Source organism: Xiphophorus maculatus, chromosome 6 (genome assembly GCF_002775205.1).
Source record: "Xiphophorus maculatus strain JP 163 A chromosome 6, X_maculatus-5.0-male, whole genome shotgun sequence".
In the NCBI taxonomy this organism is placed as follows: Eukaryota; Metazoa; Chordata; class Actinopteri; order Cyprinodontiformes; family Poeciliidae; genus Xiphophorus; species Xiphophorus maculatus.
Window position 1 is genome coordinate 10022463 of NC_036448.1, and position 204012 is coordinate 10226474.

Sequence of the window (204012 nt, forward strand, 5' to 3'; positions counted from 1 at the left end):
TGCATTTAGATAGTTTAGTTTTATACTCGGGTAAAACATCACATTTTGAGATGACAAGGTCTGATACTGCTACATGTTTGTACCATAAGTAAAGTTACTGATTTTTAACTTAGGATTTTCTCTTTATACAAGACATTTGTTGGGCCTTTTAAAATGATTTCTCAGTGTTTTAGACGAACACCACTATTACAATAAAATACTTACCCAACAGAATCCTTGCACTCACAGTAATAACTTCGTGCCACATGTTTAATCTGCAAAGAGGCGCTTTGGTGAAAACTAGTGAAGAAGCTGATGAGATGCAGGTGTGTTGGGGGGAAACTGCGCCATCTTTCGGTCAAACATGGAATTAGCGGATGTGAAGATGGACGCATATGGTAGGTCTGAATTTTGGGGGATGTTGTAGACACTGAACTTATTCAGCTGTAGATACTTTTTGAAATAATGATGTAGTTGTTGGAGTGAATGCCGAATAGATTTACTTTATGTGATTCAAAGGCGCCGGCTAACACTTGAAGCCGTGTTAGCCGTTACTAACACGGCTTCAAGTGTTAGCCGTTACTAGCTTGTACAATAAAACTGTAGCGTATTTTAACGTCAAGAAATTTAGTCCAGACTTCTAGAGTGAACTTGTAGCTGCTGTTTTTCCACCAGATACATTAAAACAAAGCAGGGAGGAAATTGACTTGCAGAGCTTTTCGTGCAGAAACGTGATGATCCGCACATTTAGCTACAACACTTTTGACACGAAGCTGAAGTTGGTTTCCGATTGCAGCTTCCGATTCGGGGAATGAATTAACCCTTTCATGCATAGTGGTCACCAGTGATGGGATTTTCGGCTCCTTTTCGAGATGCGGCTCCAATGGCTCTTCTTACTGTGGAGAGCCGGCTCTTTCGGCTCCCAAACGGCTCCCCATATATATTTTTGACATTATTAATTAATAGCTTAAACCTAATTTTATAATATTTTGTTTCATTATTGACATTGTTAAGCACTTATGATGAGTAAAACTGCCGCATAACAATGCCTTATAAATAAACCTTTTATTATAACCAATTAAATTATCACAAAATAGCACCACTTCCACAAAAATAACTTAAAATAAATTAAACAGTTAAATATAAATACAAACACTCACCACAATACGAAAAAGTATCAAAGCAGCTTCATAACAGAAAAGGTGCCACAATACAAATATCAAATAATATTCAGTGTTATGTGTGATTGGTCAGATGTGTGGAGCACACGCTTGACATGAGGGCAGTGGACTGACCGAGGGAAAAAAACTCTCCGCTCTAGCACTGGCAGAAGAGCAAAACGCGCAAGGAGAGGGAGAAGGGGGAGGAGAGACAGCGAGGCACCGCAGGACAAAAAAATAAATAATGTGGGGAAAAACGATCGGCTCTGGCACTTGCAGAGCACAAGCACAACGACAGGGAGGCAGAGAGACAGCGATATACTGTAGAAAAAAACCCGGCTCCCAAATAGGATCCTAAACGGCTCCTATTGTGGAGCCGGTTGTAATCGTTCACTTCAAAGAGCCGGCTCTTAGAGCCGGATCGTTAGCGACCGACACATCACTAGTGGTCACTACAGTGGACAGCTATCTAAAAGCCATTTTCTTGTGCTTCCTGTGGATTTTTATGTTATAAATGCACACAGACCACCTGAAGTGGACACTAATGCATTATAAAATATACCATCAACTACTGGCCATCAGCTGCAAATGCAAGAAATTATTTTTGTTAAATACAATATGGCCGACAGACAAAAAAGCATGAGAACCGACCTGGTCCCTCCTTCTACTGTAGACGACTCTTGCAAGTAAAAAAAATGTTGTGACATCAGATAACCCCTAAGGAACAATACTACTGATGTATTTTTCAAATAACAACTTTGTATTTGGACAAAATTACAATTGATCACATAAAAAAAAGAAAATTAAAAAAATATATTTTTACAAAAAAATGTTCCTACCTTTTTTTATGCCTTAAGAAAAAAATTTTAAAAAACGGAAAAAAAATTCTGACACAAAGGATCATAATTCATGCATGAAAGGGTTAAGGGCGAGTCCACCTAATTTTTCCACCACCTTCTACACATTTCACCTACTCCAGTTGAAAAGCTACACATAGACTCTTCAAACCTGGACTAGGTTATTGTCAACTAATAGCAGAATATTTAAAACCAAGTTTGTGATTTGTGAAGCCTTAAACTCATTTCAATAAACAATTCAGCACTTTTGATGCAACTGGATCGCACTGGAATTGCTCCAGTTCCACAACTAGGAAAAAAAGGATAAATGCTTTGAAACGGTTTGTGTTTTAAAATTTAACACATTTGAAAATATTTTTCTTAGCATATTTATAACATGCTAACAAATGACAAACTATTTGTTAGCATGTTTAAGTTGCTCGCTGTATAAGAAACTTTGGTCAAAACATAAAAAACTGGAATTTGGTGTATCATGGCTGTATCCATGATATTTATATTTGCATTACAGTGAAATAAAACACTGCTTGCAGACAATGAGACTACAATGTAAATTTTCTTGGCAAATAGTGATAGTAACTCAATTTTTCACCATGTATTGACAGCAAGTTGAAATGATCCCAAAAGTGAGCTGTCCCCTTTCTTCTACCCTTGCTCCTGATGGCTGGATGGCATGGCATTGCAACCTTGGGCTCAAAGATAACCTGTGAAATTCTTGCTGGCTGCCTTCCGAGCGCTGATGTTTCAGCTTACAGTTGAGGGTCAGTGTCTGACGCACAGCAGAGGGACAAAGCGTTCCTGTATTCAGATAAGCAGCAACAGGTGAGGGTTAAGGAATAGACAAGATGCAGTAATTCAAAAAAGGTCTCAAGGGATGAACATTGAAATGACTTAAATCCAGTTTATTTAGAGGGGTATTAGATTTTATTCATTTAATAAGGAGCTACTGTACTGACAACACTTTTGTCATAATTCTATTTTTACCTAGTAATGATTTTTATTTTAAGTACAGTCAGTTGTTGCTGGTAGATGTTTCCACAATTTTGAGTTACCACAGGTGTGACATTTGGAATTTAACTAATTGTTAATTAATGTTCCATAATTAAATATACAACTGTTTCTGGGGTTTATCAGTAACACTGTGTAATGCACCTTTTACTGACTTTGGGTCTAAATAGTCTCTGAGGGAGAGAGTATTCAAAAGATAATCAGAATGTGGTCTAATATACTTATTGATTCCATGAATCTAATAGTTATAATAGTGTTATGGCAATATTTTTACATCCAAAGATCATATTCATTTGGTCTAAACTGATTCTACTTGATTCATTTAGTGAAATCGTTTTTTTGACTAAATTATATTTGATTATACGTGTTTGTAAAAATCTATGACAAGTCATGTGCTTTTTTAAATCTATCTGGGCTGGAATTTAGGATTGAGAACTGGCGACATAAACCAGGACAAAATGTCAAGCAACAACATCATATATAGGGGCAATGTTATAGTTCTGTAGTATATTTGTCATTACAGGAAGCAACTTGCCCAGTCTTACTATCTGGCTTGTCAAACAATATCAAACAAGTCACAGTAAAAGTAAATTGCTTTCCTTTTGTTGAGAGGATATTGCTGATAGAGTGTTATCTTTCAAAGATTAGGAGGTCTATTGGATTTACAAAAGTTGCTCTAAATCTGGATGAAAACACAGCCGTTCACTTGTGGGTATTCATGCTCCTCCAGCTGAATGTTGTCCTTCCTGTTATCTATAGGATGAATGTTAGTGGGTTGGAGTAGCCTTACTGATGTATAACTTGTGCATGGGTTGTAAGTTTATAAATTGAAAGCTGGTGTCATATTGTACTTATCAGTACTATATGTTCCATACAGCCTGAGAAAACTCTGGTCACTCCAACAATTTGCCTGGCATCTCAATATACGATTGGCATAATGCAAAATTTTACAAGTTATCTTTAGAACTTATTAAAACCTTGTTTGATCTTATGACTGGAAACTGGGTATTGCCTAGTTTGTGTCAAGCTTATCCTGGTGAAAAGGGAGAGTCACAGATTCACCAAGTATACAATACACCTAAACATGACAGTTAGATAAACCAAGTTTCCGTGAATTTTTCCTACATTCACAACGACTGCCTTTACTGCTTGTGTTTGTTCTTCGAAACAAAAGCTCCTGTTTCTCTACTCAAGATGTTTCAGAAAATTTAGTAATGACATTAGACTTGTATAGTGCTTTTCAACTGTCAAAGGATTCTCGGAGAAGCTTTACAAAAAAATCAGTCATTTCCATTCACACACTGATGATGGTAAGCTAATGGATTGTAGATTTTTTTAATAGCAGAAGATTAAGTATTTTATGAAAATAAAATAAGAAAGGATACATTTTAGGTGGATGTAGAAATATACAAGCAAATTGTAAAAGCTAACTTTATACTTAGTTTTTTCTTAACTGGGCATAAAGAGAATGGCCTGATTTTGATGTCGCTGTCTGGACATGCCTCAAAATCTGCAGAGAAAGGAAACGAAATGCTGAAGCTGAAAAGGTAACCCAAACATTTCTGTTGAAACTTTCAAGCGTATCTGAGCTCCATTCGTGGGTGAGTCAGATTACTAACTTTACTGCACCTTAGAGATACTGACTTGCATTGAATTTATTAACCTTTTTGATGTATCATACCAAGAATCTTAAATTAATTAGATCAGAACTAGGGGACAAAAAGATAAATACTGTGAGCCAACTCTACAGACCTAAGTGGGTGTACTATCTGACTAGTAGTTTGAATTGATAGAAAATAGATATTTATTTCACTCAAGGAACTGTATTATTCTACAGAAAAAAACCTTGTTTGATCTAACTATTTTAAATTGTGACCATAGCCAAACATGTTTATTTAAAAATTGTACCACTAGACTGCTGCTAGGCCTCTGATGTGCCAACACTATCAGTAATCCATGCTGCGCCTTGCAAGTGTTTTTTTGTGCTTGCTTCCCCAACATATCCATAATGCACACTACATCTTTGCCTCAACGTAAACTTCTGAACTACTTGACTCTAATCTATTCCCAGCCTTAACATAGCAGATTGTCCTCCATGAAAGGTCCCCATTCCCAGCTGTCCAGAGTCCTTGTATCTCTGACTTCTGTGATCACAAGGGGAGATGTGAAGCACCTTGTCTCTCTTAATTTTGCAATCTATGACAACTGTGGTTTCAGATGAAGTTTCTATTGTTAGAATGCTTGTTATGTTCTGATGGTTACTTGAGGAGGTGTTGAATATGTGTCCCTGCCTCCATATGCCCTTCTGCTGTCTTGCCCATCTCCTTGACTCCACTTCGGTAATAAACTTGTCTGTGACTGCAGCATCACTGCATAAGCTCAGGTTTGAAATCTACTAAAGATTAAAGAAGTACCTTGGTGCTTGGGACTCAACGTTGCTTCAGAAATAAAAGTGAGAACAGGTAGGGCTCGATTGTTTTACATTTTAGATTTCTTAATTTGTGAAATGCCTAAGTATCATATGCTTGTTAAACCAATCTACTTTTTTGTTGTATCCTAGTTAAACTAATGTTTGTAATTCTACATCTCCTCAGTTAAAAATTGGTTACAGATAATGAAAAATAGATATCTAAGAGCTTAAAGAAGTAGTCAAAAAGCATATGTTTCTAGGCAAACATCTATGCCTTTCACAGATATTATCTAGGTTGTTTAAGAATGTAATACTTTCTAAACCTTTTGATTAAATGTTAAAAGCAATAATTTACCATGTGGATGGTTTGAAGTGCTACAGAGTCTAATTTTCTTATTTTTATGTGTTTTTCGATTGAAACATCAAAGACCGATACCATGAAGCAGCATGCATCAGAGGACTGGGACATCCTTCATACCAGCATCCCACTAACAGGTAATGCCATTAGGTACTGGGGATCATACTTGGAGCATATTTGCATTTGGTAAAAATTCAGTAGAGCTGATTTTTACAGTTTGTTCAGCTGGAGGACCTCAAGTAGTAAAGCTTTGATATTTAATAAAAATAGATCTTCTAGAATGGCTTAATTTTTTTTATCCTCATGGAGTTAGTGGGTCCATCATTTGGTTCTGCTATTGTTTCATCTTTTTATGTAACAATCGGCATGCCTGGATGTATGTTGATGATATGGTGCAACCACAAAACCTCCCAAATCCCTCTATTTTCCTGAGATAATGCAAAGGGTCATAGGAACCAAAACCAAGTCATCAATCCCATTGCTTTGTCACTGTTGGTGAGGTATCACTTGGCTTGACATTTAGTTAAACTTGGAAAAAAATCTCTCTACCTAAGACAAAGTATTTTGTTAATATTTAAAAATCCAGTGTTATTGCTTTTCTCTATGCACAAAGTTCACATTTTCTTTTTTATGATGTGTAAAATATGAGTCATCGCTAATGTCTTTATTTTATATGTCCTATGAGCTAGATTATGTACTAGTTCATCTGTTTTTAAGGTTTTGTTTGGGGTTTGGATGCTTCTTTTTTTTTAACTTATTCTAAGTATTGTTTGGTCATGTCAAATTCGACATATCAACCTTTTATTCATTTGTGTTGCATAGAATACTATATACTGTACTTTACCAATGAAATGTTCAATAGTTCATAATTATTGCACAATATTGCGTAATTTTAAGATAAATAAGATAACATTATGGACAAAATGTTGAAGTGCAGTCTTCCACATTTTTCAGCAACCCTAGCAAAGATGTAGAAGAATTCTTAAAATAAAAAAATATAATGGTTTGGAGGAGAATGGTATTGATCATTTTGCTGCTTCCTCATAAGGATCTTTGGAGACATTTTCTTACAGCCTTTAAAATCCTCTTCATTGTTTTGTTAAGCGAATGGGAATATTGGTAGTGAGATAAATCTCAAATAATTATTTGGTTAAAGCTTAAATTGTTTTAAACTTTTTAATTTCTGTACTGGCTGTGGACATGGGCTACTTTAGAAAACTAGTTATTCTCGTATTGCCGTTGTTTGTCCAATGAAGATCAACATTTATTTCAAAGGCATGTTCTCTTGTCTTTTCCATTTTGAGTGGCAAGGAGTAAATTACTTCTGTGTTACTACACAATTATTCCCCACAGAAACAGGAAGTTGTGAACTTCTAATAAAATACTCAATACTAGTCAATTTTAAAAGGTAAAGCACCAGTAAAAACGCTTCACTATTTATTTTATAAAGTTGATATGGGTGTCAATAATCTTGACAGTCCAAAAACCCAGTTTTCGCATGATTTATTTTTCCTCAACTGAATGACAGTCGTCATATTATGGGTTGAATTTTCATTAAATTTTCCATGAAAGTTTAGGCTCCTGCAATAAAATAATTTAGTTCTTACAAGGTTGCAAATAAATATGGAGAGTACTGAATTTATAATGTTTTTGATATTGTAGAATATTAGATAATTTATAGGTAGATTCAAATGTCATTAGAAAAGGATATAGTATTGTTGCTTCCTCAGATGATGCAGTAGATTACACTCTAGCTGCAGTATAACTGATGTATGAATATAATGGTGCCCCGTTACTACCATGTCAGAGTGACTTGAGTTTCTATATTTAGTTAAAACTAAGAAAATAATAAAAAATCATAGTACAATGCAAGTAGTGTGCATTGTACACTACTTGTACAGTGTACAATGCAAGTAGACAATAGGAATTAGGCTGCACTGTAAAACTGTAAAATAATGTATTAAAACCCTACGAGTCAATACAATCATAAATAAAATGTGTATAATATATGAATCTAACAATGGCAAAAGATGCCTTCATCCTTTAGTTTTTTGTAATTTAGTACTTGAAAGTGGAGGATCAAGAAACAGTCATGGCCTACTTTTAGATGCAAATTCATTTTATTCTACTGAACAAACTACATGCATAGGGAGACACCAGTAAGATAAGAAGTGCCTCAGAAGTAGGAATTCATTCCATCTCCTTTACTCTTCCTCGTGCCCTTTCTGAAAAAAAAGAGAGAGAAATATATTCAAATAGTTACATAGCTATTTTATTTGTGATTCCTTTTTTATCTGTTAAATGTTCGCAACATTGCAACACATGCTTCAGTCTTGGACATGGTTTACTCAAACCTATTGTCTTTATACTTACAAGATTTTGTTGAGAAAAGTTCTTGCTACTATTTTAAGTCTCATTTAAACATCTGTATATAATAGTTTTGCACTGAATCTTTGGGTATTTTAACCTCAACACATCACTTAAATATTACAAATTCTAACTTGAACTAACCTTTGACCCCACATCGCGGCTCTTGGCACGTAGTTTGTTGACCTGAGACTCTGCGATATCAGCTCTCTCCTCAGCTTCATCAAGCTCATGTTGAATCTTGCGGAACTTGGTGAGATTATTGTTGGCCTGTTCCTCCTGTTTAGCAAAGTGACATATTCTGGTAAGTGTCACGTGCTTTTAAGGTAATCATCACAAATGTGTTTTTTAATCAACTTTAATAGAAGTTATTACAACTTTGCAAATTTATTGATATACTCTTGTTCCGGGTGAAATGTAATTGCATCAAGTCTAGGTGCTGTTTTTTGCCTGTTATCTACTTCAGCTATGAAGCATTAATTACAGATTGTGGTGATTTATGAAACCGAAGTACTTACTGCCTCCTCTGCAGCTTTCTTGTAGGATTTGACTTTTAGCTGTAGTTTGTCCACCAGATCTTGCAGACGGGACAGATTCTTACGATCTTCCTCTGTCTGAAATAAATAAGAGAAACATTTTTGTTTTTTTTAATTAAATGTTAAATAAAATGTTGGAGTGTCTTTAGGTCATACCTCAGTTTGTCAACTTGGAAGTAGAAGCAAGAAGTAAGTGATCAAGTAATCTCATGAGATGCTTTGGTGACTCCTTGTGATTAATTGTGCATGTCTGGAAAACTTTTGGTGGATTTGAAAGCCGTTTTTGGCATTTTGTTTGACTAACTTCAATGTGCCAATTCATATTTTGTTGTAGCATAAAGATGGGTACAATCTTAAGATAGTTGTGGACAGGCTTAGTGAAGTTATGTCCATTTGTTTGTTGTCTAACTGTTCTAACATTTCTTAAAAGAGAAAAAAAAAACATTTCCCTCACCTGATATGTCAGCTCTTTGATGCGTCGCTCATATTTGCGAATTCCCTTGATGGAGTCACTGGACCTTCTTTGTTCAGCCTCCACTTCATTTTCCAGTTCTTTGATCTATTGCAAAATTTTTTAAAATGGTGTTTATGAGGAAATTATATGAATCCAGGATGTCAAATATTGAACCAGAGAGATGATTTAGTTGTGTTTTATTCATCAAGAGATTTTTAAAATTACACTCACCCTGGCCTCGAGCTTCTGGATCTGCTTCTTGCCTCCCTTCATGGCGATCTGTTCAGCTTCATCCAGACGGTGCTGCAAATCTTTGATGGTCTGCTCCATGTTCTTCTTCATGCGCTCCAGGTGAGCGCTGGTGTCCTGCTCTTTCTTCAGCTCTTCTGCCATCATGGCAGCATCAGTGATGGCCTTCTTGGCCTTCTCTTCAGCATTTCTGCACTCCTGCACAGCCTCCTCCACTTCAGTTTGAAGCTGAGCAATATCACCCTCCAGCTTCTTCTTCTGGTTAATCAGGCTGGTGTTCTGTTCACATGTAAATTGAAACCTTTTAGAATCTTCAGTAATATTCTTCAGTATATACTTGTGAAGAAATTTCTTAAAATTGTCTCACCTGTGAGTGGAGTAGCTGCACCCGCTCACTAACATCCAGCAGCTCTTGCTCAGCAAGTTTGCGGCTTCGTTCAGTTTGCTCTAAAGCGCCCCTCAGTTCCTCTACTTCAGCCTGAAGCAAGTTGTTGCGTCTTTCAACAATGGCAATGTTTTCCTTCATGTCATCACTGGCTCTCAAGGCGTCGTCAAGTTGGAGCTGGGCATCCTGAAATAGTGACATTTATTGTGAGGAAAATTGATGAATAACATTTAGGGGTAAGAGCATGGAATGTGAAGATTGAAATCGCTAGAAGTTAATATGACTTTGCCTAACCAAGTAATGTTGCTTTTCAGACCATAATTAGGAGAAATGAGTCAGAACTGGTTCAGAGCAATAATATTATTTTCTAGATCTTGGCAAAATAGAATGTCATTAGAATCCAATCTTGTAAATTGTTTGATTGAAGTTTTTCTAAACCAAACAATCTGGATTATTGAATTCACAGAAAACTACTACTATAATGCAGACCTTAAGGTGTGAATGAACAGACTTGAGTTGCTTCTGGGCCTCAGCCGCCTGCCTGTTGGCTTGGCTAAGCTGGATCTCCATCTCATTGAGGTCTCCCTCCATCTTCTTTTTCAGACGAAGGGCTTCATTCCTGCTGCGAGTTTCAGACTCAAGGGAGCTCTGAAGAGTATCCACCATCCGCTGTTGGTTTCGCTTTACTTGTTCCATCTCTTCCTCTTTCTCAGCCAGCTTTCGCTCAAAGTCCGCTTTTATTTGGTTCAACTCAAGCTGGACTCTGAGAATCTTCCCTTCCTCATGCTCCAGTGAGGCCTATAGAAACAGGATGAGTTGTTTGAAATATTTTTTTTTACCAAATACCAAACACTACAATATTTTAATTCTAGTAAACGTTTTGCTCTGCACTTTACCTCTGCTTCCTCAAGAGCGGTCTGTATCTCAGACTTTTCTTGTTCCAGCTGCTTCCGTATCTTCTCAAGCTCATGAATGTTCTTTCCTCCCTCGCCAATTTGCTCAGTGAGATCAGATATTTCCTCTAAAATGTAATTGACACAATATGTTAATTCTACTTTGTAATTAATTTGTCTGATGTTTTATTGATGAACAACCAACCTTGTAAGTTCTTGTTCTCCCTTTTCATGGTCTCCAGATGTTCGAGAGACTCTTCATAAGAGTTTTTAAGTTTGAAGAGTTCGGTGCTCAATGATCTGGCTTCTTTCTGAGAACTCTCCAGCTCACACTGAGACTCTTCGTATTTCTGTTTCCACTCAGACAAGACCTAAAAAAATGATGGAGATGTAAGTATTTTCTCGTTAGGTGTGGTAAGTTCATACAGCGGTCTCTGTATTTTTCAACCTTGTCAAAGTTCCTTTGCTTCTTGTCCAGAGCAGCAGCAGCAGCATTAGACCTCTCCACATCCACCATGAGATCTTCAATCTCATTCTGCAGCCTGTGTTTGGTCTTCTCCAGAGAGGAGCACTTGGCATTCACTGCTTCAACAGCCTCCTCAGCCTCCTGCAGACGCTGAGCCAGCTTCTTCCTGGATTATTGAAGAATCCATGATTGGGATTGGCTGCTTTCAAACTTTTTACAGTCACTGAAATTCAAATGTGCTGTACTCACTTGGCTTCTTCCAGTTCCTCGGTTCTCTGGATGGCATCAGTTTCGTACTTGGTTCTCCACTGAGCCACCTCAGAGTTGGCCTTGGACATGCTGCGCTGCAGTTCAGCCTTGGCTTCCTGCTCCTCCTCGTACTGCTCCCTGAGGAGGTCACAGTCATGGCGAGCAGACTGTACCGCATGGGCTAGTGCATTCTTGGCCTGAAAAAAAAGCATATAAAAGGATATAGTCACTGTCAATAAATCATCTTTATTTTATGGAGTCTCTTGGTTCCCACTTGCCTTGATTTCCTCTTCCAGTTGTCTTTTGAGGTCTTCAATTTGTTGTGTGTACGACTGCTTTCCTCTGGTGAGTTGAGACACTAAGGAATCCTTTTCCTCAAGCTGCCTTATAAGTTCACCTGAGAATGAATTTAAAAATTAGGTTTTCAATTGATAAAGTTTATGTATGCTATTCAAGAGGTTTAAAGTGCATGTTTATACCATTTTCAGTTTGAAGCTTAGCTTTCTGCATGGTGAAGTCATTGATGGTACGCTGTCCCTCTTCTGATTTGGTTTTATATTCATTCAACTGATCCTCAAGAGACCGACACATTTTCTCCAAATTGTTCTGAAACAAAGTAAATACAAGTATGAATAATCATCACCATGTGGGACAAGACAAGAGTAATATTTTCAGCCAACAACAAGAAAACATTGGGTTACTTAATATTTATCTTACCTTGGCCTTGACAATCTGCTCCATATTGGACACAACATCATCCAGCTCCAGTCTAAGCTCGCTCTTCTCCTTCTCCAGCTTCTGCTTGACTCTCTGCAAGTTGTCGATCTGTTCTCCCAGGTCAGCAACAGTGTCGGATTGTTTCTTCCTGAGAGTGGCAGTGGTGGCTTCATGGTGCAGCGTGGCCTCTTCGAGGTCTCTGCGGAGTTTCTGGAACTCAGCCTCCCTCTTCTTGTTCATCTCAATCTGGGCGGCTGTGGCTCCTCCAGCCTCCTCCAGTCTCTCACTGATCTCCTCTAACTCTCTAGCCAAGTCTGCTCTCTGCTTCTCCACCTTGGCTCGAGCAGCTCGTTCTGCCTCAAGCTCTTCCTCCAGCTCTTCAATGCGGGCCTAGAACAAAAGGATTAAGGTTGCATATGCTTTTAAAAACTCACAGTCCTTCTTGTTAATATTTTGTCTGGTGATAAGTTTCACCTGCAGCTCCTTCAGTTTCTTCTGGAGCTGAGCACTCATTGCTTGTTCATCCTCTATTTTTCCATTGAGTTGGCTTATTTCAAAATCTTTCCTATGGATGATAAAAGGTACAGTGTATAAAATGATGCCTACTTAGAAAGTAGCTAGTGTTTTTCAAATGGGCTTCTTACTTTTTCAGCCTCTCTTCAAGTTGCTGCTTGTCATTTTCTAAGTCCATGATACTTTCTTGAGCCAACTTTAAGTCTCCCTCAAGCTTTCGCTTGGCTCTCTCAAGATCCATTCGTATTTTCTTCTCTTGTTCTAAGGATCCTTCAAGCTGCAGAGAGACAGGCAAATAATCATTTGTAGTCAAATAAACATAATACAGGATTCAGTTGTAATGTTTTAGATCTTACATCGTCCACTTGCTGTTCCAGCTTCGTCTTGGCCTTGGTCAGAGTGTTGACTTTGTCTTCCTCACTCTGCAGGTCATCCAGGGTTTGTTGATGAGCTTCCTGTAAAGCCTTTTTCTCCTTTGTGAGCTTGGCAATGATTTCGTCCAAAGCAGCCATCTCCTCTGTCAGGTTCTTGACCTAGAGGCCAAAAGGTTTTCAGTGTGTACCAATGGTATTTGACATGTGTTTTGGTGTAATGGTTGGTCATTGTGGTACCTTGTTCTCTGTAGCGTGTTTCTCTTTCTCCACCTTTGCCAGAGTTAGCTCTAAGTCATCAATGTCCTTCTTTAACTCAGAGCATTCATCCTCCAGCTTCCTCTTCTTAGCTGTCAGTTCAGCATTCATCTCCTCCTCATCCTCCAGTCTTTCTGTCAACTCCTTGATTTTTGCTTCCAGTTGAATCTTACTCTTGATCAGACCCTCACACCGTTCCTCAGCATCAGACAGATTATCTTGCTCCTTTTATCAAAAGAAATTAATATGTTTTACAGAATGGTTATCATAAATTATGTTCAGACATTAAAATCACAGTTTCAACATACAGTTTGGACTTGGAGCTGCAGGTCGTTCTTCTCTTGGAGAAGAGAGACCATTTTCTCTTCTAGTTCCTTCCTACGGGCTTCTGATTTTGCATAAGCCTCCTTGAGTTTGGTAAACTCCTCCTTCATGTTGGCCATCTCCTTCTCAGTCTCAGCTGATTTCAACAGAGGTTTGATCTTGAAGTACAACTTCATCCAGGGCCAATTCTTGACCCCCATGAAGGCACGGATGTTCCACTGAATCACAAGTAGTGCATCCCTGTGTGCATTGGAAATTGTACTTTTTAAGTTAACTTGATGACAGAATTATGTCTGTAGCACTGTTTTCTTTATTATTATTATTATTATTATTATTATTATTATTATTATTAGTGGGGTTATTAACCTTCGTTCAACAATCTTTTGGAATTCAACTCGAGCCAGAAGACCTCGTGAACGAGCTTGGATGCCAGTGATAATTAATGCCAGCCGATCATCTCTCATCTCCTCTAGTTGACCCAGAAGTCCAGCCTTGAAAAACACCTTTTAATAGATACAACAAGGGTTTAATCACTGATCTAAGCAGTGCATAGACTTCATTTTCTCTTAATATTTGACCTACTTTGGTGTGCCCAAGTTTGTACTGGTTGTGGTCTATATCCAAAGACCCCAACAATTTCTCAGCAGCTTTTTTGTTGTCAATAAATTGACCCTCAGGAATTGCATTGGGGTTTAAAATGCGATATCTTCAACAAAACAACAATGTGTCAGCATCAAATCTTTTGAATTAGATTTTTAATTTATCTTCATCAAAAACAACAAACCTCTGCTTGAAGTCTCCATAGAGGATCCTGTTAGGGAAGCCTTTCCTACAGATCCTGATGCCTTCCAGAACACCATTGCAGCGCAGCTGGTGCATCACCAGAGGGTTCTCCATGGCCCCAGGAGTCTTGCTCTCGTTGGGGATGATGCAGCGTACAAAGTGGGGGTGGGTAGACCTTAGATTGGTCATCAACTTATTCAGGTTCTCCTGAATATTCCATAGACAACAAAGTTGAATACTCATTTTTCATATTTAAATGCAAGAATGAAAAGTAAATCCACTTGTTTCATGAAACAATGGAATAGAATCAAAGATAACAGGAAATGTAACAGCCATATTATACATAAGAAGGTAGAAACATATATAAACGGTTAAATAATAGAATTAAAACTTATATAACAAGCAAATGTGATAAAATTATTGCAAGTAAAGTATCTTAAGAGATTACTCCCACAAGAAGACTTGTTGTTAGGGATTTGTCTGGGATATAATGTTGAAACCACATGTGCCTTTAATTCTCATTTCTAAAATTGAGGGAGAAAAGATTAGAATTAATATGTTTGTGTGGGTTGCATTTCTGTTATCAGTTTAAGCTGATAAACTGATAAATAAGCAGTGTACCTTTGAACTTGAAAATGGGTAAACAGCATTTACTGGTGTTAAAATCATTACCAGAATGTTAGCATCAAGATAGAAATGTGTACATAATAATTTACACATGCCTATAAAATAACATTTATTTGTGGAAATGTATGACAGCTAGATTTCTTAACTGAAAATAACTGGACTACAAAACAGAATATACATGATGTTTATCAAATTTTGGTTGATGGTTGGAGAGAATATCTGATTAATACTATTAAAAGTGAATACAATTTGAAACGAGCCAGGGATAATCCTTCTGGATACATTTATAAAGTTTTTGTGAGTACACTGCAATATAAATTTAAAAAGTCTTACCCTGTGTAGAGCAGAAACAGTTTGGAAAGATGAACCTTTCTTTTTGCTGCCTCCTTTGCCCTTCCCACCAGATTCTTGAGCTACATACAAATAATCAGTTTTGTTATTAGAATAGCAATGTAAGGAGTTAGTGATGTTGTGGTAGCAATAAATGCTTTATATTATGTCTGTTGAATGTTAATGTCCGCATACCTGAATCAGCTCCAGCATACCCAGCAAAAAGTATGGCCAAAAGCTTAACCGTTGATTTCTGGAAAAGACCAACAACTGTTTCATTCAGAGGATCCTTGTTCTTCACCAGCCAGTTGTTGATATTATAGTCAACAGTTCCAGCATAGTGAACCAGGGAGAAATGCGCCTCTGGTTTGCCTTTGACAACTCTAGGCTTCTGGAAGTTGTTTGATTTTCCCAGATGATTGTCATAAAGCTTAGCTTTAAATGTAGTATCAGAGGCTTTGGGAAACATGCACTCCTCCTCGAGGATGGACATGATACCCATGGGCTAAGTAGAACAGAAATACCAAAGTCAAAATTTCACCAGAACAAACATGAGAATTTATGATGAATCTCACTGAAAGTAAACAATTAAAATCACCTTTTCTATCAGGTCAATACAGGCCTGCAGATCCATACCAAAGTCAATGAACTCCCACTCAATACCCTCTTTCTTGTATTCTTCCTGCTCCAGCACAAACATGTGATGGTTGAAAAATTGTTGCAGTTTTTCATTGGTGAAGTTGATGCACAGCTGCTCAAAAGTGTTGAACTAAAAAAGAAAACATATCTTTGTTGTTTCATTTAGATTACTTTTATAGATCTGTTTACTACTTGCAAATAAGATAACTTACATCAAAGATCTCAAACCCAGCAATATCCAGCACTCCAATGAAGTACTGGCGAGGCTGCTTGGTGTCAAGAGACTGATTAATTCTCACCACCATCCACAGGAACATCTTCTCATAAACAGACTTAGAAAGTGCACCAACAGCATAGTACACCTTAACAAGGAAATGATGACGAACACTGTTAAAACCTAACGATATATTGCATATAAACCTAAATACACTCAAAGTTCTTTGTGCTTACCTGGGCAACATTTTGTCCCTTGGTGACCCACTCATTCCCCACTTTGACCCTTGGGTGACAGAGACCTTTGATGAGGTCAGCAGAGTTCAGGCCCATCAGATATGCAACTTTGTCAGCATCTAGTGAAGTATAAAGAATATGATTATGTGTATAGAAATACACAGATCCATTGAGTAATAGTATATTGCTTTTAAATGGAAATTTTATTAAACTACATTTGATTTCACCAGATCAAAAGGACTGTTGAACAAAGATACTGGAACTTATGAATTTATTTTTGTAGTGACTTGACTGAAGAACTTAAGATTGTATAATTATAGTTCCCTCTTGTGGTGTTAATATTTATTTGTTTTGAGCATTTTAAATCTAGTTATCCATAATGCAAATATACTATGATAGTTACCTTCAGTTCCATCTGCTTCTGCCTGCTCTTCTCTCTGCTTTTGCTTAAACTTCATGTTTCCAAAGTGCATGATGGCACCAGTCATTTTATAAATGCTGTTCTTCTCTTCTTGAGTGAAGCCCAGCACATCAAAGGCATCCTAATCACACGTAACGTTTTGATATCCAGTTAGTTTTCATCAATTGTTTTTTCTGTATGCTGTTTCTGCTAATATTTTAAAAAGTCAGCTCACATCAGTAGCCATCAGCTCCTCAGAGTCATTGATGGAAGCTACTGTCGTCTCTCCTTGGGAGATGAATGCGTAATCATAGGGGTTGTTGGTGATGAGTAGCATCTCTAGAAATTTAGGAAATACGTTAATAGTAAAATGTTTTTTTTAGGTAAGTCTGTTTAAAAATGCAAATACAGAAATCAGTTTGAGCAAAGTTCGCACAATTACCCAGAAGTTCAGGCTTTACTTGAGACAGGATCTGGTAGAAAATGTGGTAATCCCTCTCAGCTTTGAGCTGGTAGGTGACACGTGACTTTTCCAGAAGATCTGTTAGGAAAACAACCTATTATTTTCAGCAGAAATAGGCTATCACTGATGTAGTCACGGTATGTAGTATGTATGTAGTATGTAGTCACTTTACGTACAGGTTTCAATGTCAGCAGAGGCAAGCTTCCCTCTATTGTCGAAGTGGATTCTGATGAATTTACCCTAAAAGAAAAAGAGTTATTGAATTTCTTGACTTTATCGCAGAAATTACTAATTCAAGATCCACAGTCACTTACAAATCTGGAGGAGTTGTCATTCCTGATGGTCTTGGCATTGCCAAAAGCCTCCAGAGCAGGGTTAGCCTGAATGATTTGATCCTCCAGGGTGCCCTGATAAAATCGAACAAAACCACAATATCCACTTTATATAAACGGAGTAAAAGCTTTATATTTTTTTCTGGGATTTAAAACAAGAAATTTAAAACAAACCTTTTTTTCACTTGCAGCATCTTTTTTACCAGTAGGCACAGCAGCAATGCTGGCAAAGTACTGAATGACACGCTTGGTGTTTACAGTCTTTCCAGCTCCAGATTCTCCGCTGTGTAAAAGATACAAGAAAGGTTTCCTGTCAAGATCTACAACTTAGTACCACTGAAGAAATATAAGGTTGCAGTCTGACTCACGTAATGAGGATTGACTGGTTTTCTCGATCTGTCAACAAGAAATTTTAGCAATAAAGTCAAAATTGTCATAAGGGATGTGTGAACAAAATAAGGGGTTTCTGTACCTGCCAGCATGTACTGGTAGGCATTGTCAGAGATGGAGAAGATGTGAGGAGGAGCTTCACTCCTCTTCTTTCCCCTGTAGGCAACAACCACCTCTTGGTTGTAGACTGGCAGCCACTTGTAGGGGTTGACAGTCACACAGAACAGCCCAGAGTAGGTCTGCAGGTTAACAGGTAACAATAACATAAGATAATGAAATAATTGTCTTATTGAACATATCTAATAGACTGCATTTCCCTGCAATGTTAGTTTGTACATTGAAGTTGAGCTTTCTTACATAGATCATCCACGCTGCATAACGCTCTTTGAGGTTAAACAGCACAGCTGGCTCATGGAGGAAGGTGAACATCGCCATATCTTCAATTTTATCAAACTTTGGCGGGTTCTGAGGATGTACATCGCACTCCTTCACTGTGACGGTCTGTAAAAGAAAACAACAAAAACTTTGTTTTACATCTAAACTGAATCATCAGCATCATAATATCTTTATTCCAGACATGTAAGAAGGTCCATAGTAAAAAGATAAAACAAACAAGATAAAAAATGTTAAAAGTAAAAATCAAACACCTCTATGGATTATTGATTTTACACATTTTAGTACTGAATATAAATTCTCTTGCCTTTCCAAATTCTGTTTCAGCAGTGACTTTGTCACCATCACGACTTTGGACGGTTGCTTTTACGTACTCAACCTCTGGGTCAGGTACGAAGCACTCTCTCTTCATGTCAAAGGGGCGAGTCTGGGCCTCCAGACGCTCCTTATCCGATTTCCTTAGATAAGAAGCTGCAGCCCCAAATTCTGCCATGGCGGCATCACCCATGTTTCAACCTTTAGAAAAAAAAAACATCATCTACTATTTAAAATGCTTTTTAATGCATATTACGATTACCCATTTGAGAATCAAGAAAAGAAATCAACAAAAATACTTTAACCCCAGAAATATTTAAATCTATTTTGAAAATAGTTAATAAAAAATACAGATCAGTGGCAAACTTTGTTTTACCAACATTTTTAGTAATTACCTTAACTTTTAAAAAACCATCATTTTTCCCTTTAATTGTAAATATAGCAATATGTGGGCATTCAAAGAATATCTCCATATAAGTATAGCCTTATATTGATTTTACTCTTAGTGTTAGATTACTGTCACTAAAATTAATTGATTTTACCTGAGCTTTACTTCAGACCCCCTGGATATGTGAAATCTTGCTGCTCCACAAATAAAAGACAGAACAAAAAAGATCACAATTCTGCAAAAGTGGAAACGGTAAGTTTGTAAAACAATAAGAGATTAGTTCTGCTTACAGACATTAATCACAGACATGGTTTAAAATTATTTTTAAGCCTAGCCTACTGTGCTGCTGGCCAGCTACAACAAAGCAGATTATTACTTGAGTGAATGCTCTTACCTCTTATTGTCAACCCTGTCAAGAGAATGATGGAACCAGTGACTCCCTTTGGGCTTTCTCTCCATTAATAAAGGTTGGAAGTCAACCAAATATGGGTATGAATATCAGAGAAATGGCATCCAGTTTGCTCGTCACAAAAGCATTCTCCAAACTGGGTTGAACCCAGTGCTGCTATTTGTTGCTCTCACCTTGAACAAAAGACTTGTATGCCAGAGTGGACATGACAAAGAAAGAAAGAAAGAGAGAGGCAGGAGGTGGGGAAGCAAACTCTGACTGCTGAAGCATTTTGTCTCTCCTAGTGACTTGTATGTGTTATTGTTAGGTATTTTTAAATAATAATGAATGGTAAAGTAGTTTATTAATTTAAATGTATGTCTTGTTTAGGTTTTTCTGAATTTTTGTGCCTGGAAGGATATTCATTTGTTACTTGAACCCCCGTCTCTGACTAAAGGCCAGGAAGATGCATGGACATTGGGATATTATCTTTCTATCTGCAAGTTGAGAGAAACAAAACAAAGTAGAGCAACACAACTTGTGAAGCTTCACACTTTTTTGGATTTTAGATTGAATAATAGTCTCTTCAGTGATTGGTTATAAAATAGAAATGGAGAACAAAGAGCTGCAGCTGTTGTCTGCAAAGACACAAGACAAGGACAAGGTCACAGTTGTGAGGTCTCTTTATTATCACTCAACACTACTCGTAGTTAAGTCTACAATAGACATCCTCAGAGACAATACTGTCCCATTCAAGTTCATATTACATAAAAGGATACTGAACAAGGTGATGCAATGTGTATCTCGTGAGTGGAGTGAGTCTCACTTTCTTCAAATGAAGGACAAATGGTGTTTATTTCCAAATTGCTATTCCTGCTGTGGTTACCCTAGATGGGTGGAGCATAGTGATGCTGAGTTCCTATAAATACTTGGGTGTCTTAATTGATGACTCCTTTACTTTTTAAAACTGAGCAAGCTGAGACGGAAACTGGGTTTTTATTATCACAATATGTAGTACTTTTCTTTCAATACAAAAAAACAAGCAATTTGTTGCTCCCATTTTTTGTTGGACTATCGTGACCTTTTGTATATGTGTGCATCTGCCCAGTGTCTTCACAAGAACAATGCAGCTTAACATTCTTACCGTTTAGAGAAAACTGCAACACCTTGACCGATCATTGTGAGTTATTTTCTCGGGTGGGAAGGCCTTCCTTGAGTACCTGCAGGCTCCAAAATTGCTACGCTTTAAGTACAAGGCAATCCTTGGTGTTCTTCCAATGTATCTGTGTTAAGTGACACACAGATATACACAAAAGAGCATCAAGCAATACCCTTTATGTTTCAATGGTTGGTACTTGCTCTCTTTTCCGAATGTTTGCACCAAACTCATAAAAAAGGCATTTGCTTACAAACCTCCCAAAACATAAAACCAGCTGTAAAATGTCTTGCATCTTGACAGCTTGATTTCTCCGATCAAGTCAGAAAACAATAGATTTCTCAAAAGTAGCTATTGTTTTCTGACAAATGTTATCAGCATTATAATCTCTTGTGAAACATTAATTACAAACAAAATCAGCAGTCAAGGTACTTTATAATTGAAAAATGTTTTATTATCCTGATTTTTATTTCTGCTTCTTTTAAATGCATTTGCTTATTTAAATAGGAAATTATTTATTTGTGACCTATAGTCCAGGCGCATACACAGAGAAGGCATTCAGAGACTGCCCTTGTGCTGCTCCTGTTGACATGGCATTGTTTTCTTCTTTTTATTCTTGAGCACAAAGATAACTTGTGAAATTCCTGCTGGTTGCCTTTGAGGGCTTGGTGGTTCAGAGGAGAGCTTGGGGACAGCTTGTGACGCAGGTTGTCAGGACAGTTTTTGTTTGTTGTTTGTCTTTTTATTGATCGGCAGCAACAATTGATTATAAGTAGCTAAAGGTATAAAACAGTATAATTTGCACGATATGTCATTTAATTTGGGATGATTTATCTTTACAAATTAGATTATAAATTAATCCACATTTAGCCCAGTGTTAGAATTGTTTGCAAGTTTAAGTGTGAAAATGAATCAAGAAAGACAAGAACAAAACTCAGATATGAACTTGCATTTATTTATGGCAAACGAAGCCCTTGGTGTTCAGAATTTCTTGGTTAGACAGAATTTAGCCAAAACTGTGATGAAATCTTTGTGAAACCTCTATCACAGTGAACATCACATCTTACTCCATCAGGCCATGTCCTGACTTGCCTTTGCACTTGGATTAACATCTCTGTTACTTGTCCCTCAGTCTATTCCAGGCTCTTGGAGAGAACACTTGTCCCTTCACTGAAGGTCTCATTCTCAGCTGTCCACAGCCTTTCTGTCTCTGACTTTTACTATCACATGAGCATCCCAAAGGAAGGTGTGAGACACCTTGCACCACTTAAGTTGAGGAATCTGAGCCAGCAAAGCTATTAGTAGTATTTGCTATTTGCTGTTGTGAAAGGTCACTTCTAAGGGGAGTTGATTGTTCTCGTCCTTGTCTTTGCCTCACTCATTTAGACTATGGGCTTCTGAGTGGACTCAACCTGAATTCTGAATGTGTTCAGATGAGGAAAAGAACCAACATATCATGAAATTATGGAAAGGTATTTATTTTTTATTTGTCTGATTACTAGTCTAGATGATTCATGCTAAATGTCACTTGAATATACTTTGCAGTCATTAAATCACCTATGCTTTATTTTAGTTTATGATTTTTTTGTATGTATTGAGAAAGATCTTACAGGTGGACAATTCGTTACCTGATGATTTGCCTTCACCAAGTAAGCTCCTGTACTGTGACACAACTGGGCCTTTTCTGGCACTGAAGATGCGTGCTCCTCTGAGAAAAAAAAGTTTAATTAAGTAATACTAAGGTTAGTAGTTTTAACTTTTTTTATATATGACATTGAACCATGTTTGTTTAATCTACTAAGATTGACAACAAAAGATTTCACCCCAAAGATAATTTATTTAGAACCTAATGAAATTTAAAAAAAAATGAATGGGTAAACATTTTATAGTGATAATGAAACATATGCATGTAAACTAATTACTACATTTATTGCTTTTCATTTCTTGCTCATAGTAGTTTTGTTTCACAGCCACTTTTGAGAACCGTTGTCTGTTAATGCTGAAATCTGTGGTGATGCGAGATTAATAACACTACTCTAATTGTATATATATATATATATATATATATATATATATATATATATATATATATATATATATATATATATATATATATATATATATTTTTATTCATTTCATTCAATACAAATAAAAAAAATTTTAATACAAAGAAAAAAATAAAATAATTTTAAAAAAATGAAATGAAAGGTAGCAGAAAGAAGAAAATAATCTTATAATATCTGCCCCTTTTTCTCAACTATGGATCAAAACAACAAAAAAAAAAAAAAAAAAAAAAAAAAAAAACTAAAATTTTTTTGATTTGTCTTACGTGACAAAAAAAAAAATTAAATAGTATATTAAAGTTAGAAACTACAAATACATTTTTTACTGGAGATTTATCTCTGTTAAAAAATTTATGCAGCATACAAACAACTTAAATGTCTAAAACTGAAATAACCAGGAATTTAATTTCTAGTTTAATTACTCTTGTCCAAAACAGTGATCCCATGTGACATTTGTAAAAGCATGCAGCCATTGACACTCCCAAATAAATCATTGGTCTCAATGAAGACAGCTGAAGTCTACAGTGGGCTGTGTGTGTAACACACATCATTTTTATTATTATTTCATGCCAATCTGCTTCAGCTCAAATAACTTTTAAAGTATTTAATGCACTTCTTGCTATAGATCTGAAAATATTTTGTAGAGTGGATTACTTACCTGCCTTCTACAACATCAGATCTATTAGTTACTTTAACTACAGATATATGAGGCAAATCTTCCCTCCTAAAAGGCAGAGATTTGCAGTCACAAACCATTACAACAAAATCCCCAGAGTAGCAATTGCTAAACTGTTATAAGTAGACAAAACCTGTATGTATGTCTATCTACTAATTTATTAATTTATGGGGCAAATCAGAGATTTAGTTTAAAACCTGAGCAATTCTCCCAGTTTTCGAACTATGGGTCAGCAAATATGTAAATTTTTATTTTCTTATGAAAGTTGGATGATTGGTTTACTATCATTGGTTTACTACTGTTATCTAAACTAATATTTCTCAATGTAATTTACAATTGTAATAATATAGTTTCTGGCAGTACTTGTTCAGAAAAAAAACATAGTAATACAATTAACCCATTGAAAGTAAATGAAGTGCATTTAAAAACAAAATAGGTGTACATTGCCAGGTATTTGCAGTGTTGCATGTTCTAATCAATATTCTAATGGTACAATAATGTTCTATGTTTAGTTTATCCAGTCAATCTGATTTATTGTAGTAAGCTCACACATGTTTTGAATTAAATGTTTTTCTTCTGGTCAAAACTATAGGCAATAACAAGTCAAGAGGCTGTTTTAGATGCACATTTGATTTATTCTACTCAACACAACAGCATGCTTAGGGAGGCACCATTATATTAGCAACAGGTGTCTCGGACACTTTATTGTATGGAGAAACTTTATTCTTCATCAAGTCCTTTCTGAAAAAAAGAGAACACAGGATAAGTGTTGAGTGGTGTTTAAACAAAGTATTAGAGGAGACCCATTTGTACTAAAAGTGTAACTTCCCTGCTGATGACTCGAGATGTTGCTTTAATGTCTGCTTTGGTTCTGGGGTTAATGGGCACATTTTACATCAAACACATTCATAACTGAACCTATCTCTGTGTTGATAAGCATGATTACTTAACATTTCTATTATGATTGTACTTATATCAGATTGTTTGAACAAATGAATGCGGGTCTGAAGATTATATCATGGAATCAAATGAAATTTCAGATTGGTTGCAAATTAAAAGTGATACACAATATTTCCTTTGAGAGATTAAAAACAACCACAGAGGTGTAAAAATAACTACTGTTGCTTGGTTGTTTCAGTTCAAAAAGTCAAAAATTATTTCAACAAGGGATTGTCATGGCCAAACTTTTTGCTTTTTTTGTTTTTTGGGTTGAACATGAAAGCATTTTTATTCTCTGGACATCTTTAAAAACATATATTTGAAAAACAGTTACCATTTTTGTCTACATACAAACCTTTGACCCAGCATCACGGCTTTTGGCTCGTAACTTGTTGACTTGAGACTCTGCAATATCGGCTCTCTCTTCAGCCTCGTCCAACTCATGTTGAATCTTGCGGAACTTGGTGAGGTTGCTGTTGGCCTGTTCCTCCTGTTGGAAAAGCATCACATATTCCAGATAAGATAATTCCAGATGTGTATGACTATGTTATATAATGATCCTATTTTGAAAGATCTATACTCACAGCTACTTCTGCAGACTTCTTATAGGATTTCACTTTGAGCTGAAGCTTGTCCACCAAGTCTTGGAGACGTGCCAGATTTTTACGGTCCTCTTCAGTCTAGGTTTAATAAAATAAGATGGACATTGGAAATAAATACTTTTTGAGTTTATGAAAACTACTAAAGGTGTGTTCTAGATTAATAGCTACCTGATAGGTAAGTTCCTTGATGCGTCTCTCATACTTTCTCACTCCTTTTATTGCATCGCTGGACTTCTTCTGTTCACTTTCCACCTCATTTTCAAGCTCCCTGACCTGCAGATTCCACAGCAAAAGTCATTAAACATCTTATTGGTTGAGATTCAGAAAACATTTGATTTGCTTGCTCAAACACTTTGCATCGATGAGCCTTCCTCTACTCACCCTGGCCTCAAGCTTCTGGACCTGCTTCTTGCCTCCCTTCATGGCGATCTGTTCAGCTTCATCCAGACGGTGCTGCAAATCTTTGATGGTCTGCTCCATGTTCTTCTTCATGCGCTCCAGGTGAGCGCTGGTGTCCTGCTCTTTCTTCAGCTCCTCTGCCATCATGGCAGCATCAGTGATGGCCTTCTTGGCCTTCTCTTCAGCATTTCTGCATTCCTGCACAGCCTCCTCCACTTCAGTCTGTAGTTGAACAATATCACCCTCGAGCTTCTTCTTCTGATTTATCAGGCTGGTGTTCTGCATGATTTCAAAATGAGATATTTATGAGGTATAAGTTCATGTAGGAAGTATTGTTACCTTTGAGATGTAGTCTCACCTGTGAGTGCAGTAGCTGCACCCGCTCGCTAACATCCAGCAGCTCTTGCTCAGCAAGTTTGCGGCTTCGTTCGGTTTGCTCTAAAGCGCCCCTCAGTTCCTCCAGTTCTGCCTGAAGCAGGTTGTTGCGTCTTTCAACAATGGCAAGGTTTTCCTTCATGTCATCATTGCCTCGCAGAGCATCATCAAGTTGGAGTTGAGCATCCTTAAATGAATGTCAAACAATTTTTTTATCAGGTTTGATGTTTTTAAACTAAGGCAATACCACAATTGCGTTTCCTATTACTTACTGACCTTAAGATGTGCATGAACAGACTTGAGTTGTTTCTGGGCCTCAGCCGCCTGCCTGTTGGCTTGGCTAAGCTGGATCTCCATCTCGTTGAGGTCTCCCTCCATCTTCTTTTTCAGACGAAGGGCTTCATTCCTGCTGCGAGTTTCAGACTCAAGGGAGCTCTGAAGAGTATCCACCATCCGCTGTTGGTTTCGCTTTACTTGTTCCATCTCTTCATCTTTCTCAGCCAGCTTTCGCTCAAAGTCCGCTTTTATTTGGTTCAACTCAAGCTGGACTCTGAGAATCTTCCCTTCCTCATGCTCCAGTGAGGCCTATAGAAACAGGATGAGTTGTTTGAAATAATTCTTTTCACCAAATACCAAACACTACGATATTTTAATTCTAGTAAACATTTTGCTCTGCACTTTACCTCTGCTTCCTCAAGAGCGGTCTGTATCTCAGACTTTTCTTGTTCCAGCTGCTTCCGTATTTTCTCAAGCTCATGAATGTTCTTTCCTCCCACACCAATTTGCTCAGTGAGGTCAGATATTTCCTCTAAAATGTAATTGGCACAATATGTTAATTCTTCTTTGTAATTAATTTGTCTGATGTTTTATTGATGAACAACCAACCTTGTAAGTTCTTGTTCTCCCTTTTCATAGTCTCCAGATGTTCGAGAGACTCTTCATAAGAGTTTTTAAGTTTGAAGAGTTCGGTGCTCAATGATCTGGCTTCTTTCTGAGAACTCTCCAGCTCACACTGAGACTCTTCATATTTCTGTTTCCACTCAGACAAGACCTAAAAAAATGATGGAGATGTAAGCATTTTCTCGTTTGGTGTGGTAAGTTCATACAGCGGTCTCTGTATTTTTCAACCTTGTCAAAGTTCCTTTGCTTCTTGTCCAGAGCAGCAGCAGCAGCATTAGACCTCTCCACATCCACCATGAGATCTTCAATCTCATTCTGCAGCCTGTGTTTGGTCTTCTCCAGAGAGGAGCACTTGGCATTCACTGCTTCAACAGCCTCCTCAGCCTCCTGCAGACGCTGAGCCAGCTTCTTCCTGGATTATTGAAGAATCCATGATTGGGATTGGCTGCTTTCAAACTTTTTACAGTCACTGAAATTCAAATGTGCTGTACTCACTTGGCTTCTTCCAGTTCCTCGGTTCTCTGGATGGCATCAGTTTCGTACTTGGTTCTCCACTGAGCCACCTCAGAGTTGGCCTTGGACATGCTGCGCTGCAGTTCAGCCTTGGCTTCCTGCTCCTCCTCGTACTGCTCCCTGAGGAGGTCACAGTCATGGCGAGCAGACTGTACCGCATGGGCTAGTGCATTCTTGGCCTTAAAAAAAAGCATATTAAAGGATATAGTCGCTGTCAATAAATCATCTTTATTTTATTGAATCTCTTGGTTCCCACTTACCTTGATTTCCTCTTCCAGTTGTCTTTTGAGGTCTTCAATTTGTTGTGTGTACGACTGCTTTCCTCTGGTGAGTTGAGACACTAAGGAATCCTTTTCCTCAAGCATCCTTATAAGTTCACCTGAGAATGAATTTAAAAATTAGGTTTTCAATTGATAAAGTTTATGTATGCTATTCAAGAGGTTTAAAGTGCATGTTTATACCATTTTCAGTTTGAAGCTTAGCTTTCTGCATGGTGAAGTCATTGATGGTACGCTGTCCCTCTTCTGATTTGGTTTTATATTCATTCAACTGATCCTCAAGAGACCGACACATTTTCTCCAAATTGTTCTGAAACAAAGTAAAACATGTATGAATAATCATCACTATGTGGGACAAGAGTAATATTTTCAGCCAACAACAAGAAAACATTGGGTTACTTAATATTTATCTTACCTTGGCCTTGACAATCTGCTCCATATTGGACACAACATCATCCAGCTCCAGTCTAAGCTCGCTCTTCTCCTTCTCCAGCTTCTGCTTGACTCTCTGCAAGTTGTCGATCTGTTCTCCCAGGTCAGCAACAGTGTCGGATTGTTTCTTCCTGAGAGTGGCAGTGGTGGCTTCATGGTGCAGCGTGGCCTCTTCGAGGTCTCTGCGGAGTTTCTGGAACTCGGCCTCCCTCTTCTTGTTCATCTCAATCTGGGCGGCTGTGGCTCCTCCAGCCTCCTCCAGTCTCTCACTGATCTCCTCTAACTCTCTAGCCAAGTCTGCTCTCTGCTTCTCCACCTTGGCTCGAGCAGCTCGTTCTGCCTCAAGCTCTTCCTCCAGCTCTTCAATGCGGGCCTAGAACAAAAGGATTAAGGTTGCATATGCTTTTAAAAACTCACAGTCCTTCTTGTTAATATTTTGTCTGGTGATAAGTTTCACCTGCAGCTCCTTCAGTTTCTTCTGGAGCTGAGCACTCATTGCTTGTTCATCCTCTATTTTTCCATTGAGTTGGCTTATTTCAAAATCTTTCCTATGGATGATAAAAGGTACAGTGTATAAAATGATGCCTACTTAGAAAGTAGCTAGTGTTTTTCAAATGGGCTTCTTACTTTTTCAGCCTCTCTTCAAGTTGCTGCTTGTCATTTTCTAAGTCCATGATACTTTCTTGAGCCAACTTTAAGTCTCCCTCAAGCTTTCGCTTGGCTCTCTCAAGATCCATTCGTATTTTCTTCTCTTGTTCTAAGGATCCTTCAAGCTGCAGAGAGACAGGCAAATAATCATTTGTAGTCAAATAAACATAATACAGGATTCAGTTGTAATGTTTTAGATCTTACATCGTCCACTTGCTGTTCCAGCTTCGTCTTGGCCTTGGTCAGAGTGTTGACTTTGTCTTCCTCACTCTGCAGGTCATCCAGGGTTTGTTGATGAGCTTCCTGTAAAGCCTTTTTCTCCTTTGTGAGCTTGGCAATGATTTCGTCCAAAGCAGCCATCTCCTCTGTCAGGTTCTTGACCTAGAGGCCAAAAGGTTTTCAGTGTGTACCAATGGTATTTGACATGTGTTTTGGTGTAATGGTTGGTCATTGTGGTACCTTGTTCTCTGTAGCGTGTTTCTCTTTCTCCACCTTTGCCAGAGTTAGCTCTAAGTCATCAATGTCCTTCTTTAACTCAGAGCATTCATCCTCCAGCTTCCTCTTCTTAGCTGTCAGTTCAGCATTCATCTCCTCCTCATCCTCCAGTCTTTCTGTCAACTCCTTGATTTTTGCTTCCAGTTGAATCTTACTCTTGATCAGACCCTCACACCGTTCCTCAGCATCAGACAGATTATCTTGCTCCTTTTATCAAAAGAAATTAATATGTTTTACAGAATGGTTATCATAAATTATGTTCAGACATTAAAATCACAGTTTCAACATACAGTTTGGACTTGGAGCTGCAGGTCGTTCTTCTCTTGGAGAAGAGAGACCATTTTCTCTTCTAGTTCCTTCCTACGGGCTTCTGATTTTGCATAAGCCTCCTTGAGTTTGGTAAACTCCTCCTTCATGTTGGCCATCTCCTTCTCAGTCTCAGCTGATTTCAACAGAGGTTTGATCTTGAAGTACAACTTCATCCAGGGCCAATTCTTGACCCCCATGAAGGCACGGATGTTCCACTGAATCACAAGTAGTGCATCCCTGTGTGCAACATTTTGTATTAATGCACTGCTGAAATGTTGTTAAACTATTACTATTTTATATTGCATTGTATATCTTTTTATACTGCACAATATTTGTTTTCTCACTTTCTTCATATAAGTTAAAACATTGTAAGTCCTTCTAAATCAGTTTATTTAAAATTAACATATGTACTTGATTTTTATTACCTGCGTTCTACAATCTTCTGGAATTCTATTCTTGCAAGAACACCTCTTGATCTTGCCTGAATCCTCGTTATGATGAGAGCCAGACGGTCATCTCTCATCTCTTCCAGTAGACCGAGGAGCCCAGCTTTGAAGAACACCTAATTTATTTAAACGTGTAGATACTTAGTCATGTATGGGAGTTTTCATGTGTAAATTTCTGGCTCATTTAAACTTTCTAAATGTGTGATTTAGATGTGATCTCAATATCGGCTCTAAATATAAAACAAAAAAATAAATCATTTGAATTGGCTGACTTTTACAGATATCTGACATATGTTTACACAACATAGATTTACTTACCTTGGTGTGACCCAATTTATACTGGTTATGATCGATATCTAGGGAACCTAGAAGCTTCTCTGAAGCCTTCTTGTTATCGATGAACTGTCCCTCAGGTATGGCATTTGGGTTTAAGATGCGGTATCTAACAAAAGTAAAAGATCACTTGTGTAATGTCTTTGGAATAAAATGCTCAACTTCAACTACCACTCATATATTGAGGTTTGTTAAATGGTATTCCAAATATTTTGTAAAACCCAATGAACTTCAATTCAACAATAGAATTTATGAAGAAAGACATACTCAAAGAATATAAACAGTCTGGGACAAATGAAAGTTGGAAAAGAGTTTTTTAGGTCCTTTCACTTTGAAGCAACACGTACTTAATAAACTTTTTTGTAGACTAGTGTCGTTTGTAATCAACTAACCCAATAAGAGAAGTTTGATTTATGTAAATTATGTTCAAAATGCAATATTTGTAACAAATACATCCAAATATGGTCATTTTTGTTCTTTAGTATTTCTATGTCTGACTTCTAATCAACAGCAAACCTCTGCTTGAAGTCTCCATAGAGGATCCTGTTAGGGAAGCCTTTCCTACAGATCCTGATGCCTTCCAGGACACCGTTACAGCGTAGCTGGTGCATCACCAGAGGATTCTCCATGGCCCCAGGAGTCTTGGTCTCGTTGGGAATGATGCAGCGTACAAAGTGGGGGTGGGTAGACCTCAGGTTGGTCATCAACTTATTCAGGTTCTCCTGAAAGCACATGTTTATTGTCAATGGATGTCTCACATCCACGTAGATGGTGTCTTTTAGCTATTTTATGACTGTTAAAATCAAAATAATCTTACCCTGTGCAGGGCAGACACAGTTTGGAAAGATGAACCTTTCTTTTTAGTCCCACCTTTGCCCTTTCCTCCAGATTCCTGAACTAAAAGTTATTAACACAGTATTAAATAGAAGAAATAATAAAAACCATATGTAGATGTATTGTTTTCAAATGACCCAGTTGAAATAAAGCAAAAATGCACATTTCTGCATTTTCTCCATGTCATACTTATTACCTATCCACCCATTGTTTAAATTGGTGATCTCCATAGCAACTCATAATGTTCATATTGACACAGAGGAACAAATATGCTAACATCTACTGATGCCCAGACATTTATCAACAGTTTAGAGTACTTTATTTTTTGGCTTAAAACTTCTTTTATAATTTATTTGACACCATATCTCCATATTTTAGCATCATGAATGATGATGAATCAAATTATCATGTTTACATATATTTGTGTGCCTAAAGTTGAGTTAATATCATTTAGTTAGATTCGTTAGTTACCATATAATAATTTTGTTTGTCTGATGGAATTCTGCGTGAATGGTCACATGACAAATACGTTTCACGTTTGAATTTGATTCATTATTAAGATCTTTACAAGCAAAATGGAGCCAAAAAACCGTATATGTCCTTATATAAAGGGCCATCTACTAGGCCCCCTTATTTAATAATAATATGTGTTTTAAAAGGAGTAACTCATACCTGACCAAATACATACCTGAATCAGCTCCTGCATAATTTGCAAAGAGAATACCAAGCAGCTTGAGTGTAGACTTCTGGTACAGCCCAACAACAGTCTCATTCAGAGGATCCTTGTTCTTCACCAGCCAGTTGTTGATATTATAGTCAACAGTTCCAGCATAGTGAACCAGGGCAAAATGGGCCTCTGGTTTGCCTTTGACAACTCTAGGCTTCTGGAAATTGTTTGATTTTCCCAGATGATTGTCATAAAGCTTAGCTTTAAATGTAGCATCAGAGGCTTTGGGAAACATGCACTCCTCTTCGAGGATGGACATGATACCCATGGGCTGAAAGGGTAATAAAAGTGGTTTGAAACACAAATGACCTTTTACTTTCTCCATATTTTTGATATTCTGATTCTCACCTTTTCAATCAGGTCAATACAGGCCTGCAGATCCATACCAAAGTCAATGAAAGTCCATTCAATTCCTTCTTTCTTGTATTCTTCCTGCTCCAGCACAAACATGTGGTGGTTGAAGAACTGTTGCAGTTTTTCATTGGTGAAGTTGATGCACAGCTGCTCGAAGGTGTTGAACTGGAGAGATATTGAGAGTAATTAAAAATGAACTCTTAGAATAAAAAACTCAACAAGTATGCATTGATTCCTATCTAAACTCACATCAAAAATTTCAAACCCAGCAATGTCCAGCACTCCAATGAAGTACTGGCGAGGCTGCTTGGTGTCAAGAGACTGATTAATTCTCACCACCATCCAGAGGAACATCTTCTCATAAACTGCCTTAGACAGGGCTCCAACAGCATAGTACACCTCAATAAGGGCATGACAAGGACATTTGTTAAAACTAAGTAATGTATCATCAAATTATACTCATAAAGCATATATGTCTTTACCTGGGCAACATTTTGTCCCTTGGTGACCCACTCATTCCCCACTTTGACCCTTGGGTGACAGAGACCTTTGATGAGGTCAGCAGAGTTCAGGCCCATCAGATACGCTGCTTTGTCAGCATCTTTGGAGAATTAATGGCATTAATATTATTCAAGGCTACCATCCTTGTTTGAGCTTGGTAACATGTTGTGTCATTGACTGTAAACGGTTTAAAAAGTAGAAATGTCTTACCTTCGGTGCCATCAGCCTCTGCCTGCTCCTCTCTCTGCTTGTTCTTAAACTTCATGTTGCCATGATGCATAATAGCCCCAGTAAGCTTGTACATACTGTTTTTTTCTTCTTGAGTGAATCCCAGCACATCAAAAGCTTCCTGAGTAAGACATGTTACAGTGGTGAACTTTGTAGTTGACATTTAGTGTTGTTTAAAAAATGTTTGTCAGAATGCTCATCGCACATCAGTAGCCATCAGCTCCTCAGAGTCATTGATGGAAGCTACTGTCGTCTCTCCTTGGGAGATGAATGCGTAATCATAGGGGTTGTTGGTGATGAGTAGCATCTCTACATTGACACAATTAAAATATAGTTATATCAGTAATGTTATACTTTAGAAAACATAATTGCTTTGAATATGTTGCCTACACTCACCCAGAAGTTCAGGTTTTACTTGAGACAGGATCTGGTAGAAAATGTGGTAATCCCTCTCAGCTCTGAGCTGGTAGGTGACACGTGACTTTTCCAGAAGATCTGTTGGGAAAACAACTTATTATTCTCAGCAAAAATAGGCTATCATTGATGTAGTCACGGTATGTAGTATGTATGTAGTATGTAGTCACGGTACGTACAGGTTTCAATGTCAGCAGAGGCAAGCTTCCCTCTATTGTCAAAGTGGATTCTGATGAATTTACCCTAAAAGAAAAAGAGTTATTGAGTTTCTTGACTTTATATCAGAAATGACTAATTCAAGATTAGTCATTTCACAGTCACTTACAAATCTGGAGGAGTTGTCATTCCTGATGGTCTTAGCATTGCCAAAAGCCTCCAGAGCAGGGTTAGCCTGAATGATTTGATCCTCCAGGGTGCCCTGATGCCATCAAACAAACTCACAATTTCAGATTTAAAACAGAATAAAAAGCTCTCGTTGACATCTGTGACATTCTGAATGCACTGCATTTTTCTGATGTATAATATGTAAATATTAATACAAAGTGTATATAAATGTAAATATTCATATTAGTTGTGGGACTCGATTAAAATTTTTAATCGAGTTAAATACAGGGTCTGTAATTAATAATAACAATTAATCATATTTTAATCAAAAACTATATATGGACAAAATAAGTAACATTTTCAATTCAGAACCCTTTATGCTGCTAAATTTTTGAATAAATAAATATATAATCTCAATGAGAAAGATATTTATTGTTTTTAATCTGTTATGTCTGTTATTTAGGTTATTCAATCATCAGATTGGTGCAAAGTGCCATTGTACCCATTCAGCTTTCAAGTGTTTATGGAGTCATTGGTCATTCATGTATTTAAAAAAACCAACTGTGTAGACTGTGAATGCTGACTTCAACGTCGGGGACATCTGTGCTTGCAACATGTCTTTCATTGAGATGATATTTTAGGCTTGAATAGCTTTGGTGATATGTCAGCTCCTTTTTGAACAACTTGCAGTCAACAATAGTCTTTTCCAGCTTCAAAATTGTCTTTTGAAGCAAAAACTAACCTATTGGATTGCACATAAAAAAAGCAATTATTTGTATAAAAACTTTTAACACATTAAAATCTATCTCATTAATGAATTAAAACTAGTGCATTAAGTCCCAGCCCCAAAATATATATTTTTTTATTGCAGCAATTTTTAGCTAGAGCTTTTTAGTTGCATTTTTAAACAAACCTTCTTTTCACTTGCAGCATCTTTCTTCCCAACACCAGGCGCAGCAGCAATGCTGGCAAAGTATTGAATGACACGCTTGGTGTTTACAGTCTTTCCAGCTCCAGATTCTCCGCTGTGTAAAAGATACAAGAAAGGTTTCCTGTCAAGATCTACAACTTAGTACCACTGAAGAAATATAAGGTTGCAGTCTGACTCACGTAATGAGGATTGACTGGTTTTCTCGATCTGTCAACAAGAAATTTTAGCAATAAAGTCAAAATTGTCATAAGGGATGTGTGAACAAAATAAGGGGTTTCTGTACCTGCCAGCATGTACTGGTAGGCATTATCAGAGATGGAGAAGATGTGAGGAGGAGCTTCACTCCTCTTCTTTCCCCTGTAGGCAACAACCACCTCTTGGTTGTAGACTGGCAGCCACTTGTAGGGGTTGACAGTCACACAGAACAGCCCAGAGTAGGTCTGCAGGTTAACAGGTAACAATAACATAAGATAATGAAATAATTGTCTTATTGAACATATCTAATAGACTGCATTTCCCTGCAATGTTAGTTTGTACATTGAAGTTGAGCTTTCTTACATAGATCATCCACGCTGCATAACGCTCTTTGAGGTTAAACAGCACAGCTGGCTCATGGAGGAAGGTGAACATCGCCATATCTTCAATTTTATCAAACTTTGGCGGGTTCTGAGGATGTACATCGCACTCCTTCACTGTGACAGTCTGTAAAAGAAAACAACAAAAACTTTGTTTTACATCTAAACTGAATCATCAGCATCATAATATCTTTATTCCAGACATGTAAGAAGGTCCATAGTAAAAAGATAAAACAAACAAGATAAAACATGTTAAAAGTAAGAATCAAACACCTCTATGAATTATTGATTTTACACATTTTAGTACTGAATATAAATTCACTTGCCTTTCCAAGTTCTGTATCAGCAATGACTTTGTCACCATCACGACTTTGAATGGTTGCTTTTACGTACTCAACCTCTGGGTCAGGTACGAAGCACTCTCTCTTCATGTCAAAGGGGCGAGTCTGGGCCTCCAGACGCTCCCTGTCTGATTTCCTTAGAAAAGGAGCAGCAGTCCCAAATTCTGCCATGGCGGCATCACCCATGTTTCAACCTGGTTTAAAAAGTAGCCTTCTTTAGATTGTCAAAATTATGTTAAAAAGTCACTGTTGAATGTTTCTGTAAGGACTTGTTAAGACGGCAATCTTATTCTCTGACAGGATTAAAAATTGGATATCATATGTCAAGTTACAGTTTTAAAACTGATTAGTCATTTGAATTTATGATTATTTATTGCCGTGAGATCAGTTTTTATATATATATATATATTAGAGAATGCTCATTTTTAATTGCTTGACTTGTTTTGAAACTAGGAGTCAACAAGGAAAGTTGCTTCTAAAAACAATAATACAACTTAACTTTGAATTTCTAATTCATCTAATATAACAAAAAATGTATTTCAATCATATTGTCATCAATATTTTTCATTGTACAATAAAAATCCTTTTGTAGCCAAAGCTGGTTTTTACCTTGGGTGGGTTAGACTTCAAAAGATCAGAATCAGTCAGAAAAACAAAAACCAAATCAATTCATGCTAATAAAATCACCATTTGTTATTCCAAATGAAAGATTTTGCATTTATTTGAAGGTTTAACTAGGTTAAGAATCAAATTGTACCAAATAATGTTAACAATGTTTATCTTACCTTTAACTCTTAACCTGTAAGCACAGAAAATGCTCAGTGCCGTGTCGGACAGAAGCCGTATCTCCTTAAATAAAGCCTGTTGATCCACCAAATATGGCATAAATATTTGGATAAAGATTGCACATAAAAAAAACGTCCTATTTGGGCAGGATGGACTGCTGCTATTTGTTGCTGTAACCTTGTGTCAAACAAGGCGAGGACAATACATGGTACAATGAAAGGGGAGGGCAAAAGGTGGGGATCAAGGACAGGGACTCCTAATTTAATCATGTGAAATCATATTTAATTTCTTCATGCTATTATTATAGATTTATTGATGGTTTAATTAAAATGTTTTTATTTTGGAATATAATTCTGTTGGTATAAATAATTTCTAAGATTCATTTAAATGGAATGTTTGCATGTTTTACCTTCCTCTAGCTTGGGTTTGTTTAAACCTGAAATCTAAATGTTATTTTCATCTTTTTTATTAACTTAATATGCTAATATCTATTGGAGAAAAATATGAGATTTTATATCGAGTGTATCTTTTTAAATTCACAAATGTTTTAATAACATGCTTCAACTGTGATAGTGGACTAAAATCAAGGATTCCCTCTACTTTCCTTCACTGTCTCTATTAGTGTGCTGAGTAGGCGTGTTTAAAACCTCACACAGAAGAATGATGGACAAGGAGGGTTAATGACAAAGATTAAGACCAATTTGTTCCTGAAACAATGATTGTGGAAGAGATCTTGACTTGTTGGCCCTGTTAAGATTCCTAATCTAAAAGATAAACTTCAGCAAAGTAGAGCGGCATCCAAAGTCACTGCTGAGACAATGAAGAATTGCAGCTGCCATTTAGTGAAATCTCTGGTCAGAGACTTTAAATTATCACTCACCACTGTTCTGCCCCGCAAGGTCTACACCCTTTGTCTCATTGTATCATGGCATTGTTCCCTCTCCTTTGGCCTTGTGGACAAAGATAACCCTGTCAAATTCTTGTCTAGATTTTTCCTCTGTGACTGTGAAGGACAGCCTTTGAGGGCAGTGATAAAGTTGAACTGCAACTTTATGTCATGATAGATGTGAGGAAGCAGGTGCACTACACTGAAAACGCTCTCTCTGGCAAAGAGAGAATGTATTCATATTTCTTACATTATTTTAAAAATTGTATTGCGTAATATTACAGTTCAACTAAATTAGTATTTCTTTTCTGTTTAAAAACTGAAACTCAATTAAGCAAGATTTAAACAATAAATCTTGCTTCTGGATTTCCCTCACAATTGGTGGGATTGACCTAAGAAGTAGTCACTTAATACAGCCTTCTTGTGTTTTGAATACAGGATATGATTTTATATGTTACATTATTTTTTGAATTAATAAATTGACTAAATATTGCTTTATGTTTTTCAAAAATTGAAATAGCACAAATTAATTTAATTGCACATGTGGAGTTTTATTGATGTGGACTGATATAAAAGGAAGAAGTAAGATGTTTAATGTAGCCTTCTTGTAGTTTGAATTTATGTAAGAACTTTTTTGGCCTTTACAAATGAGGATCCTTTCACCTGTTTAAGTGGGTAGGATTATTTAAAAAGTTTTGAAAGATAGAAATCTTCTGACTCCATCATACTTAGTTCTGTGTTGAAGTGTGATGCTTTGCGAGGCATCAGTAAACAATGCAAACGTCTTTAAGAATTTGATTTCATGTTATTGGATTATCATTCTCAGCTGTTTCCATCCCATTGGAAATGTTAACTCATGTCACCCCACTGACTTTCATTCCAGCTTCAATCTATAACTCCTCTTAGGTGGCTCCAATTGTTCCTAAGCTGAAACAACAAATGGTGTCACCTCAAAATCCATCTGGTTTTAATATTTGCCACAGTCCTTGAGCCTTTGTAAACATCGCTGTCCTATGTATTAAGCAATTAACAAATTAAAGCTTGTAATACAATTGTAACAACATCTAAATGCTACTATGGACTCAGGGGGACATTTAAGCAAACATTAGAGAGATTTGTTTGTATTGCATGGATGACAAGATTCTTTTGTTGTCCTGTAATCTTTCTGTAGTTATTGAAAATCTGTGGAGGACGGAGCCATGTGAGATACAGATCAAGCACTCGGTGCCAACTTGCATCCATCTTCTGCCTCACTTCTTCATATGCTGACAGTCTCTCTGTGCCACTTTGTACAGCTACAAAACCCGAAGGAAGGTAAGCTGACATTTACCGATAATGCTACTTGAGCATCTTGGCATACCTGCATGCTTTAAATTAGATATTTTATTTATTAAGGTGATGTTCCCATTTTAACTAAAATCTGTTTCCCAAAACAAAAATGTAGCTGATTGCTTACTAACTTGTTGCAGTAGTGATTGTTATGTTTGATTGGATGTTGCATTGTACATCTTTCAATTAACATTAAGAAATACAGCACTATTGAATTAGCCCTTAAATAATTGACATATACTCTTACATTTTCAGAAATATAAATAGCTGAGTTAGAAGAGCATTACTTTGATTGTTTTACTGCAAGTGTTTTTTATTATTTTACCAACATCATGAAGTAATATGGATGGAATGATATACATTCCCTTTGTGCTAAAATTTAATGCCTAAGAATACTACTATATATATATATATTTGCGTCACAAGACTTATTTAAAATTTGTTAGTGTTTAATCTCTTTATAAATAAAATCATTGTATTTTTTTCATTCACAGTCCAGCTACATTATATGTATGTTTGTTACAGTATATCTAGTTGTCACAAAGATTTTCTGATCCATATGTCTGCAGCAGACGAAATCAGCATTGTATAAACATGTTGTACTGTATAAATGTAAAATGTTTTCAGTGCAAAATAAATGTATCAAATGTTTGGTTTTTTAAGGACGTATACAGCACCTTAGATGCTTGTATTATCTTCATCTGGTTTAACGTATAATTTCGCCCCTTTTCTCTGTGAATGTAAACATTACTGGTATACAGGGAGAAAAATGAAGTGAAGTTACATCCCCAACTCACCATGGCTTTTATTTGCCCCAATGTTACTAACACTCCAGATCTTCTTCATATTACTCTCATAAAGGATGTACGCACCTGCAGACATGGTAAAAACAAAATGCCCCCTCTCAAATCAAGAGATTTAATTCCTAGATATCCTGTTTTACGAGGTTCTGAAGCTACATTAATCTAGTATAAAGTGTACAAGAACGCACTCCACATCATTTTAAACAAAGAAAAAGCAAAAAAGTTTGTAACAAACACAAAGTACACTCCCAATTCTTTAGATACATATAATTAGCCCTAAAATTTAAAGTTACGTTTATCTTTTTCCCATGAAAATAAGGAATAAGGATTATTTGGATCCTTATGTAACAGTAAATCTGTGCTTTATATTAATTAAATACTTTGGGGTTTTTTAGGGGGAAGTGTGTTTGGGGGACCCTAGGCAGTCAGAAAATATCTGCAACACATCTTGTCAACACAAGGGGGCAGAATCTGACCACTTACTTCATGTCCCTTTTGTTTGTGAACATAGGGCATTCATTAGCTGTACAAAGATGGTAAATATTTACCTCTATTCAGATTGCTACATCCATTGTTTTGTCATAAACTGAAAATGGAAAATCTCTTGAGCTTCTTCTTGCTAGTCTTCCATAAAAGCCAAATTTGTGGAGGATATTACCTAACAATTTTCCAGTTACAGATTCTCCAGTTATCTTCTGCTCCTTGTTCCTTCTTTAATTATTGCCCAGCCTGTCAGTTTATGTCATGATCTTTAGGTCTTTAGGTTTTGACTTCTTTAATATTATTTAAAAGATCTTGTCTTATATAGTTAATTTCCCTCTGAACACATTTCTGTGGGTTCCTTGTTGTTAGTAAGGAATTGCCTTATTAGTTCATTCCTTTATGTTTAGTTTCTTAGCTCTGTCGTTTTGCCATTATGGATTTATTGGATCAATGTTAGTCTCATCCCCTGGGTTTGTACTGTATGTATTTGTTCTCCTCAACAGCCTCCCAATTAACTAATTACCACACATGCTTTCAGTGTCATTCTCTCTTTCCTTTGTATATAAGCTCACAGGTCTTCATTGTTCTTTGCTCCCATTCCTCTTCCAGTACTGCATGTCTTACTCATAACCATGACTTGGTAGTTCATGCTCAAACCTTGGGACATTTTGTTCCTGGGTTACACAGCTTTCAACCTCTCAATGACTTTATCTTCAATATGTCAGCTGTTTACATTCGTATTCATGATGTTGGTTGTTTATTAATGTGGTCTGACAAACCTTGGATGTTAAATACGGAAATTAAATAATACACAAATCAACAGTATTTATTCAGTGACTCCTAAAAGCAATGGAATACACTGTTGGTGTAAAGTTCTCCAAATACATTAAAGATTGTGGCTTAAGCATAAAGTGCGTACTCACTGGCCATTTCTATATTTTGTAGTTTAAATTATGCTATTGGTATTCTGTTGGTCAGGGTTGTCATTGAACATTTTTTTCTGCTTAAACAATGAAAAAAGACTCCTTTTGTTAATTTGAATGCATTTTGCTTTATTCTACAGTAACATTGCAGACAAGGGGGACATCACAGAAGATCCCAAAGGTCTTAGGTGGCCATCACTGTTTCATTCCTCATCTAGCCCTTTCTGTGATGAAGAATGACAAAAAGGGAACAATAAGTGATGGATTAGTAACTAAACATTGAGTAAATTCAGTAAGGGTTACACAAAATGGCCCACAGAGTTTGAAAAATATGTGTTGTAAAATAATCATAACATTGTTTTCGTTACTTTCTTTGTAATTATAGAATGTCTTTTATTGAGGCACAATGTCTTAAGTATAAATTGTTTCACTGAAAATAATGTAGAAAGTTATGGGACTAGATAATGCAGATCATAGTGAAAATAAATGAAATAAACACACAGTACTGAAGAGAAGCAAATTTATGTTACACAATATCTTTTTAACAACATTTTCCACTGCTAATCTCAAGGGTAATAATTTAATCCGTCTAAATCAACTACCTTAACACATATGTGGATAAGTATACTAACACATTGAATGCTGTACTAACTGCATGAAAGCTATTAATGCAAAAAGACTAATGAAAAAAACAGTTGGACAGCTGCATGAAGTCCTGTCGCTGACTGTTTTCTGCTCTTTCTCATCTTGTTTTTACCACCATCTAACTCACTATCTAGCCAACACTCAGACCTGTACTTGAAAAGTAATCATCTAAAATATAATTAGCTCCACATCTAAACCAGATGTTTTCATACACTGTGTAAAAAGATTAATTTTCTCTCACTGTCTGACAATGAATCTGACTAAGCTGTTTCTGGTTTTTGTCAGTTAGGTTAAACAAAATGATTTTTCCTTTATTTAATAATAATGATAACTAGATTTTTTGAAACGTTTTTCTTTTTTATTATTACTTCTTTCAAAGTCAAAGCTTTACATGCCACAGGTTTAGTGTGCATTTAAACATTAGGAACGCCCAGGTGACCATTTGGACTTTTGAAGTTCTAATTGGTTAGTTCACAACATTTTGTTCATCCAAATCATCCAAAAATATCTAACAACATTATGTAATATACCCACAAGTGTGGTTTAGTCTTGGGTATGATTTCCAGATGCCTGTATTCATTTGTTCAGAGGACTACATATAAATATAAACACTTTCTAATGTTCATCCTTAGAGTTGTTCAAAAGAAGGCAGGTTCCAGAAAATGACTGAGAAGCCCTTTGGAAGGATTCCCGAAACATCTACCCAAAATGTAGAGTTTAAAGCCAGTCCCACCAAATAAAGGACGTTTATTTAAACTTTGGATTTTAAAGAAAATAAAATTCTGAGAAAAACGCATATATGTGTTATATTATTTTGGCATTTAGATGGTAGAAATTGTTCTGATAAACATAACTGATCTAAAACGGAAACAATTGAAGGTGATTTATTGTCAAAAACACTTAGAGAAAAACAATATTTTTTATGAGTTCAGATTTTAATGGCCCATGCTTGCTCCTGTTATGAAAGTACTTACTTCTACCATAAGTTCAATATAAACATTCTTTTTCTTAAAGTGTTACAAATAGCCAGATAAAATTCACTAACACTGCTCATTAAACAAGAAAATCAGAATAAAATGTATCGGTAAAACAGACTGGTCTGATTTATTTCGTTTCATTTTTTTTACACACTCATTCACAGGCTCACTCTATCACTATAATTAAAACTTGGCCACCTTGATAAATATCACTTAAATAATTGTTTTTGTTGATAATTACTGAAATAGATGTCAAAATATATTAAGTGGGTGTTTTTGCATGTAGTTAAGGTATTTTATTTACACTGATTTCAAGGAAAAATGTCAGTATTTAACCACAGAGTCCATTTTTTACTTGTTCTTACTCTTAGTATTGAAACTGCAGAAGCTAGAAACACTGCATTCAGGAAAATAAACAAAAAGTGCATTACCACATTGAATTATTTTTCGTGCTCAAATCTGGAGGAGTCTCTGACCTTTGACCCCACATCGCGGCTCTTGGCACGGAGCTTGTTGACCTGAGACTCAGCGATGTCAGCTCTCTCTTCAGCCTCGTCAAGCTCATGTTGCAGCTTGCGGAACTTGCTCATATGAGTGTTGGCTTGCTCCTCCTGCAAGATACAGCAACATCGCACTACTGAGCAAGCGCTTTAAGGTCTCTTTTGCAGAAAACTGTCAAACACTGAAGCAATAAAGCACATGCTCGTCCTAAGTCTACCACATTTCTAGGAAATCCCAAACTTACAGATTCCTCAGCAGCTCTTTTATATGCCTTCACTTTAAGCTGCAGTTTGTCAACCAGATCCTGCAGACGTGCAACATTCTTGCGGTCCTCCTCGGTCTGCATAGATCATTGAATGGGAATGTAAAACAGGATTTATGAATACTACGTTCTCTTTAGTCTGATTCTTCTTGTCTGAATGTTTATAGTCTGATTCTTCCAGTAGATGGAACATATTTAAACTCTTTTAAGTTCAATTAAAAATTCTTGGTAAAGATGGATCCTTACTAATTGTACAAATATTTCCAAATTGAAATTTTACCTGGTATGTGAGCTCCTTGATGCGTCTCTCATATTTGCGCATTCCTTTTACTGCTTCTCCACTTTTCTTCTGCTCTGACTCCACTTCGTTCTCAAGTTCCCTCACCTGGACACATCAGGACATAATATCTTTATTTTCTCTGTTGTATCAAGAGCAAAGGAGATAAGTGTTACACACACACAGCGTTTGTCCAGAGTGGAGAAACGCTGTAAATCTATAAAAAATGTTTTATTTAAATAACAGGTACATAAGGGTTCAGTCATAAATGGCTCATTGTTTCAGCTCAAATTTGTATTATATGTTCAGTGATTTCACTCACCCTGGCCTCGAGCTTCTGGACCTGCTTCTTGCCTCCCTTCATGGCGATCTGTTCAGCTTCATCCAGACGGTGCTGCAAATCTTTGATGGTCTGCTCCATGTTCTTCTTCATGCGCTCCAGGTGAGCGCTGGTGTCCTGCTCTTTCTTCAGCTCCTCTGCCATCATGGCAGCATCAGTGATGGCCTTCTTGGCCTTCTCTTCAGCATTTCTGCATTCCTGCAGCGCGTCCTCTACTTCAGATTGAAGCTGGACTGTATCACCCTCCAGCTTCTTCTTCTGGTTTATCAGGCTGGTGTTCTGCATGGTTTCAAAATGAGATATTTGAGAGTTTGTGATACAAACATTGAGTGTTGTTACCTTTGAGATGTAGTCTCACCTGTGAGTGCAGTAGCTGCACCCGCTCACTAACATCCAGCAGCTCTTGCTCAGCAAGTTTGCGGCTTCGTTCGGTTTGCTCTAAAGCGCCCCTCAGTTCCTCCAGTTCTGCCTGAAGCAGGTTGTTGCGTCTTTCAACAATGGCCATGTTCTCTTTAAGGTCATCATTGGCCCGAACCGCCTCATCCAGCTGAATTTGGCAATCCTTTACAGAATGGCATTAACCACATTAATGCATATAGATAGTTTAAGAGTAGAAAGTGAGCTTATTCTGTTTTAGTTTACCTTCAGATGTGCATGAACAGACTTGAGTTGTTTCTGGGACTCAGCTGCCTGCCTGTTGGCTTGGCTAAGCTGGATCTCCATCTCGTTGAGGTCTCCCTCCATCTTCTTTTTCAGACGAAGGGCTTCATTCCTGCTGCGGCACTCGGCCTCAAGAGAACTCTGCAGGGTGTCGATTGTCCTCTGCAGGTTCCTCTTGCACTGCTCCATTTCCTCATCTTTCTCAGCCAGTTTACGTTCAATATCAGCTTTGATTTGGTTGAATTCCAATTGGGCCCGTAAAATCTTGCCCTCTTCGTGTTCTAGGGAAGCCTGGTGGGAAGAAATGTACAGAGGTTTACAGCACATAATGACGTTCTTTTGAAATACCTTTTATCCCTTAACAAAGGTATATACCTCCGCTTCTTCAAGAGCAGACTGAATCTCACTCTTTTCTTGTTCCAGCTGTTTTCGAAGCTTTTCCAGCTCATGGATATTTTTTCCACTCTCACCAAGTTGCTCAGTGAGGTCAGAAATTTCCTCTGTGTGACACCAAGCAGAGTAAAAACATTGGGTGATATAATTACACACAGAACATTTTTTCAAACTTTTGCATGGCAAGCAGTACATCTGACCCTGCAGATTCTTGTTCTCCCTCTTCATGGTCTCCAGATGGTCCAGAGACTCTTCATAGGAGTTTTTAAGTTTGAAAAGCTCAGTGCTCAAAGCTCTTGCCTCTTTCTGGGAGCTTTCCAGCTCACACTGAGATTCTTCATATTTCTGCTTCCACTCAGACAAGACCTGCAGAGGAAAGACAGGTGAACAATAATCATTATTCTCTTTACTGGAAGAGAACTTGAAGCGTAATTTAGTCATATCCACCTTTCAACATTAGCTAGTCTACAAAGAAACCCTACATATATTGAATCTACTTCATGGTATGTAAACTAACAGGACTTTACCTTGTCAAAGTTCCTTTGCTTCTTGTCCAGAGCAGCAGCAGCAGCATTAGACCTCTCCACATCCACCATGAGATCTTCAATCTCATTCTGCAGCCTGTGTTTGGTCTTCTCCAGAGAGGAGCACTTGGCATTCACTGCTTCAACAGCCTCCTCAGCCTCCTGCAGACGCTGAGCCAGCTTCTTCCTTGAGAAATTGTCATTAAAAGCATTTAATGAACCTGAAGTTTGATAAATAATGCATAAGAAAATGTAAGCACCAGTTGCAAGGTCATCCAACAGACAAACTTTTTGATCGTCTTACATCTTAGTAGGAACATAACACAAACAAAAAGCTGATCTGCTAGACGAAGTGAAATGTCTGTTTTAGTATTGTGTTATGGTTCTAGATTGAAGCTCAACGTCTTACTTGGCTTCCTCCAGTTCCTCAGTTCTCTGGATGGCATCAGTTTCGTACTTGGTTCTCCACTGAGCCACCTCAGAGTTGGCCTTGGACATGCTGCGCTGCAGTTCAGCCTTGGCCTCCTGCTCCTCCTCGTACTGCTCCCTGAGGAGGTCACAGTCATGGCGAGCAGACTGTACCGCATGGGCTAGTGCATTCTTGGCCTGTTACCAAAAAGTAATTATGCAACATGTGAAAATTAAAGGCACTGGATAGTCTGTCAGGCCCAACATTTAATTTACCTTTGTCTCCTCTTCAAGCTGCCTCTTCAGATCTTCAATCTGTTGAGTGTAGGACATTTTTCCTCTTGTCAGCTGAGACACTAATGAGTCCTTTTCCTCCAGCTGCCTAGAGAGTTCACCTAGGATTTTTTTTTAAGTGGTAAAAATTGTGTTAATGTTTCTTTTGGAACTTGTACTGGACTATAAATTCTTTGAACTTAAACATTATTCAGACAAAACATTTTTCTTTGTTTATTCACAAAGACACTGTACCATTTTCTGTTTGAAGTTTTGCTTTTTGCATGTTGAAGTCATTAATGCAGCGTTGCGCCTCTTCAAACTTGGTTTTGTATTCGTTCATTTGATCTTCAAGAGTTCTGCAGGTTTTCTCAAGATTGATCTGAAATTTCAGAAATGAATACAAAATATAGCATCTATCTTTTGTATGTACCATTTTCATAAATACATATGTGAGTAGCATTAGTTCACCTTGGTCTTCAGAATGTGCTCCATATTGGAGACTACATCATCCAGCTCCAGTCTAAGCTCGCTCTTCTCCTTCTCCAGCTTCTGCTTGACTCTCTGCAGGTTGTCGATCTGTTCTCCCAGGTCAGCAACAGTGTCGGCTTGTTTCTTCCTGAGAGTGGCAGTGGTGGCTTCATGGTGCAGCGTGGCCTCTTCGAGGTCTCTGCGGAGTTTCTGGAACTCAGCCTCCCTCTTCTTGTTCATCTCAATCTGGGCGGCTGTGGCTCCTCCAGCCTCCTCCAGTCTCTCACTGATCTCCTCTAACTCTCTAGCCAAGTCTGCTCTCTGCTTCTCCACCTTGGCTCGAGCAGCTCGTTCTGCCTCAAGCTCTTCCTCCAGCTCTTCAATGCGGGCCTGTTGGAGGATAATTCTTATGTTTACAGACTTTATTCATTGTTTTGCCTACTTTTCAAATGTGTTATGGTCTGTTGATTACTTGAAGTTCTTTCAGTTTCTTCTGAAGCTGAATGGCAATAGCTTGCTCATCCTCAATTTTGTTATTCAGTTGACTTAGTTCAAAGTCTTTCCTGTTTTGAAAAAGCAAAGTTATAAATCCACCATACTAGGTATATTTTTAGATTATTCTTTGTTTGGATCAAATAAATTGTTCAAATATTTTTTACTTTTTGAGACGCTCTTCAAGTTGTTGCTTGTCATTCTCAACGTCCATAAGACTTTCCTGGGTCAACTTTAAGTCTCCCTCCAGCTTTCTTTTTGCTCTCTCAAGGTCCAGTCTAATCTTCTTCTCTTGCTCAAGAGATCCCTCAAGCTGAAAATTATCAGAAAATTACACAATAATCTTTGTTATACTAACAGATGTATACATTAGTTGGAATTCTGAACTAATTCGGAATTAGTTCCAATTAGTTGACCATTAAAGTCTTACATCGTCCACTTGCTGCTCCAGCTTTGCCTTGGCCTTGGTCAGAGTGTTGACTTTGTCTTCCTCACTCTGTAGGTCATCCAGGGTTTGTTGGTGAGCTTCCTGTAAAGCTTTTTTCTCCTTGGTCAGCTTGGCAATGATTTCATCCAAAGCAGCCATCTCTTCAACAAGGTTTTTTACCTGTAAATGAAGCAAATAAGAAAATTAAGACTTGGATTATGGACTAAATAATTCCTGTTTGTTTTAACTTTAATAAAAAGTCACAATTCCGAACCTTGTTCTCTGTTGCGTGTTTCTCTTTCTCCACTTTTGCCAGAGTTAGCTCCAAGTCATCAATGTCCTTCTTCAACTCAGAGCATTCATCCTCCAGCTTCCTCTTCTTAGCAGTCAGTTCAGCATTTATTTCCTCTTCATCCTCCAGTCTCTCAGAAAGCTCTTTGACTTTTGCTTCCATTTGAATTTTGTGTTTGATTAGCCCCTCACACCTCTCCTCTGCATCAGCAAGATTATCTTGCTCCTAAATGATTATATTTATAAAATCGGTTGAGCAGCAACACTCAATATAAGTATGTTATGTCTTATTGAATACACATGATGCTGGGAGACTTACAGCTTGGACTTGGAGCTGCAGGTCATTTTTCTCCTGGAGAAGAGAGACAGTTTTCTCCTCCAGCTCTTTTCTGCGAGCTTCAGATTTTGCATAGGCCTCTTTCAGTTTCAGGAATTCTTCCTTCATGTTGGCCATCTCTTTTTCTGCTTCAGCAGATCTCAGGAGAGGTTTGATCTTGAAGTACAACTTCATCCAGGGCCAATTCTTGACCCCCATGAAGGCGCGGATGTTCCACTGGATTACGAGTAGTGCATCCCTGTAAAAAGATAATTGCTGCTGTTATAGTAATTTTCAAAGTTGTGAAGTTCTTGTATTTAGTGTTATTTTAAAGGTCCCAATTCATACCTTCTTTCAACAATCTTCTGGAATTCAACTCTTGCAAGTAAACCTCTAGATCTCGCCTGGATTCCAGTGATAATGAGTGACAAGCGATCATCCCTCATCTCCTCCAGTTGACCAAGAAGACCAGCTTTAAAGAACACCTTTAGGGACATGGAACAAGATGTAACTATGTACTACTTATTAAGATACATGTACAATGTATTTGTAACCTTGGAGAGACAACTCTGTCTTACAACCATTTTAGTTATGACAGTTTGAAATTGTAAATCGAATACATCCCAAAATTGGAATAGGCTTAAGAGTGTCATCTTAAACTTCAACTATATAATATATTAATATATATGAAATCACTACAAATCATTTTCTGCAGTCTACTGAATGGGAAATACAACATTTGGTCTGTAGTTCTGACTTTTTAATGTTTTATTTACCTTAGTGTGCCCAAACTTGTACTGGTTATGATCGATATCAAGAGATCCAAGAAGTTTTTCGGCTCCCTTCCTGCTGTCAATGAACTGTCCCTCAGGGATGGCAGCAGGATTCAAGATACGATATCTGGGAAGTCATATATTTGTTAGCAGGACATTGTAGAGAACAACTCCTGGGTTGTACTAAGGTAATACCCTTTGGATTTACTGACGTAATACCTCTGCTTGAAGTCTCCATAGAGGATCCTGTTAGGGAAGCCTTTCCTACAGATCCTGATGCCTTCCAGAACACCGTTACAGCGCAGCTGGTGCATCACCAGAGGATTCTCCATGGCCCCAGGAGTCTTGCTCTCGTTGGGGATGATGCAGCGTACAAAGTGGGGGTGGGTAGACCTCAGGTTGGTCATTAACTTATTCAGGTTCTCCTGTGCATGACATTAACTACAATGCTGAATATTTAGTCTGTGTTAACACCAACATATCTGAGTTACTGAGTGGAAATCAGTTTTGACTCTCAGATATTTGACTTTACTTACCCTGTGAAGGGCAGATACAGTTTGAAAAGATGATCCCTTCTTCTTGCTTCCTCCTCCTTTGCCACCTTTTCCACTTTCAACTATTTAGCATTACAAAAGTCTATACATTAGACTAATAAACACAGAAATAACTTTTTCAATCTTTGTTCTGAAGGTTGAGCTATAATGTCCCTTTACCTGAATCAGCTCCTGCATAATTTGCAAAGAGAATACCAAGCAGCTTGAGTGTAGACTTCTGGTACAGCCCAACAACAGTCTCATTCAGAGGATCCTTGTTCTTCACCAGCCAATTGTTGATATTATAGTCAACAGTTCCAGCATAGTGAACCAGGGCAAAATGGGCCTCTGGTTTGCCTTTGACAATCCTGGGTTTCTGGAAGTTGCTGGATTTTCCCAGATGATTGTCATAAAGCTTAGCTTTAAATGTAGCATCAGAGGCTTTGGGAAACATGCACTCCTCTTCGAGGATGGACATGATACCCATGGGCTGAAAGGGTAATAAAAGTGGTTTGAAACACAAATGACCTTTTACTTTCTTCATATTTTTGATATTCTGATTCTCACCTTTTCAATCAGGTCAATACAGGCCTGCAGATCCATACCAAAGTCAATGAAAGTCCATTCAATTCCTTCTTTCTTGTACTCTTCCTGCTCCAGCACAAACATGTGGTGGTTGAAAAACTGTTGCAGTTTTTCATTGGTGAAGTTGATGCACAGCTGCTCGAAGGTGTTGAACTGGAAGTTGACAACAATATTCTTTAGTACTCATCCTTCTTACCAGCATTGCTTTCCAGTTGTTGCACATATAGCAAAATTATATGAGCAGATTAATCTCACATCAAAGATCTCAAATCCAGCAATGTCCAGCACTCCAATGAAATACTGGCGAGGCTGCTTGGTGTCGAGTGAATGGTTGATTCTCACCACCATCCACAAGAACATCTTCTCATACACTGCTTTAGCCAGAGCTCCAACCGCATAATACACCTAAAAATAAAGAAATGCAAACTTAAAAAAAACATAGTAATGTTCATATTCCAGTGTGCGTAGTCTATGCATGATATGTTACGTGTCTCCATATAAATGATAGAAGGTAATTTAGCTTGCTGTGTTTAATTCCTACCTGTTGAACATTTTGTCCCTTGGTGACCCATTCATTTCCTACTTTGACTCTTGGGTGACAGAGACCTTTAATGAGGTCAGCAGAGTTCAGGCCCATGAGGTAAGCTGATTTGTCAGCATCTAAAATTAAAAACATGAATTATAGATTAATTAATATAATTTTCCTAACAGTTTACGAGTTTACAAATTATAGAATTCCTCTCTCACCTTCAGTGCCATCTGCCTCGGCCTGCTCTTCACGCTGCTTGTTCTTAAACTTCATGTTACCATAGTGCATTATGGCACCAGTCAGTTTGTAAATGCCATTCTTCTCCTCTTGAGTGAAGCCCAATACATCAAAGGCCTCCTGCATGAAATTTTTTTTATGTTTTATTACCTATGGGACTAAGTATTTGCTGTATAATATTAAGTGTATATAATACCTGCTATAAAATACAGTACAATATTATGTGTCAAATATTCTAATTACTCTGTAAAGTAAGTCCTACTCACATCAGTTGCTATCAGCTCTTCTGCATCATTGATGGAGGCTACCGTCGTCTCTCCTTGGGAGATGAAGGCGTAGTCATAGGGGTTGTTTGTAATGAGGAGCATTTCTGTAAAGTAGGCCAAGAAGATGACTTATAACTACATTATGCAATGATGCAAAATCAATTTGTACTGATTTGAAAATCTGATGTTTTTATTTACCAAGCAGCTCAGGTTTCTTCTGAGACAGAATTTGATAGAAGATGTGGTAATCTCTTTCAGCCCTAAGCTGAAAGGTTACTCTGGACTTCTCTAGCAGATCTGTAAAGGCATTTGCATCATGTAGGTTGAATGAGTCATTTTTTTATGTAAAAGCAAACTTAAAGAAAAAGAAGGCACCACTTACATGTCTCAATATCAGCTGAAGCCAGCTTTCCACTGGCTGCAAAATGAATACGGATAAATTTTCCCTAAAATACAAGATGACAAGAAAAGTTATGTTGTGATTTATGCAGTGGGAGAAGAGTCATTACAGAGAGGAACTTACAAATCTGGAAGAGTTATCATTTCTGATGGTTTTTGCATTACCAAAGGCCTCTAATGCCGGGTTGCATTGGATGATTTGATCCTCCAATGTACCCTACCAAAATGAAACTTACTGTTAAAGAAGTGAAAACGTACGTCCAAGAGCTGACATTCTGCAATTTCAGAAGTATTACCTTTTTCTCAGAGCCTGTGTCCTTTTTCCCACCTCCAGCTGCAATGCTGGCAAAGTACTGAATGACTCTCTTGGTGTTAACAGTTTTTCCAGCACCAGATTCTCCACTGAAGACACAAAGTAAAAGGCTTTATTAGGTGGAAAAGATGGCATCCAACACTATTATTAATAACACAGATTCACATCCACTGTTATCAAACTAAAACGAACTAATCAATGTACTATATATTATACGGTTGCTTGTAAACATGTTCTTAGCCTTTTTTAAAACATTTAATCATTTCACTTTCACAACCTTCTATGTATTTATCGGGATTTTGTGTGATAGACCAACAGAGAGTAGTGTATGTGAAGAGGGACAGGAAAGGAGAGGAAAATGTGAAAGGAAAATGTGAAACATGTGCCATACATTAGTACATTTGTTGGCAACCAACTGCATTCATTAGACACCTAATCAGTAAGTGAAGTTTGCCTCTGTATAAAAAAAATCTTGGTATAAATATAACTGGTCTGGATAAAACTTCCGAGGACTTGTTAGAGATCACTATTGAACAAACACCGACATGTTTATGGAGGCGCTTAAAGCCGAGGTCATAAAACAATCCCAGGTTTGGACATCTCACAAAGCTCTATCCAGACCTCAATCCAAACTCTGAAAGCGCATAGCAGGGATGCAATCCTACCAAGACATGGTTGTCTATCTAAACTCACAGGCATGTTGAGAAGGGAGTTATTTAGAAGCAGCCAAGAGACCCATGGTAATTCCATGACAGCTGCAGAGATCCACAGCTCAGCTAAGAGATTTATTTGACAGGCTAGCAGGTAGTTGTGCTCTGTACAAATCTGGTATTTATAGAAGACTGTCAAGAAGACAGAAAGCTATAAGAGGTCATGTTAGTAGTTTGCTACAAGCCATTCAGAGGACATCATAAACATATCGTCAGTAGAGACCAAAATTAAATGTTTTGTCCTGCATTCAAAGATATTGTGTACTGGAAAAATGACATCCCATCCTCACAGTTACACATGGTGGTAGCAGCATTATGTTATGGGATCAGGATCTGAGCATCTGATCAGAGTTGGAAAGCTGGATGGAGTGAGCTACAGTTGAGCTGTTTTCAGCAAACCATATCCATGTCATACAGTGGCCCAGTCAAAGTTCAACTGAAATTTAATTAAGGAATTTCTGGCAGGAGTTGAAAACTTATGTCTAGAGACAATCCATGCAATCTGATTGAGCGTGAGCTATTTTATGCTAAAGAACAAGCGAAAAGTCTGTAGCAGCTTTGCGAAAGGTGTAAAGCTGCTACAGACATATCCCAAAAAACTAGGAGCCTAAACTGTAGAGAAAGTTGGTTCTATATAGTATTGGTTAGTGGGAACTACATACTCCACCTTTCTGATTTTTAGTTGTTTTAAAATCTAGAAGGTCTATCACTTAAAATCCTTGTGAAATACAAAGAACATTGTGCTTTATTGTTATTAGAATTGAAAAAGTGCAAGGTGTTTGAATGCTTGAGGAAGGTACTCTGTTCCTTGCTAAAGATTCTTTACTCAAGATTCGGTACCAATCACATTTTTTTGGCTAAAATAAAGGCAGAAACAAGAGCAGAAAATCTACATTTTACCAAAGTTATGACAACATGGTATTTTTGAGGATTCCAAATGAATTAACATACGTGATGAGAATGGACTGATTTTCTCTGTCTGAAAAAAAGAGAAGAAAGGATTACTGAAGGGCTTACTCTTTTTGACCCTCACTCAACTGAAAATGTGATGCTCATTGAAAATAAATGACCTGTAAGCATGTACTGGTAGGCATTGTCAGAGATGGAGAAGATGTGAGGAGGAGCTTCACTCCTCTTCTTTCCCCTGTAGGCAACAACCACCTCTTGGTTGTAGACTGGCAGCCACTTGTAGGGGTTGACAGTCACACAGAACAGCCCAGAGTAGGTCTGAGAGAATTTGAAATGGAAACATTTTTTTTAAATGATCTGAATTTGGATTGGTATATAAAGGGGTGGAAAGTTAACCTTTTTTCCACTTACATAGATCATCCACGCTGCGTAACGCTCTTTGAGGTTAAACAGCACAGCTGGCTCATGGAGGAAGGTGAACATCGCCATATCTTCAATTTTATCAAACTTTGGCGGGTTCTGAGGATGTATGTCACACTCCTTCACGGTGACAGTCTGAAAAATCAACAGAGTTTCTGTTAACAAGCTGCTTTCACTGGTGGAAAAAAATAAGCTGCCTTTAAAGCAGCATCACTTCTGCGTACTGACCTTCCCTTTCGCTGTCTGAGCAGTGACTTTATCACTGTCACGACTTACGATGGAAGCCTTTACGTATTCCTCATCGGGGTCAGGAACAAAACATTCCTTCTTCATGTCAAACGGACGGGTCTGGGCCTCCAGACGCTCCCTGTCTGACTTCCTCAGGTACGGGGCGGCTGCCCCAAATTCTTTCATGGCAGCATCACCCATCTTTCACCTGGGCAACTAAACAACAATTTCTCTTAATGCATCTTAACTGCTTGCGTGTTGCAGGTAAAGTAATTTTCTCTAATATATTGTATTGTTTTAAGTTTTCAGATGTTCTTACCTTTTTGACCACTTCCTGGAATACTGAGGTGAAGAAGGCCCTGAGGGAAGAAAAAACAAATGGGAAGAGATAACATCAGTAAGGTTTCCATATCTAGCTAAGTCTGGACTTTTGTCTTCATACCTTACCTTGAGATAGAATGGTGACCTGTTGGGGGCTTCCCTGTGACTTCTCCTTTTAAATAAAACCCCTTTGCCTAATATGGAGGAGAGCTTTAGGGCCAGGAATGTTATTGTGTCTGTGTTTGGTTAGGGGGTTTAAGACGGGAGGGGGTTAATGAGTGGGAGAGCAGTCCAGAAATCAGCGGGTCAGGGTCTTATCAGAGATGGGGTCCCCGGTGAAGCCATATTAGGCACTGCATGTACTGCAGTGATTATTCATAAGTATCCCCAAGCAGCCAGAGACTAGAACTAAACCTTTAAATAGATACAGGGACTGATTCCCCATGTTTATCCCTTCCAAAATAACAGTTCTGCATAGAAACATTTATTTATGTATCAGAAGTTATTTTGAAAGGCCGAGATACGTATAAAAAAAGTGAAAACAGTTAATATTTAAGCAATAAAATATAACAAAGGCTAAAAATTTATTTATACAGTGTTTTTCTACTGGTTCCAAGTGCCACTAGTAAAAAATACTCTAAATAAATGTAAAAAAATGTAAGTGATAAAGATTTTTGCAGAAAAGTAAATGTTGGTTTATAGTAAACTCTAAGTAACTGCCAAGCAACTCAGAATCACTTAAATTGCATAAATGAAATTGATTAAATACATTTTTATTTAGCGCGTATAATTAAAAAATAAAAATGAAAGTAAAAATAAACATTTTAAGAGTTTTAGCAGTAGGAAACAGTTTCATTGTTGACATCTGTTGCTATTAGGACAAATAATTCTGTACATGTTAATTACCGGTGTTGTTTTTGAAACACAAAGGAAGATGTACATTGTTTCTGGGGAAATACTTCAGTGAAATATCTCATCTATTGGTGTCCATTACTCTCAGGGCTTAAGTGGAGTCCCAGTGCGGCATGAGTCACACATTGTCTTTGGTTATTACAGAGTGGATGGACCTCATGGTAACAACAGCAGTCATCACGTAGTGAGTGAGTGGGTCTAAATAAAGAACATTATTCTGAAAGATTAACCAGACAACAAGAGCGATGCGGCACAGACAAAGGTCTGTCACAGGTGGACATGCTTTGGATTCTCTCAAAGGCAATAAATATGTTGAGCAGTGAGGAGCTGGAGCAACATGATGAGCTCCAGTGTCAAAGCAGGAGCCTGTTTGCATTATCACGGTGAATCTAGAAAAGCTGGCCTCTTAGTTACAGGCTTGTTGACATAGCATTGTGTTTTTTCGTGGACAAAGATAACCGTGTGAGATTCCCGTGGAGAACCGCAGAGTGTGGAGAACAGTTAGGATCCAGCTTTTGTCTGCATGTAGGATCAGCTGTTTCTCTGTTGGTCTAAAATGGCTCGAAACTGACAACCGAAGCCTCTTCTGATTCAATTCCAACATTTATGATAATTTATGCATCGATTCATCATTCATTACTTGGACTGCATAGCACATTTAGCTACTTTGAGCCATATCTGCAGCCTCTTCAAAGGTTAAGAGATAAAAGGAGGGTCAACGGCTGCTGACAAGTGCTGAGATTATTTCCATTGTGACAACTTCGCCGGGCCTGCTCCGACAGCTGGCGCCAGCGTGCCAAATGGAAGCGAGAGAGTTCATGCAGTCTGCCAGCAAGCAAAAATAACCCCAACATCACACATCTGATGTCTACCCTTTAAATAAGCACAATTTGATTTAAATCAACATGATTTAAATACTTTTTTTATGTCACGACAAATCTACACTGTCATCACTTGTGTCTAATTGAATAAAAACATTACAGGGTGGTGTGAAGAGCAGCTTGAATGTGTTTGTCCCCAACTGTAAACAGATACCTCATCAACCTTGGTCCCAGTTTAACTTACAATTAGGTACGTTATAAAAGTTATTTGTTAATTTAGGATTTCTATTATTTGTAAAATGGCAAAGAGTTCTGCCACTTAGACACTATATATCATTAACTTAGTGCAGACAATAAAAAAGGTTAATTATAAAAATCTAAAACCTTTTACTTCAGCTTTCAGTTCAACCCAAACTATCGTCTAGCTGCAGAGACACCAAACTGTTCCTTTTTGGGTTCCCCCTTTATCAGTGTGAGCTCTGATATCCTGTTAATCTTACTGATAAGCCCTCCATACACGCCCCTCCCCTGTGCTGTTTGTGGTTCGCCACTATGAGCAGAGGTGTAAATATGTCTTCATTAGCGGGTAGATACCTGCTTGTCAGCCAGAGGAGTTTAGGAGAGGACATGTAATAGGAGAAGACACAGGGCTTCCTGAGGTTCACCCTATAGGAGTCTGGGGTCTCCTCGCTCGCCTCCTCCCACTTTATATCATTGCAGAATTTCCCACTGTAGCATCAGAGAGTCAGATATGAATAATGGCCAGAAAGCCTCTGGACAATCAGGCAGAATTAGCTTTTAAATCAGATAGAAGTCATCTTTGTTTCTATATGACTCCATACTTTTGAGCTCAAAATAAAAGGGGAGACGTTGTGCATTTGGTTGTTAAAAATGAATTCATTATCTTAACCATAGTGGCCTAAGGTTAAGGTTAATAAGGTTTAATTTATTGTATTGTTTCTGCATACGTTCCTGTTCCTGTTGACTTATTTCTGGTACCTGGAAATAGATTATTTTGTACTGAATCCAAGAACTCCTGTCCAGTTCTTCGTAGGAGCATGCAGATTTTAGCCGTGATCCAGTGACCAGCTGCAAGTGATCATGTGTGAAATTATGGTGGATCTACTGTACGCATGAGCACCAGTTTATGGTTGACCTCTGCTCAAGCTTTTAGGCTTTGGTTGACTCTAATTTTAGTGCAGGACATTTGCTTTGTCTCTTAGCTATATCTGCACCACAGCTTTTCAGTTTTTAGTTCAGTTTTTCATTTTGCACTAAATCCCATGTCCCTGTTTTTTTTCTGATTTACGTCTACACCTTGCCCTCCTGTTGCATCATCACCAAAACCTGGTTATAAGTAATAAAAAGCTTACATACACACAGCATGTACATGAATGTTTTATTAAATTTGAGCATTTTAGGATGCAACACAGGAAAAATCAACAACAAAAGCTCAAATATATGCAGACACCCACACAAATATTGCTTCTTGTCATTTATGTCTAGAGTTAATTTAAATGTGTTGGTTTTGGAGGAGGGACTTGGCTTTTATTCTTAATCCAAAAATGTCAAGTATGGTGGTGATATCATTGTGCTGTGGGTGATAATCTTTTATATTCATACTGAAAAAATAGACTACGTATGTAGATCTGGGAAAAGTATGACATAAAAAACTAGTACGAACCGTGGAATAGAGCCAGTGCATATACTTGAGATGGTATTTATCATTTAGATTATGTGTGAAATCAAGAAAATTAACAATTTATGGAAACAAACAAAAGCCCAACATAAATTCAGCATTCAGGCCTGTAACAATGTTTAATTCAATCAATTTGTTTATTCATATCAAATAAAATTGAGCTGATGTTGATCTTTGACTGGGTTGGTATTTATTATATATATTATTTTTGCTGAATCTAATAAATAAAAACTGAATCAGGGGAATTTCAAGACTATGGACAACAAATGCTATTTCTATTCTATTCTAACTCATAATTGTGTAAGAGAAAAACAAATGATCCTATTCTATGTTAAGTAGCTTCACATTGGGAGCTTTGTTTGAAATCCCACATATCAATTTCAGCATGTCTTATATCTAATTAAAAAATTAAAATTTGAAAAGTGCTTTCTAATTTCCCTTCAACACATTGTTCAGGATAAGATTCAAAAAGACAAAACAAAGACAAGAATGTGCACTTCTTAATGTGGTTTTATTAAGACTACAGCTTGTGAATAGTGACAGTGAAGGGGATCTACAGTACACAGCAGGCAGAAAGACGTCAGCAGACTCCAACGCTTCACTCCTCATCAAACCCTTTCTGTTGCAGTCCCAAAATTTGGAGATGGAGAAAAAGAGAGACAGCCATGTAGTATTCAGCGTAGTGTGGCATCAGCACACTCTAAGTGTGCATAGCACATGGAAGTTTTTAGATAAAATTTGCATGCTTCCTACCTTGGGGCCAGAGTCACGGCTCTTGACCCGCATCTTGTTGACTTGAGACTCGGCGATGTCAGCTCTCTCTTCAGCCTCGTCCAGCTCATGCTGCATCTTTCGGAACTTGGAAAGATGAACATTAGCCTGTTCCTCCTGGTTGAAAATAAAACAGGAAACAGAAATATTCATTGAAGAATTCATATAAATACTTTGACACATCTTCACACTTACAGCCTCCTCAGCAGATCTTTTGTAGGCTTTGACTTTCAGCTGCAGTTTGTCCACCAAGTCTTGCAGTCGGGCGATATTTTTTCGATCTTCCTCGGTCTATAGATGATGAGAGACAATGTTAATATATCAAACTGCTGCTAAATGACCCTTGAATAGCATTGTTGGATACTGGATATTGCATTCAGCACACCTGATAGGTCAGCTCCTTGATGCGGCGCTCATATTTACGGACTCCTTTCACAGCTTCACTGCTTTTCTTCTGCTCCATTTCTACTTCGTTTTCTAGTTCCCGCACCTTAATAACATTTTGTGCATACCTTACATTTTCCAGTTTTTTGTTTGTTTGCAAATATACTATATATTTTCAGTACATATGTGCAAAAACGGATGTGCTCACCCTGGCCTCGAGCTTCTGGACCTGCTTCTTGCCTCCCTTCATGGCGATCTGTTCAGCTTCATCCAGACGGTGCTGCAAATCTTTGATGGTCTGCTCCATGTTCTTCTTCATGCGCTCCAGGTGAGCGCTGGTGTCCTGCTCTTTCTTCAGCTCCTCTGCCATCATGGCAGCATCAGTGATGGCCTTCTTGGCCTTCTCTTCAGCATTTCTGCATTCCTGCAGCGCGTCCTCTACTTCAGATTGAAGCTGGACTGTATCACCCTCCAGCTTCTTCTTCTGGTTTATCAGGCTGGTGTTCTGCATGGTTTCAAAATGAGATATTTGAGTTTGTGAAGCTGTTATTTTTTCATACATTGAGTGTTGTTACCTTTGAGATGTAGTCTCACCTGTGAGTGGAGTAGCTGCACCCGCTCGCTAACATCCAGCAGCTCTTGCTCAGCAAGTTTGCGGCTTCGTTCAGTTTGCTCTAAAGCGCCCCTCAGTTCCTCCAGTTCTGCCTGAAGCAGGTTGTTGCGTCTTTCAACAATGGCAAGGTTTTCCTTCATGTCATCATTGCCTCGCAGAGCATCATCAAGTTGGAGTTGAGCATCCTTAAATGAATGTCAAACAATTTTTTTATCAGGTTTGATGTTTTTAAACTAAGGCAATACCACAATTGCGTTTCCTATTACTTACTGACCTTAAGATGTGCATGAACAGACTTGAGTTGTTTCTGGGCCTCGGCCGCCTGCCTGTTGGCTTGGCTAAGCTGGATCTCCATCTCGTTGAGGTCTCCCTCCATCTTCTTTTTCAGACGAAGGGCTTCATTCCTGCTGCGGCACTCGGCCTCAAGAGAACTCTGCAGGGTGTCGATTGTCCTCTGCAGGTTCCTCTTGCACTGCTCCATTTCCTCATCTTTCTCAGCCAGTTTACGCTCCATTTCACTCTTAATCTGGTTAAACTCGAGCTGAACTCTCAGTATCTTGCCTTCCTCGTGTTCTAGGGAACCCTTTGACACAGATCCGGACTCTGGTTTGAAATCTGACTTTTATTTTAAGCTATGTATTAACCTAAGTTGGTTATAATCTTACCTCTGCTTCCTCTAGGGCAGACTGAATCTCCCCTTTTTCCTGCTCCAGCTGCTTTCGAGCTTTCTCCAACTCATGAACTGTTTTCCCACCTTCACCAAGTTGCTCAGTGAGGTCAGAAATTTCCTCTGTTAATGAAAGTGCATCCAGTCAGTTTTGCCTCGCCTATTTTACATTTCTCATTCAGTGATTTATTACCTTGAAGGTTCTTGTTCTCCCTCTTCATGGTCTCCAGATGTTCAAGAGACTCTTCATAAGAGTTTTTAAGTTTGAAGAGTTCAGTGCTCAATGATCTGGCTTCTTTCTGAGAACTTTCCAGCTCACACTGAGACTCTTCATACTTCTGCTTCCACTCTGACAAGACCTGGACATTGAAATTCAAATCAGGATGTATCGACACATTACATTTTCCACTATTATTCTTTTTCTTTGATAATAGCAATATTAGGTGAAAATATGTTTTTTTTATCCAGATGTTATTTACAGTTTCATTATATAGCAGTTAAATATATCCAAATTAAACAATAATGCAGAAACAATGATGTATCGTATTGCTTGTTATGCATTTAACCAAAACATGTTGCTCATACCGTACCCTCCCCATTCCTCATAACGGAGCCTACCACGAATGCACAAGCTAGTTAGCATTGCTACCAAAGATGGCCGATAAAAGGTTTTCCTATTATGTTAAGTTGTTTCTCTGCCATTAGCACATTTAGCAGTGAGTACACGAATGTGATTGGCAGCTAAGAGTCATGACTTGTTCTAGTTTTGTAAGCAATCTGGTTTTCTTACATATTGGTAAATAAATAATCACACACTAAATTATGCCATCTGCTTGTTAGTTTTCTCATACATGTGGTTATTATTTTAATGTGATGGTGGACCAGACTTCTTTGTGTGTTTTTTAAAGAAAATGTCCAACATACTTTGTCAAAGTTCCTTTGTTTCTTGTCCAGAGCAGCAGCAACAGCATTAGACCTCTCCACATCCACCATGAGATCTTCAATCTCATTCTGCAGCCTGTGTTTGGTCTTCTCCAGAGAGGAGCACTTGGCATTCACTGCTTCAACAGCCTCCTCAGCCTCCTGCAGACGCTGAGCCAGCTTCTTCCTGGATTATTGAAGAATCCATGATTGGGATTGGCTGCTTTCAAACTTTTTACAGTCACTGAAATTCAAATGTGCTGTACTCACTTGGCTTCCTCCAGTTCCTCAGTTCTCTGGATGGCATCAGTTTCGTACTTGGTTCTCCACTGAGCCACCTCAGTGTTGGCTTTGGACATGCTGCGCTGCAGTTCAGCCTTGGCCTCCTGCTCCTCCTCGTACTGCTCCCTGAGGAGGTCACAGTCATGGCGAGCAGACTGTACCGCATGGGCTAATGCATTCTTGGCCTGAGGTCAAGATAAATTATATATGGCTTAAGCTTTTTTTTTGTAAAATAAATAAAAAAAATCATTCATACTGTATTATCCAGAAATGATTTCACACCTTTATCTCTTCTTCCAGTTGTCGTTTTAGGTCTTCAAGCTGTTGATTGTAGGAATTTTTTCCTCTGGTGAGCTGAGAAATAAGTGATTCTTTCTCCTCCATTTGTCTTGAAAGCTCATCTGTAGATGAGCATTCAAAATTTTCATATGTACACGCCTCTTTATAGAAAACTATTAATTTTCTAAGTGGAAAATAAGACTAACCATTCTCAGCTTGAAGTTTGGCTTTCTGGGTGGTGAAGTCATTGAGAGATCTTTGGTATTCATCACATTTTGTTCTGTATTCATTTGTTTGATCCTCTAAAGTTCTGCAAGTTTTCTCCAGGATAGTCTGAAAAGAAATGGTGCACATATCAGAGACCTTGCATAGTACTTTTTTGCTGAGGTTGTTGTTGTCTAGAAAGCTATCAGAACACCACACATACCTTAGACTTGACAATCTGCTCCATACTGGACACAACATCATCCAGCTCCAGTCTAAGCTCGCTCTTCTCCTTCTCCAGCTTCTGCTTGACTCTCTGCAAGTTGTCGATCTGTTCTCCCAGGTCAGCAACAGTGTCGGATTGTTTTTTCCTGAGAGTGGCAGTGGTGGCTTCATGGTGCAGCGTGGCCTCTTCGAGGTCTCTGCGGAGTTTCTGGAACTCAGCCTCCCTCTTCTTGTTCATCTCAATCTGGGCGGCTGTGGCTCCTCCAGCCTCTTCCAGTCTCTCACTGATCTCCTCTAACTCTCTAGCCAAGTCTGCTCTCTGCTTCTCCACCTTGGCTCGAGCAGCTCGTTCTGCCTCAAGCTCTTCCTCTAGTTCCTCCACACGGGCCTACCATTGGAGTGGTGTAAATTTGTTGCATCAGTACTTTGTGAACTTGTGTAGAACTTTAATAATGATCATGTAATGGCAAGGTTTTACCTGCAGCTCTTTTAACTTCTTCTGAAGTTGGCTGATTATAGCCAGGTCATCTTCCAGTTTGCTGTTCAGCTGACTGATTTCAAAGTCTTTCCTGCAGGATTTTTTCTTGTTAGTTTTAGGCTACAAAAACAGTGACCAATGGTGTTTTGTGAATAAACTCATTACATAATATTATAGTAGGTGTATACTTTTTCAGGCGCTCCTCCAGCTGTTGCTTATCATTTTCGAGATCCATTATGGACTCCTGGCTCAACTTTAAGTCTCCCTCCAGCTTCCTCTTTGCCCTCTCAAGATCCATCCTAATCTTCTTTTCTTGCTCAAGAGATCCTTCAAGCTAAAAACAAAGTAATAACTGTTGTAACTGCTTAGCATTTTACAATGCAGTTTAGAATAGTGTCAAGTTACTGTATTTCGATTCTATTCAATGTCATCTTACATCGTCCACTTGCTGTTCCAGCTTCGTCTTGGCCTTGGTCAGGGTGTTGACTTTGTCTTCCTCACTCTGCAGGTCATCCAGGGTTTGTTGATGAGCTTCCTGTAAAGCTTTTTTCTCCTTTGTGAGCTTGGCGATGATTTCGTCCAAAGCAGCCATCTCCTCTGTCAGGTTCTTGACCTAGAGGCCAAAAGGTTTTCAGTGTGTACCAATGGTATTTGACATGTGTTTTGGTGTAATGGTTGGTCATTGTGGTACCTTGTTCTCTGTAGCGTGTTTCTCTTTCTCCACCTTTGCCAGAGTTAGCTCTAAGTCATCAATGTCCTTCTTTAACTCAGAGCATTCATCCTCTAGCTTTCTCTTCTTAGCTGTCAGCTCAGCATTAATCTCCTCCTCATCCTCCAGTCTTTCTGTCAACTCCTTGATTTTTGATTCCAGTTGGATTTTGTTTTTGATCAGTCCCTCACATCGCTCCTCTGCATCGCAGAGATTATCTTGTTCCTGCCGAACATGAGTTATTAGTGGGGGAGGGGAGACTCAGCAACATCTTCAGAGAAAATTCAGAAATATTGTTATTCTTACAGTTTGGACTTGGAGCTGCAGGTCATTCTTCTCTTGGAGAAGGGAGACCATTTTTTCTTCCAGCTCTTTTCTGCGAGCTTCAGATTTTGCATAAGCCTCTTTCAGTTTCAGGAATTCTTCCTTCATGTTGGCCATCTCCTTTTCTGCTTCAGCAGATTTCAGGAGAGGTTTGATCTTGAAGAACAACTTCATCCAGGGCCAATTCTTGACCCCCATGAAGGCACGGATGTTCCACTGGATTACCAATAGGGCATCTCTATTTAAAAATATATATATATTTCAAAACACTTTTATTGAAAATATGACCAGAAGCAGTTAACTGTAACATGTAAAGAACATTGTAAGTTGTATGAAACAAACCTGCGCTCCACCATCTTCTGATACTCTACGCGAGACAAAAGACCACGAGACCTGGCTTGAATTGCAGTAATGATTTTGGAAAGACGCTCATCTCTCATCTCCTCGAGTAGACCCAGCAGTCCAGCCTTGAAGAACACCTAAATACGGCATTTAATTTTAAAAAGTTACCTATTATTGCCTGTCCGTGTCGTAATTCATATCTTTTGTTCCCTTTTGTCTTAGAAAACCCAGGCGGTACCTTAGTGTGCCCAAACTTGTACTGGTTATGGTCAATATCAAGAGATCCAAGAAGTTTTTCGGCTCCCTTCCTGCTGTCAATGAACTGTCCCTCAGGGATGGCAGCAGGATTCAAGATACGATATCTAGGAAATCATATATTTGTTAGCAGGACATTGTAGAGAACAACTCCTGGGATGTACTGACGTAATACCTCTGCTTAAAGTCTCCATAGAGGATCCTGTTAGGGAAGCCTTTCCTACAGATCCTGATGCCTTCCAGGACACCGTTACAGCGCAGCTGGTGCATCACCAGAGGATTCTCCATGGCCCCAGGAGTCTTGGTCTCATTGGGGATGATGCAGCGTACAAAGTGAGGGTGGGTAGACCTCAGGTTGGTCATCAACTTATTCAAGTTCTCCTATAATATGGATATGCAAAAATATATAGAATTTGGATTTTTAAGCCATACATTTACAGGAAATTAAGTATACCGGAAGTGTGTATACTTTACCCTATGGAGAGCGGACACAGTCTGAAACGATGATCCTTTCTTTTTCTTTTCTTTTTTACCCTCACTGGCTTCAGACATTACTTTAATGTGAAATGTGCAGAGTTAGTATTTTACGTTAATGCAAGTATGCTACGCTTATCCATTTTCTACAAAGCAAAATACTAGTGGTGGAATACCTGAATCAGCTCCTGCATAATTTGCAAAGAGAATACCAAGCAGCTTGAGTGTAGACTTCTGGTACAGCCCAACAACAGTCTCATTCAGAGGATCCTTGTTCTTCACCAGCCAGTTGTTGATATTATAGTCAACAGTTCCAGCATAGTGAACCAGGGCAAAATGGGCCTCTGGTTTGCCTTTGACAATCCTGGGTTTCTGGAAGTTGTTTGATTTTCCCAGATGATTGTCATAAAGCTTAGCTTTAAATGTAGCATCAGAGGCTTTGGGAAACATGCACTCCTCTTCGAGGATGGACATGATACCCATGGGCTGAAAGGGTAATAAAAGTGGTTTGAAACACAAATGACCTTTTACTTTCTCCATATTTTTGATATTCTGATTCTCACCTTTTCAATCAGGTCAATACAGGCCTGCAGATCCATACCAAAGTCAATGAAAGTCCATTCAATTCCTTCTTTCTTGTACTCTTCCTGCTCCAGCACAAACATGTGGTGGTTGAAAAACTGTTGCAGTTTTTCATTGGTGAAGTTGATGCACAGCTGCTCGAAGGTGTTGAACTAAAAAAGAAAACATATCTTTGTTGTTTCATTTAGATTACTTGTAGATCTGGTCATTATTTGCAAATAAGATAATTTACATCAAAGATCTCAAACCCAGCAATGTCCAGCACTCCAATGAAGTACTGGCGAGGCTGCTTTGTCTCCAGTGACTGGTTGATTCTCATGACCATCCAGAGGAACATCTTCTCATAAACAGCTTTGGACAAAGCTCCAACCGCATAGTACACCTGCGATATGGACAGTCAGCCACATTTTAAAAAGAAAGCTTCAAGTTTAGTTTAGAGCATATTTGCCTTGGAGGATATAAAATGGAGATATTATATACAAACCCACAGATTAAACCAATTTAAGACTGTCTCTCTTCTTTTACCTGGGCAACATTTTGTCCCTTGGTGACCCACTCATTCCCCACTTTGACTCTTGGGTGACAGAGACCTTTGATGAGGTCAGCAGAGTTCAGGCCCATCAGATACGCTGATTTGTCAGCATCTAAGAGAAACACACAAACAGCAATGCTGAATACACATCAAGTTTCTGCATGTTTACAAATGTCAGAGTTCTTTTCTCACCCTCGGTGCCATCGGCCTCTGCTTGCTCCTCGCGAGGCCTCTGCTTAAACTTCATGTTGCCATAATGCATGATGGCACCAATGAGCTTGTACACAGAGTTTTTTTCTTCTTGAGTGAAGCCCAACACATCGAAGGCATTCTGAAGAAGAAAACAGTCACATCTCAATAAACCACATTATCATTCATCTAAATATTTTGCAACAAATTTAACATTTCCATTTAATTATGTTTCTTTTTCATAAACTAATGTCTAGCAAAGATGGAGAAACTTACGTCAGTTGCCATCAGTTCCTCTGCGTCATCTATGGAGGCCACTTGAGTTTCCCCCTGAGAGATGAATGCGTAATCGTATGGATTGTTTGTGATCAGCAGCATCTCTGAGGATGAGATAGATCAATATAACATCAGGCAAAAACATTACAACATAATTAACTGCTTTTTCTACTGTACTGTGCTAACCCAGGATTTCGGGTTTCTTGTTGGAAAGAATCTGGTAGAAAATGTGATAATCTCGCTCGGCCCTGAGTTGGAAGGTCACACGGGATTTCTCCAGCAGGTCTTCAGACAACCAGAGAGATTTCACAACCATGAAAAAAAAAGAGACCGGCAAAATTTGTGGTTGTAAAAACCAAAAGGATACTTACATGTCTCGATATCAGCAGAAGCTAATTTTCCTCTGGTGTCGAAGTGAATTCGGATGAATTTACCCTGAACGGACAAAATAAAAAAAAATATCAATTTGCAAAAAATGCTCCTGTCGGTTAGCTTCTTTTCCTCCCCCCTTCTGTTGCTACAGATTTTTTTCCCTCTTGTTCAACAAGAGGAAAAAAATTGTCTATTACCTAACTTAAGATAAATCAGGGCTTCAGAAATACGAAACAGTCACTGTGTTGAAACCAAACCTTTTACATGATTGGGACACTAAATAAATAACACAAAAATAATCAAGAATGCAAAGTGGGCACTAACAAATCTGGAGGAGTTGTCATTCCTGATGGTCTTAGCATTGCCAAAGGCCTCCAGAGCAGGGTTAGCCTGAATGATTTGATCCTCCAGGGTGCCCTGTCAAACAAACACATTGCAATTACTGAAAGATCCAACATGGACCTCTAACTACTTCCAATTGAATCAAGTGATGTTAAACTCAAAAAGATTCATTACATTTTAAAGTTTGCTTACATACTTCAGGGAGAAATGAAGGGTAGCTTTAGTTTATCCCTTTGCTCATATTACTTTTGCTTTGCCAGAAAAATGACTCAATTTTTATTATTTTCCAGCTGCATTGAGCTCGGAAAAAGCTCGTCACATACCTTGTCTTTTGCATTGGGGTCTTTCTTAATACCTCCAGCTGCAATACTTGCAAAGTACTGGATGACTCTTTTGGTGTTCACAGTCTTTCCCGCACCAGATTCTCCTCTGTAGGAGCAGAGTTACACAGCAAAACAAATCCATTCCTGAATGCAGAATAAGATATTGATTTTAGATCATATTCTGCTACATTTAAGATGAAATGTATTTACATACGTGATCAGAATTGACTGGTTTTCACGGTCTGTCAAAAGGTTTTCGAAGAACATTTTTATCAGTGAGGACAACAAACCCCATTGAGAATGCTTTATGTAGGACATTGATTGCCTTTACCTGCCAGCATGTACTGGTAGGCATTATCAGAGATGGAGAAGATGTGAGGAGGAGCTTCACTCCTCTTCTTTCCCCTGTAGGCAGCAACCACCTCTTGGTTGTAGACTGGCAGCCACTTGTAGGGGTTGACAGTCACACAGAACAGCCCAGAGTAGGTCTGAGAGATCATAGAAAATCACACTATTTCACCATCTTTTGGGTGGATAGAATTAAAACTTCCTGAGCCTTGCACTAATGAAAGTTTATTGTTTGTTGCTTACTCACATAGATCATCCACGCTGCGTATCGCTCTTTGAGGTTAAACAGCACAGCTGGCTCATGGAGAAAGGTCAGCATGGCCATGTCCTCGATCTTGTCAAACTTGGGAGGGTTCTGTTGCAGAATGTCTGCCTCTTTGACAGTAACAGTCTGGAGCAAGGAAAGTTTAATACATTGGTCTTTTTATTTGTTTTCATACACCGGCTGGAAAATGAATTCATGTCCCTCAATTTGGTTTGTCTCCTTAATTGAGATCTTAGGGGATAAAGCAACACAGAACAGAGCATATTATAGTGATCCTTTGCATATTATGGAAAAGGATAGTGATGTATTGTTTTTTAAAAAAGAAAATCATTAAATAAATCTGAAAAATGTTGCATGCATTTTTATTGGCCCCCACAAATTAACTTATTTTGCAGCAATTAAGCTGAAAGTCTTTAGCTCGAGCTCTGTCTAATTGTCGACGTGTTTGTGTCTAATTGTCGACGTGTTTGTGTCTAATTGTCGACGTGTTTGTGTCTAATTGTCGACGTGTTTGTGTCTAATTGTCGACGTGTTTGTGTCTAATTGTCGACGTGTTTGTGTCTAATTGTCGAAGTGTTTGTGTCTAATTGTCGAAGTGTTTGCGAACATTGATTTTCAAGTCTTACACATAGAAACACGTAGAGTTTCTGTGACACATAAAATCACAATAAAAACACACATTTTAAAACCAAAAAATTTTAAAAACATAACAGGGTATTAATGCAGGCCACCATTCATGTAAACGATCTTTTACAGCCTCATTTTATTTTTGTAGAGCAAAAAGAGAGTGAATGCCTGATGGCACCAGAGCGACACTAATTTCAATCTCATTCTCTATACTGAGCATGTACTGCTCACATTTACTTAAGGACATGACATGTCATATCACTCACAGATTTGAACGCAGATAAACACTCTCACACACACACACCAAGGAGTAAACCTAATGCCTTCTCAACAGCCCCAACTTCACTTCATTCTGTTTTGGTAAAATATCTCAGAAAACTCACTGACAGCTGGTTTTATTTACCAGCTGAATCATTGATGTTAAAGAGCGTATTATTTATAAAGTTTATGTATGCCTGACACACTAAAGCACTCACCTTCCCATTCTGCGTCTCTACGGTGACCTTATCTCCCTCCCGGCTGACGACGGTTGCCTTCACAAACTCCTCCACCGAATCCGGGACGAAGCATTCCTTCTTGATGTCGAACAGGCGCGTGGAGGCCTCCATTCGCTCCTTCTCCGACTTCCTCAGGTACGGGGCCGCCGTCCCATACGCAGACATCTCTGCATCCCCCATGGCTGCAGTACTGTGGACACAAACGAAAGATTGAGAAGTACTTGTTTAGTGACATGTCTTCCACTTGCGTTTGTAATCTATTCACAATTACATCTTTGTACAAGGGGTTTATTGACAATTTAGCATAGTAATGGGAAATGGGAATGGGAATAGTCACATATTAGATTTTTTTTTTAAATGATGTAATTACCATGATGAACGTGAGAAAGTATAATTTACCTGTGGGTTCAGCTCAGATGAAAGATGAGATCAAGTCTTTAGGCTGAAAATCACTGAAACACCTGCAGGAAATGGAAACATTTAAACATCTAGGCATGACTTCCTAAATGTATGAAATTATTTGAAATGATTTGACTTTCATCAACCTCTTGTTCTATCATTATATATGTAATTGGTTAAAATGCATGTTTTTCACTTTGATGAAATATCAAATGAAAACCAACAGAAAGCCGCAGCAGTGGTTCATACTTACAGAGGGCAGGTGAAGATGAAGCATCTGCTGGGCCTGCAGGGGAGACGGGGATCAAATATATAACCCCAGATAACCCACCTTACAAGGCCAAGGGCACCACCCTGACCCGATAACACCACACACACTCGCACACACTCATCGTTATCATCAGGTGCACAACTCAACACGTACCACAGTGTCCCCACACACATACATGGACACCCTGTGGTAATCATCATCATTTCTATCACTTTGTGACAGAGCTCGGCTTGGCTCTGCAAGCGCCTGGCTGCCCTCTCCTCCCGTTCGGTTCTACCTTCTGTGTCCAAATAATTGGATTTTTCAGGGAAAAGAGCCAGGAACTTTCTGCTGCATAGCTCGCCCGTGACTCACCGCAGCATGCCATCGCTATCTGGGATTCGGACGCACTTTTCCCTGTCACCTCTAGTCCGAAATACTCTTTTCAAGTGGGGACCGCTCACTAACAGAAACCAGGTTCCATGGCAGCGGGAGACATGAAGGGTTTAAACCTAGGTACAGAAAATTTTCAGAATATCACTTTATTACACTCAAATTTATTTCGTAGATTATTTTGACTATGTGGTTGATGGGCAACTGTCTGGAAAAGTTAGATCTGAAGCCTTTGGCAGTTTGTAACAAGCATTTCTTGAAACCAGGACATCGTCTGGTCTCATCTGACCAGGTGGTGGTCAGATGCTTGTTGTGCAAAAATGCTTTTTGTAGTGGCAAACTGAATCTGCACAATATCCTCCTCTTTGTGAAATTTGGTGATGGTGGCAGCATGTTGTGGGGACGCTTTCCTTCTGCAGGAGTGGAAGAGTTCATCAGAGCTGTTGAGAAAATGGATGGAGCTACATAAGCACAGAGAAATCCTATCAGAGGCTGCAAAAGCACTTGAGATTCATTGCATTGAGGTTCAAATTCCAATAGAAAAACTACGACACATAAAGAGATACATTGTCAGACGAGGCATCAATCAATCATTTTCTTTTATTTTACAGCTCTGCATTAATTTGTGAAGATCTATCACATGCAGTTCTAATAAATAATATTAAAATTGTGGCTTTTATGTCACAAAATGTGAAAAAAGTTTAATTGATTACCGTCAGAAGGGCCTTTTTTTTGTTCATCTTTAATCCTCCTTACCTCACCTGATAATTGATGGGCCTCCCAGTTTCCTAACACGTTTGAGTGTATCTTCAACTAGTTGTCATGCACAGTTTATAATTGAAGATCAATAGTTAAGGCGAAATGACGAGGAGGGCCAACACAAATGCTTAAAGTAACCTTACCTCAAACATGACTGCAGAGAGCAATATTCAGGTAAGCTCTGAAATACGTAAGATTCGTGTTGCATTTTAGAGGTGTTGCATGAGTCTTTGTGTGGCCACAATACTGTTTCTATGAAACCCACAGTTCTCCGCGGTGAAAGCTGTCAAGTGGAGGAAGAAGCGCTTAAAGGATTAGATTGTCTACATTTCTAGCGTGTGTGAAGATCCTGCCAGGAGGAAGACAGGACACTTCAGAAACCTCTTAAACAGGCTTCTGGAGGTCAAATGATGTCTAAGCATATCCCTGAAATACCCGGTGGGTGAAGAAATAAACCCTTCTTAGAAGGGTTTTCCTCAAGGTTTCACCTTAAAACAAGCCTACTTTGAGTAAAATTGCTTCTACTCACTGTTAATAAACACCACAGGAAGGAGGCTGGTTCTGTGTCCCATAGTGAATGTGTTTTGTTGAGAAATATATGAATCAACTCTAGAAGTAAAGAAACTACATTTTCTGACTGAAGCTGTTAGAGGGTGTGGTTATTACAGTGAAACATTTCCTGCACTGACATGCGACAAGGAAAAAGCCATCACTGAGTTCAACAAAGAAAGAGACAGATTACAGTTTTGAAATGCACTCGGCTGTCTGATGAGACTACACTAACTGATCTGCAACAAGAGAAGTGTGGCATAGTTAATGTAGACCTAATTTAGCCTAAAGTACTGGAGCTCATTTGTTTACCCACTAGATTGCTGTCGTCTGCACTGTGGCCCCAGGAGATGAATTTACATGATGTCGCTTACTGTCACTTTGTGCTAATTGGCTTTCCAATTACTCCTTGATTTACAGGGTTGGCTGTTCGTGTAAGTTAATACGTCTCTCACTGTAACATGTTCATCATTGCCAGGTTGTAAGCCTGTGGTGGTAGATCATACAGTATGTAGCAGGCAATCCATCAGCAACCACTTTAGTGGCAGAATTATAATTACCTACTGAATTTCCCCTAGTGGATCACTAAAGTACAACTAAGACAGATGGACACACCTGGGAGAATAAGGTCAGGGTGATGAAAGTTTAAATTTGTCTGCATCCAGATTCTTCTTGCTAAAACAGGAAAAGTGTAGTAAGCACTTGCTTCAGACACACTTGCAGATAAATGTTTGGCCTCTGGATGGTGACAACTTCAGGGATTTGTTTCGTCTCAAACCACTGGCAAGCGATTTGATTTATTGCTTTATTCTCCCAAACACGGAACCCCAAGTAGACAAAAATCTGTACCTGAATCCAGTAGATTAAAGTTATATCTGTCAGGTTGATAAAAGGATCTGAAAAATCGGATGATATTCAAAGGATTTATCATCAACTGCCTTTCAAAGCATTGGTTTATGGTTTGACTGAACCCTGCTGGACCCTGAACTCGGAAAAAATATTTTCTAAAATTTCCATTTGGTACAACTTTAATTTTTGAGGTGAAGGGTTTAATAATGGTGTAGGACCTACAGTAATGTTGTCTCTTACACTCCATGATTCTCCATGTTTGTTAGGCTCATGTTTAAAATGATGCCAAAATAAATTTGATAGGCATCAATCCAAAGGTTCTAAAATATTGCAAGAGAGTCAGTTTGAGGGAGAACATTTTTTTAAAAATTACATTTCATTGGGCGGCACAGTGGCGCAGTTGGTAGCACTGTTGACTTGCAGCAAGAAGGTTCTGGATTCGATTCCCGGCCCAGGGTCTTTCTGCATGGAGTTTGCATGTTCTCCCTGTGCATGCGTGGGTTCTCTCTGGGTACTCCAGCTTCCTCACACAGTCCAAAAACATGACTGTTAGATTAATTGGTCTCTCTAAATTCTCCCTAGGTGTGTGTGTGCATGGTTGTGTGTCCTGTCTGTCTCTGTGTTGCCCTGCGACAGACTGGCGACCTGTCCAGGGTGAATCCGCCTCTCACCCGGAACGTTAGCTGGAGATAGACACCAGCGCCTCCCGACCCCACTAAGGACAAGGGTGTTAGAAAATGGATGGATTTCATTTAAAATGGTACATAAACTTCTTGATAACCAATGCAAACACCTTTATGGACAGCACAATAAACAAAACCTTCTTGTAATTGTTCATTTTGATGAGTTTCAGGTTGTTGAAGTTGGAAGGCCAGCTTGCCATAACTTTACTCTTTGGGTTCCCCCTGCATATTCTCCATTAGTTGTAACTCAATGTTCATACTACAGTTCTTCTAATGAGAAGAAACACGTTTATAAAAGTGAAATGCTACTTTAACCCTAAATCTTCCAAGGATATGTTGCTTGCACTGTGTAGACGTGCCATGTGTTTATTTTTGTTATTTGCTGGTATGGTCAGGGAAAACGTGTCGACTTTATGCTCTATTATTCTTTAGGAATTCAGCAGGTGGTCACTTGATTATGAATATTAATAGAGGTTTTGTTTGGGATCTTGAGTGACCTGACTGCCCTCTGCTGCAGACCGCACTGGCTGTGTTGTTGCTATGTGCTGGCCACGCTATCAGAGGCATTTTCCATCCGACAGCAGCTGAGGAGATAAAAGTTCATTTTTACCACAACTGATTGGAGCCAGATGCCATCATGGAGGACGGCAAGACTCATTTGTGTTTAGCAGCACAGCTGTTCACTCCATATGCTCAATGTTGGATAGAAATGTTTGTTTCAGTTATTTCTGCCTCGGAAAAGTACTCACTCCCCCTAAACCACGTGTGTCAAATTCGAGGCCCGGGGGCCAAATCTGGCCCGCCGTAGCTTTTTATGTGGCCTTCTAGACTCCAAATTATATCAATAAGTCCCCCAAGTTTTTCACAAATGCACAAAATGAACATATCCCTGTATTATTTTACTGCAGATTTTTCTCAAAAGTGGCCAAAAACATTGGGTTTAAGTGACTGCCACCTCAGCCTTGCTTGATGTCAAGTTATAGTCTGTGATTTATATGGCGAGTAATAAAAAGTCACATTTAATGTCATACATTAGTGCAAATATTGTAAAGATTTCTTACAAATGTGTCTAAATTAGCTTCACAAAATCTGTGATTTTGATTGCAAAAAAACAAGAACAATCACAAAATTCTGGACTGATCAGCATGAAAACAGGATCATTATTATTTAATTTTAAGAAACACTTATTGAATGCTGAAACAAACAGCTACTTATTGATATTTCAACAGTTCAATGATTTTATACATTCTGGCACAATCGGCCCTTTAAGAACATTGAGATTTTTGATATGACAAAAAATGAAAATGAGTTTGACACCACCGCCCCCAAACTCCTTATCATGTTTTGCATATTGGTGCGTCACGACATCAGGCCTGTGTTTTGGGGGATTTTATGTGCTTGATGAACACAAAGTAGAACTTTCCACAGCTGAAAATGTGGAAGGAAAACTAGACATGTTTTGTTTGTTTTTGCATTTTAGAATAAAAATCTGAACGGTTTGGTGTAAGTATATTTCCAGCTCTTTTGAGCCCATTACCTTGTAGAACCACCTTTCACTTTAATTGCAGCTGCAAGTCTTTAGAAATTTGCCTCTACCACAGGCTAAGTACAGTTAGCATAAAATGTAGCATAAAATAAATGTGTGCCACATTTTTCAGATTTTTATTCGTGAAAATTCTGAGAAGTATGTATTATTTTTGACACATTAAGTTTGTAGTTGTGAAATGACAAAAGGTTAATGTACACTGGACTGACCTTTTTTGCCTGAATTACCGTGCTAGTCACGTTACCCAGCTCTGTAAATAGCATGTTTAGCATGAACACAGTAAAGCACATATTTGTCTGTCTTTTTTAAAGGGAAGAAGCACAAGGCGCTCAGCGTGGCCATCTATAGTCGTCCTTTCAGGCTTTTTGTTTGGATGATTATTAGCACAGCAGAGACAGACAGGCCAGCAGCTGTTTGGGCTGTCAGGCTAAGTTTTATGGAGGATTAGAGGTTAAATCCTACAGCTGACAGTTCCTCTGCCTGGAGGCCACACACAGACAGGCCCCGTTATGGAGCTGCCTAAAGAGAGCCAAAAGCAGAGGTGGGTGTGGAGCACTTCCTGTTTCATTTTAATTGTATAATCAACATTTCTCCCCCTGAGGATGCTTTTTTGTTCTTTCTCTCTGTGTTGTTTTTTTCTTTGCATAAAATTGACTCTGGATTTGTATATTAAATAAATCATAAACTGTCAACCTGTTTACTGATAATTATTCTATTCTTTTCATCTTTTCCTATAGGGAAATCATTGCTCACCCAGAGTCTGGTTCTATTGGAGGTATATTCAGTTTTCAAGGGAATGATTGACTTTGTACCAATAATGTTTACTGTTCATCTTTATTTGCAAGATATTTTTAATATGAACTATGTTGTAGTTGTTGTAGAGATTAGATACAAGGCAAAGGGTTGTTTATGGAAGATCATAGTAAGGTTTGACGTTTGAAATAAACTGCAAACCACAGACATTTAGAATAAATTATAATACCGCAGTTTCTCCAGGAGGTGGCAGCACTTTGCCGCAACTGTCTTGGTAGAAAAGGAAACTTTAAAAAAAAAAACAATCAAATTTGCAGACTGAAGACATTAGTAAATTATTAATTGACCATTTTAGTAACATTAATATTAATAGTCCAGCTTGTTCACCATAAATTAAATTTGTATAAGATATGCAGACTTTTTCTCATCCATATTCACTACCTTCCCTTGTTTCCCTTTCCAGCCCAGCATTTTTTTTACTATAATGTAGTCTAATCTGTAAGACTGGATTTAATTGGCTTTTTAAATTTTTTTTTTAGTAAAGTCCCTTACAATGACATTTATTGGTGCTAAACCAACTGAATTGAATTGTAGTCCATCTAAGATGCCAGCAGATGTCGACAGCAGTACAGGAACCTGTGTTGGGCCTCAATAAGAGATCATTCAGGCTGAGAATGAACAAAAAACTAATAGCTCACCTTAAGTCACACTTATTATCCACCAATAATAATCAAAGTGTCTCAGTGCAAATATGTTCTTTCTTAAAAGATATTTCAACATATTCCATGCTTCATTTTACCAGATCTTCATGTCTTTTGGCAGTTTTCATGCATGGATGTGGCTAGTGAAACACAATTTAGATGACCAAAGAGATTACGGTTAATCCCAATTAATATATGAATGTCCGTAGCCAGGAGATTAAATTTTCACACAGTTTTACATTTGAGATTTTTGTTGTTCTTCTTCTTCTTTTTATTTACTCAAGTCATCTTAGTCCGATATTAAAATTTTGATCATCTGAAACATTTAGACATGACAAAAAGGATTAAAAAGAAAATTATAAGGAGAAAATTACTTTTTCAAAGAACTGAAAGTGACTACAGTCATGCTTTAGCTCTTCATCACAAAATTTTACAGATATGTCCTTGTTCTCCTGACTGTTTTTATGTAAAAGAAACAGATTTTAACCAGAAAGATGTCGGCATGTTGTTATAAACATGATACTGAACACGATCTCAGTGTTTCGTACTGGAAAGTATCACTTTTAATTCAAATATAGTTGAGTTACAATAAAACAGCTACAAGTGTCTCTTTCTGCATGATGACCAGCTGCTCAAATGCTTTTTGGAACTAAAGAAAGGGCTTTCATTACGGGACAAAGTTAGCATGCTAACTTCCTCAGCATGCTGTCAGGAAACAGGAGAAGGTAGACATTCAACACGCAGGAAGCTGCTCCACATCTATTCCTGTCCTGGCAGCAAGAAAACAGAAGGTTATAGTGAGCATGGTGCAGCTGAGCCACACGTTTCAGAACTATGATGACAAAGAGACACTTGTAATTAACAACAGCACATCGAGGGAAACATGCAGCTCTAAAGTGTTGAGTTGTATTTTATTAACAGTGCCTTGCAGATGTATTCATGTTGTGGTGGTATGACTATAATCTTTATTATATTTGAATATAGAAAGTTATGTGAGAAATTAGAAGAAGGGAAAAGACGCATGGCTGTTAAAATGAAGAAGCTGAGGTGCAGCTGGGAATAAAGTTGCAACACTTCTGAGCTGTGCCACATATTCTCATTTGGATTTAGGGCTGGACTTTGACTAGGCCATTCTGGCACATTGATATGCAGGGTTAGGGTGATTTTTCTGCTGAGCTGTGTACAGGTTTTCTCTGAGGACTAGCATCCTGCATGTGGCTCCGTTCATCTTCCCTTCTCCAGGTGACATAGAATATTTAGTTTTTTTCTGACACGCGTAACATTTTATTTATTAATTTTTTTTTTTTTGCATTTCAGCCTAATTTGGTCTCTGAGGAGCTTTTCCTATGCTTGTAAAGTTCTCTACATTCCTTGTGTCAAAACTGGATTTCTTACAATGAAGGCACTCTTCCACAAAGGTCAGAGGTTAAGTGTGGACGACTATGCCTTTTGCTGATTATGCTCATTAGTCGATGAAATGAGGGAGAGGGAGACGTGCAGGGGAGAAAGGACGATAACCGTGAATTCTGTGTGTGATTGACAGAAACCGACTGCTGCAACAGCTGCGTATTAGAGCAGACAGTGCAAAGGTTGCTGCTATTAATACGCATAAACCTAGGAGACACTGCATGTAATTTACCACATTCGTTTAATAACTTCTTAGCTAAGCTACCATCACTGCATCGCATTATTTCTCCTTAATCCGACATTGTCAGAAATGGTCACATCTGTGCTATGTGACACATTTAGGTCTCAGGGTGTGTGTATATGTCAGACAGAGAAGATGCTGTGATGGTTTATGTTCAGCGGGCAAGGGTCAGCGTCAGAGAACAGCGGGACGGCTACAGTTACGATTGAAATAGAAAAGTATTCTGAATCTATAAAAGCAGTATGCCTGGGATGAAAACACAGAGGTACAAGAGTAACATGTTGTGCGGAAGCAAACGGGAGCAACCACAGAAAAAGCCAAACGTTCACAGGCACTCGGCTGCAGCTGAGGCCAACCACGTTGAGTCAACGGATGGGGTAAATTACATCTGAGTCAGCACTGAAGATTGCTGGAGCGAAGACCACCAGGGCCAGGTTTCACAGCGGGCAGATATCTGGAGTCTAAGGAATGCTCAAAGCCAGTTGTCACTTCGTTCACGTTGTGCAGCGGACGCCACGCACACGGATGCAGGTTCACGGCCAACAACCAGAGACGTCCGCTGTTTCCTATATGCAACCAGCAGCTTCGGATTTCCGCAGGATTGGCCGTCGAGGCGGCGAAGGATCTGATCTGGAGTTTTAAAACAGAAGCTCGCTTGGAGAAGCGGATCAAGGGGGGGAGGGAGTTCCTTTCTGCATCCTTCTGGTCATGACTTGTTGTCTCTGTTTGCAACAAAGGTAAATCAAAGCGAGCGATGGTTTACATACATTGTATAGAACAGCATTAACATTAAAATATTGCACACTGGTGAATCTGATTGGATTTACTTATGCTAAGACTGCTGCCCTCCAATGCTGACTCTCCTGTTTTAGTTTGGGCCTGGACTCAGTGCTGGTGCTGCTTTCAGATGTTCCTCAACAAGGTGCTGGTGGTCCTGACAGACCTGGCTGCCAGGTTGCTTGGTAACAAGCTGTTCAGGCAGCATTTCCACCTGCTGCTCTCAGCTGTCCTGGTGTTCGGCCCTGCGCTGAGCCTCTGGGTTTCCCATCACAGCATCTTTGCCAGAAGAAGTCACTTCCTCTACAGGTAGGGCCACTTCCTGTTTACCCCCACCAGTTGTAATGTTGTTGTTTTCAATTTTCTCTATTTGTGGTTCTCATTGTTTTTATATATTATTAATGTTGTTCTCTTCTACCACGTGACTACACCGCCTTGCCAGACATATGAATTCACATTTTACTCTTTTTCACATTTTGTCATGTTACAGCCACCTGCTTCGCTGTATTTAATCAGAATATGTGGTAGACCAACAAAAACTAGAACATCCTTCAACTACAAATACACTTGCGAGTCGTTTGGGATACGCCTACCATGCTTTGCACGTCGTCACCTTCCTAAAATAAGGGCCTAAGTTATTTTTTGCCAAAAGTGATAACTTAGGCCATCAGTTTAGGGAGGTGACAATACGTAGGGACTATTCTTCTTTGCTGAGCAGATCAAACTCAGTCAAACTTCAAGTCTTGTTACTTAGGCCCAGATTTTGACTATGCCTTAGTTTTACGCGCTCTATCTGTGTGTTGTAGGAGTTTTGCTGCTGCCTCACTAATGTTTAAAGAAACGGGTCACTGAAAAGTCTCTACAGAACTTGATGAGAGGAGATGCAATCATTTGAATCAGGAATCTCTATAGCAGGAAGACATCTAAAACATGCAGAGCAGTCAGTGCTGAGGACCAAGGTTGGGGACCATTGAAACTATGTAAGAAACATGTTATTATAGTTGAATAACACTATAATAGGTGGAGTGTATGGAGTGTGTTTACTAATTAAGTGACTTCAGAAGGCTTTTTGTTGCACGAGATTTTATTTAGGGTTATCAGATAAAAGCCGTCTGAATGCAACAATTTCAGATATTCGAAAACCGTTCATCTTTAACTTGCCCTTTTACAGTTATGTAGAAAATTATACTAGTCTTCTCAATAAAATAGACTGAAGTGTGCAGTTGTAATTTGACAAAATATACAAAGTTTAAGGCTCAGACTATTTTTACGAGCTACGAAGTTTTTATATTGCGTTTATGATAGTTTTAAATCTAAACACGTGAGAATCATCTTTTTTCCTTTTTCTTTTTTTACAGATTTATGTTAAAGTTTAAAGATCCACCAATCTACCTATTAGTTCATTAATAGTGGAATAGAAGATGACAAAAGGTTTCCACTGTGTTAAAACTGAAACACTAATGCAAGTTAAAATGGCAAGGAATGATTTGTTTCCATTAGTTACAAGTGATGCTTCTGCTTTGTTGACTCGTACTTATCTGGAAATCCAGATTCTGTGTCTTCTGCATTTTTTTTTGGAGTCTTGGGACAAAATTTTGCTCAATATGAACATTTTAAAAATGCAAAGACAATAAAGTCTGCCTGGGTCTATTTTTCAAAATAACGTGCCAATATAAACTCAGTACTGGAGACTTAGATTTTATAAAACCCTCCTACAGACACCATCTGCTCCTCCTCTCTGTCCTCCAGGTTGTTCCTGCGCTCTGGTTGGGGCTGGACGTGCGTTTTCGTCGGGTCCTTCATCTTCCTCTTCTCCTTCTCCATCCGCCGCTCCGTCCTACACTCGCTCCGTCACCTCAGCAGGCTCGCCGTGGCTGGAGGGCTCTGGCTTTGTTTCTGCACACTGCTGGATCTCCTGGAGAACACCACAGGAAGCTGCTATGAACCTCTGCCCGCTGGTCCAGAGGTCACCGGTGGGCAGCCTCTGCTGGTGCTCAAAGAGGGGGAGAGCAAGTCCGAGTGCCTGAAAGCTGGGTTGGTGTGGCGAGGTTATGAGGTTTCAGAGGACGTCTTCCTTCTGTGTCTGTGCTGCCTGCTGCTGGCAGAGGAAACGTCAGTGTTTGGTCCGTATCTGAGGCTTGGGGGCGTCTCAGACGCCCCACTGAGGATCCTCTTTTTGCTCTGTGTTCTCCTTCTTGGACTGTGGATCTTCCTGCTGCTCTGTCTCTTAGCCTACTTCCCCCTGTTCCCCACTCAGCTGCTAGGAGGGGCGCTAGGCTGCCTCAGCTGGAGGGGACTGTATCAGGGCTGGTACCGCATGGGGCCCAGCTGGTACTGCCCAGGAAGGCCTGGTCAGGGACTGCTCAACATAAAGACCAGCAGCACTGGGGCAGAAGACACACTAAACCACAATCACTACAATTAACCGATAAAAACAGATTCAACGCTTTGAGCTTAAACATTAAAAGTCTTTAAATCTTCAACAAAAATTTGCCTGGAAAGTTTCGACATTTACTTTCACTCTCTATGTGTAAACCTGTCATTACGTTGCATTGATGGTGCTTCAAACATTTTCCTTACATATGTTGCACAACTTAAATGGGATAAATTATGCAAAATTTGCATTTTGCACATTTTTTGTACTTTCATTTAGGTCTCAACTTCTTCCAAAAAGAACCCACCAAGACATGTTTATGGCAATAAGTTAATATGATTTGGTGTCCGGAAAATAAGCTGTTTGAAAAACCTTCCGATTGTTAATTTACATTTAACGGGCACCGGGTTGTTACCTACCAACCCAAGAAGATCCACCATGTTTAGTCAGCGGGTTTTACTGTTGAACAATGGCTGCTGGAAAAGACAATATTCTGCCGTCAACTTACCATCCAGAAACCACTTTGTCATTTATGCAGGAGGATCCATTTCTGCTTTTCAAGGATGAAAGTTTATACAATTGCACATCTGTTTGCAGCCATTTTCATGTGAGAGTGTAAACATTGTTTTGGGGGGCGTGGTCAGCAGCAGCTTATTTGGATATAAAGTGACAACAGACCCTAAAACAATTCTGAAAGCAGCTCAAAATAGACAGATCGGACTAAAATCTCAATATTAAAGAATTAATTTGTGCAAAATGTAATGGACATATCTGAACCTGTTCAAGTAACAGATTTATTAAAAAGACATAAATAAGTAGAAGAGAAAAAAACCCATCATGTATGTTTGGATGTCAAACAGTCAAATATTTTTGCATAGTAATTTTATAAAAGAAAAAAGCTGATAATGTTGGTGACATGACTTTGCGTTTACTTAAGATTGTGTGGTTTGGACCCCATTTAAAAAAATAACGTCTTCATAAAAACAAAAATTAACCACTCTGGTATTTAATAGTTTATTGATAAAACATCTTCAGAAAGACAATATATACAAAATATTATTCCACTATGCAGCAGAAAATAAAGGCTACCATCAGTTCAGCTGGTTCTTCACACAAACCTTACAGCTGCATCTAAAACATCTCAGAGATGCACACCATTCATCCAATCCATTTCATCTGGATGCTGAAAACATTTCCTATTCTTTTGGTAGCTCCATACCGCCACCTTCGTCCCACAATCCAGTTTAAAATTCAGCAAACCAACAGAGAGAGAAACATAAGAGTCCTTAAATAAAAACCCAAACAAAACTGATTTCTTATCTGCATAATGATCCTGGAGACAATATGAAACTGAAAGAAACATTGAGTTTGGTGAACACTGGAACCTGATGTTTGTTCCTCGTTAACATTAATAGGTGAAATACCGCCACACAACATCCTTTGAGTGCCAGTCGGCTCCAGCTCTTCTAGTTCTGCTGAACAGAGACCACCTGATCTTCACAGTATCCGTACTTCTTCACCAACTTCCCGTTTGTTACCAAAAGGCTGACAAATCTGATCCAGTCAATGTCTGTTTGCAGTGTCTGCAGAGGAAGAAGAGTGACTGAATCTACGACCAGCCTTTCTTTGTAGGACACAGAGCTCTGGCCGGCGTGTTCTAAGATGTGTTTGCTGCGACACATTTTGGACGTAAAAAAATGACTTAAAAAAAGAACTGAAGAATTGGTTGATGAAAGAGACATCAGGAAAAGGTTGGGATAGGGGAGTCAACAGAGTCCAAAGGTTCCCACCGACAGTTCATCAAAGCGTCATAAAGCTCCTCACTGTGCTGCATAAAGTCCTTGTTCCACAGCTCCACGTCACATTCAGGGATGGGCTCTGGAATAAATCCCACCAAGATCATCAGAAAAGAATTATCCGTGCTGCTTCTCTTCCATATAGGTTTAATAGACAGGTATTGTTTATGAGTTGAATCGTTTCCAGTAGAAATAATGATTATTCAAAAGCAATCAAGGATTTTTACCTTCTGTGCTGTCGTCATCAGCATCTTCAGCTTGCTCCTGGCCCTGCTGGACACAGACCCAGGATTAAAATAAAACTATTGTCACCAGACCACAAAAGAACAACTAAAAGTTTCATCAGAATTCTAAAAATACATCAATACTAATCTGAATATATCAAATTTGCAACCAGGAAAACAGATTGTGCTTTTGTTTCTTCCTTTAGCATAACTGAGCGAATGCTATTGCTACCTACAGGCATTGTTGACAGTTAGCTCCAATACGTTTATATAACTATATTGTTGTAAGTTCATCAAATTACAGCCTATGTTTTAACAGGTTTATCCGTAAAATAGTTTGCAGTCAACTAAGTTGCACCAGTTGATCACTTTGTATTTCTTTTACCTGTACAGCTCCTGTCATGTCAGTGGACATGGGAGGCATCCCCATGGGAGGTGGGGGCATCATGTGACCTGATGGGGGGTAACCATAAGCCCCATAGTTATAGTTGTAGCCGCTGTTGTAGCTGCTATTGTAGCCGCTGTTGTATCCACTGTTGTAGCCATAACCACTGCTGTTGTAGCCACTGTACTGGTCATAGCCCCCCCACTGAGGATAGTAACCGCCCTGACTTCCTGCTGCGTGGCTGCCGTAGTAACCGGACTGTGTCGGGTTGTAGCTACTGTAACTCTGAGTCTGGCCTGCTGGGTAGGTCGTCTTTTGGCTGAAAAACAACAACAACAAAAAAGTAGATTTGAAATATTGTCAATCTAAAACTGTCTGAACTGAATTATTCTGTAAAACTTAAAAATGCAGAAAGCCTTGACCTTAAGCTTTATTAATTATAGCAGTTTAAGTTTTACATTTGAATAGCTCCAGGTCAGTTCACCCCTGAGTATGTCAGTACTCGGGGGTCAGTTTGTCAGTATGTAGCACTTATTTCAAGCCAACAAATTACAATTTTATCTGTGAACAAACTATTTTCTGGTTAAACTATTAATTAATGAATTCAAGGCAAAATATTAAATCCTAAAATTATAATCTGGTCATAATTGACACCCCAGAGTTTTAACTACTTTCATAACCCTAAAATACATCTACAAAATTACAATTAAATGTTTTAATTCGATGTATTTAAAAAAAAAGAAGAAAAAAGTATGACATAAATTTCTAAAATGAATATTGATATTTTTGTTTTTAAAATATCCTTTTTTTTCTCAATAACTCTTCATTTTGTAAGGCAACACTGTCTAACTAAAACTAGTACATCAAAAACAACAATATTTACAATACAGACTTCAAATAAACAGCTAGCATTAGCTAACCAAATATTGACACAAAATGAAGAACCTGGACCTCAACATCTAAAAAAGTACTGATTGTTTTGCACAGAAATAATTGCAGTTGATCTGACTCCCTTCTGATTCTAACAGTCTGCAGGAAAGGATAAAAAATAAATCTATACACAAAGACCAAATTGATATCATAGGGTTACTACACGTGTTTCACTTAAGACATTTCCTGAGCTCAGCTTTGCAGAGCTCCCAGGCCTGCATCTTAAAATATTTAAGATTCAAGTTAGAAATCTTGAGGAAATATTTCTACCCAGGACATTTAAATTTGTAATCTGTAAAAACAAGAAACTGGAAAGAAAAATTAGGAGGCCAAAGGACAGAATGAAAAGGACAACAAGTAGGAAACAAACAAAAAATGGAGCTTGACATGAGGGTTTAAGGCTGGAGGGATGTAAGGAAAAACTGAAAACGCCTCTATAGCAGATAAATTAATTTCACATTCCTCTTCCAAGCTTGCTTTCTGTTTTGTGCTTGCTTGTTGCGTCGTACCTTTTTGCCACAGCGATGCTGAGCCTCAGGGTTTTCCCCCCCAGCATGGTTCCCTGGCACTCCTCTATCGCCGCCTTCTGTTCGCTCTCGTCACCAAACTTGACGAAGCCGTAGCCTCTGAAAAACCAGACCAAAGTTACGCCTCCTCTGCCCACCGGTTTGTGCCACATACTTGCCATGTATTAGCCACTTATGAGAAACAGAATATAATGGGTATTATTATGGTAGAACTGAAACTTGCTGTTTTACTTTTAACATGAGGTAGCATCACTTGAATTGTGAGTTGCTCTTGCTTAGCCTATATGGGGAAAACAATAGTTTTAGCATAAGACGGCAAGAAAACATTTCTTCAGCCTTTTTCGAAAACAGATGAAGATGCACTGGTGGTCAACGTCCAAAGCACTGCTATCCGAGTAACCAAGTTTAATAATAAAGCACAAAAAAAATTCATTAACAAATTAAAAACGCACAGAGTGATTGACGTACTTTGAATAGCCGTACTGGTCGGTGACTACTTTGGCTCCTTTGCAGGAAGGGTACTTCTTAAAGACCTGATGCAGCTGAAAGTCATCCACTTCAGAGGCCAAGTCTCCCACAAACACTGAGAACTCCGGCCTGAAAGAGCAAAAAGGAAAAAATAAAGAAATAATTAAAATGTCTATTTGTGCACACATACTGGTGTGAGGAAGCACAAAGGACTTAGTGATTTATTCTAAACAATACTGTCAAGTAGCAAAATGTAGCTTCATGTTTGACAAATAAGCTGAGCTCAGGTTATATGTTTATGAGTGAACTATGAGAATGTTCTTAGTTTTAGAATAGCAGCTAAATTAATGAGGTGAATGGTCTGAATTACCTAGACAAAGACACACCCAGAAAGCAAGAAGGAAACCAAGTAGCTGAATTTAATCTTGATCATCCACGACAGTAGAACAGACAATTTAAAACCATAATCTTTTTCTGATCAGTAAACGCACCACAACTAACATAGACTAAAACAGATCTTGTGACCTATGTTTATGATGTCATTAGTGCTACATTACTTGTGTCCAGCCAACTTGCGCGATGTGTGCAAACACTAAGTTTGGACGTTGGAACTATTTTGGGAATGAGGCTCATCCTAAAGCCCTGGGAGAAGCTACTGTAACAACTGTTACAGTTGTTACAGATGCAACTGTGTTACATCTGAAGAAATGTAGAAGTATTACACAGACAGAAGGTGTGAAAGCGACCTCTAAAGGAAGGTAAAGGTATGATACACAAGTCAGATCTTACCCTGCTTCTGGACGTTTCCCATATGTGGCATAATTTAGCTTAAACTTCCTGGGCTGCAAGTGTGAAAAAAAAAAAAAAGAACACAGACATTAAGGCAACCTCAAACACCAAAGACGTGTAGTATAGCACTGATAATGCTGGAAACAAAAAGTGGCATTATTATTGTTATTTAGATTTACATACCTCCACCACCCAGACCAGCCTTTAGCCCCTTCCTCAGTTAGTTCCTACCAGAGACTCTATGAACAGGGCAGCCCATAGCTTGGCCGGCCCACTGGGCCAACAGTACTTCAAACCAAGCAGTGCCAAGCAGCTCATAGCTCATAATGTCACGTCACACACCACATGAAACCGGCATCTTCAGGATGGGAACATTTGTTGCTTTACAGCAACAGGTCTTATTGTCCAGCATTTGTCACATAAAGCCACATAGACTATTAAAATGACACAGGTACTAGCGGGTTAAACTGATCAGAGATATTCAAATGTTCTACTACTATACAGGTGTGCATTCATAAAACAAAGTACATCCGAGGCGGGCAGAGCTCCACTATCCACAATAAAAGAGTTAAGCACTGAAAAGGCCCAAATCTAACGCTGAGAAAAGGAAGATGGCAAGAAACTGTCAATATATTGATATCAATAGAGAAACATTTATTTCTGGTACGAGAGCTACTGAGGAAAATGTGAATATTTTGCTGCTAAATCAAACAGCTTACCGGGTTTGATCCTGGGACCAGTTTTCCGTTGAGTCTTTGTACGCAGCGGTCGACGCTCGCTTCATCTGCCAGCTCCACAAAACAGTAACCCGCAGAGCCACTGCGGAAAGACAGAAAACGAAATGAAAAAAGTGAAGCAAAAGGAAGGCAAGTGGATAAAAGAAAGGAAACGTTTGTTTTTACAGGCGGATGAAGCCGCTATGGGGAAGGAGCAAATGTGTAGCTGAGAATAAGTTAAGAACAAGTTAACTTGATATTCAACAAAAAGGTCAAAAAACTGATTGCTAATTTAAAGGCTTTAACAACAAAATCATGTCTGATCAGTAGTGTACTGTATCTCCTACCCTGTTATCCTGTGAGTGATGATCTTGACTCCCAACGGTGACTCTCCCATACCACTAAAGGCCTGCTTGACAAAGTTCTCATCCATATATGGGTCCAACTAGAAATAAATAAAAGAGGTAACTATATTACTGTCAAATAAAAATGTATGACTCGGGATAAGGTTGCGTGACATTTAGAAACAATCTTTACCAAATATTACTAAATAAAACGTTGCGGCTTTCAACAGGCTTTATTATTGTACATGTCAACAATCTGTAATCACTTGCATGATTTAAGCATGAATGCAGAAAAAGTTTCACAAAGTTTTGCAAAACTTCCAATCCCTAGTATAGATAACAATGCATTGGCATGTTTTTAGCCAAGGAAGGGAAAAATAAATGAATAAAGCACAGTTAATAAAGTAAGTCATTACTGTCATGAAGACACTAAACAGTAAGTAGCTCCTGTCCCTACTTTGTGTAAAAACAACAAAGAAGCATCAGTGAACAAAGTATTCATAGTCCTAAAGTTAGTCACTCATGTAATTTTGTTAATTTTATCGTACAGACTGTTCATTAAAAAACAAGACATTTAAATTTGCTGCAACTACTTTTGACTTGAATAGTTCCACTTGGATAAAAGACGATACTTCACTCTACTAATAAACTATTTTCGGCCCCTCCAGAGTTATGAGATCTTTAACGCCTTAGGCTGCAGTTCTACATGTCAGACTTGTTAACTGTTAGCTTGTATTCAGCTAACGCTTCCTGCGGCATGACAAAGCGCTTATCCACAAGTTAAATATATTCACACTTTTATTAAACCGAACTTTTAGATAATTTAGGTTACCATTTAGTTCTAGAGAGGAGTTTTGAGTCATACATACTAAGCACTTCGGCGGAGGCATATCAGTCTTCATGGTTCGTCAAAGCTAACCAAGCTAGCTATATGCGCGGCTAAACTAACGTTGGTAAATAAAACCAAAGATTAGGACTTACGTCACCCATCCACAGGCTGTTTTGCCTGTTAAACATCATTGAAAGTATTACCGACGTGACACTGTAGAAGAAACTGTTGAGCGAAAACAGACAAAGTCCTCACTGCAGAAATTTGCGACCCACACGTCGACTGACTGTTTGTTTCCCTTAGAGGAGCGAAGGTTGCACGGTGCTTCCGGTAGGAAGTTGTAGAACTAAATTTCAAAATAAAATGAAACTCACAAACTTTCATAGCAAATTACTAACTAAATAGCTCAGACACTAATATAAAAAAGGCGAGTAAACGGGTTTCAAAAATATTAATAATGAATCAGTTTCTTTTTATATATAAATATATGTTATGTAACTAATATAAGTAACATTTGTTTATTTGGATCCTCATTAGCCATTGCCGAAACAATGGCTACTTTTTCCTTGGATCCACATCATTAAAAAAAAAAGAAAAGATTTGTTACAAGATCAGATAGGCGCAATTATGAGCCATACCGCAGAAAAAGTCAGGTTTTGCGTTGAGCTAAACTTGAGCTAACCACTGAGTCTGTAATCTATTTAACAAGGAAGAATTAAATATTATTTTGTAGATTACTGTCACAGGAAAATGTTATCGTTATTGAAATATTTATGGAACGTTAACAGAGAATGTTTGGTCAAATATTAAAATAATCAATTAAAATAATTTTTTGACAAATTAATTCATTTTTAACGTTTATTTTATTTATTTATTTATTTATGGAAAATAATATAATTTAAATAAAAACAGGAGTAAATTACAGCTTATCTTTGTGATCCTTGAAACTCAGAAGGTTAAATAGATTAGAGGAGAAACAGGAGTATTAGGTCGGTTTACTTTAGTAGACTGACTTTTAAACTCTGAATTTGATCAATCATAGAAAGTGCAATAACATAATTAACACAATTTTAAAAGCTACTTTTGTTTATTTTTAAATAAGAAGGTCCCACCGAGATTTGAACTCGGATCGCTGGATTCAGAGTCCAGAGTGCTAACCATTACACCATGGAACCACACGCTGTCACTGACATGCGCTTCATGTTAGAGTTAAGGATGCGTTCAAGTACTTCTGAAGTTGTGGGAATGTGGCCTGGTGTTACGTTGATTCATATATTCAAACGTTTCCGCGTCGAAAAGCGGCGACCGCACAGAGGATAAAACTACTAACGAGTAAAATTCATGTGGAGGCCAGTAAAGAAGAGTCAAAAATCATACTTTGCTTTTACTTTTCCACAAAGAGGCACAATTTAAAGAGAAAGTAGCAAAATACAATGCAAACCAGGTTGATAATATAAAACTCTCACAGCTGGAAAAAAAATGCAGGTTATGTGCGTAAAAGTTATGGGGTTCCCCATTTGTTTTGTTTTCTTGTTTTTACAAACAAATATAAGAAAAACAACAACAATAAAATAATCAAAACGCATCACCTTCTGTGTGGTAACTTATGAATGGCCTTTAATGCAGCACCAACTGACGCGGTAACCATGGCATCTGCCATTCTCGGGACAGCAATGACATCAATACAGGACGAAATATTCAACAGCGTCCTCTCAGGAGACGTAGAAGACTTGCAGCAGGTTCTGGAAAGTTACGATGCTGCCGAAGAGTCAGAGGAGATCAATTTGTTTGGAAAAGTGGACGAGATGGGAAGAAATGCCCTTTTGGTCGCTTCCATGCTCGGAAAGAGCAGCGTTGTCCGTGAACTGGTGAAACATGGCGCCAAGTTGGACGAGCAAACCGTCAGAGGTGAGAGGGAATGAACTGGATCACGCTCTGGGGTCTATTATTTCACTTTAAACCAACAATATGCTTCAGTTTAGTGCAGAGCATAAACCAGATACCGAAAACACAGGTACAAGTTTGAATTCTTTGGCAGGATTGACCTTTATACATTTAATATTGTACGGATAAGCCACCACCTTGTTATACTGCCGAGTTATTTTTTAGGATATACATCACTGCATCTTGCTGCTTGTTGGGGCCATCTGGACACAGTGCAGACTCTGCTTGAACTAGGAGCTGACTTAAAGGCCAAGACCTTCAGAGAGGAGACACCTCTGGACCTGGCCAAGAGATACTCCCAGACAGACTGCGTTGACCATCTCACACAGGCTGGTGTGTGAGATCTACCTCAGCAATGTAGATTATATTGAGTGGAAATGACTTTAAATGATGTTTATCCCTGTCCAGAAAAGGAACTGGAAGATCTTATCGCTGCCGCAAATGATCCTACAGGTATTGTATTTATGTCAGTATCACAATACTTATTCATGTCCAGATTGTGCTTCAGGTTTATAACTTTTTAATGTATTCTGATTAATTATTTTTAATATTTTAATCTCTTCTGTAATGTTTCCTGTTTTTTTTTATTTTTTTAACAGGCACAAAGGAGACTGATGCAGCAAGTCACCTCACCCCAAGATTAAAGCAAAGGAAAAGCACAGCTAAACGCTAAGTTTAGCTCCTAATTTTAAGAACATTAATTATAAACACAGTAAAATATTGGCATCTATCCGTCCATTGTCTATACCTGCTTGCCCCTGCATAGTCACAGTGGGAGCTCCTAGCTCCAGTGGTCATTGGGTAAGAGGCGGAGTACACCCTGGACAGGCTGTCAGTCCATCACAGAGCAATACAGAAGAAACAGCGCAGGGACATTTTAGAGAGAGCAACTAATCTAACAGTCGTGTTTGTGGACTGTGGGAGAAAGCTTGAGTACCATGAGTACACACACATGCATGTAAATATATAAACAAGATTTTTACTAAAATATTTGCTTTGAACACACTTTAAAACAGCAAAGAAAAATGTGATTACAGTTAAGAGTGCCTTTCATAATTATTCATCCACATTCAAGTTTGTCCCATTTTACCCACAAACTTTATTGTTGTACTTAAAAAAAACATATGGTTTTCTTTAAAAAAAAAAAAAAGTAAAAAAAAATCTGGAAAGTGTAGCAAACTTCTCTTGAGCCGATTTGTGTGAACATGACTGTTTAAATCTGGATAAGAGACATTTAACAAAAAGAAATCAGAGTAGACAGCTCTTCCTTTCATGCACACAGTTTATTGGAAATTCACAGAAGCAAAATGAATTACTCATGGAAACTGTACATACCGTTTACCAAATGAGAAAAAAAAAAAGTCAGACCAAAAACCAGTCTACAGTCTTTTTTAAAACCATAGGGTTGTCATTCACACTTTTACTTTATTTTAAGTTCAGGAACACATTAAAAGCCTGCATGATTTTTATATCTAGCTTTCATGCTGCTTAAAAGCAAAATAGTCAGCTCAAGCAGATTTGCAGGTTGATTTTTTTTTTATGTCATTTCTGTGGTTAATGTAAAATTTTACCATATTATTGGAAGGAATAGAAGACACTATTGACAGAGATGAATTGTATTTACTTCAGCAGTAACTAAAGGTTGTTCTACTTTAGCTGATCAAAAAACCCCTTCATGTGCTCTGTATCGCTTCTACTTTGGCTTTTGCATTCTTTCAATGTGTAAATCACCCAACTTTAAAGAGAGCAAGTGAAACACAGGCAGAGAGGTAGACACAAAGATGTGAGATTCCTATAAACCCAGTAGCCATGCAAAAAACAAACCGAAAATGAGCACAGCTACTAAATCCCCCAAATCACATTAAAAACGACAGAAGTAGTGAACACCAGAAAATGTCTCTCCAACACCTTCCAGATATCCAACTACAACATGATGCAACTCCCAGTGTCTGGTTGGTAGGACTACTTGGAAAAAGACACAGAGGTACAGGTGGTGCTCCTTTGAGTAGTCCACGCTCACGGCTACAGATGGTCCACATGTTGTATGTCTGCGTTCAGAGGTTGTTTCAGTTCTACGTTGTACTCTGCAACATCGCAACCTAGTAACAAAATCCCCAACTTGAAATTGTGGCGGCTTGATTGGAGGCTTAAACGTGTGCAGCCTTAAGGAAAGCCGAGCAGCAGTCTTCAGAGGTCAGGTATTCCAAACACTGATCTGTTTTGTTTTTCCACATTTATAAATGTATGGATTTTAAAAGATCTTTTTCATATCTAAAGTAGTACTCCCAAGCACGTCACAACACAGTGATGTGAAAAAGTGTTTCTTAAAGTACACATGCACGAGAGTCGCAAAGGGGTGTATCCAAAGTCACACCCCAAACAGTGTCCATGTCATTTTCACAGCAACTGATGGCGGCGAGCATTGCTGTCTGCATTACTGATGTAGCTTACAGCGGCAATGTGGTTTTGTCCAAGCAAAGGCACTGGAAACATAAAACTGAAACTCAAGCGTAACAGCTCTGACTTTGCCATGTTTTTATGTAATAGCCAACCCACTCCAGATCGTTCCTCACCTCTATCGACAAGTTGTCAAGCCTCGTCAACCAGTGGCAGACGAAACCGCTTCAATATTTAATTTCTGACCTAAACGGAGTTTAATCTACACATCAACACAAATGCTATCAAAACAAGGTAAACATGAAAAGATCCTTTAATAAATGTACCTTCGATCTCTGCTGGTATTTTTCGACTGAACACAAAAAGTCAAAAGTGACTCAGGTACGACCGACACAGTGCTGAAAGACAAACAGTAGTCAAAGGAAACAGGGATTCATCAAGACCAAAAATCCAAACCATGCATGCACACTTCAGAGTTTTGAAGCCACTTGTAGGCAGAAATGAGGACGTACTAATTTCTCTTTCCAACTAGGATCTGGTTTCTCTTACTGAAAAATCTTTCTGACTTTGACAAGTCTATTGCGTGGTTTCCAAGGTTTCTAAATCGAGAACCATCAAAACAAACTGTTTGGACTGGAGAAGTGCTGGGGCTAGGTAAAGGACTACTTCACTTCTTTTGCTGAATGAATTTTGAATAGATAAGTAAAAAGTACCAATTTTAAGCATTTATTGTTGCACAAATTCTGGTTATTAAAAGTGTTGAATTATTAAGTTCAACATCAAATTCCTTCTTGTGTTATCACTGCCACTCCAACAACTTTTGTTAGTTATTTTTTGCTTTAATAAAAGTTTTTAAACTGATTTGCTCAATTATCTGATAAACATGGAACCCTCAACACAAATCTGGTCGATCAGCTTCTCTCTTGGCCACAATATGAGACCTCTACTCATAATTAACTTATTCTCAATTAATCCATCTTAATATAATGTTAATAAAAGATAAAGGATTTAAATAAAATAATAAAAGGATTTCTTAACACAATAACCCATAATTTTACTCAAAATCAAAAAAGTTTTATTAGTTGCAGAGATGGGCTAATGTCTGATGCTCTCTGAAACATTCCTCTCTAAATTAGTGTTATGCTCTTTTGAAATATGAAAAAAAAATAAAGGCATCTACGATGGTGGAAGCAGATGCCAAACTCCAGAGTTTCTCCTGCAATGTTCAGCTGTACGCTCCAGAGATTTTCACATTAAAGTTTCCCTGTTCTCCTGTGAAGGTAAAAGGAGGAGACATGGAAGGGTCCATTGTTTTCCTACAATTCCTTGTGAGCATGCGGTTTCACATAAGATGGATGAATGATGCATGTAGCTGTGGAGGAGTGTGAATCAAGAACCATTGTGGTAACCATGCTGGTCACAATCCTGTTCAGTGGGCCAGGTTTGTGTAGACAGCAAATCCCCGCCCAGCTTTCAAAAAAAAAAAAAAGAAAAGAAAAAAGTAACATGAACGTCTGACCATGAACGTTTGATGTTTAATCATCTCTTCTTCATGTAAGTCTCAGCACAACATGCTGGAGCTGCCAATGGTTCTGTGGTTGTCTTTCAGTGCTTTGAAAGGTCCCAGTTTGGAAGTTTGGCCAGTATGTTCTTATGATCCACTTCAACACTGGCCACCAGTCCTCCTTCGTTCAAAGGAGTTCCACTGAAGTCGATGTTCTCCCCTTTCAGAGTGGTCATGTGGCCTCCTGTAAAGGAGATTAATGGTTATTAGACAGATAAGTGGAGAGTCTAAAGAGTCTGATATGGAATTTCACCCATATCAGAATTGTGAAGAAAAGACAAACGAGTTACATCAGCCAATGCGTTTCTGTTCTTTGTCAGTGTTCAAAAATATAACAAACTGGTTCATTTGTAAATTAATTGTGCGTTAGAATAAATCGGGTTCATATTCCAAACACAGGATATTTGACATTGGGTCAGGGAAATGTATTGCACGACTTATGATACATACAAAGATGCTAGCTAGCAAGGATATATTAGCAGCTAGTTAGCGGTAGCCTCAACCATTTCAGAATGCAATGAAGATGTCCGAGTGCGACTCAAACAAGTCCCGCAAGGAAATAGAACAAACCATAGGACATAAGAGATTAAACAAGCCTGTCAAGACAACATTTAAACTAAGATTAACATATTAAAGGCCAACTTGCATTTAAAAAATAAATAAATTTAAGACATTTTAAGGCCTTACATGTAGATACATGAATTCAAGACTTGCTAAGGATGCGGGTACACCCTGGATACATTCCCTACTGGGAAGAAATTTGAAACTAGAGCTTTCAGAGGGTTTAAGCATCTCATCCCTCTCAGTTGAAGCCACTGGTAATAATATAAAGAAGGTCTAAAAGTTTGTGGAAAAAAAAGAAATAGCTATGTTCTAACCAAGTGCGTTCAGTAGTGCGGCACCAGCGCAGATGTCCCATTTCTTAATGACGGTGATGTGGATGTAAACATCTGCTTCATCTATAGGCTCTGTTTGTCCTGAATGCATCTTCAACAGCGATAGCACCTTGTATCCTGTTAGACAAAAAAAACATACAACACTGTGGCTGAAATTCCTGGTAGCCTGTCTATTTAAAGAACCTTCTTAACACAAACTGCTGCTGTTTGCTTAAGGATTATAAAGAAAAATGACAATTCAATAAACCTACTTTAATCCAATTATTTGAGAAAGGCAGAAACTGTTTATATTGTGAGGAAAGACAAATGATACTGAATCAACACACTACACTAAGCCATACGTCCTTGAGTTGGTGACAGTGGCTCTCAGAAGTCTACACAACCTGTTTAAATAATTTGTTTTTCAAATTTAAAACTCAGAAAATGTTTTTTTTTATTATTATTATTATTTGGGTTTTTACTGGCCGCATTGGCCACACCTGGAGGATATGCTGCGAAACTGCTGATTCTGTGAAAACAATTGTGCACCAGACACATGATGAATAATTAAAGTATCTATGTTTGCAGTTACATGAGTGCTTTTTAAAGCATGCCCAAGTGATTCATTAGCAGCCGTAGCAATACTTCAAGACCACATTAAATTGTGAAAAGAGTGTGAATTTGGAGATTGAAAAACAGCAGCCTCATCATTTCCAAGTCCACTTCTGAATTTGTTTACATTGTCCAATCCAGGTAAACAGTGGACATTAAAAAATGTTTGACTTTGCACAAGACATACGAGTAGTCAATGATGCCTCCTACTTGCACCATATTAGCTTACTCTTTTTCCCACGAAAACACAAAAGTTTTCCAAGGCTTATTTACATCTTTTTGCATATTTAAACAAAAGTGTTTCTGGTGATTCCCCCTGTGCACTCAATAGCACATTTACTGGAATCTCCAAAGAAGATATGCTTCAATACATGCATACTTCTTTTTCTAGTTCAACTAATGCCAGCCTTTAGTAGACAATCAACACAAATCTTGTGCAATAGGCTCCTGGTCATCGCAGCAGCAGGCAATGTGTTTCATGTTCCTTAAATGCCAACATGAAAAGGACAAAGAATTATCTGCTCACCTGCGCCACCTGCTGGGATTATTGTTGTGCTGTTTCCAAAAGCAGAGTGAAGAAAGTTTTTTACTTCTCCAGAATGTGACCGTGACACAATCACTTTTGGCGAGTTGAGGTTGTAGGACGATCTGTGCTCCATGTTTGTTCCCTGACCTACCATCGCCCAGGCTAAGGAGGCAATAATAGAGGCAGAAGCGGGGTAGAGAAAGAGAACAAGTACATATATTTGCATTTTTTTTCTAGCATAAAGACACTTGAGATTACAATAAGGCTTTTTAAAAATAAGAAAATACATCCAAAGGGCGTACTTAGTCAAAGGTAGGGATAAAACATCTCTTCACGGATGCCCCAACTTACCAGTAAACCCTGTAAATGGCTGGTGTATGACACCAATGACTGGTTTACCCTCTAAAGCAACACACACCATAGTGGTCACATATTTCACCAATTTCTCTGTGGAAAGATAAAAAGTTACAGGGTAAGAGAGAAGACAGGCATTTGTGTCCAGTGTATCTGTTGCTGTAAGACTTGCTGCAACATTAGCATTAAAAATGCAACACTTGGGATAAATGAGCAAACTACTACTAATATATAATAATAATAACAATAATAATAATACATTTGAGACATTTTGTGCCGCTCTAATCACAAATAATTAGAATGACTCCAAGATAATATACCAGTACTCAAAATTAATTAACAGAAACAATATAAAGAAAGGCCTGAAGCACTTTTATGGTGCAGCAACATCAAATGTTTCATCTTTGACAAACTGATTTTTCCAGGTAGGGAGTATTTCTGAATAGAAATTATTTTTCTGAAACTATTAGAGTGACAGTGCTGGTTGTTCTCAGACGCTGAAAAGCAAACTCTAGAACCAGTTCTACACAAGCATCTTATCCAACACAGCTGGGGGAAAAAAAGGAGTATATGGGGTCATCGGACGACTCCACTGTTTTCCAAATACAAGCAAAACAAGGGATGATGAGGTAATAACGTTGGATTTGAATGAAATCCCAGAAATTGTGGTGCCGACCCACCTGTGTATTCTTGAGTAGCATCCAATGGATCAATCCACACAGTGATGCTATCAGCAGAAACCTCCCTGCCTTTCTCCAGCTTCAGGATGCCATCAGGTATGTTCCTGCTCCAGGATACCGAATCTGGTTTGCTGTCACTTTCCTCGCTGTATACCTAAATACAAAAACATTTGGGCATAATCACTTGGATATGGATATTTTCATTTCAACCACACACAACATCAAAGCATAGTTTATGATTATACATTTGCTCACAGTGATTTCAGGAAATGTGTTCTTTATTAGGTTATACATCTTCCGGTGCGACTGCAGGTCCCCCATAGTCAGAAGCTCTTTAGCTCCCTCCTTTGTTTCTCCCTTTGACTTCTCGTTGAGTGTGTTTTCTTTGCGTACTCTTTTCACCTAGACAGAAAGGAGCTACATGTTCAACCAGCAGATACAGCATAAAGAGAGAAATCAAAACGGAGTTAGGCGTCTAGATGTTGGGATTAGAAAAAAAAAAGCAAGGCCAGTGGCAGCAGTGAGAGGAAGCCAGAGAGAACCCACAAATACACAGGGGAAGCCTTTTAAATCATTATCACTGATAATGTAATTAATATCAGGTACATTTAAACAGTTATTACAGTCTAGCTCCACTTGCATATAAAATGTTTCGACACAGTAGTCCATACGCAATATGAAGAAAAGGTTTGTCTTTACCTCTTCCCCACCCAGCTGTGCAGCCTCCACAGAGACGGCTAACAGGTCTCTCAGGTCCACCTTTTTCCTCTGCCTGCAGACACAAGAACACAGAAGAAAGGTTAATATCTGAATTTTTTTTTTAAAAGCTGTTTTAAAAGAAGATAATTGAAAATGTAATGTTTTGAAGCAGCAACGAAAACAATCTTTTTGAAATCAGTCCATCTCTTAGTACTCAGAAAAAAACTGAAACTATTTAAAAGTACAAAACAAAGACCACATTCACACCTGCCAGGTGCAGAGTCACTGTCAATTAAAGTGTGACACACTGTCCTGTCGACTGAAGTCTCTTCAACAAATGTAGCAAATGTCTGACAAGCAGGACTGCAGTCGGATAGACTAAAGTGATCTTGGAATGAGTTTGCATGTTCTCCCTGTGCATCTGGGTATTCCGGCTTCCTCCCACAGTCCAAAAACATGACTGTCGGGCAAACTGCTCTCTCTAAATTCTCCTTAGGGGTGAGTGTGTGTGTGCACGGTTGTTTGTCCTGTCTGTCTCTGTGTTGCCCTGTGACAGACTGGCAACATGTCCAGGGTGTAGCCCCCCTCTCGCCCAAAACGTTTGCTGGAGATAGGCACCAGCACCCCTTCCAACCCCACTAGGGACAAGGGTGTTAAAAATGGATGGATGGGTATATATAGATCTATATATCTATCTATATAGATCTATATACAGTACAGACCAAAAGTTTGGACACACCTTCTCATTGAATTCAATTGGAAAGTGTGTCCAAACACACACACACATATATATATATATATTCCCAAGTATCTATGTTTGCAAGCATCCAGACAGGTTTGATTAAGCAAAAAACACCAGTTTTGATATGTTGAAATCAGCGACATTAGGTAATACCTCAAAGAGAAAAGAAATAGAGAAGTAGAAAAGGCTCAAGCAGACAGGACCTTCCCACTTTAGATTCAAATTATACATCATAACATCCGATGGACTTGCAATAAGAATTGAATGAAAGATAATGTTACCTTACTGTACATAAAGAAAAAAATAATCTAACCTGAAATAGGACAGGTGGTTGGAGAAGACCCCGGCATACAGGTGGTAGATGACACCGACTCCCAGCAGGCAAAACACCGCCATACCGAGCGGTGACAACCGGATACCCATCGGAGCCATTGTCATTGGACGTCACTCTGACGGTTTTCAACTAAATAAACGTGGGAACCAAAGAGAAGAGATAAAAGAGAAGAGATGCCCTCCGAGTTTATCGGTGAATATAGCTGACGTGGCTGACCAGCACAAACACCGAGAAGTCCCGAAGAGCTTCAGCTTCACAGCCGTTGTGTGGCTTTGAGGCAAATATCTCCGGATACACACAAAGAAATGTCCCTAACACGATAATGAGAATGCTTAAAAAAAAAAGAAACTCTACCACCAACACAGGGTAATGTATACGAGCCGACTAGCCGTTCAGCATCGTCTGACCCTGGAAATGCGCCGAGTAACACAACGTCTCCGTCCGAAACGACATTCCGTTTCTTGGACGCAATTAAATGCAATTAAACGTCGCCGTCAACTAGCAGAAACAAGCCACGACGTCACTGCTCTCGAAGCGGAAAAAGAACAATCACATCTCTGTTCAATCATTTTTTTTTTTTCCTGAGCTACGGTCAAATACCCCGACACTTCCTGTTCCGGGTTGCCGTCGTCATAGAAACCGGAAATGTCTCCGTGCTGTACGTGAGAAAAACTACAGAAAACTACGAAACTACGCAACCGAATGAAATGACACTTCCTAGTGGTATCCGACATGTAATATATAAAACTTAAGGATACAAAAATAAAAACTAAGCAAACAATATGCAAGATACATACAGTGCCAATAAATACTATTCACTCTTGAATGTTTTACCTTTTTTATTGCTTTTGCAATTTAATCATGAACAACAAAACGTTTTCTTTTTCTTTCAAAGAACAAACAAAAATCCATTCAAATGTGAAATATAAAACTGATTTCTCCCTCTCAAAAAAAGACAAATGTAATATAAATAAACTAATATAAATAAATCAAAAATATTCTCTATCTGTAATGTGACTGACCTAATTCAACAGAGGTCCAGCCAACTGGTACTAGTAGTCTTAAAACGAGTGAAAAGAAGATTATCTGAGTGTAGTGACTGTGTCTCCAGTTACAATCAGTATTCTTGGCTACCATTACAGCATAATTGCACACCAAGCAAATTAGAGAAAAATGTTATGAAAAGGATTTTTCATTATTTGGAGAAAAAAATAATTAGTTTCAGATTTGGTGTTAAAGTCTTTTTGGAAATTTATTTTATCAAAAAAAAAAGTTGATCATGATTGGTTTGTAAAAGCAATAAAAGCATAAACATCCAATGTTATACTCTTATACGCCCTGTATATCTCTACACTGCAATTCTCTCTTTTTTTAATAAAGTCAGGTTGTGATTATATGCAAGTAAGCTTATATTGTTTCAGAGCAGAGTAACAGACTACTCACACTGTAAGGTAATCGTGTTAATGAGAGTATAAGTTATTAGGAACTTTACTCTTAAAAAAGTCTTTTTGGACTGGAATTACTCATGTATCTTTAACTCTTTGATCCCAAGAGTCTCTTGTACTTTAAAAAACAAACACTCTCACTGTCCCAATTAGGCATGTTGAATGCTATTTTCTATTTTAAGACTTTCTTACCACAAGAGCTTTACTCTTATTGACAAGGTGGCAAACAGATCACTCAAACTGACACAGACAAGACACAGAGTCTTAAAGGAAAGGTCCTGAAACAGTAACTTTGTCGATAAAATTCATTTTATGAAACAAAACAGACTCAGTAACAGTGAGAAACACCTAATAAGTTTTGATACGAGTTGAGTTGTTCCATCATAGTTCAGGTTTAGCTTTACACTCTGTCCTTATGGCATGATATTTTTTCATCCCTGAGTGTTCGGATACAGCCGTCGCATCATTTCTCTCTTAAATTCTCTTGTCTTTAATGTCCCTGCGGACCAAATGGACATTGGTCAGTCTATACGTCTCTCTCTGTGTCCTCATCAACGCTTTTATTTCTGATGTGCAGATCAGAAATTTAGGAAAACATCTCCTCAGATGTTGATTTGTCTTTTTCAACATCTCACTTCCCTTCTCGTCCTCCATCGGTTGGCCATCTGACAGAAATGTGGTACGGCTTCAGCTCCTCCTCTGGCACGGAATCAGGCGCGTGGCTCATGAGGTCATGACCCCGGAATGACTTAGGGAAGGCAATGACATCACGAATGCTGGAAGCTCTGACCAAAATAGAGACCAAACGATCCAAACCTATGGGGGCATGATAGAGGAGTCAGCAAGCCAGCTGCAAGTTAGCTAAAAAAGACAAAACTCTGCCTGTAAAAATATACAAAAAAATGCTTTGGCAAACAAAACGTTCCTGAATTTAAAAAAAAACATTAAAAAAAACCAAAAACCTTATCAACTGTTCTATGCTTGAATTTATCTCCCGATTCAATAAAAATACTTGAATTTGGACTTCGCAAACATTCTTTGACTCTGTGTAATTTATTTTACATCGAGTCCTCCTGACTTCATATTAAATGAATTTCCCTAAAATTACTCCCTTTAACATCTCTTACATAGTGGAATATTCATAACATAACAGTTATGACCATATAAACTGCTAAAGATGATCATTTTGGGAATTGCTATGTTGAAAATTTGAATACAGAGATGTTATGTTTAGGTTATGTTATGACCAACTAAGACATATAATTATTCTGATATAACATTTTCGACAAGGAAAAAAAAAGATTTTTTCTGTCCTTTAGAGTCATTCTAGTGAATGCTGAACATTTTTCGATTAATATCTAGATCACAAGGGCTAAAGTGTCTAATTGTAATGTAAAATTCAGCTTTTCCCATAATTTCTTATTACTGATTTCATTGTTTTATGCTGCTCAACTCTTTGTCCTCATTTTAGTGTATTAAATCAGTTGATGCAATCCAATGTTTATGATAGCTAAGATTCTTCTGTCTTGGGGTCAAATGGCGCCCTCTGGTGGCTCTAATGTTAATCTCCAGGCATGAGCAGAGTTACCCAGAGCGATGCCTCCATGAGGTGGCGCTCCAGAGTCTAGAGCCTCCAGCAGATGGGAAAGGAGACCGGGATCCTCCTGTCAAAGGAAAAATTAAAAAGTAATTATAACATATATGAGCCGATATTAATTTCTCTCTTTATTAAGTAAGGAAAGCTAACCTTAAGGATGTTCTTTAAGACATGGAGCTGCTCTGAGGCTTTATGGATCCGGATGGAACCTCCTCCAATCTCACTGCCATTCAGTACCAGGTCGTAATGCTGCCCTCGCACCTACGAAGCACCAAAACACCACATTGAGTATGGCCTGTGCAATATATTATTTTCCACAAGGGCAACTATTAAAAAAAGTCATATGAACACCTTGTGTGGCTCTGTGAAGAGCAACTCTCTATCCTCCGGTTGCGGAGCAGTGAAAGGATGATGAGCGGACTCCAACTCCTCGGGTTTGTCTTCTTTTGGTAAGAAAAGAGGGAAGTCCACGACCCACAGGAAGCTGAAAGCATCCGGGTCACGAACCGAAAGGCCATGAGCTTCTAGGAGCTGCGCTGCCTTAAGGCGAAGGCTGCCGAGCATGGGGCGCTGACAGCAGGGCGGAGAGAAGTTTAAAAGAGCATTTTTAGTTGTTCAGTTTGTCTTAGAGCCAGGACCTTACCACAGCGTGGAGAGAGCCGGCCGCCAGTAGCAGCAGGTCTCCTGGTCCGGCTACAGTCTTCCTCAGCAGGTCCTCTGTGACGGAGACGGGCATCAGCTTCTTCAGGGGAGACTTTAACGTGCCGTCTTCTCTGACCAACACCAGACTCAGCTCCTTTACAGGAAAAAAATATATATTTAGAAAAAAAAGAGGCTTAATAATGCTTTGTGGATTTTTTATTGCAATGATTGACTTTAGATGAGGGAGTTGTTGAGGGGTGGGGGGATAGCTTCTGGTGTTTGTCTTGTTAATGATTTGAATAGGAAATGCAGATTTGGAAAATGTTTTGGGATCTCAAAGACTATCTAGGATTTAGTAACAATTGAAATCTAATCATTAAAAAGCTTTATTTGATAAAAGCAAAAGGAGATATGAGCCTACCTGTCCAAATTGACTCTTGGCTGCTTGCTTCAATTCCTCTAAATCTTTCCCAGTGAAAAGTTTCTTTCAGCAGACACAGAACAACCACAAATAAAAGCAAAAACGGCACAAATGACATATCAGCACACAAACATTGATATTATAATAATATAATTTTTATTTGAATTAAATACATTCTCTGTAGGTTTATCTTTATTGACCTAAATCCTGAACTGTGTAGCACAGAAGAGCATTTTAATAGTATAAATAATATAAATATTCATACAGCTCCACTGGGGACACGTATGGCCTGAACCGAGCCTTCTGATTGGCTGAGAGCTGATCTGAGGAATTCAATCTGAGTGGAGGAGAAAACGTCGCTGATGTCTGTCAGCTGGGAAAGAAAGAAGACAGAAAAAAATACATGAGAATAATATAAACACTTTCTTAATTACCTCAATCTTTCATCTGGTTAAACACAATTTAGGCTTGATTAAGTCACCTGCGCCCCAGTTTCATGATAAATCCGAAATTCTGTAAATATGCAATTTATTGGTAATCCACGTTAAGGTTCGGTTCATCTAAGCCACAAGCACTCACCCACCTTCATGCCAAATCTAGTGTCCGGTTTGTCCACACCGTAGTCTCTCATCGCTTCATCATACGTCATCGTCTGGAAAGGGACCTTTAGAGAACCTTTCTCTGCTGGCCAGGAATACTGCAGCAAACCCTCCACCAGCGATAAAATGCCGGCCTGGTCCACAAAAGACATCTCTATGTCCACCTGGAGCGGTCAGCGAGAAGATCTGATAGGTTAGCAGCTCCTGTCAGCTACAGCTCCTTGCAAAATACTGAAATATTTCACGTTTTGTCACATTCCAACAGCAGATCTTTGGGTTTATTTTCCTAGGATTGGATGTGACACACTAACTCAATAACGTAGAGTAACTTGTAGAAGTGAAAGGAAAACAATACATTTGTGTGAGACGTTACAACAAGCAAACATCTGACACCTTCACAGAAAAGGCCGAGCATCAAACTGCTGCATCTCACCTGAGTGAACTCTGGCTGCCGGTCTGGTTTGGAGCCTTCGTCTCTGTAACATCGAGCCACCTGGAAGTACCTGATGACACCAGACAAAGAGTCGGTATTTGTATTTATGAACTAGGAAGCAATTCAAGCACAGTGGGATTTTAACTTTACCCATCTTCCCCATTCTGTATTTTTATGAGACTTAACAAATACAAAAGGTATCTGAAGTAAAGCAAACTGCGGCTAAATTATAAATGCGCAAAAAAAATAACAAAGCTGTTCATAAAATAAAGTAACTCGATAATTTCCTATTGTTGGCCAACTTTCAGTGAGGATTTTTCTCTTATCTAGCGAAGCATTGACTGCTTATTTAAATGTACAATAAGCTACATGTTAATGCGATTTAAATCAAGCTAAACATTTTCCTGTAAATCATTACAAAACCTTCTTCATGTTGATGCGATGCCTTTGCAAACAGATTTTTTTTTACAAGTAATTACAATTATTTTAAAGCAGCAAAAGCATTAACTCAAACCTCCTGTTTTTGATTGATGACTTCAGCTTGATTACTAATTATTTCCTTTATCCCATCAGCTGAGTTAGAACAGGGATCAACTGAAAGCGTGGGAACAGACGTCAAAGTCGGGGAACAACAATATTCAATTCTCCTTTCATCTGTGATTTTGGTTGAAGTTCTGCTAAATGTTGCACTGCTGCAAATAAAAAGTTCAATGTATCTGACTGAATGTGTGGGAACCAGCAGGGAGGTTCTCTTCCACATTAAAGGTGCAGTGAGCTGGTCACTCACCGGTCCACGCCAGCCACCATCAGCAGCTGCTTAAACTGCTGCGGACTCTGAGGCAGAGAGTAAAACAGGCCCGGCTCCCTGGAGGGGACGACGAACTCTTTGGCGCCCTGAAGCAAAAACACGAGATTCTCAGTAACGCATCAGACACGTTTAGATGTTAGTTTCAAAACGTGACACGTACTTTTGCCACAACAACATTTCAAGCTTTTCTAAATGATTTGTTTTAAAGAAAAATATGCATTCCAGTCGAACTTTTATAACATTTTGCCAGGTTACGGCAACAAAAATGTCAGTGTATTTTTATTTATTACCCTTCCAGGGGGTCTTTTGTGGGCTCTAGTGTCCCTTATATGATAGTAGGCTGATAGGAAACTGGGAAGGAGAGGGGGGAAGACATGCGGCAAATATCGTCGGGTCCGGGAGTTGAACCTGCGACGGCCGCGTCGAGGACTGAAGGCCTCCAAATACGGGTCGCGCTTAACCCCTACGCCACCACGGCACGCCCAAATGTCTGTGTATTTTGAGGGATTTTCTGAGCTACTCCAACACAAAGTGTTGCAATTCACTAATAGTGAATCAGTAGGAAAATGATACGATAACACATACAAAGAAACATACAAAAAGCATAGTGTCCATTTGGATTAACCTCTCTCTACTCTCATACCTCCAATTGCAAGTTCCAAAATGAAACTTGTAGCCGACAACTAAAACTGAACCCCCAGAGCTGAAATAAGATGGTGGAGGCGTCGGGGTGAAGATGATTTCCTTCAACAGGGATAGAGACTTAAAAATTGCTGTTCACAACCCTCCATCCAATCTGACTGCACTCAAGTTATTTTCCTTTAGGGCCCTGATTGTATTCAATTTTATGTTCACATAAAACCACCCAAAAGAATCCACTGAAGATTTATGTTACACTATCAAAATGTGAACACTGAAGGGGCCTGAATATCTTTGTGAGGTGCTGCAATGATATACAAATGAGACAGGATTTTTTTAGAAGTTGTTCTTCTATGATTAAGAGAGGTGAGGACCTTCTTACCCCGGGTGTTCTTTTGAATAAAGTAGGTGTTTCAACATCCACAAAACCTACATAAAGGAGAGGAAGAGAACAATAAAACTAGACAGAATTGAGGTCAAATTTGAAAGAGAATAACTAAACAGAAACAAGTGAACTTCACTGTCCGTACCGTGCACATTACAGAGATACTCCCTCATCTTCATCACCAGCTGAGATCTCAGTCTGAGAATCTTCTGCATCTGCGACGACCTCAGGTCCAGGTAGCGATACTGCATCCGCAATGACTCAGACTTCTGCACCACCCGACAGACACGACACATTTTGAAAAGTCACTCTAATAAAAGCTTACTCATTAGCTGAACGAGAGGCTTACTTTGACAAAGTCCTTTATCTCAAAAGGCAGCTTCCGGCACGTGTTGAAGACTTCCGCATTTTCCGCCAGCACCTCTACGTCTCCTGTTGGCATCGCCTGGGGTAAACGCAACGAGATGAGAAGTCAGACCCATCCAGAGAAAAATGGCTGCTTTGATGCAGGTTTGCAGGATATATCTTAAAAAAAACAACATTTCATCATCTAACTGTGCTGCTAATGAGCGCTGATTTCCTAAACGTTTTCTGCTTCGGGATTTGTGTTTATGACGCAGATTTTGTTGAAATCACTCTTAGTGCAAACACTCCTGCAGCCATTTGATACATTTAATCGATTTAATGTTTTTTAATGTTTATCTGGAAATCACGGTGAAACAGCGGTGACTGTTGACAGCCAAAGGTGATATCATTAGAGGACTTAAATATTCTCTTCCTCCCAATCAACTCTCAGCAAAAAAATACATTAAATAAAAAGTGATATAAAGTACTTTTTTTTATTCAAAAACAGTATTTTTTTAAATACTCAATTTCACTATAAAAAATATTACAAAAAAATGTATTTAACAAACAATATAATCTGATAACACGCTCAAACCTTGTTCTCCTGCCCGTCTGGTCTTCTTCTGACTGTTCCTGTAACCTTGACGACTGACTCCACAGAGAGATCACACAGCGCTGCTTTCATGCTGATGGCAGACTAAAATGGGGGGGGGGGGGGGGGGGGGGGGAATTACGTTTAGGGTGGGGCTTCTAATAATTTTTCAATTAATTCATGCATTTTCTGTATTATTTATTTTTTTCAGTGACATCAGCAACTTTTTACAGCTGAATTCAATTTCTTACGTCTTTCTGGGGGATTAGAACTTGAGTCAAACCGCTGAAATCTCGCAGGATGATAAACAGATCTTGTCTGTGGTAAGCAGAGAGAAATTATTACATTTATTTCAAACACTTGATTAGTGAAATTGTCTAAAATAATTGTGTTGGAATAGAAGAACATTATTTATTGTCACTTGAGAAGTTTAATAATGGCTTCTAATTTTAGTTTAGATAAAATTTGTTGACATATTCAAATATTTGGTCTATTTCTGATCATTTTTTACTCTGTTCAGGTAAACATGAAGTGGAAATAAAAGCAACCAAAAAAAAAGCAAGGAGCACATCAGAATCTAAAACAGAAAAACAAATCAATTTTATTTTTATTTTTGTTAAATTACTGATTGCTATCAGTAACAATGATAACAATCATTGACTGATGAAGTTTTACCACCAATGACTTTGAAAAATGAACAAAAATGTGTGCCCCTTTTTAATTTTTTTTATTTCAATTTAGAGCTTTCTTTATACTTTCACTTCACAATAATGCACCGCTTTGTTCTGGAGTATCATATAAAGATCACAAAAAATGAACTACTGTTAAGGCTGAAAAGGTTCAACAGTAAGAAAAAAAAAAGTCAAAAGTGCACTACATCTCAAGTAATGAAGAGCTAATAGAGAATAGAACCTGAGATATTGGACCCAGCCACACAGCGTGACCTTCTCTCCTACATGATGTGACCTCAGCTCTCCACAAGTGTGAGTCCTGAACGACAGGCTGCTGGGACCTGGCGACACGACAGTAAACAGCTTTCAGGAATTACCGTAAATTAACACAGTCAACCAAGACCATAGTTAGCCAACACTGTCATTATTCCATTACATCCATGAGTTAAGAAGTACCTGTGGTGGCAGAGGGAGGCATGTGGAGTCTGTTGGAGCTGCTCAGCTGTCTGACTGCTATTCTACGCACCAGGTGTCCTCTACCTGACGCTTGGTGATGCCACACAGCACGAGCTCTGGCTCCTGTAAGGACCCTCTGAAGCAAAAACCTGCATTTTGCTGCCATTTCTGACAAACCCAGGGACGAGTCAAGCCATACAGTCACCTATCTCAAACTATGGGAATCAACGAAGTCCCGTCGGAGTGTCTGTCCGTTTAAAGCAGGCTACAAATGGCTCCTCTTACATGGGGAAACCCGTTTGCGGACATTGTAATATCACATTAATAAACGCTGGAGGCTTAACATGACGCAACTGCACGCTGCCGCCATCACTTTTCTCTCCTGTCCCTAGTTCCGCGTTTCACTCGTCTCTTTCTCGGCGGGTTTCGCCAGGTCTCTACTCGTGTGGATGGGTTTATCTGACTCCCAGTCGGTACTTGAAAGTAGTTCCATTCATGTACGAATCAGGCTACGTAAGCGGAAGTAACGTCATGACGTAAGACTGAACTATTCAATCGACGAAATATTCGATGGAAGCACGGACTAGACTAAACGTTTCACTCTTTAAACGAAAAAAAAAGACTTCAGAATGATAAAACCGTATACATAATTACTACAGCAAACACAAAGATGGACGTAAAAGTGATCAAAGAAAGAAAATAGAACACTTTCGTGTAATTTATTGATTAGTTTATTTTTTTATAACTATGTTTGCACACTCTAATGTGGAAAAAGCCTCAAAGGAGAAACAATTGTATTTTAGCACCTCAACAAAAGCCTATCATTTTATTTATTTATTTATTCAAACGGTTAAATAGTTTATTTTTTTATTTTTACTTGATTCAAGAGGTTTGACACTTTTATAAGTAATTCCATATGTGTACAGTGTACACATATAATGTGACACCTGGCCACTGTCGAAAACGGAAAAGAAAAGAAAACATGCCACCCAAGTAGGAAAACTGAGAGTTGATATTTCTTTTTCAGGAATTTACCATAAGTGAGTACTAGCCTAAGCATCTTCATATCTACAGTCAGGAAAGTATTTTAGAACAACTGGAATTGTGACAAAGTAGGATGAAAATCATTCTTTTTCTATATTAGAAAAAAAAAAACATTGTCCATCCATCCATCCATCCATCCATCCATCCATCCAAAATAAAATATAGGGAAAATCTTGATACCAGTAGGCAGTATTAAATGTACTTAGTTTTGAGTGGTATATATATTTTTTAAATGGCAGAAAGTAAAAAAGCAAAACTTCGTACGGTACAGCAAAATAAAAAAAAAGCATTGAAGTCAGTTATGTACGGATGAGGGCGCTGACGTGTCAAATCCGAAACATTTGTCGAAGAAGAAGAGGGAACTGCCAGAGTTGTTTTTGTTTTTTTTTTTCAGTCAGTGAAAGTAACGCGGATCTCCTGTTTGCAGATCGAGCTGACATGTCAGGCAGCAGGATGATGAGAGCCATCAGAGTCAGTGAGTTTGGAGCTCCGTCTGTCCTCAGGCTCTGCTCCGACGTCCCGGTCCCTCAGCCGGGACACAGACAGGTGAGGCATCCCGCTCTGAAGGCGCAGTTCACTGGCGGACAGGTGGCCGGAAGTCTGGCCATAACCATAACAACCGCGGAGGAGCTGCAACGAGGTTTCAAACATTATGATGTCTGACATGGCTCTTTGTTTTGTTTCTCTTTTTAGTGCAAACGCAGGTCTAACCTCACCGATATGTTTGTTGTTGTAAAATTAAAGTCAGTCGAAACATCCTTTCAGCAGTTTGTCTTTCCTGCTATGGTTAATTATTGATAAATGTAACTGGATTTACGTCTCTTGGAGGATGGGGTCAAAGTGCAAAACAAAAACAAAATTGTCATCATCCACTTGTTTGTATTCCGAAGAAAAGTGGGACGATGCCAATATTTTAAAATCAGGCCAGCTATCATACTACATTTCGCAATGCTTATTTAGATTTTCTTGGCAATAGTTTAGATAATATAACACATTTCCCATCATGACTTTGTCCAAATCATAATTTATTATCCTAATCTTTGTAAAGCCATACAATTAAGTCCATATTCATTCATACCCCTGGCAGATTAAAGTTTACAGCCTTTTACTATAAATCTGAATTTCTGAAGGAGCTAAAGATTAGGGTCATGGCACGAAGACCCTCCTCTATCAGATATTCAGAGCTCACCCCAAAGCATAAATCATCAGTGGAAAGATGCTAAAAGCTGGTCAGTAATTATAACCCTGTCTCATTTTCTATCAGAAGAAAACTTCTTGGTTGAATACAAATCATTTTAAATACATTTAGACTTTAATGTAGTCATTAAAGAAAAATGTGTATAATAGATTTTGGCCGGGGGGGGAGAAAAAAACTTGTATTAATTGCAACTTATTTAGGATCTTTGTGATGCAGGTACTGATCCGTGTCCGTGCCTGTGGAGTGAACCCCGTGGAAACGTATATCCGATCCGGATCTTACGCCCGGAAGCCCACTCTGCCGTACACACCAGGCTCAGATGTAGCCGGAGTGGTGGATGCTGTCGGAGAGGGAGTCACTGCAGTGAAGGTCACAGTAAAACACACACTCCTCACAGCACACACAATTAAAGTCATGGAAAATGTAGGATATCCCACTATATAGTCTGTTCTTTATTAGAAACCTTTACCCTTTCTCATATTTTCTCTGGAAAAAATATGTACAACAGCGTTAGCCTTGTTTTACACTAAACGTGTCAATGATTTGTTTTCTAGATGGAAAAACAAAAGTTAGCACTCTACCCATTAATAGATAATTTTCCACCCTTAAAAATATCTTCATAGTTTCATCACTGACAGCGGTCATCTCTTAGACTTTTACCAAATCGGCCCCAGAGACGGTCCACACATCAAGCGATTGTTTGTGTTTTCCAGGCAGGGGATCGCGTCTTCACCACCGCTGCTCAGTCCGGAGGTTACGCGGAGTATGCTGTAGCAGCGGACGACTGTGTCCACAAGCTGCCTGATGCACTAGACTTCACACAGGGAGCAGCCATAGGCATTCCTTACTTCACTGCCTACAGAGCCCTGGTTCACAAGTAAGGCCTTCACAGGAGAGGAATTACTCAGAGTTTAAACCAAAGGTCTGCACATGTTACAATTATAAACCATCATACTGGGGGAAAAAAAACTGGGAAAGACCCTCCAGAAAACTGCAAAACATGGATTATAAAAGCATGTTAAAAACTTTAATAATCCATGTATTCTGCCACAGACACAAAGAAATGAAAAGAAAAATTTTCACTTGTAATTCTTCAGCTTTCTAAGTCACTGCTGACAGATGACGAAAGAGTTTGTTGGCATGTTTTCACATCTTCTCTAAACTTTAATGTCTCTTTGGGCACATTTGACTATGTTCTGCGGAACTATTTTTGCAGAACCATTTGTTCTGTACATAATGTTGCAAAAAAGAAAAATTCAGATCATAACTTTTAAAAAAAGAAAGAAAGCGAGATTTCGGGCTGCAGACAACTGAAAAAGAAGCCAGAAAAACTGAGAGTTTGGCAAACAAACCGGTACAGCGGTTTCTGCACATGGAGTAACACTGCCCTCTGGTGGAAAGTATCTTTACAGCATTATTCTGAAACCTCCACCTGCAGAAACTTTCAACATCTACATCTTTTGAATTCAGTTTAATTATATAATAGCGCCAATACACAACAGATAAACTACAATTCAATCGCACATACTGTACATCCTGTTCCTAATTTGATTTACTACAACAACCAAAAAAAATAAAAAAAATGTTCAAATCACTTAGCCATGCCAATAAAAGCTATTATCATAGAAGTTAATTCAGTATTAAGAGTTGCATAAAAAAACTAAAATCACATTTTGTTGTTTCATCCAACCTTGGGAACATTTTGCAGCACAACATGATGATTTAATGAGGTTAGCTTTAGTTTTCTGTGTTTTGTTGTGTACCGCAGAGCTCACGCCAAAGCTGGAGAGACGGTCCTGGTCCATGGAGCCAGTGGAGGGGTGAGAGCAGCTCCAGGTTTTCTGTGTGAATGTAACTGCGAGCTGAGGGCTGTTTGGTTCTGTGACAGAGGACAAGAAAGTCCAAGAATGCCTGAAACAGACAGAAGGACAACTCTGAATCTGAACTAAGAAGCATCACATCGCATCATGTTGCAAACGTTGCTCATGCAATGCGGTGAAAAACGAAGCAAAAAAGTATGACTATTAATAGATTAATAATTTGGTTTGTACCATGTAACAATTTCCATTGTCAAATTTTTTATTGCCAGGAAATATTACCACAAAATATAAAAGTTGAAAAGATCAGTTGCCTGTGCTGCATGAATCCTTTTTGAGTTGTGGTCAGGGGTCGCACAAAGTCAGCCCAAATGGACCCGGGCCACACTGTAGGTTTTTTTTGTTTGTTGGAGAAGTGGAATAAATATTACTTGTCCTTATATTAGCCAGCTGTATTTCCTTCCAAGTTTTCAAGAAAAAGAAAAAGTCTTCATGATTTTTTTTTTTTAATTTATTTATTTTTTTACCTTTGTGATCAATTAAAAAGAAGCAAAGCAGAATTTTAGTTTTTTATCTTTAGCTTTTGTGCCTATAATCTGCTGACTTTAGCCATTTGTTGCTACTTTTAACTTTGGGTCAGCATATCACGAAGCATGAGCACGGAAATGAACGCGTTTGTGTTTCTATTTTTACTGTTGCCATGCAGGTTGTAATGTGACGCTATAAAAATGTTTCTAATGCATCCAACAGGTGGGTGTGGCAGCGTGCCAGCTGTCCCGCGCTCTGGGCCTCAGGGTGCTGGGGACGGCGGGGACACCAGAAGGGATGAAGTTGGCCCTCGGTAACGGAGCGCACTGTGCTTTTAATCATCGAGAGGAGGGATACACAGACAGAATCATGGTACCGACATGAAGGAACGCCAACGGGAACTATTTCCCGGTTTCTTCTGGTTTTGCTTGTTTTGTCCTCACTTCGATTTTTCAGATCATTAAACGTCGTAGTTTCAGAAAAGCATGGCCTTAGGCACTGCTCCTTGCAGAATCGGTTTCATTGAGGCAGACTGGAGGGTTTTTCAGTATGAACATCCTGCTGAAGGTTATGCCACAGCATCTAAATCTAAATCTTCCGCAGAGTCTTGGATCATCAAAATGCAACATTTCGTTTTGGTCATCTGTGGTTCTGGCCTCGGTACTCGCTCATTTAATGCCTTTTTTTTCCCCCAGTGTGCTTTTGATTGTTGAATCAAAATGATTTCTGATTGTCAATCATTCAAACTTTATTCATAGAGCACTTTTCATACACTTAATTGTATCACAAATAGTTTTATTGTGAAATTTATTAAATAAGCAGAAACATATTTGTGACCTGGAGGAGTTGGCGATGGGTCCTCGATTAATTTTGGTCAGACACTGCTGGGAGGGTTCTCCACTCTTCCATGGTTTGCATTTGTGGGTAATGGTCCTTAATGTTCTTACATTTTTTTATCTATCAATTATCATTTACTTCTTGTTAAGTGATATTGTCATTTTTTACAGGTCAGGCAGTAAGTGGGCCAATAAAGTGAATCAAACAAGCGTTTAATCAAAGTTAATTCATAATTTAATGAAAAGAAAAACAATATTTTCATATAGAGCCAAGTTGGTTTGTATTTTTTTCCTCTTAATAAATTACATAATAACTGGAAAACCTTTATTTGCTCAGGTTGCTTTTGCCAGATATAAAAATTAGTTTGATGATCTGAAACACCTAAGTGTGGCAAAAAAAAAATAAATAAATAATCGTGTTTGAAGGGTCAAAAACATTTTTTTTTTCTTTACTGCACTATAAGTGTTACAGAAACATTGGATTGGGTGTTTTGTTTGCTCCAGGAGGCCACAGACGGTCGAGGCGTGGATGTGATAGTGGAGATGCTTTCCAACGTCAACCTCGGCAAAGACCTCCAGCTGCTGGCGTACGGAGGACGAGTCACGGTCTGTACGACGTCAGTCCTCGGTGTTAAAAATCATTCTCTGTTTGCTCTAAATATGGCCAACTTTACTTTGTGTGTGAGAGTGAGAGTTGGTTCTGCTCTTTCTCTCTCCTGGAGGTTGTCGGTTCAAGAGGCTCTATAGAGATCAACCCCAGAGACACCATGGCCAAAGAGAGCAGCATCATAGGAGTGACCCTTTTCTCCTCCACACCGGTACACAACAACGTCCTAACTAAAAGCTCCCACCCACCATCTAACAAGCTGCACTTCTCTTAGCAACACTGTGTACTCAGATCAGTAATGATTCCTCTGTCCGCCGTCAGGAGGAGAAGAGGGAGTGTGCAGCGCTGCTGTTTGCGGGGATGGAGGGCGGCTGGCTGCGGCCGGTCGTCGGCCTCCAGTACCCGCTGGAGAAGGCTGCCCAGGCTCACCATGACATCATCGAGAGTCCCGGGGCATCTGGGAAAATTGTCCTGACTATGTAATGTGTTGGATTTTATTTAGTTAATCAGGATTATATCCGCACGCAACTACTGACAATAAAACTACATCGGACTAATAAAAAAAAACAACACCATTTTAAAACGGAAATGTGGGTTTAATACTGGCTTAATGGTTATTTAAAAAAAAAGTTATTTTAATGTGACAAAAAAAAGCCTAATCAAAATTCATATTCTACTTTATTGAATCACTTTGTGATTGCAACCTGCCAAAACGTAGAACAAATCAAGAGGTTTGAACGCTTGCAACAAGACACTTTTAACTTGAATTACATTTGATTGATGCTTTGATTATACAAGTTATTTTATCTCTGTTGGAATGTCAATGTCAATGTCAAATTTATTTATATAGCACCTTACAGCAGACAAGACTGCACCAAAGTGCTGTACAAAAACAACAACACAAAAACAACAACACAAATGACAAAACAGATCACACATCATTTAAATGCCAAAGAGTAAAAATGAGTTTTAAGAAGCGATTTAAAATGGTCCAGGCTGTGGGCAGATCTAATCTGGAAAGGTAAGTTATTCCATAAAACAGGAGCAGAAGCAGGCGTATACGCTGTAAATAATGAATTAATAATAAATTAGACTAATAAAACAAACAGGCTTTCTGCAGATTTGTTCTGAACCTGTCACACACGACTGACGCTCAAAACAAGTCAGCATTTGGTGCAACGCTCCAGACTCTGACTCAGACAGGACACCTGTGTTTCTCAGGTGACATGAAGCTCTACTGAGCATGCTCAGAAGGTGACCAGGTAACCCAAGATCAACACACCGAACATGTTGAGGTCTCCGTGGCAACCGGTGGATGAAGGGAATTTGAGTTTTAATGCAGCTGTCAGACCTGCGTGTGTGTCGCACTCACGGAGCAGGATGGGGACGCGGCATGCCGAGTGTTCATCAGCAGGGAGGGAATCTTTGGGCTTTAATTAAAAAGGTAAGGACTTTGTATCTTCTTAAATGACGACCTGCAAAAATAACCTGAACACTGATCTTTATTGGCTTTGGTAATGGAGAAGATGGCTCACATGCACAAAAAAACTATTTCTTATATTTATATATCGTATTTATGAGCAGAAACCACTTGTATTTTTAGGTCTAGTGCTCTACTTAGTTAAAAAAAAAACTGAAATGTTTCATGTTTTTTGGCAATATTGTCGATGTCACTGAGATCATGTTGGAGCCTCTTTAAATCTGACAGCTTGTAGCTAGAGTAAACCTAATCAACAAAAACTATTTTCAGGCTTTCAGAAAGTGCGGTGAGCAAAACCCGAACGTTGCATTTGCTTCTAATCAAACTGCAGTTTTCAGCAGCTTCCATCAGAGCGCGATTTTAAGAATGTTGCAGTTTACGATACTTGAGTACTTGTTGACGTAAAGATTATTAACTGAGCAGGTTCTAGCACTTGTCTAATTGTTGGAAATCTTAATACTTGTTAGTAAAGTGAAAAATAACTAATCAGCTAAATATAATATGTTTTTATTTGATGAAAGATCAGAAATAAAATACTTTTTGGCTGAAATATGTCATCCAAGCTACCAAAGACCGGTAATTTTTCAGTCTGATTTCAAATGTGAATTCACTTCCTGTTTGAGATTTGCTGAAAAAGGAAAGAAGACAAAAAAAAACAGACAACTTTGCCTCCGGTGAGCTTTTGAAGTGCATTCAGGCAACATGAAGACAGGCAGTCGATTTTTAGATCCCCCAAAAACCCACAAGACTGAAAAACTTATAGAAAGGTCTGCATTACAGGAAATGACAAAAAAAAAAAGTGGCAAAGCTGCAGAACAGCCACTGAGCTCAGCCAAAACCGGCTGTAGATGCCCACAAATACAACTCGAACCAGATATTTGCATACAATTAAACCCCAAATTATTCATACCCTTGGTACATTTCTAAATATTACTTTCATTCAAACTAAGAAGTTTGTTTCTGATATGAAAAGAAAAGATAAAGATAACATAAAACAATATGGAAATTATTACTCCTTCCTCAATAACCAGTGGGAAAATCTTTAGTGCCACTACAGCAGAGCTTCTTGACGTCATCCTAATCTTTAACTCTTTCCACAGATTCTAGCAGATTCAGGTTCGGACTCTGGCTCAAAATCTGTGATAGAGGATTGCTTCCAGTCAGAAGAAACACATTAGTCAAATAAAAGATTACTCTACAACCTGGAGCTGAAAGGGGTCTGTAGAAATTGGGGCTTAACTTTAAAAAAAAGAAAAAGAAAAAAATGGGGTGGTGTGCAGAGGACATAAAAAGATGATAATGATGAAAAACAAATTTAAAAATTGAAACAAAGATGTGAAAACAAGAACTGTACAACTCTGCAGTTTGAACCAAAAGTAAGGACCTCATAAAAAGTCAGCCTACAAAACCTCACAACAAAATATTCAAACTTAGATTTTTTTTAAAAAAAAGTTCAAATGTTCTTTTCATAAATAAAATGTGTCACGAAAAATTCTAGGATTTTTTTTTATGACCTTTTCCTTTTCCAGCTGCTTTCTAGTAAAGGAGACAAGCCTCAAAGATGTTTTTTTTTTCTTTTTGGTTGGATTAGCATTAAGCAACATAATCGTCTGATGTATCATTTTCTTTGTTTCCCTTTTCGAAACTGTCATGTTTTGGCAGCTTGCGCTGGATCGGCATCATGCTGAAAGCCTCCTTTTGGCGCCAAACTTTCAGACAGGGCATCGTCCTGTCAGTTTTTGCACAATCCCAGCTAAATCTAAAACTTGTCCCCTCAACATGTGGTATTTATCCTTTTCACGGCTCCTTAAAAAAATAATCCTGCATGTGCACATCATGGTCAGACCTATGCATTACAGAGTGTTTTTTATGACTCCCATCTGATGCACGTAACTATATTTTAGTCCTATTTTACCAATTAGACATACGGTAATTAACAACAGTTTCCTTCCCCCACCCACTATATTAGAAAATTATAGAGCTCGTAAACAGCTTTCTGAGTTGCTTTGGTATTTCCTCTACATGTGCAGCTGAGGTGCTGACATGCAGATGTGGGCCCAGTCCGCTTTTCAGTTTAATCCTCTAATTGCTTGTTTACGCTTCCTTAACATAAATGGGCAGCAGATGACCACAATAGTGTGATGGGGCCATTTTCTTGTTCTTTTTCCCCCCCAGTAAACTAAGGTAGAACTTTAAGTATTTTCTAACTTAATTTTGCATGTTCCTATAATGACTCTTTTTCCAGAAATCTGGATAAACACATTTGAAATTTTTCTCTAATCTACCAGATAAAAAAAAAAAAAGAAGTATGGCAAAATAAAAAGGCAAGAATCAAATTTAAAATACTTCAGTCCTCAAAGAGTAATGGAGGGTTAGGTTTACCTGATTTAAAGGATTATTATTGGGCTGCTCAACTGAGAGCCATAGCTCTATGGTTAGCAAAGGATCAAGAGACAATATGGGGAGATATGGAGCAAAGAGCCTGCCCAAATCTGTCCCTAGAGTCACTGCCCTTTACAACAAGGAGGGTTCAAAGAAATCTCAAAATTCAAAATTGCTGGATTAAGGAAACGATTAACATTTGGTCAAGAATAAAAAATAAATTAAATGTTCCTGACTCTATATCAAAAATTGTAAAAATAGCGAAGATTCCAGATTTTACCCCGGCTACTATGGATACAGGGTTTGAGAGATGGACAAAATGGGGACTGGTATTTATAGCACAGCTTTTTCATGGATCAATAATGAAATCCTTTGAACAAATCCAACGGGTAATCTACAAAAAACAGATTTTTACAGATACTTGCAACTTAGACATTATCTCCAGAATCATAGTGAATGGCAAAAAATCTCAACAGGTATGACCAAGGCTGAAAAAATGTTATTAACAATAGCAAAAGGTGAATCAACAAAAGGCCTGATCTCAAAACTATACAAAAGCCTGCAATATGAATCCAGTGTTAATAATAAGGAAATGAAGGAGAAGTGGGAACTGGAGGCTAATATAATAATAACAAATGAAGAGTGGGAAGAAACATTTAGATCTGGACACAAATTAACTAACAGCCCGACATGGAGGGAATTTGACTGGAAGGTTACGATGCGTTACTTTAACACCCCGGTTATCTAATTCTAATTCACTTCAATTCAGCTTAGTTCAATTCAAAAACACTTTATTTATCTTAAAAGGGAAATTAAATGTATTGACTCATATCATCCAAGCTCCTTCAAATAAGTTGTTAAGGACGGTGACCCTCTGGACAGGAAGTGACGCCAGGTAGCAGTCAGTGTCGCGTCAACGCTAAATAGGCTTCTGACTGCAGACTGTTGCTGAATTTCTCTCATAACAGCACAAAATCGAGGCAGCAGAGATAATATTTCACAGTTACATGTCCTTGTTGACACTATCTGTTGCAGGCAAGCACTGCTGATCCGCGTCGTTTGCTTTGGCTGTTCCTCTTTAAGTCTCTGTTCAGCTGTACGGTCAGAAAGCCGGACGAAGAGATGTTGGAGTCTGGGATGTGTCCCTTAAGCATTGCGCTTGATGGAAGACATGGTTTGAATTTTCTCGTTCTCTCTCTGCTCTTCGGTCCATGACGCCTCCTTGTTTACTCCTCTGGTGCCTCAGGTAATATTTGAGCTTCGAGATGGTAGTCAGCTGCTCCCAAGTTGTAAAAGCAGCGCACTGTTCCTACACTGTTATGCATCATAACAACTGTCTGAAAGGGGGGAAAAAAGGTAATAGTAAAAAGTTTTTCCAGTTGCACTGCATTAAAAACCAGAGGAAATAATGATTCAAACATGCAATGCCTCATCCAAGAAGAAAATAAAAATAAAATTAAGAACATAAGCCTACAAAGAGAACAAATCAGAACTGACGTAGCAGAGCGACTCCCACATGCTGCCGTCATGAGCGGCGTGCTTCGAGCAAAATGAAAATAAACGTATCCATGGAGAAACGACACGTTTTTAACCATTCACAAGCTTCTTTTGGGATTCTGATTTGGAACATCCGACTGTGTCCAAGTTGTAATCATCTGCATGTTTAATCTCATGTGAAGTTTGAGGATTTGGTAAAATGTCATCTTTATTATTCTACTCATTTGTGTCAAACACCTGTACTACAGGCGTCAAAGCTAAAACCACCACCGTGTTCGACAGCTGGACATCATGATGTTCTTATTCCTAATTTTGGTGAAATTGCTCAATCTTTGTTTCCGTTGGCCTTAAGGCATTAAATTCAGAAAGCATTTCACCTGGAAATATCCATATACTGAGTTTTAAAGTGTGTATTTTTCTTACTCACCATCTCAGTCTATGTTGAAGTAAAACTTAGTGACCTCACTTTTTATGGTCACGTTCTCAGTTTACGATCAATTTGATCCTTAGTGGTTGTTAGTTTTTCCTTTTGGTTCAAAATGTATGAATTTTGCTTAAAAGTTCAATTTTGACCAAAAACCAACCAATCTAAATGAAGACCGATCATATTTTAGTCAAAGATGATGCCATGATTTTTAACTTGCTCAATAATATTTAATATTAAATGGGGTTATGTGCTTAATTGAGACTGAATGTATGATTTTAAAAATGTGTGGATGAGAGAAAATTCTTGTTAATTTAAAATTCAAAAAATGTTAAGATTTAACACGTTTTTTTTAAAATCCACCTAAATAATCTCCCATTCACTATGAAATCCATGCCAACGGTGAATTTGTTAACCTCTGACTGACTCTGAGTCAGTAAAGCTGTTCAGGGTTTTATCGGAGGATCAAATACATTTCCTGTGGTGCGAAGATCCAAAGACGTTGCTCTGCGATAAAAGAAGCCACTTTTTTTTTCTGTGGTTGTTCTGATGGCCGATTCTGGTAAGAGTCTGTACTGCGACGTAACACAAACTTGTTTCATAACAGACGGCTCGGGGAAATGCAGCCCGATAGCAAAGGTTCTTCAGCAGAAACCCGATAGGCCTCACTCTGCCCCAGTGTTTGGCTGTCAACCATCACTCAGCATCATGTTTGTCTGCCTAGCAACAAAACAGAAACCTTCTCAGACTATACCCTCCTGCTTGAATGTTTAAATGCTTGATTTGAATATTCAAATCTTAGAAATGCATGCACAACTGCAGTATAACACACACACAGAGTCCATGATGTCTGAAAACACAGAATGTCTGTATTTTCACACTTTTATTTCATAAATAAAAGCCTCAACTACATCATCTTCCAAAGTTTTAGCAAATACTTTGTTGGTTTTAATCAGCTTTCATCATCGGGTTTGTTTTCAAGATATTCTGCACTCTTAGTTGTGCAAAGACGTCTTTTTAGCGTTTTCACGATGTATTTTCAGATTAAACACGATGGTCACAATAACGAAGCCGCATCGAGTGACAGCCACGTGGAAGAGATGCTGCCTTATCATCATGTCGCATCTCCTGTAGCACACCATGACCTGTGAGAACTCTCAGTTGGCCCAGTGACTGCATTCACAGCAAAATGTCACGAAGTTCTGCTGAAAAGAAAACAGATTTCTGAATTTGTGTCCAGGTGTTTTGCTGATGTTCCTGCTGCCAGTCGTCGAAGCCCAGCGTGTTCCAGCGTGTCCCGTTTCTTGTGCGGTCTGCTCTGAGGATGCAGTCATCTGTCAAAGGCTTGCTGACATCATTGGTACAACTCACACCGTTTCTTTCGCAAGTGTCCTGCTGTTTTAGAGGAGTGTGTGGCTGCCACCGCTGTGTGTGTGTGTGTGTGTGTGTCGTTGAGCAGATGCTGCCAATTCGACCCAGGCTCTGCTGCTAACTGAGGGCTCCATCTCTGTGGTCCAGCCGGCCTCGCTGTCTGACCTCAGGAACATCACAGTTATAGGTCGGTACAAAACGTGGATGGGTTGGATGCACAGACCCTAGCTTGCAGAAACAGTCACACTCTTTGAGCATGTTTCTTTTACATTTTGTCTCCCTGCAATCACAAACTTCAACGTGGGGGGATTTTACACGAGAGACAGAAGCCAGGTTATGCATAATTGTGAAGTGAAGGGAGAAATCATACCTGATTTGAGATTATTTCATGAATAAGCATCAGAAAAATGTGGAGACTTTGTTGTTGTTGTTGTTGATGTTTCACTGGGACAAAAATACAGATAGAAATATGTTGATAATAGTGATAAGAAGTCCCACTAGCAAAACATAAGTTAGGACTTTAAACTGCGCACCATTTCCCATGCTGACTCACAGAGCTGGCAGCATCATGCTTTGGGGAGAAGAGAAGAGACAGAAGACCTGAAACATGGAAGATGTTCTCTTGTCCAGCAGGAAGGTGGCACTAAGCATACAACCAAAATCTATTCTTATATTAGAGTGATTCAGTTCAAATCCAGATCTTACTCTAACTGAGAATCTGTGCAAAAACTCAAAACTCTATATGATCACAAGTGCTCATCAAGCCCAACTGAATTTGATTTATATTACAAAGTATAGAAATTACTATTTTCTCTACTTTGTGTTGAGCTGTCACATTCAATACTTATGCAATTCATTCAAGCTTTTGCTTGTAGCATGACAAATTGTGATTCAAATACTTTTGTAGAGCTACGCATTGCATTTGTGTACATCAGTAATACAGGATGCGTAAACCTTCACATCTGCAGGTCTGAGTAGCAACCACATCTCAGAGCTTAGTGAGGACGCCTTCAGAAACCTGCCTTTCCTCCACACTTTGCTGTTGGACCACAACCTCCTGACCAGCCAGGCTCTGCAGGGTGGAGCGCTGCTCAATCTCAGCCAGCTGGAAGTTCTTGCCCTGGGCCACAATCACATCGACATGGTGCGTGTCTTCACGGCGCAAATCAAATATTTTATTTCATGGCGACTGAAAGCGAAGGCCCCGTCTTCTCGTTGGCTTTAATGACACATTGCAGAGCTAAATCGTCAAAGCAGTAATGTGCTCCTCTTGCTGGTGTGCAGATCCAGGCTGGTTGGTTTACAGGCACAAAGGCTCTGCTCAGCCTGAAGCTGGAGGGAAACCTGGTCACCAGACTGAACCCTGGATCCTTTCCTCTGAACGACTTCAGGAGTCTGGAGACTCTGGATCTTTCGGATAATTTGATAGATTTTCTGGACAGAAACAGGTAATGCGATTTTTATTATATTAAAGTTCACCCAAGTTATATCATCTTACAGTACAGACCAAAAGTTTGGACACACCTTCTAATTCAATGGGTTTTCTTTATTTTCATGACTATTTATAAGGCAAGAAATCCCACTTATTAACCTGACAGGGCACAGCTATGAAGTGAAAACCATTCCAGGTGACGACCTCTTGAAGCTCATCAAGAAAATGCAGAGTGTGTGCAAAGCAGTAATCACAGCAAAAGGTTGCTACTTTGAAGAAACTAGAATATAAGGGGTATTTTCAGTTGTTTTACACTTTTTGGTTTAGTGCATATTTCCACATGTGTTATTCATAGTTTTGATGCCTTCAGTGTGAATCTACAATGTCAATAGTCATGAAAATAAAGGAAACTCATTGAATTAAAAGGTGTGTCCAAACTTTTGGTCTGTACTGTTATATGTCCGACGTATTGTGCTTTCAGCTTCCGAGGTCTGGTTAGCTTGAGGAGCCTGGATCTCTCCAGAAACCGTCTGAGTTCAGTTCCTCCCGAGGCTTTCTCCTATCTTGTGTGGCTGTCGAACCTGAACCTGGACCTCAATTCATGGAACTGCACGTGCGAGCTGCTGGAGCTGGCTGCCGTCCTGACGAGCTTCATTCAGGAGCCGGACAAGGTGCGCATGCGCCATGTCATCATGTAAACTCATTACCTGTAACAATAAAGATCTCAGGCCACAGGCTTCTTGAAAACTAGCATCTATACTTCCCCCTGTCCTACAGGCGCTGTATAATGGCCGTCGGATGGTGTGTGTGAGTGCGGACAACCCGGCTGTGACCACGGTGCTGGAGCTGACTGAAGCCAACTGCGTGCCGTCCAATCAGAACATCACAGTGCAGATAGAGGCGAGAGGCAGCGTGGCCCCTCGGCAGTACGCTCGAGACCTGGCCATAGCTGCAGTCATCTGCTTCCTAGGTCAGAATATTTATCGGTGCAGGGAAGGAAAGCTGGTTCCCTCGTTGCTTCTCATACTGTGGTGCAACTCTGACTGCTGGTACTTAGGCTGACATTTTTGTGGTACCCAAACAGGTTTGAAATCTCTCAGAAAAGTGGTATGGGTACAAACTGCAGCAGCTTCTAGATTTCTAGAATTGTGCCACTCGTGGTGTTCAAATTTTGGACAATTATTCCCTCTGGTTTTGGATGCTGTTTATCTGCCAGGGTTTTTTTTCTAACTTCTTTTTTTTTAACCAAAGAGCAGAGAGAGAAGGAGGCAGTTCAAACCATCTCTTTTTTATTATGGGCAAGAGTCATATCCCCATCTTCAACGTCTCTTTTTCCCGGCTTCCAAACTGGACAGCCAGGCAGAGATTTAAAAAATATCATCAATACATACCAGACAGGTAAACGATTTTGAACTGTGAAAGGAAGATAGAGAATCCAGACAGACAAAACCAACCCATTCCTGGGGTAAACATGCAAACTCCCCACAGAAAAACCGAGGACCTTCTTAGTATTGTTCAATGATCAATTCTCTCTTGTTTAAAAAATAGCTGGCCTGGTTCTTGGAAAGTGTAGTATCTACTAAAGCAGTCCTTGCTGTAAAGAATTGAGAGCTGTGGTGTAAAATAATCAAAGACATAGTTGTCAGTGTCATACACAGTAAAACATCACATGCTCTAACAAATCTGAATCCCCCCGAAATTGTGGTTGTAAACATTTATTGTTTCCTGTTGTGTTTCTCTGCAGGAGGAGTCGCTTTGACTCTGCTTGCAGTCTTGATTTGTTACCACGTCTCTCAATGGAAGAAGAAGAAGAAAGAAAGCCAAAGACCAAAGGAGGAACTGGACAAAGGCAGAACAACTGCTAACCATGTAGATCAACTCGGAGATCGGGAGAAGATGAGGGATTTTGTCTTGCAAGCCAACAGCAGTCAACAATGGAGCAAAGAGTCCATGACGCTGAATGAAAGGATGGATCACCACAGAGATACATCTAAGTCCAGAGCTGAAGAAAATGGTAGCAATGTCCATTGCCCTCATTGCAACACTAATGGGAAGATGCCGGACCAAATGAGAAAGGGTAAGTGGTTAAACGGAGGACCTGAGGCTGGAGATGTCCAGGAGAGAAGGAAATTAAGGATGATGGTGGAAGAGGAGAGAAGGAGAGGAGTTATTCAACAACAAAATTACAGCTGGAATGTCTCTAACAAAGTTCCTCCACACATCGCCGACTCATCTTTTCATCTGCTGAGAGAAACGTCAGACAATCTTCCACCCTACAAGGCTGATGGTGACATGGGCAACCACAGGACTGATGATGAATCGAAGAGCAGACGTTATGAGACTTCACACTGCAGGAATTGCCACAGGACCTCCAGACCTGAGGAGAATATGACACACAGGATGCCTCACTCCAACCAAATGGACATCTATGATTTCAATGGCAAGGTAAGGAGGGAGCCGTTTAGAAAGATGAACACGGAGCTAAAAAGAGAGACAAAAAATGTAAAGTTTGATCTGACACGTTCAAGAACTAATCGAGGCGAGGAAAGTCTGGAGGAGGAGGAACAGGAGGAGGCAACTCCCAGAGACAACGAGAAAAGCAGCCACAGGAGACACAAAGTCCAGTCCAGCCGTTTGATGAAGGTCAAATTGAACTTAAACCCCTTAAGAAAAAGCAAAGTCCATCCGAGGAAGAAAAATGAGCATGGCCACACCAAGAACACAAGCTCCAAGAGGAGTAAAGAGAAGAGACGGCATGGAAAAGGCGAAGAGGAGGAAGGAGAAGAGAAATCTGGTAAGAGAGCTAAGAGTAGTAGAGAGAAGAAGAGAAAGTCCTCCAAAACGGAGGAGGCAGATGAAGGAGAGCAAAAACGCAGCACATCTAAAAGAGATAAAAGCGCAGAAGGTGACCAGGAAAAGAACCCAAACATCTCCCAGCCGCCTGACGGCGCCACTGTCTCTGCACAAGACCTTCAGACTCTCCAGCACCAGAGTGCTGGACTGGCATTGGGTGGGGCTCAGCTGGCTTTCCAGCATCCCTTCTCCTTCAGTCCAGCTGACAGGAATCGTTCTACCAACCTTTCCTTGCTAAACTCACCTGGCTCACTGCTAACTGGAAGCACCCTGTCTCTTCAAGCAGGGAAGGCTTTGCTCAACACCATGTCCTCAGGATCCAATCCACTGCTCACCCATGGTCTGGTTAATCCCATTGCTCCTGGTGTAACACTCAGTGGGCTTAACATAGCTCCAGGTGGTGCCACAGAAAGCTTCGCTAGACTACCTGCAGTATCGACCAGGTCCTCAAATCCTCCTCTTCTAGCCAAGATGATACAAGTCAATCCTTTACAAGCAGGTGGAAACCCCCCAGCTCCATTTCTTACCTCAACATCTGATGGTCCTGTCCTGAGTTTAGCAAACCCAGCTAATGATCCAGTTGTATTGGGTTACAGCCAGATGCAGGTTGACAGTTCTGCATTTGTAGCAGCACCAAAGCTTGATCTAACTCACAGTCAAGACCTTCAAACCGGAAAGGGACCGATTCAATCGACCACTGAGTCACAAGCCCCCTCTACTAAAGACGACCTCCCTGAACAGGATCAAGACGAGACTTTGGGGGATACCTCAGAAACTAGAGTGGAGAAAATGTCTGTCAATATGCCACCTCAGGGTGTGGCTCAAACTGAAGGACCTCAGGTAGGAGGATCAGGAGAACGTCAAAAGGCAGACAGTATGTCTGTAATGGATCAATCAGCTCCTAGTCTGTCCATACCAGATGAATCCTCCCCAGCTGCTGGAGGGGCGGCTCTCTTGCAGCAGGAGTACCTGTCAGAAGATGGAGGCTCCTCACCAAGGAGGAAGCTGAGGCTGGTTCTTCCAGAAAAAACGTCAAACCGGCCGCCTACAGCTCTAGAGAGAAAAATCCTCTAGCAGCTCAGATCATTGCTTCCTTTTTAAATTTGGGTGTGCAAAGATCTGAGTAAAAAACAGCGAATGGAGGAAGTGCATTTGATATTGACGAACTGCCCAAAAATATCCAATTGGTGTTGGTGGGGGCAGGGGAAGAGAAACCAAACCTGTGGTAAATATTTTTCGCCTTCCTGGCACTTGTTGAGAAAGTTTGAGATCCTAAAGTGTATGTGCTAAACGCAGAAAATGTTGGCCTTTGAGCGGAAGGGATAAGACCGAAACCGTTACGGATGGTTGGCTGGCACGGCTTGTCCAGAGCTGCAGCTGTTGTGTGATCTACCTGCAGGGATGGGGTACGTCCAAAACCAACTCCTGTTGTTTCTTACTACTTCTGTTTCTTCAAAATGGTTTCCACTGTCAACAATCAGCAACCTTTGCATTAGAGGTTACAATTGTATGTTGATTATTCACATTTTATTAGTTATGTTTACGTCTTTCTCTTTTATGTTTTCAGTACTCTTCTTCAGCACCCTCTGATAGGCCACATGTATTGTTCATCTTCTTGAATATTTAAGAATAGCTTTATCGTTGTTATTGTTGTATCCAGTTCGATAAATCATTGTTTTATAACCTGTCTCTACATTAAAGGCATTTTTTTGAATCACAAAGCACTGCTCACAAATGGAGAAGGTATCGCTGCTGCGTACAGGTGCAGTAAGGTTATGTACAAATATCCAGCTGCAGGCAGATAAAGGTATTGCCAACTATTCAGCAATAAACAACAGGAAACAATGTTTTGAAGTAATGACTGCACATCAGTGCAGCATCGACTTTATTCTCAAACACATTATTAGAATCTAAAAATAAGAAAATCTTCATGGTTGATGCCCAGAGTCCTTTCATCTGCCAAAATAAAACACATGAATACAAAGAGATATAGAGCAACAGAGAGATGCCTCTTTCCATTATCCTCAACACAAAAACAAACCGCAGTTTGATAAAAAATAAAAAATGAAAACACAGCCAACCCGGCAATAGTTACAGTTTTTTTTTTTTTAAATAGTCTCTGAGCACAGAGAAATAGAGATGATAAAAGAGACCATGCAAACCAGTCAGCCACTCTGCGGTCTTTATTAACACCTCACACTTTCTTGGATCCAAAGCCGTATTATCAACAGACATATGCCAGGAGGAGAAGCTGGCTTCATACAAAGGAGTACTTCTTTTATCAACAGGAAATGTTTAACATTTTATCATTTCAGGGACTAAAATATTTCAGATTTCTTCAAGAGAACAATGAAAGTTATTTCATCTTAGACATTTATTCACATTTAGAGCCTGGATAAACAAGCAAAGAAATCTTTAAGGGGGCGGAGGGGCTCTTCTGTTTATCTTTAATAAAGCAACATAAACTGGGGTTTTAATCAATATCTTCCCTTTTCAGAGTCACCCAAACCTGTGGGAGTTCAGTCCACGCCGCTTGGACTCATCATTTAAGCTAAGAGTCCGAGGAGGGAAACACAATTGGAGTAATATTTGGTTTATATTGTTACGTTTTTAATGCTGTGCTCTTTTGGCTTTGACTGCAAAGAAAACACAGCGACTTTCAGCTCAAAGAAAAAAGCAAAGGCTGGCTTTAAATTTTTCCATTTAACCAATTATGTTACAGCAATTTACACATGGTCTACCACAGAACCTCCTGGCGCTGATTATAATCACCGTCCTCAGTAGAAACAAGAAACTAGGTATGAAAAACTTCTGCAAAGACAGAAAATATTCAAATGTTGGGGGTATGTACACCAGTCCGCGTGGTTCACAGCACAGGATCTACCCACCTCTTTTCATTCACTCTTGTTTTCAGCAGAAATGGGAACAATTACGCAGTGAGTGATACAGCCATTAATAGATGCTTATGCCACGTTGTAAACACTGCTATACTTTAAAGAGATAGTAGTAATATATACAAACTCATTCGGTTTTCTTCTGGTTGGGTTTTTTTTTTCTTTTAAGTGCTGAATTCAAGTTTTAGTTCACACTTTGATGACAAGTCCGCTGCAAGTCCATTCGTGTTTGGAGATTTGATTGGGCGTTAGGTCAGAACCAGGCCCGACTCAGTGCTGGAGTTTCCGTTGTGGCAGCAGAAGGGTCCATATTTGGTGCCGTTTTGTCCCGAGATTAGCTCAGATACAAAGGTTTGTCTCTCTGAAGACTTCTGGAGGAAAACAAAGAGATCAATCATCAGCTAAGATTTATCTTTCTAAAGATAAGTGCTTACTGATCTTTTTAAAAGTTGAAAATAAGCTTTAGAAATGAATGAACAAAAACTTATAAAATAATTTTGACAAAACTTTCTATTCAATTGCCTCCATAAAAGGTTAACATCGGTGGAAATGACAGAAGGGTAAAAAAAAAACTTCTGGCTGTCTGAAGAAAAGAAGTTGGTTTCACCATGAGAGGAAAATGTGACAAAGAGAAGTGGAAACATTGAACAAATGAAGCATGTGGGGTTCTGCTACCTCAAAAAAGTGAGAAACGGATTAATACAGCAGATCTCTGAGGAGTGATAAGAAGACTGTAACCATTCTCAAACATATAACAAGCCAAAAATCCCATTTTTTGTAGATCGTCCTCTTGAAAAATCGGTCAAATTTCACCCAAGCAGGGGCGGAGCTAGAAGGTGGGGTGTGGGTGCCCACTAAAGTTTGCTTTGGTTCCCTTTTTTCAGTTGTACAGCCATTTTCACTGTTTCCTTATTAGCTTCAATAAGTATTATTGGCTTTATAGTTGAAAATATTCAAAATGAAACTTGACCATCATAAAGGTTCAGGTTTGAAATGTGTTGTATGCCAATGATCCTGTGACAGGAGGTAACATTAAACTTACACAACTCTATATAAAGACACAAAGAGGCCTTTTCAGTGTTATTAAAACTGAGTACATTTATTTCATGCCTATTATGCTAGACATAGTTTCATACTTGGGACTTCTACATCTCTGAGGATGAAGAGACGTTAACCCACGGTAAACTGTGGTGTTGATACCAACCCGTTGCCATGGTATTCAGTGCTCCAGTCCAAGGAAGGGTGGTGGTTCGGTGTGTGACGGCCCAGCTGGTGGTAGTCCACTGATGGAGACATTACTGCTCCACTATTCAGCATTGCTCCGCCCATTGACTGGTAGTCAGACTGGAGGGAAGGATGGTAGCCCTGGAATGAAACAGCAAAACAAAACAAGTGTGAGATGAGGTCATGTATAAGTAAACACATGCCCCACCACAGGATTAAAATGGGAAACAAATTTAAGTACATAGCTTAAATATGCAATGCCATGCAAAAGTGTTCACAGTTGTTGCACATTTTATGATGTTACAACGGTAAATGCCAACATATTTCAACTGGGATATAATAATAATAGTTAAGTGGAAGGGATACAGTTCATAAATGCAACTAGAAAGGTTTGGTGTTCATTTGTATTCAGTCCACGTGAATTACCAAGTCTTTCCAGTTCCAGCTGTTAAATTATTGTGTATGTATCTTCCAGCTTTGTACATCTGGAGACTTATTTTTTTTCCTCATAATTGTGAAAAACTCAAATTAAGATTGCATGAAGAACATTAATTTTCACGCTTTGCAACCAAGGGTTCCACAGAATAGTTGTAATATTAAAACTGAGGATGAATTACAAACATGGACACTATTTGCATAGGTCACTTCTAAAGGTAATTTGTTTTCACCAGATTTTATTTAGTTGCATCAGAGTCAAAAGAGCTAAATGCAAATGGTTGCCATACTTTTTAGATTTTTTTTTCTGCGTCATTGAGCAGGTGTTCATCATCATCTTCTTAAGCCTGAATTAGTTCATAGCTGAAGTTTTATATCAGCGGTTCTTAAAAACCTTCCGATTCAGAAAAGAGGCTTCCAGATGAACAGGGATGTAAACGTTCGCAACGTAAGCGAAGTGAAAAGAAGTCAAATCAATCACAGGTTCATCAGCGGTAATTACTGAGGATTGAGCATCTTGCCGATTTCATCATATGTGAAGGAGGTGGGCGGAGTAAAAGGGAGGATGAAAATGCAGGAGGTGGAGCAGGAGACAGAGAAGGAGGTGAACATTTCTCCAACCTGAGGACACTCAGGAGAAACGGGGACGGAGAAACGAGGGTGTGCGACGACAACGTGCAGACGTCAGTGTTTGTGCAGGGAGGAGAAGGAGAGAGGGTGTGAAAGGGAAGTTAATCTGAGCGTTGTGAGTGAAAGAGGAGAAAGGGGAGGACAGCAGGTGGTTGAGTTCTCCCCCCGCTCTTGTCCCCCTCTCCTCCTCTAACTCACCTATTCATCTATTGTCGAGCAAATTCTTCTCCTTTACTCCTTCACAAAGACCCCATCTGCTTCCTTTGTCTCTCCCTCCCTCCCTTCCCCCATCAGTTCTCACTCTTCACCCAGAGTAAAAAAAAAAAAAAAACATAAAAAAGTTTGGAGCTTGGTCACTGTCTCTTCTCGTTTTTCCTTCCTTTTTTTATTTACTCTTTCTAAAACTGAGGAGATGGGGGATTATGAGAATCAGGGATTTAAAAGGGAACTAGAAAGTTGGTCCAATTGGAAGTAAGATTCAGTGTGTTTCAGTTCTCAATGTGACATACGATAAGGTTATCTCCTTGAAACTGTCTTAATTAGGAAGAAATCTTTTAATGATACCAAAATAATCACTGATAAGATATCAAAGAAACTGACTGACATGCAGGGAAATAGGAGGAAATGTTGATGTCTGAGAAAAAGATCAGATAAAGCAAAACCCAAACGCTGCCACAATCATGTTTTTATTTTCACTGGCAATACAAAACTGAAGTCAAATGGAGAAAAATGCTAATTACAAACAATATTAATTCTTCAAGGTCCCAATTACTCCAGACTAAGCTTACCCCACAGCCTCCATGACCTTTTAGTTTGGCAAACCTGTAAAACTCCAAAGTCAAGGTAATAATTGTGTTTCTGCACTCTTAATACTTACCAAATGGGTAAGATTTTCCAGTTCTGTGTTCCTGGCAGTCCTACCACAATGCTATCTGCGCTGATTTATTATCTGAACTAAGATTTTTGTCACAATGGAAGGGCTGTGCACCTCCACCGATTGACAAGGCATCGACTGAGGTGGTAAAACCACCAGGAAGAAAAATCCAATGGCAATAGAACAAAATCCACAATCTGTGTTTTTCTGCCGACCACTTTGAGCGGATGTCACCAAACAATTGAACCTTGAAGTTGCTTCTTTTATGCATTTCGTTGCTACTGTTGTAGAACTGTTTTATAAACCCTATGAATCTCCTCCACCATCCTCCTCTAATCCCTAAATATGATGCCAGGCCTTCGCTTTAAGAGGCTGATAAACACATTTTCCATTTGAAGTATAGCCTGATAAGCTCACACATTCATCTGGTTATCAAGTCTATGCAATTGGGAGGTGTGTGCCCTTTTTAAAGGTTGTGAGTACATAGAAGACAGAGTGGTAGCAGGATGAAAGACGCATATTGGCAGTTTCTTCAAGACGTACACGGAGTCCTGCCAGTCCACTGAATGCATCATGAGGCTGTAGTTTTGGGCTGATGCCATGGCGATTTATCTGACTAAACAATGCAGATGTGTGTGTGAGTGTGTGGGCCATGAGTTATGAATGATGCTACCAGGCTCCTCCACACAATACCCAGGACGTGTACATGTCGCCATCCGAGACCCAGAGCTAATGCGGCGTTCTAAATTCTTGATGCACCGATCCATTTTCTTCCATTATTTTGATTCCTGTTTTCTTATTTATCTCCACCAAATGCAAATCAAAGCAACAATTTGTTTATTTTTCCTGTAAGGCAACAGCAGGACGCATCTCCAGATAGGTCGCACCAGGACGAGATTTTTTTCAAGCTAAACCTATTTGCAATTTTCAAGAGTTTTTTGACTGTAAAAATTTGCTAAGATGTTCGAGCAGAAATGTAACAACACCTGACCTAGAAAAACAAAGTGTTCTCATTGCGGCTGCTGAGTAAAAATGCATCTGTGTCACCGTGTGCACACAGGGCTTCTCTTTAAAGGAATTCCCGTCTCAAAAAGTCTTAATTAAGCAAGATTGATGGAAACAGAACGGTGATGGAAAGGAAGATGCTCAGAGTAATGATGCGTACTTTGGTGGTGGCTCCAACACCCTCAGCTTTACTGCTACCAAATCACCCTTTATGACTAACATCAAGTTTTTCTCTCTCTAAGATTCACTGTTAACAATTTCCAGATAGCTGTTTGATCTGACCTGCTAAAACCTGTATCTCTGACGATGACGACACCACATAAAAAAACTAAACAAAATATCCTGCAGGTTTGTGATAAACGGTCCAGTCCAGATCTAACCAAAAATTTAGGTTATTTCAAGATTATCTTCATGAAAGTGCACTTAGTGTCACAAGCCTTTACCTGATTTCTATTAAATTTGTAAAAGTGCATCAAGTTACCTGCTTTTTGTTTTTGGTGCACTTACACAACAAAAACAGTAGAAGTTTGTAGTTTTCATTAAAAAGACAAAAAAATAAAAAAATTTTAGTCGCAGATCATGGAGCTGATTAAGCGAAAATCGTCTCATTTCGATCTTTTACTAATTAATTGGTGCGCCTCTGTTTGAAGGCGCATTGAATGCATGGTCAAAGGGCAGGATTTTATTTTGCGTTTTCACTTCTCGTTCTAGTTTTAATCATGACAGAAACTCGGGACTGTGTTAAATGGGTCATTGTGTGAGTACGTCTAACATGTATGCAGAAAAATATTTCCACCGCATTTCGTTTTATTGGGTGGGCGAAGAAAACTCACGGTTTAGTAACAGTGAGGCGTTTAAAAGCTAAGTCAAACAAATTGCAGAGATGCAAGACAATATCTGGGGGAAAAAAAGGTCCATGACAAATTCTGTCTGTGAGAGAGAGCAAGACTTAGAGAGTGTAACAGAAAGGCTAAACATTTTAATTCCCTGAATTATCTTTTTTGTATTTCAACCACTGTGTGTCATGGGACTTATTGGATTCGAAAATGCATCATCTCTATTTAAATCATTATTGATTTCCTCCAAAAATGACACGGTCACATGGCAGATTATCATCTGAGCACTTTTCAGTTCTCGTTTTAGTCACAACAGAAACTCTGCATAGTGGTAAACGGGTCATGAAGGGATTAAGTTTAAGAAGTGGGTGCACATAGAAGTCTCTACAGTATGCATGCAACGTTTTTAATTCCAGATAGATCTGACTGTCAGCGAGTTTTTCCCCCAAACCTCATCAGCAATTCAAAAACGACATCTGCAGTTTTTTGACCGATACTATTAACAAACACAACTAGTGAAATTTAAATAACAGGATAATTAATTAAAGAAAACGACAAAACGACACTTTCAGTGGGCCTGACCTGTGTGATTGCAGGGGAGTGTGTCATTCCCAGAGAGTGTCCACCGAGATGCTGGTGCTGATGGTGCGGGCTGTGCAGGCCGCCCAGGTGCGCCTGACTGTGGAGGGGGGGGCTGACCTGGAGAGGAGGGGTGGAGGCCGCCGCCACGTTCCCCAGGGACAGGGCTCCCTGGTGGGGGACACTGGCCCGCGGCACCGTCCCTCTGGAGGACAGAGCCTGAAGTTGGGGATGGATCTGGTGGTGAGGAGGGGGTATGTGCGGGCCGAGACCGGGGCTGGAGGAGTGGGAGGGGTGCGGGTACGACATGTACATGCCCGGGTGCTGGTGGGAAGGGAGAGAGTGGGGGTGGGAGGTGATTGAGCTGGGGGAAGCGTGTGGACCTGGGTGGCCGGGATACACTGAGGGTTTGGGTGTGAACATTGAGGTAGGTGAAGGGGAGGAGTTGGAGGCAGAGTGAGGGGCTTTCATCTCGGAGGGGTCACTGTAACTCTGCAGGAAAGAAAACAGGAAGATTTATGTCACACTTGAACAGGTACAGCATAGGTCTGTGGGCTACACAAAATGTGTTCATTACACATAAAGTCATTCTTAGATAATTAAATTTTAGTCGGCTTATTTTGAGCTCCTATCAGAGTGAACTATTTTAGGGCTCTATCACTTTAAATGCAAATGAGCTGCTGCTGGCCACGCCCCCCAACTCAACATTTCCACTCACACACAAAAATGTCTGCAAACAAATGCACAATTATACAATTGTCCATCTTTGAAAAGCAGAAGTGGAGCCTCCTGCACAACCAGCAAGAATGCAGCGAGTGGTTTCTGAATGGTAAGTGAACAACAAAACAGTTGTCTTTTCCAGCAGCCGTTGTACGGCGCATACAGTGGTAAAACCAGCTGATCAAACGTGCTGCAGCTCCTTGAGTTGCTAGGTGAGAGGCTGGCCTTGGCTGGCGTTGCTAGGTAATGGTGCAGTGCTTGTCAGTTGTGACTTAACAATCAAGAGGTTTATGAAACGGCTCAGATGTATGACAAACGAAATGGAGACTGGAAATTAGCCACAGCAAGCTGTGAGTAAATGAATGGGTGTAATAACCTGTGAGACGAGGCTGGCTCTGTAGGCAGCCAGTTGTTTCAGATATTCTTTCTTAGCCGTTTCTGTCCTCTTCTTGTACACCTGAAACACAAACATCCACCAGAACCATGAGACCCAGTTCAATATATTAACATCATAAACAGCTTTAACTGAGCTACAGCTGTACATATCAAAATTACAATTGGATTCAATCACCACAATAACATAATACTCTTGTTTAAACATCAAAGGGCTTATTTCGTTAAACTGACATGTTAATAGCAGATTACTTTAATTATGCATTCCCAAAACACCCTCTGCAGTTCTTTGATTCTCGACACTTTCATTTCAGTTGATGTGTCACTTAAAGGAGCTTTGCCTGTGCAGCGATGACTGACAGTCCCACTGGTACTGTTGTAGTTTATGGTTTATGATTTTTTTTTTTTTTTTGCAAAACTGTTGATTCCTGTCACAAACATCGTGTCGCTGCTCATTTCCCATCTCACGCAGTCTGCATTTGTTTCCCTTTCATGGTTGACAGAATAGGATAAACATGTTTTTTCTCACATTGATGCTGGCGGTTGTAAAAGGCACAATGAGACACAAGAAAAGTATGAAGCAGCTTCAGAAACATTTGAGTAACAGTGCTCCAACAGCATATGATGGCTGCTAAAAAATCTCTCAAACAGAGATTGGGAATTACCGAAGTTCAAGATGAAGTTCGAGCTTATTATTTTTTAAGAATGGGACAATAGATATTAATGAACATTTACATGTAAACACATTAAGTCACAACCAGGTGGCTAATCTCCATTTCTAATCCCACGGGGAGGTTGACGTTAAAACACAATAATCTATGTTTTGTGTTAATGGAATATGCTTTAACATTGTTTGTTTTTTTACAATTTTATATCTTATCTTAAACTTCCATATCTAGTTTTAGGTTATGTTCATTTAAGATGAAAGCTGAATGTCAACTGGTGCATTCACAGTTTGTTATAAAACTTGAATTTAGAAATGTTTTGAGGTCAATATAGAATATAAACATTTCAGAGTAAGTAAACAGGCCTAGTGAGAGATTTGACAAAAAAAAGTATTCTGATTAAAATTGTATTGTTAATTATTGCAGTGGCTATTCAATTCAATTCAAAAATACTTTTTCCCAAAAGGGAAATTAAATATTGCTGTAATTCAAATTCTTCAGAGTTACTGTAGATGTTGGTGGCTGTTGGCAAGAAAGATCTCCTGCAGCAGTCTGTATTACAGCGAATTTGAAGGAGCCTCTGACTGAAGACATTCCTATAATAAGCTATTATACCCGACTGGAGCGGAATCTAAAATCAGGCTAACAGAAAACATAAAGAAAAAAGTAATTAAAGAATAATGGTATAATCATAAATACATCAATTTCAAGAAAAATCTTTAAACACTGAAGCTTTTTACTTTGATGTGTAAGTGATTCCAGTTCTTTGCTAGGTGGTGAAAAGGTTTAGTCCAGTAGAACAGCTCTACCTGTTTCTGCTCCTCTCCCAGGCCGTCCCACATGGAGGCCACGATCTTTGACACCTCTCCGAAGGTGGCGTTGGGGTTCTGAGCCTTGATGTTGGCCTGGGTGTCCCTGAAGAACAAGGCGTAGGCTGACACTGGCTTCACTGGCTCGTTGGGGTCCTTTCGCTTCTTCTTCTTTGGTGTTTTGGGTTTCTTCGAGATGTCCACTGCAGCAGGTCGCTTTTCCCCCTGCCGAGAAGAAACAGACTGACGGTTGTAAAGTGTCCAGACAAGAGGGCAAGCATGCATGCATCGTAATCTGAAGCAGAAATTCACCCGGAAAATAGAATAATGAAATTTTAAAAAATAATAATTCTATATATATCTTTTTTCACCCCTCCAGGGGGTCTTTTTGTGGGCTCTAGTGTCCCTTATACAAAAGTAGGCTGACAGGAAAGGGGGAAGGAGACGGGGAAAGACATGCAGCAAAGATTGCCGGGTCCGGGAGTCGAACCCACGATGTCCGCGTCAAGGACTCAAGGCCTCCAAACATGGGTCGCGCTATCCTCTACACCACCGTGGCACGTCCATTAAATAAAAGTTTCACAAAATAATTAATAAGCATTTTTTTTCTGTTAGCATAACCTTTCCTGTTACCTCTGCTGTACCGGTTTGATGCTATTAGTCAGCAGTGAAGATGAATCAAGGGGGAAATCCCATCTAGTCAGCAGAAGTGCTCAAGCAATTCACATTGGGTACAATTTTATCAGCGAACATTTCCATGATATCACAGCTACAGTGTCATGTCAGCAACAATTAGATGGCACTTAATCTCAGAAACACTTTGTTAGCATAAAGAAGGCCTTACAGAACCAATAAATATTATTTTTCTAAAGTTGGAATCAGAAAATCAAAAGCCCTGCATAATTATTGTTCCTGGTTTTTTTTTTTAATGCTACAGTATTTTACATTCCATAATTTTGTGTAACATAACATAACAATTTTTTATTCATTTTTTAAATTATTATTATTTTCTCTGCACGGTCTCTGTGAGTATCAGTAACATATTTGACTTTTTGGGGATTAAAATTGAAACCTACATTAGTTTTAAAAAAAACAAAACAAAACCTAATGACGTGATGACAGCTTTCGCAACTTAAACATAACTTTGTCAACCGAGACTGGAGTGTTTTGCCGCTGGCATGTTTATTGATTTAGTTTGCAACAAATCAATGTCCTTCTACAGTATAGGGAGATCTACAGCTTCCCATGAGGAGAAAGTTACTAGTGGAAAATGTCACAGGAGCGTTTTGATTATAAACGCCTAAACACGCCAGCTTCAGCTGCAGAAATCCAGCAGGTTTTCAGAGAACGCTGGATGTATGGGGATCACTTTGTTTTGACAGGTCTGTTTGCCTCTTGGCATCATGGGGTTTGTAGTTTTGCCACGGCGGGCGTTAAAATTACTGCAACTGCTTAGCCAAAACTGGAAACCATGGAAAGAACGAATGTTGCCAGTGCACTTCTGTAAAAAAGGAAGGAATTTATTGCAATGTCTAATATGTCTGCAAATTCACATCTTAAGGCTGAAACCTGGTTTTTACATTATTCAACTCTGTATGAATACTCCCCAGATTCATTTTGTCTAGTTTTGTAATTCATCACACTCTGTTTCACCCTTAAATTTAAGACATTTCTGTCACTGTTACATCTTTCATTTCCCAATAAACCAAAAGCGTAATACTGTCGTTAATTAACTACTTCCTCGGCACAAATCACCATTGCAACACCAAACTTTCTGACAGGGCGCCATTGTGGAGCTGGTTGATAAAACAGATAAAAACAGGCTGTGTTTATATTCTCTTGTTAATTAGCCAAACAGGCCAGTTTAAAGTTCACACCAGAATAGCTTAAGCTTCTGAAAAGTGGCAAAAACACAGGGGACGCATTTTTTAATATTTAATAAATGATGGTTAGATTTTATGTGGTAGAATAAGTCTTTTGTTAATGAATTCATACAAAATCTTTCAAAATCCACAACTTTTAATATCCTCCAGAAATAACTGTGACTGACTCCATGAATTGGTTATCTATATTTTCCAGAAGCTGTTAGGTACAAGCAACACTTATCTCATCTTTTTATTAAAACATTAAAAATGAGCGCATGCAAGGAGTGTTATGGTAAGAATGATGCTTCTGTTTTGAGCCTGACTTGTGAGTTTCAACAGCTCGACACACACTTGGTAGTTTGTTACACAAGAACTTCAGCTTTTATTGGACCGAGGTTACATTACCCATATATAGTTACCTTTTACAACATGGTAGTAGTGTCAGAGTGCAGTGACACTGTGACTTTTCCTCTGAGTGACACGGAAAGGTTCACTAGTTGCAACACGTCACCATAAACTCCAGCTTTAAAATCAAGAGGGAAAAACTTGATGTGGCTGGAGCTTACCTTCACAAGAACCTTGAAGTCACAGGGAAAGAACCCTGAAATACTCTGTGGGTTAAGCAAATTACTCTTAATTTAATTCCTAAATTAATAAATCGTGATTAATGATGTAGAGGGAAGCTGGCTGGTGGTCAGAGTGGAGACATACAGTATTTATCTTTGTTTGTTGTTGCGTCAGTAAACACACCTAACTAAGCACTAATATTAACAACACTCAGTGGTGAAGACATTACTACAGCTACAAAGACAAAGTTTCCTGTTTTTAGTATCTGTGAGGTCTCTTAAAGTGAAGTTTGAGGAAGAATCTAAAGGGACACTTTCCCTGCTGCAGCAGTTTTAAAATTATGAAATTATTTGGATTTTGACCTTTCTGGAAGTCTCATAGGTGAGATAAGAATCTAATTGCTCTAAGAAGCCAGGGGTGTCAAACTCATTTTCATTTGGACCATATCAAGGGCTAGCTGTGGCAGAATGTACAAAAAATATATCCATTAACAAACTGTTAAAATATTAATAAACAGCCGTCTCTGCATTTCATCAGTACTTCTTAAAATTAAGTTTTAAAAAAAGCTCCAGCTGGCTGGATTTGGCCCCTAAAGGCCTTGAGTTTGACCCAACACAGAATGCGGTTTATATTGACTAAAGCTGCAAGAGTTGTGCTAATAAACATGCTAATTGTTTAATAAGTTGCTAAAGACAGCAGATGTCAACTACTATATGTCTTAAAATAGCAAAACCCTGGTTTACAGCAACTTCAATATACACACAGTGTGACGTCCCCTCCGGTGCAAATCAACACTCCAGATGACTAAGTAGAGTTTTTTTTAAAGGTCAGAAAAATTTATACCAGAAACTGGCTACAGGAGTGTGAAATTTAGCCTCTTTGCACACAAACATTGTTTTTATAAAAATGTGTGAAAGAATGGGTTGCTATGAGGAAGTCAGTGAACTCCAGCGTTGATGCCACTGGCTCAGTACAGATATGTAAATGTAGAGGAGAGTTTAGGTGTTTAAGAGCGCTTGCTTTTATTTCCCATGAGTCATGAGGTAAGTCTCCCTTATTTTATGTTTTTACCATTTTACAGCACCTGAAACAAATTGCTCGATATTCTTCAGCAGTAATGGTTTCATTTCTCCAGAATATGAAGAGTCGGTTGGGTGCAGCGAGCTTGTTTCCATGTGAGACAGCGAACAGTAAGGGAGCTGATTTCTATCTAGTTGATATGCAGACAGAATGAGTCTGTTATGACACATAACATCATAAGTCCCTTCTGCCTACACACACACACATACACACACTTGCAGCATAATAAAAAATGGTGGTTACATGTCTCACTGTTCACAGCTCATTGAGATATTATGAAATGACTCCCACAGGCAGCGGTTTCTCTGCTTCTGATGAGTATCTGTGAGATTTGTTTTGTATGGGTTTTGGGGGTTTTTTTTACCCTGAGTCCATCGTCGTTGTCGTCCTCATGGGCCGAGCTGGGAGGAGACGGAGTGGTGGATTTACTTCCAGGAGGTGAAGGGGAGTTATGGGTAGCAGGGTTCCCATTCATCCCCAGTTGGGATTGGTTGATTGTGGACAGCTGGTTTTGTTGGCTCAGGCCCGATTGGCTCCTGGGTCCAAGCGCCGCTTTGATTGGCTGCTGGCTGCTGGTGAATCGAGAGTCTGAGTTCACCATCTGCTGCATCTGAGCAAAGACAGGAAGCAACTATCAGAGACGATTATCACATCTACGAGGCCTTGAAAAAGTATTCACACCTTTTAATTTAAGTTTAGGTCGCAGCCACAAGTCTTAGAGCGTTTTATTAGGTTTTTATGTGACAGAAAGGAAAAGGATACGAGGCTGAATGTGCATTTTAACTCACGCTTAAATAAAACAACAACAAACAGCATTTCAAAGTCACCTAGTTGGTAAATAGAGTCAAGCTGAGTGAAACTGAAGAAGGTTCTCTTATCAGATGACACCAGAACTGAACTATTGTGTTGAGGTGTTGTGGTAAACTAACACTGCTGATCAAGATCGAGATAAACCTTATTATCCCAAAGAACCTATTTGTTAGTTGTTTGTTTTTTTTACCAGCAGAGAACAAAAGTGAAGAAAATCAGAACACCATCGACGAAAAGTTTTGTTTTCACACAATTGTGTATTTGCGCCCTGACAACACCGTGACTCGTGGTGGTGGCAGCACCAGGATGTGGCAATGATTTTTCTCAGCAAAGACGTGGAAGTTACTCAGCATTAACATAAATATAATAACAAGCCATTTGTTTTTTTATGCTTGTAGTCTATTGCAGGGTGTAAAAGATGTAAAAAAACACGGTGTAACCCTTTTACCCAATTTTTACTAACTATTTATTTAAAACCGTTTTCTTTAAACAAAATAATTACCTTAGCACTACTTTTCTGTTTGATATAGAGTAAGAAGAGGTGAATACTTATCTAATTTATCTCAATTTCATGAAAATATATCACTTATCAACTCAGTAATTAAAAACATGTGGTATGCATATAGCCTATTCAATTTACTGTGCTAAAGAGCCAACAAATAAATTATATTACTTAAAATCAAAATGATCAAATTTGGTTTTCTTAAAACCAAATAAGAAATACACATAACTCTAAAATATGAATAAATCAGCAGCTAATAACCTTTTAAATTGGGTTATACAGCTTACTAGAGTCAAAGAATGTGCAAAATGCAAAAATATTGAAATGCTTTTTGAGACTTTCTCGGTTTTTAATAAAGGCATGAAAGCAAACGAGTCACAGCTTTTCTCTTTGTTTGTAGTCAGTAGAAATCAAAACACAGTGACAGACACAACCACGCAGGACTTGTTGATAAGTTTTCATGTTTTTGGTTATAAATTGTTAGAAAAAAGTGAATCAAATCCTTCTCAAGTGTCACACAAACCTTTCCTAGTTTGCTTTTAAATCTGGCCCAAGTCTTAGATTCTGTGCCGCGCTGAAAGAGAGTCAGAGGTGCATAACATGCTCATCATGTAACAGAACTAACTCTGAACCAGTCCGCCTCTTCTTGCCAGGGTCTGTGCAGCCGACCAGGATTCACTAATAATGAAATCTGATAGTAACCGTGGCAACAGGAAATACAGGTCTGAGGTAAAGGCAGGATGAGAAGTCATTTAAAACATCAATTCCCATTTTCCCACTCATGTGTAAGTACATCAATAGAGCTTTTTAAACCCCATTTGCCACACTCTGCAGAAGTGGCGACGTGTCTGGAGGAGACGCCGAGTCCACGGGTGCAGACTGAACAAATACGGACAAGTTTATTCTCCGCGCCCCCGAGGCCGAGGCAATTTATCAGAAAGATGTTTACTGCGGGATGTAAAGTAACCAGACAGTCCAGTTCTCACTTTTACTGTCACACCTGTGTCATGAATGCATAATGTTTTATTGGCTTTTAAAACAAAAGGTTTCAACAAAATTGAATGGCACCTTAAACAAATCTTGGGGAAAAGAAAAAGCAACAGGCTTGAAGTGATTTATATAGCTGTAAAACTATAAATAAACCTTTTATAATAATTTCACATAAGACGAAGGTCATAATTTGTTGATACAGTTTACACATTGCAGTAGGTTTGCTAGATAAAATGCACCAGTGTCATAAAATCAACACAGGAGTTAAACATATGTGAAGTTTGACGTCACCCCGAAGAAATGAGGACTTATGGGAAATGGTCCTCTTAAAAGCAATACATGTTAGGTTTTCACTGATGTTAAACAAAAGCACAACAATGACGATGTTTGATTTAATAGCTGTAGCACATAATGCTGGATTTATTGCTAAATTATACAATTAAGTCGAGGAGTGAACTACTCCATAGCTGTTGTGGGTGAAATTATTTCAATTCTCTAGTCATGAATTCATCTAGTGTTATCAAAAATAATAAGAAAAAAAATCAGCTAATTATGCAGCAATTTTATAGCATAATATTTTACTGATTCCAAAAGGTTTCAAGCTAAAATCAGAAGTCGTAAATATGTATCGTAGTAACCAAAGTTCATACCTTTAGTTGCAAAAGTACACACTCCTTTATTTTTTAACTTCTCTGTATTTGACATCAGACCGACTTGTGTGTAATTTAATATAAATGCGGCTGCTTTATGAATGCCTCTATATTGTTAGAGGACATATGTGAACAAAAACATCAAGAAGACCAACCAACACCTCAGACAGGTCAGCGAGAAGTTGTGGAGATGTAAAAGTGAGGTTAGGATATAAAACTTTTTAAACGTTTTATATCTTGTAAACATGGAGGGAAAAACAGTTTATGGGTGTGCAAATTGGTAGAGTTATACCCAGTGTAACTGGAATAATGGTTCTAAAATGGATAAACCTGTATACATACACAGGTTTCCATAAACCTGCATCATTTTTGATGCTCCACAACATTTGTGTTGGTCTGTTACATCTAATCTGTAAAATAACCGTCAACCAAAACATAAAGTATGATTACAGTCTTCTTCAGACTTTTTACTGCTTACTTATTATATTTTAAAGCACACACTGGTCAAATGGAAAACATTCACCCTTCAGTTCAGTTTTAAATAGCATTCTGTGAAGTCGAACGATCTCAATTTGAGTCAGTCTAGCGAGACTCTGTCCACTTCTCAGGAAAACAAAAGTTAACACCATCAGCCTCGGTGTGGGAACATTCATCATCACAAATAATGGATGATGGTGTGTATTTCGAGTTTCCTCTCAGTATAAGCATTGAATAATAACGGATGTGGCGGGCTGTGCCCCCTCTGGGGAACACGCTACCTGAACCCGGTTACTGGCAGTGGCCGCTGAACGCTGCCGCTGTGGTATTTAGATGGAACGCAGGGTGACATTTCTCGAACATGGGATGAGGTTTTAGGCTGCTGCAAATGCTGATGGAAATAGTACAGAATAGTATCTGTGGTTTGGCCCCTTCGAGAAAAACATTTATTCGTCACATGAGTTAAATTATTGAGAAAGGAAATGTCAAAAATATTGACAGCAAGAACAAAATATTCACATATTTACTGAAGTCATAGGACATTTGCTACAGTGGCTAAAATCATTTCTAAAGTATATTTTTGTGACTAAATATATTATCGATTTGAACAAACATGCAGGTTGAAATGACTCGTGGGAGGCAAAAATAAAAAATAAATAGAATTTAACCTCCCTGTTGACCTAAAGGAATAATCGATGGAAAAACCTGCTAGATTTCCCCTTTGAGGAGACCGGAGGGTTGGGGAGGTGACGGGAGAACCCCTGATGGGTAATGACTGAGTCATGTTGGGGTAAAAGCTCTGGGAGCAAACGGTGGCCGCACATTGTTACAAAATGTGTGGTTTGAGAAAGAATTTCAGTATGAGAACGTATTCTTGCTTTCACTGAAAAAGCCCTGATTTTGTCACATGTGGACGCACGAGAACAGAAGCAGATATTCTAAACTTAAACGTAACTTAAAAATAGCACGACTTGAATGTATTCAGTGAAACGAGATGCGCAGTTCAAATGATTCAGCAGGGGAACGGTAGTCATTACCGAGGGGGGTTTCTACTAACACATTTATATAAAAAACGGCTAAATGTGCGATTAAAAATAATAGTAATAATAATAAAAACAAATTACTCTCCTATCTGCTTTTGCAATATAATCAATAACTAAGAGGAGGAAAAATAATGCAATGAAACATTATTTCATATAGTACAAACATTACTATATTGCAATATAGGTAAATATTTTACAGATTTTCTACATGCTGTTTCACATTGTCAGAGAATATTTCATATTCTATATTTTGCAATTATTAAAACTCATATTTAAAATGGTGACATATAAGCCTGACACAGTAAGCAATCAATCAATTAATCGCATAGTAAATTAAAATGAGCTCAATATCTATTTGGACAATAATTGTTAAAGAGACGCTCCCCTTTAATATTATTGAAAAGTCGGCATTTTGAGAAACGCTGCAAACATTTGCCACGCAGTACGAAGTTAGTTTGCATTACCTGCCACTTCGGCCTGTTTTCTCTGTCTAAACTCACTGATTATATTTGTTTTTTAAATGAAATTCTGATTGCACATTATTGTTGTTTTGTTAGTTTATTTTGGATATTTAAAATGTTTTCCAGTTCAAGTGGTAAATATTCCTTGGAACTTAAAGATTTTTCTTTGGCATGGTGCACTATTTATATGCATTTATTACATAAAATGGTTTCAAGATGTTATTTTTCATTGCAATAACTTCTCGGACAATTTATCGGCCAGCAAAATTTGCTGTCGTGACAGGGGCCTACTGACATCTAATAGCATTAGTATCTTGTGGCAGATGATTAATGTTTAATGCTTCAGCAAGGCAATAAACCATTACTATGTGGAAATCCTCATTGAATTACGTTATTATTTAGGGGCTCAACTAATAAAACTTTGATCTGGACATATATACAGTATATAGACAATTTACTCACCAAGAGATTTAGATTATAATTCTGGATTATAATTCTGAAATACTTTAGTCGCAAGCCCCCAAAAATTACTTTTTGTTAATTTCAAATACTGTTTCAAAAGCAAAAAAGGCCTTAAAACTAAAGAGAAGGTAATTATTATTATTATTAGTTTTTTTATTTTCTTCAGAGAGATGATCTATTTTTGTTTATTTAGGTTATATTTCTTAACTTAAACATTTATATTTCCATTTAAACGTTTTTTTCCAAGCAGATGAAGAAATAATGAAGCTGCATATGACCTAAAAGGGTTTCCATTGTGTGTCTTTTTTGTGTGTGTGTGACTTAGGAAAATATCCGAGTCAGAAGCTATAAACTAGGATTTATTACATCAAACTCACCAGGACAAAACTACAGAAAGCTGTGAAGTAATCATTTCAGCAGTGGCAAAATAATAAAAACAAGTGAAGTCTACATTTCTGTATTAACTACAACTGAATACTCTTGCTCCTGTAGGAATAACACACACACACACTCTCTTTGATTTGACTCTTTCTACCCACACCGATTAGGCTGAGCTCGGCATGGCTGCTAGGCAACAATAATTCATGGGCTGGCAGTAAATGTATGAAAATATAACAGTGGGGTCTGGAGACCGAAGCAGACAGAGAGAAAGTAGGACTGAGAATGCAAAATAAGACCTTCCTCTCAAATAATCAACTCACTGCAAGACAAGCTGATGAAATCCAAACAGCAGAAATGTCTAAAATGTCATTTTAAAAACTGTTTTTGTGTTTCGCAGCCGCTCTAACGCCAACCTCTTGCGTTTTTCAAGCCGAGTCCCAATATTGCAGCAGCCACATTCAATATAGAGATCAAGGAAACAGAGTCAAGAACTGAAAGATCACGAGTGGGAGGTGAGAAGTTTCAATCTTCATAAAAACAGGAGCAATCTTTATTACTGACTTTGTAAACCTGAGAATCTGATCTGAGCAGAGTTTCAATGACAGAGAAGTCTCGGGCGTAGCTTTCATTTCTTTACTGTATGACAAAGACAGTCATAGCCTGAATGTCACCACTAAAAGCAAGATTTTCACTTTACCGTGAAACGAAGACTTAAAATACGAAGCAAATGTCAGACGGAGCGGCTGCTGTCATCGGCTTTCAAACAGAACAGCGCTCCCCCCAGGCTGCATGCTGCTACGTTGAATTAAAAAAAAAAAAAAACTGTAAAAAGAATACAGTTTAACATCGCCGGAGGCCGTCGGCTTAAATCTGACGACTCGCTGGGATTCTCATTGAGCTTTTAATGAGTGGAGTCAAAGAACATTTGACCACAAGACAGAGCGATCGCCGTCTCTAACGCGTCTGTTGTGTGTTAATGCGTTAGGGGAGCAGCAGGTGGCCAGTCTGAGTCGATCACAGAGTGAAATTGTTTCAGAGACAAATAAGAGAAACAAGGTCACAATCTCAAACTTTCTGTTGGATTTTACTGCTGGTGCTCAGCATGAGTGGAAGGCACAGATGATCACAGTGCCAGACTTTGGATCAAAGGAGGAGATTCTCCTCAGAAATACACAAATAATAAAACAATTCATCAAAATCTGGTCATGGATTTTTCTAAACGGCAACAAAAACAATTGAAAGTTTTATTTGAAAAAGAGAAAAACCCGTTCTTTATTAACACGAACATCTACATCTGAGGTTTGTCTTCGCTTCTGTAGACATCCTAGAAATATACAGGATATAATCTATGCAGCCGATTAGGAAATTAGAGGAATTTAGAAAATATGTCTTTAGTCTAAAAAACCCCAAAAAACAAGCAAAATAGAAAATACAACTATTTTCATAATTTGCTTTTAGAGATAATGTTTTTAAAGGTTGAATAGAGAAGTCTAATTTATTTTAGATGCAATTGGCTTTAAACTAAAGGTTTACTCAGAAGAAAATTTTACCAGATTATCTTTTATTTATCACACACTTGAACATTAAACAATTGTTTGTTTGTTTTTTTAAGAACATTTAGTTCAGCCCTGCTACGCTGCTCGCAAAGTGAATGCAAATATTGTTTATTATTCTGCAGTTGCTCTCCTGTTCCCTCCCACTGCAACCATCAGGAGAAAACCAAACTGCAGGGCTGAGCGGCAAACATCCTTCAAAACGCTGAGTAACAATGTTTTCAATATGTGCAGCTGACGTAATCGGTGTTATTTTTGCCATTTTAAGTGGGAATAAATGTAGGGTAACCTAATTTATTCCTCACCATAAATTACAATGTTTTATAACAACTGATAGAAGCAATAAAATACCTGAAAATATATTATAAATTGTTTTGACTGGCACAAGTTTCACTCCAGAGCGACTTGGAGTTCGGAAAATGCGATACTGTATATTACTTTTAGTTTAGTCAAAACTGCTTTCATGTATACAGTCATACACAGGAATGGATATGTGTGCATTTTACTTTAATTTTTGTGTTTTTACTATTTATTGCATGACTGTTGATGCTACTGGATTTGTGTCACCAAATATCTATAAATATATATTCAACAGATAAAAATATGATCCAATGAGTACCTTTTGAAAATAACATGTATGTGGCTATTAACATATCTTTCAATCCTGTATCAAGATTATTTTTTTCAATTAGTGTGACGCAATATTATAATCTTAAATGTAATTTTTCCAAAAGATGCAAGCAGATAATCATCAGAATTACTGAACTTACTGAACTGAGTGAAAGAAACAAATCAATTTTTTAAAATACTCTAATTTATTGAACTTGACTGTACGTCCAATTATATTAGAAAAACACACAAGTACTAGTTGTTTTTTTTTTATTACCATTGTGTTTTTAATCTTTTTTCCATCACTTTTATTGCTACTGTAAAAAAAAGTCCAAAATATATCCTGATTAGTTTCCATGTTGCTCGTCAACAGAGTGAAACTCTGTGTGGATGAGGTTCTACTCACCACAGAAAGCGTGCTGGTCATAGGCCCGCCGTCCGGGCTGAACGTCTCGCCGTCTTGGCTGAGCCCGGCGGCTCCATCCTGGCCGACGGTCATGCCGCCCGGCAGGTGGTAGTGCCCTGCGGCCGAGCTGGGCGGCGGCTCCATGGGCTGGTACGGTCTGGGGGACGCATCGTGAGGAAGGTGAGGGGGCAGCATGTGGTCTGGCAGAGTCGGCGGAGTGATGGGTGGGATGTTGAAATCCTCGTCACCGAAGCCGTTCATCGAATAGGACTATCGAGGGGAATAAAAAAAGAAACATACAGTCAGAGCGACGAGTAACTCAGCCGTTTGTTTGGAGCGCATTAGTGAATCTTCACCAATCTGGGACAAAAAGTCTAACTCAGAGCTTGGCTGGATGGGCGATGTTGACTTCAGCAGAGTGACAACTTGGGAGAAAAATCAATGGGAATCACATAGAGGACCATAAGAGACAGAAGTGTCATGAAACATTACTGTCAGAGATAATGGATAAGAGAGATTGTAAAAAACTGCCCATTATAATTACCTCTGAGAGTTTGAATTCAGCCTGAACTACTCTGCGCTCTTTCATCTAGTCACTCCTCTTCAGCCTGAGCTCCGTTCACACGCTAATCATCACTAATCACTTCAAATGACATATCCCGTCTTGGAAAAAAGGAAGAAAAAAAAAAAACACAAACTGATTCTCACTCCGCTGCAGAGAAATTCGGTTATTTATACGCACCGACCAGTTTTGAACAGGAGAACAAAAAGAGAAGAGAAAATCGGGCGGGCCCTTGTTTAAAAAAGAAACATCAGAGATAATGTGACAAGCAGAAAGAAGAGCAGGAACGGTCGTGTATGCGATTTAGAGAGAGAGACACGAAGAAGGAAATGGAGTGAGAGAATCATGCAAGAGGAGAGGAAAGAAACACACAGTAGAAAAGAGAAAGAGAAGCCTTCTCATACTAATCTGACAGAGGAGATGGTTTATAGAGACTGACAGCCTTTTCTGCTTGGCTGGCCACACCAGTCTCTCCATCTCGCTTTCTTTTTGCCCCTCATCCCTCACCATCCTTCTACTTCAACCCCTCTTCTAATCTCATCCTCAGTTTCTCTTTCATGTCTCACTCTTTCCTTCTCCTCGACTCTTTGCCGCTCCGTGTCAAACCCCACATGCAGCGCTCGGTTGTAATTTGTATGACTTGTGAGCTGGCTGATGAGTTAGGGATTGAATGACGTGCGCGCGTGAACAGTTCATAATTCACAGCTGCTGAGCTAAAGGTCTTCTCAGAAAAGAGCAAAACAGGAGGACGTAGGACGCGGATGTCGACAAAAGTGCAAAACTTGAACTTTTCCATTTGTTTTCAACCAAACTTCAGTGTTTGTCAGGTATCGTAAATTAAATTTGTTACACTTTACAGTTGCGAAGTGTAAGGAAATCGAAACTTGTTTCTTTTAGTTAGCAAAAAAGAAAGAAAGTGAAAAATATGAAAAGTGTGGCATGCATCAGTATCAAGTTCCCCTGATTAACACCTTCTAGCCCCGGCTACAGACATCTAGCTGCTGGGAATTTAGACGTCTGCCTTTCCAGCTTTACATTTTCAGTTTTTCCACTGATTCTCAGTTGAACTTTGGCTATTCCACTCTTACATTGACATTGCAGTGCAATCTAAGACATTGCATTGAACCTTTGGTTGTATATTTAGGGTCACTGATGGAGTGGAAGATGAACCTCAACCTTAGCCTCAAGTCTTTTGCAACCCTGCAATGCCACATTATGTAATAATTTCATAATATGTAGTAATCTAATTAAATCTGGGTCTGAATATGCAACAATGTGACCAAATGTTTGGAGTGTTCAGAGATTTAAATATGTATGATATGAAACATGATCATATTTATTAAGATCAATACAAACACTGGTTTGTAATCGTTGATAGCATAATGTGCCATTATTATATTAAAGAAAGCGTAACCGCCACATTTTGTTATAATCAGTGCAAAGTGTAATAATGTTATTACTTGCTTCTCTGATTTATGGTCTCTTTTCCTTTATCTCCTTCACTTGTTTTCTCTAAAAAAAAAACCCTCTAAGGCTTAAATTATAGTCTAAAACTCCACAAAGTTCAGATTACTTTCTGTAAACATAAGAAAAAAAGACACGACTTATTTTGCTTCATAATAACTACTTTGTAAAAATCTATCACGTAGAAATCCCCACAATAAATCGGGGATAGTAGTGTAGATGTGACAAAATGTGACAATGATTTTGAGCAAAAACAATTATTAATGTGCAGTTTTATTACTCACTGAATAAATACACTAAATTTAAAACTCTGTTTTCATTTCTAGTATGAAATAACATTTATGCAATGAAAAGTTCATTGATTTTATCTAACAAATGGGTCCATAAACGTGGAGCAGAGGGTCTAAATTCAACCACAGTATATATTTCTATTCAACATCTTTAAATAGCTATAAATATGTTACAATTAAAAATTGCAGGGAAGTGCTGGCTTTGATGTCCCTATTTAATGTTTCACTTTGCTTCTGAAATCAGGTAATCAGCTAAATGTGATTCTAAGCGTGGAAGTCGACAATAGACCTAAAGACCATCCTGATCTACGAACAAGTAAATCTTTCATACAGACCCCTGACTGAGCTCTACATAAATTATACTGGCTGTCTGTTTTCTGTCTGCCTCTTGCTCACCCTCCCTCTCCTTCCATCATTTCTTCAACTTCTGCATAAATTACTCCTCTTCCTCGCTCTCTCTCCGCTCCTCCATTCAAATTGGCACAAAAGCCTTTACTTGTGCACCAGGAGCCTCTAGAAAGACTAATGTAGTCAGGATTAAGTCCTTTCACACATGTTGTGTTTGCATTAAAACTGAACTTCTCACACCTCCGTGTTCACTCGGCGCAATATGGGAAAGCACATATAGATATGAGTAATCAGACATGCCGGCTTTGAGACAAAGAGGGTGATTTACATGTATCTGCAGAGGGAATATGAGTCATCGCTTAAATGAGTGCAACTGCTGGTCATTAAATTATGCTTGATCAGAACTGCTTAAAATGGAAATTATAGTGTTTCTTAATACTGTAATTTCAAATGCATTGACATAATTTATGTGCGTTTCAAAAGAAGAGATGTTTGCTCGTATTTTAAACGTTTTGGAACAAATTTATAAAGTCCCAACAGAATATAAAACTTTTTCTTTAAGTATAAATTTGTGAAGGGATTTAAATGGAAGCCTTAGCTGAATACGGTTTAATCATTTTTCGTAGAGCACAATAGTAAACAGTAATCCATCCATCTAGAAACTGGATAATGCTTTTACAGGAACTCAGCTACAACAGTTTCACTAATGCACATCCACATCGATCAATTCTGAGAGAATCTCAAATGTTTTTTTCATTTCATCAGAGAGTAAACAAAGACTCAGTTTTGCAGAGGCATAACTGAGCATGCTGGGTGGCGAACGAGGAGAAGGACAATCAGTTATGAAACCAAACTAATGAATCAAATAATAAAACACTATTTTTCAGGGATCAGATTCAAAGTATCAGATAAGAGTGTTTTGAAAAATGTTCAGAGTCGATGAATAAATTTAACTATGAGGTTGTTGGTGTGCTTGTCTGTGATTTTATTTTAGATGGCCCACATGCAGCACAGTGCTGGACATATTTTTAATTCAGAACCTATCTACAGGTGCATGATAATGAGTTTTACCCACAAAATTTAAGTGTGTTACACCTTGTACAATGATAGTCACAGTCAGAGATCGTATTGGCTGCTTCCCTGTGTGATAGAGCTGCGCAGAGAGGAGCTGAAACACTACTCGTTAACTATTACAACATTCAAAGGCAGACACTAAGTTTATGAAGCAGCATAAATACTTTTTCTGTGAGAAAATATGAATCGAATGACAGAATCGAATTATCAACGAGTCACATTGAAATGGAGAGGACATGCTAATGTTGGCAAACCATTTCAGCCCCATTTGCAACCAGACCAACACTGTAGCTGTACGTGTTGAGTCAGATACGACTTCTTTACACACGAGACTTACAAAACCAACGCGGTGCAGCAGAAACTTATTGCTCCCATTTCAAAGAAACCTCATCAGAATGCATGGCATCACCAACTCTCAATAGTACAAGAACGTTTTCAATAGACACCTGGTGACTTCTGCCAGAAAACTGAAAACGGGTTGTCAAATGGGCAGCATATTAGTCCAAAACATATGGTCAAATGAGTTCAGAAAAGGTTCGCCAGGCACAAAATCCACCTTCTTCAATGATAATTACCTCACACAGACTTATATTAGGTGGGGAATCTGTGGGGTGAGATGAAGAGAAAACTGAAAAAAGGCCCAGAAGATTGTGAAACGTGGATTCCTCTCACTTCATGGTCCAACCTTGTAAAATGGCTTCGATAACCCAGTGGTGGGGAAGGTGGTTGTACAAAGCATTAACAGGAAGGGTGCAAACAATTCTACCACTGCTTATTTAAGTAATAAATGTTGCTTAAGAGTTATTTTAAAAAATTTGAAATGTTATAACTTTTAAGCAGTGTGAAATATTCAGTTTGAAATATTACCATGCCTACTTTAGCCGGAGTTCCAACAACTCTGTTTGCATCTCTAATTGAACACCGGGACGAGTGTCTGAGTTTGTGCCGCTGAGTGTAAGATTTGAGCTATGAAAAAGCGCAGCTTCATAACATGGAAAACAACAGCAGACACAGTATGTGAGCTGCAGAGCTTTACGGAATCAGTCTGTCACTTTTGCCTCCTGAAGGCAAAGTACAAAATGTTACCACTTTAACACTTCTGTCACCTGCAGACAAACAATGTTAAAGTGGAACTGTTTTTCTCTCTCTCTTAACCCTGACGGCTCTCTTCCTGCTAAGCTACAGTGATTAATGCAGCAAAGCTCCAACTCGAGAGGGTAAATATATCTATGCAGAAATAATATTTAACTGATGGCTGCAAAATAATTTATTTACTGCCTTTCTTAGCCTTCCATTTTTAGATTGAAATTTAAATCTTATCTATTCAGCAGGGAGATGGCACAGGATGAAATTCAAGGTGCAACAAAGCTTACTGCTCAGTCTATGCAGACTGTGTAAAAGGCTTTTGTCTTCAAAGTGACGCCTACATAAAATCTAAAACTTTACCCAAGTTGGAGCCAGATAAAAGTTAACTGTGACTGCCACTGAAAAAAAGTAGGTGAGAGGAAAGTTTCTTGAAAGTCTACCTGATTTCCTGTGCAGCCGCATTGTGGATAGCGTAGGTTTCGACATGATATAAAACATAAAATAAAAAAGATTATATCTGGATTTTCGCAGTAATTTCATGACTAAACTCCAACTGCAACATCTTCGGAAACAGAATCGCACGGCAGATTTTGCAGACGTAATGCTGGTGATGCAATCAATCTTCCATTAAGTCCTAAACTTTTGCTGCTTTAACTTTTTATTTCCCCAAAATGATTGCAGTTTGATTAAATCTGCAGGTTCAGAGCTGTGTCTGTGTTTTCATATCCGTGTGTGTGTGTGTCTGTGTGTGTGTGTGTGGGCATTCACCCAGGGCAGACGGTGGCTGTCGGCCATGTGCAGGTCCCTCCTCCACTGCTGCGATGCCGGGTTCGGCGGCGTCGCCTTGCCGATCGGGTGAGGGGGCTGCGGCACACGAAACTGTAGGAAGAATGACAAAGACAAACAAAGACCCAAGAGGGCCCAGGGTCAGGATAGAGACCAGGGGTCAAACACAAAGGTCATGAAGAGGAGTAAAGAGACACATTTCGCATGCAAAGCACACACACACACACACACCGAGACACACACGGCTTCCTATTAAAAGATGGATAATATTGGCTTTAAATCTGTACTAACAGCTCTGAGTCTCATTCAGACAGTCGGAGGATGTAAACAAGCGTTCCCTACGCAGCTAATCCCTGAATAATATTACATACAAATACAGAAAGAGAAAACAGAAACAAGACCACAACAAACCAATCGCTCAGGCTGTCGTGAATGAGAGTGTGTTGTAATCTCTGTGCTTTCTCACAATCATAGTACTGCATCAACAGTACTATGATTATCATCTATCTGTCATCAACAGCATCAAAGGATGCTGTTGATGATTTCCTATTTGATGCAATCAAATGAGTGAATGTACCTGATCTGTCTAATGTTTAGTTTTAAAATGAGACGTATTCTGCCGTTCTAAAGCATTCATGCCCCTAAACTTATTTAGATTTGGCCACTTTACAACTGCTCATGTTAAATTTCTCTGTCAAAGAAAGACAAACACAAAGCAGTGCATTTTTCCAAATAGAAATCTATAAAGTGTAGCAAGCATTTATATTCAGTAACTTATTATTTTTGCTATATTGTATCCAGCTGCCTTCAGAAGTCACTTTGTCAGTAAACAGAGTCCACCTTTGTGTAATTTAATCTCATTTAATCTCGTATAAATCCCGCTGTTCTGTGAAGCTCTCACTGGACATCGTTACATGTGGTGGCAGCATGATACCGCGGGGATTGTGTGTCTGTAGCATGGTCAGGGAATCTGGGAGGAAATATATTAGAGGCTTCCAAAGACATGAGACTTGAGCAGAAGTGGCCTAGTCAAATTCCAGACCTGTATCCAAATAAGAATAAGGAAGCTATTTATCATTTTCTTTTAATTTCCCAATTATGCATCACTTTGTGTTGATTTCTAAGATGAAATGCCACAAAAAGACATTGATGTTTGTGGCTGTAACATAATAAAATGTGAAAAAGGCTCTATACTGAAAAGTCCTTGGCTGATTAATGCTTTCCAAATGACATACAGTCAGTAATGTTCGCTACAACAGACCTGGCCTTTGATTTTTACAAAATTGCGAACAGATGCTTTTTTAAAAAAAAAAAGAAAAAAAAAGCAGAACTGGAAATCTATAAGTTATGATGCCTTGGGTTCCCCCATATACTCTGATTTAGGGTTTTTAATCTTCGCTTATAACCAAGTCAAGTTTTACTTGCAAAGCAAATTTAAGCAAGAAGGCACTTCAGTTCAATCAGTTAAGTTTCAGTTTTTCCGTTTTAGAGGCATCCACTTTTAGGGAACCTGATTTTAATACTGAAACATTATCCGTTAGCAGATCAGCATCGAAATGGAGAAAATGGTGGAAAATATGAAATTGGGCCTTAATGATGTGCACAATGACTAAGATATAAAGGTCAAGGTGACTGAACATCTTTTTTCCTCTGAACAGGTTCACGTTTAGCATCTGTGTAGGGAACCACAGGAACACCCCTGCACATGTGCAGCCAGTCATTTACAGATCCTGTTTCTCACCTCTTTCTACACCTCACTTTACCTACAAAGTAACGTGTTGCATCAGCGGGGTCAAACTCACAGAAAAAAACTTCTTCAATTGTTAACAGGGAAGAATAAAAGCTAAACGTTTAAAAAGTATTCTATATTTTAGGATACTGTAAGTATAAATGAAGATTCAGTTTAATAATTTTAACTTTAACTTAACTGCTCAACATGTAGGTTTAAAATCAGTGCGGTGAAGCAATGCAGCAAATGTTGCAGGAAGGCAATATTTAGATTTTGCTACGTTTTTACAGAATTCTCTGCATCTTTGGTACTTTAAAAAAATGATAATAATCTAAAAACACACATGGTATGGTAAGACTGAACTAAATTATAACTCTCACATTGTAATAAAGGGATGAAACTTGACTAAAATAACTCATTGTTCCCCTCTCTGTTTTTCTTTTTTAACAGTGGCTGTCCTCTTTCTGTCTGCAGCCTCTGTATTTCAGCTTTGACACAGTTACATCTCTCCTTGCTGCATTAACGGGTAATAAAATGACAAACACTGGGCTCAGGCCGGACTCAAATCGAGCTCATTCTTCGTAACAACCTCTGACTTTATGGAAGAAACGGTACTTCAGTAATAAAGCCATAAATTCTCATTCCCCTCACTGCTCCCCATCTCCTTACAGAACAACACTATGAATAAAACATCAAATCATTTGGTTCTGTGCCGCACAATATTCTCTATATGCTTCTCTATGAATAATGTAGTGGCGGGGCTTATTAATATGGGCTTTTCCTCGGCTGTGAGGTAACTCTGCGCTAACAAACAAACGTCGTATTAGCTCTGATGTTAGGCTGCTGGAAGCTGGAATGTGAGCGCAGGTTACATTCGCAGCCGAGTGAAAACGGCTCGCTGCACGGTGTAGCTCAGGGCTGTTGCCAAGTAATCTAACGGCAGCTGAGCTTTTCTGCGTCTGTCATCCCACAATAACTGCAACAACAGCAGCGTAGATCTACAACGGCCTGCGCACTTATTGCCACTCCTGGTAAAGACGTGTAAAAAAACCTTAAAATTTCCATGTTGGGTCACAGTAGCATCATCTCATAATGAGGAAATCTGCAGCAGGTCTTGAACTGAAGGATTTCCTGACTGCGGTTGGCGAATGCAAGATAAACACGAGTCCTCATCCACATGTGCTTGGCGTTATTACAATTGTTTTAAATCTTTGCAGTATTATTGTTATTATGAGTGAGTCACTGCCATCTTGTAGCCAATTTACTACCTCTAAAAATGTTTAAGAGTAATAAAGAGATAATTTTGAGTCTAGTTTTGGGAAGTTGTGCAGCTAGAGAAATTTTTACTCTTCCTTTTTTCCTTTCAGACGGTTGTTATGATGCGAAACCATGGTAACGTCTCAAAGACTCAAATAATATCTGAACTACGACCCCAAATCACACAGGAGTTGAAAAAAAGTAATCGTGGACGCAGGGAGAGGAGGAGAACATTCATGTTAGGTTTTATCACGAAATCTTGACAAGAATTTTGATTTATCGTTGTATTTATAAATTTCAATCAATAACGTTTAAAAAAAAACAACACAAAACTGACAGTGTCATCTGAAATTATATTTTTACTATTTCAAATAGGAATGTTTTACCAATAATTCTGTTTGTGGTGCTATGAATGTTGTGCCACTTAGTTACCTAAAAAAGTCGTAATAAGTAGTTTTTTTTATCATCATTTTTATTTATTTTTTTATCTCAATAGTAACCCAAAATATTGCAATAAAATTCTAAGTCCATATCATCCATCCCTAGTTCATATATAAACGAGAACAAAGTCTCTCTGCTCGGCTTTCTAACTATAAGGCCAGACAGGGACTTAAGGAGAAGCGGCAAAAGCAAATGAGGTGGATTAGCAGTGCTGACCAACAGCTGATGGTGTCATCCAGAACATGTCAGATAGCAACAATGTCTTCAGTCAAAGTTCAGTCAGAGGCTGATATGAGTGACAACATTATTTAGTAATATATTCTTGAATTGAACTGAAGACCAAAACACATCTGGAAATGTGAATGGCATGTGCTCTTGTCTTTCCCATTTTGAAAAGTGGCTAAAAATGTATCTTATTGAATCTTATTTCTACCTAATGGAACTATGAAGTTTGAATGTTCAGAGTATAAATGAAAAATTCTTTTGCCACATTTAATTTAGACCTCTTAGAAGGGCCAATGTATGAAACAACCACTGATTAACAAAGGTATGTAGACGTGCTGCAATAGTAGATTAATTTATTCAGGGTTTTTCTTTTTTTATTACACAGAGTGCAGCAAAATGTGGATGCTGCTGTAGCTTTATGCCATGAAGGCTGCATTTTTCTAATGGAAATTTCCATCCATCTTCCTTGAGCAATTCATTATCATAAATTTCACAATATGTCTCATAGTGGAGTTTATAGCAGCACCAGCTACTGTTACTAGCTCAATTTATTATTCAATTAATTTTCAGATTAGTTTGTCATGTAATTTTGTTTACAGAGTTTCTGAAAGTGACTTTTTTGCACTAATTTACTCTCAAAAGCAATTTGTTTTCTACGATATGGGAGTTAAGAAAAACAAGCTTTTGATAGAGAATCTCTCTCTTGAGGTAGAGAGATGTGTGCACACATTCATAAATTAAAATGGGCAAATAGTGTGTTTGAATTGTTTTTGGTATTTGAGTGTTTACCCTTAATAATCCAATAAAAATAAATACTTCTATAAGCCTCAGCCAAGGTGATAATTTTAACTTTTGTGGCGTATTGTGGCGACGTCAGATTGTGGTTTCTCGACACACGATACAGATACGGTTTCTTTCCACATGAAAGAAACCGTATCTGTTACTCTCCGCTTTTAAAAAATACTAGTCTCGCCATGTGTGCTGCATTCAACCAAAGCGTGATGTATTTTAAATCTAGATTGTGCACCACCCATTCAAACTCGCCCTGATCCTGCTGGCTCTTTGCGGGTGCAGAGGCGCAGCACAAAACTGAGCTGTTCCAAAACTGCGTGGTTGGTCAATCAGCAGAATCTACGGCTCAGAGCACACTGATGAACCGCTTCAGTGATTCAGTAATATCCAAACTTAAACAAAGACATCACTCCTCATGTACGGGTTCTTTTATCTATTTTTCTGACATACCCACAGAGTTCTGTGTGTGAGTCCTTTTTCAGGGTTTTAGAGATATCCAACAGTGAACTGAACAAAGATGTGAAGCATCTTTTAAAAGTCTAAATTTTAGCCATTTCACACGGCAGCGCAGCAGCTCGCTCTCAGTGAAAGAAACAAGAGAGGTTAGAAATCGAAGCACATCGCTTTGCTTCAGGTGCCTCTGCCCGGGTGGAGTAAGTGGTATTGATTCATACCGCAGAATGGGGAGGAAGTTTGTTTATTGTAACTGGAAATAAGACCGAAAATAGCTAGAAGGGGAACTCTAAGGAGAAAGGACGCCTCATCAAACGTTCTTCAAGAAACAAAACTACACCGCAGATTAAGCTACATCAAGATGCGGATTAATCTCATTATGAATATTTACATAAATGCTGTTGACGTTGTTTTTTTACATTTTATTTTAAACAGGTTCAACCTGCACACTCTTCTGTAAAGCGTACAGCATATGTAATCAGGGCGTGTGTGATTGTTCCAAGAAGGAATGCAGCTCCTCTACAAATACTTTAAAATATAACAGCATGAAATGATGGCAAAGGAAAGAAACTGAGCTCACATCAGATTCCTGTTTTATGTTGATTTTAACGTCCTCTTCATGGCTCATAAATTATTACTAGTTATTGTCTAACATGCCTATAAGATTAGCTTTTGTTGTAGAAGCAATCTTGATCTCTGAGATCTCCTACAAAAATAAAAAGTGGGAACAAAAACATGTGGTGAGGCGTCATTTTCATATTACAGCGCTCGCCTGTGGAACTTTACCTTATATTAATATCTGTAGTTTTTTTTTCACTTTCAAAAAAACGCTGCATTGATTCGTTCTTTTTTTTCATTTCTTTTTGCTAGAAGGATTTTAAAACATATTCTTTTAAGAAATTAATTACGTGTTTAGTGTTGTTTACCTTATTGTTATTAGTGTTTTGTTTTTGTTGCTCCTGTTTTTATCTTATGCAAATCGTCCGGCATTGGCCTTGTTGTGTGTGAAAAGAGTCCGAAGAATAAAGACTAATTGATTCAGTGAGAATACCTGCAGGGGATTCTTTGTCTCTCCAAGTGAGGCTGGATTCTGAGACTTGAAAATTTCCATGACTTACTGACAGAATTTTTTTTTTCCATTCTGCACAAACCGAAGCGGAAAAACAAATTTACAAATTGTTGGTTCTTCCATAACTCTCTGATGCGATTAGGGAAAGAGAAGTAAACCACGTATATGCTTTTAATAAAATATTACAAAATTACTAATCATTCATTTTGTGCTATAAATTTGGGGATTAATACAGTTTAAAGAATAAAGCTACTATGTCTTAAGCCATGCATCTGCTCATAGGATGATAGGATACATATTTAATTTCAGTTTCAAACCTCAGATCACCTCTGCTTCAACTAGAAATTATGTCTGTATCAAAAATATTTAATCATATAAGCATACAGTACATACACTAGATCTGATGGTCTGTGTAAGGCTGCAATTGGATAGATTTTTTTATGGAAACAGTATTTTGTACCGCTTTATTTTGTTGTATTTTAACATAGTCGACCAATACACAAATATCAGAAAATCCTAATGTGATACGTTTGGTTTCATCAGCGCTGGGGATAATGTCACATCTCACTGAAGTGCTTTCTGGTTCCAAGTTAGGGAAACCAGTGGGATTTGCTAATCGATGTGGTGCTAATTACTGGAGGCAATGCGAGCCAATAATGTAATTATTACCTTTTTCTAAATTCAGAAACTAAAAGGGAAAACACTCATAAAGATGATGCGCAGGACTGTTTGTGCTGCTGTCATAAGTGGTTATAAGCGCATCATATTTGCAACTTTTACGACCGCCGACAATCCTAGTCGAGTTCTGACTTCAAGGGGCATTGCTGTTGTTAAAATTTTGACTGGAAGCTCAGAAAATCCAGTTTTGGTTTATGATGCAGGCCTGAAACAGTTACTGCAATATTTTGGGTAATTTCTTTTCTACAGATTGAAAAAAAAAGAGAGAGGAAAAACATAAAAATTGATTAGGAAAAACTAGTTTGATGCAGAAAAGGTTTCACGTGTATCTAACCACCAATCAGTTGTAATCTGCATGTGTACGTTAAACCCGGTCTAACCAGGCGGCCCCTCCGAAATACAGCCCTGCTGGGGGTTGTTGGAAAAAAAATTCCACCAGTAACTCAGGAAAGATCCGGATGCAGCTTAAACCAGACGCTTTTTGGAGCGCACGCCTTCTGGGGGTCACGCTTTGAAACAACCACACGTAGCGTCACAGACACCAACTAACCTGATTGGTGGAGGTGAAGTCGAGGCCTGCCTCTGGCATACCCAGGAACATGGTGTCCCCGTCCAGCTGGGGAGAACAAAAGCAAGAGAAACAATGTCAACAAACTGAAAAATCAAACACAGCAAACAGAAAGCAGCCAGCCTCCAGTGAGATGGAGGTAACAGATTAACTGGCAAGCAGTCAGAATCATTTTCTGTCTGCACTTCTTCTGATACTGAAGGCCCTCTTGTAGTCCGTGTGTGTCTTGAAAAAGGTTCATTTTATAAAATAGGTTTCATTTTTCAAACAAATTTAACTGATAAACAAAACCCCACAAAGGAGAGCGAAGCAGTACATAAAGTGCTCAATAAACTGCACGTCTAGTTGGATGTTTACCAAAAATCTCTTATCAAACAAAAAGGCTGTTAAGTTTCACACCAGTCCTAGTTCTTCAATTTCTCTAGTGGCATGCAAAAATGTTTCTTAATCTGAACGACGGCATCTTGTTCAAAGGAGACACCACAGCGTTAAGTCAACTAGCTGGTAATTTAAAATAAAAGATTATTTTTATTTTCCAACGAGCCGAACATAAAAACATATTTGTTATAACTTACATGGGACATTTTTCTCAGTATAGAGCCTGACATTTACCAAACTTCCTCTATTACCAGAACCACACTTCCTCCCTTCCTTTCCATTTGTTTTAACTTGTCCAAAGCTATTAATGTCACGTGTTTCAAGCAACCAACACACATTTAATGCTAGTCAGCTCATTAAGAGGTGTTAATGAACACAGTAGAAGAGTGTGTTAAACTAGAGATTCATTTCACCTTTCTCTTTACCTCATGTAATTCAACTGATTTCATACCAGCCATGCATCAACTCCTACCCACCTTGTGCATTTTTCATATCCATTTTGACATGTTAGTCATTTTCAATCTACTGCAAGGAAATTTAGTTATATGCATCCAAGTAACAGTATTTACCACCAGGAGGCCACTTAGACTTGTTTTAAATTGATTATTAGTCAAAATCTGTCATATTTCATGAGTCAGTTGGTCTACATGGGAATCAGAAACACTATCGATGAAAATATGCACTTATAATATCGACCTCGTTAAATTAAGTGAGATTGCCCCTAGGATGGACTGGTGTTCAGGATGTATCCTGCTTTTCGTCCAATGAAAGCTGGAGTGTAGTGTAGATGGATGTGAAATGTCCAATTTATTCGCATCATTTATGAAAATGCTAAGAAAATGATACGCACAAAATTGTTTTAGTAGAAGGGTAGGAAATTGTTTGTTTATGGGTTTCTGTTGATGTAGAAAAGGACAAAGGTAAAGTACAAAATGAACAGTTATTTGTGCTGTTTTAAAAACAACAGTAATATAATGATACAAAGAGGTAAATAAATATATAGAAAAGGCAGCTTTGACGTTCTTATATGAGAACATAAAACCTTTTCACTGTTCTGCTCTTTATACGGGTACAGTAGCATAACAAGCTGATTTTAGATTAGCAAATAGATGTTGGCCAGCAGCATCAAACCATTGTTATCTTAATATAAAGTATCCACACCATGACTCTGAGTTTTTCCCCACCAGAAATATTTCTGTCTTTTTGTAAGTCACCTGAACAGAAGTGGTCAGAAGGGGCTGAGCTGCACTTTGCTGCTTCATGCTTCAAACAGAGAAGGCTTTATTCACTTTCTTCATGTTGGAAAACTATAGCAGTTTCTGAAAACTTTACATTTCAGAAACGTGGAATTTCCTAAACCAGCAACCTGACAGCGCTTGTTTAAAATATGAAACAAGAGGTCAACATCTCTACAGTCATTTAGGATGCGGACGGCTTGATTGGAAAGTAATCAAAAGACTTTACTTAAATATAACCAGTTTCTACCATCACTCACAATCTTAAAGTGACTTGTCACTACTTTAAAAGGTACCAAATGCCACAATCTATAAACAGCAGTATTACATTTATTGATTTTTACTCTTGAAGCCTAACTTCCAACCCAAAGAGAGGCCAAACAAATCCATATTTGCATGGTGAGCCAAATTCAAATAATTCGCGGTATCCTGGGTACATAATCATTGTTTCAGTTGACAAACACAAGAGGAACATTTGAACAGGTGGGCAGAAGCAAAGCACTGACTTGTGTACACACACACGTGCGCCTACACACACACACACACACTGGGGTGGACAGACAGGTGTAGCTGCCCTATCCATTCGCCAGCTGTTGGGTATTATGCAAACGAGGTGTAGAATTACAGAGCAAACAGAAAGCCAAAAGGAACAAACACACACTGTGATGGACAGGATGTTGGTTTGGAGCATTTACAGTTAAGTTTTAGCGCTCTACGCAGAACAGTTTCACATATCAATATAATAACAACAATAAGAGGAACACGCACATTTTCCATCCCTCTGAATCATTCTGCTCTCAGCGTGAACGTCTATACAGAGAGGGGAGGGAGGAGGAGAGCGTCTGACCTCAGTGTTGAATAACTTTCCTCCATTCACTACACTTTCAACAGAGCCAGTCACACAAGACTTCTAGCAGAAGATCGCACAAACCTTGTGGAAAAATAAAACTCTAAGAAATCCTAAGTAAATAAAGTCTGCTTCCGATCAAATCTATGGCCCACGTACATGCGTTCAGAAATACCAATAAAGACCAAATCTTTAATATTTGGTATTTCTAAATCCCACTTCACACCACTTTAAAGTCCAAAATGTCCCAGTTATTTGGAGCTTTTGTTTACATTCCACGTTACAGTATGGCAATATTTCTAATCTTTTCAAAATGACAGACAAAAAGACAATTAATATCTGGCAATATTAGATTTAAATTTGTGCTATTGGTCTCTTTCTTTCTCTTTGCCATATGCAGGAAAAAAAAACTTATGAAAAATGGCTCAAAAACAAACAAAAAAAGAAATAGTTCATGGATTAATGTTAGATTGAGATTTAAAGCTATGCGACCGCAGCAAAGTAGTTCTCCAACTTGACCAAGCTGCTGCTTTTTTCTGAAACACAAAAAACTTAACAACATATAGCTGCCGATGTTACAATACTCTCCTCTCCACAAGCCATCATAAATACCAAATGCTGAGCTTTTAAGGATTATTCTGTCATTTTATCTATATTATATATATTATCTAAAATTGAACAATACCTTCAGTAAATCACTGATGGCCATAATTACACTCTGCTTCTCGTATCTTTATATTTCATCTTACACTGTGTTTTAAACTAACACTAAAAGTATCATGAAGAACATGATACTCTGACTGCAGATCTCCTCAGTTAACTTTATAAGTACCATAAACTCAAGCTCTTAATCCCAGTCAAACTTGTTGCTGTTAAAGTCAGAAACAGTTTTGAGAAGCATCCAAAACAGTTTTTCTTTTTTTTCCCAAGTATCTGCTTCAAATACTCACTCACTTTGTGAATCCAAAGCAGGAAGATAGTAACATTGCGTAGAATTTGTTTTATTTGTGTTATCATCCCGCTTTGCCCTCATTTAATCGCATGTTTTCCTGATATCATGCAGCTCTACTGTAAACTATCTTTGACTCTAATAAATGCTGTGTTGGGGATTGACGCTTTCCTTTTATAGGTCAATATGAGAGTCACATGGACTGATCATACACTACCGTATTTTACAGTATTACAGTATATAATAAGAAACTTTGAACAAAAAAGACTATTACATAACTCCTTATTGATTAATACAAGGATGACAAGCGGGTCTAGATGGTAAAATCTTCTCCCAGTTATAGTTTTAAAATGGCATTAATAAAGTGATAGTGGATTTATCATCATAAAGGAAACAAGACGTAGATTTCTTTCATCAGGAGGATATGATGGAAATGTTTGTTTTTGTTGTTTTTTTGCGGTTTTGAAAGGAGTTTTGAAACTCGGCATGCCTCGATACCAGTAAGCGGCTCATGTCTGATCATTTCAGATTCAGTTTTTTCCCTGCTGCCTCATTTCCTGTGTAAGAATGTTACAGAGCTGGTAACAGAATGTGCTCAGAAAGAACTTTCAGTCCAGTAAGACCAGCATGAGCACATGCCCAAAGCTTCTTCAGAACCAGTTAAACCTGCTTCTGATGGGGGTCAAAGGTCAACCTGGTAAACAAGAACAAGAAATCTGTCTGGAAGTCAGAATATGTTCACTTCTTGGGGACATACTGAACCAGAATCAGGCAACGGTGGCAAACATACGTGAAGCTCTTGCAATAAACGTTAAAAGGCCAGATATGGTTCTGAGCAGAAAAAATGAATAACAAGCAGCATTTAGTTCTTCCTTTCAAACAACATAGACGGAGGGAAACCCATGAACTTGAGCTATACACTTAATCACATTCAATTATGTAATTTCCCTAAATGTATTGGTAAAGAAAAATAGAAGCAGTTTCAGAGTCCCTTAATCAGATTGTATCAGGGTGAAATTAGAGTCATTTGCCGAGAGTAAACGAAATGGAAATGTGTTTGTGTAATCCCAGGGACAAATATAGGTCTCAACTCACAGTAAGAACCATCAGAGGAGAGGAGAGCAGAAAGAATGGGGACAGAGGGAAAAAAAGCCAGAAGAGAGAATCAGTGATGATTTCTTTTCAGTGAGCGCTCAGTGAGTGGAACCTATTACGTTCCTCATTAACTCAGAGGGACACGAGGACAGAGATGGATCTCAGTAGTTGTCACTTCCTTTAACTTTACATCTGCCCGCTCCACAGTTTTGTTCGAATGACGAATCTAAAACCAGTACCGGTTTAAATATTAAAAGCTTTTTAATGTTGAAGCCTCACTGCTTTATGTCTTCTGTCATATCAGTTAAGTAAATGTTTTTCTCAAAGCGCGTAGTTGGAAGTGCTGGCACCAGTCCTGCTTTAAAAAAAGGAAAAAATGCTATTTTAATAAAGTGTAGACATTGCTCATTTTGGACTCTATATCTTTTATTGTTTTATGTTTATGTGTAATGGGATTAGACAAGATGAGTTAAACATACTGTCATTTGTCTGCCTCTCTCGTCCATAAAAGACATTGCCAAAAGGACTGTTTGGAGAAGTGAATCAACTCTGTTTTACATTAACATGATATCGACTGATATCTGTGACGCATCAAGATTTCAAAAGTAACAGTAGTTGTGTTAACTAGATGCAAGTTTTTGACTTTAAACACAATAAAACACAACTACAACGAATCCCCGACTATCTGTGGATTTTTCTGTGGGACATGAACCCAATTATTTTTTTTTAAATTAATGGTTTTTTGAATATATCTAAAATATTCAGTAGGAAACGCAGATTGGGAGACTGAAATACCTAGCCTCAATGCTACATGGCAGGCTACAGGCAAAGCAGTCAATCTAGGAGCACCATGGGCCTGACTGGCTCTTCCTCTAGCCGTTAGCTCCTGTGGCAGTGCTAAGGCATTAATATGTATATTAATATTTGGTGTTTGAACTATTAGAATATAAGTGGTGGTAGAGAGAGTCACTAGTGTGTGTGGAATGTTAGCTAATACTGGGGGAACACTTTATCTAAATTTTAACTTCAACAGATGCTAAAACCTAAACTAATATTAAGTGGAAGCTTCACCCTATTCAAATTATTGTAATTTTCTTTTCTACTAGCTAAGATATCAATTTCTAGTTATTTAGAGTAGATGCTAATGTCCCTAAACCTACTTCCCTTACAGCTTTCCCTCGAATCTGAAAGCTGGGTCTTTTTTTCCCCCACATACTTTCCCAGGCTCTGACAAACTCATTAATCCCATTTGTCACCTAAACTTACTCATATCCACAGTCACAGCAACAATTAAAAAGTTTAAAACAGCTAAAGTTGTGACAATCAACGCTGGACACGAACACAAAGTTCGGTTCAGCTGGCAGAGATGCACAGAAAACAAAACGGCAGAGGAGGTAAAATGAAAGAAAAAAAAAATTCCACAACGGCTTTCTCCAACCTTTTGCACAAAATGGTGCAATTGTGCAGTAGCTTAGCTCTGGTCCAGTGAATACTTGGGAATTTCTTTCGGTGTCATTTGTGCAACAAAACCCTTTCACATGGAAACATGATGTTGTTTTAAAAATCCTATGCAAATATATTATCAACAGTGATGCAAAATTGTAACATTTAGGCCTCTGTGGGCAAATACGGACATTTTCCAGCCAGACAATGTTTTACTTTATTTTAAACTTAAAATGAGGCAGCAGGTCAAAACTGAAGCAGCATTTTAGCTTGATTTTGAGCATGCTGCAGTTTTTCAATAAAAACACGTGGCTTTGGGTGTTGTTCATTGTATATATGATTCAAAAATATACTTTGCATCCTTTAATTATTCATGAAAAAGCAACATTTTATCAGTACTCACTTTGTATCAAATCTTTGAGCAAGAGGACTAAAAAAAGATTGCCTGTGTTTTGTAGTAAACCCGAATTACCTCTCCGCTCTCCCTCCCCATGCCTATCTCTTTCTCTCCCTCTCATATCTCTGCAGCTCACTCCATTTCTGTGTGTGTACGTCTGTATTTGTGTGGGTAAAGCAAAGGTTTGAATAACAAGCAGCCCGCTAAGTGGGTCAGGGTCGGAGGAAGGGGGAGAAAAAGGGGGAGAGAGAGACTATTAGGATGACAGACAAGGACAAAGGGGGGGAAAAGAGAGGAATACTGCATATCAAGGAAAAGAGGAGAGAGAGAACAGAAAAAGGAGGAGCCGCTGAGAAATGGAATGTGCAGTGAGTGAGAGATGGAGAAAGAGGTAAAGGGCGACTTTATGTGAGCAGAGTGATACAGAGTGAGACGATAGGATAAAAATGGAAAGAGTGTGATTTTACTCCATTTCCCAGAAACAAGACTGCGGTCTGGTTACCTCTTGAGCTAAATCAGGGTACTCAGAAAAGCTTTTAGAAAGGAGGAGAGAAAAAAAACTAATTAACGGACATATTATTCCATCAGAAAATGTTTCGATTGAGTCATATAATCGGAAATGAGAGGTAAGACGAGGAATTTCTATGTGGCCTCGCAGCTGAAAGCGTCTTCTTTAAAAGCACTAAAACAGACAATTAGAAGCTTGAAATAAATGAAGTTGTTAAATGACTTTGCAACATGTCAATCATGATAAAATGTCTTATAGGGGGAGAATATTTGCAGCACTTAACTTCCTTTTGCACCAGAGTGACAATTATGACATATTCCTAAATGTGTCCAAAATGCCTTGTTACTTTCAGCACTTTAAAGGTTTGGGTTATGTGTGGGACCGGGATCGGTGGATTTCCTCTGACTGAGTCGACTGAGGAAATGAATCAACACAGAAGACTGTACATTGAGGAATAGATGGAGAAAAAAGAAAGGAGTCATGAGTGGCTTTGTGAGTGTGGAAAAGGCAGATTCACCCAGCTGTGGTGGTTCAGTTCAGCAACTGTTTATCTGTCTTATCTGTGTCACCCTGACAACAATATAAACATGGTTTTATTGGCTAAATGTATCCACCCTGGCTGTAAATCTAGATTGGATGTGCGTGGGCAAACACTTTTCTGTATGTGCAGAGGGGAGGGAAAAAAGGACGACATTTCTTAAAACGGAGCTTTAATCATGAGTTTAATTATTTTTGAGCTAACTAAGTGGTTCACATTTCAACAGTATGTTTACAGTGAAGCCCAATCTAATTTAGTTTTTGCTTCTTGCAGTACGACAAGTCTCTGTGATTTCCTCCCAACCCCCAGCCAATGAAAATTAAAGTATAATGTTTATTATGACTGATAAAGGTCTGCTTAGTTTCGGTGGCAGCTTAAAGATCTTCTCTTATGCCACAATTAATCATCTACTCAGATGGTCACAAATATGTTCAGATGGAAAACACACTCATACTGCTACTCAAGCCAGTATTTTACCAATTTAAGTCAAACAGTTTTCACCTATCAAGAGGAGAAATATTATAATCTGTTAGCAAAAGATTAAAGATTGTTCTTTGTGTTTGCTTAATTTTATCTGTTTTATTAGCTGGGATGGGGCAGATGCAATCCGGTATTGTTTTTGGACATGGGCATTATTGGACTGGATGTCAGGCTGGTGGCACTGATCCATTCTCAGTGGCTCTGTTACCCCAAGTGACCTAAAGCCAAAAAAAAAAATACAAAATATTGCATCTGTCCCAAGAAAATGGCTGGGGCCTTTATTGGCTGTTTTTCAACTTATCAGAAACACAATACAATCCTTATCTTATCAGAGATAAGCATCCTGGGTGCTACCAGGAAATGCTCTTTGGTGTGGATGCTGTTACTGAAAAAAGGGGTTACTTTTAGTAGTGCGAAGAGCTTAAAATGAAGTAGGAAGAACATGTGAGAAACAGTTAAAAAAAATATATTCTTTTTGAGAATATGTGGTTCATTCAGGCTGTTGGAGAGCACGACCTTTCATTAGATAACAGGAAGGATGAGTGTATATAACTGGATAATGCTAGAGCGTATCTTTTAGCCTCTGTCTGGGAAAATGCTGAATTTGGGACTCTCAGTGGCACACAGAGAAAAAATACCTCCCAGCTATTTTGAGTTAATCAACTTGTAAAGCCCCTCATCTGGCAATGTGTGCTCGAGCTCCCAATGAATGTGTGTTTATCAAACCTGTTGAGCTGTGGTGCTCCAGATGTGCATTTCCCCCTCACAGTTAAGGTCAGGATTCACATTCACGACTGAATACACATGAAGCAGCTGTTCAGGTGCTAGCCTTGCCAACCATGGTAATCGCTAAAATAAAGTGCTAAAGATGGTTTGAAGTGTCAAATATGTTGTTTATTTTAAAATATTCTCAAAATGCTACAGTCACAGCGCTGTGACTGTAGCACTTGCCTAATATATTAAATTAGAGTTTATGAAAAGTAATTGGAGTCAACTAAAATCAGAATAACAAAAAGCCTGAGATCAGAAACTAGCTACAAAATAAAAAGAAGACATTCAAGACTCTTACATATGGTATATAAACAATATTTCAAAAGGTTTTTTTTTATAAATTTTGACAGATTTACCAGGTTACTATTGTTTTGTGTGTGGACCAAGCAGACAATACCTGCTGGCTGCAGAGGTGAGAAATCTCTGCATGGTCTTCTTTGGGTATAGTTTAGTGTTAAGATAAAGAAAATTGATTAAATCTATCTGCTATCTATGTTGGAAATATTTTGAACTTTTAAAGTTGCTCCTGTAAGTTGCTTTACTTTATTTATTGAAGCTTTAAACTTGTAAGGGAAATATATCAAATTTGGAAATGTTGGCAGCTTGTTGGAAGGCTTCGACACACCAAGAGGGTCTAAAAAACACACGAAAGATGCAGAAAGATCATATTGTTTTTGCCGGATGGAGGATTCAATCTTCAAAGATCACACCACTCCGACAGGAAAACGAATGAGCACAACATCCATATTTTCAAAATAACTCACCAAGACATCCTACATCTTCTCAAGATACTAACTATGTCAATGGTTATATGGGTATACTTATAGACATATGCTGTCAAAATTCATAATTTATGGCTATGCATACGCAAAATGTGCATTTCATCATAAAATGTAAAGGTCATAAAATGTATTAAGTCATGCTCTCTCGCTCAGGTCATAGTAGGAGCGAAAGTCAAGGCAGACAAAGTGAGAGCAGTGGACAGTTTTTGTAAAAAAGTATGAGAACTATAGCATGTCATATAACAATATTCATTCTTTTTATTATTGGCTTTATTGAACAATCTTGCAATTCCCACACCCAGGCCATATTAAAAAATAGCCTCTCTTAGCAGAAGGTGAATTCAAATGATCATCCAGTAATTTTGTTTTAGCTGTTTTACCAACATTTTCACCCCCAATGAAGTCCTACTTACAGATAACATTCTGAAGTCTGATTGTCTCCATCTCCATCCCGACAGACTGCAGCTCAGATTTAGCAACTCTACAACTAAGATGGATGTGAATAGGCAGAAAGCTTAATTTGTAATTATTAACACTATAAGCATATTTGGTTTCACGTTATCAAGATCAGGTCAGAATCCAAATAAACAGGATCAGAGAAAATCTAATGCTAATTTTAGAAGGATTTGTCTTGTGCAAAACAGAGTTACCTATTGTTTTGCACAAAACAAAGAAAACATTGGCACGAATCATCTTAACAGGAAAACTTCCACACCAATAAAATGCGCGTTTAACTGATATGGTATCATTATTTGAACAAGATAAGCTAACCTGATGTCTTCTGGGTAGATTTTGGTCATCATATCGTTTTGAAAACAAAAAGTAAAGGTCAGCTTATTCCTCAAAGTAAGCTGTGTGTTCTTCTAATAGTTTGTCACTTGAAGCATGTAAGTTCAAAGAACTTGCTGAGTCTGAAATGCACTTCTTACAAGAGCATAAAGTTTAAGACTTAAAAAAAAAAAAATTGTTTTTGAGGCATATTGTGTTTGATTGTCCCAGGGAACAAGCAGATAAATCAAAGAAGTGTGAAAAATAGTTTAAAGGGCAAAAGGGTACAAGGAAACAGGCACAACTTTACAAACTCAAACTGTGGCAATGTTGTTTCAATCTATCCACAGCAATTAGCACTTCGCTACAACAGCTATGATGGCATGATTGAGAACAAAAGCCGAGTGCTAGAGGAAAACAGGCTCCAACTATTTCCGAATAACGTTGCTGGAACAGATCCAATCTTGTCCGCCACAAGTTAATTGAGCCAAGTCATTGTCACAAATACGGCGCACACAAACACAGAACAATGCGGAGATGATTGCGGCATGTGATTTGATTGCAATATGTTTGTTTTGGAACCAAAATCCTGATAATTAGTCTGTTCTGGCAGCGCACTGTCTCCGCCCATCTGTTCCATTTGGCACCCCTCCACCAACAAGGAGCCCCTCATCGCTCCGTCCCCGAGACTTAACCAACTGAAACGCTTTCACACAAACCGGCACACAAGCAGCAGCTCTGAAGCTCTGAAAGCAAACCAATCACCAGCAAGCTGAAACGGGTGAGGGACGGGGAGATGAGTCTGGCGAGATTATTTTTTTTTCGGTGGGAAAGACTGCCAACATGGACAGACGGACGGACAGATTGACTGGTTGTGTTCTGATAGATAATTAGATAAAATGCCGGCACTCTGGCTGGATAAAAACTTAAGGGGGGTACAGTAGAAACATGAGCAAAAAGCTGCTGGGCGAGAGTCACAGCAATGATAACTGTTGGTGTACAGTACAACTTCTACACTGATTCAGCTGAATAAATAAAAATATGACAGGAAGAATTACGGCAGTAGAGCCAACATGAAAACACCAATTACACAACACATTTACATATTAGTGTCTGGTGCATGGCATTTTAAAATCACTGACAAATCCACATTAATTCGTTTTTTTATAATCCTGACTGACAAAGATTGTTCCTTAAAAACGGTAATGCTTCCTTTCAGGTTTGGTGAGGAGTGCATTATTTTTTTCATTGCACAGAGGATTATCCTGTTTATGCCAAGGCTGCATGCCAGCAATCACAATATACAGTAAGTTAAGTCAGCCAACTCATGTGGAGGCAGATTTATTATTACATGAAAACACAGTGTGCTCCCCGCAGGTAAACACGAAGCGCGAGGAGAAATGGGTGTGATGACGATAATGTTCTGACACCCCCAAGGTGACTTTTGCTGGATCGACACATATTCTGCCTGTTTCAGTCTGACGAAATGCTCCAGTTGCTGTCAGGTTACCTTGGGCTGACAGTCCAATTGATACAATTTCCCAAATCCCTTTCAATCACCTTACCATTTGTTATAGCTAAATTCTGCTGTGTGAGTGTGGTTGTGCTTTTCTGTGTTGCCCTGTGATGATCTGGCGACCTGTCCAGGGTGTAACCCACCTTTCACCAAATGATTGTTGAACATAAAATTGGTGTAGACATTTTTACTGACATTTTAAAGCAGAGAAAATGATGCTAGAGTTCACCTTTTAAACTCTCTTTAGCATCCTATATTAGCAATTGATAAGGACAGAAGTAGAAACTTTTAACCCAAGCTTCAGACTGTTTTCCCTAAATTATGTAGACATTTACCTGAGTTCAGAAATTCACAAAAGGGAGGAAAAAATCCTTCCTGTTATCTGCTGAAAGTATCACTCTCTCTCTCTTACAGCCTTAATGAACCGCAGACACGTCTCAACATGTTGTAGTGATTTATTTTTAGGATCATCATTTGGCATTTGTCTGGTAGCACCTAAATAATTTTTTTTAAATAATAATAAAACAATTTGCTTGCAAAAAATATTTCCTGATCAATTTTTAAATAAAGTGCACCTCTTGTTTTGAAATAAGTATCTGAGGATGTTTTCACACCTGATTGTCTGGTAGACTGAGTTAGATTGGAAAATTGCTAAATTTGTTAAATTTGTCACACTGCACTAAACTCTTTGAAAAATCAGTTCACCTCCTCACCTGTGGTGGCGCTGCACAAAGAACTACAGAGGGAAACAACATAAAAACCTCCAATAAATACATGAGCAAAACTTCCTTCTTCACAAAACGTAAACAAATATTGAGTTGTGTCAGATTTTAGTGGTTAGAGGATTTCTCTTTTGTCATTAGAAACAAACCATGAGACATTTCTCCCTCTAGCGGTAGCCTCTCATGTTTGTTTTAGTTGGGTTTACCCAGAATGCTCTGCACTATAGTTTACTTCCCGCTTCTGGAGCGGTCTCTGGTCCACTTGGCATTCATATATGTATTTGAACTGCGCCAGAGTCCGTTTCAACCAAACTGGCGATTCGGAGTTTCGCATTTTTGTGGTTTACATCAGAGTTTGGTTGTGCATTCATGCCTCCGAATAAAGGATAACATGCCTTCCATAGATTAAAATCAATTCATTTGTTAAATCACAGAAATGTTAAGTAATGTAAATTGGTATGTAATTCTTCAGATGACATTAAAAATTATTTTAAATGTTTCTACGGCCCACATTTAATCCACAAAATACAAATTCCTCGTTTCTTGTGGGACGAGCTTTTCTTCTCCCCAACATTTTATTGTAAGCAATGAACAAGACACCACGTTTAACTCTGAAATCACAATCACATCCAAAAGACAAGTAGCAGAAGATGGAAAAAATGTTCTGTTGTTGCAAAACGCTGAAGTGTTTTTAATAACATAAACTATAGCTCAGTTCTTTGAAATGATTATATAAACTATGGAACAGTGACACGGAAGAGCATAAACAACATCTGGACCCAGAAATCAAAGCTGCTTACAGGAATTTTCGGCATGATTCAGTTCAGAGTTATGTAGACCTTTTAAAGTGTCTCTTCAATACATCCATGCTTTGCTGTCAATGCCACCACTACCTCCCACTGTTTTTCTTGTAAAATAACTCAAGTCTGTTGGTGTAAACTGAAAAAATAGACAGAAAGCTCCACATGTTGAACAGATTGCCTTCCTTGACCGTCCCACACTGCGTTCAGTTGAACATTAAAGCCACACCAGATACAAACAGAGCAGAGGAACTAAAACGGTAATTTGCATGATTTCAAAACACCCTTTGTCTTCGACGATGGTCATATGAAAGACCAGTGTATTTGAGTTTCCCGTGACTGTTGACCCACTCTAGTTCAGACACTTTAGTTTTTATTGCTGTTGCACCACTTTTCTTACACCTCACTAAACAGTGAGATTTTGTAGAAATGTTTTCGGACCCGTCTGTTCAGTTCTGATGGCCTGTTCTCTCCTCAGTGTTCGCTCCTGTTCTGTATTTGCTTTAGAAATACCTCACCCAGCTTTCACAATCATTATGTTTACATTAGGCCCTCTACTTCTGCCTGTCCCTCTTCACTTCTTTTGCTACTTTCTGGGATTCCTTCTTCTTTTATTTTCTTCCACAAGTTAAGAGCAGCTACACGTTTACATGGCTGCACTCTTCATAGACATGACCTAAAGAAAATGTTTATATCAACTCATGATATAGCAAATGTAAAATCCATGTGTGGATTAAATCTAAGGTTCTTGTGAATCATATTCAAGATTCAATGCACCAGTGGGCAGTCAGTGAGTGTCAAAGCCTATTTCTATATGTACATATTTGGTTTGTGTAAACTTTTCCATAGTTAAATAATGACCAGAAATACCCAGGTGACTCCAGACCTCAGAGAACAAACAAACAAACAAAAAGTCAGATTTGTGTGAAGGATCCATAGAAGAATACAATCTGTCTACTGCCCACAACATGATAACAATGTCTATTGAAATTTGTCAATAAACATAAACTGGTTTCAACTATGACTACATGCTAAACAAATTATGCAAACAAGACTAAGGAAATAAGTTGGAGTGCGCCCTGAATGGAAGCGTTCCACCACATTATCCATATTAAAAGGTATAGTGATCATTATTACCATAACACATTCTCATAACTGTCTGTGCATGCTATTACTGTTGGGCAATTGAGCTGTAAAATGTAACACAGATTGATTAAGTGTCTGCTGTGCTAAAATCCACTTGAAATGTTGCATTTGCTAGCTATTACGCTTCATGAATTCAGAATTTGCATCTTTAAAGTATTCAACCTGTTGGATGAGTCTAACTGCAGTAGAAGGTCACAACTGGCACATATGGTGCCCAAGATGCTGAAGGTCACAGAAAGAGTTCAAAATACCATAATGTTAAAAGAGAGCAAGATGTGAAAAAATGTTTAACAATAATATTGCAATTACAGGATTGCCCAATAGCAAGTAGCTCACTGGGCTGCAGATTTAATTTTCCACTCATTTGTAGAAATGCTAATAATAATTGGTATTACAGTGACTCTGAAATTGTATAGCTATAACTTCTGACTGGATTTTATTCATTTGTTTTCCTTTAGTTTAGGTGTTTTAGCTGCTGCAGTTTTACCACACAAGTCCAACCATGGTGCAAAATGTGCACACATGACCTCATCATTCAACAACAGAGTTCAATGTTTCCTTCCTGATTCCTGAGCTCAAGTTTTAGATTTGATGAAATGTTTTCTCGGGACTTTTTATTGCCTAGTTTTGGTTCTACTCACTATCCGGGCCAGTCAAGTTTGATGAAAAATGAAACAATATTACCCCTGATCAAATCAAAATGTCTCTGAGTCACATCCTGCTTGTAGATTGGTTTCATTAGAGTTTACATAAAGAGACGAATAGTATTTAAATGTAAAAACCCCATAAATGGTTCAAAATAATATAACTTATAATAATTTAAAATTGTCAAAGTTTTGAGTTCTAAACAAGCTACAAGATGTTTTAAAGGACAGAAGTTCAACAATAAATTTGTTTCAACCAAGCTGCTAGCTGCACTGCATCATGGTCCTAGTAGTTTTGTAATCAGGATGTAACCCTTAAGTTATCACGATCTACAACATCCAGAAAGAATGAATACCAATTTAATTTGTGGCCTATTCTGTGAGACATATTTAAGACGTATTAATGCCTAAAACAGAGTTACAGACTTTTAATGAGTTTTAAGACCCAGCAGTCGGCCTGAAAGTACAAACACTGCAAAGTGAAATGTTTATTCTGTACAGGGAGGAAGAGTTGTACAGCAGCACCAACAGGGAAAGAAAGGCTGCTTTAGGGTTTGAATCGCTGCATATAATCTTCATAACCAAATATATCCGTAGAGAATTAACTGTTAAAGTGGTTCTCGCTAATCCTATTCATCGGTATAAATTGTGATGACATTTTGCCTGTTCAGTAGTAACAGTGCATTGACTCTTTCCCTTTTTTTCCACCTCTGCTTTTACCTTTTCACATTAAACATCTGTCTCCGCAGCTCTCTAATTTAATGCTTCTTTTCTTCTTTCCTCTCATTTTGTTTCTCCTCTGCTTCCTATTTTCCTCTCTCACTTCCTGCCTTTCTTCCTTTTCTGCATTCTCTCCTTCTTTCTGTCCCTGCGTTCAGCCACAGAGTAATTTGATCTCGTCTATCAGGCCGACATTGCCGTGAATCAAAAGACACACAGAGAGAAATATAGTACAAACCTTGGTGGCCCTACCCCCCACTGCACACACACACGCACTCTCTCTCTCTCGGTCTCTCTTTCCCTCTCATCTACAACATCCCTACCCCCAACAACCCTCCGTATCTTTCTTCAGTCCCTACCCCCAACCACACCACACCGCTCGCTCACTCCACATCCCCAGCATCTACTGTCTATATCTCTGTTTCCCGTCTTCTGAAAGAAAAGTAGGTTTTTTAGCAGCAACACCTAACAAGAGTATAGCATCTTTTTTTTAAAAAAAGGACACTTTTATGTAAACAGAACACAACAAAATTATTAATCGGTATACTATGGTGCTGTTTTAATTCCTACCTGACCAACATAAACATAAGAAATATCAGGAAAGTGATGATTCCAACCTGTTGTGAACAGAGATGCTGTTTGAGGGTAACTGGATGAACAACCTCCCAATCACAATCTGTCATGGCTTAAACCAAGCACACCCTGTTAGCAAAGACACAGTCAGAAGAGCAGAAGTTGTTTTGTTTTCTTCTGCAGAGAAGAGCCTTCAGTAATGTCTGAGTACAAATGCTGAGCCAATGTTGGTGACTTTTACACCTGAAAACTAATCAGGCCAAAGGAACAGTAACACTAAAACGAGCTAAAGTTGCAACGAGTTACGTTTTTTATGCTTAAATGATGGTAATTGTAATTGTACACTTTTACACTTCAACATAATTGTATCGGTATTAGTACAAATAGCTTTACAACTGATTCAATTCCCTTTTTCGTCTTTTACTTAAAATAAAAATATACTTGTAATCTAGTAAAGCATCAGGTTTGGTTGGTTTAAATGACAGCCAAACTGCAGACTCACTCGGTAGTTGTTGCTTAAAACGTTAATAAAATAAAATGGTGATATTATGACACTTATATGAAGAGAGAGCCTGAGATTAATTTTTCTGAGTTATGTAGTTAAACATGACTGACCTTTGAAAACCGGAACATAACATTTACTGATTGAGAATAAAAAGTGCATCTGGAGTCTGAAAGAAAAAACGCAAGAGTCAATCATCAATCATCCTCCTTGTTTTCAGTGTTCATCCAGTGTGCCTTTAAAGCCTGTACAGACTTTTAGCACCTTTAAAGTGTGTGAGGTAAAGTTTCTTCTAAGGTGAGTGGGGAGAAATCTGCATGATGAAGACTCAGGGATGGATGAGAGCTCACATCGGCTGACAGCCAATCAACCACATAACTGAGGGACAGGCAGTCGGATTGTTCTTATTCTACCATGTCCATTTAGTCTAAGAAATAAGAAACTGATACATATATAAACACTAGTTTGTGACAGAACGCTACTGATTTAAGCCAGAAGTGTCATTAAAGGTAGATTTCCTTCAACGACAAGTCCCAGGCAACCTTTATCCAATACATTTCAATAAACTGTAGACATGTAATCACTAAAGGCATCTTTTCACTGTAACTATTTTCCCTAGATCCTCCTTCTACCCTCTTCTTTTCCTAAAAAATAGATAAAAAAAATAATAATCTCCTGGGCAGAGATTTATTCCAGAGACAAATGCCACGATAGGGAGGCACTTTTCCCCTTTACCAGAAACTTTTGGATAAAGTCTGAGTCACATTAGCTTGAAATACTCTAAAGCTTTAGCAATTTTTGCTGTGATTTAAAAATATTTAAAACAATCTTACTATCTTCACAACCATCTGCTGTGAAAGGCTAAAACCTTCATTCGAAGCCACCTTTTAGATTTTTCAATTCTACTACTTTGATTTGCAGATTAAAAAAAACATCTCTCAGGTTTTATTCATTAAATGTTTGTGAAATGATCCAACTTTTCTCTAAGTATGAAACGATTATAATACGGTTTTGCAGTATAAACGCTGTGAAAGGATTCAAGTCTATAGTTAGAATGCCAGGTTTCAGAAATGTGTTTAGCATTTGTTTACTAAGTGACTCTTTAAAAGTTATAAATATAGTTGCTGTGACAGAATGATCGGTCATAGTTTGTTGGAAAACCACGGGTCTCTCTTCAGTAGACTCTTCTATGGTGGCAGGAGGTACCTGCTCAGTGTCTGCTGAGCTAATATCCCTGTTCAACAGTGGAAAACTCACAAAAACTGGTTAGTTCTGGCGAAAACATGTTCCGTACTTTGAGTTGAAACTCACGTTATCACCAAAACGGAGGCACTCTACTCGTTTTCTAAACAACAGTGACTCAGTCAGGTGCTGCATCAAAATTACAAAAACAGGAAAGTTCGATCTAACTAATAAGTTTTCAGTTTTATTTTTCAACTTAATGAAGACCTTGTCTCTCCAATTTAAGTTTTTATTTGTATTCTCACAATCTCTTTTTCTTAGTTTCATTTTAAATTGTATCTCTTTTCTTCTTACACGCCTTATGATTCAGTTGGGCTTATTCATTTTGACTTCAGTATGTAATATCCACCATTTTGATCTAAGATTATAATCTGTCATATTCCATAAGAGTCAAGTGAAAATGGCGTATACAGTTAAATTAAATTATGTATAACATTTGTGCATGTCAAGTCAATTTAATTTCATAATTCATAGAAGAAATATTTAACAACAGAGCAAAAATATACTGATGTGCAAAGGTTAAAGTGCAGGGGGAAAGAAAAGGTTTGTTTACATGTGCAAAATGGCAAAACGGGAACAAAAATACAATTTCTCAGAACTAGTTTCCAAAACTACGAAATGAGGGGATGACAGGAAAAAAAGATTAATTAATCCGCTGGCTCAACTCATCAGCTAAGACTAATTCAATAATCAAGCCATTCATTATTGTCAAATAAACATGGCATTTCCCAGACACTGAAAAATCATTCTGAGAGGCGTCTCTCAATACATACTCAAAACTAATATGAGATGAAGCTTGCATGTGCTGTGGGTCTGACACTGACCTTTGGCTCTTCTGTAGAGGGAAGTAGACAACAGAGTCTGCACCGAGCGCAAATCACCATGCTGCCATTTCCAGCATACATCACCACTTTTGAATTCAGCTAAAAGATTATAGGGCACGGTCTTTAACTCTTCTCACTTCTGCTTCTTACTATGCACCACATTCTTATAATTACGTCTGGTCTTTGTGGTAAACAAATTATGGATCTATTTTGAAGGTAGTTATGTGAAATAATTACTTGATTTGGGGGGGGGGGGGGGGAGGATAGACAAAAGACATATCTGAGAGAGGACTGGTATAGCACTAAAATGTAGTTACATTCAGTGGCTGCATTAACTAAGAGGGGTCCCCAAAAAGCAATTAATTGCCACTTAATTAAGAGAGGAAGACACACTAGAGAGGGGGGCGGGGGGGAATATAGGAAGAGGGTAAGAGAAAGAACGTGTTTATTTCCCCATAATAATATGCCAAAAAGAAGCACAAACCTTGTTGGTCCCAAAAGCCGGGTCAGGGTAGGAGAGCTGCCCCAGCCTGGAGTGCTCTGAAGCGGACAGAGGCTGAGGAGGAGGCGGGTAAACTGTTACATCCATGACTAAAAATACATCCACGTCTCCTTCTCGTCTGCTCTTCCACTGTCTACTGCTTATTGCCAGTTACAAATAAAAACTTTAAAAAAGAGAAAATAAATGGGGACTAGTCCATTAGAAAGCGTCTTGAGGGTGTAGTTTTCAGGTTCTAGTCAGAAAAATAAGATGAGGATTTCTAAAGTTTAGGCTGGATGCGCTCCTCTCTACGCGCCGGCTCTCGTGCTCCTGTGCCTGCGCCTCAGAGGACCAAAGTTCTCGGTGAAAGCGCTTCTATCGCTGAAGCAAAGCGCTTCAGATAAACAGGAGGGCAGTTTTCCCTCCTTTTGTCAGAGTCCGGATCCTGCTGCGGTGCGCGTCGGGGACGGAGGACGTCGGTGAACCTGTCTGTCCCTGATTGGGACTCTGTTGGTCAATGTTGCTCTGCTGCTGCGGACCAGTCATACAAAGAGCTCTCAAAGCAAGCTGCACGCGTTACGCACAGCAAAAAGGTACTGTGTTTATTAACAAAATAAAAGACAAGGTTTTGTTTCGACGAAAAGCACGAGCTTAAATGTGACAAATTGACTATTATTTACTATAAATACAATTAATACACTGACTAGGCCAAATAACTCATCTTACTTTTCCCATTTGCTAGAAAACTCAGCATCAGGAAGAAGGGCCTTATTTTGGTAATTATACAGTTTTCCTTTTGACTCCATCTTGACATCAGGAGTCTGGAGTAAACGGTAGCAGCTGCTCCCTCTAGAGGTAAAAGAGTGTAAAATCAATCTAGATGAACAATTTCAGAAATTTTTGTTTCTACTTTGGCTTGTTAGCTCAGTGCGTCTTATATATATTTTTTCTTTATATGTAGCTGCATGTATTCATTAACTTTGTGAAAATGTGCAACTCTTTTATATACACACAATTTAAATGAAAGAAAAGCATGAAAGGAAAGCTGTCCCAGTATGTAATTTTTTAAAAATCTGGCTGCAATTACACACTTTTGGTAAAATGGAGTACTGGTACAGGATGACTAAAATGTATTTATGTAACAATTTATGTTGAGTTTTCAACTTAAATTGGCAACCCTATTTCTATCATGGGAGAAGAAGTGGAGGTAAATGAGAAGCAGGGTTACCTCAGGGTTCACCTTGACAATACTGAGGCTGTCTGCAGACTTCACTTCTTGAGGAAGCTAAGGTTCTTTAATGTTTGTGTTTGTGCTGCATATGTTCTATTAGTTTGCTGCAGAGAGAGTTATCTATTCTGCCGTCAACTGCTGGGGCAGCAGCATCAGAACTGGGGACTTTAAAAAACCAACAGCAACCCAATAAAGCAGGTTGGTTCTGTTCTGGGGACGACTGTGGAAACTCTGGAGACGATGGAGCAAAGAATGATCCTTCATAAAATCAAGAATATTATGGACAACCTTTACCATCCTCTTCTTCAGACTGTCATACGACGACAGAGAGTCTCAAGTCAGAGGTTTCTTCTGCTGTTTCCACTATAAAACAGGCTGCTACAGGAGAGCCTTCCTGCGTCTGCATCCGCGACTATCCTTCGAAGAACCTTGGATAAGGAACGCTTCCACAACATTTAATGTAAATGTTAAATCGATAGTAACATAAGAGAACTGTGTATAATATTGTCAGGATGCAGGAAGATTAAGTTAGCCACAGACAAATATGTAAAAATATTTTTGAAAATAGATAAATGAAAGCTGCAAGGTGATCAAATAATTTGGTAATTAGCTCCCATCACAGTTGATGCACTCAGCATCGAAATTGGGTTAGAAGTTTAGCGCTACAAAGTAAATTAGAATGCAGCAGAAGTTATTACAAGAAATTTTATATTTTTTTAATTCTAAAACTTAAAACTTAGCAAGTCCAACATGTGTTTAGAAATTAAGTAGAAAGACAGTCCTTTAAAACGATACATGATGAATAAGATTCAATCAACTTATCTCATGAAGACTGTGCCGTTTGGCTGCACCTACAACAAACTCGATATGTATTTTAAAACAGACCGATGTTTCCATTAACTTCTAAACATGCCATAATGCGGATGAACATCTGGATGTTGGTTTTAGAAAGTCACTCAGCAACTCTCATTACCTAACACTGAAAGCTCTAAGTGGGAGGCGTGACATGCAAAAATCCCACCATCTACTGTAACCTGTAGTTTAGACAGTCGTTTATTGTGGTTGCTTAGTGAAACCTCACTGCTTGTGATCTTTCCGCTCAGACCATAAAATAATAAGATCCTGCAGAAAAGAATTTTCCCAGGAGAAAATCTGCAGCCAAATTTAAACAGCAGATCTAAACTGAAAGCTATAGGTTAGCTTTTTTTTATTTATTTCTATGTGTTTCAACTTCACTGACTACATGTACCAATTAAAATGAAAAGGAGGTTTTTGCATGTATGTAAGGGTTATGAGAAAATGTTCCAACTAACTTAAAGAAGTTGTGAAGAGGTCATCTTTTGTGAGCAAAACTTTATCTTTTGGAGACAGAATATTCAGTTCAAACCTCACACAGACAGTCTATTGTTTTGCCTTTGGCTGGGAAATCTTTAAATGCATTATGTACAAAAATATACATGTTCATGGACGCCTAGAAACAAACAGACCCTCTGCTACCCACCCACGTCAGTATATACATAGACTATATAGTACACTTAGACAGATGGTCATGAATGCATAAGAAATAAAAGAAAAACATCTCAGTTCAAATACATAAAGTACATGCCTTTCCATTTCTAATTATGCTCTTAATGGTATCTCATGTGTCCACATATGCAAATATATATACATATATATATATAAGTATATATATGGACAAAACAGATGTTTTTTCAAGCATTTTAATGGAAAAACATAAAAATACACGGAACAGCCTGAAGGGTTTAAAATCTCACAGCTCGGTGTCATAAACTGCGTTTTCTGCTTTACAGCGCACTCACACACACCCATATACATACGTACACACTACTAACAAACCCACACATACTTAGTGAACATACAGTCACCCATCCCCCCCCAAATACACACATACATATATGCACCCCTCCCCTCTGAAAAAGGCATAATTCACTTCCACATTCTCCTCCCCCACACAGTTCCTCTCCATAAAACTCCACAAATACACACACACATACACACTTCAAATACACATGAAACCACATTCACATGTGCACTAAACCCATCCTATACATACATGTTAAATATACGCTCGCTTAAACACGCACACAGTCACACACACAGCAACAGTGAAACAAGCGCAGATGCCTGCACACAACTGCAAACATACAAACGCTATTGCAAGCAAACACCCCAAAACGCATAAAGATGTAAAAACAGCAAACACACACACACACACACTCACATCCTGCTTCTTGCTCTTTCTTTACCTCATACACTTCTCAGATTCCCATTCAGGAACTTTCCATCATATCTTAAGGGTGGAAATTGTAATGTGCTTTAGCATTTGAATGATGTGTGACTCTTCATGTTGGGGGATTACATTATAGATTCATAGCACAGCAATCCACCCTTGAGTGAAAACAGCCAGCCCTTCAGATTTTACAGCTTTCCTGGATGAAAGAGGGGATGCAAGAGATGGAAGGAAATCACCAGAAAGGAGTTCATTGGGAAAAGTGCTTGGGAGGAAAATGCATTATATTTAGGAAATAGAATGAGGTGGTTCTGAAATGGTGTGACCAGAGGCATCGTCTCTACAACAAGAAAACTTAGATTAAGGACCATCTTGGCTTCTTTAAGCTTCTAGATGTACTGCATGGTACTGTCCGTCTGTCTCTTTGTCTTTTGAAATTAGATTTGTATTTACCTATCGTCTTTTCTTCCAATATCTTGATTCAGAGTTGTTCTAATTAACAGATCCTCCTTGTTTTGGCTGTGCTCTCATGCAGCCTGAGATATTTAAATCAAGGATTTTCATTTCAACCTAAAGAGTTACATTCAGTTTAAATAACCAATCAATTTAAATCTAGCACTCATCTTCACTCTTATTGCATTGATATGGCCTTGATTTCTTTTTTTCCCCCACATTACAACCACAAACTTCGATGTATTTTATTTACTGGGATTTTATGTGAAGGACCGACACAAAGTAGTACAAAATTGTGAAAATGTAGGAAAGTTAAAACATAGTTCCAAAAAAAAAATCTGTCAACTCTCTGTAAAAGTTTTCTGAGTTCTAAACTCAATACACATCTGTCTAATTACATGCTAGTGTAAATCCAGCTGCCCTGTTAATTCCCCAGAGGAGCGTTAGAGAACGTTAGTGTCCAAACAAGGATCATGAAGAACAATAAATACAGCAGACAGGTCAGAGAGAACGTTGTGAAGAAGCTAGAGGCAGAGCACTGCTCACATTGTGATATCTGAGAGTCTATTGACAAGACAGCTATTAGTTGATGCAGAAGCAGCAAAAAGAAAGTAAAAGTGGAGGAAGCTCCTCTGATCTAATTAGAAACAACAGAAACTCGTAGATCTACATGAACAAACGGATATGTTAGATACTAACTCTGCGGATAACCTTGAATACATCATTTCAGTGGGAAATGATTGTATGTGGATGCAACATCGTGTTAAGGGGTGATATCCTGCTGCAGAAACAGAGAAGTGGACCAGAGATGAAGGAAAGACGGGTGGAGCTAAATGGGAGAACCACAGAAAGACAACCAGTTAGAGGCTGTGGAAGACCACTGGGATGAGGGTTCACCTTCCAGCTGGACAGCAAACCCTGTAACTACAATGGAATGCTTTAGATCAACGCATATCCGAGTCGTGGAATAGCCTAGTCAAAGTTCAGATCAAAATCCAATTGAGAGTTTGAGTGGAGCTCGAAGATTTATGATTGTAGTTGTTCTCAATCCAAAGAAAGAACTTGAGCTAACTTGTGGCAACTTTTCAGTTGTTAGATGTGAAGATCTGTTCTTTAAAATCAAAACAGGAAAGACACAAGTAAATAACTTGTATATTAATTACATTTTTAGGAGTTGTTTGGCACTACTGGCCTTTATTAAACTAAAAAATGACAGGAAATTGGGTGAAGACATGCAGCAAATGGCTCAAACCAGGACAACCATGCTGAGGATTTTGCCAACTGAGCCACCCATGACTTTTTTAACACTATTCTCTCTTTTTATGTAACTCACAGACACGTTAAGATGGACGCACAGGCTTGTCCCATATCTGATGAATGCTTAGTCCACTGAATTAATTTGCACATCTTTAGCCTAGGCTTGATGCATCATTCAGAGCCATTTTATTCCTCCACCCAGTTTTACACCAAATCTCATTATTATTTCATATTGGACTACTTTATTATGCAATGCATTGGTCAGATTGAAGCACCGGTTTCTTCTTATCAGTAAAATATTGATGCCTGCATTTGATACACGTTCAGACCATGGATTTTGAGATTTATTGCGATAAAGCATGCTGAACCAACAGACGTAAACAAATCAAGAAGTTATGATTTCAAGACAATCTTTCAGGCAAATGTTCTTACAAAACTGCCTGGTAAGATGGTGTGACTCTTTCTAAATCCTGTGTCTGTAAAACTGGATTTCATTTTTCATTTGAGCAAATATCTCCAAGATTATGGTTTATATTATGTAAATCTGAATTCTAGGAGACCATATTACATTAATGTGATCTGTTGTTTACAGCTGGCATCACACAAGGTTATTGGCAGTCACTGATCTCCCCATGTGACAACGTGGTTCAGCTTGTGTTTAGCATTTATCCCATATTCTTATTTCTGATTCATTTTATATAGTGGGTCACAATGCTCTAATTCAAACATTGCTGTTGCACCTTAGCTTCACTCACTATCCCAGGTCTGTTTGCATTGCATTATGTTGCAATTTACATCTATGTATAGGTTTAAGTTAAAGCTAACACTTGTGGACCACTGGGTGAATAAGTTTCTTTTCTTTCAATGTATATTTATGGCAAATTTTTTGTTTTTTTCCTTGTTTACTCACCATTGTTTGCTCCTATCAGATGAAACAGCCTGAGCAGGTGGGAGGGGCTGGCCCAGCATTTCCTGTTTTAAAGGCTGGATGATGTCACTGATTGCATCATAGTGCTCTAGGATGGACGTCGGAGCCTAAAAACTGCTAAGCAACAAAATAAAATTTAAGAACCTGCAACTGGTGCTGTTATTATTATTTTATTTTTATTTTTTTGTTCACCTGTTGGACCTTTTGACTATACTACCTCACACGCCAATCACAACACTTAAAGTTGAAAGGTTCATGGAACCAAATAAAAGTTTATCAAAATTTTCTAGTAGTTTTCTTCTGGTCTTCAGCTTTCCAGTACCTTGCACAAAATCCTGCTATTTTGTAAATCACTGTGCACAAAAAAGGGAATACAGTAAAACAATTCAACAACAGGTGAAGTTTGCACACCTCTTGGCTTACATGAAGTCATAAAAAGAAGCAGTGAAAGGTAAATGTTTTTGTCGTCTTCGCAGACATTTTACCAAATTAGAGGTTCTAATGAGCTGATGACTGATAATTTCCCAAGTCTTCATCACTCTGTGATCTGTGTCAGTTCTGATGTACTCTGTGTGCTCACACTTACTGTAGTTAATTCCACCCTGCTATTTAAAAATAAAGAAGTGAGCTGCATCTATGAGAGGTTGGGGAGTTTTTCTTCACATTACAAGCTGCTGCAGAAGAATAAATGTAGCACAAAAACATATTTTTCACTACCACTCAGGGAGACTTGCTTAGAGTGATAGAAAACCTACCAATGCATTTAAGCCAGAATATATTTGTGTTACTGTTTTAAAATTAATTTCTGCTGCCTGCTGGAGCATCAAGTCAGTCACAAATCGGCATATGTTTCCACCTCACTGTTCTGTAGCACATCCGAAAGCCAACAACGTGAAATATACGTGGTTCAGATGGATATCTTTTTTCTTCATTGTCTAGCTCCAAGTTAGATCTTAAAAATGAGAAATTAGAATTGCACAGTAAGAGCTAATCAGCGACTGTTTTGAATAGAGTGATATGACTCACTACACAAAGCAAAGGCAGTGCAAGGCCATATAAACTAAACTTGCCCTTCAGCTGCAAAAGGTTTTCTATTGATTGATTCCATGTTTAATAAAATGTAAAGCAGGTGAGATTATGGCAGAAATTCTCATCTCTTCTAAGATAAATGGCATTTTTTTTAGAAAGCTGATCTGTATTTGATCATTTGTGGTTGAAAATATGAAATAACCTAGATAGCTCAGGTCTGAGCTGATTAATCTGCCAGAGTTATTCTGAGGTATTCATCATTATTCTTTTTTTCTATCCTAATAAGGCTAAAACTATAGCATTTTTGACTTCAAAGATTCTTCAGAGGAGAACATTCTTTATCTTTAATGAGAGGTGAACAAGAAGGACACTTTAGCTCTCTAAGGAAAACATCAAGGTCAGACTGAGGTTTTTGTGAATAAAAGTAGACAAAGACTTAAACAGTGTTGGAGTGCAAACAAAGGTCCTGCTGCTCTCCAATGGAAAATGTAACCTCTCATATTTGCCGTTTTAATTCCTGCATATGCACTGGTATGAACTCTGTGAGCAAATCCAAGTAATTTGCTGGACATATAGAGTAGAAACTTCAAGCAAAAGTGTAAATCTCATCACACTAGTATTGATCAGATACCAACATTCACTTTGGTACCGATGGTATCAATATTTAGATCAATATGCCCAGCCCTGATAATAGGATTCGATATCCTTTCCTCCACAGATCAGAGGGTGCAACAGAAAAATCTAAACTCTTCTGTAAAAGAATAATAAAAAAACAAACAAAGCTGAAGCAAAACTTCAACATGGTAATGACTAAAAAACAAGGATTGACTGAAAATTAGGAAACAAGAAAGGGTTGTTAAAGCAAAGTCAAAGTCAATATCTTTTTTCATTAAGATACTGTGGAGTGCTATAAAAACAAGTAGCACATGCAAATTAAATATAGAAATACATAAAATCCCTCAAGCATCTCCCAGCTGAAAGTGATAAGTGTTGTAAACTGTCATCGCACCAGCATCAGAGACTGGTTCCATCATACCAGCATCAAAGACTGGTTCCATCATACCAGCATCAGAGACTGGTTCCATCATACCAGCATCAAAGACTGGTTCCATCGTACCAGCATCAGAGACTGGTTCCATCATACCAGCGTCAAAGACTGGTTCCATTGTACAAGCATCAGAGACTGGTTCCATCATACCAGCATCAGAGACTGGTTCCATCATACCAGCATCAAAGACTGGTTCCATCGTACCAGCATCATAGACTGGTTCCATCGTACCAGCATCAGAGACTGGTTCCATCATACCAGCATCAAAGACTGGTTCCATCGTACCAGCATCAAAGACTGGTTCCATCATACCAGCATCAAAGACTGGTTCCATCATACCAGCATCAAAGACTGGTTCCATCATACCAGCATCAGAGACTGGTTCCATCATACCAGCATCAGAGATTGGTTCCATCGTACCAGCATCAGAGACTGGTTCCATCATACCAGCATCAAAGACTGGTTCCATTATACCAGCATCAGAGACTGGTTCCATCGTACCAGCATCAGAGACTGGTTCCATCATACCAGCATCAGAGACTGGTTCCATCGTATCAGCATCAAAGACTGGTTCCATCGTACCAGGATCAAAGACTGGTTCCATCATACCAGCATCAAAGACTGGTTCCATCGTACCAGCATCAAAGACTGGTTCCATCATACCAGCATCAGAGACTGGTTCCATTATACCAGCATCAAAGACTGGTTCCATTGTACCAGCATCAAAGACTGGTTCCATCATACCAGCATCAAAGACTGGTTCCATCGTACCAGGATCAAAGACTGGTTCCATCATACCAGCATCAAAGACTGGTTCCATCGTACCAGCATCATAGACTGTTTCCATTATACATACCTGCATCAAAGACTGGTTCCATCGTACCAGGATCAAAGACTGGTTCCATCATACCAGCATCAAAGAGTGGTTCCATCATACCAGCATCAGAGACTGGTTCCATCATACCAGCATCAGAGACTGGTTCCATTATACATACCAGCATCAAAGACTGGTTCCATCATACCAGCATCAAAGACTGGTCCCATTATAGCAGCATCAAAGACTGGTTTCATCATACCAGCATCAGAGACTGGTTCCATCGTACCAGCATCAAAGACTGGTTCCATCGTACCAGCATCAAAGACTGGTTCCATCGTACCAGCATCAGAGACTGGTTCCATCATACCAGCATCAGAGACTGGTTCCATCATACCAGCATCAAAGACTGGTTCCATCATACCAGCATCAAAGACTGGTTCCATCGTACCAGCATCAAAGACTGGTTCCATCATACCAGCATCAAAGACTGGTTTCATTATACCAGTATCAAAGACTGGTTCCATCATACCAGCATCAGAGACTGGTTACATTATACATACCTGCATCAAAGACTGGTTCCATCATACCAGCATCAAAGACTGATTCCATCAAACATACCAGCATCAAAGACTGGTCCCATTATAGCAGCATCAAAGACTGGTTCCATCATACCAGCATCAGAGACTGGTTCCATCGTACCAGCATCAAAGACTGGTTCCATCGTACCAGCATCAAAGACTGGTTCCATCGTACCAGCATCAGAGACTGGTTCCATCATACCAGCATCAGAGACTGGTTCCATCATACCAGCATCAAAGACTGGTTCCATCATACCAGCATCAAAGACTGGTTCCATCGTACCAGCATCAAAGACTGGTTCCATCATACCAGCATCAAAGACTGGTTTCATTATACCAGTATCAAAGACTGGTTCCATCATACCAGCATCAGAGACTGGTTACATTATACATACCTGCATCAAAGACTGGTTCCATCATACCAGCATCAAAGACTGATTCCATCATACATACCAGCATCAAAGACTGGTTCCATCATACCAGCATCAAAGACTGGTTCCATTGTACAAGCATCAGAGACTGGTTCCATCATACCAGCATCAGAGACTGGTTCCATCATACCAGCATCAAAGACTGGTTCCATCGTACCAGCATCATAGACTGGTTCCATCGTACCAGCATCAGAGACTGGTTCCATCATACCAGCATCAAAGACTGGTTCCATCGTACCAGCATCAAAGACTGGTTCCATCATACCAGCATCAAAGACTGGTTCCATCATACCAGCATCAAAGACTGGTTCCATCATACCAGCATCAGAGACTGGTTCCATCATACCAGCATCAGAGATTGGTTCCATCGTACCAGCATCAGAGACTGGTTCCATCATACCAGCATCAAAGACTGGTTCCATTATACCAGCATCAGAGACTGGTTCCATCGTACCAGCATCAGAGACTGGTTCCATCATACCAGCATCAGAGACTGGTTCCATCGTATCAGCATCAAAGACTGGTTCCATCATACCAGCATCAAAGACTGGTTCCATCGTACCAGCATCAAAGACTGGTTCCATCATACCAGCATCAGAGACTGGTTCCATCATACCAGCATCAGAGACTGGTTCCATCATACCAGCATCAAAGACTGGTTCCAATGTACCAGCATCACAGACTGGTTCCATCATACCAGCATCAAAGACTGGTTCCATCGTACCAGGATCAAAGACTGGTTCCATCGTACCAGCATCATAGACTGTTTCCATTATACATACCTGCATCAAAGACTGGTTCCATCATACCAGCATCAAAGAGTGGTTCCATCATACCAGCATCAGAGACTGGTTCCATCATACCAGCATCAGAGACTGGTTCCATTATACATACCAGCATCAAAGACTGGTTCCATCATACCAGCATCAAAGACTGGTCCCATTATAGCAGCATCAAAGACTGGTTCCATCATACCAGCATCAGAGACTGGTTCCATCGTACCAGCATCAAAGACTGGTTCCATCGTACCAGCATCAGAGACTGGTTCCATCGTACCAGCATCAAAGACTGGTTCCATCGTACCAGCATCAGAGACTGGTTCCATCATACCAGCATCAGAGACTGGTTCCATCATACCAGCATCAAAGACTGGTTCCATCATACCAGCATCAAAGACTGGTTCCATCGTACCAGCATCAAAGACTGGTTCCATCATACCAGCATCAAAGACTGGTTTCATTATACCAGTATCAAAGACTGGTTCCATCATACCAGCATCAGAGACTGGTTCCATTATACATACCTGCATCAAAGACTGGTTCCATCATACCAGCATCAAAGACTGATTCCATCATACATACCAGCATCAAAGACTGGTTCCATCATACCAGCATCAAAGACTGGTTCCATCGTACCAGCATCAGAGACTGGTTCCATCGTACCTGAATCAAAGACTGGTTCCATCATACCAGCATCAAAGACTGATTCCATCATACATACCAGCATCAAAGACTGGTTCCATCATACCAGCATCAAAGACTGGTTCCATCATACATACCAGCATCAAAGACTGGTTCCATCATACATACCAGCATCAGAGACTGGTTCCATCATACCAGCATCAAAGACTGGTTCCATTATAGCAGCATCAAAGACTGGTTCCATCATTCCAGCATCAAAGACTGGTTCCATCGTACCAGCATCAGAGACTGGTTCCATCATACCAGCATCAAAGACTGGTTCCATTATACCAGCATCAGAGACTGGTTCCATCGTACCATTCTCAGAGACTGGTTCCATCATACCAGCATCAGAGACTGGTTCCATCGTATCAGCATCAAAGACTGGTTCCATCGTACCAGGATCAAAGACTGGTTCCATCATACCAGCATCAAAGACTGGTTCCATCGTACCAGCATCAAAGACTGGTTCCATCATACCAGCATCAGAGACTGGTTCCATCGTACCAGCATCAGAGACTGGTTCCATCATACCAGCATCAGAGACTGGTTCCATTGTACCAGCATCAAAGACTGGTTCCATCGTACCAGGATCAAAGACTGGTTCCATCATACCAGCATCAAAGACTGGTTCCATCGTACCAGCATCAGAGACTGGTTCCATCATACCAGCATCAGAGACTGGTTCCATTGTACCAGCATCAAAGACTGGTTCCATCGTACCAGCATCAGAGACTGGTTCCATCATACCAGCATCAGAGACTGGTTCCATCGTACCAGGATCAAAGACTGGTTCCATCATACCAGCATCAATGACTGGTTCCATCATACCAGCATCAGAGACTGGTTCCATTATACATACCTGCATCAAAGACTGGTTCCATCATACCAGCATCAAAGACTGGTTCCATCATACCAGCATCAGAGACTGGTTCCATTATACATACCTGCATCAAAGACTGGTTCCATCATACCAGCATCAGAGACTGGTTCCATCATACCAGCATCAGAGACTGGTTCCATTATACATACCAGCATCAAAGACTGGTTCCATCATACCAGCGTCAAAGACTGCTTCCATTGTACCAGGATCAAAGACTGGTTCCATCATACCAGCATCAGAGACTGGTTCCATCGTACCAGGATCAAAGACTGGTTCCATCATACCAGCATCAAAGACTGGTTCCATCGTACCAGCATCAGAGACTGGTTCCATCGTACCAGCATCAAAGACTGGTTCCATCATACCAGCATCAGAGACTGGTTCCATCATACCAGCATCAGAGACTGGTTCCATCATACCAGCATCAGAGATTGGTTCCATCGTACCAGCATCAGAGACTGGTTCCATCATACCAGCATCAAAGACTGGTTCCATTATACCAGCATCAAAGACTGGTTCCATCGTACCAGCATCAGAGACTGGTTCCATCATACCAGCATCAGAGACTGGTTCCATCGTATCAGCATCAAAGACTGGTTCCATCGTACCAGGATCAAAGACTGGTTCCATCATACCAGCATCAAAGACTGGTTCCATCGTACCAGCATCAAAGACTGGTTCCATCATACCAGCATCAGAGACTGGTTCCATCATACCAGCATCAGAGACTGGTTCCATCATACCAGCATCAGAGACTGGTTCCATTGTACCAGCATAAAAGACTGGTTCCATTGTACCAGCATCAAAGACTGGTTCCATTATACCAGCATCAAAGACTGGTTCCATCGTACCAGCATCAGAGACTGGTTCCATCATACCAGCATCAGAGACTGGTTCCATCGTATCAGCATCAAAGACTGGTTCCATCGTACCAGGATCAAAGACTGGTTCCATCATACCAGCATCAAAGACTGGTTCCATCGTACCAGCATCAAAGACTGGTTCCATCATACCAGCATCAGAGACTGGTTCCATCATACCAGCATCAGAGACTGGTTCCATCATACCAGCATCAGAGACTGGTTCCATTGTACCAGCATAAAAGACTGGTTCCATTGTACCAGCATCAAAGACTGGTTCCATTGTACCAGGATCAAAGACTGGTTCCATCATACCAGCATCAAAGACTGGTTCCATCGTACCAGCATCAAAGACTGGTTCCATCGTACCAGCATCAAAGACTGGTTCCATCATACCAGCATCAGAGACTGGTTCCATAGTACCAGGATCAAAGACTGGTTCCATCATACCAGCATCAAAGACTGGTTCCATAGTACCAGGATCAAAGACTGGTTCCATCATACCAGCATCAGAGACTGGTTCCATAGTACCAGGATCAAAGACTGGTTCCATCATACCAGCATCAAAGACTGGTTCCATCGTACCAGGATCAAAGACTGGTTCCATCATACCAGCATCAAAGACTGGTTCCATCGTACCAGCATCATAGACTGGTTCCATTATACATACCTGCATCAAAGACTGGTTCCATCATACCAGCATCAAAGACTGGTTCCATCATACCAGCATCAGAGACTGGTTCCATCATACCAGCATCAGAGACTGGTTCCATTATACATACCAGCATCAAAGACTGGTTCCATCATACCAGCATCAAAGACTGGTCCCATTATAGCAGCATCAAAGACTGGTTCCATCATACCAGCATCAGAGACTGGTTCCATCGTACCAGCATCAAAGACTGGTTCGATCGTACCAGCATCAGAGACTGGTTCCATCGTACCAGCATCAAAGACTGGTTCCATCGTACCAGCATCAGAGACTGGTTCCATCATACCAGCATCAGAGACTGGTTCCATCATACCAGCATCAAAGACTGGTTCCATCATACCAGCATCAAAGACTGGTTCCATCGTACCAGCATCAGAGACTGGTTCCATTATACATACCTGCATCAAAGACTGGTTCCATCATACCAGCATCAAAGACTGATTCCATCGTACCAGCATCAGAGACTGGTTCCATCATACCAGCATCAGAGACTGGTTCCATCGTATCAGCATCAAAGACTGGTTCCATCGTACCAGGATCAAAGACTGGTTCCATCATACCAGCATCAAAGACTGGTTCCATCGTACCAGCATCAAAGACTGGTTCCATCATACCAGCATCAGAGACTGGTTCCATCATACCAGCATCAGAGACTGGTTCCATCATACCAGCATCAGAGACTGGTTCCATTGTACCAGCATCAAAGACTGGTTCCATTGTACCAGCATCAAAGACTGGTTCCATCATACCAGCATCAGAGACTGGTTCCATCGTACCAGGATCAAAGACTGGTTCCATCATACCAGCATCAAAGACTGGTTCCATCGTACCAGCATCAAAGACTGGTTCCATCGTACCAGCATCAAAGACTGGTTCCATTGTACCAGCATCAGAGACTGGTTCCATCATACCAGCATCAGAGACTGGTTCCATCGTACCAGGATCAAAGACTGGTTCCATCATACCAGCATCAAAGACTGGTTCCATCGTACCAGCATCAAAGACTGGTTCCATCGTACCAGCATCAAAGACTGGTTCCATCATACCAGCATCAGAGACTGGTTCCATAGTACCAGGATCAAAGACTGGTTCCATCATACCAGCATCAAAGACTGGTTCCATAGTACCAGGATCAAAGACTGGTTCCATCATACCAGCATCAGAGACTGGTTCCATAGTACCAGGATCAAAGACTGGTTCCATCATACCAGCATCAAAGACTGGTTCCATCGTACCAGGATCAAAGACTGGTTCCATCATACCAGCATCAAAGACTGGTTCCATCGTACCAGCATCATAGACTGGTTCCATTATACATACCTGCATCAAAGACTGGTTCCATCATACCAGCATCAAAGACTGGTTCCATCATACCAGCATCAGAGACTGGTTCCATCATACCAGCATCAGAGACTGGTTCCATTATACATACCAGCATCAAAGACTGGTTCCATCGTACCAGCATCAAAGACTGGTTCCATCGTACCAGCATCAAAGACTGGTTCCATCATACCAGCATCAGAGACTGGTTCCATAGTACCAGGATCAAAGACTGGTTCCATCATACCAGCATCAAAGACTGGTTCCATAGTACCAGGATCAAAGACTGGTTCCATCATACCAGCATCAGAGACTGGTTCCATAGTACCAGGATCAAAGACTGGTTCCATCATACCAGCATCAAAGACTGGTTCCATCGTACCAGGATCAAAGACTGGTTCCATCATACCAGCATCAAAGACTGGTTCCATCGTACCAGCATCATAGACTGGTTCCATTATACATACCTGCATCAAAGACTGGTTCCATCATACCAGCATCAAAGACTGGTTCCATCATACCAGCATCAGAGACTGGTTCCATCATACCAGCATCAGAGACTGGTTCCATTATACATACCAGCATCAAAGACTGGTTCCATCATACCAGCATCAGAGACTGGTTCCATCATACCAGCATGAAAGACTGGTTCCATCATACCAGCATCAGAGACTGGTTCCATCGTACCAGCATCAAAGACTGGTTCCATCGTACCAGCATCAGAGACTGGTTCCATCGTACCAGCATCAGAGACTGGTTCCATCATACCAGCATCAGAGACTGGTTCCATCGTACCAGCATCAAAGACTGGTTCCATTATACATACCTGCATCAAAGACTGGTTCCATCATACATACCAGCATCAAAGACTGTTTCCATCATACCAGCATCAAAGACTGGTTCCATCATACATACCAGCATCAAAGACTGGTTCCATCATACCAGCATCAAAGACTGATTCCATCATACATACCAGCATCAAAGACTGGTTCCATCATACATACCAGCATCAAAGACTGGTTCCATCATACCAGCATCAGAGACTGGTTCCATCATACCAGCATCAAAGACTGGTTCCATCATACCAGCGTCAAAGACTGGTTCCATCGTACCAGCATCAAAGACTGGTTCCATCATACCAGCATCAAAGACTGGTTCCATTATACCAGTATCAAAGACTGGTTCCATCATACCAGCATCAGAGGCTGGTTCCATTATACATACCTGCATCAAAGACTGGTTCCATCATACATACCAGCATCAAAGACTGGTTCCATCATACCAGCATCAAAGACTGGTTCCATTATACCAGTATCAAAGACTGGTTCCATCATACCAGCATCAAAGACTGGTTCCATCATACCAGCATCAAAGACTGGTTCCATCATACCAGCATCAAAGACTGGTTCCATCATACCAGCATCAAAGACTGATTCCACTCAAGGTGTTTCAACACAAACACAAGCTGTTGGTTACAGGGTGTCCTAAATTTTACATTAGTTAGAAAACTGATTTTTCTCAAGTATTTTCTTATTCATTTTAACAACGTTTTCACTGGAGTTGCACTGAGCAGTAGCTCGTATAATCGTATAATGAGCTCAGCAGATGCGCAGTTCCACCAGGTGTTTGCTAATTGCTGCTGGCTAGTCTGAAGGAGCTGAGTGGGGCAGTTGAGAGGCAGGGCTGCTCTGTGAGGTGGAAGATTGGAAACTGCAGCTCTGAGGAGGAGCTTCGACCTCAAAGGTGCTGCTAGGTACATGCAATCAGATGAATTGTTGCCATGGGAGATTAAAGGATTTCTCAAATATACATGAAAAAAATCAAGGCAACATTCCAGTTATTTTATGTTGTTGTTTTTGAGGTAACATTACAACATGATATAAAGCTCAAAAAAGTACATTTCACATAATGCTTCCCCTTTAAAAAAGTTTAAAGTTCCTCTTTAAAAGAGTTTTAGTCAGAGTGTTTAATATTCGTGTGCAGAGGAGATATGTGTTAACTTCAATGATCACACCACGAATGGGGACTCAGAGAAAAGAAAGAAAAATATCAGGAGAGGGAAGGAAAAGAGATGGGCTTGTTGTTGACAGCCTGTCGGTTTGAATCAAGAACAATGTGAGGATGAGGTCTACTGCATTTTGACATTTAGTCTTATGTCTGCGCAAACACACACACACACACACACACACGCCCACACGCCTACACAGTTGAAAAGTAAGGAGATTGCAAAGGGAATTAGAAAGCAGAATTAATTGTTAATGTGGCAGAGGACTCACTGAAGACAGCGATGATCTGAACACTGGTAGGAGAATTGGAAGTTTCACTAATAAAGCAAAGAAAATGCAGATTTAAGACTGAAACACAAAACCTGGCCAAATAGAATAGAATAGAATAGAATAGAATAGAATAGAATAGAATAGAATAGAAGTGAAATACCCACAGTGAGGAAATTTAGGTATGCCATTTTAATCAACATAATCAGTTTATTTGCAAAAAAAACAAAAACAACTAAAAAGTAAATCACCTCGGTGTTAAAATTTGTGTTATATGTCAGAATTATTACACATCATAGACGACATCAACTCTCATCTGTTATGTTAGAAAACAACAAATATAAATAATATTCATCTTGAAATATTTTGCCTTTCATTCCATTTTCTCTTACTGAATTGCTCCGAAGTAACCTGTTACAGATATAAATGCATGTTTTATATTACAGGACTATCTATCGTGACACTGCTTACACCTACACACTCCCGTACGCAGGCAGACACAACGCCTGACTAGACTAACGCAATGACACGGAAAGATTGATTCAGACTCCTGAACAGGACATTTAATATCAAATAAAGCTCTAGGATTTGTTCATTCTGAGTCCCAAGAAGAATATCTGTTTGGACAATTTGTTATATTTGATAGTCTTTTTCTGTCCCCAAAAACAACAAAACATTTTTTAATGAGTATTTGTTTGTTTGTTCATTATACCGTGATTATGCTGCATAACAGAGGCACAGAAAACAAAACCCATGCAAGGAGGGAAGCCCACAAACAGACAGGCAGAGGCAAACTGAAAGGGGAAAAGAGAAAGAGGGGGGGGAAAGAGAAAGAGTAAAAACAGGAAGAACTGCAGCGCAGCACATCAATCATTAGGATGATTATTATGGCAGTTGTCATGGCAACATTCTCCCATCCCCCCCTTTCTCTCCTTTCCTCTCTCCATCTATTTCTTTCTGTTTCACTCTCAAATCAATTCAAATGCACTTAAATGCCAGTGTGGGCACAGAGGAGATGCAGTATGTGAAGAAGAGTGCAAAACAAAACAAAACAAACGGGGAACGAATGCCACTCAAGAGGACGAAAAAATAAAAAAAAACAAAATTTCTGAAGAAATTTAGCCGGGGCCTGCCAAGGCGCGCCCGTCGGGCTTGGGCCCGGCGTCGTCACGCCACAAATCGGCGTCGACGCCAAAGAACGCCGCAACGTAACCAGTGGCACGCGGAGAACCGCAAGAACGTTAAGCGAGGCGGACGTGCACCATTCGGTACGATTTAAAATGTTGTCAAGGCTTTTATTTTGGAAGTTTTGTTAAACTTCATTTCAAAGGGCCAAACTAATCCCATGCGTAATAGTCCTTGGGTTAAAATAGTTATATAATGCTCAAAACACAAGTAGCTGACGTAAAAATATTCAAGGCTTTTATTTTGAAATTTTCAGTATGCTCCATTTTAAAGTTCCGAACTAATCCCATGTGTAACAGTGCTTTGGATGAAAAAGTCATATACGGCCAAAAAAAGCAATTACGTCATGTAAAATATTCAAGGCTTTTATTTTGAAATTTTCAGTATGCTTAATTTTAAAGTTCCAAACTAATCCCATGTGTAACAGTGCTTTGGATGGAAAAGTAAAATAAAGCCAAAAAGAGCAATTACGTCATGTAAAAATATTCAAGGCTTTTATTTTAAAATTTTCAGTATGCTTCATTTCAAAGGGCCAAACTAATCCCATGTGTAACAGTGCTTTGGATGAAAAAGTCACATAAAGCCACAAACAGCAATTACGTCATGTAAAAATATTCAAGGCTTTTATTTTAAAATTTTCAGTATGCTTCATTTCAAAGGGCCAAACTAATCCCATGTGTAACAGTGCTTTGGATGAAAAAGTCAAATAAAGCCAAAAAGAGCAATTACATGATGTAAAAATATTCAAGGCTTTTATTTTGAAATTTTCAGTATGTTTCATTTTAAAGTTCCGAACTAATCCCATGTGTAACAGTGCTTTGGATGAAAAAGTCATACAAAGCCAAAAACAGCAATTACATGATGTAAAAATATTCAAGGCTTTTATTTTGAAATTATTATTATGCTCCATTTTAAAGTTCCAAACTAATACCATGTGTAACAGTGCTTTGGATGAAAAAGTCAAATAAAGCCAAAAAGAGCAATTACATGATGTAAAAATATTCAAGGCTTTTATTTTGAAATTTTCAGTATGCTTCATTTTAAAGTTCCAAACTAATCCCATGTGTAACAGTGCTTTGGATGAAAAAGTCATATAAAGCCAAAAAGAGCAATTACATGATGTAAAAATATTCAAGGCTTTTATTTTGAAATTTTCAGTATGCTTCATTTTAAAGTTCTGAACTAATACCATGTGTAACAGTGCTTTGGATGAAAAAGTCAAATAAAGCCAAAAAGAGCAATTATGTCATGTAAAAATATTCAAGGCTTTTATTTTGAAATTTTTGTTAAGCTTCATTTTAAAGGGCCAAACTAATACCATGTGTAACAGTGCTTTGGATGAAAAAGTCAAATAAAGCCAAAAAAGAGCAATTACGTCATGTAAAAATATTCAGGGCTTTTATTGTGAAATTTTCAATATGCTTAATTTTAAAGTGTAAAACTAATCCCATGTGTAACAGTTACTGAGTTAAATCAGTTATATACAGCCCAAAGCAGCAATTAGTTGTAAAGGCCAGTTCAGTCCTGATCTGTTTCAACTGAGTATTCCACTATAGATAGAACTACAGTGATGCGTATTCGTAGTCCTAACCAGCAGCCAATAGCCTCTTGAGTTCCGTTGCTATGGCAAATAATGGTCTCAGCAGGTGTGAGCTCTGAGCTCTGAGCTGTCAAACACACAAGTGTGTTTGAGCAAACACACTTTACTGAAAAAAAGCATTGGAAACAAATCCTTCTTGTTCGGGAACCGTAATACATATTCGAAAAGCGTTTTAAGCGTATGACAGTTCAATGTGTCTTCTGCGATAGTCCCGAGATTCATATCTGTACCTCACTCAGAGCATTTACAGTGATGAGAGAAAGAAATGTTGTGCCCAGATATGAACCGAGATGGGCTGTCACTCTAATGTGAAGAAAAATGAGAAACTTTGGGTCGCTTAGAGGCAAATTGTGGACAAACCGTAACTGGTATCGACGAGCCGTCTTCACTTTCGAAGAGATCACAGACGTATCTACAAAATGAAATTTGAATGGCATTTCTAGGTGAATTTGTGACGACACAGCAAATCCTCAAAAATAGGGTATTTCTAGGATTTTTCCCATTGAGTTATAATGGGTTTTTTTTCGTAGTTTTTTGCGAATTATGTCGCCACGTTAAGCCCAAATCCCACCAGAAGTAATAGCTGGAATGGCGTGAATTTTCTGCAGGTTTTGATACCTCATTTGTAGGTGTGCACCAAGCGGTATGAGCCGCATTAACGGTTACGGAAGAAAAATAAAGAATAAAGAAACACTTTCTCCGACAATAGCAATAGGTTCCTGCCATTGCTTTGCATGGCAGGCCCCAATAAAATATGTGCTTGATTTGAAATGTCATGGTATTTATTAAGACGTGCAACGTGGAACAGTTTTAGGGTCTTCATTTTCAATGACGATGACTGATAATGGCATAAAATGAAAATGAAGAAAAAGAAGTTTCCCCTAATGAACTGTGACTCTTAGCTACTCTCAGCACTCCATTAACAGTAAGCAGACATGTTCAGTGTCTGTTCAGTCTGATCTGCTCCAACTAGACAGAGAGGCACTGCATGCTTTCATGAGTCTTATCAGAAGCAGCATTCAGCTTCTATGCACCACAAATCTGGAACAAACTTTAAGAAAACTGTAAAACAGCAGAAATACTGACTTTCTTTAAATCTCGACTAAAAACCCACCTGTTTTAGAGTTGTAACGGAAACGTAATCTATTACGAATTTAACGATGGCACTTGATTAAATTTATTGTTTCCATTGTTGATTCTATGTTGCATGACTTGTGTTGTTTTTATGTAAAGCACTTTGAAATGCCTTGTTGCTGAAATGTGCTATGCAAATAAATAAATCAAATTTGACAAAGTTTCTAACAGAGAGGCTGGAAAGCAACGTTCCAGGATCAGCGTGACAAAGACCTTCAAAACCTTGAAAATGGAGAAACACTCCATTCTTATCCAAACCAAGTTGAGTAGGTTGAAAATACAAAGAGCCTCACTTGATCTGCTGCTTCAAAAGCAAGTGAATATTTCTCTCCAGGTTGTACAAACAAGCAGAAACTACTTTCTAAAATTCCACTACGAATGACGCCGTAAGTAAATGGATTCATGTCATTTTGGGGGAAATTAGTTGTGAAACGTACAGCTACAATTTTATTTATTTGGAATTAATAAAATAACATTTTGCAAAACCATTTTGCTTTTCAAAATGGCTCCTTCCTCGATAGATTTAGAACATCGCTTTTATTCCTCCATGCTTGACGTTTTTGCATGCTGCATCCTTCACAGCTTGTCTCATATTTACAATGCTTCAGAAAATATTTCTTCTTCACTTGTTTTGTTTTTGTTTTGGTTTTTGTCACGTCTTAACCCTTTCATGCATGAATTATGATCCTTTGTGTCAGAATTTTTTTTCCATTTTTTAAAATTTTTTTCTTAAGGCATAAAAAAGGTAGGAATTTTTTTTTGTAAAAATATATATATTTTTTTATTTTTTTATTTTTATGTGATCAATTGTAATTTTGTCCAAATACAAAGTTGTTATTTGAAAAATACATCAGTAGTATTGTTCCTTAGGGGTTATCTGATGTCACAACATTTTTTTTACTTGCAAGAGTCGTCTACAGTAGAAGGAGGGACCGGGTCGGTTCTCATGCTTTTTTGTCTGTCGGCCATATTGTATTTAACAAAAATAATTTCTTGCATTTGCAGCTGATGGCCAGTAGTTGATGGTATATTTTATGATGCATTAGTGTCCACTTCAGTGGTCTGTGTGCATTTATAACAGAAAAATCCACAGGAAGCACAAGAAAATGGCTTTTAGATAGCTGTCCACTGTAGTGACCACTATGCATGAAAGGGTTAAAGGTTTCAGATCATGAAACACATTTTTAAAATCATATGAGAATAACCAGAGTAAATACAAAATAAATCTTTTTATTTTTATAAATAATTAATGTTTTTAACAGAAAGAAGCTGGACAAACCAAAAGGTTGCATCACCGTGGGGATATTTTTGAAACTTTTGTTGCATATTTGTTTTAACTCAAGCACAATGAGGGGTTCTCAAGAATGATCAGACTACTTTTGGTTAAGGCACAGTTTCCAGGTCAGATGTAGGTCCAGACTTTGACTAGGTCACTCAAAAAAATCTTCGTTTTTTTTGCCATTCAAAGGTGGAGCTCCTGCTCTGTTTGAGATTTTTGCAGAATTTTCTGTTTGAGAACAAAAGTCAAGGTCACATCAATTAAGGCAACTCATCCTGGTCCTGATACAGCAGAGTACGCCCAGACATCACTCTGCCACCACCTTGTTTGACTGTTGACATGATGTTCTTTTTTATAAAACGGTGTGAAAGGCGTACATGTAACATTAAAGCACACACAAAAAATCTGACCTTGAACATACATATTTATACACAGATGTAAACGATTTATTATTCTGACCGTCACTGTTAAAAATGTCTTTACATGAAGTTACATTGAATGAATATTCTAGAATTTCTCTCCAGAATGCCTTGCTGGTCTTTAAATTTTTTTATGCCCTGCATTGATTCAAGGAACCTGATGCCAGATGCAGAGAAGCAGCCCAGAGCTTCAATATTTCACATGAGGGTTGTTTTCTTTGGTATGTTTAATTTTTGTGTCTGTGAACATAGAAGCTGCTGGGCTTCACCGAAAAGTTCCCGTTTTTTCTCAAGCGTTGTGGCTGGTCTATAATTTTCTTTCTACGCTCCAGGGACAAGTCTCCCTTTCGTTGCCTCTGGTCCATGATCAGTGTAATACACACCATGTCACCAAACAGCACAACGACTACTTGTCACCCCTTATGTAGGCAGACTCACTGATTACAAGCTTGAATGTTGTGTAATGCTAATTAGAGGACACATCTTAGTTTAAAGTGGTTATTATTTTTCAATGTTTTCTGTGCCATCGTTTTTGTTCAAACCTAGTTTTTTTTTTTTTTTTATCTTTTCACTTTTGTTCGTTTAAGTTATTTCAGTGACCATTTGCGGGGTTTCAGTCATTACCAGGGGGTTGCAACAATGTTTTCCATGTTTGTAAGTCACCTTATGTTGTTTCTGAACAAAGTAGCAGTTAGCATTAATTATCCAGATTGAATTTGAATTGCAGTTCATTTACTGGAGCTCCCTCAAATTCGGAAAATTAAAACATTATGTTATTTCTTCATTTGCCTACCAGTATAGTACGTAAATTAAAACAGTTTTGAGGTCTTGTACAGTATATACGTATATATGTAAAGTTCAATTACAAACCAAGCCAGCAGGGGGCCCTAAGCAGCTTCATATTTTCTTCCTCCTCCACTATGGGATTGGCCCTGGATGCAATTACTAAAACGAATGTAAACACACGGCTAAAAATGTGAAACTTGGATGAGATTTGTATTTTCACCTGCAGGGAATACAGAAAGTAATGTAATTAAAAGGTGAAATCAGAACAAGGTAAAGAGATAAAACTTTTTCCTTTGTTTTTTAGAACCTTCCTTAAAATTAGGCTTTTATAATCTGATGCCTGTCTTTGAATGAAGCCAGCAGTGATTTCAAAACCCTTTGACAAAAAAATTTCCCCACATGTTGCATCCGT

General features: G+C 38.8%; 11 protein-coding genes, 1 long non-coding RNA gene and 1 other non-coding gene across 21 annotated transcripts; 5 read left to right on the forward strand and 8 right to left on the reverse strand.

Annotated features, from left to right (window-relative positions):
- The first annotated feature begins 4846 nt into the window (after positions 1 to 4846).
- On the forward strand, positions 4847 to 40680 carry LOC111608977. Of its 3 annotated transcripts, XR_002752943.1 has the most exons (6): positions 5053 to 5463; positions 5840 to 5906; positions 21992 to 22077; positions 22209 to 22347; positions 38086 to 38228; positions 40593 to 40680. It is a non-coding gene; the product is annotated as an uncharacterized LOC111608977 (long non-coding RNA). The 3 variants fall into 3 exon arrangements; XR_002752944.1 differs by lacking the exons at positions 38086 to 38228; positions 40593 to 40680 and adding an exon at positions 30525 to 30612 and having other exon boundaries at positions 4847 to 5463; XR_002752945.1 differs by lacking the exons at positions 5053 to 5463; positions 5840 to 5906; positions 21992 to 22077; positions 22209 to 22347 and adding an exon at positions 30623 to 30708.
- Positions 7868 to 36180, reverse strand: LOC102229576 (myosin-7-like). 2 transcript variants are annotated; one of them, XM_023335995.1, is made up of 39 exons: positions 19456 to 19561; positions 19216 to 19255; positions 18666 to 18874; positions 18323 to 18466; positions 18048 to 18204; positions 17944 to 17971; positions 17750 to 17858; positions 17558 to 17650; positions 17420 to 17483; positions 17223 to 17321; positions 17016 to 17119; positions 16784 to 16922; positions 16381 to 16499; positions 16143 to 16292; positions 15890 to 16060; positions 15487 to 15796; positions 15295 to 15374; positions 14336 to 14541; positions 14134 to 14257; positions 13918 to 14054; positions 13536 to 13791; positions 13210 to 13452; positions 12955 to 13131; positions 12730 to 12875; positions 12560 to 12650; positions 12086 to 12475; positions 11848 to 11974; positions 11647 to 11765; positions 11369 to 11565; positions 11102 to 11285; positions 10859 to 11024; positions 10657 to 10781; positions 10250 to 10558; positions 9743 to 9946; positions 9358 to 9654; positions 9127 to 9231; positions 8655 to 8750; positions 8281 to 8415; positions 7868 to 7994 (listed from the first exon to the last, which is right to left on the reverse strand). In XM_023335995.1, exons 3-39 carry the CDS (start codon positions 18864 to 18866, stop codon positions 7974 to 7976), a joined length of 5823 nt encoding a protein of 1940 aa, XP_023191763.1. In that variant the 5' UTR covers positions 18867 to 18874; positions 19216 to 19255; positions 19456 to 19561; the 3' UTR covers positions 7868 to 7973. The 2 variants fall into 2 exon arrangements, with proteins under 2 accessions (XP_023191763.1, XP_023191762.1); XM_023335994.1 differs by lacking the exons at positions 7868 to 7994; positions 8281 to 8415; positions 8655 to 8750; ... (34 more) ...; positions 19216 to 19255; positions 19456 to 19561 and adding exons at positions 23959 to 24085; positions 24639 to 24773; positions 24868 to 24963; ... (33 more) ...; positions 35228 to 35436; positions 36028 to 36180.
- Positions 40561 to 54108, reverse strand: LOC102232954 (myosin-7). 2 transcript variants are annotated; one of them, XM_023335993.1, is made up of 39 exons: positions 54059 to 54108; positions 53931 to 53970; positions 53612 to 53827; positions 53375 to 53518; positions 53125 to 53281; positions 53006 to 53033; positions 51328 to 51433; positions 51156 to 51248; positions 51015 to 51078; positions 50831 to 50929; positions 50633 to 50736; positions 50348 to 50486; positions 50142 to 50260; positions 49856 to 50005; positions 49583 to 49753; positions 49196 to 49505; positions 49019 to 49098; positions 48702 to 48907; positions 48486 to 48609; positions 48058 to 48194; positions 47713 to 47968; positions 47377 to 47619; positions 47106 to 47282; positions 46843 to 46988; positions 46656 to 46746; positions 46184 to 46573; positions 45968 to 46094; positions 45716 to 45834; positions 45441 to 45637; positions 45035 to 45218; positions 44708 to 44873; positions 44490 to 44614; positions 44097 to 44405; positions 43813 to 44016; positions 43437 to 43733; positions 43118 to 43222; positions 42820 to 42915; positions 42551 to 42685; positions 40561 to 40676 (listed from the first exon to the last, which is right to left on the reverse strand). In XM_023335993.1, exons 3-39 carry the CDS (start codon positions 53810 to 53812, stop codon positions 40656 to 40658), a joined length of 5820 nt encoding a protein of 1939 aa, XP_023191761.1. In that variant the 5' UTR covers positions 53813 to 53827; positions 53931 to 53970; positions 54059 to 54108; the 3' UTR covers positions 40561 to 40655. The 2 variants fall into 2 exon arrangements, with proteins under 2 accessions (XP_023191761.1, XP_023191760.1); XM_023335992.1 differs by having other exon boundaries at positions 42506 to 42685.
- A 3748-nt stretch (positions 54109 to 57856) lies between these two features.
- On the reverse strand, positions 57857 to 69358 carry LOC102232694 (myosin-7). Its single transcript, XM_023335996.1, has 39 exons — positions 69298 to 69358; positions 69045 to 69106; positions 68625 to 68835; positions 67504 to 67647; positions 67240 to 67396; positions 67123 to 67150; positions 66909 to 67014; positions 66568 to 66660; positions 66243 to 66306; positions 66058 to 66156; positions 65872 to 65975; positions 65599 to 65737; positions 65400 to 65518; positions 65107 to 65256; positions 64856 to 65026; positions 64469 to 64778; positions 64293 to 64372; positions 63994 to 64199; positions 63802 to 63925; positions 63564 to 63700; positions 63204 to 63459; positions 62880 to 63122; positions 62625 to 62801; positions 62377 to 62522; positions 62189 to 62279; positions 61709 to 62098; positions 61488 to 61614; positions 61285 to 61403; positions 60991 to 61187; positions 60724 to 60907; positions 59993 to 60158; positions 59798 to 59922; positions 59407 to 59715; positions 59114 to 59317; positions 58728 to 59024; positions 58521 to 58625; positions 58331 to 58426; positions 58118 to 58252; positions 57857 to 57983 (listed from the first exon to the last, which is right to left on the reverse strand). Exons 3-39 carry the CDS (start codon positions 68823 to 68825, stop codon positions 57963 to 57965), a joined length of 5820 nt encoding a protein of 1939 aa, XP_023191764.1. The 5' UTR covers positions 68826 to 68835; positions 69045 to 69106; positions 69298 to 69358; the 3' UTR covers positions 57857 to 57962.
- A 5444-nt stretch (positions 69359 to 74802) lies between these two features.
- On the forward strand, positions 74803 to 80441 carry LOC102229838 (fat storage-inducing transmembrane protein 1-like). 2 transcript variants are annotated; one of them, XM_005797128.2, is made up of 3 exons: positions 74803 to 77912; positions 78083 to 78261; positions 79702 to 80441. In XM_005797128.2, exons 2-3 carry the CDS (start codon positions 78083 to 78085, stop codon positions 80375 to 80377), a joined length of 855 nt encoding a protein of 284 aa, XP_005797185.1. In that variant the 5' UTR covers positions 74803 to 77912; the 3' UTR covers positions 80378 to 80441. The 2 variants fall into 2 exon arrangements, with proteins under 2 accessions (XP_005797185.1, XP_023191392.1); XM_023335624.1 differs by having other exon boundaries at positions 74994 to 77912; positions 78048 to 78261.
- An 885-nt stretch (positions 80442 to 81326) lies between these two features.
- Positions 81327 to 87651, reverse strand: LOC102233218 (tRNA selenocysteine 1-associated protein 1-like). Of its 2 annotated transcripts, none has more exons than XM_005797055.2 (9): positions 87487 to 87651; positions 86509 to 86606; positions 86165 to 86264; positions 85446 to 85498; positions 84657 to 84785; positions 84171 to 84287; positions 82732 to 83050; positions 82350 to 82392; positions 81327 to 82204 (listed from the first exon to the last, which is right to left on the reverse strand). In XM_005797055.2, the coding sequence occupies exons 1-9, from the start codon at positions 87523 to 87525 to the stop codon at positions 82068 to 82070; spliced, it is 1035 nt and encodes a 344-aa protein (XP_005797112.1). In that variant the 5' UTR covers positions 87526 to 87651; the 3' UTR covers positions 81327 to 82067. The 2 variants fall into 2 exon arrangements, with proteins under 2 accessions (XP_005797112.1, XP_014331473.1); XM_014475987.2 differs by having other exon boundaries at positions 82350 to 82395.
- A 786-nt stretch (positions 87652 to 88437) lies between these two features.
- Positions 88438 to 88509, reverse strand: trnaq-cug. Its single transcript has one exon. It is a non-coding gene; the product is annotated as a tRNA-Gln (tRNA).
- A 471-nt stretch (positions 88510 to 88980) lies between these two features.
- ankrd45 (ankyrin repeat domain 45) lies at positions 88981 to 91303 on the forward strand. Its single transcript, XM_023335222.1, has 4 exons — positions 88981 to 89242; positions 89513 to 89611; positions 89687 to 89731; positions 89878 to 91303. The coding sequence occupies exons 1-4, from the start codon at positions 88981 to 88983 to the stop codon at positions 89949 to 89951; spliced, it is 480 nt and encodes a 159-aa protein (XP_023190990.1). The 3' UTR covers positions 89952 to 91303.
- Positions 91304 to 91970: 667 nt separating this feature from the next.
- On the reverse strand, positions 91971 to 98674 carry impad1 (inositol monophosphatase domain containing 1). The gene is made up of 8 exons (XM_005797056.3): positions 98041 to 98674; positions 96986 to 97058; positions 96542 to 96688; positions 96287 to 96440; positions 95604 to 95699; positions 95253 to 95414; positions 94118 to 94252; positions 91971 to 93423 (listed from the first exon to the last, which is right to left on the reverse strand). Exons 1-8 carry the CDS (start codon positions 98163 to 98165, stop codon positions 93281 to 93283), a joined length of 1035 nt encoding a protein of 344 aa, XP_005797113.1. The 5' UTR covers positions 98166 to 98674; the 3' UTR covers positions 91971 to 93280.
- A 1123-nt stretch (positions 98675 to 99797) lies between these two features.
- Positions 99798 to 107601, reverse strand: dars2 (aspartyl-tRNA synthetase 2, mitochondrial). Its single transcript, XM_005797130.3, has 17 exons — positions 107095 to 107601; positions 106880 to 106979; positions 106219 to 106285; positions 105971 to 106072; positions 105380 to 105475; positions 105176 to 105299; positions 105028 to 105074; positions 103986 to 104092; positions 103199 to 103268; positions 102750 to 102929; positions 102432 to 102539; positions 102167 to 102229; positions 101747 to 101899; positions 101455 to 101673; positions 101254 to 101364; positions 101095 to 101170; positions 99798 to 100322 (listed from the first exon to the last, which is right to left on the reverse strand). The coding sequence occupies exons 1-17, from the start codon at positions 107258 to 107260 to the stop codon at positions 100138 to 100140; spliced, it is 1974 nt and encodes a 657-aa protein (XP_005797187.3). The 5' UTR covers positions 107261 to 107601; the 3' UTR covers positions 99798 to 100137.
- An 877-nt stretch (positions 107602 to 108478) lies between these two features.
- On the forward strand, positions 108479 to 113986 carry cryz (crystallin zeta). The gene is made up of 8 exons (XM_005797057.3): positions 108479 to 108684; positions 109553 to 109705; positions 110050 to 110213; positions 111105 to 111156; positions 111904 to 112053; positions 113022 to 113123; positions 113240 to 113335; positions 113446 to 113986. The coding sequence occupies exons 1-8, from the start codon at positions 108577 to 108579 to the stop codon at positions 113605 to 113607; spliced, it is 987 nt and encodes a 328-aa protein (XP_005797114.1). The 5' UTR covers positions 108479 to 108576; the 3' UTR covers positions 113608 to 113986.
- A 76-nt stretch (positions 113987 to 114062) lies between these two features.
- On the forward strand, positions 114063 to 126239 carry lrrc53 (leucine rich repeat containing 53). 2 transcript variants are annotated; one of them, XM_023334906.1, is made up of 9 exons: positions 114063 to 114568; positions 119951 to 120054; positions 120148 to 120267; positions 120367 to 120465; positions 121247 to 121422; positions 121563 to 121726; positions 122192 to 122381; positions 122488 to 122680; positions 123455 to 126239. In XM_023334906.1, the coding sequence occupies exons 2-9, from the start codon at positions 120048 to 120050 to the stop codon at positions 125635 to 125637; spliced, it is 3132 nt and encodes a 1043-aa protein (XP_023190674.1). In that variant the 5' UTR covers positions 114063 to 114568; positions 119951 to 120047; the 3' UTR covers positions 125638 to 126239. The 2 variants fall into 2 exon arrangements, with proteins under 2 accessions (XP_023190674.1, XP_023190675.1); XM_023334907.1 differs by lacking the exon at positions 114063 to 114568 and having other exon boundaries at positions 116096 to 120054.
- A 171-nt stretch (positions 126240 to 126410) lies between these two features.
- tox (thymocyte selection associated high mobility group box) lies at positions 126411 to 180201 on the reverse strand. 2 transcript variants are annotated; one of them, XM_023335861.1, is made up of 10 exons: positions 179670 to 180201; positions 160288 to 160353; positions 153076 to 153186; positions 147484 to 147753; positions 139504 to 139749; positions 135628 to 135852; positions 134137 to 134217; positions 133044 to 133532; positions 128662 to 128822; positions 126411 to 127825 (listed from the first exon to the last, which is right to left on the reverse strand). In XM_023335861.1, the coding sequence occupies exons 1-10, from the start codon at positions 179772 to 179774 to the stop codon at positions 127792 to 127794; spliced, it is 1788 nt and encodes a 595-aa protein (XP_023191629.1). In that variant the 5' UTR covers positions 179775 to 180201; the 3' UTR covers positions 126411 to 127791. The 2 variants fall into 2 exon arrangements, with proteins under 2 accessions (XP_023191629.1, XP_005797188.1); XM_005797131.3 differs by having other exon boundaries at positions 126411 to 127828; positions 179670 to 180200.
- Between the last annotated feature and the right edge of the window lie 23811 nt (positions 180202 to 204012).

What these genes read in the sequence shown, in the direction of transcription:
- tox (XM_005797131.3), bottom strand. Translation starts at nt 179,774, where the DNA reads ATGGATGTAACAGTTTACCCGCCTCCTCCTCAGCCTCTGTCCGCTTCA. An exon ending in TGGGAGAGGAGCAGAAACAG is followed by an intron (nt 134,218 to 135,627) that starts GTAGAGCTGTTC and finishes TTTGTGTTTCAG; the next exon opens with GTGTACAAGAAGAGGACAGA. An exon ending in ACTCCCCTGCAATCACACAG is followed by an intron (nt 128,823 to 133,043) that starts GTCAGGCCCACT and finishes GTTTCATTCCAG; the next exon opens with GGCTACCATCCTTCCCTCCA.
- cryz (XM_005797057.3), top strand. Translation starts at nt 108,577, where the DNA reads ATGTCAGGCAGCAGGATGATGAGAGCCATCAGAGTCAGTGAGTTTGGA. An exon ending in AGGGAGTCACTGCAGTGAAG is followed by an intron (nt 109,706 to 110,049) that starts GTCACAGTAAAA and finishes TGTGTTTTCCAG; the next exon opens with GCAGGGGATCGCGTCTTCAC. An exon ending in CCCTTTTCTCCTCCACACCG is followed by an intron (nt 113,336 to 113,445) that starts GTACACAACAAC and finishes GTCCGCCGTCAG; the next exon opens with GAGGAGAAGAGGGAGTGTGC.
- lrrc53 (XM_023334906.1), top strand. An exon ending in AAGGCTTGCTGACATCATTG is followed by an intron (nt 120,268 to 120,366) that starts GTACAACTCACA and finishes GTCGTTGAGCAG; the next exon opens with ATGCTGCCAATTCGACCCAG. An exon ending in GATTTTCTGGACAGAAACAG is followed by an intron (nt 121,727 to 122,191) that starts GTAATGCGATTT and finishes TTGTGCTTTCAG; the next exon opens with CTTCCGAGGTCTGGTTAGCT.
- LOC102232954 (XM_023335992.1), bottom strand. Translation starts at nt 53,812, where the DNA reads ATGGGTGATGCTGCCATGAAAGAATTTGGGGCAGCCGCCCCGTACCTG. An exon ending in ACGCAGCGTGGATGATCTAT is followed by an intron (nt 53,282 to 53,374) that starts GTAAGTGGAAAA and finishes AAATTCTCTCAG; the next exon opens with ACCTACTCTGGGCTGTTCTG. An exon ending in AGCACATTCTGAAGACCAAG is followed by an intron (nt 46,095 to 46,183) that starts GTGAACTAATGC and finishes CTGAAATTTCAG; the next exon opens with ATCAATCTTGAGAAAACCTG.
- LOC102229576 (XM_023335994.1), bottom strand. Translation starts at nt 35,428, where the DNA reads ATGGGTGATGCCGCCATGGCAGAATTTGGGACTGCTGCTCCTTTTCTA. An exon ending in AACTGGAAGAGGAAATCAAG is followed by an intron (nt 27,252 to 27,332) that starts GTAAGTGGGAAC and finishes CTTTTTTTTAAG; the next exon opens with GCCAAGAATGCACTAGCCCA. An exon ending in AGCAAAGGAACTTTGACAAG is followed by an intron (nt 26,711 to 26,787) that starts GTTGAAAAATAC and finishes TCATTTTTTTAG; the next exon opens with GTCTTGTCTGAGTGGAAACA.
- impad1 (XM_005797056.3), bottom strand. Translation starts at nt 98,165, where the DNA reads ATGACAATGGCTCCGATGGGTATCCGGTTGTCACCGCTCGGTATGGCG. An exon ending in AACCACCTGTCCTATTTCAG is followed by an intron (nt 97,059 to 98,040) that starts GTTAGATTATTT and finishes TTGTGTCTGCAG; the next exon opens with GCAGAGGAAAAAGGTGGACC. An exon ending in CGCACTACTGAACGCACTTG is followed by an intron (nt 93,424 to 94,117) that starts GTTAGAACATAG and finishes TCTCCTTTACAG; the next exon opens with GAGGCCACATGACCACTCTG.
- ankrd45 (XM_023335222.1), top strand. Translation starts at nt 88,981, where the DNA reads ATGGCATCTGCCATTCTCGGGACAGCAATGACATCAATACAGGACGAA. An exon ending in GGACGAGCAAACCGTCAGAG is followed by an intron (nt 89,243 to 89,512) that starts GTGAGAGGGAAT and finishes TGCTTGAACTAG; the next exon opens with GAGCTGACTTAAAGGCCAAG. An exon ending in TGACCATCTCACACAGGCTG is followed by an intron (nt 89,612 to 89,686) that starts GTGTGTGAGATC and finishes ATCCCTGTCCAG; the next exon opens with AAAAGGAACTGGAAGATCTT.
- LOC102229838 (XM_005797128.2), top strand. Translation starts at nt 78,083, where the DNA reads ATGTTCCTCAACAAGGTGCTGGTGGTCCTGACAGACCTGGCTGCCAGG. An exon ending in AGAAGTCACTTCCTCTACAG is followed by an intron (nt 78,262 to 79,701) that starts GTAGGGCCACTT and finishes TCTGTCCTCCAG; the next exon opens with GTTGTTCCTGCGCTCTGGTT.
- dars2 (XM_005797130.3), bottom strand. Translation starts at nt 107,260, where the DNA reads ATGGCAGCAAAATGCAGGTTTTTGCTTCAGAGGGTCCTTACAGGAGCC. An exon ending in TTCTAATCCCCCAGAAAGAC is followed by an intron (nt 106,073 to 106,218) that starts GTAAGAAATTGA and finishes CCCCCATTTTAG; the next exon opens with TCTGCCATCAGCATGAAAGC. An exon ending in CCAAGAGTCAATTTGGACAG is followed by an intron (nt 101,900 to 102,166) that starts GTAGGCTCATAT and finishes TTTCCTGTAAAG; the next exon opens with GAGCTGAGTCTGGTGTTGGT.
- LOC102233218 (XM_014475987.2), bottom strand. Translation starts at nt 87,525, where the DNA reads ATGATGTTTAACAGGCAAAACAGCCTGTGGATGGGTGAC. An exon ending in ATCACTCACAGGATAACAGG is followed by an intron (nt 86,265 to 86,508) that starts GTAGGAGATACA and finishes GTCTTTCCGCAG; the next exon opens with TGGCTCTGCGGGTTACTGTT. An exon ending in AGCATCGCTGTGGCAAAAAG is followed by an intron (nt 83,051 to 84,170) that starts GTACGACGCAAC and finishes GTTGTTTTTCAG; the next exon opens with CCAAAAGACGACCTACCCAG.
- LOC102232694 (XM_023335996.1), bottom strand. Translation starts at nt 68,825, where the DNA reads ATGGGGGATGCAGAGATGTCTGCGTATGGGACGGCGGCCCCGTACCTG. An exon ending in CTACCAGTACATGCTGGCAG is followed by an intron (nt 67,151 to 67,239) that starts GTAAAGGCAATC and finishes ACCTTTTGACAG; the next exon opens with ACCGTGAAAACCAGTCAATT. An exon ending in TTATGCAGGAGCTGATTCAG is followed by an intron (nt 64,373 to 64,468) that starts GTATTCCACCAC and finishes TTCACATTAAAG; the next exon opens with TAATGTCTGAAGCCAGTGAG.